The 226,414-nt window shown below is 57.0% G+C and overlaps 6 protein-coding genes across 10 annotated transcripts; 2 read left to right on the forward strand and 4 right to left on the reverse strand.

Moving 5' to 3' along the window:
• The first annotated feature begins 15,814 nt into the window (after window positions 1-15,814).
• TESK1 (testis associated actin remodelling kinase 1) lies at window positions 15,815-50,787 on the forward strand. Its single transcript, XM_030566880.1, has 10 exons — window positions 15,815-16,098; window positions 41,480-41,601; window positions 41,962-42,010; window positions 43,096-43,242; window positions 44,325-44,407; window positions 44,840-44,930; window positions 45,973-46,056; window positions 46,456-46,545; window positions 46,919-47,069; window positions 47,592-50,787. The coding sequence occupies exons 1-10, from the start codon at window positions 15,853-15,855 to the stop codon at window positions 48,650-48,652; spliced, it is 2,124 nt and encodes a 707-aa protein (XP_030422740.1). The 5' UTR covers window positions 15,815-15,852; the 3' UTR covers window positions 48,653-50,787.
• Window positions 50,788-50,990: 203 nt separating this feature from the next.
• LOC115654061 (B-cell differentiation antigen CD72-like) lies at window positions 50,991-92,036 on the reverse strand. Its single transcript, XM_030567996.1, has 9 exons — window positions 92,025-92,036; window positions 90,547-91,048; window positions 90,354-90,452; window positions 86,742-86,831; window positions 85,366-85,827; window positions 83,551-83,699; window positions 78,809-78,909; window positions 54,639-54,836; window positions 50,991-51,756 (listed from the first exon to the last, which is right to left on the reverse strand). The coding sequence occupies exons 1-8, from the start codon at window positions 92,034-92,036 to the stop codon at window positions 54,674-54,676; spliced, it is 1,578 nt and encodes a 525-aa protein (XP_030423856.1). The 3' UTR covers window positions 50,991-51,756; window positions 54,639-54,673.
• Window positions 92,037-98,443: 6,407 nt separating this feature from the next.
• Window positions 98,444-157,500, reverse strand: LOC115654062 (B-cell differentiation antigen CD72-like). The gene is made up of 8 exons (XM_030567997.1): window positions 157,291-157,500; window positions 146,865-147,393; window positions 146,672-146,770; window positions 129,686-129,775; window positions 128,638-128,973; window positions 126,845-126,993; window positions 122,366-122,466; window positions 98,444-98,516 (listed from the first exon to the last, which is right to left on the reverse strand). The coding sequence occupies exons 1-8, from the start codon at window positions 157,498-157,500 to the stop codon at window positions 98,510-98,512; spliced, it is 1,521 nt and encodes a 506-aa protein (XP_030423857.1). The 3' UTR covers window positions 98,444-98,509.
• LOC115653513 (killer cell lectin-like receptor subfamily G member 1) lies at window positions 156,991-169,126 on the reverse strand. Its single transcript, XM_030566881.1, has 6 exons — window positions 168,999-169,126; window positions 167,605-167,718; window positions 166,514-166,600; window positions 165,950-166,098; window positions 164,169-164,272; window positions 156,991-157,969 (listed from the first exon to the last, which is right to left on the reverse strand). Exons 1-6 carry the CDS (start codon window positions 169,072-169,074, stop codon window positions 157,768-157,770), a joined length of 732 nt encoding a protein of 243 aa, XP_030422741.1. The 5' UTR covers window positions 169,075-169,126; the 3' UTR covers window positions 156,991-157,767.
• A 12,144-nt stretch (window positions 169,127-181,270) lies between these two features.
• On the forward strand, window positions 181,271-188,404 carry LOC115653568. 5 transcript variants are annotated; one of them, XM_030566996.1, is made up of 8 exons: window positions 181,271-181,301; window positions 182,485-182,884; window positions 184,100-184,177; window positions 185,046-185,096; window positions 185,179-185,226; window positions 185,320-185,382; window positions 185,839-185,988; window positions 187,951-188,404. In XM_030566996.1, the coding sequence occupies exons 2-8, from the start codon at window positions 182,548-182,550 to the stop codon at window positions 188,316-188,318; spliced, it is 1,095 nt and encodes a 364-aa protein (XP_030422856.1). In that variant the 5' UTR covers window positions 181,271-181,301; window positions 182,485-182,547; the 3' UTR covers window positions 188,319-188,404. The 5 variants fall into 5 exon arrangements, with proteins under 5 accessions (XP_030422856.1, XP_030422854.1, XP_030422858.1 ...); XM_030566994.1 differs by having other exon boundaries at window positions 181,275-181,301; window positions 182,482-182,884; XM_030566998.1 differs by having other exon boundaries at window positions 181,275-181,301; window positions 182,482-182,884; window positions 185,191-185,226.
• A 3,548-nt stretch (window positions 188,405-191,952) lies between these two features.
• LOC115653987 (beta-1,3-galactosyltransferase 5-like) lies at window positions 191,953-197,008 on the reverse strand. The gene is made up of 2 exons (XM_030567870.1): window positions 196,971-197,008; window positions 191,953-194,090 (listed from the first exon to the last, which is right to left on the reverse strand). The coding sequence occupies exon 2, from the start codon at window positions 193,505-193,507 to the stop codon at window positions 192,473-192,475; it is 1,035 nt and encodes a 344-aa protein (XP_030423730.1). The 5' UTR covers window positions 193,508-194,090; window positions 196,971-197,008; the 3' UTR covers window positions 191,953-192,472.
• Window positions 197,009-226,414: the final 29,406 nt, after the last annotated feature.

Genomic DNA, 226,414 nt, shown 5'->3' on the forward strand with positions numbered 1-226,414 from the left:
TGACAATAAATGTGACAAATGTCTTGTCCCCTTTAATAAGATCCTGCTGGTTTTTACTGGTCTAAAATAATTGGTATAACACTCCGTGCGGCAAGCGCTCTCTAGCCTCAGTGTCAGAGAGACCCTGGCAAGGCCAGCTATCCTCCCCAGCCCCCAGAGAGTCTCCCTGCCTGTCCAGGCTGTGGGACCAGGCACACCTGGCCAGGTGGAGGGACAAGGGATGCTCCTAGCTGCCAGCTAAACTTCAGTGAAGGCTGTGCCTGGGCGGGTTGGGTCTGATCCTCCAGCAGCGGGGAGCTGCCTCGGTGCTGGGGGGTGCAGAAGAGGAGGAAAATGTCAGCGAGCGACGCTGTCACTCATTAAGCGCTAAGTGGGATTTGCCAGGCCGGGAGAAGCAGTAAAGGGCAGTACCAGCCTTGGCTGTGAGCAGCGACAGAGTCAGTGGCCTCCCGCGCCGAGCCCCCATCCAGCCCGCCCCCCACTCAGCTCGGCAGCATCTGAGCGGGATGGGCCCAGCCTTCGGGGCCCTGGGATGGTCAGTGGGGCGCTCTTGGGGAGCTGGGGGGCCGAGCCCAGCAGCTCTCCCTGCTGCGCCCCTGGCACAGGAAGCAGCGGCTGTGGGCAGTATGGGGGCTGGGTGCCTTATGCTAACACTCTCACCGTTTGTGGTTGTTCCTTAGCAACATCCCCCAAAGTGCCCTGCCCACATGACGCCTCCTCCGCCCCACAGGAGGGGGTGAGGCACCACGCTGTGTGCCCCCCCAGGTCCCACGGTGCTGGGCTTACACTCTTAGCCAGGGGAGGAGATGGAGCTAGGAGTAATGAGGTGAAATGCACCATATCCTGGGGCGTTCTCCTGGGCCAAGAAGCTGGCAGCTCGTGGGGGCTCAGCACAGACCCACGGAAAGGATCCCCCCACAGCCAGGCTGCCCCAGCTCCTGCCCTCATCTGAGCCTGGGACTGCCTGGCTAGTGAAGGGCAAACAGGGGTGAGATCGGCTTCCTCTACTGCTGTGACTTCCCCTCCCTGAGCCTATCCACTCGTCCTCAGCCCTGCCCTGCTCTCGGTTCCTGCTGTCAGTGCCACTCACCTTCACTCTGCCCCCTGAGCCCAGCTGGCACCAACTCCCTTGGGCCCTATGCCCAGAGCATGCCCAGTGCCTTGTCTCGCCCCAGAGTCACTCCTTGGGCCCCCTCCCATCTGGGCTGCTCCTGGGCTCAGCACCTGGGTACCTGCCACGCGGGAGGTCGGGGCTGGGAGGGTCTGCCCAGAGCTCAGAACTAGCTGTTTCCTGGTCACTGCGGGATCCTAGCCTGGCGAACATCTGCAGAGCTCTGGGCCCTGGTGAATGCAGGCAGAGGTGAGACCTGTCAGCTGCCTCCCTGGGAATAACTGATATCCCTGACCCAGCCCCGCGCAGTGTTTATGGCCGGGGAGGTGCAGGCCGAGCGCTGACCCAGCCAAAGGGCTGCGACCAGAAGCGAAGGAAGAGGATATAAATGTTACCCGTTATGGAGGCAACAGAGAGCCGCTCTCTGCACAGAGTAGGCAAGTTAAGGACATATGGGCTGGACGAAGGGACTATAAGGTGGATCAGCTGGTATCAAGCAGGGTGCCCCAAGGGTCGGTCCTGGGGCCGGTTTTATTCAGTATCTTCATTAATGATCTGGATGGGGGAAGGGAAAAGGTTTATTTCCCTTTGTTGTGAGACTCAAGGGATTTGGGTCTTGGGGTCCCCAGGGAAGGTTTTTGGGCGGACCAGAGTGCCCCAAAACACTCTAATTTTTTGGGTGGTGGCAGCTTTACCAGGTCCAAGCTGGTAACTAAGCTTGGAGGTTTTCATGCTAACCCCCATATTTTGGACGCTAAGGTCCAAATCTGGGACTAGTTTATGCTCCCTGTGGGCGGGGTGACCCTCTCCCCGAGCGCGGGAGAAGCCATCGCGCTGCCTGTCTGGGAGCTGAGGGCGGCGTGTCTGCACATGGTTTCCCCGTTACACCCACGTAATTCTGCAGTGTGGATGGGGGCTCCAGCCTCCTGCCAGCCTCGGAGCCCTGCCCAGAGGCCCACTGAGCCAGACCCTGGGACTGACGCACCCAGCCCAGCCCTGCAGGGACGCCCGGCAGCCTGGCCCAGTCGGAGCAGGTTTGTCAGTCTGTAGCCAGGCAGCTGCAGGATCCATTCCCTGGCTCTGCCTGTCCGCCAGTCCCAGCGAGAGCTGCCGAGTCTCCTGAGCTCAGCTCTTCATACGGACACCCCCTGACACTTCTCTGGCCACGGCCCTCTGCAGCCCCACGTGGGGTCACGGGCTTCTGTCCTTGGGGCTCCTGCTGTGCTCCGGGATCTCCCCAATCCCCCCATCTCCTGCTTCCCTCTGCACCCACGGGGGAGCAATGCCCTATCTGGCCAGGCACTGCCAGGCTCAGGGGTCACATGGACATCACAGCAGGCCCCACAAGGGGGGCTTCTCACTTACCGCTAGGCGGGTCCCCCAGAGGAGTGGAGGGAGCGAGGGGGTTGCTCTTGAATGTTTTCTCTCACCTGTCTCAGAAGAAAACAGCCTGAAATTCACCAGAATGTGAGCAGCTCCCAGATCCCACCCCTAAGAGAGCTCACCTCCCACCCCAGATAGCTCCCAGATCCCACCCCATTCCACGGACCCCTGTCTCCCCAGCAGCCCCAAGATCCCACCCCACCGGCCCCTGTCTCCCTGGCAGCCCCCAGATCCCACCCCAGGGCCCCCTATCTCCCCTGCAGCCCCCAGATCCCACCCCACCCCACGGACCCCTGTCTCCCCAGCAGCCCCCAGATCCCACCCCAGGGACCCCTATCTCCCCAGCAGCCCCCAGGGCCCTCTCCCAACTTCCCCTTGGCATGCCCCCCATTGTGGTGCCCGGTCTCATGCTGTATTTGGAAGTTTGTCCCAGGCACATTTCTTCCCATCTGAGCACCTCTGCTGCCAGACACGGGCCCAGGAGCAGGAGCAGCGTGAGGGGCTCTGGTCTAGGGAGAAGGTCCCAGCTTCACTAAACTCCAGCTAAAGCAGGGGCCCAAGGCTGCTTGGGGATGGGGGACCCATGGAGACTACAGGGCCCGGCATGCAAAGCATCAGCCAGCTCTGAGCAGCCTGGCCCTGCTGCATGCTGGGATCTGCAGTCTCACCCTCACATCTAGCTGGGAGCTTCTGCAGTGAGGTGCAGTTCCTGGCTCAGCCTCACCTGTGCCAGCGAGCGGCTCCCTGCAGCCCTCCAGGTGCCAGGCCAGGCGGACGGGAAGTGGCTAGGAGCTCCAGGGCCTTCGTTATCAGCCCGGGGCTCGTTATCAGTCACTCAGGCATCACGGTGCTCAGCTGATCTGTGCCATCTGGCCAGCAGGCTGCTGACACACGCCTGGTTAATGAGCCTCCTGCACACTGAGCCGCTCTTATCTCCTGCTATCGCATGCGATGCCAGTCCCTGCACCCCACGGGCAGGGCTGCCTCTGGGCTCCGAGCTGCGCTGGGAGCAGCCAGGGACCCGCGCCGGTCCAGGCTCCCTGCACATCCTCTGCGCTAGCAAGCGAAGGGACCGCAGTGCCCTGCATGCAACGGGCACCAGGAGAACCCGGCTGGCCCTAACCCTCAGCCTTGATCAGCAGACTGGCCCTGCAGCCCCTCGGGACCAGCCTTGGTCTGAGCAGCGTCCATGCAGCCAGGCCAGCCTGCCAAGGCGGCGCTGAGAGAGCCAGGACCAGCCGGCCGCTGCTACGGCCACCCCACCTCCATGGTTGACTGGTCAGAGTCGCTGAAGTCGAGGGACACCCCATCAGGTGATCTGGCCCATCCCCCATGGCCTGGGGGCTGCTTTCATCCTGGCAAAGGGCTCCAGCTCCCCCCTCGCTGCCCACTGCAACAGAGGGTCCCTGAGGACCTGCCCTGCCCTCTCCATGGAAAGGGGGCTCACAAGTTTTCACAGCCGCGGTCTCTTCCAAACAGCCCCTCTGCAAGCCACTCGCCTGGCCTGACGCCATGGGGCTGGTGGAGCCCAGTGGCAGAGCAGAAAGGTTCAGGGCCTCCTGGCCAGTCATCTCAGTCATTTTTCTGCTCCAGGAAGCGGGCAAGGTGCTGGTGTGCCAGGCTGTGAGCCCGGAGCACAGGCAGCCCAGGAGCTGGAAGGAGGGGCTCCCCCTGGTGCCCCCCATGCATGGCAGGTGGATTGGGGTGTAGGGCCAGTGCTGAGCCTGCTGGGGGTCACGTGAGACGGACACTCCCCAAAGGGCTGGATGGAGGCTGGGGGCCCAAGAACAAATCCAATAACCAACTGGGCACAGGCCAGAGGTGAGTTTTCTTTGTGCCTGTGCAGGGCAGAGGCCCCTGTCCCAGGGTGCCCCCCTACCCATGGTTGGCTGCAGAGGGGGTGGGGCCCAGCCTGCTTGGTCCTGGCTTTCCCTGAGCTATTCTGCGTGGGCAGCCCTGGGACGGATGCTGGGGCACTGGGCAGTGCAAGCAGGCGGACAGCGAGGTGTTACTGGAGGTTGACCCCCACCAGGGCTGCAAGAAGCTGGGGCAGGGGGACGGCGCGGGATACAGGTGTGTGCTGGGCTGCCATTCCCATGAGCGCTGAGCCAGCCTGGGCTCCCGGGTGAGATCCCCACAGTCCCCAGCTGCTCTGCTCGCAGCCCTGCCAGCCAGTACGGAGCTCTGTGCCCACTGGCGACGAGCCCCCCACTCACACCCCACACCCCCAGGGCTGTTACAGAGCCCTCGCCCCAGCATACAGGGTGTAACTAGTGGAAGCAGCAGGGCACGGTGGGGAAACACCCATCGGTAATTAGCACCTAGCCCTTCTCATGCCCCGGTCTCAGGGCGCAGGGCTGTCAGCCCATTTGCAGAGGGGAAAGTGAGGCGAGGGAGGGACTTGCCCAGTGCCACGTGGTGAGTCAGTGGCAGAGCCAGGGTAGCACTTTGGTATGCAGGAGCTGGAGCAGGCAGCGCCGAGGTGAGCCACATGCTCCCGGCTCTCCCATCCTGGCAGCACAGCAGGGCAGCAGGCGCTGGCTGCTGGGAGAGCAGCACGGCTGGGACCTGCATGGGCTGCTAGGCTCTCTGATGCTACAGTGCGTGGGGCGGCGTTTCAGAGCATGCATGAATCCGCAGGAGGCCAGCGGTTGGCGTGTCCATGGGGCACCATGAGAAGGGGTTGAAGGGCAGGAATGCCCCCCCTTGGCCTGGGACAGTGTTTGCTCCTATCCTCCTCCCCAAGGGCATCCACTCCCCACCCACGGCAGAGGAGCTCACTCCCTCTGCATGGGGCAGGCTGCACAGGCGTCGCCCAGGGCTGGGGCTGAGCCCAGGCAGGAGGAGAAGGACCCTCTGCCCCCTGCGTGGAAGGGCAGAGCTGCCCTGACCCAGTGTCTGCTTGGGCAGGATCTCAGGAACCCTGCTCCCCATGGCGTGGGGGATGATCAGGCTGTTGAAGGCACCGAGCCCTGCGGAGCTGCCTCTGTGTGCCCCCATGCCCTGCCCCGTGGCTGCAGGATGGAGAACACGGGGTCAGGTGGCAGGGAAAGGTGGCTGGGTGCCCAGGCTGCTTGGGTAAGCAGGACCCCTGTCAGCCCCGTCCCCAGGCACCTGCCATCAGTCTCCCAGCCAGGCTAAGACACCGGAGGCTCCGAGCCACGAGCCACAGGACCGAGCTGCTATTTGCCATGCAGCCTGCAGCCCTTGTGGGACAGGCATGGGCAGAGCTGCCCAGTTCACAGCTTCCCTGGAAATAACAAAGAGTTTGCCCTTCCGTACACTCACTCACTCTCCAGGAGGGGGCGCGGTCACTAGACGGGAAAACCGAGCCTCGGAGAAGGGACGTGACCTGCCTAAGATCACATGCTGAGTCAGTGGCAGAGCTGGGGTGAGAACCCAGGAGTCCTGGATCCCAGCTCCCTGCTTTAACCACTTGGCCCCACTCCTCTCCCAGGGCTGGGGATAGAGCCCAGGAGTCCTGCCCCCTCCCCGCTCTATCTAGGTGTCATGGATGCACAGGATGTGTGCTGAGCCCCAGCTTGTAAACAGTCCCTTGGAGGATCCCTTCAATGGGCCAGGCCCCCACAGGGCCCCGCTCTGGGAATGGGTGACGGGATGGATCACTTGCTGATTCCCTGTTCTGTTCACTCCCTCTCAGGCACCTGGCATTGGCCACTGTTGGCAGACAGGACACTGGGCTGGATGAACCGTTGGTCTGGCCCAGGCTGGCCGTTCTTGTGTTCTTCCTTCCCCCAGCCCTGCAGCCCCATTGCCTCCGAGTCTGAGCCCTTGGGCTCCAGCCTCCTGCCCCACCCCGGGCCCTGCCCAGTGAGTCCCACCCAGCCAGCCCCTGGGCGAGACGAGTCCCCTCCACAGGGACCGATGCCCCCAGCCGGGGTCTGCAGCGGCGCCCGGCAGCCTGTTCCAGCCAGAGCAGGGTTTGTCCGGCACCTGGAGCCCCCTGGGCAGCCCTGAGCTCAGCCCAGAGACCTTCAGGCTGAAGCATCGTCCACCTGGCCAAGAGAGCAGCTCCCCAGCCAGGCTGGCCTGGCCCAGCTCAGGTGCTGGCCCCATCTTGCTCCCTCGGCAGGTCAGGCTCAGGAGCGAGCAGCCAGCTCCCTCCAGGAGCCCGATCTGTACCCCCTGCCTGGCCTGTCTCAGCCCTTTGTCCTTGAGGAGGGATCTCTGCCCAGCTTCCCTGCTGAGAGCTGGGGGGACCTCCGGTCCCTTGGCCAGGGGTCTCTGGGTGTCCATGTGCTGGGCACTGGGGGTGCCATGGCCTGGCTGGGATCCTGCATCATCACGGGGTGCAGCCAGCTCCTTAACAACCCTCTGCACTGGGGCCCAGACAGCCCGGGACACCCCCTCCTGTTCTGCGCTGCGCCTGGAGCAGACTTACCCCACCCCCCTCACTGGGTAACAACGCAAAGTGCAGCAGGAAACTGAGGCACACCTAGGAGTCATACAGACTGTGACGAAGTGGGAATGTTCGTGCTGTGTTCTGTGAATGCTGAGTGGGGAGTATTGACCTGGGAAGGTTGCAGGGGAGTTGTGTTGGGACGGGCTGCACTGGGGAAGGGAGGATACCTGATGTGACGATGCGGTTCTGGCGGGACCCAACTGAGAGTGCCAATTCAGGACCAATTGCTCAAACAGGGCAGTCACAGCCCAAGGCTGGGGTTTTTCCACCTCTAAGGCAAACCAAACAAGCCGGAAACAAATGACTTCGGTTTCACCCCTCTGGCTAACCACAAGTCACACACGCAATTTCCTTAGACACTCCAGTCTCCCAGTATCACCACCAGTCCCAGTCGTCCTGGGGATGAATGGTTATGAAAACCAACACCGCAGTAAAAGAAAACGGTTCTCTCGATCCCAAAGGACCAAGCCCCAGACCCAGACCCAGGTCAATATACACATCAGATCTTACCCACAAATCACACTGTGGCCAGTCCTTTAGCATCTAAAATCTAAAGGTTTATGCATAAAAGGGAAAAAGGTAGAGAGGAGAGCTAGAATTGGTTAAATGGAATCAATTCCATACAGTAATGGCAAAGTTCTTAGTTCAGGCTTGTAGCAGTGATGGAGTAAACTGCAGGTTCAAATCAAGTCTCTGGAGTCCATCCCCCACTGGGATGGGTCATTCAGTCCTTTGTGCAGAGCTTCAGTTTGTAGCAAAGTCCCTCCAGAGGTAGGAAGCAGGATTGAAGACCAGATGGAGATGAGGCATCAGCCTTATATAGGCACTTCCAGGTGTAAGAACACTTCTTTGTTCTTACTGTGGAAAATTACAGCAAAATGGAGTTTGGAGTCACATGGGCCAGTTTCTGCACACCCTGCTGAGTCACAAGGCATATCTGCTTCCTCCTAATGGGTCAATTGTGTAGCTGATGGTCCTTAATGGGCCATCAAGCAGGCTAAGCAGAGCTAACACCAAATTGTCTGGGATCTTTCCCAGTAACACAGCACAAGTTTGAAATATAGACAGTATACAGCCAATTCAACTACAAAATGATACAGACATACAGACAGCATAATCATAACCAGTAACTCATAACTTGGTCTTAGACACCTTATATGACCCCCTTTACCTAGGATTTGGTGCCACTACAGGACCTTGGTTGCAACCCATGTTCTATATGGTCCCAGTTTATATCAATAACGTCACACCTGAGCATGTAACCTGAGAACCCAGGAGTGGGGTTGGAGGCCAGGTAACACCTCTGCCCGGGACACTGGACAAAGGACACAATTTTGGGGGAGGAGCCGGGGGAGGCTGATTGAGAGGCTGGAGGGAGTTTCAGTTTGGGAGCTGGCTGGGAAATGGAGAGGGGCCCCGACGCGGCTTGGGCTTCCCAACAGGGCTGTGGCCTCCCTGGGGCCCCAGATGGACCTAACTAAAGGGGGTCCTGTTTTCTGTACCGGCAAGACCTGCCTGGAACTGTGTTCCTGTCGTCTAAATAAACCTTCGGCTTTACTGGCTGGCTGAGAGTCACGGTGAATCGCAGGAAGCCGGGGGTGCAGGGCCTAGTCTCCCCCTACACTCTATGGCACAGAAATTACAAACCATCCCCCTTTATTACAGTGGGTTCATTGTGGGGGGATCTGGGCCCCATCCCTCAGCCCATGCTGCCTCCCCAGAGCAAGCTGCCATAGTGGTGCTGGGAGAATCTCTGTCTTGGCAGCACCATGGCCTGGCAGCCTCTTGTGTGTGCCAGCCTCAACTCCCGGCTGCACATGGCCCTGGCCGGAGCACGCGGCATTGCGGGAGGACATCACAGCGGTGCCGGCTGGGCCGGGGGTCTCTGCGCTGGCGTTCCCAGAGCACAGAGTCCAGTTGCCCTCCTGGCTCCGGATCCGCTCAGCCCATGGGCTCAGAGGCCGTTTGTAAATGGCTGGAGCTATGCACGGGAGGCCGGTTAGGCCAACGGGGAAGAAGAGCACAAAGTCCCCAAATGACTGGAAAAAGGCTAATGTAGTGCCCATCTTTAACTAACCTAATTGCCTTCTATGAGGTGATAACTGGGTCTGTGGATGACGGGAAAGCAGTGGATGTGTGTAAACCTTCTGCCTCTCTGAGTTGGCAGCAACAAGGGCCAGATTCAGTATCCAGAGGTTCCGTTTCAATAACACAATGCAAAACCAGCTCAACCCCCCACCCAGTGACCTGGGACAATTACATACTACCCCCCTGGTCGCCTCCAGGAGGCAATACTTCCCCTCTTGCAAGCACGGAGTCTGAGTTTAGCAAAATCCTTTTAATAAAGGAGGGAAACAATGCGGCATCACATTGGAGAAACACCACAAACAGGATTATAACACAAACCTTAAGCAAAAACCCACCTCCAAGTACATTTGGCAATGTCCTTTCCCCCTTAGGGTCTTAAGTCCAATCACCCCAAAGTCCAACAATCCAAAAGTCTCTGGTCAGTGCCACCCCAGAGTTCAAAAGTTTATCTGCAAAGTTTTACCCCCCCCCCCGAGGCTGGGTGGAAATGGTGTGGGGGGGCCCACACAGGGTGTTAAGGGGCACCTTACATGGGCCAGGGCCAACTGCTCTGCCTCTCCGTGGAGTTCTGCTGCAGCCTTCACCATGACCAGCTCCACTACACCAGCTGTGCCGCTCCTCCAGCCCACCCGTGAGCCACTCCAGCCATCCCCACAAACTGCTCCACTCTGCTCAATGTTCCAGGGGCTGCTCCAACATACTGCAAACTGCTCCACTCTGCCAGCCACTTAGCAATAGATCTTCAGGCTCCCCCCACTAGTTAACACAGCACTCAGTGATTTCAGCTTGCAGTAGGGGAGCCCCAGTGCTGGTGCACCATTGGCCCAACGTGAATTCAGCTCAGCAGCCTTTAGATGGACTCCTAATGGAATCAAAATTAGCTCTACTCTTTAACAGTGGAGCAGCTCAAGCACCCCAGTCCCCAAGCTCTCTCAATTCACTGGGTTTTGGAACCCATGTCCCTTGTCTAGCAAGTACTACTTAATTTAGGTTGAGTCATCTCTGTCATAAAGCAGTCTCATAGTTCCTCATTCACATAAGCAGGGTGACAACACTTTATTCCTCCTGCCCCAATAACAAAGAAATTGGGGATCCCAGAGCTGTCAAAATAACCATCCCAGGCTGCCGTGGGCTATGCTAGGTGGGGTGGGTGTGCCAATGAAAATACCTGGAATTCCTTTCCACACTCCCTGAGATTCTTTCCACACTTCCCATAATTCACCACCAGATGTCAGGGTAGAGCTCATCCTGACTCTGCTCACATGTGATAGATCTTGACTTTAGCAAACCTTTTGACACGGTCTCCCATGGTATTCTTGCCAGCAAGTTAAAGAAGTATGGGCTGGATGAATGGACTATAAGGAGGCTAGAAAGCTGGCTAGATCGTCGGGCTCAGTGGGCAGTGATCAATGGCTCCATGTCTAGTTGGCAGCTGCGATCAAGCGGAGTGCCCCAAGGGTCGGTCCTGGAGCCGGTTTTGTTCAATATCTTCATTAATGATCTGGAGGATGGAGTGGACTGCACTCTCAGCACGTTTGCCAATGACACTAAACTGGGAGGAGTGGTAGATACGCTGGAGGGTAGGGATAGAATACAGAGGGATCTAGACAAATTAGAGGATTGAGCTGTGACAAAACGGGGGAGTTTCTTGGGGTTTTCTGTGTTTTCCAGTGGGTTGCAGGCACAGGGGGTGGTAGTGACCCCGGCTGTTACTGGTTTAACAAGGTGAGGCGAGAGGGAGTTTGTTGTTACACAGAACTGGAGAGGGAACTCGGGACCCTGGCCGGCCGATGGCCTGGAGGATGGAGACCCCAGCGACCGGTGACCCAGAGACCCAGATCAGGAGTCACAGCTGGTTCTGGCCAGTATGAGGACAAGGGGCTGTGAAGAGAGGACCCCAGTGACCTGACCAGCCGGTTCCAGCCAGAGGGGCCAGAGGAGGGCTGAGAGGAGAGGAGACCCAGGCCTTCCTGTTTACGACCCTGGTGACCTGGAGAGAAGACAATGGACAGAAGCGGGGTGTGACATTATTGGTATAAACTGGAACCATTTGGAATATGGTTTGCAACCAAGGTCCTGCAGTGGCACCAAATCTTATGTAAAGGGGGTCATATAAGGTGTCTAAGACCAGGTTATGGGTTACTGGTTAGGATGATGCTGTCTGTATGTCTGTATCATTTTGTAGTTGAAGTTATAAGTATTGGCTCTATACTGTCTGTATTTCAAATTGGTGCTGTAGTTCTGGGTGACACCCAAGACAAGTTGGTGTTAGCTCTGCTTAGCCTGCTTGATGGCCCATTAAGGACCATCAGCTACACAATTGACCCATTGAGAGGAGGCGGATACGCCTTGTAACTCAGCAGGGTGTGCAGGGACTTGCCCATGTGACTGCACACTCCATTTTGCTGTAATTTTCCACTGTAAGAACAAAGAAGTGTTCTTACACCTGGAAGAGCCTATATAAGGCTGATGCCTCATCTCCATCTTGTCTTCAATCCTGCTTCTTACCTCTGGAGGGACTTTGCTACAAACTGAAGCTCTGCACAAAGGACTGAATGACCCATCCCAGCGGGGGATGTTCTCCAGAGACTTGATTTGAACCTGCAGTTTACTCCATCACTGCTACAAGCCTGAACTAAGAACTTTGCCATTACTGTACGGAATTGATTCCATTTAACCAATTCTAGCTCTCATCTCTACCTTTTTCCCTTTATGAATAAACCTTTAGATTTAAGATTCTAAAGGATTGGCAACAGCGTGATTTGTGGGTAAGATCTGATGTGTATATTGACCTGGGTCTGGGGCTTGGTCCTTTGGGATCGAGAGAACCTTTTTCTTTTACTGGGGTGTTGGTTTTCATAACCATTCATCCCCAGGACGGGTGGCACTGGTGGTGACACTGGGAGACTGGAGTGTCTAAGGAAATTGCTTGTGGGACTTGTGGTTAGCCAGTGGGGTGAAACGAAAGTCATTTTTGTCTGGCTTGTTTGGTTTGCCTTAGAGGTGGAAAAACCCCAGCCTAGGGCTGTGACTGCCCTGTTTGAGCAATTGGTCCTGAACTGGCACTCTCAGTTGGGTCCCGCCAGAACCGCATCGTCACACTGGGCTTGATGCCAGGGATATCAGAGGCCCAGCTGCGAAGCAGGGGGGCTCAGGGCTGGCGAGCGGAAGCAGGCAGAGCCCACCTGGCTGCAGGGAGACTGGGATTGCTGGGCTGAGAGAGGCCAGGCCTGAGGCCCTGAGAGTTTCCTGTGCTGTGTTCAACTCTCAATAAACCCTCCTGTTTTATGCTGGCTGAGAGTCACTCCAGTCTAGAGAACAGGGCACGGGGGGGGGAGGGGCATCAACCCCTGTGGGGTGAGGAGGCCCAGGGGGTCCAGAGCGCATGGACTCCCTGAGGGGCCCACGGCACAGACAGACATGCTGAGGCTCAGAGAGGTGCGGCTCCTGGAGGTGGAAGGGCCTGACCCTGAGAGAGAGTGGACCCACAAGAAAGGCTGTCACACTGAAAGGGGCACCCCCCACGGACTGCATGGGGCCAAGAGTGGGCACGATCTGTGAGTCCATGACATGGGCCAAAAGAAACCTGATGAGGTTCAACAAGGACAAGTGCAAAGTCCTGCACTTAGGACGGAAGAATCCCATTCACTGCTACAGACTAGGGACCGAGTGGCTAAGAAGCAGTTCTGCAGAAAAGGACCTAGGGGTTACAGCAGACGAGAAGCTGGATATTAGTTGACAGTGTGCCCTTGTTGCCAAGAAGGCTAATGGCATTTTGGGCTGTATAAGTAGGGGCATTGCCAGCAGTTCAAGGGACGTGATCATTCCCCTCTATTTGACATTGGTGAGGCCTCATCTGGAGTACTGTGACCAGTTTTGGGCCCCACACTACAAGAAGAAAGTGGAAAAATTGGAAAGAGCCCAGCGGAGGACAATGAAAATAATTAGGGGGCTGGAGCACATGACATATGAGGAGAGGCTGAGGGAACTGGGCTTGTTTAGTCTGCAGAAGAGAAGGATGAGGGGGGATTTGATAGCAGCCCTCAACTACCTGAAGGGGGGTTCCAAAGAGGATGGAGCTCGGCTGTTCTCAGTGGTGGCAGATGACAGAACAAGGAGCAATGGTCTCAAGTTGCAGTTCGGAAGGTCTAGGTTAGATATTAGGAAACACTATTTCACTCGGAGGCTGGTGAAGCACTGGAATGGGTTCCCTAGGGAGGTGGTGGAATCTCCATCCTTAGAGGTTTTTAAGGTCAGGCTTGACAGAGCCCTGGCTGGGATGATTTAGTTGGGGTTGGTCCTGCTTTGAGCAGGGGGTTGGACTAGATACCTCCTGAGGTCCCTCTCAACCCTGAGATTCTATGGAGCAAGGCTGACAGGATGTGGCGGGGGCTGGGGATGGGTTTGAGGGGGCTGGGACCTGAGGGCAGGTCTAAGACCCGTCCAGGCTTGTAGTGGAGACACCCCCACGCCAAAGACCCATTTCTGTCGCCTTTTCAATTCGAATGTAACGTTTGGGGGATGGGGCAGCAGCAGGAGCGGCCCCAGGGTTTCTGACGCCCTAGGCGGACGGCCATTTCGCCGCCCCCCGTGGGTCCGGTGGAACTGCCGCAGTCATGCCAGCAGACGGTCCACTGGTCTAAAGGCTCCGGTGCACCTGCTGCAGGCATGACTGCGGTAGGTCCACCGGACAAGCGTGCCGCCCCCTCGGCAAAATAGCGCCCCTCCAAAATTCTGGCACCCTAGGCCATTGCCTAGGTCACCTAAATGGTAGCGCCGGCCCTGGGCAACAGGGAACCGGGGATTTGTAGGGGGCTTTATGGCATTTTCTGTCTTAATAGCTAAACCTTAAACACATGGGACCCGTCCCCGGCAGGCGCTGGGATGTTGCCTGTGCCCTGCCCCGTCTGTGTGGTCCTTTGCAGGGCGTCCGGTTGGTCAGGTCAGAGGCTGGACCGGAGCAGAGGGGACAGGAGCAGGGAGGGAGCCGGGGGAGCGCAGCGGGGGGCCGGGGCAGGGACTGGGGAGCATGGCAGGAGCCGTGGATGGGGAAGGGGGATGGGGCAGGAGCCGGGGGAGCGCGGCGGGGGACGAGGAAGGAGCCAGGGCAGGGGGACGGGGGAGCGCAGCGGGGGGCCGGGGCAGGAGCCAGGAGGGAGACTGGGCGGGAGCGAGGGAGTGGGGCAGGAGCCATGGATGGGGCAGGGGACAGGGCAGGAGCCAGGGAGCGCAGCGGGGGGACGGGGAAGGAGCCGGGGCAGGGGAACGGGGTAGGGGACGGAGGAGCGGGGCAGGAGCCGTGGACGGGGCAGGAGCCGGGGCAGGGGCCGGGGACCGCGGCGGGGGGGACGGGGCAGGGACCAGGGAGCGGGGCAGGAGCCGTGGACGGGGCAGGGGACTAGGCAGGAGCCAGGGCAGGGGGACGGGGTAGGGGACGGGGGAGCGCGGCGGTGGTCGGGGCAGGAGCCGGCGCAGCAGAGGTCGGGGCAGGAGCCGGGAGGGAGACAGGGCAGGAGCCAGGGAGTGGGGCAGGAGCCGTGGACGGGGCAGAGGGAGGGTCAGGAGCCGGGGAAGCGCGGCGGGGGAACGGGGTAGAGGACGGAGGAGCGGGGCAGGGGCCGGGGGTGCGCGGCGGGGGGCCGGGGCAGGGACCGGGGAGCGGGGCAGGAGCCGTGGACGGGGCAGGGGGAGTAGGCAGGAGCCGGGGCAGGGGGTCGGGGCAGGAGCCGGGGGAACGCGGCGGGGGAACGGGGTAGAGGACGGAGGAGCGGGGCAGGAGCCGGGGAAGCGCGGCGGGGGAACAGGGTAGAGGACGGAGGAGCGGGGCAGGAGCCGGGGGTGCGCGGCGGGGGGCCGGGGCAGGGACCGGGGAGCGGGGCAGGAGCCGTGGACGGGGCAGGGGGTCGGGGCAGGAGCCGGGGAGCGCGGCGGGGGGCCGGGACAGGGACCGGGGAGCGGGGCAGGAGCCGTGGACGGGGCAGGGGGTCGGGGCAGGAGCCGGGGGAGCGCGGCGGGGGTCGGGGCAGGAGCCGGGGGAGCGCGGCGGGGGGCCGGGGCAGGGACCGGGGAGCGGGGCAGGAGCCGTGGACGGGGCAGGGGGAGTAGGCAGGAGCCGGGGCAGGGGGACGGGGGAGCGCGGCGGGGGTCGGGGCAGGAGCCGGGGAGCGGGGCAGGAGCCGTGGACGGGGCAGGGAGAGTAGGCAGGAGCCGGGGCAGGGGGTCGGGGCAGGGACCGGGGAGCGGCGCAGGAGCCGTGGACGGGGCAGGGGGAGTAGGCAGGAGTCGGGGCAGGAGCCGGGGGAGCGCGGCGGGGGTCGGGGCAGGAGCCGGGGGAGCGCGGCGGGGGTCGCAGCAGGAGCCAGGAGGGAGCCGCGGCAGGAGCTACCGCGGAGGCTGGTACCCAAGGAGTTAAGGGCTCGCCCCGCCCCGGCTCCGCCTCTCGGGTCCGCTCCGCTCTCAGGGCCGCGCTCGGAGCCGCGGAGACCCCGAGCGGCGGAGCCGAGCCCGGCCGGGCCCCTGGCGAGCCCGAGCCCCGCTGCGCCCCGGGGCTGCCCCCCGCCCGCGCGTCCTGCTCCCGATCCCCCGCCCCGGCCGCCCCACTCCGGCCATTGCCGGGCCTGCTGCACCCCCCGGCCCCACCCCAGGGCATGGCCCCCGCATCCCCACCCCGCCCCTGAGCCTGGTGCCAAGCCCCCCTGGACCCCCCCCTGGCCCTGGAGCCCCCCGGCCCTGGGGCCCCTGAAGGCCCCTGCGCCCTGGCAGTGCCCGCGCCCGGGCAGGACGCTGCGCTCCCCGCTGGGGCGAGGGGAGCTGTGCCCGGGCAGGGGCCGAGCCGGGCACGATGTGAATGGCGCTGGGGGTGCTCAGCGCGCCCGACATGGCCTGGGAGAAGCTGAGCCGGCGGCCCGGGCTCTCGCTGCGGGTGGACCGGCTGGAAGAGGGTGACTGGGAGCCCCCGGCCGCCTGGCAGGGCTGTGGGCGCCTCCGGCCCTCCTCGTACCGGGCCCTGCGCAGCGCTGTCTCCACCCTGGCCCGCATCGACGACTTCTACTGCGAGAAGATCGGAGCCGGCTTCTTCTCCGAGGTCTTCAAGGTGCGGGCACGGGCACCTGGGACGGGCAGCGCGGGGTCGGGATGGGCACCCGAGGCCGGGCAGCGCGGGATGGGCAGTGTGGGATGGGCACCCGAGGCCGGGCAGCGCGGGATGGGCAGTGTGGGATGGGCACCTGGGACGGGCAGCGCGGGATGGGCATCCAGGGCCGGGCAGTGCGGGGTGGGTACCTGGGGCTGGGCAGTGTGGGATGGGGACAGGCACCTGGGGCCGAGCAGTGCGGGATGGGCATAGGCACCTGGGGACAGACAGTGCGGGATGGGCATCCGGGGATGGGCACCCAGGGACGGACAGTGCGGGATGGGCATCCGGGGATGGGCACCCAGGGACGGACAGTGCGGGATAGGCATCTGGGGATGGGCATGGGCAGCGCAGGACGGGCACCCAGGGATGGACAGTGCAGGGTGGGCACCTGGGGCCGGACAGCGCAGGATGGGGATGGGCACCAGGGGACGGGCACTCGGACACGGGCAGCAGGGAACGGGGATGGGCACCTGGGGATGGGCAGTGTGGAATATGCACCTGGGGACAGGCAGTTTGGGATGGGCAGTGTGGGATGGGCATGTGGGGATGGGCAGCATGGGACAGGGACGGGCACTTTAGGGACCGGGCAGGTGTGTGGGTTGGGCTGCAGGGTTGGCCCATCACACGAGGAGCCACGGGGTTCGTGGACAGTGGGGTTGGCCCATTACATGAGGGGCCGTGGGTTCACGGGATGCAGGGTTCGTGGGCTGTGGGGTTGGTCCATTGTGCCAGAGACTGCAGGGTTTGTGGGCTGCAGGGTCGGCCCATTGCACCGGGGGCCGCAGGTTCATGGGCTGCGGGGTTCATGGGCTGTGGGGTTGGCCCATCGCACCAAGGACCGTGGGTTCGTGGGCTTGGCCCATGGGGCTGGGGGCTGCGGGGTTCGTGGGCTGCAGGGTCAGCCCATCGCACTAGGGACCGCGGGTTCGTGGGCTGTGAGGTTGGCCCATCGCACCAGGGGCTGTGGGGTTCGTGGGCTGCAGGGTCAGCCCATCGCACCAGGGGCTGTGGGGTTCGTGGGCTGCAGGGTCAACCCCTCGTCCAGGGGCTGCGGGGTTCGTGGGCTGCGGGGTTGGCCCATTATGCCAGGGGCTGCGGAGTTTGTGGGCTGCAGAGTTGGCCCATCGCACCAGGGGCTGCAGGGTTCGTGGGCTGCAGGGTCGGCCCATCGCACCGGGGGCTGCGGGGTTCGTGGGCTGTGGGGTTGGCCCATCACACCAGGGGCTGCGGTTCGTGGGCTGCAGGATCGGCCCATCGCACGAGGGGCCACGGGTTTGTGGGCTGCGGGGTTGGCCCATCGTACCAGGGGCTGCGGGGTTCATGGGCTGCAGGGTCAACCCCTCGTCCAGGGGCTGCAGGGTTCGTGGGCTGCGGGGTTGGCCCATCGCACCAGGGGCTGCGGGGTTCGTGGGCTGCAGGGTCGACCCATCGCGCTGGGGGCTGCAGGTTCGTGGGCTGCGGGGTTCATGGGCTGTGGGTTTGGCCCATCACACCAGGGGCTGCGGATTTGTGATCTGTGGGGTTGGCCCATTGCACCGGGGGCTGCGGGTTCGTGGACTGTGGGGTTGGCCCATCGCAATAGGGGCTACGGGTTCATGGGCTTTGGGGTTCGCCCAACACGCCAGGGACTGCGGGGTTCTTGGGTTGCGGGGTTGGCCCATTGCACCAGGGGCTGTGGGGTTCGTGGGCTGCAGGGTCGGCCCATTGCACCAGGAGCCATGGGGTTCGTGGGCTGCGGGGTTGGCCCATTGCACCAGGGGCCGTGGGGTTCGTGGGCTGGGGGTTGGCCCATCGCACCGGGGACCACGGGTTCGTGGACTGCGGGGTTGGCCCATTGCACCAGGGGCCGCGGGGTTTGTGGGCTGCGGGGTTCATGGGCTGTGGGGTTGGCCCATTGCACGAGGGGTCGCGGGTTCATGGGCTGTGGGGTTGGCCCATTGCACGAAGGGCCGCGAGTTCATGGGCTGTGGGGTTGGCCCATGGGGCTGGGGGCCGCAGGGTTCGTGGGCTGCAGGCAGCCGGGTGGTGGCACCGGTTCATTGCCAGCGAAGGTGTTTCTGGAGGAGGGTGCGGCGGGGTCCGGCCTGAGCTCTCAGCACGGCCTGTGTCACCACCACAGGGCACTGCTTGTTTTCACAGCAGCTGTTGTGGCGTGGGGAGGGGCCGCTCGGCGGGGGAGGCTCCTTCTCTGCCCCTCCCTCAGCAGTGCCTGCGCGTGTGAGCGTGCCCGGGCGCCCGGGCTGTTTTGGCAGCGTAAGGCACGAGGTGTTTGAGGTGCCCACAGGCCGTGGGTGGGTTAAACCCTCCACCCCCCCATGCCTGGCCACGTGTGGCTTTATCCCCGGGGTCCTTCTGGGGGGAGCAGAGCTGAGAGGGGCTCCCTGGGTGCCTGTGGGTGCTGCCCAGCATGACAGCGCGAGCTCCACCCCCATTCGCAGCCTCCTGGGGGGCACAGGGTCAGCCTGGGTCCCGTGGTACTCACTACCTCTGTGCCTGGAAGAGCCCCTTTAAGGTCCCCCTGCCCTGGCCTCCCGCCGTGGCCTTGGCACCTGGGCCTGGATTGCAGGGATCTGGGTCTGGCATGCTCCCCCCCTCCCCCGGGAGATGCTGTCAGAGGTGGAAGCCCTGGGGCCCTGCCCCTCTCCTAGGGCCCAGCAGAAGGGCTGGCTGTCTGCCGTGGGCGCAGCTGTCTGGGTGACGCTGGCCGTCCCCAGGGGAGGCTGGCCCAAGCAGGCTAAAGGTGGCATTTAATACAGCCAGGCGGGTGGTTGGCTACTCAGGGAATATGGCTCCATCTAATAATGACTCCTGCCAGCTGGCGGGATCCTCGCACCCCCCCGCACCCCCAGCCGGCGGGATCCTCGCACCCCCCGCACCCCCAGCTGGCAGGATCCCCATGCCCCTGCGCTCCCAGCCGGCGCGATCCCTGCACCCCGTGGGCTCCCAGCCGGCGGGATCCCTGCGCCCCATGCCCCCAACTGGTGGGATTCCTGCCCCCCCAGCTGTTCGGCCAGACCAGGTGCCTCTCCCACCTTGCCAGTGCTGCCCCCAGCCTGCGGGGGAGCCATTTGCATGGCTGAGTTTGTCCCCACTAGTGATTTCCCCACACGGGAACATGGAGGGAGTGGGCATTGGAAAGGGGTTGGGGGGGTAGTGGCAGGGGAAGAGCGGAGTGGGGGTGGGGTGACGGTGGAAGAGGAAAGCAGCATGTTGGGATGGGCAGCGGTGGGGGAAGGATACAGTTTGGGTTGGGGCAGCGGGGGAAAGGCAGGGGGTTTGGGTGGGCAGCGGCAGGGGAAGGGCAGAGGGCTAGGGTGGGCAGCGGCGGGGGAAGGGCAGGGGGTTAGGGTGGGCAGCGGCGGGGGAAGGGCAGGGGGTTAGGGTGGGCAGCGGTGGGGGAAGGGCACAGTTTGGGTTGGGGAGGCCGGGGAAGGGCGGCCGGTCGCCATTCATTGTGCAGTGGGGAGGCTGCTCCAGTGCCTGGCTATGGTCAAGCAGGGACTCGGTGTGGGTCTGGGTGCATGAGCCGTGTGCTCCCCGTGGCCTGGCTGGGCCCTATGCTGTGTGCGGGGGGCCCCTCTCCCTGCCAGCGCCCCCCAGGTACAGTCGTGTGTGGGCTGCATACCTGGGGCAGTCGGGGGGCCCAGCCCAGGGCCAGGCAGGTGTCAGTGGGATCCGGAGGTGCTGGCCAGAGGGGACCTGAGGTCCTGCTTAGCCCAGCCCGTTACCCCCATGGTGAGCCCAGTCCCTGGTTTAACCAAAGCCCCTCCCAAGGGCCCTGGTGTGGCTCGGCGACACGAGCCGGAGAGTCCCTTGGCAGCCTGTGCCCGCGGGAACCACCTCCCTGGCACGCTTTGGGGCTTGTTTCTAAGGTGCATTTCTCTGGCCTCAGCTTCCAGCTCTTGGTCTCTCGCTTGTTTTCACCAGGCCTTGAATACGTTTTGTCTCGTCTTTGCACCTCTCCAAGTTGTCAATGTCTTTTTAATACTGTGTCCACCAGAGGTAACATCCCGCCCCGCTCCCGCTCCCCTGTTGATACACCCCAGGGTCACGTTAGCCCTTTGCAGCACAGCCTCGCGCTGGGAGCGCTTGGTTGGCTACCTGCCCAGTGGGAGCCCCGGGTCCCTTTCCGAGTTGCTGGTTGCATTCGGCTGTTTCAATCCCATGTTGTTTGAATGGGCCCAGTTTAGCAAGTGAGTCAGATCGCGCTGGGTGTCACCCTGTCCTCATTACTTGCTGCACCACCCCTCTGGCTGCTGACGACAAAAATAATCCCTGACTTTTTCCTCAGGAGCTCTCAAAGCGCTGCACAAAGGAGGGCGGGATCAGTCTCCGGTTTTACAGGTGGAGAAATTGAGGCACAGCAGGGCAGAGAAGCGACTTGTCCCAGGTCACCCAGCAGGCCAGTGGCCAAGCTCAGGATAGAACCCAAGTTTCCTGAGACCCAGCCCAGTGTGCTAGTCCAGTATTCTAGCCACTTGGCCAAGCTAGTTACTCTTATGGTGACTAGTGTCAGGCATAGAACCAGTCCCACTAGAAGCACCCCCATTCAGTGATTCCCCATCAGAGACCACTTCTTGAGATCCATCGTTAGCCAGTCCTTAAGCTATTCAGCATGTGCCTCACTGATAATGTACAGGGCTCGTTTTTAACCAGAATGTCACACACCTTCCAACAGTCTGTTCCATCTGCGCCGTCGTTACCTTCATTAACTCAACTTGGAATCTCATCAAAGGCTGAAAATCAGACGGGTTAGAAAAGACCTGTTTTCCATAAAACCTATTTTCCTGTCCTTCCGTCCTTTGTCACTTGAATCCCGTTATTTTGTCTGGGATTGATGTCAGGCTAACCAGCCTAGTGTTACTCGGGTCATCCTTCTTCATCTTTTTGAATATTGATGCAACATTAATACTTTTCCAGTGTTCTGGATTTTCCCCAGTATTCCGGGGTTTATTAAAAAATTAACATTAGCAGGCCAGCTCTTTTAGGACTCTTGGGTGCTAGTTACCAAGACCTGCTGATTTAAAAATGTTTATCCCTAGTAGATGTTGTCTAACATCATCCTCAGTGACTATTGGACTAGATAGACTTCGTTTTTGTGTGATAAGAGTATGTCATCCTGCTCCTTTCCAAATACAGAACAGAAAGGTTTTTTGAATGCTTTTGCATTTTCTGCATCATTATGAAAAACCTTGCCATCTCCATCGAGTAATGTGCCTATGCTGTTGCTAGGGTTTCTTTTATTCCTGACATACGTAAAAAACCTCTCTTCTTTTTATTGTCCTTGGCCCAGCTAGCCATGGATATTTCCCCTGATGTCTTTAGCTTCCTTTATCAATTTTCTATTCTGTATAACTTCTCATTTATATCAGTTGCAATCTGCTTGCCCCCATTCCCGTTCCCCATTCTGTTCCCCTTATTTCCATTTGTTAGATATTGCATTTTTATTTCAAATTGCATCGCCACTGAACCTGGAGGGGAATTTCGCCCATGTTGGTAACATGCCTAGAGCCAGAGGTGTAGACTGGCCTCCATGCTGAAGCACATAAGGAGTCCTGGCATTAGGGGCAGGAGCTATGCACGCTGGGACAGGTGGTTGTGCTGCCACAGGCCCATGCTGTAGCTAACAGGTACCTGCCACATTGCAGAACCCCATGGGCCATTCTCTGGGACCCAGCAAGGGCTGGAGGGCTGGAGGGCACAGCACAGCTGGGGAAGTTCCAGTCCCCCAGAGTCTGGCCGTGCCCAGAGGAGGAGATGAATACCAGAGCCCAGAGAGGCTAACCTGGAGCATGGCAAGTGGCTGGTACCCATGGGGATGGGAGGACACCGCTGGGCCCCAGGCAGTGCCAAGCCAGGCACGGAGACGTGAGGGCGAAGAAGGCTGACGGGGGAGGGGCAGGCTGTGGCTGCTGACGGGGATCCCGCTCTCAGACTCTGTCCTAGCGGGCGGGACCAGCCTGGTGCCCGGGCTGGGGATGTGAGTGGCGTGGCGGGGGACGGATCTCGGAGCCAGTGTGTGCCAGGGTCCCGGTGCTGAGGTCTCAGTGCTGGATTAATAAGAGCAGGCGGCTAGTGCTGTGGGCAGCAGCAGGGCCCCAGGGCATGGGGGGAGTCACGGGGTGCCAGGCTGGGAGCACTTGGTGCCAGGCGGGTGCTGCGTAAGGAGGAGCAGAAGGGCCTGTCGAGCCCTGTGGGTGCTAGGCAGGAGCAGGCTGCCTGCCCATCACCCAGAGCAGGGCCGCATGTGGCTGTCCGGCTGAGCTCAGCTCTGGGGAATGTGCCAGGATTCCAGGGCATGGTGCCAGCGCATGGGGAGGCAGGGGCGGGTGACGTAGCTTATCTCTGCTCCCCCCATGCTCTGGCCTGCAGAGAATCAGGCAGCCTGCCTGCAAGGGCTCTGCCGGCAGCTCCCATCTCATGGGGCTGCCCCTGCCAGAGGCTGTCCCAGGGCTGAGGTGCATTAGACCCTGGTCATGCCCAGCCAGGGCTAGCAGAACCTGCCTGTTCCCTGGTATTGCCAACTGGGGAGTGAGCACGCAGCTGGGGGAGCCTTGTCTCTGCACAGGCCATCGCAACCCCATGGGGAAGTTGGGGAAGGGAGCTGGAGTTGCAGCACCCAGAGATGGCCCTGGGGTTTCCTCTCTCCGAGTGCCATGCTGGGGTGGGCTCTGGCGGGTGAGGTGCCCCATGGTCCTGGGGAGCAGCGGCTTGGGGGCCCAGCAGGTGTGGGGCCCAGCTGGAGCTGTAACTGAGGTGGGTGCCAGGCAGAGGAGGTGCCCTGATGCCAGTGACAGGTGCAAGGAATGGGGGTCAGGCAGCCCCACTAGGGGCACCCGAACCCTGGCTGCTCCCTGGAGCTGAGCCCAGGCCGGGGGTGCCGTGGCCACACCCCACTCCTGGCACAGCCGAGCAGGACGCCAGCCACGACTGCAGCCGTGTGTGGGAGGCTGGCTGCACGTACGCAGCCTTAACCCTGTCACCACTGGCCTGGGGTGCCCGCAGGCTGGGGGTGGGGGTCATGCTGGGGGCGCTGGGCAGGGACCGGTAGTGATGTGCCCATCCAGGCTCAGGCACCAGGCAGCCTGGGCAGGCCGCTGGGCATGTGGGAGCTGCATGGGGAGGGGTTTCTGGGGAGCCCAGCTGATCTCTGGGTCCTGGGGGCAGGGAGCAGGGATGTGGGGGGGAGCTGGTCTCCCCAGGGTGGGGCTTGGGCAGCCCCTCAGGCAGCCGGCTGGGAAGAGGCGCTTGATGTGGGGTGCTGTGTGGAGGGGGGTTCCTGTGTTGTAGTGAGGGAGGGGGAGGGGCAGGAGCTGCCTCGTCTCAGTGGGTTCACGGGGTGCCTGGGGGTTGCCATGGTGGAGGTCCCAGCAGAGGGAGGGGCCAGGGAACATGCACTGGGGGGGTACGCGCGTGGTATGGGGGCCCAGCTGGTACCTCTCCAAGCTGGGGGAGCTGTCGGTGGGTCTGCAGGGAGTCCAGCCCGCCCTGCTCCCCTGGCCTGGGAGGGCTGGGCAGGGCACGGGGCCGTCTCTGTCCCTGGGGGAGTCACTGTCCCGGTTTGGTACCTTCCACACCCAAGGCAGTTTTGTTTCCTAATTTCATGTGTTGTTTATCCAGCAGCCAAGAGGTGGTGGTTGGCCACTGCCCCAGATTTTATGTTGCTTTTAGGTTTTTTAGACCTATTTGTGCCAAATCCACAGTGGTGTTTGCCTGCTTGTGAGGGAGACGCTCCCACAGCTGTGCCAAGGAGTGGAACTCGGTTGTATTTACCTCTAGGGCCCCAGTATTTCCAGTTTTTGCTTTACATTTAACAGTTTTTACTGTAGCGTTTGCTGCATTTTGTTTTGCTCGGCCATCGGAGTGTTGATGTGCTTTGATTTAGGCCGTTACAATAGGAAGGGAGAAGGGGGGACAATTTAGACACGTTTAACTGAGTTTAATTTATACCAGTTTTTATTTTTATTAAGAGTGGATTTAACAAGACTTTTCCTGGGTTACTTTGAGTTACAAAGAACTTTGGGTTTTTCTTTTAAGTGCGGTTCCTTTCTTGAATGAAGAGGTTTTGGTCCAGGTTCTGGTGCATGTGTCTGGGAACCAGCGATTCAGTTCACGGCGGGGTATTGGGCTGTACCCCACAGTCACTGCTAGTGTTGTCCCTGGTGTAACAGGCTTATTCTAGTGATATGGTAATTGTGGGCAGCTGGAGCTTCAGGTAGTGTTTTCATAGGGGCCCTTTATTTTAGTCCCTGTTTCCCTGTGGTTTGGTATTTCCGTGGGGTGTCCCTGCCCAGGCACACACACACACTGATATTTCTGTGGGGTGTCCCTGCCCAGGCACACACACACACACTGATATTTCTGTGGGGCGTCCCTGCCCAGGCACACACACACACACTGATATTTCTGTGGGGTGTCCCTACCCAGGCACACACACACACACACACACACACACACTGGTATTTCTGGAGGGTTTCCCTGCCCAGGCGCACACACGCACACTGGTATTTCTGGGGGATGTCTCTGCCCAGGCACACACACAGGCACACACACACACACTGGTATTTCTGGGGGGTTTCCCTGCCCAGGCACACACACACACACACACACACACACACACACACACACACACTGATATTTCTGTGGGGTGTCCCTGCCCAGGAACACACACGCACACACACACTGATATTTCTGTGGGGCGTCCCTGCCCAGGCACACACACACACACTGATATTTCTGTGGGGTGTCCCTGCCCAGGCACACACACACACACTGGTATTTCTGGAGGGTTTCCCTGCCCAGGCGCACACACGCACACTGGTATTTCTGGGGGATGTCTCTGCCCAGGCACACACACAGGCACACACACACACTGGTATTTCTGGGGGGTTTCCCTGCCCAGGCACACACACACTCACTGGTATTTCAGTGGAGTGTCCCTGCCCAGGCACACACACACACTGGTATTTCTGTGGGTTTCCCTGCCCACACACACACACACACACACACACACACACTGGTATTTCTGTGGGGTGTCCGTGCCCAGGCGCACACACACACACACACTGGTATTTCTGTGGGGTGTCCGTGCCCAGGCACACACACACAGTTGTATTTCTGTGGGGTTTCCCTGCCCAGGCACACACACACGCTGGTATTTCTGTGGGGTGTCCCTGCCCAGGCACACACACACACACAGACACTGGTACTTCTGTGGGGTGTCCCTGCCCAGGCACGCACACACACAGACACTGGTACTTCTGTGGGGTGTCCCTGCCCAGGCGCGCGCATGCACGCACACACACACACACACACACTGGTATTTCTGTGGGGCGTCCCTGCCCAGGCACACACACAGACACTGGTATTTCTGTGGGGTGTCCGTGCCCAGGCACACACACACACACTGATATTTCTGTGGGGTGTCCCTGCCCAGGAACACACACACACACTGATATTTCTGTGGGGTGTCCCTGCCCAGGAACACACACACACACTGATATTTCTGTGGGGTGTCCCTGCCCAGGCACACACACACACACTGATATTTCTGTGGGGTGTCCGTGCCCAGGCACACACACACACACTGGTATTTCTGGAGGGTTTCCCTGCCCAGGCGCACACACGCACACTGGTATTTCTGGGGGATGTCTCTGCCCAGGCACACACACAGGCACACACACACACTGGTATTTCTGGGGGGTTTCCCTGCCCAGGCACACACACACTCACTGGTATTTCAGTGGAGTGTCCCTGCCCAGGCACACGCACACACACACACTGGTATTTCAGTGGAGTGTCCCTGCCCAGGCACACGCACACACTGGTATTTCTGTGGGTTTCCCTGCCCACACACACACACACACACACACACACACACACACACTGGTATTTCTGTGGGGTGTCCGTGCCCAGGCGCACACACACACACACACACTGGTATTTCTGTGGGGTGTCCGTGCCCAGGCACACACACACAGTTGTATTTCTGTGGGGTTTCCCTGCCCAGGCACACACACACACTGGTATTTCTGTGGGGTGTCCCTGCCCAGGCACACACACACACACATATACTGGTACTTCTGTGGGGTGTCCCTGCCCAGGCACGCACACACACAGACACTGGTACTTCTGTGGGGTGTCCCTGCCCAGGCGCGCGCATGCACGCACACACACACACACACACACTGGTATTTCTGTGGGGTGTCCGTGCCCAGGCACACACACACACTGGTATTTCTGGGGAGTGTCTGTGCCCAGGCGCGCGCACACACACACACACACACACACACACACTGGTATTTCTGTGGGGCGTCCCTGCCCAGGCACACACACAGACACTGGTATTTCTGTGGGGTGTCCGTGCCCAGGCACACACACACACTGGTATTTCTGGGGAGTGTCTGTGCCCAGGCCCGCGCACACACACACACACACACTGGTATTTCTGTGGGGTGTCCCTGCCCAGGCACACACACGCACACACACACTGGTATTTATGAGGGGTGTCCCTGCCCAGGCACACACACGCTGGTATTTCTGAGGGGTGTCCCTGCCCAGGCACACACACACACACTGGTATTTCTGTGGGGTGTCTGTGCCCAGGCACACACACACACACTGGTATTTCTGGAGGGTTTCCCTGCCCAGGCGCACACACGCACACTGGTATTTCTGGGGGATGTCTCTGCCCAGGCGCACACACACACACACACACACACACACACACACACACACACACACACACACACACACACACACACACACACACTGGTATTTCTGAGGGGTGTCCCTGCCCAGGCACACACACACACTGGTATTTGTTAAGGGTTTTAAGACTGAGCTAGTGTTTTTGTTGTACCATTCCATGAGGATTACCAGATCCCAGCTGGGGATTTATGATTGGTTGGCGGGAGTGAATTATCCCTTAAATATTGGCTTATAAGGAGGGCTGCGTTGGGGTGCGCGCTGCAGGGAGGCGGTTGGGGAGAGGGCCCAGGAGGCAGGGGGAAGCTGCTCTCAGTGAGATGGGGGTGTCTTGCTTCTGGGGTGCTGGGCTCGCCCAGCCCTCTGGCAGCAGAGTGGGTGGGGGGCGCAGGTTCTGTCTGTCCCATGCAACCCCCTGCCCAATCCGTGGGAATCTGGGCGCTCTACTGCCTCTGCCACTGGGGCTGGCTCCTGGCCATCAGAGCATGGCAGCCGTGTGCTCTGCCCCCCGCTGTGCCCCCTCTCCTGTTGCCCCCTCCCCCACTGTGGGATCCTTTTATGGATCCAGTGACCTGCAAGGAGTTGAGGGGCAGGGATTGACACAGAGCTGGGATCTCCCCTGCCTGTTCCCTGCCCCATGGGCCCCCAGGGTGTGGAGGAGGCTATTTGGGAAGGCTTAGGGGGCAGACCTGGGGGGTGAGTGACCTTGGCAGGAGATGGGATAGGGCTGGGCTGGCCCATGGGAGGAAGTTGGGGCAGGGAGGAGTCTGTGCCCGGCTGGCTGACCCCTTGGAGATGGCCCTACACGCCTGCTCTGTCCTGCTGCCCTGGGCTGGCTGGCCCAGATATGCAGGGATCCCAGGGGTCCTGCCCCAGTGCAAAGGGAGTGTCTCATCTGGGCCCTGCCACGTGTAGGCCCCCAGCATGTGCAGGCCCCCACCCTTCCCCAGTTCTGCAGCACTTGGGGGCCGCCTTCCCCTCTCCCTGTCCCTGTACAAGGAGATTAGGCAGCATTAGTCTCCATCTCTCCTGGCCAATTACCAAGGGAGGAGGCGCATTAGAAGGAATGAGGCTGGGGGCTTCCCAGCCAGCAGAGCCGGAGGAGCTCCTCCATGGCAGAAGGCTGCCTGCTTGTCCCTGGGCCCTTCCCACCCCGTGTGGGATTCTGCTCCCTGCCCCGGCTGCCGGGGTCCCCTGGGCATTGGGTCGTCTGGGCCCGTCTGCACTGCCCGTTCTCGCCTGCTGGCACCTCGGCTGGCTGCGCACTACGGGGGCCTTGCTGCTCCTGGCGTGGTGCAGGGGGGCTGGAACGTCCCCTGCCGGTGAGCAGGGCTTGCGCAGGCCTGGCACCTGGGCATGCATCCCAGTCCCCAGCCCAATGGGCAGGGGCCCAGACTCCCCCAGAGTGCACTGCCGTGAACAGTGGGCCAGGGCGCGTGCGTGCATGCGTGTGTATACGGGTTTGTGCATGCGTGTGTGTATACGAGTGTGTGCGTGTGGATATACAGGTTTGTGCGCGCCTGTGCGTGCAGCTTCCGGCACAGCGGGGCCTGGTGCTGACTGGGCCTGCTCCTGCCTCTCGTGCTGATGGGCCTTAGCTGGCGCTTGTGTGCCGGGGCAGCTCTGCTTGTGCCTCTCTGCTGCACCTGCCCAGCTGGGGTCGTCCCCTCCCTGCAGGACAGTGTCTGTGGGCACCTCTGCCAGGACTGCTGTGGGCTCACTGCTTGATGGCACTTCCAGCTCCGGCCTGACTGCCCAGACCCCGCAGGGTGCCAGGCTGTGCCCACGGGCTCCCCCCGACTGCTGTGCCCTGGATGCTGGGAAGGGGGCTGCTGGGCCATAGCCCCGCCCCGCCCTCTGTCACGCTCCTCTGTAAAGCGCCTGTGCCCGCAGCCCCAGGTGTCTTTCTGCATCCAGGTTGTCTCTGCCCCGCCATGTCCAGGCCTCTCCCCATCAGGTCGGCAGGGCCAGAATCGTTAACGGACCCTGAGGGGATTAAATCACCTTCGCCAACGAATCGAGATCCCAGATAAAAACACGGGGCCGGACATCCTAGTCTGTGTTGTGCAACAGGCCCTGATCCCGGCCTTCAGACGAACATGGGAACGGCCCTACTTGGCCAGACCAACGAGCCAGGGGCAGAAAAGGCTGTTTGCTCTCAGGCAGGCTCCGAGACACACTCTGACAGGTGCTGAGCCCACTGAGCTGGAGAAAAGGCCTGGCCGAGGCTGCCCCACATCAGTGGAGGAGCCCACAGACAGTGGAGATCCCGGTCACCAGGGCAGTGACACTGGCCCCCCAGGACCCGAAGGGGGAGGATTTCCCCTCTCTCCATGGGGAAGCAGAGCTCAGACCCCAGCTCGAGAACAAAGCACTGAGGTTTGAGGTCGGGGATGAGGGTTGGCTGCTGGGAGGAATCTGGGCTCTCACCTGGGAACTGGCCAAGGCGATCAGGTGGTGAGAGACCCAGAGCCTGAACATGGAGTCACTACAGTGTGACTGGGCTCTGGGCTGGCCAGACTGGACGATGCTCCAACCATCAGTTCTCTGGGCTACCCTAAGGGCTCCCTGTGCTGTGTCCAGGTGATGGACAGACCCGACTGTTCTGGCAGCGCTGGGTGAGAGTTACTGCAGATGCTGGGCGAGGTGCATTAATCCCTGTGGAGTGGACAAGTCTCCATCAGGGTCTGTCTCTGTGGGACTTGCTGGGCAGAGCTCACAGGATGAAGCAGAGGAGCTGCAGGTCCAGAGGCCCAGTCTCAGGAGGTGATGAGGTACATGGCTGACCCTGAGGAGTGAGACCTCTAAGGGATCTGACACACTGAAGGGTTCCTCCTAGAGACCGTTCGAGAGCTAGGAGTGTAGGACCGATCCCGTGGGTCTGGGACAAGTGGTGGGAGCAGTGGGATGCTGAATGCACCCGTAGTATTTTGCAGTAAGTGACATGCAACAGTAGTAACAAGGTTAGTGTGATGGTGCTGTTCTGGCGGGACCCAGCTGAGAGTGCCAATTCAGGACCAATTGCTCAAACAGGGCAGTCACAGCCCCAGGCTGGGGTTTTTCCACCTCTAAGGCAAACCAAACCAGCCAGACGCAAATGACTTCTGTTTCACCCCACTGGCTGACCACAAGTCACACAAGCAATTTCCTTAGACACTCCAGTCTCCCAGTATCACCACCAGTCCCAGTCGTCCTGGGGATGAATGGTTATGAAAACCAACACCCCAGTAAAAGAAAAAGGTTCTCTCGATCCCAGACCCAGGTCAATATACACATCAGATCTTACCCACAAATCATGCTGTTGCCAATCCTTTAGAATCTAAAATCTAAAGGTTTATTCATAAAGGGACAAAGGTAGAGCTGAGAGCTAGAATTGGCTAAATGGAATCAGTTACATACAGCGATGGCAAAGTTCTTGGTTCAGGCTTGTAGCAGCGATGGAGTAAACTGCAGGTTTAAATCAAGTCTCTGGAGAACATCCCCCGCTGGGATGGGTCATCAGTCCTTTGTGTAGAGCTTCAATTTGTAGCACAGTCCCCCCAGAGGTAGGAAGCAGGATTGAAGACCAGATGGAGATGAGGCATCAGCCTTATATAGGCACTTCCAGGTGTAAGAACACTTTGTTCTTACTGTGGAAAATTACAGCAAAATGGAGTCTGCAGTCACATGGGCCAGTTTCTGCACACCCTGCTGAGTCACAAGGCATATCTGCCTCCTCTCAATGGGTCAGTTGTGTAGCTGATCGTCCTTAATGGGCCTTCAAGCAGGCTAAGCAGAGCTAACACCCACTTGTCTGGGATCTTTCCCAGTATCACAGCATAAGTTTGAAATACAGACAGTATGCAGCCAATACTTATAACTTCAATTACATAATGATACTGACATACAGACAGCATAAAAATAACCAGCAACCCGTAACCTGGTCTTATATGACCCCCTTTACATAAGATTTGGTGCCACTACAGGACCTTGGTTGCAACCCATGTTCTATATGGGCCCAGCTTATATCAATAACGTCACAGCCCCAACGCAAAATTGATGCAGGAAGGGATGACACAGACATTACTGACTGCATCCCAAGAGCCCCCCATCCTTGGGTCTGTCTCACTACAGCTAGTGTTGGGCTAGAGGCCGTACCAGTGTATAACAGAAATGGTTTATCAAAGTCATGTTCAATAACATGATTCAATCTCTTTACAAACTTAAGGTATAACTTGGTTAGTTTTTGCAGCATGGTTCCTGTATGTTTCATGTGATCTTGCCAAGAGCTAAAGAACATAGCTACTTTCTCCATACACGCTTTGGCAAATGTTTGGAACCCAATTAACATTAAACCAATGTAGATGTTAATGTTGTTCACAGTGTAGGAATCTTGGCATTTAGCCATGAAAGCAATATGGTAGTATGCCTTAATTTCCCTTTTTATACAGCACATCAGGTCTGGAATGTCTTTTCTTCTGTGAAAAGTTCTAAGACTGTTTACAGGCACTAGCAGTGAAACATCAGTATAACAAGGCCTTTTAACATAAAGTATGTTTTCATGTATTTCTCTTAACATGTTCAAAGGATTTTTCAAAAGATTAGGCACATTGTACATTTTTACAGTTTTTGGTAATAGCAATACACTAGTTACAAAAATCACCATTAGCAGTAACAACAAATTCATTGCAAGTGTCCATCTACAATCATGTTTGTCCTGCCACACCCTTGGATTAATACCATTGGAGTTTGGGCATTTTAGGGTTAATCTGTTGCTTCCCTTTGCAAAATTCAATTTTTTCTCTTCTCCTTGTCCTGCAGGATCAAACCCTGATTCCTTTTGCTTAACCAAATTCACTGGCTGATGGGGTGGGCTTTCTTTGCTAACAGCTATTAGCAAGTCTTTCTTCTCCCTGCCAGTCAGATAATTTGCATCAACACAGACACTAACTTTTAGATTTTTAGTTGCTACCAATTCCAAGGCTGGACTCTGTCTTACAGAGATACCACACAAATCCAAAGGGTTTGAGGGTGAGAGTTTGTTTGCTCTTCCCTGCATCCTCAATTGTTCAGACATAAAACCGTTTAGCGCTGAAACACCAGCAACTAAATCTGTCCTTAGATCCTGAAGCACAGACTGCTCACTCACAGAATTAGCATGGAGACAGTCCTGTCCCAACACCATTGTCTTCCCAAACAGCTGGTCAAACCCAGCCACTTGGTTATAAGGCTGCTCAACTTCCTTAACAGCTTCTACTCCATCTGAGACCTTCTCAAAGCTCCCCACACTGGATCTTTCAAAAGGAAAGTCAGTGGATCCATTCACAACAGAAAATTTCTGGCTGTTAGGAACTGAAACTTCCTTGATTAACTCACCTTCACACCCTTCAGTTGCAGTAAACTGCTTGCACAGGCTACCATGAGGATTCCTTTCCCTATGAGATTTTCTAAGCAGCAATTCACCCCTCTCAGAACTTCTGCCCTTACCCTCTTCACCTAGGGCTTGCTCTAAAGGAACACTTCTCTGAGCCCCCACAGACCCTTTCTGGGTCTCACTTACATCCAGAATCATCTCTGGTCCATCAGGCAGATTCCTACACATTCCTCTTTCAGGCAAACGTACAGACTTCCCAGCAAACAGGCTAGAAGCCTTCTCCTATCCTTGGCCATGAACAGGTTCAGGAATCCTTTCCTTCTTGCTACAACTTGTCAAACTGTCAGTAGGTAACATAATCAAATCACCTTTTTGCTCTCCTTGTGCCCTGGCTAGGGTATTACCCTGAGCAGACAGAGCTGGTACACCCTTTTCCAGCCACACATTACCAACTGGCAAATTACAAGCACCAGAATTGTCTGGTCTCTGGGATTTTGCTAAGACACTAACTGGATGCACCCTAGTTACAGTGCCATTTTCCTCAGCAGACACAAACTTAGGACCATTCCCTTCCTGGGCTTTAGCTGTATTTACAACCAACTCCAAGACAACTGAATCACCCTCAACCATCACAGGCTGAAAGGCACCTTCTGTCTGCTGCACAGACACAGAAGAGCCGGAGACACATTCTCCTTCACCAGACACACAGCTTGGGATTTCCTTTCCCTTGTCACAGCACACAGTGACGATGCGGTTCTGGCGGGACCCAACCGAGAGTGCCAATTCAGGACCAATTGCTCAAACAGGGCAGTCACAGCCCCAGGCTGGGGTTTTTCCACCTCTAAGGCAAACCAAACCACCCAGACAAAAATGACTTCGGTTTCACCCCACTGGCTAACCACAAGTCACACAAGCAATTTCCTTAGACACTCCAGTCTCCCAGTGTCACCACCAGTCCCACTCGTCCTGGGGATGAATGGTTATGAAAACCAACACCCCAGTAAAAGAAAACGGTTCTCTCGATTCCAAAGAATCGAGCCCCAGACCCCGGTCAATATACACATCAGATCTTATCCACAAATCACGCTGTTGCCAATCCTTTAGACTCTAAAATCTAAAGGTTTATTCATAAAGGGAAAAAGATAGAGATGAGAGCTAGAATTGGTTAAATGGAATCAATTCCATACAGTAATGGCAACGTTCTTAGTTCAGGCTTGTAGCAGCGATGGAGTAAACTGCAGGTTTAAATCAAGTCTCTGGAGAACATCCCCCACTGGGATGGGTCATTCAGTCCTTTGTGCAGAGCTTCAGTTTGTAGCAAAGTCCCTCCAGAGGTAAGAAGCAGGATTGAAGACAAGATGGAGATGAGGCATCAGCCTTATATAGGCTCTTCCAGGTGTAAGAACTCTTCTTTGTTCTTACTGTGGAAAATTACAGCAAAATGGAGTCTGCAGTCACATGGGCCAGTTTCTGGCGTATCTGCCTCCTCTTAATGGGTCAGTTGTGTAGCTGATGGTCCTTAATGGGCCATCAAGCAGGCTAAGCAGAGCTAACACCCACTTGTCTGGGATCTTTCCCAGTAACACAGCATAAGTTTAAAATATAGACAGTATAGAGCCAATACTTATAACTTCAACTACAAAATGATACAGACATACAGACAGCATCATCCTAACCAGTAACTCATAACCTGGTCTTAGGCACCTTATATGACCCCATTTACATAAGATCTGGTGCCACTACAGGACCTTGGTTGCAACCCATGTTCTATATGGTCCCAGTTTATATCCATAATGTCACAGTTAGTCAAAGGCAACAGCAAGAAAATGGCGTGTAACCACCTCCCCAAGAAGCACCTCGCGAACCTGTGCGATGGTTAAAGATTGGGATGTTCGACGGGCTGGAGAAGGGTGATTGGTTCAAGGAGCAGAATCCAGACCCACGTGGGTTCCAAGAGGGTCCAAGAGCAACGTCGGCAGCAGCCGGGCATCCTCAAGCCCTGGTTCCTGTCCAGCAGAGTCTCCTGGGATCCCATCAATAGATCTGAAGCGCTGGGAGCTGGAGCTGAAAGTGAAGGAGCTTCAGTTAGAGCAACGGAGACTAGCAGCCCATGGGAAGCAGTGGAAACGCACTGGAGATGGAGCAGTGCAGGAGCAGCAGGGTAAGTGGGGAAAGGCCCTGCGGATGCCAGTTCTGCAGCAGCCTAGGTCCCGAAGGTTGTCTCAGCTGAAAGGAAGAGGCTATCGAGTCCTACCACGCTGTCTATGGGGAGGCCTGTGATCTGACTCTGGCTGGCCCTGCGGACCGGCTCCATGGCTCACCCCTTGCTTGGCCCCAGAGCTACCGAGGCGCACAGCCAAGTGGATGGAGTTGATACTAGGCACCATGAACAGTTTGAAATGCTGCTGCTGCTGCTGAAGGTTGAACTCACATCTGAGGCTCGTAGGAAAAGGTTTTGGCGTGTGTAAAAGCCCCAGGGTGTGACATTGTGATGAAGTGGGACATTTTTGTAATATTTTTATGAAGCCTGCACATGCCTCAGTTTCCCCTATGTGCTGCATTGTTATCCAGGGGGAGAAAAGGTCTGTGCGCTCTCAGGGCAAGCTGAGACACAGGTACAAGTGTTACTGAGCTGTCTGCATCTTAATCCCCACAGCAGTGAGGAGCTGAGAAGACAACAGCAAATCACCTAGAGACGAATGCCTTGGAAGGATGTGGACTTCCCACCTCTCCACAGGGCTCTGGATGGCATCTTCCCAGCTGCGGGTGTGAGGTGGAAGTGAAGTGTGGGCTGTGGAAAGCAGTCGAGGGGCACCTGGGAGTCTGACAAGGAGAGCAGATGGTCATGGAGGGGCTAACTCATCCGCTGCCCAGCCAAGGCAGCCTGTAGGTCAGGCTCAGAGGGTGACAGATGCGACTGAACGTTCGGAGGGAAGCAGCCACCCAGCCAGCTCCTTGGGGGCACAGGGTTGGTGGCAGATGGGCTCCTACATGCCCTGTTGGACTCCCCTGGGCTCAGGCACATCTGAGCCCCAGTGGGAGTGGAAGGGGGTGGTTAATGGGGAGACATTGTTGGGGTGGAGAGTCTGGAACAGCGAGACAACCTAGTGACAGAGGATGTGGAAAAAGCTGAAGTACTCAATGCTTTTTTTGCCTCTGTCTTCACAGATAAGGTCAGCTCCCAGCCTGCTGCGCTGGGCAGCACAGTACGCGGAGGAGGTGAGCAGCCCTCTGTGGTGAAAGAATAGGTTAAGGACTACTTAGAAAAGCTGGACATGCACAAGTCCATGGGTCGCGATCGAATGTATCCCAGGGTTGTGAGGGAAATAACAGATGTGATTGCAGAGCCATTGGCCATTATCTTTGAAAACTCATGGCAATCAGGGGAGGTCCCAGACGACTGGAAAAAGGCAAATATAGTGCCCATATTTTAAAATGGGAAGAAAGTGAACCCTGGGAACATCAGACCAGTCAGCCTCACTTCAGGCCCCGGCAAAATCATGGAGCACTTGGAGGAGAGGAAGGTGATCAGAACAATGAACATGGATTCACCAAGGGCAAGTCACGCCTGACCAACCTGATTGCCTTCTATGAGGAGATAATTGGCTCTGTGGATGAGGGGAAAGCAGTGGATGTGATAGATCTTGACTTTAGCAAAGCTTTTGATACAGTCTCCCACAGTATTCTTGCCAGCAAGTTAAAGAAGTATGGGCTGGATGAATGGACTATAAGGTGGATAGAAAGCTGGCTCGATCGTCGGGCTCAACGGGTAGTGATCATTGGCTCCGTGTCTAGTTGGCAGCCGGTATCAGGTGGAGTGCCCCAGGGGTTGGTCCTGGGGCCGGTTTTGTTCAACATATTTATTAATTATCTGGATGATGGGATGGATGACAACAAGTTCGTGGATGACACTAAACTGGGAGGAGTGGTAGATATGCTGGAGGGTAGGGGTAAGATACAGAGAGACCTAGACAAATTGGAAGACTGAGCTAAAAGAAACCTGATGAGGTTCGACAAGTGCAGAGCCCTGCACTTAGGACGGAAGAATCCCCTACACTGCTACAGACTAGGGACCGAATGGCTAGGAAGCAGTTCTGCAGAAAAGGACCTAGGGGTTACAGTGGACAAGAAGCTGGATACAAGTCAGCAGTGTGCCCTTGTTGCCAAGAAGGCTAACGGCATATTGGGCTGCGTTAGTAGAGGCATCACCAGCAGATTTAAGGAAGTGATTATTCCCCTCTATTCGGCACTGGTGAGACCACATTGAGTCCAGTTTGGGCCCCCCACTACAGGAGAGATGTGGACAAATTGGAGAATCCAGCGGAGAACAATGAAAATGATTAGTGGGTTGGGGCACATGACGTATTAGGAAAGGCTGAGGGAACTGGGCTTGTTTAGTCTGCAGAAGAGAAGAGTGAGGGGGGATTTGATAGCTGCTTTCAACTACCTCAAAGGGGGGTCCAAAGAGGATGGATCTAGACTGTTTTCAGTGGTGGCAGATGACAAAACAAGTTGCAGTGGGGGAGGTTTAGGTTGGATATTAGGAAACACTATTTTCCTAGGAGGGTGGTGAAGCACTGGAATGGGTTCTCTAGGGAGATGGTGGAATCTCCTTCGCTAGAGGTTTTTAAGGTCAGGCTTGACAAAGCCTTGGCTGGGATGATTTAGTTGGGGTTGGTCCTGCTTTGAGCAGGGGGTTGGACTAGATACCGCCTGAGGTCCCTTCCAACCCTGAGAGTCTATGATTCTGTGACCCCTTGTCACATCCTGTGGGGCTGTGGGACCTGGGTGGAGGTCCCAGGGATGAAGCCCTTCACCCTGTCTATGGCTCTGATCCTTTGGCAGACACAGGAGGGGTTGGGGTGGCTGGTCGTTGGGGTTCTCCAGGGCACCAGCTGTGGTTTCCGTTTGGGGAATGACTGGATCACTCTAAGACAAAATTCAATTCCCTGTTTCAGTCCTCGCCAGGGGCTGAACCCAGCGAGCCAGCAGGCCGGGAGTGGAGATGCCCAGGAAATGCAAACAGCTTGGTTGGCAGGGAGAAGACGGGTTGCTTGCAACACTAGGGAATGGCTATGAAGCTCAGGGCACCTTCCTGTCTGCAGCAGACCTGGGCCTGCGGGGGCAGAGGAATGCCCCCGCCCAGCTCCACGCTGGAGCTGTGAGTCACACAGACTCAGGGGTAACTGCCTGATGCTGTGACCAAGGGAGCCACTCATGGGCTCTGTGGTAGCTGGGAGCCCAGCTCAGCGTGGGGAGAGACGGGCAGGGCAGGACGGCTGCCAGACCTGGCCGGGGTCAGAGCCAGACACTATCTAGCCCAGCGTCCTGTCTCTGCCAGGTGCCCCAGAGGGAGTGAACAGAACAGGGGGATTTATCGAGTGCTCCATCCCCTGCCGCCCAGTCCCAGCTTCTGGCAGTCAGAGGTTTAGGGACACCCAGAGCAGTGGGTTGTGTGCCTGACCATCTTGGCTAATAGCCACTGATGGACCTGTCCTCCAGGAACTGATCTAGTTCTTTTTTGAATTATACTTTTACTTTGAGTTATATTTTGGCCTTCACAACATCCCCTGGCGAGGAGTTCCACAGGATGACTCTGCGTTGAAATACTTCCTGTTCTTTGTTTCAAACCTGCTTCCTATTCATTTCATTTGGTGAGCCCTAGTTCTTGTGTTATGTGAAGGAGTAAATAACACCTCCTTATTCACTTCCTCCACACCAGTCATGATTTTATAGACCTCAATCGTATCCCCCCTTAGTCGTCTCTTTTCCAAGCTGGAAAGTTCCAGTCTTATTAATCTCTCCTCATATGGCTGCTGCTCCACACCACTAATCATTTTTATTGCCCTTTTCTGAACCTTTTCCAATTCCAATAGATTTTTTTTGAAATATGGCGACCACATCTGCACGCAGTATTCAAGGTGTGCACATACCATGGATTTATATAGAGACAATAAGATATTTTCTGTCTTATTATCTCTCCCTTTCCTAATGATTCCCAACATTCTGTTCGCTTTTTTGCTGCCGCTGCACATTGCCTGGATGTTTTCCAAGAACTCTCCACAAGGACTCCAAGATTTTTCTAAAGTGGCAACAGCTCATTTAGACCCCATCGTTTTGTATGTATCACTGGGATTACGTTTTCCAATGTGCATTTCTTTGCATTTATCAACATTGAATTTCATCTGCCATTTTGTTGTGCAGTCGCACAGTTGAGTGAGATCCCTTTGTGACTTCGGGACATGGTGTGACTGTGCGGAGGGGCAGTGGTGCACCCACGGTCTGTGGTCCAGGGTTGTGCTGTGGGGAAAGAGATGTGAGGAAGTGAAAATTTTCTTGAGTGTTTTTATGAAGCTGATGTGTGCCTCTGTTTCCCTCTCTACATTGTATTGTTACTCAGTGGGCACAAAAGGGTTAACGCTGCCCCTGACCCAGCACAGGGGACAGGGTGGGGGGGGGGTGTCGCCTGCCGTCGGGGTGCAATGAATCGGGTTCTTACGGAACCGGCTGGAAGTGACCCAGATTAGGGCTCCAGATGGACCTCGCCAGCTGCGAGGTCTCAGCAGCAGGGGCTCTGCGGGGGAGCTCTGGTGCACACAGCAGGACAAGCCCTGGGAGGGGCCAGGCCTGGTGCTCTGAGCTGGCGGGATCCCCTTGGGCCAGGCCTGGGTCTCTGTCTGGCCGCTCTCCTGGGGCCAGGGGGCTCCAGAGGAGCGTGGGTGAATGGGCGCTAAGCAGGGAGCTGTGGAGGGGGCATCATCCTAGGGGGTCGCTCCCCTTAGCACCCGGGCCCCTTGGTGGCCCAGGTGCCGGGAGCTGGCTGGGAAGGCGACACTGGTGAAACACGAGCACCCAGGCCGAGGGGCTGCTGAATAATGCAGGGCCTGGGGGAGATATGAATGGAGAGGCAGGCGAGGCCATGGGGGCCCAGAGGAGACACCCGGCCTTGGGACACAGGGCGCCAGCCTGGCGGTGTGTGTGCTTTGGGGGTGTAGCCTGAATCTGCCCCCCCAAAGCCGTGGGGATGAGCACAGGGTGCCGTGAGGAGGGTGCACCTACCCTAGGCCCCATGCACCATGAGCATAGCCACAGATGTCTGTCCCGCTCGGCGGCTGGGGGGAAGAGGCACCTAGTCTGCCTCCTGGTGCCCCACCTGGGCCAGGTACAGCAACTCCCAACCCCCCACAGCCTGGGAGGGAGGGGGGCAGGCAGCAGGAGGAGTCAGGTTCACGGTGTGGCCCCATTTACCCAAAGTGCTGCACAAACTGTATGTGAGGCACCCTTGCCCAGCACTGGCATGCAGCCACCTCTGGGGCAGACCTGGCACCTTGCTCACAGCTCACAGCCACATCACACAACTGCTCAGGACAGCAAGGGAGGCGGGAAGCCGTGTGCTGCGAGGGTCCTGCCCCCTTCCTGCCCCTCCCTTGGGAACTGCCCAGGGCCTGTCTGCATCTGCCCCCCAGCCAGCTCCCACGCCCTGCGGTACTGACTGGGGGAGGCAGACTCTGCCTAGAGCCCGGCAGGGGGGCAGCCTGGCTGGGGGCGGGCCGGGCCTGGCACAGCCCAGCAACTCAGAGCAGCATTGACTAAAAAGGGCAGGAGAGGGGAGCTGACAGCAACGCTGAGGAATGCCTGAGCCCTCCTGGGGCAGGGGCTCCTCTGTCAGCTGCTGGGCCCCCCCGGCAGGCAGCTGGGCTGGGGGGGGAGGGAGGCTCTGCACTGCTTTCCGGAAATGGGGCGAGGCCCCTTTTTCTTCCCAGCACCCCCCAGAGCCAGGGACCCTCCCAGGGAACTGGAACCCCCTGGGCAGAGTCTGAGCCTGTGTGCCGGAGAGGGCTCTGTGTGCAGTAGGAGTCAGTGTGTGCATGTGTCAGCCGTGTGTGTGTGGCAGGTGGGGACTCTGTGTGCATGTATGTGTCAGCTGTGTGTGTGTGGCAGTGCGGGTCTGTATACGAGAGATGGAGGCTCTGTGGGCTGTGCACTGGGGGCTCCGTGTGTGTGTGTGTGTGTCAGCTATGTGTGCATGTGGTGGGGGCTCTGTGTGCATGTGTGTGTCAGCTATGTGTGCATGGGGCAGGGTCTGTGTGTGAGAGATGGGGCTCCACGTATGGGTGTGTGTCATCCATGTGTGTGTGCGTGCAGCAAGGTCTGTGTGCGAGAGACACGGGTTCCGTGTGCATGGCAGTGGGGGCTCCATGTGCATGTGTGTGCCAGCTGTGTGTGCATGTGGCAGGTTCCATGTCTGTGTGAGGGGCGAGGTCTCTGTGCAAGAGATGGGGGTTCTGTGTGCATGCATGTGCCAGCCATGTATGTGTGCAGCAGGGTCTGTGTGCAAGAGATGGGGGCTCTGTGTGTGTGTGTGTGTGCATGCGTGTGCGCCAGCTGTGTGTGCACACAGCAGAGTCTGTGTGCGAGAGATGGGGGCTCCGTGTATGCATGTGTGCCAGCTGTGTGTGCATGTGGCGGGGTCTGAGTGCGAGAGACGGGGGCTCTGTGTGTGCTGGGAGGACAGACCCCGGCAGCCACCTCCCCTCTGGCATCCCTGGAGCAGCCCCAGTAACGAGGATCACGTGGTGGCCTCTGCTCAGAGCAGCCTAAATATACCGCGCTGTTGCGGCTGGCAGGGCTGGGCGCTGAGTCCCTGCTCCCTGCGGCTCACCCAGGCAGGACTCCCAGCTCCGCCAGGGCCTGGTACTGGCCAACACTGCGCTTTGGGACAGTGGTTCTGGTCAATCTCCGAGTGCTGAGCTCCCAGCTCCTTCCCCCGGGGGCCTTGCCGGGCTCCAGGGGCCATTCAGCCTCTGCTAAGGGGCCTTGTTAATACAATGGCACTGATGTGCCCAGAGCTGGCCATCCTCAGGGTGCTTGCAGACCTTCCTCTCCTCTTCACATGGGGAAACTGAGGCTCCTGGCAGTGTGGGACCCAGCAGGTCCATCTCAGCACTCAGGGTCCTGGTTCCCAGTCCCGTGCTCTGCCCACTAGGCCATGCTGTGTCCCGCCTTTACAATCATAGAATATCAGGGTTGGAAGGGACCTCAGGAGGTGTCTAGTCCAACCCCCTGCTCAAAGCAGGACCAATCCCCAACTAAATCATCCCAGCCAGGGCTTTGTCAAGCCTGGCCTTAAAAGCCTCTAAAAAGGAGATTCCACCACCTCCCTAGGGAACCCATTCCAGCGCTTCACCACCCTCCTAGGGAAATAGTGTTTCCTGATATCCAGCCTAGACCTCCCCCACTGCAGCGTGAGCCCCTTGCTCCTTGTTCTCTGCTCCCCAGGTGCGGCACCGCCAGTCCGGCCAGATCATGGTGCTGAAGATGAACAAGCTGATGAGCAACCGGGGGAACATGCTGCGGGAGGTGCAGCTCATGAACCGCCTCTCGCACCCCAACATCCTCAGGTGAGGGGCCCGCAGTGACCCCCCCAACATCCCTGCCACCAGATGGCCCCTGGGCAGCCGGCGTCTGCGACCCCCGCTCCCATCAGAGCAGGGCCCCTCCTGGCCTGGCCCGGCCCGGCTGCTGGGCCTGGCTCTGTGGCCCTCGTGGAGGCCCTGGCTCTGCCCGTGTGCCTCTGCCCAGGGCGTGGGGAAGCCGGCTCTGGCTAGGGGGTGAGGTCCCTCCCCCGGATTGGCATGTGCTGGGTGGAGGGCGCGAGTCCCTTCTCCGCCTGGATTCTCTCTCTCCGCGGGGGGATCTGGCCTGTCCAGGGGCCAGGTCCCCGGCGCTGCTGGTCTAACCCGCTCCCCTCTGTGTCTCAGGTTCATGGGGGTCTGTGTGCACCAGGGGCAGCTGCACGCGCTCACGGAGGTACGAGGGGGTCGCCCAGGGGGCCCGAGGGGTGCTGCGCTGGGGCCCATGCAGCTGTGCCTGCCCTGGCAGGGGCACCTGTGCTGGGGCTGGTGGGGAGGCAGGCAGGGCAGGGCAGGATGGGCAGACAGGCCCCATGGGGGAGGTGGGCAGGGCAAGACGGGGGGACTGGCCCCATGGAGGGTGGGGGTGGGGAGGTGGGCAGGGCAGGAGGATGGGGGATGGGCCCCATGGGGGAGGCGGTGGGGAGGCGGGCAGGGCAGGAGGACAGGAGACGGGCCAGTGGGAGAGGCAGGCAGGCAGGGCAGGGCAAGGAGGGGGACCGGCCCCTTGGGGAGTGGGGTGGGGAGGTGGGCAGGGCAGGAGGATGGGGGATGAGCCCCATGGGGGAGGCAGTGGGGAGGCGGACAGGGCAGGAGGATGGGGGATGGGCCCCATGGGGGAGGCAGGCAGGGCAGGGCAGGGCAAGGAGGGGGACCGGCCCCTTGCGGGGTGGGGTGGGGAGGTGGGCAGGGCAGGAGGATGGGGGATGAGCCCCATGGGGGAGGCGGTGGGGAGGCGGACAGGGCAGGAGGATGGGGGATGGGCCCCATGGGGGAGGCAGGCAGGGCAGGGCAGGGCAAGGAGGGGGACCGGCCCCTTGCGGGGTGGGGTGGGGAGGTAGACCAGGCAGGAGGATGTGCGAGGCAGTGGGGAGGCGGGCAGGGCAGAGGGATGGGGAATGGGTCCCATGGGGGAGGCAATGGGGAGGCAGGCAGGCAGGGCAGAGGGTCAGGAGACTCTCCCATGGGGAAGGCAGTGGGGAGGCAGGCAGGCAGGGCAGAGGGACGGGGCACGGGTCCCATCGGGGAGGCAGTGGGGAGGTGGGCAGGGCAGGAGGATGGGGGACCGGCCTGATGGGGGAGGTGGGCAGGGCAGCAGGACTGGGGACCGGCCTGATGGGGGAGGCGGGCAGGGCAGGAGGATGGGGGACCGGCCCGACGGGGGAGGTGGGCAGGGCAGGGCAGGGCAGGGCAAGGCCGGGAACCGGCCCCACAGGGATGCTGGGGGCTGACGGCCCGCTGCCCGTCCCCTCTCCCTGGCAGTACATCAATGGCGGGAACCTGGAGCAGCTGTTGGACAGCCCGGTGCCTCTCTCCTGGGCCGTGCGCGTCCGGCTGGCCCTGGACATCGCCCGCGGCCTGCGCTACCTGCACTCCAAGGGCATCTTCCACCGCGACCTCACCTCCAAGGTGGGCAGTGCCCCTCCCTCCAGCTGACAGACCCCTCCCCGCTTCCCGGCCCCCCGGCGCTCGCCTGCCCGCCCACTGCACGGGGTCTCGGGGGAGCCAGCCCAGCCATTGCCCAGCCCATGGGACGCGCCGGGGCTGGCAGGGTGCTGAGCCCGAGCCTCGCTCTGCCGCCGGGGGCTGCCCTGACGGGACGGTGTGAAGGGCTCGTTGTCACAGGCTCCCAGCCCCTACGGTCCCTCCTCCCCCTGGAATTGCACTTCTCTGAGCCTCCGTGGGCCCCCTCAGGGCATCCCCTCGCTCTGGACCCCCAGGACATCCTCTCCCAGACAGAGCAATGCAACCCCGATCTCTAGCGCGGAGCGACTCTCAGCCAGCGTAACACAGGAGGGTTTACTGAGCGTCTGCACCCAGCGCAGGAAACTCTCCAGGCCTCAGGCACAGCACATCTAGGTCTGTCCAGCCTCCAGCGGGGCTCTAGCTGCTTTTCCCTCTCAGCCCAGAGACCCCCCTTCCAGCCAAGGCATCCTGTGTCATCTCCCCCACAGCTCCTCCCCTGGCCTTTCTCTTCGGTCCCAGGGAAACAGGTCACTGGGGCTCCTCTCCTCTCTTCCGCCCTTTGCACCCCTCTGGCTGGAGCCGGCTGGTCAGGTCACGGGGTCCTCTCTCCGCAGCCCATTGTCCTCCCACTGGCCAGAACCGGCTGCGACTCCTGAGCTGGGCCCCCAGGTCACCAGTTGTTAGGGTTCCCCGTCTCCAGGCCATTGCCCAGGGGTCCCAGCAGCCAGGCAAGGTCACACCTGGTCCCCTGCAGCAGCAAACCCTCTCCCAGCCCCTTGTTAAACATGCAGCACACAGGGAAACTGAGGCGCACAAGCTATTAATGTAAAACACGACAAAATCCCCAACTTCATCACATGCTGGATCCCCTGTGCTCCCTTGGGTGCTCGCTGCCCTCCCCTGGGACAGCAGGGTGAGAATGCCCCTGCCCGCAGCCCTCTCGATTGCTTGTGGGGGGCAGTGCTCCATGGGGCAGGTGCCAGGCGGGGCGGGTGTCGTGACGTCTCCTCTCCTCTGGTTCTCAGAACTGCCTAGTGAAGAGTGAGGACAATGGCTACACGGCCGTGGTGGGGGACTTCGGCCTGGCGGAGAAGATTCCCACCTACAGGTGAGTGGGGAGCTGCCCCCACCCCAGAGTGGGGCACGTCACCCCAACAGATCTAGGCAGAAGGACCAGCGGTTCCCTCTGGACCCTTCCCACACCCAAGGCAGGGCAGCACCCACCCCCTCCTGGAGGTCAGAGCTGGCTGGGGGAGGGAGATTTGGGGTAGTCTGGGTGGGCTGTGGGTCGCCCCTGGCTGGAGGGGGGATGGGGAGGGCTTTGGAGGGCTGTGAGCTGCCCCGGCTTGGGGCAGGGACCCATGGGAATGGAGGTTGCCCTGGCTGCAGGCAGGGACTGGGGTGCTGGGGATTGTCCCAGCTGGGGCAGGAGATGGGGCGGGGGGCTGGGGCTTGCCCCAGCTTCGGGCAGGGCCCTGCAGGGGTTGCGGTTGTGCGGCTGGGAAGAGGGCCGGGCTAACCCTGTGGCTTTGCCTCCCAGCGAGGACGCTCTGAAGGAGCCGCTGGCCGTGGTGGGCTCGCCGTACTGGATGGCCCCAGAGGTGCTGCGTGGGGAGCTGTACAACGAGAAGGTAACTCGCTGAGCTGGCACTGGGGGCTGATTGCCTTTGCCACACCTGGGCTTGGCCATTTCCAGGGGCAGTGCCAGCCTGGGGCGGGGGGGATGTATGCGATGGTGGGTCCTGGGGGTCAGCAGGGGGGAGGTGCTGGGAAGCAGCTGGGTGGGGTGTGTGAAGGGGCCAGCAGGGTGTGTGGGGGGAATGGGGGGCAGTGGGACATGGGGGAATGGGAGGTGACAGGGCATGGGGGGCGAGGGGGCTGGCAAGGTGCAGGGGGGAGCGGTGAGACATAGAGGGCTCGGGGGGTGGCAGGGCATGGGGGGGCAAGAGGTCTGGCAGGACATGGGGTGTCAAGGGGGTCGGCAGGGGGAGCGGTGGAACATAGGGGGTGCAGGGGGTGTTAGGGCATGGGGGGCAAGAGGGCTGTGTGGTCACTGACACGCTTCTTCCAGCGTTTCCTGGAGAGTGTCCTGAACCTGTCACTCCCCCGGCCAGTGCCCGCCCCCACATCCTCCTGCTGGGAGAGGCTGGGACTGGGGTAGCCCCACCCGAGCCCCCCCATAGCGCCCCCTCCTGGGAGAGGCTGGAACTGGGGTAGCCCCACCCGAGCCCCCCCATAGCGCCCCCTCCTGGGAGAGGCTGGAACTGGGGTAGCCCCACCCGAGCCCCCCATAGCGCCCCCTCCTGGGAGAGGCTGGGACTGGGGTAGCTGGGAGCCCCCCAGCCAGCGCCCCATCCCGCTCCCCATAGCACCTCCTGTGGGGAGAGGCCAGAGCTGTGGTAGCCCCACCACGCCCCCCATAGCGCCTCTGCGGGAGAGGCCGGGACTGGGGTAGCCGGGAGCCCTCTGCAGCCAGCACCCCACCACGCCCCCCATAGCGCCCCTGCGGGAGAGGCCAGGGCTGCAGAAGCCGTGATGTGCCGCGCTGTCCGGCTGGGCCGCGGCCCCGGCGGGAGCCGTGGGGATGTCCTGGCTCGTGCATGCCCGGCGGAAGGGCTGTAGCGTTCCCCTCGGCGCCGCTGACACACCCTCCCCTCCCGCTCCTCTCCGCAGGCTGACGTCTTTGCCTACGGCATCATCCTGTGCGAGACCATCGCGCGGGTCCCCGCTGACCCGGACTACCTGCCCCGCACCGAGGTAACCCTCGGCCAGGCCGCCTGCTGCCGGGGGTGAGGCGGAGCGTGGCGGGGGTGCGCGTGGCAGAGGTGCTCGTGGTAGGGGTGAGGTGGAGTGTGACGGGGGTGCGCGTGGTGGGGGTGCGCGTGGCAGGGGTGCAGAGGCCTGCAAACCCCTCCCTCCCCGGAGCCACGGGCCCCTGCTCCCGGCTCCAGGGACGGCTCCTGTGTGGGCAGGGCTTTGGGGAACTTCCTGCCCCCAGTGGTCGGCGACACCTCTGGCTGGGATCCCCGTAGGGTGCCGCTGGGGCAGGAGCTCGATGCAGAGGGGCGCAGGGGCACAGGAGAGGGGGGCAGGACGCATGGCCTGGGCCCTGTGATTCAGGCTCGGTCGCTGACCTCCCGTCGTCTCCCCGGGCAGGATTTTGGGCTGGACGTCGCCGCTTTCTGCAACATGGTGGGGGACGACTGTCCTGCAGCCTTCCTCCAGCTGGCCTTCCACTGCTGCAGGGTACGTGTCCCCCTCTTCCCTTCCCTCCCCCGGGCAGGGTTCCTGGGCCTGCCCCCCGCACCAGACACCGAGACACGGGGCAGCCGGGTGATTGATTCCTGGTGCCAAGGCCTGCCCCCCTTCCAGCCTGCCCCCGAATGGGGGCTCCTGGCACCACAGGGCCACCGGGATCCATGCCTGTTCTCCCCTCCCTCGCCCCCAGCATGCGGGACGGGGGCAGCACAACTGAGCTGGCCCTTGCTCCAGGGGGGCGCTGCCCCCATCTCCTGCCCAGCAATCCCTCCCGCAAGCTGGGGGGCCCTGGTGAAGCTGGGCAGGTGGGTGAGAGTTGGTGCCCCGTGGCCGTCGGTGACATGGTGACTCCCCCACCCAGATGGAGCCGACAGCCCGACCCGCCTTCGTGGAGATCACGCAGCGCCTGGAGGGCATCCTGCAGCACCAGCTGGGAGTGGGGGGCACCGGCGTCGACCCGCAGAGTGATGGGGAGAGTGTGCCCCCGCCTGGGACCCTGGCCACGCTGAATGGTACCATGACTGCCCCGCCCCCGGGCCTGTCTGTCCTGCTGCCTCCCCCCCCTCCCCCGGGACCCACTTGGCACGGGGCTGGGCACTGCGGGTGCTGAAGGGACTGCTAGGGCATGTGCTGCCCCCATGTGGCCAGAGCTGGGCGCTGCGGACGCTGAGGCTGACCCCTGGATAGCACTGCAGCAAAGGGGTCCGTGGGTGGCCTGCTGGCTGTCCCCCCGCGGGAGGGGTACGTGACCTGTCTCACCCCACTGAACTAATGGGGGGCCCCACAGCCCTGGGGTGGGGTCAGGCGGAAATGCCAGCCCTACTCTGTGGGGCGCGAGGGGGGGTGATGGGACTGGCGGGACGCAGACGGCCTGGCAGCAGGGTGCCCAGGGGGTTCTCCCGCCCGGTGCCCAGAGCCCCTGGCCGCACATTGTGCCAGGCACTCTCCAAATGGGCGGGGGAGTCGAGGGGGGGCCGGAGGCCGTGGACCCAGCCCAGCCGGGGGCTGCCAACCCGCTGTCTGTGTTGTGCCAGGCGAGGCAGCGAGCGAGTCCGCGCTCCCTGAGCAAGCTCCGCCGCGTGACCTGAGCTGGCCGCACCTCCAGCCCGACCCCCACCTCGCCCGCAGCCGCTCGGACATGTTCCCGCCCAGGTCCCCGGCCCAGCTGCTGCCCCAGGAGCCCGACGCAGGCGCCCGCCCCAAGGAGCTGCCGCCGCGTCTCAACCCCTTCTCCCAGCGCCAGGACCTGAAGGGCGGGAAAATCAAGCTCTTCGACACGCCCAGCAAGTCGCTCATCTCGCTGACCTTCGCCCTGCCGCCGCCCGCCCCCTACCAGCTGGGCACACCCATCACGCCCGAGCCCGTGGTGGAGGCGCAGTGCGACTTCTCCGCCCCCCTGCTGCTGACACGCAAGTGCCGCTCGCTACCCGCGTCCCCCGAGCCGGCCCGCCGGGGGTGCCTGGCTCTGCGGGGGGAGCCGGCCCGCGCCTGCTGCCGGGAGGAGACCCCAGCGTGTGGGGAGAGCCCCCAGCCTCACAGCCCCTTCCCAACTCGGAGCTGGGGGGCAGCAGGGGAGGTGGCAGGGCGCTCACCCCTTCCCAGCCCCCCCGCAGTGGAGCAGATGGACTGCAGCCCTGACAGCCCCGAGCCAGAGCCGGCGCCCACCCAACCGCTCACCCACAGCACCTTCCTCAGCACGTCGGCGTCGGGTGCCCAGCCCTGGCCGCCGGGGCCCCCCAACGGCCTGCCCCTCACCAACAACAGCGTGGTGGTGAGCGCCCCATCCGGCTGGGGCCACGGCCTGGAGCGCGGCTTCTCGGAGCTCAGCATCCCCTGCACGGGGGCCTTGGAGTGGACGGAGCACTCGAGCGCGCTGCCCCGGCACGCCTCCAGCGCCGGGCTGGAGCAGGACGAGGTGCTGGCCTGCCCTGGCTGCTGCCTGGGCCCCTTCAGCTTCAGCTTCGCCTCCGTCTGCCATCGGCCCACGCCCAGCCCGCCCCGCTACCAGCACCTCACCTGCGAGGCCAAGAGCCTCCTCTGCCAGGACAAACACCCGCCCAAGCCCAGCCTCAAGCTGCCGGAGGCACAGTCCTAGTGCTGGGCAGACGGGACGATGGACACGACCCCCCGCGCGGCTCTGGCTCTCTGCCACGGCCTGCGCTGAGCAGGGCCCGGAGCCCTGAAATCCCAGCACCTTGCCCACGTGCCGGGACCCGGTTCTGCCCTGGTGACATGGCTGCCCCTAGGGCCACTCGCTGTGTTGGTGAGACCATCAGCCATTGCCAAGGCCACGCACAACCTGGGCTCACATCCTGGCTGGCCCAGTGTGACCGGCGGGTGGGGAGGGGGGCTCGTGTAGGGAGCTCCAGGCCGGGCACGGACCCAGCAGCGAGGTGGTGCCAGCTCTGAGCGGGGCTGGCTCCCTGCAGTGGCACCAGGGGCCGGTGAGTCGAGCTGGGCTGACATGCAATAACATGGCTGCCTCGTGCGCACGGCCACATCGGAGCCGGCGCGTCCCCTAGGAGGGGGAGTGGTGCCGGTTCATGCCGCACCGTGGGGACGGGGCTGGGTGGAGGGGCTCTGCACCCCCGAAAGCTCGGGGCTCCGGTGAGCAGCCACTGAGGTGCAGCGCTGATGGACCAGCAGGGCATGGTGCCACCCGGGAGTCTCTGGCAAGGCATGTGGGGGCAGGTAGACCCTCCATCCCGCCCTCCCTGCCCGCGGCTGTGGGGAGAGGAGTGGCACAATCGGGGTCATTCTGGGGCCTGGGGCTCCTCCCTGGTCGCCTGTCCCTGCGTGTCCGCTCCCCGGCCCCCGCAGTCAGAGGTGATGGGAGCACAAGCCGGGGGGGGGGGGGCGTGGTGGGTGCTGGGGGGCAGCAGTGTGCACTCGAGGCTCTCCTCTCTCCATCACACATGGGTAACGGGTGAGCCAGGCGCTAAGCCGGGGTGACAGCGTGACGCCCTCCCCCATGGAACCCACCTGTCCGGGTGGGGGGCAGGATCTGCGCCCTGCTGGGCACGGAGCAGACTGGATGCCAGTCACGGGTGAGTGGGGATAAATACCCCCCCTTCACTTCCTGGTTCAGGCCCTGCTCCCTCCGTGGCAGCTGTGAAGTGGCCAGTGGGGCAGATCTTTGCTATATGGTGGCTGGGGTGTGCCCCCCCCGAGCTGTGTCCCCAAGCTCCCCTGCCCGGGGGCAGCACCCGGGCTCCCCCCATCCAACGTATACAATGCACTGGTGAATGCAAACTCTTGGTTTTTATTCTGATAATAATTGCTAGTAATATATGCAGCTGATTTAAGGTGTTCATCAGCGTCCCCTGTGTGTGTGCCGTGCGGGGAGGCGAGGGGGGAGGCTGAGCTGGCTGGCTGGTCACAGGACAGGGACACAGCCGGGCCTGGGAGCGCAAGTCAGGAGAGCCCACCTCAAAGGAGACCCCTCGGTGGTGTCTGTGCCTCGGTTTCCCCATCTGTGCCCTTAGGACTGCACAGAGCCCTGGGGGTGGGGAGCGTGTCAGCAGCACTGAAGGCTGTTCCAGGCCCCTGGGGCCCCTGGTTGCAGCGTGGGGTGAAGGAGGTGGTGGGGGGCAGGCACTCGGGCAGTGGGGCAGGTAGGAGATGCAAAGGGAGGTGTCGCTGTGGAGGGGGCTGGTCCCTGCTGCCCTCCCGCTGGGCCCAAGGGGATCCACTGGTGGGAGGGATGGAGCCGGTCCTGTGCTGGGAGCACGCTGGAGCCACCCTGCCTCCAGCCTGGCACCAGCATCTCGGGATGGGGCATGAGCACTGCCCCGTCTGCCCCCTGGCCCTGCACTGCCCCCTCCGCTCAGCCCAGCCCCACTGCAGCGCGGCTCCCACACCAGCCTGGCCCCAGGCACATGGCCAGCTCCCACCCCCCTGGGCTCACGGCTCAGTGACCCTCCTTGGTCATAAACTTTCACACGCCAGCGCAAGCCAAACTCCCGGGCCTGCCCTGCCCTCAGCACCGGCCCCCTCCCACGCCCTCTGCTCGCCGCCAACCTCTGGCCGCGCTCGGCCCTGCACTGCCGGGGGGGGGGGGGGGGGGAAGCGTGTTCTGTCTCTGAAGTCTGGGGGCAGGACTGGGGGTGCCATGTTCTGTCTCTGAAAACCGGGGAGTGGGGGGGGCGTGTTGAGTCTCTGACCCCCAGGGGAGTGGGGGGGGGGATGGGCACGGGATGTGCTGTGTCTCTGAAGCCCAGGGGGTGGGGGGTGGGGGCGGGCACGGGATGTGCTGTGTCTCTGAAGCCCAGGGGGTGGGGTGGGGTGGGGAGGTGTTCTGTCTCTGTCTCTGAAGTCTGGGGGCAGGACTGGGGGTGCCATGTTCTGTCTCTGAAAACTGGGGGTTGGGGGGGGGCGTGTTGAGTCTCTGAAGCCGGGGGGGGGGACGGGCACGGGATGTGCTGTGTCTCTGAAGCCCAGGGGGTGGGGTGGGGTGGGGTGGGGAGGTGTTCTGTCTCTGTCTCTGAAGTCTGGGGGCAGGACTGGGGGTGCCATGTTCTGTCTCTGACACCCGGGGGCAGGACCAGGGGTGCCGTGTTGTGCTCACCGAGCCCTGACCCGCTGACCTATCAAACGCCGGGTGCGGAGGGGGGGGGTGGCTCTCATCCCCCCGTGCACAGGAGGCCCTGGGCCCAGGCCGTGGGTGCCCTGTCTCATTGCTCTGCTGCTCCCAGCTGCCAGGCAGCGCCCGATCCCCGCCAGGCCCGGCTGTGGGCAGCAGAAATCGCCCCGCACCAGCGACCGGCCCGCCTGGGAGCCCAACACCGTTAGAAAGGGGCAGGCTGCTTGCCCTGCATGGGGCAACGCCCACAGCCATGGGGCTGCAGGAGGGTCTGGGGGGCTGAGAGCAGTTCCCTGCGCCCTCCCCGGAGCCCGCCCCACTGGGGCATTTAGTGCAGCGGGGCGGGCGGAGCTGCCAGGGAGCCCACGCTCAGCGGGGCCGCTCGCCCCCATGGGACCCAGCCCCACGTGCGGGAAGGGGGCTGGCTGTCTGCTGAGGGCGGGCGGCTCTTTTCCTGGCCATGACGCCCCCAGCCCTGCCCAGCAGGCAAGCTGGCACATGCCGGGGGGGCTGGGCTCCAGGCCGGAGCAGGGGGCAAGGCTGAGTGGGGTGGGGCCGGCCCTCGGGTGCTGCGTCCTCGGCCCTGGGAGCAGGAGCTGAGCCTGGAGCAGCGGGAGCTGTAAGGGAACAAACAGGGTGAGCTGGGCCGGAGGGTCCGTCCCCCGCCCGCGCTGGGCCAGGCCTGAGACCCAGACGGCTGGAATGGCAGCGCCAGCTAGGTCGGGCCTGTGCCCCTCCTACGGCTTGGGGGGCGGGGGCCGACCCTGTGGCTCGCCGCTGCCAGGGGAAGGGGGCGAGGTGGGGCCCCAGCGCCGGCTGATTTGGGGCAGGCCGAGGGCGACGCGAATCTCCCCGACTGGTGCCGTGGAGCCCGCGGGGGAGCCCGGCTGGTGCTTTCGTTCGCACACGTTCGCAGTTGTAGGGAGCCGGGATCTGCGCCAGTGAGGAGGGGGACGGGCGCTCTCATGGGGCCCCCACGGCCCTGTCGCCCCAGCACAACCCACGACACCCACAGCTGATCCGTGTGCCCTGCTCGACCAGCCCCGCCCCGCAACCCCCCCGCCTCTGCCCCCCATGTGCCCTTCCCCCCAGCCCCACCCTGAAACCCCCGCCTCTGCCCCCCATGTGATCTTCCCCCAGCCCCACCCTGAAACCCCCGCCTCTGCCCCTCATGTGATCTTCCCCCAGCCCCACCCTGAAACCCCCGCCTCTGCCCCCCATGTGCCCTTCCCCCCAGCCCCACTCTGAAACCCCCGCCTCTGCCCCACATGTGATCTTCCCCCAGCCCCACCCTGAAACCCCCGCCTCTGCCCCCCATGTGCCCTTCCCCCCAGCCCCACCCTGAAACCCCCGCCTCTGTCCCCCATGTGCCCTTCCCCCCAGCCCCACCCTGAAACCCCCGCCTCTGCCCCCCATGTGATCTTCCCCCAGCCCCACCCTGAAACCCCCGCCTCTGCCCCCCATGTGATCTTCCCCCCAGCCCCACCCTGAAACCCCCGCCTCTGCCCCCCATGTTCCCTTCCCCCCAGCCCCACCCTGAAACCCCCGCCTCTGCCCTCCATGTGCCCTTCCCCCCAGCCCCACCCTGAAGCCCCCCCCCCGCCTGCCATGTGCCCTGCTCCCCCGGCATCGCCTTACAACCCCCCCATCCTTGCCCCCCAACTGCTCTGCTCCCCCAGCACCGCCCTGCAACCCCCCCTGCCCCTGCCCCCATGTGCCCTTCCACCCAGCCCCACCCTGAACCCCCCCACCGCTGTCCGCCAAGTGCCCTGCTCCCCCAGCATCACCCTACAAACCCCCACATACCCCTGCCTCCCATGTGCCCTTCCCCCCAGCCCCACCCTGAACCCCCTCCGCCCCTGCCTGCCATGTGCCCTGCTCCCCCGGCATCGCCCTACAAACCCCCTCACCCTTGTCCCCGACTGCTCTGCTCCCCCAGCACCGCCCTGCAACCCCCCAACACCCCTGCCCCCCATGTGCCCTGCTCCCCCAGCCCCACCCTGCAAACCCACTGCTCCCCCAACCCTGTGTGCCCTGATCCCCCAGCACCTCCCTACAAACCCCCCCACCCCTGCCCCCCACTGCTCTGCTCCCCCAGCACCACCCCGCAACCCTCCTCTGTGTGCCCTGCTCCCCCAGCATCGCCCTACAAACCCCCCAACACCCCTGCCCCCCATGTGCCCTGCTCCCCCAGCCCCACCCTGCAAACCCACTGCTCCCCCAACCCTGTGTGCCCTGATCCCCCAGCACCTCCCTACAAACCCCCCCACCCCTGCCCCCCACTGCTCTGCTCCCCCAGCACCACCCCGCAACCCTCCTCTGTGTGCCCTGCTCCCCCAGCATCGCCCTACAAACCCCCCATGCCCCTGCCCCCCATGTGCCCTGATCTCCCAGCCTCACCCTGCAACCCCCCATGCCCCTACCCCCGTGTGCCCTGCTCCCCCAGCACTGCCCCACAACCCCCCCACACACCTGGCCCCCATGTGCCCTGCTCCCCCAGCCCCATCCTGCATACCCACTGGTCCCCCAACCCTGTGTACTCTGCCCCCCCAGCACCACCCTGCAAACCCCCCCGCCCCTGCCCCGACTGCTCTGCTCCCCAGCCCCACCCTGCAACCCCCCCATGCCCCTGCCCCTCATGTGCCCTGCTCCCCCAGCCCTACCCTGCAAACCCACTGCTCCAACCCGGTGTGCCCTGCCCCACCAGCACTGCCCCACAACCCCTCCCACAACCCTCCTCCCATGTGCCCTTCCCCCCAACACCACCCTGCAAACCCACTGGTCCCCCAACCCCGTGTACCCTGCCCCCCCGCATCACCCTACAAACCTCCCCACCTCTGCCCCTGACTGCTCTGCTCCTCCAGCACCGCCCCACAACCCCCTCCACACCCCTGCCCCCTGTGTACCCTGCTTCCCCAGCCCCACCCTGCAAACCCACTGCTCCCCTGACTCCATGTGCCCTGCCCCCTGGCACTGCCCCACAACCACTCCCACAGCCCTGCCAGGCATGTGCCCTTCCCCCCAGCACTGCCCTGCAACCCCCCCATGCCCCTGTGTGCCCTGCCTCCCAGCACTGCCCTGCAAACCCACCACTCCCCTGACCCCCCAGCACACCCTGCAAACCCCCTGCTCCCGTGCCTGCCATGTGCCCTGCCCCCCAGCACCAATGTGCAACCTGCCCATTCCTGTGTGCCCTGCTCCCCCAGCACCACCCTGCAAACCCACCACTCCCCTGACCCCCCAGCACACCCTGCAAACCCCCTGCTCCCGTGCCTGCCATGTGCCCTGCCCCCCCAGCACCAATGTGCAACCTGCCCATTCCTGTGTGCCCTGCTCCCCCAGCACCACCCTGCAAACCCACCACTCCCCTGACCCCCCCAGCACCACCCTGCAAACCCCCCGTTTCCATGCCCTTGTGTGCCCTGCTGCCCCAGCACCGCCCTGCAAACCTGCACCTCTCCCGGGATGTCCCCACTACGGGGATTGTGTCCTGACTTACAGGAGGGTCCTGTAGGGCTCTCACTGATTATCTCTTCAGGGACTCCAAGGAACCCACGTCCTGTCTGAGCTGGGTTGGCTGGATGCCTTCTCACAGATCCCTGGCTTCTTCTGATAAGAATAGCATCTGTCACTGCTTATGACACCACCTCTTATTGTTCCACACAACTTATAGTTGTCACTCTGATCGCTCCAATCTCTGGAAAAAAAAGGGGCATTACTGAGACGGCACATCCCACACCGCACTGGCTGTCAGCTGTGCCACCCTGGCGTTCCAGCGGGCGCACTAATGCCAGCGCTCCATCGATTTCCAGGCCAGAGCCTCTTCACCCAGTGACACCTGCAGCCAACCCAGGAGCTTCTGCTTCAGCTGGACTGGAGCTTTGCAAAGCAACACCCACTCGGCACTGAAACGCATGGGCTGGAGACTCCCCCGCATGCCTGGGAGAGCTGGTCCATTGCTTAATTCCCCTCCCAGTTTTCTTCCTTTGTTTTTTAAGTGCCTCATTGTGACATTATTGATATAAACTGGGACCATATAGAACATGGTTGCAACCAAGGTCCTGTAGTGGCACCAGATCTTATGTAAAGGGGGTCATATAAGGTGCCTAAGACCAGGTTATGGGTTGCTGGTTATGACTATGCTGTCTGTGTGCATGTGTCACTTTGTAGTTAGTTATGAATATTGGATCTATACTGTCTGTACCTGAAACATATGCTGTGCGTCTGGGTGACACCCCAGACAAGTTGGTGTTAGCTCTACTTAGCGGCCCATTAAGGACCATCAGCTACACAATTGACCCGTTGAGAGGAGGCAGATACGCCTTGTGACTCAGCAGGGTGTGCAGAAACTGGCCCATGTGACTGCAGACTCCATTTTGCTGTAATTTTCCACAGTAAGAACAAAGAAGTGTTCTTACACCTGGAAGAGCCTATATAAGGCTGATGCCTCATCTCCATCTGGTCTTCAATCCTGCTTCCTACCTCTGGGGGGACTTTGCTACAAACTGAAGCTCTGCATAAAGGACTGAATGACCCATCCCAGCTGTTTTCTTTTATTGGGGTCAGGGGAGGCTCTAGGCATTTCGCCGCCCCAACCACGGCAGGCAGGCACGCCTGCGGGAGGGCTGCCTAAGCCGCGGGACCAGCGGACCCTCCACAGGCAAGCCCCCGAAGGCAGCCTGCCTGCCACCCTCGCGACGACTGGCAGAGCGCCCGCCGCAGCTTGCCGCCCCAAGCACGCGCTTGGCGTGCTGGGGCCTGGAGCCACCCCTGATTGGGGTGTTGGTTTTCATACCCATTCATCCCCAGGACAGGTGGCACTGGTGGTGATACTGGGAGACTGGGGTGTCTAAGGAAATTGCTTGTGTGACTTGTGGTTGGCCAGTGGGGTGAAACCGAAGTCCTTTTTGTCTGGCTGGTTTGGTTTGCCTTAGGGTATGGCTACACTTGCACATGGCAGCGCTTTGAAGTGTGAGTGTGGTGGCAGCGCCAGCGCTGGGAGAGAGCTCTCCCAGCTCTGCACGTACTCCACCTCCTCATGGGGATTAACTTGCAGCGCTGGGAGCCGCGCTCCCAGCGCTGGGGCACTGTTTACACTGGCGCTTTACAGCGCTGTATCTTGCAGCGCTCAGGGGGGTGTTTTTTCACACCCCTGAGTGCGAAAGTTGCAGCGCTGTAAAGCACCAGTGTAGCCATGGCCTTAGAGGTGGAAAAACCCCAGCCTAGGGCTGTGACTGCCCTGTTTGAGCAATTGGTCCTGAATTGGCACCTCAGTTAAGCTTTGGGTCAGAACCCCACACTATCCAAATTGGAATTTTGGTTTTGAGGGTTTGATTGGTTAAAGAGCTGCTGCAATGGCTGAGCAAAGAACATATGGGGGACTTGGCAGAAAAGCCCTGGAAAATTTGTGTTCAGAAAATGGGATAAGCTTTAGAAAGAAAGCTGCAAATGACTAACTCAGAAATTTGTTAATGGCTAATGATCAGGGGGCAAGAGCGCAGCCCTTACCTGAGGATGCAGAAAAAAATAGAGGGCAAAAGGCAACAGATAAACTGCAGCTTGAGCATGAATGGAATCTAACAGATCTTCATTTGCTGGAGAAGCCAAAAATAGCTGAATTAGAGAAAGAGGCTGATGAGAGAGAAGATAGAGCTCATAAGGGGCGTCTGGAGCTGCTGGCTGCTGAACAGGAGACTCACAAGATGCAACAGGAGATGGCCAAACTGCAGCTCCAAGTAATGGAAGAGTAGAGAAAGTCATTACCACCTGGTACTCCACATACGCAGCACCACGAGAAAAACTGGGAAAGGATGTGTCCCGTCTACAATGATACTAAGGATATAGAGGAGCTTTTGTCTACCTTTAAATGCCTCTGCCATCTGTACCGGATCTCCGATGATCAGTGAATGCCCGTCCTGCTGACCAGACTGACTGGAAAAGCCAGGGAGGTATTTAATGAATTGAGGGAACAAGAAGCCTTAAATTATGGGCGGTTTAAAGATTCTGTGTTAAGGAGCAGCAAAGAATCCTGTGGCACCTTATAGAGGTGTTAAGGAGGTTCAAGGTTATTTCTGAATCTTACAGAGTTAAATTTAGAGAATTTAAGATGTCTAATGACTGTACTTTTGTAGAATGTGCTCATAAGCTGATGGGTTTTGTTAAGAAGCGGGTGATGGGAGCAAAGGCACATGGGAGTTTTGAAAAACTGCTGGATTTAATAACTTTGGAACAGTTCTTAAACATTGTGCCTGACCACGTGAGAGCAGCTGTGTGTGATAGGGACCCTGAGTCAGTCCTACGGGCTGCAGAGATTGCGGATGCCCATACCCAAAACAGGGCTCGGGAAGGGTGTAAACCCCCAGGGAAAAATAATCACCATTCACCCCAGTTCAAGAGGAGGGAAAGATTTAAAGGTAAACCTGGCCCTGACTCTTCTAAAGGGGGCCTGGAGGGTAGGAGCTTGCATCCCAGGACGGAACAGGTAACGTGCTATCACTGTGGTGTGACTGGCCACATAAGACCCGATTGCCTAACACTGAAGGGCAGCCCAAAGCCAGCAGTAAATGCCAACTCCATTACCCTGAGCACCCAGGCTGAGCCAAGCCACAACAGCACCACCTTGAGTCCAGGGGCAAGCAGAGCAGTGGCTAGTGCCAACCCCCTTGTCTCCAGTGCTCTGGGGGGAGGGGATCAGCTCACCAGCTATGTCAGGACTGAGGCTTGGCAAGGGAGTGAGAGGTTTATTATGGAGGCAAAGGTCAATGGTGTTGAATGCATGGGATGGCGAGACACTGGCTCGGGTGTAACTATAGTCAAGGGACATCTGGTGAAGCCAGAGGACATGTTGCCTGGGGAATATGTGATGATAGTGGCATTATCTGAATACTCTGTGGACCTGCCAATGGCTAGAATCCACCTTGAGTGGGACGGCTTTACAGGGAATGTAAAGGCTGCTGTCTGAGATTTAATTCCGGCTGATGTTTTGGTAGGAAATAACATACTGGGGGTGCCTGGCCAAGTGAATGTGGTGGCCAAGTCACAGAGAGAGTTAGGGTCTGTGGCAGATACCCGGACTGATGGCAGTGAGGGGGACGGCGAACAGACAGAGAGTGTCTCTCAAGATGGATCAGGCGAGGGTTTGTGTGAAATGTCAGAGATGGTTCTGAATTCAGACAAAAGCCAGAGTCAATTCATGGTGGCTCAGCAGAGTGACGTATCTCTAGAGAGAACCAGGAATGATGCTCAGAGTCAGGTCCCAGCCAGTGAAGAGAGAGGCAGGTTCTTCATGCAGGATGGGCTGTTGTATAGGGAGCCGCCCAGGGGAAGGAAGAATTCCCAAGCGGCAGCTCGCAAACAGCTTGTGGTACCTGAGAGTTACCGCAATGAATTGTTGAAGTTGGCTCATGATGGTCCATTTGCAAGACATCTGGGTATAGGCAAAACGTGTGACAGGCTGCAGCAAAATTTCTAGTGGCCCCACCTCTTTGAGATGGTGAGAGATTACTGCAGGAGCTGCGAACTGTGCCAGAAGCGTAAGGGATTAAAGGGGGCCTAGCAAGGTGCCCCTCCAGCCTCTGCCCATTATAGGGGAGGTTTTTGCCAGAGTGGCTGTGGATATTGTGGGGCCATTCCCAAAACCTTCCAGAAATGGGAAGAAATACATCCTGGTGGTGGTAGATTTTTCTACCCGATATCCTGAGGCTGTAGCCTTGGCTAATATTGAGGCAGAGACAGTGGCAGTGGCCTTGTTCTCTATTTTTAGCAGAGTGGGTTTTCCTAAAGAAATATTGTCTGACCGTGGGTCTAACTTCATGTCTGTGGTTTTCATGCAGTTGTGGGAGTTATGTGGGGTGAGGCACCTGAAAGCTGCTCCCTACCACCCCCAGACTAATGGCCTACAGGAAAAGTTCAATGGAACCCTGAAGTTGAGCTTGAAAATGTCTGTAGATAGAGGCCAGAATGACTGTGGTGTTATGCTGCTGTATCTATTGTGCCCCAAGGAGTGTGCCCCAAGAGTCTACTGGGTTTGCTCCCTTTGAATTGCTCTGTGGCAGGCAGGTCCGGGGGTCCCTGGATTTGGGTCGTGACTCATGGGAAGGTAATACTGAGGGGGCAGAGCAGCCGGTGACTGAGTATGTGGCTCAGTTCAAGGAGAGTTTGCAGGAGATGATGAAGTTGGTTGAGCGGAATCTGGAAGAGAGCCAGGATACTCAGAAAGCCTGGTATGACAGAGATGCTCAGGAGAGAGCATTTGAAATAGGGGACAGAGGGTTGGTGCTGGATCCTGTCCGGAAGAACAAGATGAAGGATGTTTGGACTGGACCCGTGGAGGTGGTGGAAAGGTTTAATGAAGTTACCTATGATGTGAGAAGACCCCATGGCTGGGGAAGTGTGCAGACAGTGCATGTGAACAGAATGCAGGCCTACCATGCAAGGGAGGTAAATGTGAACATGATCTGCAGCGCTGAGGAAGAGGCAGAGTCCGTCCCTTTGATTGACATGGTTGCTGAAAGCCAGGAGGAGACGCCTCTCGAGAGCATTGAGATGGGGGAGGGTTTAACCCCCCCTCAAAGGAAGGAGTTGCTGATGTTGTTAAGACACCACAAGCGAACATTCTCCAACAGGCCAGGGCTCACTGATAGGATGACACACTCCATTCAGACAGTGGATTCCCTCCCCCCCCGCCCCCAGCCCCTAGCAGAGCTTACAGGACAAAGGCAGATCCAGGAAGAGGTGGAAAGCATGTTGACAATGGGAGTAATCACCAGATCCATGAGCCCCTGGGCCTTTCCCATTGTAATGGTGCCAAAAACGGATAAGACCATGAGGTTGTGTGTGCATTATAGGAAGCTAAATGCTATAACTCAGCCTCACCTTTACCCCACACTCAGAACAGAGGATCTATTAGACACACTGGGAGGGGCACAGTTTATAAGCACCCTGGATCTGACTAGGGGGTACTGGCACATACCCCTAGATGCTGAGGCACAAGGAAAATCCGCTTTCACAGTGGAATCTGGCCTTTATTAATTCAAAGTGTTGCCCTTGGGATGCAAAATTCTGGAGCTACTTTCATGAGACTTATAAATGAGGTCCTACGGGGATTAGAATCTTTTGCCAGGGCCCATATAGACGACCTGGCCATCTTCAGCAGTTCATGGCGAGATCACCATAACCACATAGGGATTGTGCTGCACCGGCTCAGGGAGGCCAATCTAACTGTTAAGGTTTCTAAATGCAGAATGGGAGCTGCTGAGATGACCTACCTGGGTGACAGGGTGGGCAATGGGCGACTGCGCCCTGAGCCTTTAAAGGTGGAGGCCATTAAGAACTGGCTTACCCCTAGAACTAAGAGGCAGGTCCAATCGTTCATTGCTCTGGTCAACTATTACAGGAGGTTTGTATAGGGATTCAGTGACATTGCTGCTCCCATCACAGACCTGACGAAAAAGGAAAAACCAGACTGGGTGCAATGGACAGAGGCCTGTGAGCAGGGATTTCAGAGCATAAAGAGGCTTTGGCCAAAGAGCCTGTTTTGGCCAACCCACATTTTGAAAAGCCTTTTTCGCTGTGTACCGATGCTTCCAATACTGGGCTGGGGGCAGTGCTAATGCAAGAGGGGCGGGGGGTAAGAGACATCCCGTGGCGTACCTAAGCAAGAAATTGTCCCCCACTGAGCAAAATTACGCTCCCATTGAGAGGGGACGTTATGCCATTGTCTGGGCTGTCAGGCAGCTTAAGCCCTATTTGTGCAACCAAAAATTCACTGTGTTGAGTGATCAGGCCCCTCTGGTCTGGCTGCACAGGGCCAAAGGTACCAACTCCAGGTTGCTGCGCTGGAGTTTAGCCCTTCAAGAGTATGAAATGGATCTAATCCACATAAGGGGGAAGGAGAATATTGTAGCTGATGCATTGTCCCGAATAGGGGATCCTTAGGATGCAGTCAGTGATGTCTGTGTCATCCCTTCCTGCATCAATTTTGCGTTGGGGGTGTGACGTTATTGATATAAACTGGGACCATATAGAACATGGGTTGCAACCAAGGTCCTGTAGCGGCACCAAATCCTAGGTAAAGGGGGTCATATAAGCTGTCTAAGACCATGTTAGGGGTGGCTGGTTAAAATTATGGTGTCTATATGTATGTATCACTTTATATATCAGAGAGTAGTTGTTAATGGCTCCCAATCCTGCTGGAAAGGTATAACAAGTGGGGTTCCGCAGGGGTCTGTTTTGGGATCAGCTCTGTTCAATATCTTCATCAACGACTTAGATGTTGGCGTAGAAAGTACGCTTATTAAGTTTGCAGACGATACCAAACTGGGAGGGATTGCAACTGCTCTGGAGGACAGGGTCAAAATTCAAAATGATCTGGACAAATTGGAGAAATGGTCTGAGGTAAACAGGATGAAGTTCAATAAAGACACATGCAAAGTGCTCCACTTAGGAAGGAACAATCAGTTTCACACATACAGAATGGGAAGAGACTGTCTAGGAAGGAGTATGGCAGAAAGAGATCTAGGGGTCATAGTGGACCAGAAGCTAAATATGAGTCAACAGTGTGATACTGTTGCAAAAAAAGCAAATGTGATTCTGGGATGCATTAACAGGTGTGTTGTAAACAAGACACGAGAAGTCATTCTTCCGCTCTACTGTGCGTTGGTTAGGCCTCAACTGGAGTATTGTGTCCAGTTCTGGATGCCGCATTTCAAGAAAGATGTGGAGAAATTGGAGAGGGTCCAGCGAAGAGCAACAAGAATGATTAAAGGTCTTGAGAACATGACCTATGAAGGAAGGCTGAAAGAATTGGGTTTATTTAGTTTGGAAAAGAGATGACTGAGAGGGGACATGATAGCAGTTTTCAGGTATCTAAAAGGGTGTCATCAGGAGGAGGGAGAAAACTTGTTCACCTTCCCCTCCAATGACAGAACAAGAAGCAATGGGCTTAAACTGCAGCAAGGGAGATTAAGGTTGGACATTAGGAAAAAGTTCCTAACTGTCAGGGTAGTTAAACACTGGAATAGATTGCCTAGGGAGGTTGTGGAATCTCCATCTCCGGAGATATTTAAGAGTAGGTTAGATAAATGTCTATCAGGGATGGTCTAGACAGTATTTGGTCCTGCCATGAGGGCAGGGGACTGGACTCGATCTCTCTAGAGGTCCCTGCCAGTCCTAGAGTCTATGAATCTATATGTATGTATCTCTTTGTAACTGAAGTTATGAATATTGGCTCTATACTGTATTTTAAATTTTAAACTCGCTTCTGGGAAACATCCCAGACAAGTTGGTGTTAGCTCTGCCTAGCCTGCTTGATGGCCCATTAAGGACCATCAGCTACACAATTAAGCCATGGGGAGAAGGCAGATACGCCTTGTAACTCTGCAAAGTATGCAGGGACTTGCCCATGTGACTCCAGACTCCATTTTGCTGTAACTTTCCACAGTAAGAACAAAGAGGTTGTTACACCTGGAAAAGCCTATGAAAGGCTGATGCCTCATCTCCATCTGGTCTTCAATCCTGCTTCTTACCTCTCGAGGGACTTTGCTACCAACTGAAGCTCTGAACAAAGGACTGAATGACCCATCCCAGTGGGGGATGTTCCAGAGACTTGATTTGAACCTGCAGTTTATCCCATCACTGCTACAAGCCTGAACTAAGAACTTTGCCATTACTGTACGGAATTGATTCCATTTAACCAATTCTAGCTCTCATCTCTATCTTTTTCCTTTTATGAATAAACCTTTAGATTTTAGAGTCTAAAGGATTGGCAACAGCGTGATTTGTGGGTAAGATCTGATGTGTATATTGACCTGGGTCTGGGGCTTGATTCTTTGGGATCGAGAGAACCGATTTCTCTTATTGGGATGCTGGTTTTCATAACCATTCATCCCCAGGACAAGTGGGACTGGTGGTGATATTAGGAGACTGGAGTGTCTAAGGAAACCGCTTGTGTGACTTGTGGTTAGCCAGAGGGGTGAGACCGAAGTCCTCTTTGTCTGGCTGGTTTGGTGCCTTAGAGGTGGAAGAACCCCAGCCTGGGGCTGTGACTGCCCTGTTTAAGTGATTTGTCCTGAATTGGCACTCTCAGTTGGGTCCCACCAGAACCGCATTGTCACACCGCCTGCTATCAGAAATCTGCTCTAGATGCAGGTGCATAGCCCACATCCACAAAGACACACAAGTCCCAGGCTTAGGAATCCGGCAATCCAGAAAATCCTCCTCGGCTGCCGCTGAGACCTGCAGGAGACCAAACTCACTCAGCACCAAAACTGTCACTGTAAAGGTTTCCTTGCCCTGGCTGCTGTGGTCACAGCTGAGCTTCTGCCTTGGAATTCTGCCTCCCCACCCCTGGGCATTCACACCTCCCCCTGCCCTGCTGCTGCTCCTGCCAGGCCCCTTCAGCTGCTCCTGCCCCTCTGCCCCCTCACGGGGCTTGGCTCCAGGCTCATCTCCCAGTACACCCTGTTCTTCTCCCAGCTCTGCAGTGACTCAGCTCTGCCACTCCATACTCACCTTCATGGAGTCCAGGGCCAGAAGGGACCAGTGTGATCACCTAGTCTAACCGCTGCACGGCACAGGGCCTAGGTCCAGTCTGACCCCTGCAAGGCACAGGTCCTGGGACCGGTCCGACCCCCCTGCACGGCACAGGGCCTGGGACCGGTCCGACCCCCCTGCACGGCACAGGGCCTGGGACCGGTCCGACCCCCCTGCACGGCACAGGGCCTGGGACCGGTCCGACCCCCCTGCACGGCACAGGCCAGAGAACTTTCCCCAAATAATTCCCAGGGCAGATCTCTTAGAAAAAGATCCCACCTTGGTTTAAACATGGGGACTGTGACAAAGTGGGGCTGTTGTAATGTTTCCTCTGAATACTGGGGGGGAGGGGGGCCCTCAGTTCCTGGCCGACCCTCTGTCCCCTGGCAACTAATGGCCAGGCCCTTCCCCCCTGCAAGGGGATGCTAAAGGTGTGGGAGAACAAAGAGGTCAGGTGGCCTCCTGGCCCGGGAAAGGGGTTGAGCACAGAGGAGGGGATTTCAGTCTGGAGCTGGCTGGGACAAGGATCGAAGTGCAGACGTGGGGGTCTGGCTCACTGCCCCCCAGAATGGGGCTGTGGGGGATGGGGTAGGGGTGGGGACTATGTGAGGGGCGGGGGGGGGCAGGGAGGTGTGTGGGGAGGGGGCTGTGGGGGATGGGGTAGTGGTGGGGGCTATGTAAGGAGGGTGGGAGTGTGGGGGTTGTGGGGGCTATGTGAGGGGCGGGGGGGCAGGGACATGTGTGGGGAGGGGGCTTTGGGGGGTGGGCGCTATGTGAGAGGCAGGGGGCAGGGAGGTGTGTGGGGAGGGGGCTGTGGGGGATGGGGTAGGGGTGGGGACTATGTGAGGGGCGGGGGGGGCAGGGAGGTGTGTGGGGAGGGGGCTGTGGGGGATGGGGGCTATGTGAGGGGCGGGGGGCAGGGAGGTGTGTGGGGAGGGGGCTGTGGGGGATGGGGTATGTGAGGAGCGGGGGGCAGGGAGGTGTGTGGGGAGGGGGCTGTGGGGGATGGGGGTATGTGAGGGGCAGGGAGGTGTGTGGGGAGGGGGCTGTGGGGGATGGGGTATGTGAGGAGCGGGGGGCAGGGAGGTGTGTGGGGAGGGGGCTGTGGGGGGTGGGGGCTATGTGAGAGGCAGGGGGCAGGGAGGTGTGTGGGGAGGGGGCTGTGGGGGATGGGGTAGGGGTGGGGGCTATGTGAGGGGCGGGGGGGCAGGGACGTGTGTGGGGAGGGGGCTGTGGGGGGCCGAGGGGTCCGGTTCTCTGTACCTACAAGCTCTGTTTTAGACCCTGTTCCTGTCATCGAATAAACCTCTGTGTTACTGGCTTGTGTGACAAACCAGGACAAATGGCAACAAAGGAAGGGGTAGTAATTAGTCCCAGGGGGTTAAAAGGCCTCTCCCAAACCACTGAGGAGAGATAACCAGGGGGAAATAAGGTTCAGCTGGAACAGGAGTTACCAGGGAACTAATTAGGTTCAGCTGGCCCCAACTGCTGGAGACCTTTTTAAACCCTCCTGGCATGGAAGCAGGGAGGAGAGAGTGGGAGAAGCAGGGAAGCTGCCAGCAAGTTAGGTGCAGCGAGGCTCTGAACCCTTCCAGCAAGGAAGGCTGTGCTCTGTCCCCAGAAGGGGAGAAAACCAGCACAAGGGACTGACTGAGGGAAGGATCAGCCAGACCCTGTGCGACCTGGAAGGATTTGCTTTGCCCAAGCCTGTGTCTCCAAGGCTAAAAAGGACTGAGCCTGCTAAGCAGAAGCAGGTACTTTGCCACATTGGCTAAGAGTCATGTCTGACTGCAAAGTGGGGGTGCAGGACCCTGTGGCTCCCCCAGGACCCAGCTGGGGTGGACTCGCTGTGGGAAGCACATGGAGGGGCGGAGGATGCTGAATGCTCCAAGGAGAGACCCAGGAGGTGAAGCCGTGTGAGCTTCTTGCCCGGCAGACAGTCTGCTCCGAGGGAGAGGAGGCTCCCCAGAGTCCTGTCTAGTTTGTGGGGAGCAGTTCCAGAGCATCGCCCGGGGACCCCGTGACAGTCAGTGATGGCGAATGCATTGCAGCCCTTGGTAACTTGCTCCAATGGTTAATGACTCCCTGTAACCCGGCACGACTCACCCCCGCGGCGCCTCCTGCTGGTTGCTTTGGGAATTAGCTCAGGTTCCAGCCTGGAGCGCCCTCTGCAGGCCAGTGATCCGCCTTGTTTCCTGCTACAGGCCCCATGTCCCTCCCTGGTCCTCAGTGCCCCTTTTACATGGGGTTCTGCCCCCTGGCAGTAACCCCTTCCTCTTTCTTAGGAGTTTCCCCTCCCTGGGATCCCTCCACCCTCTAGCCCCACTTTGCCCCAGTCTGGGCTACTGCCAGTCATTGTCTAGCCCCACACCCTGGGGCAGACTGCAGTATCAGCCACTCATCATCAGCAAAGGGGTTTGAACCTGCTGCCTTGGCCTACCCCTGGGTCGCACCCTACAACCCCAGTGCCTCCTGGCCTAATTCTAGGCCGCAGCCTGGGGCTTTCCAGGCAGGAGCTCCCCAGCCCCTCTGCCTTTCTCCAGCACTGCCTTACCCTAGGTACCTGCTCTGGTTCTCAGCAGCCAGGCCCTTCTCCCTCTACAGGCAGAGGAAGACTGTCTGCCCTTGGCTTCCCTGGCCTTCTTATTAGGCCCTGTCGCTAAGTTTGGGGCATGGCCCCAGCTGCAGCCACTTCCCTAATCAGCCCAGCCTAAAAGGCTGCTTTCTCCAGCCCCAGCCCTTATCCAGGGCTGTTTTAACCCCTTCCAGGCCGGAGCAGAGATCCACTCTGCTACACTCCCGCTATCAAAAACGGACACCTTATTTCCAGTCTGAATGTGTCTAGTTTCAACTTCCATCCAATGAATCATGTTAGATCTTCTTCTGAAGAGCCCAGTATTAAACACGGGTTCCCTCTGCAGGTGCCCATAGACTGATCAAGTCACCCCGTAACCCTTGTTAAGTTAACTAGACGGAGCTCTTTGCGTCTCTCACTGCGAGGCAGGTTTTTTCAATCGCTTACTCATTCTTGTGGCTTCTCTCTGAACCTTCTCAGTTATCAACGTCCTTCTTGAACTGTGGACAGCAGAACTAGACGCACTGCTCTAGCGACATTGGCTTCCTTCTGGGAGTTCCCCAGTGTTCCAAGAGTTACTGAAAATCAACGGTCGCTGTCCAGTTAAAGGCCCAATTTCCCAACACTTAAAGCAATTCTCGGCACGGCTGACTGGGCACATGTGTTTCCGGTTGGATGGCTGTGGCAGGATGGACTTGCCCCACCACAGTAGCGTTACAAGAACTGGAATTGTTCAAGGCCATCCCACCGGATGTCCCAAATGCCACGATTTCACAAACAGGAAGTTACTGTGGTCAAAAAACATCCTCCTTAAATGGAGCTGTGACAGCAGCAACAAAACATGTTTAAAAACCCAATGGAAGACGGGGGACGTGTGATGAGGTGCCTACCCCACCGGTGCTGAAAAGGCTGACGTGGGCCTGAGAGGCCAGTTAACCCACCTGGGTACACTAGGAGGATGGGCCATGGTCAGGTAGTGAGGAACCCAGCTGGGGGGCTGAGGGTAGGGGTAGACACAGAGGGCGTTTGCAGTGCAAGCTCCTCAGTCCCTCACCGGGGAGCAAGGAGTGAGGAGACCTGGGGGAACAGCCAGGCCCTTGCAGGGCGAGGAGGAAGTGCAGGGAGGTGGCAGCAGGGAGTCTGGTGGGGTGACCCATGACTGCCTGGCCTAGGTTCCTGGACTGGAGCCCAGTGTAGGGGGCAGGCCTGGGTTCCTCCGCTAGCCACAGGGAAGGGGGCGTGAAGGTTCCTGAGAACGGGGGTAGATGACTCGAAGCCCCGGGAAAAGGGTCTATGGACCGTATGGTCCATCAGGCCCAGAATGGAGGGCCACAGACTGGGCGGAGGGAGCGTGTATTTGTTTCTGTGGGACTTTGTTACCCCAGAAGAGGTGAGGCTAAATGTGACCGAGCCGGAGGGCTGAGTCATGGGAAGAAAGAGACCACCGCAGGGCCACAGTAGTTGTCAACAGGGGGTGTGAGAAGCAGCGAGCCAGCCACTCTCTGCCCAGTTGTGAAGGGGGCACCAGTGGTGAGTAAACCCCTCTACATTCAAACTAACATGTAAACTTTCAGATCAATAGGTTACACACCAGGCTCTCAAAGAAACTGGCCAAGGAGCTCTCGGAACCACCAAGGCTAATGTATAACAAGTCTTGGAAAACGCCAGTTCCAAAGGACTGGAGGCCTCCTGGTGTAGTTCCAATATTTAAAAGGGGTAAAAGGAACTCCCCAGGGAACTACAGACCTGTTCACCTCATGTCGATCCTGGGCAGAATAATGGAATGGTTCATTTGGAACTCTACTTCTTTTTCGATAGAGGCTAAAAATATAATGGATGCCAGTCAGTCGGCAAGGTTTCATGGAAGGTAGGGCTTGTCAAGCCTAGTTTACAGGATTACAGGTCAAGTTGCTAAAGGCACAGTGTGATAAAGATGTCACGGAGTCCCTGGGCGATGCTCTGGAACTGCTCCCCACAAAGCCAGGCAGGACTTTGGGGAGCCTCCTCTCCCTTGGAGCAGACTGTCTCCAGGGCAAGAAGCTCACACTGCTTCACCTCCTGGGTCTCTCCTTGGAGCATTCAGCATCCTCTGTCCCTCTATGCACTTCCCACAGCGAGCCCGCCCCAGTGGGGTCCTGAGGAAGCCACAGGGTCCTGCCTCCCCACTTCACAGTCAGACGTGACTCTCAGGCAGCCAGTAAAACAGAGATTTAGTAGACGACAGGAACAAGGTCTAAAACAGAGCTGGTAAATACAGCAAACGGGACCCTTCAGCCGGGTCGATTCTGAGGTGGCAGTGAACCAGACCCCCACGTCTGCACTTCGATCCTCGTCCCCAGCCAGCTCTAGACTGAAAACTCCTCCAGCCCCTCCTCTCTGCTCAGTTCCTTTCCCAGGCCAGGAGGTCACCCGATCTCTTTGTTCTCCAACACCTTCAGTTGGCACCTTTGCAGAGGAGGGGCCCTAGCCATTAGTTGCCAGGAGTCAGAGACTCAGCCAGAAACTGAGGCCCTCCCACATTATTTAGAGAAAACATTAAGAATAGCCCCACTTCACCACAAAAAGTACAGAGTACTTGGATTTCTCCATGGCATTTGCCTTAGTACCACATGATATTTTGATTTAAAAACTTGCAGTATAGGAGTAAGCAGGGTCCAAAGGAGCTCTCCCCCGGACAGCTAGCTGGGGAGGAGAAAGGCTTCAGGACCAGACTGTATTTACTTGAACACTCCCACTCTGCGTCGGTATCCAGCAGACAGAGCCATGTTGCCCAAAGTGATCAACATTGACTGGTGTTGGGATACAAATCACTTCACTCCTGAATACTGGGGGAATGAAACATTGTTATCCACGTTACCTTTGTTGTATGAATAAAGGGCAGCCAAACTGTCCTGAGCCTGTCCTGATTGAGGGGGTTGCCCTGAACTGAAAGGAGCTTGGCTGCTGGTGGGTATAGAGCACCCACTAATTTTTCCCCATGGGTGCTCTGCGGCTGGCGCACCCGTGGAGTCAGCGCCTATGGACATGAGACTTTGTCTTGGGAAGCAGGACTTTGTGTGGCCTCAACATGAGCCGTGAGTGCAAGCCTGTGGCAAAAAGGGCTAATGTGCTCCATGGATGTATAAAAAAGGACTTTCCAGTAGAAATAGGGAAGTGATCTTGCCTCTGTACACAGCCTGGTCCGGCTGATGCTAGAATACTGTGTCCAGTCCTGGTGTCCGCACCTCAAGAAGGATGTGGCAATACCAGAGAAGGTTCAGAGGAGAGCCACAAAAATGATTCAGAGGATGGAAAACAAGATGTATGATGTGAGGTTTGAGGAGCCCAATCTAATCCGCTTATCAAAGACAAGGTTGAGAGGTGACATCATCTAGGTTCTGACACATGGAAAAGAGCTGACACCTAGGCACTTTCCAGGCTAGCAGACAAAGCCATAACAACATCCAGTGGCTGGAAGTTAGAGCTGGACAAATTCAACCCTGAAATAAAATGCTGTTTCCTAGCTGTGAGGGTAATTAAGCACTAGGACAGATCACTGTGGGAGGTGGTGGTGTGTCCATGGCTTGGCGTCATTGAACTATCATTTTCCATCAAAATAAATTTGAATGTGTGATGGAGTAGGGACTGTCGGTGTGGGGGATGGGAGAGCCAGGGATGTCTTTAGGTGAGGGACAGGATCTTTAAGCCTGTAACCTGAGCCAGGTAGAGGGGAGGGGGTTAGCACCTTGGACGGGGAAGCTGGACAAAAGGAATCGGCCGGCGGGAGGAGGGGCAGTTCAGTTTGGGTTTGGGGCTGTGGGGTGGAATTTAGAGTATTCTAAACTGGGATCCAAGCACCCTGAAAGCCCAGAAGGACTCGATTGAGGGGTACTGACTGTGCCTACAGGCTCTGCTGTAACCTGCATTCCGGTTGTTCAATAAACCTGCTGTTTTACTGGCTGGCCAAGAGTCACTGTGGTTCCCAGGAAAAGGGGTGCAGGGCCGGACTCCCCAACACTCCGTGACAACTGGTGGTAGCGGTGGGATATACTGCACCCTGTGGACGGTGCTTCCTGCAGTAAGTGACTGAGGAGCAGTAAAACGAAGGGACGATTTTAGGGGTGATTAATCCCTGGGAGTCTGTGTCCAGTGAGAAGGACTTTGCAGTAACAGGGTCCCCCAGGGGATTGCAGCGAGCGGTCCCAGGGGCGGAGGAGTCTGCAGCTTGACCCTGGCAGAGAGGTGGTGACCTCAAGAAGGGCTGGTGCACTAGGGGTCCCCCTGGAAACCGTGGGGAGCGGCAAGCACCCTGACCTGTGAGTGGCCAGCAGGAAGATGTATGCCAAGCGGCGCAAGTGTGACCTGGTGGAGCTGTGCAAGCAGAGGGGGCTGCGCCCGGGGAGGCTCACCAAGGACCAGCTGATTGCCCAGCTGGAGCAGGGAGATCGCTTGAATGAACGGAGCCCTGTCTCTGAGGGAAGCAGCCGGGCAGATGCAGCGCAGGCACCAGTGTCTGTCCCCGCTGGGAGTGGTCAGCCAGTGGCTGAGGGCTTCCCAAGACCCCCCCTTCCTAGGCGTAGGGGAAGGGCGGGGAGGAGCCCAGTGTATACCGAGGGCACCGTGACCCCCCCGGCCAGCAGGGGATCCTCCCGGCGGCGCTCGGCATCCGTGGAGAGGATGCGGCTGGAATATGAGAGGAAGCTGAGACGGGAGGAGCTTCAGTTAAGGAGGCAAGAGCTGGAGGAAAAGGAGAAACACCGTAAACATGAGCGGGAGGAGAAGGAGAAACAGCGTAAACATGAGCTGGACCTGGCCCGGCTGGCGAGCAGTGGGGCCCCGGCTGCAGTGAGTGAGGGGGGACCCAAGCCTACAAAGAACTTTGATAAGCACTTGCTGCCCCGGCGTAAGGAGGGGGAGGACATAGATACCTTCCTGACGGCCTTTGAGAATGCCTGCGAGCTGCACAGGGTTGACCCTGCAGACAGGATGGCAGTTCTCACCCCCTTACTGGACTCCACAGCCGTGGAGGTGTACAGCCGACTGAAAGGGGCGGAGGCAGGGGACTACGAACTGTTCAAACAGGCCCTGCTCCGCGAGTTTGGGCTGACTCCTGAGATGTACCGGAAAAAGTTCCGGAGCCAGCGTAAAACCCATGAGGTCACATACCTACAACTGGTCAACCGGGCGCAGGGGTATGCCCGCAAGTGGACAGCTGGGGCCCAAACTAAAGAGGACCTGCTTGACCTATTCATACTGGAGCACCTGTACGAGCAGTGCTCGTCCGACTTGAGGCTGTGGTTGATGGACCAGAAGCCGGAGAACCCGCAGCATGCAGGCCAGCTGGCCGACCAATTTGTGGACAGTCGGGCAGGGGATGGCAGGGAGGAGTCTCGAAGGAGCAAGCCTGCCTCAACGCAGAGAGAGAGTCATCATGGGACCTCCCAGCGGGGGCCTATGGAGAATCCCCCCAAAAGGGGAACATCCAACGTCAGGTCCCTCCGACCCATTCAAGGGGACCCACGAGATATGGGTTGCTATCACTGTGGCCAACGAGGCAACCTACGGGTCCAGTGCCCCAAGCTCAGGGACAGACCAAGCAGACCCAACCTGCAGAGGGTTGACTGGGTAAAAACTCAGTCGGAGGAGGGACTACATTCCCAGGAAAGGGGGGCTGACAGCGTATAACCTGTGAAGGAGGGAGGAGGTCCCCAGGTCAGCTCCTTTGGGGGGCTGGATGCTCCAGGCTCCGGGTTTTTGGTTTACTGGGTGGGTGCGGGGCGGCCCCTCCGGAAAGAGTGCATTGTTTCCCTGGAGGTAGATGGGAGAGAGGTCACTGGGTACTGGGACACGGGCGCAGAGGTGACGCTGGCCCAGCCCGAGGTGGTGGTCTCAGAGCGGATGGTGCCCGACACCTACCTGACCCTGATGGGCGTGGGCAGGACCCCATTCAAGGTGCCCATGGCGAGGGTACACCTGAAGTGGGGGGCCAAGGAGGGCCCCAAGGATGTGGGGGTACACCCACATTTGCCCACAGATGTGTTAATGGGAGGGGACCTCGAGGACTGGCCTAGTAACACCCAGAGTGCCCTGGTCGTGACTTGTAGTCAGAGTCGGCAAAGGGCACTGCACCCCGACAACGGGGAAGGTACTCGACCCGAGGTGCAGGACCCTAACCCAGGCAGCGGGGAACGCCCAGGGACATGGCTCAGAGAGGCTGCGGCCTCAGACCCAGCCAGCAAGAGAGAGCAGATCCCCATCCCTGTCCCAGTTCTAGGCCGAGTTCCAGGCTGAGTTGCAGAAAGATCCCTCCTTGCAGAAGCCCAGGGACCGGGCTGACCTCCGTGTGGTACAGACCATGAGGAGAGGTTGCAAGGAGAGGTTCCTGTGGGAGAAGGGGTTCCTGTACTGAGAATGGGCTCCCCCAGGGGAAGTAGAGTCATGGGGGATCAGGAGGCAGCTGGTGGTTCCCCAGAAGTTTCGCCACAAGCTGCTGTACCTGACCCATGACATCCCTCTCGCAGGGCACCAGGGAATCCGGCGCACCAGGCAGAGGCTGCTACAGAACTTTTACTGGCCTGGGGTCTTTACCCAGGTCCGACAGTACTGCCAATCCTGTGACCCCTGCCAGAGGGTGGGGAAGGCCCGGGACAAGGGGAAAGCGGCTTTGAGGCCTTTACCCATCATAGAAGAACCTTTCCAGAAGGTGCCATGGACATAGTGGGACCCCTCAGCAAGATGACCCGGTCAGGGAAGAAATACATCCTGGTAGTGGTGGATTTTGCCACTCGCTACCCCAAGGCGGTGGCCTTGTCCTCTATCGAAGCAGACACCGTGGCAGATGCGCTGCTGACAATTTTCAGCCGGGTGGGGTTCCCCAAGGAAGTCTTAATGGACCAGGGGTCCAACTTCATGTCGGCCCTGCTCCGGTGCTTGTGGAAAAATGTGGGGTCCGGCATAACTGGGCCTCAGCGTATCACCCCCAGTCCAACGGGCTGGTGGAAAGGTTCAACGGGACACTGAAGATGATGCTAAAAACATTTATGAACCAGCACCCGCAGGACTGGGACAAGTACTTACCTCACTTGCTGTTTGCGTACAAGGAGGTACCCCAGGAATCTACTGGGTTTTCGCCTTTCAAACTGTTGTATGGAAGGCGGGTAAGGGGGCCCCTAGACCTGATGAGGGACGAATGGGAGAGGAAGGTCACTCCCGAGGGAGAATCAGTGGTGGAGTATGTCCTGACCTTCCGGAAAAGACTGGCCGAGCTCATGGGCCTGGCCAGGGAGAATCTGGCCCGAGCCCAGAGGAAGCAGAAGGTCTGGTATGACCACACGGCACTGGCCCGTGCCTTCGCCACCGGGGATCAGGTGATGGTTCTCATCCCCGTGAGGAGAAACAAACTCCAGGCCGCCTGGGAAGGGCCCTTCAAGGTTATCAAGCAACTGAATGAGGTAAACTATGTGGTGGAGCTGTCAAACCGGGCACATCACCGTCGGGTGTACCATGTGAATATGATGAAACCATACTATGACAGGGGGAATGTGGTGTTGGCCGTGTGTGGACATTGGGAGGGGCAGGGAGATGACCCCTTAGTGGATCTATTCCCTGGGACAAAAGCTGGTTCCCCCTTGGAGGCAATTCCCCTCTCTGATCAGCTGACCCCGGGCCAGCACGCTGAGATCACAGGGGTGCTGCATCTGTACCGACAGCTGTTTTCCAACCAGCCTGGACGCACTAATTTGACTGTCCACCGGGTGGAGACCGGGTCACATCCCCTATAAGATGCTCCCCTTTTCGGGTCACTGGGAAAACTGCCCAGGACCTAGAAAGAGAGGTCAGGGACATGCTGGCTTTGGGGGTGATCCAGCCGTCTTCCAGCCCTTGGGCCTCGCCAGTGGTGCTGGTCCCCAAGAAGGATGGGTCAATCCGGTTCTGTGTGGACTATCGAAAGCTCAATGCCATCACCGTATCTGATGCCTACCCCATGCCCAGGCCTGATGAACTCCTAGACAAGCTGGGAGGTGCTCGGTACCTCACCACCATGGATCTTACCAAAGGCTACTGGCAAGTGCCGCTGGACGCAGATGCCAGGCTGAAATCGGCCTTTATCACCCCTCTGGGGCTCTATGAGTTTCTGACCCTGCCCTTCGGCCTCAAGGGAGCGCCGGCCACCTTCCAGCGCCTGGTGGATCAGCTACTGAGGGGGATGGAGAGTTTTGCCGTGGCGTATATTGACGACATCTGCGTCTTCAGCCAGACCTGGGAGGACCACGTGTCCCAGGTTAAACAAGTCCTGGACCGACTCCGAAAGGCTGGGTTAACAGTAAAGGCTGAGAAGTGCAAGGTGGGGATGGCTGAAGTATCTTACCTGAGCCATCGGGTGGGGAGCGGCTGCCTAAAGCCGGAACTAGCCAAGGTGGAGGTGATCAGAGACTGGCCCACTCCCCAAACCAAAAAGCAGGTCCAGGCCTTTATTGGGATGGCGGGCTACTATCGAAGGTTCATGCCCCATTTTAGCGCCATAGCCGGTCCCATCACTGAGCTGTGCAAAAAGGGGAAGCCAGACAAGGTGATCTGGACTGAGCAGTGCCAGCAGGCTCTCCGGGCGCTGAAGGAGGCTCTGGTTAGTGGCCTAGTTCTGGCAAACCCAGATTTTTGACAAGCCCTTTATGGTGTTCACCGACGCCTCAGACATGGGACTGGGGGCGGTGTTAATGCAGGAGGATGAAAAGGGGGAGAGACACCCCATCGTGTACCTGAGTAAGAAGCTGCTACCCCGGGAACAAAGCTATGCGGCCATCGAGAAGGAATGCCTGGCCATGGTGTGGGCCCTTAAGAAGCTAGAGCCATATCTCTTTGGGCGACACTTCACCGTGTACACCGACCACTCTCCCCTGACCTGGCTGCACCAGATGAAAGGAGCCAACGCCAAGCTCCTGAGGTGGAGCCTGCTCCTGCCGGACTATGACATGGACGTGGTCCATGTGAAGGGAAGTGCCAACCTGATAGCGGACACAGTTGTCACGGAGTGGGGGAGTCCGGCCCTGCACCCCTCTTCCTGGGAACCACAGTGACTCTCAGCCAGCCAGTAAAACAGAATGTTTATTGGACAACCGGAATGCAGGTTACAGCAGAGCTTGCAGGCACAGTCAGAACCCCTCCATCGAGTCCTTCTGGGCTTTCAGGGTACTTGGATCCCAGCTTAGGATACCCTGAATTCCGCCCCACAGCCCCAAACCCAAACTGAACTGCCCCTCCAATATATGGGGGTTAGCATGAAAACCTCCAAGCTTAGCTACCAGCTTGGACCTGGTACTTGCTGCCGATTCCTTTTGTCCAGCTTCCCCGGCCAAGGTGCTAACCTCCTCCCCCCTACCTGGCTCAAGTTACAGGCTTAAAGATCCTGTCCCTCACCTAAAGACATCCCCAGCTCTCCCATCCCCCACACCGACAGTCCCTACTCCATCACAGAATGGAAAAATTTTGATCACACCCCCACAGATATTCAGGACTATTTAGAAAAGCTGGATGAGCAGAAATCCATGGGGCCGGATGCGCTGCATTCGAGGGTGCTAAAGGAGTTGTGGGATGTGATTGCAGAGCCATTGGCCATTATCTTGGAAAACTCCGGGCCATCAGGGGAGGTCCCACATGACTGGAAAAAGGCTAATGTAGTGCCCATTTTTAAAAAAGGGAAGAAAGAGGATCCAGGGGACTACAGGTCAGTCAGCCTCACCTCAGTCCCTGGAAAAAATCATAGAGCAGGCCCTCACGGAATCAATTCTGAAGCAGTTAGAGGAGAGGAAAGTGATCAGGAACAGTCAGCATGGATTCACCAAGGGCAAGTCATGCCTGACTAACCTAATTGTTTTCTATGAGGACATAACTGGGTCTGTGGATGAGGGGAAAGCAGTGGACATGTTATTCAATGGGTAGTGATCAATGGCTTCTTATTTAGTTGGCAGCCAGTTTCAAGCAGGGTGCCCCAAGGGTCGGCCCTGGGGCCGGTTTTGTTAAATATCTTCATTAATGATCTGGAGGATGGCGTGGACTGCACCCTCAGAAATTCTGCAGATGACACTAAACTGGGAGGAGTGGTAGATACACTGGAGGGTAGGGATAGGATACAGAGGAACCTAGAAAAATTAGAGGATTGGGCCAAAAGAAACCTGATGATGTTCAACGAGGACAAGTGCAGAGTCCTGCACTTAGGACGGAAGAATCCCATGTACTGCTACAGACTAGGGACCGAGTGGCTAGGCAGCAGCTCTGCAGAAAAGGACCTAGGGGTTACAGTGGACAAGAAACAGGATATGAGTCGCCAGGGTGCCCTTGTTGCCAAGAAGGCTGACGGCATTTTGGGCTGTATAAGTAGGGGCATTGCCAGCAGATTGAGGGACGTGATCGTTCCCCTCTATTCGGCATTGGTGAGGTCTCATCTGGAGTACTGTGTCCAGTTTTGGGAACCACATTACAAGAAGGATGTGGAAAATTGGAAAGAGTCCAGTGGAGGGCAACAAGAATAATTAGGGGGCTGGAGCACATGACTTATGAGGAGAGGCTGAGGGAACTGAAAAAAGCAAGAGTCCTGTGTCATCTTATAGACTAACAGACGTATTGGAGCATGAGCTTTTGTGGGTGAATACCCACTTTGTCAGACATGTGCCAGGGAACTGGGCTTGTTTAGTCTGCCGAAAAGAAGAGTGAGGCGGGATTTGATAGCAGCCCTCAACTACCTGAAGGGGGGTTCCAAAGAGGATGGAGCTTGGCTGTTCTCAGCGGTGACAGATGACAGAACAAGGAGCAATGGTCTCAAGTTGCAATGGGGGAGGTCTAGGTTGGATATTAGGAAACACTATTTCCCTAGGAGGGTGGTGAAGCACTGGAATGGGCTCCCTAGGGAGGTGGTGGAATCTCCTTAAAGGTTTTTAAGGCCCAGTTTGACAAAGCCCTGGCTGGGATGATTTAGTTAGGGTTGGTCCTGCTTTGAGCAGGGGCTTGGACTAGATACCTCCTGAGGTCCCCCCCCTTACAATCCTGATATTCTATGATTCTAAATTGAGGTCAGATTGCTTTCTAGAAGATATGTTTTAGTGCATCTTCGTGTAGCAGCGCTCTGGGCTGTGTGTAATGGATGTCAGGCTAGATGAGCATCATGGTCCCTTCTGCTCTATGAATAAATTACTGGTTGGGCATGTCCTCTGTGTGCCCACACTGAATGTGATCAGGTCATGATCACTGGTCTCTAGACAACCATCAGCTTCTAGTCTAGTGATGAATTCAGCTGTATCCATCAGAATGAGACCAAAATAGCTACCTCGTGCTGGGGGTAAGAACATCAGAATGGCCACACTGGGTCAGACCAAAGGTCCATCCAGCCCAGTATCCTATCTGCCAACAGCAGCCAGTGCCAGTGCCCCAGAGGGAATGAACAGAACAGAGAATCATCAAGTGACCCATCCCCTGTCACCTATTCCCAGCTTCTGGTGACAGAGGCTAGGGACACCATTCCTGTCCATCCTGGCTAACAGCCATTGATGGATCTATGCTCCATGAATTTATCTAGTTCCTTTTTGAACCCTGTTATAGTCTTGGCCTTCACAACATCCTCTGGCAAAGAGTTCCACGGGATGGCTGAGTGTTGTTTGAAAAAAAATACTTCCTTTTGTTTGTATTAAACCTGCTGCCTATTAAACACCCCAAGTTGTGTTACAATATTATCACTAATGTTTAGAAACTTAAATGAGGTTTAACTAGTGTCTGCAGGAGACCTCCCGCACTTCTCCCAGACTGAAATCCCCCATAACAGTTTTTCTTCCCATGTCACAGACAAGTGGTTAGTGAGTATCCCATTCTGTTCTCTGGTTTGGTTTGGGGTCTGTAACAGACCCACCAGTACACCCGCTGGGCTTTGTTAGCACGTTCAGCCATAGGCATGATCCTGCCCTTGTGAGTTAGCAGTACCTCTAGAATAGGTGATGCTGCCTGCGATGCAGAGTGCCCCCCAAACCTTCCTAAAGAGGCTGCAACCAGTGAGTATAACATCCCCGTCCTGTGACTCATCCCACTGCGCCTCGGTGACGACAATTATACCGAATTCTTCTCATCGGTGAGAATTTCCAGTTCCTCTGGCTTGTTACCCAGATTCTCAGTATTGGGTCAGAGACAATTGAGAAATGTCTCCTCCTCAAGTCCCTGGCAGCGCTGCTCAGTACGATCCTGACATCTGGATCTGTGTTTTACATTCATTTGTTCTGTGGTTTTCCCCTTGGCCTCCCAGTAAATCACCTCACTTACTCTTGGGCACTACGGGTAAAGAATTTCCTCAGAGGACTTGAAACTGCTTTAAACTCGTTATTTGGCAGCTTTCGAGCACATGGAGTTGCTCTAAATATTCCCCTCTGGCAAAGCGTCCACATAAGGAACTGCAGGCTGGTTGGTTCCATTACGGGGAAGCCACTAACCCTTCCAGCGCACTTTAGTCAGAGGCTTTAGCTACAGTTACTAACGTGTCTGTTTCTTTTGGATGGTGCCAGTGGTTAGCAAATGGAGCATCAATCTGAAGAAATAAATATTGTACTTACTTTTCAGAGGGAGAGCCATCAACCCACTTCCACTGTGATCTAGCATACCAGTCTCTCCTGAGTCCAATCCAATACTGCATACCAGTATGTTTCAGAAAATTCTAGGAAGAAAAGAGTTACGTAATGGCACCCCTGCATTCAAGTGACAGCTGTGAAGAAGTACAGCACTGCAGGGAAAGGATTAGCTGGTGGAGAAAAGGATGTTCCCATGAGCACCATCACATTGCTCCAGAAGTGGGGTTACCCAGCTAGCCAGGTGTGTGGCAGCTAACAGCATCCTCCCAGCGCACCCTGCTATTGGTTATCCATTATACTGGATCCCACTCACCCCAGCCCACCAGAAATGAGAGGCCCTGGGTACTTTCTCTGCCGGGACCTGCTAGGATAACTGGGCCCACGAGTTTCCCCGAAGTGGGAGCTCAGCCGTGACAAGTGAGTGACGGTTCCTAGGATGTCATGATACCCCTAGATCAACAAATGTGATGGTAAAAGGTGCAGAAAGGAGACAGCGATGGAATTAGTCCAAACAAAAAGGCCCCCTTATATACTTATTTTTCAGAGGTTTAGTCATCAACCCACTGCAGGCCCTACCAAATTCACGGGGCCATGAAAAATGTGCCACGGATCGTGAGATCTGGTGTTTTGTGAGTTTTTACCCTACGCTGCACAGATTTCACAGGGAAGACCAGAGTTTCTCAAACTAGGGGTCCTGACCCAAAAGGGAGTTGCGGGGAGGGTCACAAGGTTATTTTAGGGGAGTCACGGTATTGCCGCCCTTACTTCTGCGCTGCTCTCTTCAGAGCTGGGCAGCCGGAGAGTGGCAGCTGCTGACTGAGGGCCCAGCTCTGCACGCAGCAGCGCAGAAGTAAGGGTGGCAATACCATCCCAGGCCATCCTTCCTGCTGCACTGCTGCTGGCGGCAGCTCTGCCTTCGGAGCTGGGCTTCCAGCCAGCAGCCACTGCTCTCCAGCTGCCCAGTTCTGAAGGCAGCGCCACCGCCAGGAGCAGCGCAGAAATAAAGGTAGCCTGCCTGAGCCTTGCCGCACCGCCGGCTGGGAGCCGCCTGGGGTAAGTGCCTCCCGGCCGGAGCCTGAATCTCACATCCCCTCCTGCACCCCAACCGCCTGCCCCACATCAGAATCCCCCTCCTGCACCCAAACTCCTTCCAAGACCCTGCACCCCCTCCTGTACCCCAACCCCCTGCCGCAGGTCAGAATCCCCATCCTGCACCCAAACTCTCTCCAAGACCCTGCACCCCCTCCTGTACCCCAACCCCCTGCCGCAGGTCAGAATCCCCATCCTGCACCCAAACTCTCTCCAAGACCCTGCACTCCCTCCTGCACCCTAACCCCCTGCCCCAGGTCAGAATCCCCCTCCTGCACCCAAACTCCCTCCAAGACCCTGACCCCCCTTCTGCACCCCAACCCCCTGTCCCAGGTCAGAATCCCCCTCCTGCACCCAAACTTCCTCCAAGACCCCACACCCCAATCCCCTGCCCTGGCCCCCTCCTGCACCAAACTCTGTCCCAGGAAAAAGACTTGCATACAGGGTGTCACGGAGTGTGGGGGAGTCTGGTCCTGCACCCCTCTTCCTGGGACCCACAGTGACTCTCAGCCAGCCGGTAAAACAGAAGGTTTATTGGACAACAGGAATACAGGTTACAGCAGAGCTTGCAGGCACAGTCAGGACCCCTCAATCGAGTTCTTCTGGAGTTTCAGGGTGCTTGGGTCCAGCATAGGATCCCCTGAATTCCCCTCACCCAGCCCACAACCGAAACTGAACTGCCCCTCCTCCAGCCGGCCAAGGTGCTAACCTCCCTCCCCCTACCTGGCTCCGGTTACAGGCTTAAAGATCCTGTCCCTCACCTAAAGACATCCCTGGCTCTCCCATCCCCCACACAGACAGCCCCTACTCCATCACACAGGGGCTCCATCAAATCTAGTAGCCCTGGGCCCACAGGAGAGTTCATCCGGTCCATGGTATATGAAGAAAACGATGACTTAATTGGCATTGCAGCGACTTAGTGGGACAGCTCCCATGACTGGAGTACCAGCACCGAGGGCTACAGCTTGTTCCCGAAGGACAGGTATGGGGACAAAGGAGGAGGTGTTTGCTGTACGTCAGGAACGGGCACACTTGCGGCGAGGCGACGTGCGCGGCAGAACTGAGAGTCCCCGGGTGCGGATCACAAGGGAAAAGAACAGCAGGGAGGTTATGGATGGGGGTCGTCTGTTAGAGACACCACAGCAGGAAGAGGAAATGGACGAGTCATTCTACAAGCAGGTAACAGGATTAGCTAACACACATGAGCTAGTATGAGTGGGGGATTTTACCTTCCCTGATATCTGTTCAAAGACTCTTACAGCAACACAGAACACATCCTGCAAGTTCTTAGCATGTGCAGGGGACAGCTTTCTGACTCAGGAAGAGTTGAGCAAACAGCTCGGGGGTGTGACGAAGTGGGACTGTTCTTAATACTTCCTCTGAATACTGTGTGGGTGCCTCAGTTTCCCCTATGCATTTCTTAAGTCTCTAGGGGGTGAAATTGTTGCCAAGCAAAGGGCCAGTGTGCATAAATGGCTGGCACTCTGTCTCCTGGCAACTAGTGCCTGGGGCCCTTCCCCCCTGCAAGGGGATGCTAAAGGTGTGGGGGAACAAAGGAACTAGGTGACCTCCTGGCCCGGGAAAGGAACGGAGCAGAGGAGGAGGCAGTGATGAGCTCCCAAAATATTAACAACCGGTTCCCTCCTCCCACCCCACGAGGGGGTTGTCTCCCCCCGCCCCCTGGGACTCCTGCCGCATCCAACCTCCCACGTTCCTCGATACCCCACTCCCAGGACCCCTGCCCCATCCACCCCCCTTCCCTGTCCCCTAACTGCCCCCTGCCACCACATCCAACCCCTCTTCTTATTCCTGATGGCCTCCTGGGACCCCTGCCCCACCCAACCACCCCTTCTCTGTCCCGACTGCCCCTGGAACCCCTGCCCCTGACTGCCTCCCACCGCCCCATCCAACCCCTGGTCCTTCCTGACTGCCCCCCCAAGACCCTTGCCCCCATTCAATTTCCCTGTTCCCTGCCTTCTGACTGCCCAGACTCCCGACCCTAATCCACCCCCCGCTCTCTATCCAACACCCCCCTGCCTGGAGCTGTGCCACCAGGCCGGCCGGAGTCAGGGCCAGGGTCCGGCCTGGAGCTGTGCCGCCCGGCCGGAGTCGGGATCGGAGCTGGGGGCCGGCCCGGAGCCGCGCCACTCGACCGGGGTCAGGGTCGTGGCCACGGTCGGAGACGCGCGGTGCTTCAAGCCCTCCTCATGCCCCCTCGCCCCAGCTCACCTGCAGGAAGCTGCGGCTTCTCAGCCCTCCCAGGCTTCCCACGCTAACAGCTGATTGGCAGGAAGCCCGGGGGGGGGGAGCCTTCAGAGGAGGAGGCAGAGGCAGAGCTGGAGCCAGGTGAGCTGGGGCCGGGGGCAGGGCAGGCCAGGGAGCTGCTGGAGCTTTTGTTAAATTTAAAAGCCCTTTACAACCGGTTCTAAAAGTGTTTCTAAATTTAACCACCGGTTCCCACGAACCAGTGGGAACTGGCTCCAGCTCACCACTGGGAGGAGAGGTTGGGGGGGTTCAGTCTGGAGCTGGCTGGGGATGAGGAGTGAAGTGCAGACGTGGGGGTCTGGCTCACTGCCCCCCAGAATGGACCCGGCTGAGGGGTCCGGTTCTCTGTACCTACAAGCTCTGTTTTAGACCCTGTTCCTGTCATCGAATAAACCTCAGTTTTACTGGCTGGCTGAGAGTCACGTCTGACTGCAAAGTGGGGGTGGAGGACCCGGTGGCTTCCCCAGGACCCCGCTGGGGTGCACTCGCTGTGGGAAGCGCACGGAGGGGCAGAGGATGCTGAATGCTCCAAGGAGAGACCCAGGAGGTGAAGCCGTGTGAGCTTCTTGCCCTGCAGACAGTCTGCTCCAAGGGAGAGGAGGCCCCCCAAAGTCCTGACTGGCTTGGTGGGGAGCAGTTCCAGAGCATCGCCCGGGGACTCCGTGACAGGGGGTCGTCCATTTTGGATCTGGTGTTGACCAACAGGGATGAATCAGCTGTGAAGGTGAAGGTGGGCGGGAGCTTGGGAGGAAGTGACCATGATCTGATGGAATTCAAGAGCCTAAGGAAAGGAGAACACGAAACCAGCAAACTGGGCTTCAGAAAGGGGGATTTCTGCGGACTCAGAGAAACGGCAGGGACCCGTGGAAGGAAGAGAAGGAGTCGAAGGAGGCTGGCAGTTCCCAAAAGCTGTAATACTAGGGGCCATTCCCATGCAGAGGAGAGAGAAGAGAAGCCGCAGGAGGCCAACGTGGCTGCACAAGGAGATTTTTAGCTCTCTACAAACCCCATAGGGATGAATACAGGGACTGGAGGGTGGGGCACGGCACCAGGGGAGTACACAGGGGAATAGTGCGAGCACCAAGGGACAAAACCAGGAGAGCCAAGGCAAGGAACGCGGTACAGCTGGCAAGGACTGTTAGAGGGAGCAGGAAGGGGAGTTCTTCAAATCTGTCAGACAGGGGCAGTGTGGGGGCGCTGCTCAGCGGAGGAGGTAAGCTGGCCACGCTCCTCCAGCCCCGGGATCGTTGCCGTTACTCTGCTCTGAGCCCCCGCCTGTTTGCCAACACCTCCAACCCCCCTCACCCAGCATGGGGACCCCCCCTTTACGCAGTGTTCCGGCTGCGGTCACACCGGCCGTGCATGTACCGTACCGGCGTTGTCTCCGTGTCCCAGGATTTGGCAATGAGAAGTTGAGCAGATTTCTGTTCACACTCTTTTCTGCTTTCTTCCCAATTCGTCTTCTCCTTCGAGACGAACAAGCACTTTCCTCTGTACAACACCCAGTCTGCCGGGCAGCAGTCTGGAGGGAAGACGGGGTGAGAAGCTCAGACACTGTCCTGGGCCTGAGTGCAGCTAATGAGTTCATGCCCTGGGCTGTACAAAGAAGGCCTGGTCCCTCCCCAGGGGCTCCCACTCCCCCAGACTCATGGCTGCCCCAGGAGGCTCCGAGCTGTGGGTGTGTGTGTGTGAAGGGGGAGTTCTCGAGGGTTTGGGGCAGGCTGGGAGCTGAGTCCAGGGCTCAGATACAAGTGTAACTTTTCATGGGATTCCGGGGAGCCCCCAGCCTTCCCAGTGTGTCCTGCAGCCCCTGATTCGCCCTTCCAAAGGTGTGAAGCCTCCAGTACCGCAACCGTCAGCCCCAGCCGACTCTGCTGCAGCTCTGTGGGGAGCATTTCACCGGTGGGGTAAACGAGCCCCATCTCCCTGGCCTTTCGCTCTCCCCCGCCCCAGGGGTTCAACCACCGGGAGGACGTGGGCACTGCTCCGTTATAGCTCTGGCCGGAGGGCGGGGCAGGCAGCAGGCAGGACAGTGATGCACAGACAGACTGAGCCGTTTCCCTCATTCTGACAGAGCTCCTTGTGCAGTGTGAGCAGACAGCGACTCGCTGCCCTTGTCACCTGGCAGCCGCCTCCTCCCCGTGCCCTGCTCTGCCGTCTGGGAGGCCCCAGGCTGTCTGCGATGGCGCGTCATCCTCGGGGCTGGGATTCAGCCCTTGGTGAGGGTAAAGGGTCATGGCTGGAGAGTCGCCCAGCTCGCCTGCCAGGGAGCCGGGGCAGGACTGGCAGGGGCAGTGCCACCCCCAGGGAAGCTGATCTCATTTTTTAAGGCCTGGGTTAGTTTGTTTGCCTAGAGTGGGCGAAGCACCGAGAGCATCGCGGGCACGAAATGTGACTCAACCTGCCCTGTGTGTGAGCGTCTGCTGCAAAAAATCCCAAAGGCAAAGAGGTCCGATGTGCGCTGGTCCCCATGTTCTGAACACGTGGGAGAGAGGCCTGAAGTGAGGCCTGGCCTGGATCGTGGGGCTGCAGGTCGGGTCTGAGGAGCACCAGCAGATCGGGGCGGGGGGTAGGGAGAGCAGGGGGTGCAAGCGGAGCTCAGAGGTGGAGAAGCAGCACTCCCACTCCGAATTCAGCTAGTCCAGGTGTTAGCTCTTTTCCAGGCTGAATCGTGGGATCTCGGCTGACTAATGATCATGTTCATAGTTTGTATTTAGCCAGCACCTTTTCTCCAAGGCCCTAGCTTGGTTCTACACATAAACCGTTAGACCAGCCACATGTAGGCCTTGCTTCATGCACCCCTGAAATGCAGCCACCTCTGGGGTGGGATGCAGCATCTTTAACAGCTGAAACTGCTGGGGGATTTAGGGGAGCCAGTTGAAACTGGCCCAGGACAGCGAGTTCATGTCCCAACTCTTATTCCATGGAACCGGCCAGTGGCCCCCCCACCCGGGGTTTCCTGTCTTGTCTCCAGAACTGCCCCCCACAACACACACATACTCCCCTGCACCATGCAGACCTGGGGGCCAGCGCAGCTAGGGGAAGAGTTGCCCCTCCTGAATGACCAGAGCCGCTTGTTTTAGCTCAGCCCTGGCTCTGGGTGTCCCCCTCTCCCTCCCAGGGCTCAGCTGTCCCTGCCAGGCGGTGGGGTACAGCAAAGACTGCCACCCCAGGTGGAAAGGCAGTACCTGTCTGCTTGCAGGGGCAGATGCTGGACAAGGTGCTCTCCATTTTCTTCAACTTCTCTTTGATTTCTCTCTTCTCCTCCTGTACCCTCACCAACTCCTCCTTCGTTTCCTTTAACTCAGCCTCCCGCTGTCTCAGCTTCTGCTGGGTGCTGCTTTTCTCCAGCCGCATCTGCTCCAGCTCCTGCCTGGCCTGCCCCTGCTCCTGCCTCACCAGCTCCAGCTCCTTCCCGGCCTGCTCCAGGTCCCGCCTGGCCTGCCCCAGCTCTTCCCTAGCCTGCTCCAGCTCCTGCCTCACCAGCTCCAGCTCCTCCCTGGCCTGCCCCAGCTCCCGCCTGGCCTGCTCCAGCTCCCTCGCCATCTGCGCCAGGGTCGCGCCCTTGGTGCTGACTTGCTGGGAGAGGCGGCTGCTCTCTGCCTCGTGCGCTCGGGACGCCTGCTGCAGATGCTGGGAAACCTGCCAGTCTGCAGGGGACAGACAGCGTGAGCCTGGGCCGGGCGCAGGGACGCACGAGCTCCAGCACAGGCCAACGGGCACGTGTTAGCAGGTGCCAGCAGGGCAGGGCCGGGCCGGGAGGGCGACTCGAGAACTGGGCTCACGCATCCACCCCTGCAGGGCCCCAGGGGGACGGGGACCCTCCCGACCGTGGAGAACAGCCCTGTAATGCTGGGCCGGGGCTGTTCAAACTGCTGGGAGGCGAGTAGGTGCTGCAGCCAGCGGGCAGCCTCCGAAGTACAGGGCCCCACCCTTCCCCCCATGGCCCCTCCCCAGAGAGAATTCCCTAACAGGGCCCCCCATGGCTCCCTAGTGACAGCCCCCCGCGCCTGCCCCACGACAGGGTCCCCCACATCTCCCTGGTAACAAGCCCCTCCCACCTACCCCAGGACAGCCCCCCCACATTTCCCCGGTAACACAGCCCCCCCGCGCCTGCCCCAGGACAGGGTCCCCCACCTCTCCCCGGTAACAAGCCCCTCCCACCTACCCCAGGACAGCCCCCCCACATTTCCCCAGTAACAGGGCCCCCCTGCCTGCCCTGGGACAAGGCCCCCCACGTCTCCCCGGTAACAAGCCCCCGCACCTGCCCCAGAACAGCCCCCCCACACATTTCCTCGGTAATAGGGCCCCCGCTTGCCCCAGGACAGCCCCCCCCATGGCTCCCCAGCTGGATCCGTGTTGCTGCTGGGGAGGTTTCCTGAGCTGCAGCCTGAACTCTCCTTTGCTCGGGTTCAACTCCTCCGCCACCACGCCCTGAGCCCCCCTCACTCTCCCTGGGGTCCCCGGCCCCCCACATCACCACTCCCCACATGCAGCCCCTGCCCTCTCTCCCCTGGCCGGGCGTTTTGTTGGCGGGTGCCCACAGCCCGGGTCCCCTACTCACAGCGAACCCCCAGGCCGATGGTGGTGGCCAGGAGGAAGAGGCAGGTCCCCAGCAGGCCGAGGGGCAGGTACCGCGTGCTCCACCCGGGCTCTGCGGGAGAGAACCGGCTGCGTTAACGAGGGAGCCCTGGGCACCAGCTCCTGCCCCTCTGCCCCGAGAGGGCCACGGGCCTGGGAACTCAACCCCACGGCCAGCTCCCCCCTCAGGGTACCCAGGCAATGGGGCTCGGCCCCCCAGGAGGGCAGTGGGAGCCAGGGGAGAGCTCCCAGTGCCCTGGGGCCTGCAGGGACACAACCCAGGCTTAGGCTACCAGCTCCAGTTCCCCCCCAGTGCGTGGCTGGCAGCCGGGGAGGCGGGCGCCGGAACCCTGCCCCTGCCATGGGCCATGCGCTCAGGCTTTGCCCCGTGCTCCTGCCAGCCCAGCTGGGGCCTCCTCCCTCCCCCAGCCACGCTCCCCCACTCAGTGCCCTTCCCCACCAGGAAAGGGGACACCCCGCCCTGGGGCTGGGCCAGGCTCCTGGGGGCATGGCCAGCCCAGCTGCTGGAGTGCAGGGGAGCGCCCCTGGGCAGGTCTGGGCTAACCGCAGGCGCTGGGTCGTTCTGACCTGATCCCTGAGCCAGCCGGGCGTGGACCCCACAGACAGCAGAACCCCAGCAGCACCCCCAAGCCCATCCTCTGGCCCAGGCCAGGTATCACCCCCCGCCTGGGGCCTGGCCCAGCCTCCTGGGACCCGGGCCAGTTCGCTATAGCGCTTGCCCCTGCCCATGAGGTCTGTTCTCCCTCGCTCAGAGCCTGATGGGGGCCGTGTCGGAGGGGGCTGTGTGGGAGTCTGAGCCCCCGTGAGTGGCTCCCTGCCCCTCGTGTGGGCTCTCCCCACGCACGCCCCACCAGCCGCTGGATTTCCGCTCTGTGGCCAGGCCAGCCTGCTGCAGGCACTGGGCCTGGGGCCTGGCTGGCTACACTGGGCACTCACAGCTCCACTCAGAGCCGGGTGAGCGGCAGGGGAGACAGCTCCAGCCGAGCTCCCCAAAGGAGGCTCCAGCGAGCGTCGGCCGCAGCAGCTCCGTAGGGCTCCCCGCCCAGGGCTGTTACGCAGGGGCTCTGCAGCCAGTGGGGACACAGGACACAGCCCTTATGATCATATACGGCAATTCGCTACCAGGCCGCTCGTGTGCAGGTGTCTGCGGGTGTAGCTCTTGTACCTGTTATATGTGTTACCCTTCTGCCTGTCTAAGTGGGCAGCAACATGGGCTGGGTTCAGTATCCAGGGGTTACATTTGAATAACACAATGCAAAACCGGCTCGAGCCCCCACCCAGTGACCTGGGACAATTACATACTACCTCTCCCAGGTGCCTCTAGGAGGGAAAACTTCCTGTCTCGCAAGCACAGAGTCTGAGTGTAGCAAAAATCTTTTAATAAATAAATAAACAAACAATGCAGCATTATGTTGGGGAAACACTGCAAACAGGATTCATAACACAAACCATGAGCAAAAGACCCACCCCCCAAGTAAGTTGGGGAGTGTCCTCTTCCCCTCAGGGTCTTAAGTCCAGCAACCCAACCATCACCCCTCCCACAGCTTCTGTCCTTGGTCAATGCAGCCCCAGATTTCAGAAGTTCACCTGCAGGGTTCGCCTCCCAGCCCGGGGGGAAGGTATGGAACACCGTACATGCTCCCCTGCTCAGGCCCTCAACAGCCGATTGCCAAGCTGCTCTGGGTCCTCTCTGCCAGCCACACTGCTCCACTAACCATCCCTCTCCACCAGCCACCCAGGCCTCTTTGCCAGTCACACACCAGTATGACTCCAGGCCCCCCATAGTTAATAGCTCTCAGTGGTTTCAGCTGTCAGCAGGGAAGCTCCACTGCTCATGCACCTAGACAAGCTTCTAACATCAGAAGCACAAGCCCAGGATAAGTCTAACACTTAAACCCAGGGACCAGTGATGTCAGCTCTGCAGGTGGTAACAACCCTCTTATTGGAGTCTAAATTAGCTCCACTACATCTTGGGGGAGCAGCACTATCACACTAGCATCAGAAACCTATGTGCCTGTGGAACCCATGTCTCTTGCCTAGGGAGTGCTACTGAGTTGAGGGCGAGTCCCTCTGTCATACAATACCAAGAACGGTTCTACTGTCCTTGAGTCACATAACCAGGATAACAACACTTTATTACTCCTCCCCAATAACACAGAGACTGGGGATCCCACAGCAGCCAAAGTGACCATTTGGGCCAGCAGTCCCTTCATGCGAGGTGGGGTGGGTGGCCCCATGCAAATGAGATCAGTCCCTGCAGTCCTTTCCCACAGCTCAGCTCCAGGTGTCAGGGGAGAGCTCGTTCTGACTCTGCTAACAGATACGCCAGTTCACTGCCATGATGCTGTGGTGGTGGGTTGTCCCTGTGGTCAGAATTTCCCCTTAAATCCTCTATTTTCAGCTCCCCTGTACCCGGGGTTTCCGCTGGGCTGTTCATACGCCTCCAGCTGTACACTTACTGCTGAAGCTAACGTCTTACAGGAGACGGGCCCGCAGGCTCCTCGCGTTACTGCCAAGCCAAACCCTTTGTGGAGATTCCTGCAAATTGTCCCCTCAGCCCCACAGGTTGGCTCCCCCTGGTCCTGAACCTCTCCTCCAGCCCTCTGGCAGTGGGGCTGCTGCAATGGGGCGGGGAGTGGGACAGGCTGTGCTAACCTGTGCCTGGGGGCAGACCCCAAGTCGGCCATGGTGGCTCCAGCACTTTCCTGGCAGGGATCAGTCCCCATAGGCACTGCTGCAGGGTGTGATGGTGAGTGGCTCTCCTCCCCAGAACCCCCGGGGCCCAAGCCCCGCAGAGCTCAGCTGAAGGCTTGGGGGCCATGCTAAGGGCAGGGGGCCCCTCAGGGCACAGCCAACTGGGTAAGGTCCCCTCACGGGGTAGGGGGAAGCCAGCACAGCAGGGGCCCTAGAGTTGGAGCCCAGGTCATGGGCTCACACCTGGCCACCTGGACCGAGCCCAGGGATGGGGCTGACTAACGCATGCCCCAGACAGTCGCCAGGCTGGGGCTGAAGCCACCAGGAGACGGTGAACCCGCCACAGCCCCTGGCTGGTTGTGCCAAGGGTGAGTGACCCTCAGCGTTAAACGTGGGATGGTTCCGAACTGGCATTTGTCTGGCTCCCACTTCCAGCCCTGGGCTCTTGTCCTGCCTGGCCCGGCTAGACCAAGGAGCCCTTCAGCGCCGGGTCTCTGGCTGGGCCGGTGTCAGACGCTGAGCGCGTCACCTGGCCAGCTGCTGCCGGAGGCCGTCTCGCTCACTCCCCGGCGTTTCCTCCAGCCCTCCGGTCATTGCTGTGACACTTCCCGGCCCCCAGTAACCCCAGCTCCCCTTCCGAGTCACTCTCCCTGGATACAGCCCTGCCCTGCCCGCCGGCTGTGGTCCTGCTCCCCAAGGGGAGGGCTCTGCCGCTGTTTGCCTGGGCCCAGCTTACTAAGGGATCCCGCTCGCTATGTGTGCGAGGCCTGGGGACGGGGCAGGGTCCCTGCAAAGGGAGTGGGAGGCCCTGGGTACCTGCCCGGCTTGCTGCCCCCCAGGACCCCTGGGCTGGGGGTGGGGGGAACAGCCACAAACTCACCTTTGTTCTGCTCTGCCCCTTGCCCCTGCTCCACCTCCCCAGTCTGGGCCAGCTGGATGTTCTCGTAGGTGAGCTCCGCATCGTCCTCGTCCGCGGGTGCTGCAGGGGGGGCAGACAGGAGGGGGCGCTGGTTAGTCTCCAGGCCTGGATCAGGGCAGGGGCGGCACCACGCAGGGGGCACGTCAGCTCTTACCTGTCTCCTGGGACCTGGAGCATGTGCTGTTCCCCCGAGGGGCCTTCACGAACCTCAGGTCTGCATAAATGACGCCCTGGGCCATTGGAGGGGTGGCTGTGCCTGTGGGACTCCCTGGGGAGGGGCCGGCTGTGCCAGCGGGGCTCAATACGGAGAGGCTGGCAGAGCCTGTGCGGCGCTGGCTGGAGAGGGACCGGCTGCGCCCGTGGTGCCGGCAGAGGAGGGACCGGCTGTGCCCACGGCGCTGGCAGAGGAGGGACCGGCTGCGCCTGCGGTGCCAGCAGAGGAGGGATCGGATGTGCCCGCGGCACTGGCTGTGCAGGGACTGGCTGTGCCCGCAGTGCTGGCTGTGCAGGGACCGGCTGTGCCCGCAGTGCTGGCTGTGCAGGGACTGGCTGTGCCCACGGCGCTGGCAGAGGAGGGATCGGCTGTGCCTGTGGCGCTGGCTGGAGAGGGACCGGCTGTGCCCAGTCAGTACTGGCTGCGGAGGGACCGGCTGTGCCTGCAGTGCCGGCAGAGGAGGGACCGGCTGTGCCCACGGTGCCGGCAGAGAAGGGACTGGCTGTGCCTGCGGCGCTGGCTGTGGAGGGACTGGCTGCGCCCGCGACGCTGGCAGAGGAGGGACCGGCTGCACCCGCGGTGCCGGCAGAGGAGGGACCGGCTGTGCCCAGTCAGCGCTGGCTGTGGAGGGACCGGCTGTGCCTGCGGCGCTGGCTGTGGAGGGACCGGCTGTACCCACGGCACTGGCAGAGGAGGGACTGGCTGTGCCGGCGGTGCTGGCAGTGGAGGGACCGGCTGCGCCCGCGGCGCTGGCAGAGGAGGGACCGGCTGCACCCGCGGTGCCGGCAGAGGAGCTAGCTCACTCGCTCTGAGGCAGAAGAAAAGTGATCTCACAGACAGCAGGAAGCAGAAGTTTGCATGGGGCTGTGAGCAGCTGGGGCCGGCCAAGCGCAGACGGGCTCTCGCCAGCAGCCAACTTCCCTTTTACTGGCTCCAAGCAGAGAAAGTCCCGACTCCTCCCCTGCATCTAATGAACTTACAGGGAAGGCCCCTGGCCCAGGCCAGGAGCAGGCTGGGGGGCTGGAGCGATTTACCCCACGCTCTGTATGGAGATGCCCAGCCTGGCGGAGGCAGAGTCGCTCCAGACCCCACCGGGGTTACCGGGCAGGGACCTCTGTGGCTGGGTGACTCGGGGGGAGAGCAGAGTAGCTTGTCTGCTGGCAAGAGCTGCAGCATTGATTTCCACCCCTGGCCCTGTGCAAGGTGCTGCTCAGCCAGGGACGGAGACGCTGTCCCTGCCCTGGGAGCTACGCCCCGGCCCCGGCTCCATGCAGAGGGCAGGGCACTGGGAAGAGAAGCCTCTGGCTTGGTCTGTGGTTGAAGCTGGAGAATTTGTGAGTCGCTGCCATGGAGGGCTGGGGCCGACACTGACCATTCTGCCAGCCTGGCTCTGTAGGCTCAGAGCACGAGGACGTTACCCCGACCAACATCGCTGTGCCAGCAAAGCACCAGCATGGATGTGGTTATCCCGGCTCCAGGGGCCGTAGCCAGGACTGTGTATTCACTCCGGGGCACTGGTCTAAGCTATGTTGGGAGATGCACCCTTTGGTCAGCCCAGCGGCATCTCATGAGAGTCAGTGTCTGGTCTGGCAGAGCCTACCAGGGCAGACAAGGGCTCTGGGGCCTGTGGAGGAGGAGCAGCAGGCAGGTCCCGGTGGGGTTGGGGCTGGGCACAGGGAACATGCAGGCTTGGAGCAGGCAGTGAGACGTTTGACTTCAGGGCAATAGCACGGGGCAGCTGGCCCCTGTCTACCTGCGACGGGCTTCTTTCAGGAGAACCAGCCCATCCCAGCCCAGCTGTGAACAATTAACCGGCTGCTATCTGGCAGCTACCTGGCTAATGAGCCCCTGGGCCCGGTACTAGGCTACCAGAGGTCAGCTGGATGAGGGGGTCCTAGAGAGACACTCCGGGAAGGGAGGTAGGGTGAGAGCTTCCCGAGAGCTGCGGGAGAAGCTGCAGGAAGGCCCCAGCTCCAACGACGGGATCGCAGGGGGTTCTGCCTTTATCACGGAGTCCCTGGGCGATGCTCTGGAACTGCTCCCCACAAAGCCAGGCAGGACTTTGGGAAGCCTCTTCTCCCTCGAAGCAAACTGTTTTCAGGGCAAGTATCAGAGGGGTAGCCGTGTTAGTCTGGATCTGTAAAAGCAGCAAAGAGTCCTGTGGCACCTTATAGACTAACAGACGTTTTGGAGCATGAGCATGAGCTTTCGTGGGTGAATACCCACTTCCTCAGATGCATGTAGTGGAAATTTCCAGGGGCAGGTATATATATGTGTGCTAGCAAGCAAGCTAGAGATAACGAGGTCAGTTCAATCAGGGAGGATGAGGCCCTGTTCTAGCAGTTGAGGTGTGAAAACCAAGAGAGGAGAAACTGGTTCTGTAGCTGGCAAGCCATTCATAGTCTTTGTTCAATCCTGAGCTGATGGTGTCAAATTTGCAGATGAACTGAAGCTCAGCAGTTTCTCTTTGAAGTCTGGTCCTGAAGTTTTTTTGCTGCAGGGTGGCCACCTTAAGGTCTGCTATAGTGTGGCCAGGGAGGTGGAAGTGCTCTCCTACAGGTTTTTGTATATTGCCATTCCTAATGTCTGATTTGTGTCCATTTATCCTTTTCCGTAGAGACTGTCCAGTTTGGCCGATGTACATAGCAGAGGGGCATTGCTGGCATATGATGGCGTATATTACATTGGTGGACGTGCAGGTGAATGAACCGGTGATGGTGCGGCTGATCTGGTTTGGTCCTGTGATGGTGTCGCTGGTGTAGATATGTGGGCAGAGTTGGCATCTAGGTTTGTTGCATGGATTGGTTCCTGAGCTAGAGTTATTATGGTGCGGTGTGCAGTTATTGGTGAGAATATGTTTCAGGTTGGCAGGTTGCCTGTGGGCAAGGACTGGCCTGCCACCCAAGGCCTGTGAAAGTGTGGGATCATTGTCCAGGATGGGTTGTAGATCCCTGATGATGCGCTGGAGAGGTTTTAGCTGGGGACTGTATGTGATGGCCAGTGGAGTCCTGTTGGTTTCTCTCTTGGGTTTGTCTCGCAGTAGGAGGCTTCTGGGTACACTTCTGGCTCTGTTGATCTGTTTCCTTATTTCCTCGTGCGGGTATTGTAGTTTTGAGAATGCTTGGTGGAGATTTTGTAGGTGTTGGTCTCTGTCTGAGGGGTTAGAGCAGATGCGGTTGTACCTCAGTGCTTGGCTGTAGACAATGGATCGTGTAATGTGTCCGGGATGGAAGCTGGAGGCATGAAGGTAGGCATAGCGGTCGGTAGGTTTTCGATATGGGGTGGTGTTAATGTGACCATCACTTATTTGCACCGGGGTGTCTAGGAAGTGGTTGATGGTGGGGTGGAAGCTGTTGAAATCGTGGTGGAATTTTTCCAGAGTCTCCTTCCCATGGGTCCAGATGATGAAGATGTCATCAATGTAGCGTAGGTAGAGAAGGGGCATGAGTGGACGAGAGCTGAGGAAGCGTTGTTCCAGGTCGGCCATGAAGATATTGGCATATTGTGGGGCCATGCGGGTGCTCATAGCAGTGCCATGATCTGGAGATATATATTGTCATCAAATTTGAAATAGTTGTAAGTATAAAGGCACAGAGCTCAGCAGCCAGTTGTGCTGTGGCATCATCAGGGATAGTGTTCCTGACAGCTTGTATTCCATCTGTGTGTGGGATGTTTGTGTAGAGAGCCTCTACATCCATGGTGGCTAGGATGGTGTTTTCTGGGAGGTGACCAATGCATTGTAGTTTCCTCAGGAAATCAGTGGTGTCACGGAGATAGCTGGGAGTGCTGGTGGCATAGGGTCTGAGTAGAGAGTCCACATATCCAGACAGTCCTTCAGTGAGAGTGCCAATGCCCGAGATGATGGGGCGTCCAGGATTTCCGGGTTTGTGGATCTTGGGTAGTAGATAGAATAACCCTGGTCGGGGCTCTAGGGGTATGTTGATTTCTTCTGGTGTTAGTGTAGGGAGTGTCCTGAGTAGATGCTGTAGTTTCTTAGTGTATTCCTCAGTGGGATCTGAGGGAAGTGGCCTGTAGAATTTGGTATTGGAGAGTTGTCTGGCTGCCTCCTTTTGGTAGTCAGACCTGTTCATGATGACAATGGCACCTTCTTTATCAGCCTCTTTGATGATAATGTCAGGGTGGTTTCTGAGGCTGTGGATGGCATTGCGTTCTGCACGACTTAGGTTGTGAGGCAAGCGATGTTGTTGTTCCACAATTTCTGCCTGTGCACGCTGGCGGAAGCATTCAATGTATAGGTCCAGACTGTCATTTCGACCCTCAGGAGGAGTCCATGTGGAGTTCTTCTTCTTGTGCTGTTGGTGGGAGGGCACCTGTGTATCAGTGCACTGTTCAGTGTTGTCCTGGAAGTATTCTTTGAGTTGGAGACAGCGAAAGTAGGCTTCCAGATCGCCACAGAACTGTATCCTCTCTTGGTTTTCACACCTCAACTGCTAGAACAGGGCCTCATCCTCCCTGATTGAACTGACCTCGTTATCTCTAGCTTGCTTGCTAGCATATATATACCTGCCCCTGGAAATTTCCACTACATGCATCTGAGGAAGTGGGTATTCACCCACGAAAGCTCATGCTCATGCTCCAAAACGTCTGTTCATCTATAAGGTGCCACAGGATTCTTTGCTGCCTTTTCAGGGCAAGAAGCTCACACGGCTTCACCTCCTGGGTCTCTCCTTGGAGCATTCAGCATCCTCTGCCCCTCCATGTGCTTCCCCCAGCGAGTCGCCCAGGCGGGGGTCCTGGGGAAGCCACAGGGTCCTGTACCTTCACTTTGCAGTCAGACGTGACTTTCAGCCAGCCAGTAACGCAGAGGTTTATTAGATGACAGGAACAGGGTCTAAAACAGAGCTTGTAGGTACAGAGAACAGGACCCCTCGGCTGGGTCCATTCTGGGGGGCAGTGAGCTAGACCCCCATATCTGCACTTCACTCCTCGTCCCCAGCCAGCCCCAAACTGAAACCCCCACCAGCCCCTCCTCCTCTGGGCTTTGTCTCTTTCCCGGGCCAGGAGGTCACCTGATCTCTCTGTTCACCTTTAATATCCCCTTGCGGGGTGGGAGGGGAAGGGCCCCAGACATTTGTTGCCAGGGAGACAGATTGTCTGCCATTTATGCACACTGGAGACTTAAGAAATATCTAGGGGAAACTGAGGCACCCACACAGTATTCAGAGGAAACATTAAGAACAGTCCCACTTTGACACACCTTGAGGGGACGGCCAGGATGTGGCACTGCCGGACTCAGCCAGAGTTGTCTGGGGAAAGGTCTTTCTCGTGTTTCTGGGAACTGTCTGTTAATGAAACCGGTGCCTCCGAGGGGGGCTGCTGTTCGTCTGATCACAGCCTGGCTGAACCTACGGGCGGAGAGACCCGCCTGGGCCCCCTTGCTCTCCGCACCCAGCCTCAAGGGGTGCGCGGGGCAGCATGTGCCTTTAGCAGGGAGTGAGAGGACAGAGAAGGGGCTCAGGGCAGAGCAGTTTGGGGGCCCTTACAGTGAGGATGGGGGGTGGAGTTCCAGGTGGAGGGTAGCGGGAAGGCAGGGCTGGGTCTGGGCACACAGACGATGATCCCTGGTGCCTCAGCTGCAGGGTTGGCCTGCACAGATGCCCCATTCGGGGCCGAGTGCACCTTCCGTTCAACAGCCCATGGGCCTCACCTGTGGGGCTGGTCCCCCAAGAAACCAAAATAATCTGGTTCTGTAAAAACCATCAAAAGTGTAAAGCCAACAACCATGCCTAGGTCTAAAAAATTCTAAACAAGCTAAAAAAAATAAAAAACTTGGCTCTGGTGTTCACTAACAACATGTGTGTCTTTAGCCAAACCTAAAAAAACATATGTCCGAGGTAAAAAAGGGGCTGGGCTGCCTCAAAAAGGTAAAACTAACTGTAAAAACTAAAAAGTGCAAGGTAAAAAGCAGCTGGCCAAGGCCAAAATGGGGGCTCTTAACCAAAAGAGCCCAAATCGCAAACCAAAGTGCTAAAAAAAACCCAATCCCAGTTTAAACCCCAGGGGTATTGGGGTGGCAAAAGGGCACAGGCTGCATAAACCTTCCCACATGCGGCATGCAAGCGCCATCAAGCACAACAGACCTACAGGAGGACCTGAAACTAAAATGTCCTGGTGTAACCCCCACCAAGGAATGGGAGAGATGCTTGGGCATCCATGGGAATGTTGGTAGGTTTGAACTTCCCCAGGTCACTGGCTGAAGAGACCTTGCTCAGTTCGGTCTCAAAGGGGGGCGAGATGTGATGAAGTGGGGCTGTTCTTAATGTTCCCTCTGAATGCTGTGGGGGGGCCTCAGTTCCTGGCTGACCCTCTGTTGCCTGGCAACTAATGGCCCGGCCCTTCCCCACTGCAAATGGATGCTAAAGGTGTAAAAAAACAGAAAGGTCAGGTGACCTTCTGGCCAAGGAAAGGAACTAAGCAAAGAGGAGGGGCTGGAGGGGGTTTCAGTCTGGAGCTGGCTGGGGACGAGAAGTGAAGTGCAGACGTGGGGGTTTGCCTACTGACCCCTAGAATGGACCCGGCCGAGGGGTCCGGTTCGCTGTATCTACAAGCTCTGTTTTAGACCCTGTTCCTGTCATCGAATAAACCTCTGTGTTACTGGCTGGCTGAGGGCTTGGCTACACTGGAGAGTTGCAGGGCTGGTGGTGGGTTTACAGCGCTGCAAGTTACTCACCGTCCACACTTGCAGGGCACATCCAGCTCTGCATCTCCCTGGCTGCAGCCCTGGCTGTACTCCTGCTCTGCCTGGGGTATAGCGATTGCAGAGCTGGTGATGCAACGCTTCTCCGCCAGTGTGGCCACCAAAAGCTCTGTAATTGGCCTCCAGCGGTATTCGGAGGTATCCCAGAATGCCTGTTCAGCCACTCTGCTCATCAGGTCGCACTCTACTGCCCTGGCCTCAGGTGACCTGCCCTTTAAATGCCCCGGGAATTTTAAAAATCCCCTTCCTGTTTGCTCAGCCAGGTGTGGAGTGCAATCAATCAGTGACCATGCCTCCACCCGCCAAACGAGCCCCAGCATGGAGCAATGGAGAGTTGCTGGACCTCACCAGTGTTTGGGGTGAGGAAGCTGTGCAGTCCCAGCTGCTCTCCAGCCGTAGGAATTACGATACCTATGGGCAGATCTCAAGGGCCATGCTGGAAAGGGGCCATGACCAGGACGCGGTGCAGTGCAGGGTTAAAGTAAAGGAGCTGCGGAGTGCCTATTGCAAAGCCCACGAGGGAAACCACCGCTCCGGCGCTGCCCCCACAACCTGCCGTTTTTACAAGGAGCTGGACACGATACTTGGGGATGACCCCACTACCAATCCGACGACCAAGATGGACACTTCAGAGTGCAGGGGGGAGGTGGGGCAGAGGAGGTGGGGGGAGAGAAAACCGAGAGTGAGGGTACTGGGCTGGGGGGAGACACCCCGGAGTCCCAGGAGGCATGTAGCCAGGAGCTCTTCTCAAGCCAGGAGGAAGGTAGCCAGTCGCAGCAGCCGGTACTTAGTGAAGGACAAGCAGAGGAGCGGGTTACCGGTAAGCGGCTTTTATTTTCAGGATGGAAATGTTTCGGGAGAGGAGGGGGGGTTAGGGCTGCATGCGTGCCTAGATGTGGAACAGCCCATCGATGTGGTCTATCACGTCACGGTAATCGGCCTCGGTAATCTCTTCAAAGGTTTCAGCCAGAGCGTGGGCAATGCGCTTGCGCAAATTTATAGGGAGAGCCACCGTGGTCCTTGTCCCGGTCAGGCTAACGCGTCTGCGCCACTGTGCCGCGAGGGGTGGGGGGACCATTGCTGCACAGAGGCAAGCTGCACAGGGACCAGGGCGGAATCCGCATTGCTGTAGAAGACCCTCCCGCTCTTCCCAGGTGACACACGGCAGCGAGATAAGTTCCAGGATTAACCCCTGTGGAAAATGTTGGGACACTGTTCAGTGTAGATGCCCCCTGCAGCAGTTTGCTTTCCCCAACACACAGAAACCCCTGCACATCCCTGAAGCAATCAGTCCCCCTTACTCACCATTTCCTGGCTCCTGTGGGTTAGGTGCGCTCTGTTTGGTATGGGAAAAGTATGCTAACTAGAAAACTGTAAACTCCTTCCCTGTGTGGGAATAACTGTCTGGGTGAGATTATAAACAATACTTCCTCTGTTAACTGTTGCCATATTTACCTTTCAAAAAGTGTCCTTGACTACTCGACTGCCCGTATCATCGACTGCTCAGAGGCTACAAAACCTCAGGAAGAAGCCGCGAGAAAGCAAAGACGGCATGCTGAAAGCAGTTATGGATCACTCTGCCAGAGAGAGTAAAAAACTGCAGGACTGGAGGGAAAGGGAAAGCAGAATCTGCCAGAGAAATGCAGCGGCTAAGAAGAAAAGCACAAAGCAGCTGATAAGCATCCTGGCGCGCCAAGCGGACTCTATCCAGTCACTCGTAGCCATGCAGGCAGAGCACTACCTTGCTGGCCCACCCCCATCCCAAAGCTCTTTCCCTTGTGCCCCAATGTCAGCTCCAAACCCCCTTCCTCAGCATCCAGGTTCTTACCATCACCAGCTGCCCCCAACACCTGTACGTTCACCAACCAGCCCTGAGAACTACGACCCTTACCCTCTGCACTCAACCCCCATCACCATGCAGTATAGGCATCCTGAAGTGCAGCAGTCATTGCACAGCACTCCAGACAGGACATATTCAAACCTGTGACTGTACAGTTCACCACCCCACCCCCCCTGCCCTTTTAGGTTCCCAAAATGTTGTGTCTGTCAAGAAAGTTATTTTCATTTCAATAAATGAATTCTTGGCTTTGAAAACAGTGTTTAGTATTGCAGAAAATGAAAGATACCATAGCCCAGGAAAGAAACAGGCACTGCAAATCATTTTAGGAAAAACAGATTCCTACTAACATTGTAACCACTGCACTTCACTCCCGTGCAAGGCACCAAACATTACTGTTGGTTTTCAGCCTCAAATTCCTCCCTCAAGGCATCCCTAATCCTTGTAGCCCTGTGCTGGGCCTCTCTAGTAGCCCTGCTCTCTGGCTGTGCAAATTCAGCCTCCAGGCGTTGAACCTCAGAGGTCCATTCCTCACTGAATGTTTCACCCTTCCCTTCACAAATATTATGGAGGGTACAGCACGCGGATATAACCGCAGGGATGCTGCTTTCCCCCAAGTCTAACTTCCCATACAGAGATCGCCAGCGTCCCTTTAAACGGCCAAAAGCACACTCCACAGTCATTCAGCACCTGCTCAGCCTGTAGTTGAACTGGTCCTTGCTCCTGTCAAGCTTCCCTGTATACGGTTTCATGAGCCAAGGCATTAACGGGTAAGCGGGGTCTCCAAGGATCACAATGGGCATTTCGACGTCCCCTGTTGTGATCTTGCGGTCTGGGAAAAAAGTCCCGGCCTGCATCTTCCTGAACAGGGCACTGTTCTGAAAGATGCGTGCATCATGCACCTTTCCAGGCCAGCCTGTGTTAATGTCAATGAAACACCCACAGTGATCCACAAGTGCCTGGAGAACCATAGAGAGATATCCCTTCTGATTAACGTACTCGGATGCTAGGTGGAGTGGTGCCAGAATAGGAATATGCATCCCATCTATCACACCTCTACAGTTATGGAACCCTATTTGTGCAAAGCCATCCAGAATGTCCTGCACATTCCCCAGAGTCACGGTTCTTTTTAGCAGGATGAGATTAATGGCCCTGCAAACTTGCATCAACACGATTCCAAAGGTCGACTTTCCCACTCCAAACTGGTTCTTGAGCGAACTGTAGCTGTCTGGAGTTGCCAGCTTCCAGATTGCAATAGCCACCCGCTTCTCCACTGGCAGGGCAGCTCTCAATCTCGTGTCCTTGCGCCGCAGGGTAAGGGCGAGCTCAGCACACAGTCCCATGAAAGTGGCTTTTCTCATCCAAAAGTTCTGCAGCCACTGCTCATCATCCCAGACTTCCATGATGATGTGATCCCACCACTCAGCACTTGTTTCCCAAGCCCAAAAGTAGTGTTCCACGGTGCTGAGCATTTCCGTGAATGCCACAAGCAATTTACGCGTCAGGCGACTCGCTATCATCGTCGGACTCCTCATTGTCACTTTGGAGCTGAAGGAATAGCTCACCTGCCAAACATGATGTGCTAGCGAGACTCGTCAGCACACTCCTCAGCAGTTTGGGCCCCATTTCCCACAGAAATTGCGCTGCACAGAAACCGTTGGGAGAGTCACAATGGCGCTAAACGTGGATGGAAAAACAGGGACTGCTGGGATGTGAATCGATGCATCATGGGGCAATGGGACAGGAAGCGGAATGACCTGCACCCTTCCGTCCCCTTCCCACACCCCACAGCGCCAAAATGGGATGAGGTGCTCTGTGGGATAGCTGCCCATAATGCACCACTCCCAACAGCGCTGCAAATGTGGCCACACTGCAGCGCTGGTAGCTACCAGTGTGGCCACACTGCAGCGCTTTCCCTACACATCTGGACAAAGACAGCTATAACTCCCAGCGCTGCACAGCTGCAAGTGTAGCCAAACCCTGACAGTCACGTCTGACTGTAAAGTGGGGGTGTGATATTATTGATATAATCTGGGACCATATAGAACATGGTTGCAACCAAGGTCCTGTAGTGGCACCAAATCTTATGTAAAGGGGGTAATATAAGGTATCTAAGACCAGGTTATGGGTTGCTGGTTATGATTATGCTGTCTGTGTGCATGTGTCATTTTGTAGTTGAAGTTATGAGTATTGGCTCTATCCTGTCTGTATTTCAACTTTGTGCTGTGATTCTGGGAGACACCCCAGACAAGTGGGTGTTAGCTCTGCCCAGCTTGCTTGATGGCCCATTAAGGACCATCAGTTACACAACTGACCCATTGAGACGAGGCAGATACGCCTTGTGACTTAGCAAAGTATGCAGGGACTTGCCCATGTGACTGCAAACTCCATTTTGCTGTAATTTTCTACAATAAGAACATAGAGGTTCTTTCAGCTGGAAAAGCCTATAAAAGGCTGATACCTCATCTCTATCTGGTCTTCAATCCTGCTTCTGACCTCTGGGGAGACTTTGCTACAAACTGAAGCTCTGAACAAAGGACTGATGACCCATCCCAGCGGGGGATGGACTCCAGAGACTTGATTTGAACCTGCAGTTTACTCTATCATTGCTACAAGCCTGAACTAAGAACTTTGCCATCACTGTATGGAATTGATTCCATTTAACCAATTCTAGCTCTCATCTCTATCTTTTTCCTTTTATGAATAAACCTTTAGATTTTAGATTCTAAAGGATTGGCAACAGCGTGATTTGTGGATAAGATCTGATTTGTATATTGACCTGGGTCTGGGGCTTGATTCTTTGGGATCGAGAGAAGCATTTTCTTTTATTAGGGTGTTGGTTTTCATAACCATTCATCCCCGGGACGAGTGGGACTGGTGCTGATACTGGAAGACTGGAGTGTCTAAGGAAATTGCTTGTGTGACTTGTGGTTAGCCAGTGAGGAGAAACCAAAGTCCTATTTGTCTGGCTGGTTTGGTTTGCCTTAGAGGTGGAAAAACCCCAGCCTAGGGCTGTGACTGCCCTGTTTAAGCCATTTGTCCTGAATTGGCACTCTCAGTTGGGTCCTGCCAGAACCACATTGTCACAAGGGGTGCAGAGCCCTGTGGCTTCCCCAGGACCCCGCTGGGGCGGGCTCACTGTGGGAAGCGCACGGAGGAGCAAAAAGTGCTGAATACTCCAAAAAAAACCAGAAGGTAAAGACGTGTGAGCTTCTTGCCCTAAAACAGTCTGCTCCGAGGGAGAGGAGGCTCCCTAAAGTCCTGCCTGGCTTTGCGGGAAGCAGTTCCAAAGCATCGTCCAAAAACTCCGTAACGGGGTCGGCCTGCACAGATGCCCCATTCGGGGCCGAGTCCACCCTCAGCTTGCAGGCGGGTGGTGGCACAGCACATCCATGGGAATACAGCACACACTCCCAGGGACGCCGGGGACCCCCGGCCTGGTCGTCCTCCTCTGGGTTTTGCACAGATGGGTCCTGCCCATGCCCTGTCCTATCGGTGCTGGTCTGGGGCTCCCCTGGCAGCCTGCTTCCATTGCACATCGTTCTGCTGCCTGGCAGAGGCCTTTCCTAGGGCCAGGCCCTGCCTCTGCGGGGCCGTCCCAGACCTGCCCAGCAGTTGGCCCAGGAATGAGCCACAAATGGACTTGTTAGCTGCCCCCAGTGGCAGGGCAGTGAGTGGGACTAAGGAGTGCTTGATGCCAACTGCCAGAGGCTCAGGGGTACATGGAGTACAGGGATCCCCTGGCTCACCGAAAGGGGTCATGTAAGGTCCCTAATGAAAGGCTGTGTCACACTGGTCATCATAGTCCTTGCGAGATGTATGTACGGAAAATGTAAGGAGGTGTGTGTGTGTGTGTGTGTGTGTGTGTGTGTGTGTGTGTGTGTGTGTACAGGTCACTCAGAGGTAAGATGTGTGACTGGGATGAAGTGGGAATGTTCATAATTTTTTTTCTGAATACTGCATTAGTGCCTCGGTTTCCTTTATGCATTTCTTAAGTCTCTAGGTGGTGGGAGAAGGGGGCGTGACTTCTGCAGAGGCCTAGGAAGGTGTGATGGTGTCTGCACAGAGAATGGCCGACACTCTGTCTCCTGGCAACTGATGGCCTGGGCCCCTCCCCTGCAAAGGTGCCAGCTGAAGGTGTTGGAGAACAAAGAGATCAGGTGACCTCCTGGCCTGGGAAAGAGACAAAGGCCAGAAAGGAGGAGCTGGAGAGGTTCAGTTTGGAGCTAGCTGAGGGGTCCCATTCTCAGTACCTACAAGCTCTGTGTTAGACCCTGTTCCTGTCATCGAATAAACCTCTGTGTTACTGGCTGGCTGAGAGTCACGTCTGACTGCAAAGTGGGGGTGCAGAACCCGGTGGCTTCCCCAGGACCCCGCTGGGGCGGACTCGCTGTGGGAAGCTCACGGAGGGGCAGAGGATGCTGAATGCTCCAAGGTCAGAGCCAGGAAGGTTGAAGCCGTGTGAGCTTCTTGCCCTGGAGACAGTCTGCTCACCAAGAGGAGACTCACCAGAGTCCTGCCTGGCTTTGTAGGGAGCAGTTCCAGAGCATCGCACGGGGACACCGCGACAGTGACTAAGTGGGAATGTCCTGTAATAGTTTTATGAAGCCTATGTGTGCCTCAGTTTCCCTTATATTTTGCATGGCTGCCAGGGGTGGAGGAAAGAACTGTTTGCTCTCAGGACAGGCTAAGAGACATGGGGGAGTGCACCTCCCGGGCTGAGCCTAAATGAGTCATTTGAAAGGACTGGGCCAGGCTGCCCCATATCAATGGAGGAACCCAGCAGACAGTGGAGAACCCAATCAGCAGGGCAGTGACACCTGGCCCCCCAGGACCCGGGGGGCGGGATTTCCCCATTCTCCACAGGGAAGCGGAGCTCAGACCCCAGCTCAGAGCAGAGGAGAGGGAAGGTGGGAGGAGCTGCAGGGAGACAACTGTTGGCCTTTGGAGGAAACTGAGGGCTCTGGGAACTGACTGAGGAGGACAAATGGAGAGAGAGCAAACAGTGCCCTTCCACCCACCAGGTAACAATGCAGCAGACCGGGGAAACTGAGGCACACACAGGCTTCATACAAATATTACAAACTATTCCCAATTTGTCACTGCAGACACTGGCTGGGTGCGTCAGTCACTAAAGAGTGGACGCGTCTCTCCCAGTGTCTGTCTGAGGTGGATTCACTGGGCAGAGCTCACAGCGCGAAGCAGGGAGGCTGGACCCCCAGAGATTCAGTCTAGGAGGCAGTGACACCACGTGGCTTACTCTGGAGGAAGACTGAGACCCTCCAGGGGGTCTGGCCCACTGACAGGCTCCTCCAAGAGCCCGGTCCAAAGCTGGGGGCATAGCACCGACTCTGTGGGCCTGGGACAAAGCTCTCCAGTCGAGGCAGGGTGGGGGACACCTCCAGCGTGGACCATTGTGCATTGCACGTCCTGCAATAGGTGTCTGTTCGCATTCAAAGTCAGACGCTACTGATGAGCTGGCGGAGATGCAGAAGGACACTAACGAGAAGAGGTAGATAGCGGGGTGGGGGTGGGGACCCTAGGTGAACATCACAGGTCTGGTCTTGTGCATTTGGGGTGCAGGCAGCCTGGCACCCTTCACCTGGGCAGTGATCTGACAGCAGATTTTCTTCATGGTAGTTCGGTTCATGAGAACATGTCTTCTGATGTTGTGTACGGAACCGTTTGCTCCCATCTCTCTCGCTGGTTTCTATTTGAATCGCTGTTCTCTTCAATCCATTCCCTGTCATGTAGCTGAACGCAAGCGCGGTGTGTGGTACAGGGATGGGAGCGAAGGTAAAGCTCCTTTGGGAACAGGGGATCTTGGATTTCTTGGGGTCCCAGTGATTGGGGCTGGATCACAGAGCAGAGGGGACACTGCAGGGCCCTGGGGGCTGGGTGTGTCTGTGAGCAACCTGCAGGGCAAAGGCAGGGCTGGTGCAGCCCAGTGAGAGGGCTGGAGGGCTGCCAGGCTGCGGGTGGCAGCGGGCTGGCACCGGCAGGGATAAGGCAACTCTCAGCCCTGGGTGCCCTGAGAGACGTCACAGTGTTTGCACCCTGTCCAGGCCGAACCCATCTGCCTGGGGATCTGGCCTGCGTCTGCCTCGCAGGGGGACATTTCTCCCAGGGACATGAGGGCCCTCCATTTTCCCCATTGCTCCCACTTCACGTTGGCCAGGGCAGCATCAGTCCCCAGCCACGTGGCTTCTGCTGCTCGTCCCGAATTCACCAGGGCTGGCTCCCTGGCTCCCCCAGGCTCTGCAGGTACAGCTCTCCGCCCTGGCTCTGCCGGCAGCTCAGGCCATGGCACCGGTGGTGGGGAGACTGGGCGCTGGCACAGGGATGCTGCAGTGCAGCCTAGCTCTGCTCTGCCTCAGTTGCTGCAGCTTGCAGCTGCCTCTGGGTGGGACTGCAAGTCAGCCAGACGTGCACACACCCACACCCACACACACCCGCCAGCACCGCGCCCTCCCCAGCACGAGCCCAGCACCCCGCCTCCCGCCGCCGCTATCCAGCCTCTGCTGGCGCACGGGCAATGGAACGTCCCTCGCATGAGTGAGGCGGGGGCCCCTCGCCTGCTACCCAGGAGCCTCTCTGGTGCAGGCTACTGCCCATCCTGGCAGCGTGGGTGAGTCCAGCGAGCCCAGCAGCCCCAGCCAGCAGAGGCCTGGCCCCAGAAAAGGCCTGGGACAGGGGGCTCAGCTACTGCCTGGCTCTGTGCTGCCCTGGGAGGAGCCGCCAGCCGGGTGCCTGTCGCTCACCCTCTGCTGAGAGGTGGGTGTGGACTGATGCTCCACGCTGCGGCTGGGCTCTGAGCCCCAGTGGCTGCGTGGGGGAGAGGATCCCTGGATACGCTCAATGGGATCGATGCAGGGTCCCCCCTCCCTGACACACCGGCTCCCCAGAGGAGGTGACAGGGCAACATTTTCAGGGTTTATTGGTGAGCGGTATAGAGGTGGAGGAAATAGCCCCCCGCGCCCCCAGGCTGCTGCTGCTGCCCATCACTGTTGCATCTAGGAGCCTTCTCCATCAAATCTAGAGTGACAGCGCAGTCCCTGGGGGGCTTCATGGAGCCTCTGGCACTCTTCCCTTTGGGGATAGAATCTGTGCTTGGGGCAGGGCCAGGGGTTGGGGGAGTGGGACTCAGCATTGTGAGACTTTCTCGTGTGGGGAAAGCCTTGTCACAGAGGAAGGTGTTGCAGAATTCCCTAGAGAGGCTCCGACTCTGGATTCACTTGATCTCCGGAAGCTCATACCGCAGCCGGTCCCCTCACCCAGGCATGCTGGGTCCCAGCTCACGCGCTGTGCCCTGGTGTCACAGAGTGTGGGGGAGTCAGGGCCTGGCACCCCCAGCTTCCTGCGATTCACTGTGACTCTCAGCCAGTCAGTAACACAGAAGGTTTATTAGACGACAGGAACACAGTCCCAAGCAGGGTTTGTAGGTACAGAACACAGGACCCCTCAGCCAGGTCCATCTTGGGGGTAGGGAGCTTAGACCCCAACCTCGGATTTCCGTCCGATTCCCCAGCCAGCCCAAGACTGAAAAAAAACAACCCTTCCACCCACCTCACTCCCCCTGCCCCTGGCTCCCCCTCCAGCCTTTGTCCATTTTCCCAGGCAAAGGTGTCACCTGGCTCCAACCCCCCTCCTGGCTCAGGTTAGAGACTCAGGTACCATCCTTCACCTAAAGTCACCCCCTGCTCTCCCATTCCCCATGCAGACAGTCCCAGCTAAACTAGACACGTTCCCTGGTCAATCCGCCCCACTCCCCACTGCGTCACACCTGGACCCTGCGGTCTGCATTGTCCCAGAGGAGTGCAGCTGTCAGGGGGCCAGAGAGTGACATTCTGGCTCTGACGGAGCGGGGGATTGACCTGGTAATTGCTCTGACGGTTAGGGCCTGGGCAGTACCTGGGGCTGCTGGACGGAGTGGAGCATGGGCCTGACGGGCTCATGGGAGCCCCAACCCCGGGGCAGGCGACAGCCGCAGTCTGGGCCAGCAGGAACCTGGGCTGAGGCTGGGATGTGCCAGGAGCTGCTGCTGTTCGTGTGTCGATGCCGCGCCGTGCTCAGCCTTGCCCTGCGCTCCAGCCCGGGATCAGACACAGCCAGTGCTGTCATGGTCTAGTGCGGCAGAGCACACGCTGCAGGGCATGTCCTGGGCAGCTGGGGACCGGGGGAGGCAGGAGTGTGGGGCCTCCGTTTGGGGGGGTCTAGGCCTGGGCAGCAGGCTTCCTGGTGGGGGCCAGTCTGGGCAGGGGAGACAGTGCAGCAGGCTCCTGGGGGTGGGGGTGTATGGGTCACCAGGGTCCTGAGGGGAGGAGGACTGGGAGTAGAGGGGAGCAGGTCACCAGGGGCAGGGTCCCGGGGTTGGGCCCTTGGCCGCTCTCACTGGGGATCGATGCAGGTGTAGGTCGTGTTCCCCCGCAGGAAAGTGGGAGGGGCAGAGCCGAGGCCCCACTGCAAGGTGAGGGCACTCTGCTCACAGATCCAGCGGCAGGCGTCTGTGCACAACCCGTCCGACAGCCCTCGGCCCGACACCCTCCCACAGGCCAGGTAGGAGGTGGTGGAGCGCGTCACAAGGAAGAGCCTGGGCAGAGAGAACACAACAGGCAGCGTCAGCGACTGCTCCATCAGGACCTATCCTGGGGCCTCCTTCATGGAGATCCCTGGGGGCAACACCTAACCCTCCACCCCACAGGGGCTCTGACAGAACTGCCTCGCAAACCCACCAGTCCCCTGCCCCGTGTGCCTGCTCCCCCAGTGCCCCCTGCGATGCCCCCATTCCCCTGCCCCCCCGTGTGCCCAGCACCTCCTGCACACCCACCACTCCCCGGCCCTGTGTGCCCTGCTCCCCCAGTACCGCCTGCAAACCTGGACCTCACCCAGGATGTCCCCACTACGGGGATGGTGTCCAGACTCACAGGAGGGTCCTGTAGGGCTCTTGTTGATTGTCTCTTCAGGGACTCCAAGGAACCCACAGCCTGTGTGAGCTGGGTTGGCTGGGTGCCTTCTCACAGATCCCTGGCTTTTCACTGTAGCATGTGTCACCGCTTATGACACCACCTCTTATTGCTCCACACCGCTCATATTTGTAACTCCAATCTCTGGAAAGAAAAGGGGCATTACTGAGACGGCACATCCCACACCGCACTGGCTGTCAGCTGTGCCACCCTGGCGTTCCAGCGGGCGCACTAATGCCAGCGCTCCATCGATTTCCAGGCCAGAGCCTCTTCACCCAGTGACACCTGCAGCCAACCCAGGAGCTTCTGCTTCAGCTGGACTGGAGCTTTGCAAAGCAACACCCACTCGGCACTGAAACGCATGGGCTGGAGACTCCCCCGCATGCCTGGGAGAGCTGGTCCATTGCTTAATTCCTATGACGAAGTGGGGCTGTTCTTAATGTTCCCTCTGAATACTGTGGGGGGGCCTCAGTTCCTGGCCGACCCTCTGTCGCCTGGCAACTAATGGCCAGGCCCTTCCCCCTGCTAGGGATGCTAAAGGGGTGGGAGACAGAGATCAGGTGACCTCCGGGCCCGGGAAAGAGACAAAGCCCAGAGAGGAGGAGGGGCTGGAGGGGTTGTTAGTCTGGAGCTGGCTGCGGTCAAGGGTGGAGAGCAGACCTGGGGGTCTGGCTCACTGCCCCCCAGAATGGACCCAGCCGAGGGGTCCGGTTCGCTGTATCTACAAGCTCTGTTTTAGACCCTGTTCCTGTCATCGAATAAACCTCTGTGTTACTGGCTGGCTGGCTGAGAGTCACGTCTGACTGCAAAGTGGGGGGTGGGGGGGGAAGGACCCTGTGGCTTCCCCAGGACCCCGCTGGGGCAACTCGCTGTGGGAAGTGCACAGAGGGGCAGAGGATGCTGAATGCTCCAGGGTCAGACCCAGGAGGTGAAGCCGTGTGAGCTTCTTGCTCTGCAGACAGTCTGCTCCAAGGGAGAGGAGGCTCCCCAAAGTCCTGCCTGGCTTTGTGGGGAGCAGTTCCAGAGCATCGTCCGGGGACTCCGTGACAACTGGTGGCAGCGGTGGGATGTACTGCACCCCGTGAATGGCGCTGCTTGCAGTAAGTGACTGGGGAGCAGTAAAACAAAGGAGGGATAATGAGGACCAGGCGTGCTGAAGGCTCAAAGAGGGATGGTTTCAGGGGGCGGTTAACCTCTGGGAGTGTGTAACCAGCAAGAAGGCCTGTTGGAGTAATGGGGTCCCCCTGAGGACTGCAGCAAGCAGTCTCGGGGCGGAGGAGCTTGCCGCTTGACCCTAGGAGAGAGAAGGATTTTTGCAGTAGCAGGGTTCCCCTGGGGATTGCAGGAGCAGTCCCAGGGGCGGAGGAGTCTGCAGCTCGACCCTGGCAAAGAGGTGGTGATCACGAGAAGGGCTGGCACACCAGGGCTTCTTCCTGGAAACCATGGGGGAGCCAAGAGCACACAGGCCTGTGAGTCCAGAGCCACTTGTGAACAGTGAAGTGATGGCCTATCACCATCTCCTTAAGAAGGACATTGTGATCCTGTGCACAAAGAGAGGGTTACACATGGGGAAGTTCACCAAGGCCCAGATAATCGTGCAGCTGGAGGAGGAGGTCCGGTCTGAGGAGCAGATTCCTGACCCAGATGGGGCTACAAGAGGATCTGGGAGCAGCTGGAGCAGCAGCCAGGCATCCCCGAGAGTCTGGTCCCCATCCAGATGAGGGTCTTCACAGTTGGGTTCCCCATCAGGCGATCGGAGACGGCTGGGATGGGAGCAGAGTCTGAGAGAGCGAGAGGACCATGAGAGAGAGCAAGAGCCCGAGGAAAAGCTGCAGGAGAAGCAGCAGCAGCATGGACTGGTGGTGGTGGAGCTGAGAGGCATAGGGGGCTGCCCAGTGGTCAGTGGGGATAGACCTCGGGCTGCCAGTTCCGCAGGGACTGCCCCTGGTTAAGGAGGGAGGGGATGTAGATGCCCACCGTACTGCCTTCAGACAGGCGGGTGATTTGAACCAGGGGGACCCTGCGGAAATGCCCCGGTATCTAGCTCCCTTGCTGGGTACCAAGGCCATAGACGCAGTCAGCCAGATGGGTGGGGTGGTGGACAGGCTCCCACCCCTGGCCCCGGCCTATATGTCTGCGAGGAGTCTCTTGGGATCAGGCCCTTTGGACCCCAGGGGGCATGGAAGCTGGGGGTCAGTGGGGAGACCTGCCTGGGGTGGCGAGACCCTAGGACAGAGAGAACTGTGGTGGTTCAGCCCCAGATGCTGAGGGGCTGTGGGACCAGGGTGAAGGTCCCCGGGGTGAAGCCCCTCGCCCTGCCTATGGCCCGGATCCGTGTGCAGACCCAGGAGGGGTCGGGCTGGCTGGTAGTTGGGGTTCTCCAGGATATCGGTCCTGAGGTCCTGTTGGGGGGTGACTGTGTCTCTTTGGGACAGGATCCAGGCCCCGCTCCTGTAACGGCCGAGGGTTTGAATTTGGATCCAGGGAACCAATTGGCTAGGATGGAAATGATCAGTGAAAATGCAAATGACCTGGCTGGCAGGGGGCAGGGGTTGCTGGGCTCAGGATACCTGCCTACCTGTAACCAGCCCCCTGGGGCTGAGTGGGAGGGAGAGATGCTCCCCGCCCCCCTGCACACCGGAGAGGGGGCTCACGCTGGCTCTGATGCTGTGACTAGAGCAGAGAGCTCGCTGCCTGTCCCCACTGGGACAGCAAGGGCAGCGCTGAGCATGGGGGGAGCTGAGACCCCAGCTGAGTGGGAGGACACCCGGGCAGGACAGGTCGGCTGCCAACCAGGTTTGCCTGGTCCAGACATGCTGCTAGGAAGTGATTACACAGCAGGGAGGGAGCTACCAGGGACAGGGCTCAGGGGGGCTGTGACCCCAGGCCCAGCCAGCGAGAGGGAGCAGGTCCCACTCCCTGCCCCAGCCGCTGAATCCCAGACCGAGCTGCAGAAGGATCCCTCCTTGGAGAAGCTGAGGGAACTTGCTGGCCACAGTGCTGCAAACCCCCTTGGGGAAGGCTGCAGGGACAGAGTCCTGCGGGACGAGGGATTTCTGTACCGGGAATGGGCTCCCCAAGGGGAAGTAGAACTGGGGGGAATCGAGAGGCAGCTGGTGGTGCCCCAGGAATCCACAGGGTTCTTCCTATTCGAGCCGCTGTATGGGAAGAGAGTGGGGGGACCCCTGGAAGGGGAGGATTGGGAGGTGAAGGGGGAAGACCCCCTGGGGGATCTCTTCCCTGAGGTGGGAGCCAATCTCCCCATCATGTGTTCCCTGTTCAGAGTCACTGGGAAAGCAGCCCAGAACCTGGAGAGAGAGGTCAAGGACCTGCTGGCTTTAAATGTGATCCAGCCATTTTACGGCCCATGGGCCTCACCCGTGGGGCTGGTCCCCCAGGAAGATGGGATGATCTGGTTTAGTGGGAGCCTTTAGAAGCTTAAAGCCATCACGGTGTCAGATGCCGACCCCATGCCTAGGCCTGGGGAGATTCTAGACAAGCCGAGGGGGACGGAGAGCTTGGCCCTGGCAAACACTGATAACATGTGCATCTTTAGCCAGTCCTGAGAGGAACAGGTGTCGCCGGTGAAGAGGGTGCTGGGCTGCCTCAAAAAGGTGGGACTGATGGTAAAAGCTGGAAAGTGTAAGGTGGAGAGTGGCTGCCCAAGCCCAAAGCTGGCCAAGGCCAAGATGGGGGCTCTTAACCAAAAGAACTCAAATTGCAGCTCTCCAAACTGGAGCGCTGGGAAAAGACCCAATCCCAGTTTAAACCCCAGGGGTATTGGGGTGGCAAAAGGGCACAGGCCGCATAAATCTTCTCACATGCGGCCTGCAAGTGCCATCAAGCACAACAGACCTACAGGAGGACCTGAAACTAAAATGTCCTGGTGTAACCCCCACCAAGGAATGGGAGAGATGCTGGGGCATCCATGGGAACATTGGTGGGTTCGAACTTCCCCAGGTCACTGGCTGAAGAGACCTCGCTCAATTCGGTCTCGAAGGGGAGAGAGATGTGATGAAGTGGGGCTGTTCTTAATGTTCCCTCTGAATACTGTGGGGGGGCCTCAGTTCCTGGCCGACCCTCTGTCCCCTGGCAACTAATGGCCAGGCCCTTTCCCCCTGCAAAGGGATGCTAAAGGTGTGGGAGAACAAAGATGTCAGGTGGCTTCCTGGCCTGGAAAAGAGACAAAGCTCAGAGAGGAGGTGTGACATTATTGATATAAACTGGGACCATATAGAACATGGGTTGCAACCAAGGTCCTGTAGTGGCACCAAATCCTAGGTAAAGGGGGTCATATAAGGTGTCTAAGACCAGGTTATGGGTTGCTGGTTATGATTATGCTGTCTGTATGTCTGTATCATTTTGGTAGTTGAAGTTATGAATATTGGCTGTATGCTGTCTGTATTTCATACTTGTGTTGCGTTACTGGGAAAGATCCCACACAAGTTGGTGTCAGCTCTGTTTAGCCTGCTTGATAGCCCATTAAGGACCATCACCTACACAATTGTCCCATCGAGAGAAGGCAGTTACGCCCTGTGACTCGGCTGGGTGTGCAGAAACTGGCCCATGTGACTGCAAACTCCATTTTGCTGTAACTTTCCACAGCAGGAACAAAGGAGTGTTCTTACACCTGGAAAAGCCCATATAAGGCGGAGGCCTCATCTCCATTTTGTCTACAGTCCTGCTTCTTACCTCTGGAGGGACTTTGCTACAAACTGAAGCTCTGCACAAAGGACTGAATGACCCATCCCAGTGGGGGATGGACTCCAGAGACTTGATTTGAACCTGCAGTTTACTCCATCACTGCTACAAGCCTGAACCAAGAACTTTGCCATTACTGTATGTAATTGATTCCATTTAACCAATTCTAGCTCTCATCTCTATCTTTTTCCTTTTATGAATAAACCTTTAGATTTTAGAGTCTAAAGGATTGGCAACAGCGTGATTTGTGGGTAAGATCTGATGTGTATATTGACCTGGGTCTGGGGCTTGGTCCTTTAGGATCGAGAGAACCTTTTTCTTTTACTGGGGTGTTGGTTTTCATAACCATTCATCCCCAGGATGGGTGACACTGGTGGTGATACTGGGACACTGGAGTGTCTAAGGAAATTGCTTGTGTAATTTGTGGTTAGCCAGTGGGGTAAAACCGAAGTCATTTTTGTCTGGCTGGTTTGGTTTGCCTTAGAGGTGGAAAAACCCCAGCCTAGGGCTGTGACTGCCCTGTTTGAGCAACTGGTCCTGAATTGGCACTCTCAGTTGGGTCCCGCCAGAACCGCATCGTCACAGGAGGGGCTGGAGGGGGTTGGCAGTCTGGAGCTGGCTAGGGACAAGTGGTGAAGTGCAGACGTGGGGGTCTGGCTCACTGCCCCCCAGAATAGACCCGGCTGAGGGATCCGGCTCGCGGTACCTACAAGCTCTGTTTTAGACCCTGTTCCTGTCATCGAATAAACCTCTGTGTTACAGGCTGGTGGAGAGTCACATCTGACTGCAAAGTGGGGGGGCAGGACCCTGTGGCTTCCCCAGGACCCTGCTGGGGCGGAGTTGCTGGGGGAAGCGCACGGAGGGGCAGAGGATGCTGAATGCTCCAAGGAGAGACCCAGGAGGTGAAGCCGTGTGAGCTTCTTGTCCTGGAGACAGTCTGCTCCAAGGGAGAGGAGGCTCCCCAGAGTCCTGCCTGGCTCAGTGGGGAGCAGTTCCAGAGCATCACCCGGTGACTCCGTGACAGAGGGTGATTAGCCAGTAGGACAGCTCCCCATGGGAAGTGGTGGTGTCTCCATGGCTTGGAGTCTAAATCGAGGTCAGATCACTTTCTAGAAGATATCTTTTAGTGTATCTTTGGGCAGCAGTGCTCTGGCCTGTGTGTGACGGATGTCAGGCTAGATGAACATCATGGTCCCTTCTGCTCTATGAATAAATTACTGGTTGGGCCTGTCTTCTGTGTGTCCACACTGAATGTGATCAGGTCATGATCACTGGTCTCTAGACAACCACCAGCTTCCAGTTTAGTGATGAATTCAGCTGTAGACCGAGGGCCAAAATAGCTACCTTATGCTGAGGGTAAGAACATCAGAACAGCTAGAATGGATCAGAACAAAGGCCCATCTAGCCCAGTATCATGTCTTCTGAGAGTGACCAATGCCAGGTGCCCCAGAGAGAATGAACAGAACAGGGGAATCATCAAGTGATCCATCCCCTGTCGCCCATTCCCAACTTCTGGCAAATAGAGGCTAGGGACACCATTCCTGCCCAACCAGGCTAATAGCCATTGATGGACCTGACCTCCATGAACTTCTCCTGCGACATTATTGACATGAACTGTGATAGTATAGATCATCGTTGCAACCACTGTTATATATTTGCAGCAAATATTGTTCAAACGTTGTCAAGTGAGGTGTCTATGAAAAGGTTGTAGTTTGCTGATTATAATTATGCTATAATTATGCTGTCTGTATGAGTGTATCATTTTTGTATTTGGAGTTATGAATATGGGCTATGTACTTGTATCATAAGATGTTTGATTCTAAGTAGCCTCAGTGAAGCATTTGGTCAGCTTCTTGAGAAGGGACTATTCTCAGTAAGTGCCCAGTCAAGAAACACTTCACTGACAATGGACTTCGGGAGATGCCAACCCACATCTGAACTTTCCTGGGAATGTTCAAACTAACATGGAAACAATGGCGTCAGCCTGTAAACTGAGTCATGCATGGACACGTGACTTGCCCATGTGACTCCAGACGCCATCTTGCTGCTGTGATTTTCCACAGTAAGAACAAAGGGGTCCTTCCACATAGCACAGGATATAAATGGCCCTGGAGCAGGATAGTTGTGCAGTTAATCTCTTGAGAATGCAGGGGAGCGCAAGTAAACTCTCATCTCTAGAAACTTTGGATATGACCTGTAGTCTCTCATTTCTTTCTTTTTATGAATAAATGTTTAGATTTTAGATTCTAAAGGATTAGCACAGCGTGATTTGTGGCTAAGATCTGACTGGTATATTGACCTGAGTCTGGGGCTTGGTCCTTTGAGATTGGGAGAACCTTTTTTCTATTATTGGGGTATTGGTTTTCATAACCATTCATCCCCAGGACAAGTGGCACTGGTGGTAATACTGGGAAACTGGAGTGTCTAAGGGAATTGCTTGTGACTTGTGGTTAGCAGGTGGGGTAAAATCAAAGTCTTTTCTGTTTGACTGGTTTGGTGTGCCTTAATAGTAAAGGACACCCAGCTTTTACATAAGGACATAAGAACGGCCGTACCAGGTCAGACCAAAGGTCCATCTAGCCCAGTATCTGTCTACTGACAGTGGCCAATGCCAGGTGACCCCGAGGGAGTGAACCTAACCGGCAATGATCAAGTGATCTCTCTCCTGCCATCCATCTCCATCCTCTGACAAACAGAAGCTAGGGGCACCATTCCTTACCCATCCTGGCTTATAGCCATTTATGGACTTAACCACCATGAATTTATCCAGTTCTCTTTTAAACATTATTATAGTCCCAGCCTTCACAGCCTCCTCAGGTAAGGAGTTCCACAAGTTGACTGTGTGCTGTGTGAAGAAGAACTTCCTTTTATTTGTTTTAAACCTGCTGCCTATTAATTTCAGTTGGTGACCCCCTAGTTCTTGTATTATGGGAATAAGTAAATAACTTTTCCTTATTCACTTTCTCCACATCACTCATGATTTTATAGACCTCTATCATATCCCCCCTTAGTCTCCTCTTTTCCAAGCTGAAGAGTCCTAGCCTCTTTAATCTTTATTCATATGGGACCCTCTCCAAACTCCTAATCATTTTAGTTGCCCTTTTCTGAACCTTTTCTAGTGCCAGTATATCTTTTTTGAGGTGAGGAGACCACATCTGAACACAGTATTCGAGATGTGGGCGTACCATGGATTTATAAACAGACAATAATATATTCTCAGTCTTATTCTCTATCCCCTTTTTAATAATTCCTAACATCCTGTTTGCTTTTTTGACTGCCTCTGCACACTGCGTGGACATCTTCAGAGAACTATCCATGATGACTCCAAGATCTTTTTCCTGACTTGTTGTAGCTAAATTAGCTCCCATCATATTGCATGTATAGTGGGGTTATTTTTTCCAACGTGCATTACTTTACATTTATCCACATTAAATTTCATTTGTCATTTTGTTGCCCGATCACTTAGTTTTGTGAGATCTTTTGGAAGTTCTTCACAATCTGCTTTGGTCTTAACTATCTTGAGCAGTTTAGTATCATCTGCAAACTTTGCCACCTCACTCTTTACCCCTTTCTCCAGATCATTTATGAATAAATTGAATAGGCTATGTGCTGTTTAGGAAAGATAGAAATAAAGGCAAAGGTGGTGGAGTAGCATAGTACATCAATGAGGAGGTTAACTGTAAAGAAATAAGAAGTGATGGAATGGACAAGACAGAGTCTGTCTGGGCAAAAATCACACTGGGAAAGAAAGCTACTAGAGCCTCCCCTGAGATAGTGCTTGTGGTGTGCTACAGACCGCTGGGATCTGATTTGGATATGGATAGAGACCTCTTTAATGTTTTTAAGGAAGTAAACACTAATGGGAATTGTGTGATCATGGGAGACTTTAACTTCCCAGATATAGACTGGAGGACAAGTGCTAGCAAGAATAGTAGGGCTCAGATTTTTCTGGATGTGATAGCTGATGGATTCCTTCACCAAGTAGTTGAAGAACCGACAAGAGGGGATGCCATTTTAGATTTGATTTTGGTGAGCAGTGAGGACCTCATAGAAGAAATGGTTGTAGGGGACAACCTTGGTTCGAGTGATCATGAGCTAATTCAGTTCAAACTAGATGGAAGGATAAACAAAAATAGATCTGGAACTAGGGTTTTTGATTTCAAAAGGGCTAACTTTAAAGAATTAAGGAAATTAGTTAGGGAAGTGGATTGGACTGAAGAACTTGTGGATCTAAATGCAGAAGAGGCCTGGAATTACTTTAAGTCGCAGCGGCAGAAACTATCGGAAGCCTGCATCCCAAGAAAGGGGAAAAAAACCATCGGCAGGACTGGTAGACCAAGCTGGATGAGCAAGCATCTTAGAGAGGTGATTAAGAAAAAGCAGAAAGCCTACAAGGAGTGGAAGAAGGGTGGGATTAGCAAGGAAAGCTACCTTAGTGAGGTCAGAACATGTAGGGATAAAGTGAGAAAGGCTAAAAGCCAAGTAGAGTTGAACCTTGCAAAGGGAATTAAAACCAATAGTAAAAGGTTCTATAGCCATATAAATAAGAAGAAAACAAAGAAAGAAGAAGTGGGACCGCTACACACTGAGGCTGGAAAGGAGGTTAAGGATACCCTAGGCATGGCCCAATATCTAAATAAGTACTTTGCCTCAGTCTTTAATAAGGCTAATGGGGAGCTTAGGGGTAATGGAAGGATGACAAATGGGAATGAAGATATGAAGGTGGATATTACCACATCTGAGGTAGAAGCCATACTTGAACAGCTTAATGGGACAAAATCGGAGGGCCCGGACAATCTTCATCCGAGAATATTAAAGGAACTGGTGCATGAAATTGCAAGCCCGTTAGCGAGAATTTTTAATGAATCAGTAAACTCAGGGGTTGTACTGTACGACTGGAGAATTGCTAACGTAGTTCCTATCTTCAAGAAAGGGAGAAAGACTGATCCGAGTAACTATAGGCCAGTTAGTTTGACATCTGTAGTATGTAAGGTCTTGGAAAAAATTTTGAAGGAGAAAGTAGTTAAGGACATTGAGGTCAATGGTAATTGGAACAAAGTACAACATGGTTTTACTAAAGGTAGATCGTGCCAAACCAACCTGATTTCCTTCTTTGAGACGGTGACAGACTATTTAGACAAAGGAAATGCGGTAGACCTAATTTACCTCGATTTCAGTAAGGCATTTGACATGGTTCCACATGGGGAATTATTAGTCAAATTGGAAAAGATGGGGCTCAATATGAGAATTGAAAGGTGGATAAGGGACTGGTTAAAAGGGAGACTACAACGGGTCGTACTGAAGGGTGAACTGTCAGGCTGGAAGGAGGTTACTAGTGGAGTTCCTCAAGGATCGGTTCTGGGACCAATCTTATTTAACCTTTTTATTACTGACCTTGGCACAAAAAGCGGGAATGTGCTAATAAAGTTCGCAGATGACACAAAGCTGGGGGGTATTGCTAACCCGGAGAAGGACCGGGATATCATACAGGAAGATCTGGACGACCTTGTAAACTGGAGTAATAGTAATAGGATGAAATTTAATAGTGAAAAGTGGAAGGTCATGCACTTAGGGATTAACAATAAGAACTTTAGATATAGATTGGGGACACATCAGTTGGAAGCAACAGAGGAGGAGAAGGACCTTGGGGTATTGGTAGATCACAGGATGACTATGAGCCGCCAATGTGATATGGCCGTGAAAAAAGCTAATGCGGTTTTAGGATGCATCAGGCGAGGTATTTCCAGCAAAGATAAGGAGATGTTAGTACCGTTATATAAGGCGCTGGTGAGACCTCACCTGGAATACTGTGTGCAGTTCTGGTCTCCCATGTTTAAGAAGGATGAATTCAAACTGGAACAGGTTCAGAGATGGGCTACTAGGATGATCCGAGGAATGGAAAACCTGTCATATGAAAGGAGACTCAAAGAGCTTGGCTTGTTTAGTCTAGCCAAAAGAAGGCTGAGGGGGGATATGCTTGCTCTTTATAAATATATCAGAGGGATTAATATTAGGGAGGGAGAGGAATTATTTAAGCTTAGTACCAATGTAGATACAAGAACGAATGGGTATAAACTGGACACTAGGAAGTTTAGACTTGAAATTAGATGAAGGTTTCTAACCATTAGAGGAGTGAAGTTCTGGAACAGCCTTCCAAGGGGAGTAGTGGGGGCAAAAGACATGTCTGGCTTTAAGATTAAGCTTGATAAGTTTATGGAAGGGATGGTATGATGGGAGAGCCTAATTTTGGCAACTGATCTTTGATTATCGCCAGATAAGTATGCCCAGTGGTTGGTGATGGGATGTTGGATGGGATGAGTTACTGCAGAGAATTCTTTTCTGAGTGCTGGCTGGTGAGTCTTGCCCACATGCTCAGGGTTTAGCTGATCGCCATATTTGGGGTCGGGAGGGAATTTTCCTCCAGGGCAGATTGGTAGAGGCCCTGGAGGTTTTTCACCTTCCCCTGCAGCGTGGGGCATGGGTCACTTGCTGGTGGATTCTCTGCAGCTTGAGGTCTTCAAACCACAATTTGAAGACTTCAATAACTCAGGCATAGGTTAGGGGTTTGTTATAGATGTGGATGGGTAGGGTTCTGTGGCCTGCTTTGTGCAGGGGGTCAGACTAGATGATCACATTGGTCCCTTCTGACCCTAGAATCTATGAATCTATGAATCTATGATTGGTCCTAGGACTGACCCTTGGGGAACACCACTAGTCACCCCTCTCCATTCTGAGAATTTACCATTAATTCCTGCCCTTTGTTCCCTGCTTTTAACCAGTTCTCAATCCATGAAAAGACCTTCCTTTTTATCCCATGACAGCTTAATTTACGTAAGAGCCTTTGGTGAGGGACCTTGTCAAAGGCTTTCTGGAAATCTCAGTACACTATATCCACTGGATCCCCCTTGTCCACATGTTTGTTGACTCCTTCAAAGAACTCTAATAGATTAGTAAGACATGAGTTCCCTTTACAGAAACCATGTTGACTATAAAAGCGTCAAAGAGTCCTGTGGCACCTTATAGATTAACAGACGTTTTGGAGCACGAGCTTTCGTGGGTGAATACCCACTTCGTCAGATGCATGTTGACTATTGCTCAACAATTTATGTTTTTCTGTGTCTGACAATTTTATTCTTAACTATTGTTTTGACTAATTTTCCTCTTACTGACGTTAGACTTACCGGTCTGTAATTGCTTGGATCACCTCTAGAGCCCTTTTTAAATATTGGTGTTACATTAGCTAACTTCCAGTCATTGGGTACCGAAGCTGATTTAAAGGACAGGTTACAAATCTTAGTTAATAGTTCCACAACTTCACATTTGAGTTCTTTCAGAACTCTTGGGTGAATGCCATCAGGTCCCGGTGACTTGTTAATGTTGAGTTTATCAATTAATTCCAAAACCTCCTCCAGTGACACTTCAATCCATGACAGTTCCTCAGATTTGTCACCTACAAAAGCCGGCTCAGGTTTGGGAATCTCCCTAACATCCTCAGCCGTGAAGACTGAAGCAAAGAATCCATTTAGTTTCTCCGCAATGACTTTATCGTCTTTAAGCGCTCCTTTTGTATTCCGATCGTCAAGGGGCCCCACTGGTTGTTTAGCAGGCTTCCTGCTTCTGATGCACTTAAAAAACATTTTGTTATTATCTCTGGAGTTTTTGGCTAGCTGATCTTCAAACTCCTCTTTGGCTTTTCTTATTACATTCTTGCACGTAATTTGGCAGTGTTTATGCTCCTTTCTATTTGCCTCACTAGAATTTGACTTCCACTTTTTAAAGGAAGTCTTTTTATCTCTCACTGCTTCTTTTACATGGTGGTTAAGCCACGGTGGCTCTTTTTTAGTTCTTTTACTGTGTTTCTTAATTTGGGGTATGCACTGAAGTTGGGCCTCTATTATGGTGTCTTTAAAAAGGGCCCATGCAGCTTGCAGGGATTTCACTTTAGTCACTGTACCTTTTAACTTCTGTTTAACTAACCCCCTCATTTTTGTATAGTTCCCCCTTATGAAATTAAATGCCACAGTGTTGGGCTGTTGCGGTGTTCTTTCCCACCACAGGGATGTTGAATGCTATTGTATTATGGTCACTATTTCCAAGCGGTCCTGCTATAGTTACCTCTTGGACCAGCTCCTGCGCTCCACTCAGGATTAAATCTAGAGTTGCCTCTGCCCTTGTGGGTTCCCGTACCAGCTGCTCCATGAAGCAGTCATTTAAAGTATTGAGAAATTTTATCTCTGCATTTCATCCTGAAGTGAAATGTTCCCAGTCAATATGGGGGTAATTGAAATCCCTCACTATCATTGGGTTCTTAATTTTGATAGCCTCTCTAATTTCCCTTAGCATTTCATTATCACTATAACTGTCCTGGTCAGGGGGTCGATAATAGATCCCTAATGTTATATTCTTATTAGACCATGAGATTTCTATCCATAGAGATTCTATGGAGCAATTTATCCTGAATTGATACTCTCCGTTGTGTCTCGCCAGAGTCTGCCTCATTACACCTCCATGAATTTATCTAGTTCTTTTTTGAACCCTGTTATAGTCTTGGCCTTCACAACATCCTCTGGCAAGGAGTTCCACGGGATGGCTGAGTGTTGTTTGAAAAAAAATACTTCCTTTTGTTTGTATTAAACCTGCTGCCTATTAAACACCCCAAGTTGTGTTATAATATTATCACTAATGTTTAGAAACTTAAATGAGGTTTTACTAGTGTCTGCAGGAGACCTCCCGCACTTCTCCCAGACTGAAGTCCCCCATAACAGTTTTTCTTCCCATGTCACAGACAAGTGGTTAGTGAGTATCCCATTCTGTTCTCTGGTTTGGTTTGGGGTCTGTAACAGACCCACCAGTACACCCGCTGGGCTTTGTTAGCACGTTCAGCCATAGGCATGATCCTGCCCTTGTGAGTTAGCAGTACCTCTAGAATAGGTGATGCTGCCTGCGATGCAGAGTGCCCCCCAAACCTTCCTAAAGAGGCTGCAACCAGTGAGTATAACATCCCCGTCCTGTGACTCATCCCCCTGCGCCTCGGTGATGACAATTATACCGAATTCTTCTCATCGGTGAGAATTTCCAGTTCCTCTGGCTTGTTACCCAGATTCTCAGTATTGGGTCAGAGACAATTAAGAAATGTCTCCTCCTCAAGTCCCTGGCAGCGCTGCTCAGTACGATCCTGACATCTGGATCTGTGTTTTACATTCATTTGTTCTGTGGTTTTCCCCTTGGCCTCCCAGTAAATCACCTCACTTACTCTTGGGCACTACGGGTAAAGAATTTCCTCAGAGGACTTGAAACTGCTTTAAACTCGTTATTTGGCAGCTTTCGAGCACACGGAGTTGCTCTAAATATACCTCTCTGGCAAAGCGTCCACATAAGGAACTGCAGGCTGGTTGGTTCCATTACGGGGAAGCCACTAACCCTTCCAGCGCACTTTAGTCAGAGGCTTTAGCTACAGTTACTAACGTGCCTGTTTCTTTTCGATGGTGCCAGTGGTTAGCAAATGGAGCATCTATCTGAAGAAATAAATATTGTACTTACTTTTCAAAGGGCGAGTCATCAAGCCACTTCCACTGTGATCTTGCATACCAGTCTCTCCTGGCTCCAATCCAATACTGCATACCAGTATGTTTCAGAAAATTCTAGGAAGAAAAGAGTTACGTAATGGCACCCCTGCATTCAAGTGACAGCTGTGAAGAAGCAGAGCACTGCAGGGAAAGGATTAGCTGGTGGAGAAAAGGGTGTTCCCATGAGCACCATCACATTGCTCCAGAAGTGGGGCTACACAGCTAGCCAGGTGTGTGGCAGCTAACAGCATCCTCCCAGCGCACCCTGCTATTGGTTATCTATTGTACTGGATCCCACTCAGCCTACCAGAAATGAGAGGCCCTGGGTACTTTCCCTGCCGGGCCCACGAGTTTCCCCGAAGTGGGAGTTCAGCCGTGACAAGTGAGTGACGATTCCTAGGATGTCATGATACCCCTAGGACAACAAATGTGGTGAGCTTTTACCCTACACTATACAGATTTCACAGGGAAGACCAGAGTTTCTCAAACTAGGGGTCCTGACCCAAAAGGGAGTTGCGGGGAGGGTCACAAGGTTATATTAGGGGAGTCACGGTGTTGCCACCCTTACTTCTGCGCTGCTCTCTTCAGAGGTGGGCAGCCGGAGAGTGGCAGCTGCTGACTGAGGGCCCAGCTCTGCACGCAGCAGCGCAGAAGTAAGGGTGGCAATACCATCCCAGGCCATCCTTCCTGCTGCACTGCTGCTGGCGGCAGCTCTGCCTTCGGAGCTGGGCTTCCAGCCAGGAGCCACCGCTCTCCAGCTGCCCAGTTCTGAAGGCAGCGCCACCGCCAGGAGCAGCGCAGAAATAAGGGTAGCCTGCCTGAGCCCTGCCGCACCGCCGGCTGGGAGCCGCCTGGGGAAAGTGCCTCCCGGCCGGAGCCTGAACCTCACATCCCCTCCTGCACCCCAACCGCCTGCCCCACATCAGAATCCCCCTCCTGCACCCAATTCCCTCCAAGACCCTGCACCCCCTCCTGTACCCCAACCTCCTGCCCCACATCAGAATCCCCCTCCTGCACCCAAACTCCCTCCAAGACCCTGCACTCCCTCCTGCACCCTAACCCCCTGCCCCAGGTCAGAATCCCCCTCCTGCACCCAAACTCCCTCCAAGACCCTGACCCCCCTTCTGCACCCCAACCCCCTGTCCCAGGTCAGAATCCCCCTCCTGCACCCAAACTCCCTCCAAGACCCTGCACCCCAATCCCCTGCCCCGGCCCCCTCCTGCACCAAACTCTGTCCCAGGAAAAAGACTTGCATACAGGGTGTTACGGAGTGTGGGGGAGTCCAGCCCTGCACCCCTCTTCCTGGGACCCACAGTGACTCTCGGCCAGCCAGTAAAACAGAAGGTTTATTGGACAACAGGAACACCGGTTACAGCAGAGCTTGCAGGCACAGTCAGGACCCCTCCACCGAGTCCTTCTGGGCTTTCACGGTGCTTGGGTCCAGCATAGGATCCCCTGAATTCCCCTCACCCAGCCCACAACCGAAACTGAACTGCCCCTCCTCCAGCCGGCCAAGGTGCTAACCTCCCTCCCCCTACCTGGCTCTGGTTACAGGCTTAAAGATCCTGTCCCTCACCTAAAGACATCCCTGGCTCTCCCATCCCCCACACCGACAGCCCCTACTCCATCACACAGGGGCTCCATCAAATCTAGTAGCCCTGGGCCCACAGGAGAGTTCATCCGGTCCTGACTAGAGGTCATGGTATATGAAGAAAACGATGACTTAATTGGCATTGCAGCGACTTAGTGGGACAGCTCCCATGACTGGAGTACCAGCACCGAGGGCTACAGCTTGTTCCCGAAGGACGGGTATGGGGACAAAGGAGGAGCTGTTTGCTGTACGTCAGGAATGAGCACACTTGCGGCGAGGCGACGTGCGCGGCAGAACTGAGAGTCCCCGGGTGCGGATCACAAGGGAAAAGAACAGCAGGGAGGTTATGGACGGGGGTCGTCTGTTAGAGACACCACAGCAGGAAGAGGAAATGGACGAGTCATTCTACAAGCAGGTAACAGGATTAGCTAACACACATGAGCTAGTATGAGTGGGGGATTTTACCTTCCCTGATATCTGTTCAAAGACTCTTACAGCAACACAGAACACATCCTGCAAGTTCTTAGCATGTGCAGGGGACAGCTTTCTGACTCAGGAAGAGTTGAGCAAACAGCTCGGGGGTGTGACGAAGTGGGACTGTTCTTAATACTTCCTCTGAATACTGTGTGGGTGCCTCAGTTTCCCCTATGCATTTCTTAAGTCTCTAGGGGGTGAGATTGTTGCCGAGCAAAGGGCCAGTGTGCATAAATGGCCGGCACTCTGTCTCCTGGCAACTAGTGGCTGGGGCCCTTCCCCCCTGCAAGGGGATGCTAAAGGTGTGGGGGAACAAAGGAACTAGGTGACCTCCTGGCCCGGGAAAGGAACGGAGCAGAGGAGGAGGCAGTGATGAGCTCCCAAAATATTAACAACCGGTTCCCTCCTCCCACCCCACGAGGGGGTCGTCTCCCTCCGCCCCCTGGGACTCCTGCCGCATCCAACCTCCCACGTTCCTCGATACCCCACTCCCAGGACCCCTGCCCCATCCACCCCCCTTCCCTGTCCCCTAACTGCCCCCTGCCACCACATCCAACCCCTCTTCTTATTCCTGATGGCCTCCTGGGACCCCTGCCCCACCCAACCACCCCTTCTCTGTCCCGACTGCCCCTGGAACCCCTGCCCGACTGCCTCCCACCGCCCCATCCAACCCCTGGTCCTTCCTGACTGCCCCGCCAGGACCCTTGCCCCCATTCAATTTCCCTGTTCCCTGCCTTCTGACTGCCCAGACTCCCGACCCTAATCCACCCCCTGCTCTCTATCCAACACCCCCCTGCCTGGAGCTGTGCCACCAGGCCGGCCAGAGTCGGGGCCAGGGTCCGGCCTGGAGCTGTGCCACCCGGCCGGAGTCGGGATCGGAGCTGGGGGCCGGCCCGGAGCCGCGCCACCTGACCGGGGTCAGGGTTGGGGCCGGAGACGCGCGGCGCCTAAAGCCTTCCTTGTGCCCCCCCGCCCCAGCTCACCTGCAGGAAGCTGCTGCTTCTCAGCCCTCCCAGGCTTCCCGCGCTACAGCTGATTGGAAGGAACCCCGGGGGGGAGCCTTCAGAGGAGGAGGCAGAGGCAGAGCTGGAGCCAGGTGAGCTGGGGCCGGGGGCAGGGCAGGGCAGGGAGCTGCTGGAGCTTTTATTAAATTTAAAAGCCCTTTACAACCGGTTCTAAAAGCGTTTCTAAATTTAACCACCGGTTCCCACGAACCAGTGGGAACTGGCTCCAGCTCACCACTGGGAGGAGAGGTTGGGGGGGTTCAGTCTGGAGCTGGCTGGGGATGAGGAGTGAAGTGCAGACGTGGGGGTCTGGCTCACTGCCCCCCATAATGGACCCGGCTGAGGGGTCCGGTTCGCTGTATCTACAAGCTCTGTTTTAGACCCTGTTCCTGTCATCGAATAAACCTCTGTGTTACTGGCTGGCTGAGAGTCACGTCTGACTGCAAAGTGGGGGTGCAGAACCCGGTGGCTTCCCCAGGACCCCGCTGGGATGGACTCACTGTGGGAAGTGCACGGAGGGGCAGAGGATGCTGAATGCTCCAAGGAGAGACCCAGGAGGTGAAGCCGTGTGAGCTTCTTGCCCTGCAGACAGTCTGCTCCAAGGGAGAGGAGGCTCCCCAAAGTCCTGCCTGGCTTTGTGGGGAGCAGTTCCAGAGCATTGCCCGGGGACTCCGTGACAGGGGGTCGTCCATTTTGGATCTGGTGTTGACCAACAGGGATGAATCAGCTGTGAAGGTGAAGGTGGGCGGGAGCTTGGGAGGAAGTGACCATGATCTGATGGAATTCAAGAGCCTAAGGAAAGGAGAACACGAAACCAGCAAACTGGGCTTCAGAAAGGGGGATTTCTGCGGACTCAGAGAAACGGCAGGGACCCGTGGAAGGAAGAGAAGGAGTCGAAGGAGGCTGGCAGTTCCCAAAAGCTGTAATACTAGGGGCCATTCCCATGCAGAGGAGAGAGAAGAGAAGCCGCAGGAGGCCAACGTGGCTGCACAAGGAGATTTTTAGCTCTCTACAAACCCCATAGGGATGAATACAGGGACTGGAGGGTGGGGCACGGCACCAGGGGAGTACACAGGGGAATAGTGCGAGCACCAAGGGACAAAACCAGGAGAGCCAAGGCAAGGAACGCGGTACAGCTGGCAAGGACTGTTAGAGGGAGCAGGAAGGGGAGTTCTTCAAATCTGTCAGACAGGGGCAGTGTGGGGGCGCTGCTCAGTGGAGGAGGTAAGCTGGCCACGCTCCTCCAGCCCTGGGATCATTGCCGTTACTCTGCTCTGAGCCCCCCGCCTGTTTGCCAACACCTCCAACCCCCCTCACCCAGCATGGGGACCCCCCTTTACACAGTGTTCCGGCTGCGGTCACACCGGCCGTGCATGTACCGTACCGGCGTTGTCTCCGTGTCCCAGGATTTGGCAATGAGAAGTTGAGCAGATTTCTGTTCACACTCTTTTCTGCTTTCTTCCCAATTCGTCTTCTCCTTCGAGATGAACAAGCACTTTCCTCTGTACAACACCCAGTCTGCCGGGCAGCAGTCTGGAGGGAAGACGGGGTGAGAAGCTCAGACACTGTCCTGGGCCTGAGTGCAGCTAATGAGTTCATGCCCTGGGCTGTACAAAGAAGGCCTGGTCCCTCCCCAGGGGCTCCCACTCCCCCAGACTCATGGCTGCCCCAGGAGGCTCCGAGCTGTGTGTGTGTGTGTGTGAAGGGGGAGTTCTCGAGGGTTTGGGGCAGGCTGGGAGCTGAGTCCAGGGCTCAGATACAAGTGTAACTTTTCATGGGATTCAGGGGAGCCCCCAGCCTTCCCAGTGTGTCCTGCAGCCCCTGATTCGCCCTTCCAAAGGTGTGAAGCCTCCAGTACCATGACCGTCAGCCCCAGCCGACTCTGCTGCAGCTCTGTGGGGAGCATTTCACCGGTGGGGTAAACGAGCCCCATCTCCCTGGCCTTTCGCTCTCCCCTTCCCCAGGGGTTCAACCACCGGGAGGACGTGGGCACTGCTCCGTTATAGCTCTGGCCGGAGGGCGGGGCAGGCAGCAGGCAGCAGGCAGGACAGTGATGCACAGACAGACTGAGCCGTTTCCCTCATTCTGACAGAGCTCCTTGTGCAGTGTGAGCAGACAGCGACTCGCTGCCCTTGTCACCTGGCAGCCGCCTCCTCCCCGTGCCCTGCTCTGCCGTCTGGGAGGCCCCAGGCTGTCTGCGATGGCGCGTCATCCTCGGGGCTGGGATTCTGCCCTTGGTGAGGGTAAAGGTTCACGGCTGGAGAGTCGCCCAGCTCGCCTGCCAGGGAGCCGGGGCAGGACTGGCAGGGGCAGTGCCACCCCCAGGGAAGCTGATCTCATTTTTTAAGGCCTGGGTTAGTTTGTTTGCCTGGGGTGGGCGAAGCACCGAGAGCATCGCGGGCACAAAATGTGACTCAACCTGCCCTGTGTGTGAGCGTCTGCTGCAAAAAATCCCAAAGGCAAAGAGGTCCGTTGTGCGCTGGTCCCCATGTTCTGAACACGTGGGAGAGAGGCCTGAAGCGAGGCCTGGCCTGGATCGTGGGGCTGCAGGTCGGGTCTGAGGAGCACCAGCAGATCGGGGCGGGGGGCAGGGAGAGCAGGGGGTGCAAGCGGAGCTCAGCGGTGGAGAAGCAGCACTCCCACTCCGAATTCAGTTAGTCCAGATGTTAGCTCTTCACCAGGCTGAATCGTGGGATCTCGGCTGACTAATGATCATGTTCATAGTTTGTATTTAGCCAGCACCTTTTCTCCAAGGCCCTAGCTTGGTTCTACACATAAACCGTTAGACCAGCCACAGGTAGGCCTTGCTTCATGCACCCCTGAAATGCAGCCACCTCTGGGGTGGGATGCAGCGTCTTTAACAGCTGAAACTGCCGGGGGATTTAGGGGAGCCAGTTAGAACTGGCCCAGGACAGCGAGTTCATGTCCCAACTCTTATTCCATGGAACCGGCCAGTGCCCCCCACCCGGGGTTTTTTGTGTCGTCTCCAGGAGTGCCCCCTACCAATGCACACACACTCCCCAGACCTGGGGGAAGAGCTGCCCCTCCTGAATGACCAGAGCCACTTGCTGCAGCAGAGCCCTGGAGCTGGGTGCTCCCTCCCTTCCCCCACAGGGCTCAGCTGTCCCTGCCGGGGCCTGGGGCACCCCAGTGACCCCCGCCCCGGGAAGGAAGTACCTGTCTGCTCGCAGGGGCGGATGCTGGCCAGGGCACTCTTCGTTTGGTTCAGCTTCTCTTTAATTTCTCTCTTCTCCTCCTGTACCCTCGCCAGCTCCTCCTTCGTTCCCTCTAAAGCAGCCTCCCACTGTCGCAACTTTTCCTGGGTGCCGTTCATCTCCAGCTGCATCTGCTCCAGCTCCTCCCTGGCCTGCCCCAGCTCCCGCCTGGCCTGCTCCAGCTCCCTCGCCATCTGTGCCAGGGTCGCGCCCTTGGTGCTGACTTGCTGGGAGAGGCGGCTGCTCTCTGCCTCGTGCACTCGGGACGCCTGCTGCAGATGCTGGGAAACCTGCCAGTCTGCAGGGGACAGACAGCGTGAGCCTGGGCCGGGCGCAGGGACGCACGAGCTCCAGCACAGGCCAACGGGCACGTGCTAGCAGGTGCCAGCAGGGCAGGGCCAGGCCAGGAGGGCGACTCAAGAACTGGGCTCACGCATCCACCCCTGCAGGGCCCCAGGGGGACGGGGACCCTCCCGACCGTGGAGAACAGCCCTGTAATGCTGGGCCGGGGCTGTTCAAACTGCTGGGAGGCGAGTGGGTGCTGCAGCCAGCGGGCAGCCTCCGAAGTACAGGGCCCCACCCTTCCCCCCATGGCCCCTCCCCAGAGAGAATTCCCTAACAGGGCCCCCCATGGCTCCCTAGTGACAGCCCCCCGCGCCTGCCCCAGGACAGGGTCCCCCATGTCTCCCCGGTAACAAGCCCCCCGCACCTGCCCCAGAACAGCCCCCCCACACATCTCCCCGGTAATAGGGCCCCCGCTTGCCCCGGGACAGCCCCCCCCCATGGCTCCCCAGCTGGATCCATGTTGCTGCTGGGGAGGTTTCCTGAGCTGCAGCCTGAACTCTCCTTTGCTCGGGTTCAACTCCTCCGCCACCGCGCCCTGAGCCCCCCTCACTCTCCCTGGGGTCCCCGGCCCCCCACATCACCACTCCCCACATGCAGCCCCTGCCCTCTCTCCCCTGGCCGGGCGTTTCGTTGGCGGGTGCCCACAGCCCGGGTCCCCTACTCACAGCGAACCCCCAGGCCGATGGTGGTGGCCAGGAGGAAGAGGCAGGTCCCCAGCAGGCCGAGGGGCAGGTACCGCGTGCTCCACCTGGGCTCTGCGGGAGAGAACCGGCTGCGTTAACGAGGGAGCCCTGGGCACCAGCTCCTGCCCCTCTGCCCCGAGAGGGCCACGGGCCTGGGAACTCAACCCCACGGCCAGCTCCCCCCTCAGGGTACCCAGGCAATGGGGCTCGGCCCCCCAGGAGGGCAGTGGGAGCCAGGGGAGAGCTCCCAGTGCCCTGGGGCCTGCAGGGACACAACCCAGGCTTAGGCTACCAGCTCCAGTTCCCCCCCAGTGCGTGGCTGGCAGCCGGAGAGGCGGGCGCCGGAACCCTGCCCCTGCCATGGGCCATGCGCTCAGGCTTTGCCCCGTGCTCCTGCCAGCCCAGCTGGGGCTTCCTCCCTCCCCCAGCCACGCTCCCCCACTCAGTGCCCTTCCCCACCAGGAAAGGGGACACCCCGCCCTGGGGCTGGGCCAGGCTCCGGGGGGCATGGCCAGCCCAGCTGCTGGAGTGCAGGGGAGCGCCCCTGGGCAGGTCTGGGCTAACCGCAGGCGCTGGGTCGTTCTGACCTGATCCCTGAGCCAGCCGGGCGTGGACCCCACAGACAGCAGAACCCCAGCAGCACCCCCAAGCCCATCCTCTGGCCCAGGCCAGGTATCACCCCCCGCCTGGGGCCTGGCCCAGCCTCCTGGGACCCGGGCCAGTTCGCTATAGTGCTTGCCCCTGCCCATGAGGTCTGTTCTCCCTCGCTCAGAGCCTGATGGGGGCCGTGTCGGAGGGGGCTGTGTGGGAGTCTGAGCCCCCGTGAGTGGCTCCCTGCCCCTCGTGTGGGTTCTCCCCACGCACGCCCCACCAGCCGCTGGATTTCCGCTCTGTGGCCAGGCCAGCCTGCTGCAGGCACTGGGCCTGGGGCCTGGCTGGCTACACTGGGCACTCACAGCTCCACTCAGAGCCGGGTGAGCGGCAGGGGAGACAGCTCCAGCCGAGCTCCCCAAAGGAGGCTCCAGCGAGCGTCGGCCGCAGCAGCTCCGTAGGGCTCCCCGCCCAGGGCTGTTACGCAGGGGCTCTGCAGCCAGTGGGGACACAGGACACAGCCCTTATGATCATATACGGCAATTCGCTACCAGGCCGCTCGTGTGCAGGTGTCTGTGGGTGTAGCTCTTGTACCTGTTATAGACGTCAGCTCATTGCCATGACACTGTGGTGGTGGGTTGTCCCTGTGGTCAGAATTTCCCCTTAAATCCTCTATTTTCAGCTCCCCAGTACCCAGGGTTTCCGCTGGGCTGTTCATAGGCCTCCAGCTGTACACTCACTGCTGAAGCTAACGTCTTACAGGATACGGGCCCGCAGGCTCCTCACGTTAGCGCTGACTATAACAGCAGTGTGACGTTATTAACATAAACTGTAACCGTATAGAGCATGGTTGCTACCACTGCTATATATTTGCAGCAAATAACTGGTCTCCCATGTTTAAGAAGGTCAAAGATGAATTCAAACTGGAACAGGTTCAGAGACGGGCTACTAGGATGGTCCGAGGAATGGAAAACCTGCCTTATGAAAGGAGACTCAAAGAGCTTGGCTTGTTTAGCCTAGCCAAAAGAAGGCTGAGGGGAGATATGATTGGTCTCTATAAATATATCAGAGGGATAAATACCAGGGAGAGAGAGGAATTATTTAAGCTCAGTACCAATGTGGACACAAGAACAAATGGATATAAACTGGACACTAGGAAGTTTAGACTTGAAATTAGACGAAGGTTTCTAACCATTAGAGGAGTGAAGTTCTGGAACAGCCTTCCAAGGGCAGTAGTGGGGGCAAAAGACATATCTGACTTCAAGGCTAATCTTGATAAGTTTGTGGAGGGGATGGTATAGCCTAATTTTGGCAATTAATTGATCTTTGACTATTAGCAATAAACATGCCTAATGACGGGATGAGAGTTACTACAGAGAATCCTTTCCTGGGTGTCTTGCCCACATGCTCAGGGTTTAGCTGATCGCCATATTTGGGATTGGAAAGGAATTTTCCTCCAGGCAGTTTTTCCACCTTCCTCTGTAGCATGGAGCACAGGTCACCTGCTGGAAGGTTCTCTGCATCTTGAAGTCTTTAAACCATTTGAGGACTTCAGTGGCTCAGACACAGGTTTGATACAGGAGTGGGTGGGGTGAGATTCTGTGGCCTGCATTGTGCAGGAGGTCAGACTAGATGAACAAATGGTCTCTTCTGACTTTAAAGTCTACGATTCTATTGTACAAAGGTTGTCATGTGAGGTGTCTAAGACAAGGTTATAATTTGCTGGTTATGATTATTCATATATGGAGATATACCGATCTCATAGAGCTGGAAAGGGTCCAGCCCCCTGCTTTCACTAGCAGGACCAAGTACTGATTTTTGCCCCAGATCCCTAAGTGGCCCCCTCAAGGATTGAGCTCACAACCCTGGGTTTAGCAGACCAGTGCTCAAACCACTGAGCTATCCCGCCCTTGCTCTCTAAATGCCTGTATCATTTTTGTATTTAAAGTTATAAGTATTGGCTCCATACTGTCTGTATTTGACACTTGTGCTGTGCTTCTGAGTGACACCCCAGACAATCTGGCATCAGCTCTGCCTGGCCTGCTTGATGGCCCATTAAGGATCATCAGCTAATGCAACTGACCCATTGAGAGAAGGCATAGACACCTGGTGACTTAGCAGGGCAGGGACAGGCCTATGGACAGAACTCTGAGGTTTTTCCAGGCCACTTGCTGGATAGTTTGTGGTTGGAACAAAGGAAGCACAACCCACATGGCAAGAGACTATAAAAGGCAGCTGCAGCTCCTCCATCTTGTCTTCAATCCTGCTTCTTACCTCTGGAGGGACTTTGCTACAAACTGAAGCCCTGAACAAAAGACTGACTGACCCATCCCAGCTGTGGATGTTCCAGAGACTTGATATGAACCTGCAGTTTACTCCATCCCTGCTACAAGCCTGAACCAAGAACTTTGCCATTACTGTATGGAATTGATTCCATTTAACCAATTTTAACTCTCATCTATATTTTTTTCTTTTTAGAACTAAGCTTTTAGATTCTAAAGGATTGGGAACAGCGTGATTTGTGGGTAAGATCTGATGTGTACATTGACCTGGGTCTGGGACTTAGTCCTTTGGGATTGAAAGAACCTTTTTTCTTTTACTGGGGCATTGGTTTTCATAACCATTCATCCCCATAACGAGTGGCACCGGTGGTGATACTGGGAGACTGGAGTGTCTAAGGCAGCGTTTCCAAAACCGTGTTTCGCAGAACACTGGTGTTCCGCATGATGTGAATAGGTGTTCCGTGAAAGAATTGTAATTAAAAAAAGGGTCTTTAAACTTTCTTAAATTTTAAATTTGGCATATTTGAAGCGTAGTTTACTACTCTTTTTGAATGACTATAATTAACATAAAATTCTTTTTCCAGTTATTGATAGATCTCGTATTGAATATCATGGTGTAAATTGAAGCAGCATGCAAGAATGTTGGTATCTACTCCTTTCAGGCATGTTTCAGTTAGCGACGTCACACCCCTTCCGCTCGAGGCTGCGCGAACTGCTGCGGTATGCACACACCATTCTCTTTACGCCATGTTGAATATAACATATTCACTCAACACGTTCAAACCTGTGGGTCTTTAGCGTGTGTGCGATAAGCACAACTAAACTAGCTTCGTTCGAAACAATATAAATATTTGTGACAAACAAAATTTGACAAAAATCAGTATTTCTAAATATTGTTACTAAACCTAATCACCATGGATTTGTGGCTAAAAGAAGGAACTTTAAAACGAAAAGCAAGTTCTTCTGGTACTCCAACTGTGGCTGAAATAAACGAGCAAAATATTGTGACACTTCAAAGTGAGGATGAACAATCGCAGTCTTTTGTTGCCAAAAAATCTGTTAGTACTAGTGAGTTATCCAAAATGAAAGAATTTCCACCGAAGTATATAAAAAAACAAGAAGAAGCAGGTGTTAAAAGACAGAAGCGAAAGTATGATGAAAGTTATTTGTCTTTTGGTTTTACGTGTGTTGGAGATAAAGATGTTTCTGATGTGCAGTGCGTTGTGTGCAACAAAATACTAGCAAATAGTTCATTGGCTCCTGCTAAACTTTGTAGCCATTTGGAAACCTGCATGCTGAATACAAAGACAAAGATATAAGTTTTTTCAAGAGGGAGCATGACTCACTTGGAAATTGTAAACTTTTGATGATTAAAATTGCTAAAACAGACAACAAAAGTGCAACAGAGGCATCTTATCGAGTAAGTTACTGTATAGCACTTGCCGGAGAAGCTCACACTATTGGAAGAACGCTTATCAAGCCTTGTATGAAAGATACTGTAAGGTGCACGTTGAGCGAGCAGTCTGGTAAAAAAATTGATGTTGTATAGTTTTCAGATAATACTGTTGCATTCCGTATTAAAGATCTTGCTGATGACATAGAAAAAGAGGTAGTTTGCCAACTGAAAATTTGCCATGAGTATTCATTGCAGCTAGATGAGTCCACTGACGTTTCAGGACTTGCTATGCTACTAGTATTTGTCCAATATAGATTTAATAATATTATTGAAGAGGACCTGCTCTTATGTGAATCTCTGCAAAGCAACATGACTGGAGAAGAAATATTCAACTGCATCAACAATTTTATCAGAAAGCATGAAATTAGTTGGGGAAAATGTATTGATGTATGTACTGACAGTGCTTGGGCAATGATTGGAAAGATGAAGGGAGCTGTAACGTAAATCATGTGTGGCACCAGAAAGCATTAAGAGTCTTTGTGTTCTACACAGATGAGCACTTGCAGTTAAAAAATTACCAGCATCTCTGAAAATTGTGCTTGATGAAGCAGGACAAATTATCAATTTTGTCAAATCTCAACCACTTCAGTCCAGGTTATTTAAAATTTTGTGCAAGGAAATGGATAGTCAGCACAAAACGCTTCTTATACATACAGAAGTGAGGTGGCTCTCCAGAGGAAAAGTGCTTGTGAGGCTTTTTGAGCTTTGTAGTGAACTACTGGTATTCATCACTACAGATAATTCAGGATGAAAATTTAATGACTGACAAATTCCTCCTGGCTAATGAGACTTGAGTATCTTGTAGATATTTTTGCAAAATTAAATGAAATTAATCTGTCGCTGCAAGGAAAGAACGTGACCGTTTTTACTACAATGGATAAAATGTTGTCGTTAAAAAAGAAACTGGAATTCTGGGCATCTTCTGTAGAACAGAATAACTTCGACTGCTTCCCTGCAGTACATGAATTTCTGACTGGAATAAATTCTACAGTCCATGAAGACGTTTCCAGCACCATTTTACAGCACTATGTGACCTGCAGGCCTCTTTATTAGAATATTTTCCTACAACTACTGATGATAATGCTTGGGTTCGAAATCCATTTGTAATTACAGCCAAACCAGTCGGCTTTACTGCACTCGATTATGAACACCTAATTGACGTAATTTCTGACTCTGATTTGAAATAAAAGTTTAAGGAACTTCCGCTGAATAATTTTTGGAGCAGCCTAATAGAAGAGCACCCTAACGTGGCTAAACGTGCAGTTCGAGTGCTCCTTCCTTTTGCTACAACTTATTTGTGTGAGATGGAATTTTCGTATTATACTGCAACAAAAACCAAATATAGGAATAGACTTAGTGCTGTGCCTGACATGAGGATTCAACTTTTTGGCATTATTCCTAATATTAAGGGAATTTGTGATAGAAAAAGGCAGAAACACCAATCCCAATAAATCCAAATTTGTATTTCTGTTTATAAAAATAGATTTCCTAGTAAAAATCTAATTTGTTTGGTGTTTGTGTATATATAAAAACAGGTTTTTTTAAAGTTTTTAATTTTGACTCTTGCACTTGATTTTTGTCCTACTTTGTACGTGCTTTCCAGTTAGAAATTGTTAGTTCAAGTGATTTAAAATTTGTATTTTTGCTTTGTTTTATAAAATAAAATATATTTGAGCATAAATAACCCAATTTTTTATTTGAAAACCAAACAACTACAAAATAATATGATAAATGTTCCGTAATAGGCTAAAAAGTGTTCGTGGCCGAAAAAGTTTGGGAAACGCTGCTCTGAGCAGTTTTCTGTATTTAACTCTTTATACTATTGTGACAAACTGGGACAGTTTCTTAACATGGTCTTTGAATGATGAGTGGGAAGTATTGGCTGGGGAAGGGGGCAGGGGAGTTTTGCTGGGACGGGCTGCATTGGGGAAGGGAGGATACCTGAGCATGTAACATGAGAACCCAGGAGTGGGGTTGGAGGCCAGGTGACACCTCTGTCTGGGAAACTGGACAAAGGACACAAAGGCTGGGGGAGGAGCCGCGAGAGGCAGAGTGAGAAGCTGGAGGGAGTTTCAGTTTGAAGCTGGCTGGGAAATGGAGAGGGGAGCCCTGATGCGGCTTGGGCTTCCCGATGGGGCTGTGGCCTCCCTGGGGCCCCAGACGGACCTAACTAAAGGGGGTCCTGTTATCTGTACTGGCAAGACCTGTTTTGGACTGTATTCCTGTTGTCTAAATAAACCTCCTGGCTGACTGAGAGTCACGGTGACTCACAGGAAGCTGGGGGTGCAGGGCCTTGTGTCCCCGAACACTGCGTGACAGCTATGACCAGGTGGAGGGGGGCTCTAATGTGGTGGGGAAATAGCTGTTTGTCTGTGCATGAAGTGTCTGAATGTCTGTCTAGTGTTTCAGAAGTGAGTCTGGAATTAGTTCAAGTGCAGAAAGAATTCATTGGTCCGGAAAATGTTTCCCAGGAGTAGTGCAGCAGGGTAGTTACCCTGCTCCTGAAAAAGGCTAGGCTGATTGCGGAAGCAGCCACAGCTGGGGCCACGCCCCAATCAGGCCACAGCTGGCCCTGTAAAAGGACTGTGAGCCAGGAGTGGAGTCAGTCTCTCTCTCGGTGTGGAGAGAGAGAAGGACCTGGCTGCCTGGGAGAAAAGGGGACCTGAACTGGAGCAGAGCTGGGGAGCTCCAGCCTAGCAACTCCCCAGGCTGACGCCTTGGTGAAGGCCCAAAGCAGGTACTGGGGTTGCAGAGGTGCCGCCCAGGGTTAGGCAAAGGCAGCAGGTCCAACCCCCGCCCCATGCCACTGATGAGTGGTTCTCAGACTGTGTCTGCCCCAGTGAGCAGGTGGCCGGCAGTAGCCACTGAGGCAAGGAGGGGATAGAGGGTTGGGAGTTCCCCTGGGAGGGGAGACCCAGAGTGTGGGGGCACTGCCAGGGGGCAACACCCCAAGGTAAAGGATGGATATAAACTGTTCAGGAAGGACAGGCAAGGCAGAAAAGGTGGGAGAGTTGCACTGTATATAAGAGAGCAGTATGACTGCTCAGAGCTCCGGTATGAAACTGCAGAAAAACCTGAGAGTCTCTGGATTAAGTTTAGAAGTGTGAGCAAAAAGGGTGATGTCGTTGTGGGAGTCTGAACAGACTACCAGACCAGGGGGATGAGGTGGACAAGGCTTTCTTCCAACAACTAACATCAGTTACTAGATGGCAGGCCCTGGTTCTCATGGGAGACTTTAATCACCCCGATATCTGCTGGGAGAGCAATACAGCAATGCACAGACAATCCAGGAAGTTTTTGGAAAGTGTAGGGGACAATTTCCTGGTGCAAGTGCTGGAGGAACCAACTAGGGGCAGAGCTCTTCTTGACCTGCTGCTCACAAATAGGGAAGAGTTAGTAGGGGAAGCAAAAGTGGATGGGAACCTGTGATGGAGTAGGGACTGTCTGTGTGGGGAGTGGGAGAGCAGGGGAGGACTTCAGGGGATGGACGATGCCAGGGCCTGTAACCTGAGCTAGGTAAGGGAGGGGAAAGGTCAACACCTTTGCCCGGGAAGGGGACAAAGGAAGGGAGTGGCAGGAGGGAAGCAGTTTGAGTTTGGGCTTGGGGCTGTGTGGGCGGAATTCAGGGTATCCTAGCTAGGATCCAAGCACCCTGAAAGCCCAGAAGGACTCGATGGAGGGGTCCTGACTGTGCCTGCAAGCTCTGCTGTAACCTGTGTTCCTGTTGTCCAATAAACCTTCTGTTTTACTGGCTGGCTGAGAGTCACTGTGGGTCCCAGGAAGAGGGGTGCAGGGCCGGACTCCCCCACACTCCGTGACAACTGGTGGTAGCGGTGGGATATACTGCACCCCGTGGACGGTGCTTCCTGCAGTAAGTGACTGGGGAGCAGTAAAACGAAGGGATGATTTTAGGGGTGATTAACCCCTGGGGGTGTGTGCCCAGTGAGAAGGACTTTGCAGTAACAGGGTCCCCCGGGGGATTGCAGCGAGCGGTCTCAGAGGCGAAGGAGTCGGCAGCTCGACCCTGGCAGAGAGATGGTGACCTCAGGAAGGGCTGGTGCACTACGGGTCCCCCTGGAAACCGTGGGGAGCGGCGAGCACCCCGGCCTGTGAGTGCCCAGCAGGAAGATGTATGCCAAGCGGCGCAAGTGCGACCTGCTGGAGCTGTGCAAGCAGAGGGGGCTGCGCCCGGGGAGACGCACCAAGGACCAGCTGATTGCCCAGCTGGAGCAGGGAGACCGCATGAATGAACGGAGCCCTGTCTCTGAGGGAAGCAGCCGGGCAGATGCAGCGCAGGCACCAGTGTCTGTCCCCGCTGGGAGTGGTCAGCCGGCAGACGAGGGCTTCCCGAGACCCCCCCTTCCTAGGCGTAGGGGAAGGGCGGGGCAGGAGGTCAGACTAGATGATCAGATTGGTCCCTTCTGACCTATGAGTCTATGAGTCTATGAGGAGCCCAGTGTATACCGAGGGCACCGTGACACCCCTGGCCAGCAGGGGAGCCTCACGGCGAAGCTCGGCATCCGTGGAGCGGAGGCGGCTGGAATATGAAAGGGAGCTGAGACGGGAAGAGCTCGAGTTAAAGAGGCGAGAGCTGGAGGAGAAGGCGAAACAGCGTGAACATGATGAAACCATACTATGACAGGGGGAATGTGGTGTTGGCCGTGTGTGGACATTGGGAGGGGCAGGGAGATGACCCCTTAGTGGATCTATTCCCTGGGACAAAAGCTGGTTCCCCCCTGGAGGCGATTCCCCTCTCTGATCAGCTGACCCCGGGCCAGCACGCTGAGATCAGAGGGGTGCTGCATCTGTACCGATAGCTGTTTTCCAACCAGCCTGGACGCACTAATTTGACTGTCCACTGGGTGGAGACCAGGTCACATCCCCCTATAAGATGCTCCCCTTTTCGGGTCACTGGGAAAACTGCCCAGGATCTTGAAAGAGAGGTCAGGGACATGCTGGCTTTGGGGGTGATCCAGCCGTCTTCCAGCCCTTGGGCCTCGCCAGTGGTGCTAGTCCCCAAGAAGGATGGGTCAATCCGGTTCTGTGTGGACTATCGAAAGCTCAATGCCATCACCGTATCTGATGCCTACCCTATGCCCAGGCCTGACGAGCTCCTGGACAAGCTGGGAGGTGCTCGGTACCTCACCACTATGGATCTTACCAAAGGCTACTGGCAAGTGCCGCTGGACGCAGATGCCAGGCTGAAATCGGCCTTTATCATCCCTCTGGGGCTCTATGAGTTTCTGACCCTGCCCTTCGGCCTCAAGGGAGCACCGGCCACCTTCCAGCGCCTGGTGGATCAGCTACTGAGGGGGATGGAGAGTTTTGCCATGGCGTATATTGACGACATCTGCGTCTTCAGCCAGACCTGGGAGGACCACATGTCCCAGGTTAAACAAGTCCTGGACCGACTCCGAAAGGCTGGGTTAACAGTAAAGGCTGAGAAGTGCAAGGTGGGGATGGCTGAAGTATCTTACCTGGGCCATCGGGGGGGAGCGGCTGCCTGAAGCCGGAACCAGCCAAGGTGGAGGTGATCAGAGACTGGCCTGCTCCCCAAACCAAAAAGCAGGTCCAGGCCTTTATTGGGATGGCGGGGTACTATCGAAGGTTCGTGCCCCACTTTAGTGCCATAGCCGGCCCCATCACTGAACTGTGCAAAAAGGGGAAGCCAGACAAGGTGATCTGGACTGAGCAGTGCCAGGAGGCTTTCCGGGCGCTGAAGGAGGCTCTGGTTAGTGGCCCAGTTCTGGCAAACCCAGATTTTGACAAACCCTTTATGGTGTTCACTGATGCCTCAGACACGGGACTGGGGGCGGTGTTAATGCAGGAGGATGAAAAGGGGGAGAGACACCCCATCGTGTACCTGAGTAAGAAGCTGCTACCCCGGGAACAAAGCTACGTGGCCATCGAGAAGGAATGCCTGGCCATGGTGTGGGCCCTTAAGAAGCTAGAGCCATATCTCTTTGGGCAACACTTCACCGCGTACACCGACCACTCTCCCCTGACCTGGCTGCACCAGATGAAAGGAGCCAACGCCAAGCTCCTGAGGTGGAGCCTGCTCCTGCAGGACTATGACATGGACGTGGTCCATGTGAAGGGAAGTGCCAACCTGACAGCGGACGCGTTGTCCCGGAGAGGGGGCCCTGAACTTCCCCAGGTCACTGGGCAGAGTGACCCCGCTCAGTTCAGTCTCGAAGGGGGGAGAGATGTGATGGAGCAGGGGCTGTCTGTGTGGGGAGTGGGAGAGCAGGGGAGGACTTTAGGGGATGGACGATGCCAGGGCCTGTAACCTGAGCTAGGTAAGGGAGGGGAAAGGTCAACACCTTTGCCCGGGAAGGGGACAAAGGAAGGGAGTGGCAGGAGGGAAGCAGTTTGAGTTTGGGCTTGGGGCTGTGTGGGCGGAATTCAGGGTATCCTAGCTAGGATCCAAGCACCCTGAAAGCCCAGAAGGACTCGATGGAGGGGTCCTGACTGTGCCTGCAAGCTCTGCTGTAACCGGTGTTCCTGTTGTCCAATAAACCTTCTGTTTTACTGGCTGGCTAAGAGTCACTGTGGGTCCCAGGAAGAGGGGTGCAGGGCCGGACCCCCCCACACTCCGTGACAGAACCTGGGAGGCAGTGACCATGAGATGGTCGAGTTCAGGATCCCGACACTAGGAAGAAAGAAGAGCGGCAGAATATGGACCCTGGACTTCAGAAAAGCAGACTTTGACTCCCTCAGGGAACTGATGGGCGGGATCCCCTGGGAGAATAACATGAGGGGGCAAGGAGTCCAGGAGAGCTGGCTGTATTTTAAAGAATCCTTACTGAGGTTGCAGGAAAAAAAATCCTGATTTGTGGAAAGAATAGTAAATATGGCAGGCGACCAGCTTGGCTTAACAGTGAAATCCTTGCTGGTCTTAAACACAAAAAAGAAGCTTACAAGAAGGGGAACATTGGACAAACGACCAGGGAGGAGGATAAAAATATTGCTCAGGCTTCAGGAGTGAAATCAGGAAGGCCAAATCGCACTTGGAGTTGCAGCTAGCAAGAGATGTTAAGAGGAACAAGAAGGGTTTCTACAGGTATGTTAGCAACAAGAAGAAAGTCAAGGAAAGTGTGGGCCCCTTACTGAATGGGGGAGGCAACCTAGTGACAGAGGATGTGGAAGAAGCTAATGGACTCAATGATTTTTTTTTGCCTCTGTCTTCACAAACCAGGTCAGCTCCCAGACTGCTGCACTGGGCAGCACAGCATGGGGAGGAGGTGACCAGCCCTCTGTGGAGAAAGAAGTGGTTTGGGACTATTTAGAAAAGCTGGACGAGCACAAGTCCATGGGGCTGGATGCGCTGCATCCGAGGGTGCTAAAGGAGTTGGTGAGTGTGATTGCAGAGCCATTGGCCGTTATCTTTGAAAACTCATGGCGATCGGGGGAAGTCCCGGATGACTGGAAAAAGGCTACTGTAGTGCCCATCTTTAAAAAAGGGAAGAAAGAGGATCCAGGAAACTACAGGCCAGTCAGCCTCACCTCAGTCCCTGGGAAAATCATGGAGCAGGTCCTCAAGGAATCCATTTTGAAGCAGTTAGAGGAGAGGAAAGTGATCAGGAACAGTCAGCATGGATTCACCAAGGGCAAGTCATGTCTGACTAACCTAATTGCCTTCTATGAGGAGATAACTGGCTCTGTGGATGAGGGGAAAGCAGTGGACGTCTTATTCCTTGACTTTAGCAAAGCTTTTGATACAGTCTCCCACAGTATTCTTGACAGCAAGTAAAAGAAGTATGGGCTGGATGAATGGACTATAAGGTAGATAGAAAACTGGCTAGATGGTTGGGCTCAGTGGGTAGTGATCAATGGCTCCATGTCTAGTTGGCAGCCGGTTTCAAGCGGAGTGCCCCAAGGGTTGGTCTTGGGGCTGGTTTTGTTCAATATCTTCATTAATGATCTGGAGGATGGCGTGGACTGCACCCTCAGCAAGTTTGCGGATGACACTAAACTGGGAGGAGTGGTAGATACGCTGGAGGGACCTTCTGATGATGCAGTTCTGGCAGGACCCAACTGAGAGTGCCAATTCAGGACCAATTGCATAAACAGGGCAGTTACAGCCCAAGGCTGGGGTTTTTCCACCTCTAAGGCAAACCAAACCAGCCAGACAAAGAGGACTTTGGTTTCACCCCACTGGCTAACCACAAGTCACATAAGCAATTCCCTTAGACACTCCAATTTCCCAGTATCACCACCAGTCCTGCTCGTACTAGGGATGAATGGTTATGAAAATCAACACCCCAGTAAAAAAAAAAAAAGTTCTTCTGATCCCAAAGAATCAAGCCCCAGACCCAGGTCAATATACAAATCGATCTTACTCACAAATCACGCTGTTGCCATCCTTTAGAATCTAAAAGCTAAAGGTTTATTCATACAGGGAAAAAGATAGAGAGGAGAGCTAGAATTGGTTAAATGGAATCAATTCCTTACAGTAATGGCAAATTTCTTGGTTCAGGCTTGTAGCAGTGGTGGAGTAAACTGCAGGTTTAAATCAAGTCTCTGGAGAACATCCCCTGCTGGGATGGGTCATTCAGTCCTTTGTGCAGAGCTTCAGTTTGTAGCAAAGTCCCTCCAGAGGTCAGAAGCAGGACTGAAGACAAGATGGAGATGAGGCATCAGCCTTATATAGGCACTTCCAGGTGTAAGAACACTTCTTTGTTCTTACTGTGGAAAATTACAGCAAAATGGAGTCTGCAGTCACATGGGCAAGTCCCTGCATACTTTGCTGAGTTACAAGGCTTATCTGCCTCCTCTCAATGGGTCAATTGTGTAGCTGATGGTCCTTAATGGGCCATCAAGCAGGCTAGGCAGAGCTGACACCAACTTATCTGGGGTGTCTCCCAGAAGCATAGCATAAGTTTGAAGTACAGACAGTATAGAGCCAATATTCATAACTTCAACTACATAATGATACAGACATACAGACAGTATAATCATGACCAGTAACCCATAACCTGGTCTTAGACACCTTATATGACCCCCTTTACATAAGAATTGGTGCCACTACAGGGCCTTGGTTGCAACCATGTTCTATAGGGTCCCAGATTATATCAATAACGTCACAGACCTAGACAAATTAGAGGATTGGGCCAAAAGAAACCTGATGAGGTTCAACAAGGACAAGTGCAGAGTCCTGCACTTAGGACGGAAGAATCCCATTCACTGCTACAGACTAGGGACCGAGTGGCTAGGCAGCAGTTCTGCAGAAAAGGATCTAGGGATTACAATGGACAAGAAGCTGGATATGAGTCAGCAGTGTGCCCTTGTTGCCAAGAAGGCTAACGGCATATTGGGTTGTATAAGCAGGGGCATTGCCAGCAGATCTAGGGGCATGATCTTTTCCCTCTATTCAACATTGGTGAGGCCTCATCTGGAGTCCTGTGTCCAGTTCTGGGCCTCACACTTCAAGAAGGATGTGGAAAGAGTCCAGCGGAGGGCAACAGAAATGATTAGGGGGCAGGAGCACATGATTTATGAGGAGAGGCTGAGGGAACTGGGATTGTTTAATCTGCAGAAGAGAAGAATGAGGGGGGATTTGATAGCTGCTTTCAACTACCTGAAAGGGGGTTCCGAAGAGGATGGAGCTCGGCTGTTCTCGGTACCTGATGACAGAACAAGGAGCAATGTTCTCAAGTTGCAATGGGGGAGGTTTAGGGTGGATATTAGGAAACACTATTTCACTCAGAGAGTGGTGAAGCACTGGAATGGGTTCCCTAGGGAGGTGATGGAATCTCCTTCCTTAGAGGTTTTTAAGGTCAGGCTTGACAAAGCCCTGGCTGGGATGATTTAGTTGGGAATTGGTCCTGCTTTGAGCAGGGGGTTGTAGATGATCTCTTGAAGTCTCTTCCAACCCTGATACTCTATGATTATGCTGTCTGGGTGCATGTATCATTTTTGTATTTAAAGTTATAAGTATTGGCTCTATCCTGTCTGTGTTTCACACTTGTGCTGTGCTTCTGAGTGACACCCCAGACAATTTGGCATCTGCTCTGCCTGGCCTGCTTGATGGCCCATTAAGGCCCATCAGCTACACAACTGAACCATTGAAAGAAGGCAGATACACCTGGTGGTTTAGCAGGGCAGGGACAGGCTGTCATAAACAGATAAGAAAAGTTAATAGCACAGAAGTACTTTATATCTCTCTGACTGTAAAGAGTTAACAAGTTCAGTGAGCCTGGCTGTCACCTGACCAGAGGACCAATCAGGGGACAGGAGACTTTCAAATCTTGAGGGAGGGAAGTTTTTGTGCTGTGCTGTTAGTTTGTGTGTGTGCTGTTAGATTTGGTTGTTGTTCACTCTGGGGGCTCAGAGGGACCAGACGTGCAACCAGGTTTCTCTCTAATCTCTCCGATACAGGCTCTTATAAGTTCAGACTAGTGAGTACTAGGTAGATAAGGCGAGTTAGGCTTATGGTTGTTTTCTTTATTTGCAAATGCGTATTTGGTTGGAAGGAGATCAAATTGGTATTTTGCTGAAAAGATTTTAATTTATACTTGTATACTTTAGGCTGGGAGGGTATTCCCAGTGTCTATAGCTAAAAAAAACCCTGTAACATATTCCATCTTAAAGTTACAAGATAATTTTGACTGTTTTTCTTTCTTTAATTAAAAGCTTTTCTTGTTTAAGAACCTGATTGTTTTTTTATTCTGGTGAGACCCCAGGGGACGGGGTCTGGATTCACCAGGGAGTTGGTGGGGAGAAAGGAGGGAAGAGGGAGAGAGAGGCTGATTTCTCTCTGTGCCAGGATTACTTTCTCTCAGGAAGAATCTGGGAGGGGAAGAGAGAAGGAGGGAGGAAGGTGAATTGTCCTGTCTGTTTCAGGATTCAAGGGGTTTAAATCACAGTGATCTTCCAGGGTAACCCAGGGAGGGGGAGTCTGGGAGAGACAACGGTGAGGGAAAGGGTTTCCTTTCCTTGTGTGAAGATCCAGAGGGTCTGGGTCTTGGGTGTCCCCGGGCAAGGTTTTGTGGGGACCAGAGTGTACCAGGCATTGGAATTCCTGGTTGGTGGCAGCACTATAGGTTCTAAGCTGGTAATTAAGCTTAGAGGAATTCATGCTGGTACCCCATCTTTTGGACACTAAGGTTCAGAGTGGGGAATTGTACCATGACACAGGCCTATGGACAGAACTCTGAGGTTTTCCAGGCCATGTGATGGGCAGCTTGTCTTTGGAACAAAGGAAGCACAACCCACATGGCAAGAGACTATAAAAGGCAGCTGCAGCTCCTCCACCTGGTCTTCAATCCTGCTTCTTACCTCTGGAGGGACTTTGCTACAAACTGAAGCTCTGAACAAAGGACTGAATGACCCATCCCAGCGGGGGATGTTCCAGAGTCTTGATTTGAACCTGCAGTTTACTCCATCACTGCTACAAGCCTGAACCAAGAATTTTGCCATTACTGTATGGAATTGATTCCATTTAACCAACTCTAGCTCTCATCTATATTTCTTTTTATGAACAAACTGCTCCGGCAGTGGGGCTGCTGCAATGGGGCGGGGAGTGGGACAGGCTGTGCTAACCTGTGCCTGGGGGCAGACCCCAAGTCAGCCATGGTGGCTCCAGCACTTTCCTGGCAGGGATCAGTCCCCATAGGCACTGCTGCAGGGTGTGATGGTGAGTGGCTCTCCTCCCCAGAACCCCCGGGGCCCAAGCCCTGCAGAGCTCAGCTGAAGGCTTGGGGGCCATGCTAAGGGCAGGGGGCCCCTCAGGGCACAGCCAACTGGGTAAGGTCCCCTCACGGGGCGGGGGGAAGCCAGCACAGCAGGGGCCCTAGAGTTGGAGCCCAGGTCATGGGCTCACACCTGGCCACCTGGACCGAGCCCAGGGATGGGGCTGACTAACGCATGCTCCAGACAGTCGCCAGGCTGGGGCTGAAGCCACCAGGAGACGGTGAACCTGCCACAGCCCCTGGCTGGTTGTGCCAAGGGTCAGTGACCCTCAGCGTTAAACGTGGGATGGTTCCGAACTGGCATTTGTCTGGCTCCCACTTCCAGCCCTGGGCTCTTGTCCTGCCTGGCCTGGCTAGACCAAGGAGACCTTCAGCGCCGGGTCTCTGGCTGGGCCAGTGTCAGACGCTGAGCGCGTCACCTGGCCAGCTGCTGCCGGAGGGCGTCTCGCTCACTCCCCGGCGTTTCCTCCAGCCCTCTGGTCATTGCTGTGACACTTCCCGGCCCCCGACATCCTCTATAGAACCAGCCCCCAGAGCTGGGCGCAGGATCCCGGGTCAGCCTCACCAACGCCGTGTACAGAGGTTACCCCTCCCCCGGCTACTCCCCTGTTTGTGCACCCCAGGGTCGCGTTAGCCCATTGTGCCACAGCATCGTGCTGGGCGCTCGTCTTCCATCCGTCCACTGTGACCCCAGCTCCCCTTCCGAGTCGCTCTTCCTGGATACAGCCCTGCCCTGCCCGCCGGCTGTGGTCCTGCTCCCCAAGGGGAGGGCTCTGCCGCTCTTTGCCTGGGCCCAGCTTACTAAGGGATCCTGTTCGCTCTGTGTGCCAGGCCTGGGGATGGGGCAGGGTCCCTGCAAAGGGAGCGGGAGGTCCTGGGTACCTGCCCGGCTTGCTGCCCCCCAGGACTCCTGGGCTGGGGGTAGGGGGAACAGCCACAAACTCACCTTTGTTCTTCTCTGCCCCTTGCCCCTGCTCCACCTCCCCAGTCTGGGCCAGCTGGATGTTCTCGTAGGTGAGCTCCACATCGTCCTCGTCTGCGGGTGCTGCAGGGGGGGCAGACAGGAGGGGGCACTGGTTAGTCTCCAGGCCTGGATCAGGGCAGGGGCGGCACCACGCAGGGGGCACGTCAGCTCTTACCTTCCTCCTGGGACCTGAAGGACGTGCTGTTCCCCCGAGGGGCCTTCACGAACCTCAGGTCTGCATAAATGACGCCCTGGGCCATCGGAGGGCTGGCTGTGCCCGTGGGACTCCCTGGGGAGGGGCCGGCTGTGCCCGCGCGGCTCACTAGGGAGGGGCTGGCAGTGCCTGTGCGGTGCTGGCTGGAAAGGGACTGGCTGGGCCCGCGGTGCCGGCAGAGGAGGGACCGGCTGCGCCCGCGGTGCCGGCAGAGGAGGGACCGGCTGTGCCCACGGCGCTGGCTGTGCAGGGACCGGCTGTGCCCGCGGCGCTGGCTGTGCAGGGACTGGCTGTGCCCGCAGCGCTGGCTGGAGAGGTACTGGCTGTGCCCACGGCGCTGGCAGAGGAGGGATCGGCTGTGCCTGTGGCGCTGGCTGTGGAGGGACTGGCTGTGCCCAGTCAGTGCTGGCTGTGGAGGGACCGGCTGCGCCCGCGGTGCCGGCAGAGGAGGGACCGGCTGCGCCCGCGGTGCCGGCAGAGGAGGGACCGGCTGCGCCCACGGTGCCGGCAGAGGAGGGACCGGCTGCGCCCACGGTGTCGGCAGAGGAGGGACCGGCTGTGCTCCCGGTGCCGGCAGAGGAGCTAGCTCACTCACTCTGAGGCAGAAGAAAAGTGATCTCACAGACAGCAGGAAGCAGAAGTTTGCATGGAGCTGTGAGCAGCTGGGGCCGGCCAAGCGCAGACGGGCTCTCGCCAGCAGCCAACTTCCCTTTTACTGGCTCCAAGCAGAGAAAGTCCCGACTCCTCCCCTGCATCTAATGAACTTACAGGGAAGGCCCCTGGCCCAGGCCAGGAGCAGGCTGGGGGGCTGGAGCGATTTACCCCACGCTCTGTACGGAGATGCCCAGCCTGGCGGAGGCAGAGTCGCTCCAGACCCCACCGGGGTTACCGGGCAGGGACCTCTGTGGCTGGGTGACTCGGGGGGAGAGCAGAGCAGCTTGTCTGCTGGCAAGAGCTGCAGCATTGATTTCCACCCCTGGCCATGTGCAAGGTGCTGCTCAGCCAGGGACGGAGACGCTGTCCCTGCCCTGGGAGCTACGCCCCGGCCCCGGCTCCATGCAGAGGGCAGGGCGCTGGGAAGAGAAGCCTCTGGCTTGGTCTGTGGTTGAAGCTGGAGAATTTGTGAGTCGCTGCCATGGAGGGCTGGGGCCGACACTGACCGTTCTGCCAGCCTGGCTCTGTCGGCTCAGAGTGAGAGGATGTCACCCTGACTGACATCACTGTGCTGGTGTGACGAAGTGGGATTGTTCTTAATGTTAGCTCTGAATACTGTGTGGGTGCCTCAGTGTCCCCTAGGCAGTTCTTAAGTCACTAGCTGGTGGGATAAAGGCCAGTGTGCATAAATGGCCGACACGCTGTTTCCTGGCAACTAATGGCAGGGGCCCTTCCCCCCTGCAAGGTGACAGCCAAAGGTGTTGGAGAACAAAGGAATTAGATGACCTCCTGGACCGGGAAAGGAACAAAGCAAAGGAGGAGGGGCTGGAGGGATTTTCAGTTTGGAGGTGGCTGGGAAATGGAGGGGAGCCCAGATGGGGCTTGGGGTTCCCAATGGGGCTGTGGTGTCCCTGGGGCCCCAAGATGGACCTAACTGGGGGAGATCCTTGTGACGTTATTGATATAAACTGGGACCATATAGAACATGGTTTGCAACCAAGGTCCTGTAGTGGCACCAAATCCTAGGTAAAGGGGGTCATATAAGGTGTCTAAGACCAGGTTATGGGTTGCTGGTTACGACTATGCTGTCTGTGTGCATGTAAAAGCAGCAAAGAATCCTGTGGCACCTTATAGACTAACAGACGTTTTGGAGCATGAGCTTTCGTGGGTGAATACCCACTTCCTCAGATGCATGTAATGGAAATATCCAGGGGCAGGTATATATATGTGTGCTAGCAAGCAAGCTAGAGATAACGAGGTCAGTTCAATCAGGGAGGATGAGGCCCTGTTCTAGCAGTTAAGGTGTGAAAACCAAGAGAGGAGAAACTGGTTCTGTAATTGGCAAGCCATTCACAGTCTTTGTTCAATCCTGAGCTGATGGTGTCAAATTTGCAGATGAACTGAAGCTCAGCAGTTTTTCTTTGAAGTCTGGTCCTGAAGTTTTTTTGCTGCAGGATGGCACCTTAAGGTCTGCTATAGTGTGGCCAGGGAGGTTGAAGTGCTCTCCTACAGGTTTTTGTATATTGCCATTCCTAATGTCTGATTTGTGTCCATTTATCCTTTTCCGTAGAGACTGTCCAGTTTGGCCGATGTACATAGCAGAGGGGCATTGCTGGCATATGATGGCGTATATTACATTGGTGGATGTGCAGGTGAATGAACCGGTGATGGTGTGGCTGATCTGGTTAGGTCCTGTGATGGTGTCGCTGGTGTAGATATGTGGGCAGAGTTGGCATCGAGGTTTGTTGCATGGATTGGTTCCTGAGCTAGAGTTACTATGGTGCGGTGTGCAGTTACTGGTGAGAATATGTTTCAGGTTGGCAGGTTGTCTGTGGGCAAGGATTGGCCTGCCACCCAAGGCCTGTGAAAGTGTGGGATCATTGTCCAGGATGGGTTGTAGATCCTTGATGATGCGTTGGAGGGGTTTTAGCTGGGGGCTGTATGTGATGGCCAGTGGAGTCCTGTTGGTTTCTTTCTTGGGTTTGTCTTGCAGTAGGAGGCTTCTGGGTACACGTCTGGCTCTGTTGATCTGTTTCCTTATTTCCTCATGCGGGTATTGTAGTTTTGAGAATGCTTGGTGGAGATTTTGTAGGTGTTGGTCTCTGTCTGAGGGGTTAGAGCAGATGCGGTTGTACCTCAGTGCTTGGCTGTAGACAATGGATCGTGTGATGCGCCCAGGATGGAAGCTGGAGGCATGAAGGTAGGCATAGCGGTCGGTGGGTTTTCGATATAGGGTTGTGTTAATGTGACCATCACTTATTTGCACCGTGGTGTCAAGAAAGTGGACCTCCCGTGTAGATTGGTCCAGGCTGAGGTTGATGGTGGGGTGGAAGCTGTTGAAATCATGGTGGAATTTTTCCAGAGTCTCCTTCCCATGGGTCCAGATGATGAAGATGTCATCAATGTAGCGTAGATAGAGAAGGGGTGTGAGTGGACGAGAGCTGAGGAAGCGTTGTTCCAGGTCGGCCATGAAGATATTGGCATATTGTGGGGCCATGCGGGTGCCCATAGCAGTGCCACTGATCTGGAGATATATATTGTCATCAAATTTGAAATAGTTGTGTGTAAGTATAAAGGCACAGAGCTCAGCAGCCAGTTGTGCTGTGGCATCATCAGGGATGGTGTTCCTGACAGCTTGTATTCCATCTGTGTGTGCGATGTTTGTGTAGAGAGCCTCTACATCCATGGTGGCTAGGATGGTGTTTTCTGGGAGGTGACCAATGCATTGTAGTTTCCTCAGGAAATCAGTGGTGTCGCGGAGATATCTGGGAGTGCTGGTGGCATAGGGTCTGAGTAGAGAGTCCACATATCCAGACAGTCCTTCAGTGAGAGTGCCAATGCCCGAGATGACGGGGCGTCCAGGATTTCTGGGTTTGTGGATCTTGGGTAGTAGATAGAATAACCCTGGTCGGGGCTCTAGGGGTATGTTGATTTCTTCTGGTGTTAGTGTAGGGAGTGTCCTGAGTAGATGCTGTAGTTTCTTAGTGTATTCCTCAGTGGGATCTGAGGGAAGTGGTCTGTAGAATTTGGTATTGGAGAGTTGTCTGGCTGCCTCCTTTTGGTAGTCAGACCTGTTCATGATGACAACGGCACCTCCTTTATCAGCCTCTTTGATGATAATGTCAGGGTGGTTTCTGAGGCTGTGGATGGCATTGCGTTCTGCACGGCTTAGGTTGTGAGGCAAGCGATGTTGTTCCACGATTTCTGCCTGTGCACGCCGGCGGAAGCATTCAATGTATAGGTCAAGGCTGTCATTTCGACCCTCTGGAGGAGTCCATGTGGAGTTCTTCTTCTTGTGCTGTTGGTGGGAGGGCACCCGTGTATCAGTGAGCTGTTCAGTGTTGTCCTGGAAGTATTCTTTGAGTCGGAGACGGCGAAAGTAGGCTTCCAGATCGCCACAGAACTGTATCATGTTGGTGGGGGTGGCAGGGCAGAAAGAGAGTCCCCGAGATAGGACAGACTTTTCTTCTGGGCTGAGTGTGTAGTTGGATAGATTGACGATATTGCTGGGTGGGCTAGGGGTACCACTGTTGTGGCCCCATGTGGCAGGTAGGAGTTTAGACAGCTTACAGTCCTTTTTCCTTTGAAGAGAGGTGAAGTGAGTAATGTAGATCTCCTGTCTTATTCTAGTGAAGTCCGTTTGTATAGAAGTTTGGTTATTAATGAGAGTCTCCAGGTTGGAGAGCTCTTTTTTGATGTTTTCCTGTTTGCTGTATAGGATGCTGATCAGGTGGTTCCTCAGTTTTTTTGATAGAGTATGACATAATCTCTCACTGTGGTCTGTGTAGTATGTAGATAGCAGCGGATTTTTTACCTTTAGTCCATTTGGTATGATGTCCATCCGTTTGCATTTGGAAAGGAAGATGATATCTGTCTGTATTTGTGCAACTTTCTTCATGAGGTTGATGGATTTCCATTCCATACGGCTAAATGCAGTGCCTTGCATGGTGTCAAGTATCAGAGGGTAGCCGTGTTAGTCTGGATCTGTAAAAGCAGCAAAGAATCCTGTGGCACCTTATAGACTAACAGACGTTTTGGAGCATGAGCTTTCGTGGGTGAATACCCACTTCGTCGGATGCATGTAATGGAAAGTTCCAGAGACAGGTATAAATATGCAGGCAAGCATCAGTATAGCGATAACGAGGTCAGTTCAATCAGGGAAGATGAGGCCCTGTTCTAGCAGTTGAGGTGTGAAAACCAAGGGAGGAGAAACTGGTTCTGTAGTTGGCAAGCCATTCACAGTCTTTGTTTAATCCTGAGCTGATGGTGTCAAATTTGCGATGAACTGAAGCTCAGCAGTTTCTCTTTGAAGTCTGGTCCTGAAGTTTTTTTGCTGCAGGATGGCCACCTTAAGGTCTGCTATAGTGTGGCCAGGGAGGTTGAAGTGCTCTCCTACAGGTTTTTGTATATTGCCATTCCTAATGTCTGATTTGTGTCCATTTATCCTTTTCCGTAGAGACTGTCCAGTGTGCATGTGTCATTTTCAGTTGAATTTACAAGCATTGGCTCTATACTGTCTGTATTTCAAATTGGTGCTGTAGTTCTGGGAAACTTCCCAGACAAGTTGGTGTTAGCTCTGCTCAGCCTGCTTGACGGCCCATTAAGGACCATCAGCTACACAATTGACCCATAGAGAGAAGGCAGATACGCCTTGTAACTCAGCAGGGTGTGCAGGGACTTGCCCATGTGACTGCAAACTCCATTTTGCTGTAATTTTCCACAGTAAGAACAAAGAAGTGTTCTTACACCTGGAAAAGCCTATTTAAGGCTGATGCCTCATCTCCATCTTGTCTTCAATCCTGCTTCTTACCTCTGGAGGGACTTTGCTACAAATTGAAGCTCTACACAAGGGACTGATGACCCATCCCAGCGGGGCATGGACTCCAGAGACTTGATTTGAACCTGCAGTTTACTCCATCACTGCTACAAGCCTGAACCAAGAAATTTGCCATTACTGGATATAATTGATTCCATTTAACCAATTCTAGCTCTCAGCTCTACCTTTTTCCCTTTATGAATAAACCTTTAGATTTTAGATTCTAAAGGATTGGCAACAGCATGCTTTGTGGGTAAGATCTGATGTGTATATTGACCTGGGTCTGGGGCTTGATTCTTTGGGATCGAGAGAACCTTTTTCTTTTATTGGGGTGTTGGTTTTCATAACCATTCATCCCCAGGATGGGTGGCACTGGTGGCGACACTGGGAGACTGGAGTGTCTAAGGAAATTGCTTGTGTGACTTGTGGTTAGCCAGTGGGGTGAGACCAAAGTCCTCTTTGGCTGGCTGGTTTGGTTTGCCTTAGAGGTGGAAAAACCCCAGCCTGGGGCTGTAACTGCCCTGTTTATGCAATTGGTCCTGAATTGGCCCTCTCAGTTGGGTCCCGCCAGAACCGCATCGTGACAATCCTGTTGTCTGTACCTGCAAGACCTGTCTGGGACTGTGTTCCTGTCATCTAAATAAACCTTCTGGTTTACTGGCTGGCTGAGAGTCACAGTGAATCGCAGGAAACCGGGGATGCAGGGCCCTTTCTCCCCCACACTCTGTGACCCCTGGACACAGCACAGGGAGGCCTTAGGGTAGCCCAGAGAATTGACGGTTGGAGCATCGTCCTATCTGGCCAGGCCAGAGCCCAGCCACACCGTAGGGAACCGTTGGGGCAAGCTCTGTCTGTCTCTGTCTGATCTTGTAGGTCAGACTCGAGGTGACAGCCCGACTCCTGCCAGCTCTGATTGCCCACCTCACATCCCAGTCCTTGTCTCCAGCTGGGGATTGTTCAGTTTCCCTAAGGAGAGTGGGACAGTCCATACCCCACTCGGTTGTTAGGCTCCAATGTCTTGGCGATTGGATCTGCCCGTGTCTTCTCAGATGCTCCACTGATGTGGGGATTAAGGCCCAGAGAGCTAGTCCCACCCCTATGTCTGTTCACCTGCCCTGAGAGCAAACAGTCCCCTTCCATTCACCAGGTAATAATGCAGCAGATAGGGGAAACTGAGGCACACACAGGCTTCATACAATTACAAAGTATTCCCAATTTGTCACTGCAGGCACTGGCTGGGTGTGTCACTCACTGAAGAGTGGACGCGTCTCTCCCAGGGTCTGTCTCAGTTGGATTCGCTGGGCAGAGCTCACAGTGCGAAGAGGGGGGCTGGACCCCCAGAGACTCAGTCTAAGAGGCAGTGACACCACGTGGCTTATTGTGGAGGAAGAGTGAGACCCCTGGGGGTCTGGCCCATTGACGGGCTCCTTGTCTGCCTGGGGCTCTGGCCTGCGTCTGCCTCGCAGGGGGACATTTCTCCCAGGGACATGAGGGCCCCCAGTTTTCTCCATTGCTCCCACTTCACGTTGGCCTTTCTCCTGGCCAGGGCAGCATCAGTCCCCAGCCACGTGGCTTCTGCTGCTCGTCCCGAATTCACCAGGGCTGGCTCCCTGGCTCCCCCCGGCTCTGCAGGTACAGCTCTCCGCCCTGGCTCTGCCGGCAGCTCAGGCCATGGCACCGGTGGTGGGGAGACTGGGCGCTGGCACAGGGATGCTGCAGTGCAGCCTGGCTCTGCTCTGCCTCAGTTGCTGCAGCTTTCAGCTGCCTCTGGGTGGGACTGCAAGTCAGCCAGACGTGCACACCCACACCCACACACACCCGCCAGCACCGCGCCCTCCCCAGCACGAGCCCAGCACCCCGCCTCCCGCTCCGCTATCCAGCCTCTGCTGGCGCACGGGCAATGGAACGTCCCTCGCATGAGTGAGCCGGGGGCCCCTCGCCTGCTACCCAGGAGCCTCTCTGGTGCAGGCTACTGCCCATCCTGGCAGCGTGGGTGAGTCCAGCGAGCCCAGCAGCCCCAGCCAGCAGAGGCCTGGCCCCAGAAAAGGCCTGGGACAGGGGGCTCAGCTACTGCCTGGCTCTGTGCTGCCCTGGGAGGAGCCGCCAGCCGGGTGCCTGTCGCTCACCCTCTGCTGAGAGGTGGGTGTGGACTGATGCTCCACGCTGCGGCTGGGCTCTGAGCCCCAGTGGCTGCGTGGGGGAGAGGATCCCTGGATACGCTCAATGGGATCGATGCAGGGTCCCCCCTCCCTGACACACCGGCTCCCCAGAGGAGGTGACAGGGCAACATTTTCAGGGTTTATTGGTGAGCGGTATAGAGGTGGAGGAAATAGCCCCCCGCGCCCCCAGGCTGCTGCAGCTGCCCAGGGCCGTCCTTAGGCATAGGAAACATAGGCAGCTGCGTAGGGCACCTGAAAATTTGGGGCACCACTGGGTCTTAGTGTCCACCCTCTTGTTTTCCTATCCCTGTTCTGACCCTTCCTGCAGGCTCCCACAGATGGCTGCTCTAGCCTGGTGAGTCTTCCTTGGGAGGGAATCTAGTAGTTAAAAGTGAAAAAACCTCCAGCCTGCCAGACCTATTAGCACAACATTGAAACTGTTAAAGAGACATTCAAGAGGTAATAAAGCCATTTAACAGGCATTTGCCAACCCCAAGGTATATACTGACAGGTTTCAGAGTGATAGTCCTGTTAGTCTGCATCAGCAAAAACAAGGACCAGTCCTTGTGTCACCTCAAAGACTAACAAATTATTTGGGCATAAGCTTTTGTGGACTAGAACCCATTTCATCAGATGTCCACGAAAGCTTATGCCCAAATAAATTTTTATACTGTCAGTTTCTGACTTTATTGACAAAAACAGTTGTGCATTAATGTAATATTTACACAGAACATGTCAGTCTACAGGACCTTAGTTTAAAATTTGCTTTAAAAATATTTCATTAGTGAGCTGGTGAAGATTATAAAATCACATTTCTAAAAAATGCTTGCATAGAGTTTTAGATGCACAATCATCTTTAGCCTTAAATGTGTGGATCTTCACACATAGTTTTTTAAATAAATCCTTCAAAAGACCTCCCTTATCTAAAATACACATTTTAATTACTATAGTTAAAAAAAAAAGTGCTTCCAAGTCTTCCTGTCCTTTCTGTCCATCCCTTCACCACCTCTCCCCCCACTCCCCACTGAAGAGAGCCCTTAAAGGGACAACAGTCCTTCTCTTCCAGATAGCTGGACAAAGAGTTCCCTTTCTTTACTTCTGACTATCCAATGAACTAGTTTTAAAAGAACCCTCCAGCAAAATCAGTACCTTAGTAAGACAAAATCCTTGTTATACCTAAAATCTTTGGAAACATATTTTTTTTAAAGTTGGTGAAATTTCATAACCATGTCTCTTGTTATGGAGATCACACAAAGTAAATTACTGTTCCCTTTTTCTAAAAGCAATGAACATTGTTATGAACACACTAAACCTCTCTGATTAATTTAAAAGAATGTCTTTGTTTCAGTGAGTTAAATATGTAGTAATCTGGAACGCTGGCTTAAGATTTGAGTACATTTAAAATATAAATTCAACTTAGAAATACTGATGAAGAAAATGTAAAACAGAGAAGAGCTGCATCATGTATTCCATTATATGTAATGTTGTATTCAGCAAGACAGCTGACTCCCCCTTGCTATGAAGTTTTTGCAAATAAATCTGACAAACTTCAGGGCATATCAAAAAACCTGTGACTGACATTTTTTATTCCCAAATTTTAGTGCTTTTAATTAGGTACTTTCTTCATGCCCATTCTGCATGAAGGAGAGTGCATGGAAGTCTCTGCGGGGAACTGTGACTCTCCGCCACCATGAGGCAGGCTGGGCATCTCATTATCCTTTGCTGTCAAGTCCCTCCTCCCCCTCCCCCACCAGCTGTGAGCTTGGGCTGCCATCCGGCATAGGGGCACCAGTTTAATAATACTGCCTAGGGCCCCATAAATCCTAAGGACAGCCCTGCTGCTGCCCATCACTGTTGCATCTAGGAGCCTTCTCCATCAAATCTAGAGCGACAGCGCAGTCCCTGGGGGGCTTCATGGAGCCTCTGGCACTCTTCCCTTTGGGGATAGAATCTGTGCTTGGGGCAGGGCCAGGGGTTGGGGGAGTGGGACTCAGCATTGCGAGAGTTTCTGATGTGGGGAAAGCCTTGTCACAGAGGAAGGTGTTGCAGAGTTCCCTAGAGAGGCTCCGACTCCAGATTCACTTGATCTCCGGAAGCTCATACCGCAGCCGGTCCCCTCACCCAGGCATGCTGGGTCCCAGCTCACGCGCTGTGCCCTGGTGTCACAGAGCGTGGGGGAGTCAGGGCCTGGCACCCCCGGCTTCCTGCGATTCACCGTGACTCTCAGCCAGTCAGTAACACAGAAGGTTTATTAGATGCCAGGAACACAGTCCCAAGCAGGGTTTGTAGGTACAGAACACAGGACCCCTCAGCCAGGTCCATCTTGGGGATAGGGAGCTTAGACCCCAACCTCAGATTTCCGTCCGATTCCCCAGCCAGCCCAAGACTGAAAAAAAACAACCCTTCCACCCATCTCACTCCCCCTGCCCCTGGCTCCCCCTCCAGCCTTTGTCCATTTTCCCAGGCAAAGGTGTCACCTGGCTCCTACCCCCCTCCTGGCTCAGGTTAGAGGCTCAGGTACCATCCTTCACCTAAAGTCACCCCTTGCTCTCCCATTCCCCATGCAGACAGTCCCAGCTAAACTAGACACGTTCCCTGGTCAATCCGCCCCACTCCCCACTGCGTCACACCTGGACCCTGCGGTCTGCATTGTCCCAGAGGAGTGCAGCTGTCAGGGGGCCAGAGAGTGACGTTCTGGCTCTGACGGAGCGGGGGATTGACCTGGTAATTGCTCTGACGGTTAGGGCCTGGGCAGTACCTGGGGCTGCTGGACGGAGTGGAGCATGGGCCTGACGGGCTCATGGGAGCCCCAACCCCGGGGCAGGCGACAGCCGCAGTCTGGGCCAGCAGGAACCTGGGCTGAGGCTGGGATGTGCCAGGAGCTGCTGCTGTTCGTGTGTCGATGCCGCGCCGTGCTCAGCCTTGCCCTGCGCTCCAGCCCGGGATCAGACACAGCCAGTGCTGTCATGGTCTAGTGCGGCAGAGCACACGCTGCAGGGCATGTCCTGGGCAGCTGGGACCGGGGGAGGCAGGAGTGTGGGGCCTCCGTTTGGGGGGGGTCTGGGCCTGGGCAGCAGGCTTCCTGGTGGGGGCCAGTCTGGGCAGGGGAGACAGTGCAGCAGGCTCCTGGGGGTGGGGGTGTATGGGTCACCAGGGTCCTGAGGGGAGGAGGACTGGGAGTAGAGGGGAGCAGGTCACCAGGGGCAGGGTCCCGGGGTTGGGCCCTTGGCCGCTCTCACTGGGGATCGATGCAGGTGTAGGTCGTGTTCCCCCACAGGAAAGTGGGAGGGGCAGAGCCGAGGCCCCACTGCAAGGTGAGGGCACTCTGCTCACAGATCCAGCGGCAGGCGTCTGTGCACAACCCGTCCGACAGCCCTCGGCCCGACACCCTCCCACAGGCCAGGTAGGAGGTGGTGGAGCGCGTCACAAGGAAGAGCCTGGGCAGAGAGAACACAACAGGCAGCGTCAGCGACTGCTCCATCAGGACCTATCCTGGGGCCTCCTTCACGGAGATCCCTGGGGGCAACACCTAACCCTCCACCCCACAGGGGCTCTGACAGACCTGGACTGGGGCCCCAGAAACCAGATGAGAACCATGTGATGTTATTGATATAATCTCCAGACTCCATTTTGCTGTAATTTTCCACAGTAAGGACAAAGAGGTTCTTACACCTGGAAAATACTATAAAAGGCTGAGGCCTCATCTCCACCTGATCTTTGGTCCTGCTTCTTACCTCTGGAGGGACTTTGCTACAAACTAAAGCTCTGGACAAAGGACTGAATGACCCATCCCAGTGGGGGATGTTCTCCAGAGACTTGATTTGAACCTGCAGTTTACTCCATCACCGCTACAAGCCTGAACTAAGAACTTTCCCATCACTGTATGGAATTGATTCCATTTAACCAATTCTAGCTCTCATCTCTATCTTTTTCCCTTTATGAATAAACCTTTAGATTTTAGAGTCTAAAGGATTGGCAACAGCGTGATTTGTGGGTAAGATCTGATGTGTATATTGACCTGGGTCTGGGGCTTGGTCCTTTGGGATCAGGAGAACCTTTTTTCTCTTATTGGGGTATTTGTTTTCATAACCATTCATCCCCAAGACGAGTGGCACTGGTGGTGATACTGGAAAGCTGGAGTGTCTAAGGGAATTGCTTGTGTGACTTGTGGTTAGCCAGTGGGGTGAGACCAAAGTCCTCTCTGTCTGGCTGGTTTGGTTTGCCTTAGAGATGGAAAAACCCCAGCCTGGGGCTGTGACTGCCCTGTTTGAGCAATTGGTCCTGAATTGGCACTCTCAGTTGGGTCCTGCCAGAACTGCACTGTCACAGTGGCGTAGTCGTGCTAGGATCCACAGAACCAGGTCAATTAAGCTTTGGCTCAGAACCCCGCGCTATCCAAATCTGAAATTTGGGATTGAAGTTTGGTTGGTTAAAGATCAGTGACCATGAGCCAGAAACCTACAGCAAAAGCAATGAAACTGCAAGCCCTGATGGACAGCCTGTGGTTTGAACATGAGCAAAAACTGGCAGAAATTTGAATGGAAGAGGAGCAGCCTTGGCCCAGCTGGAGAAAGAGGCTGCTGAGAGAAAGAAAGAAACTGCTAAGAGAGAAGAAAGAGCTTGTAAGGGGCGTCTGGAGCTGCTGCCTACTGAACAGGAGACTCACAAGATGCAGCAAGAAACTGCCAGACTCCAGCTCCAAGTCAAAGAAGCAAGGGAAGAAGAGCAGAAACTGTATCCTCCTGGAAGTCCAGTTTATAACTATGTTGACATGTGGTATTACTCTGGGCAGTTTTCTGTGTGTAACCAGTTTTGCTATGGCCAGGGAGAGGGGGAGTCTAACCTGGTGGGTAATAGCTGTTTGTCTGTGCAAGAAAGCAGTGTGTCTGTGAATGGAGTTTCTGAATGTCTGTCTGATGTCTCAGAAGTGAATCTGGAGTTAGATCAAGAGCAGAAAGATCTCATTGGGGAGGAAAATGTTTCTCAGGGTATGGCTACACTTGAAATTTGAAGTCTGAGTGTGGTTGGAGCGCCAGCGCAGGGAGAGAGCTCTCCCAGCGCTGCACATAAACCACATCCTCTACGGGTGGAGCTTGCAGCGCTGAGAGCCGCGCTCCCAGCGCTGCGGCACTGATTACACGGAGGCTTTACAGCGCTGTATCTTGCAGCGCTCAGGGGGATGTTTTTTCACACCCCTGAGCGCGAAAGTTGCAGCGCTGTAAAGTGCCAGTGTAGCCAAGGCCTCAGGAGCAGATTCAAGTAGATGATCAGGTTGAAGCCCTAACTGAGGAAGGAAAGGGTAGATTTGTGATGGGTGATGGATTGGTGGCTAGTACAGCTTGTAAAAGTGAACCTGGAATGGGTAACGGTGATTTGCTGGAAGTAGCTCAGGCCTTGGCTACACTGGCGCTTTACAGCGCTGCAACTTTCACGCTCAGGGGTGTGAAAAAACACCCCCCGAGTGGTGCAAGATACAGCGCTGTAAAGCGCCAGTGTAATCAGTGCCGCAGCGCTGGGAGCGCGGCTCCCAGCGCTGCAAGGTAAACCCCATCAGGATGTGGAGTACATGCAGAGCTGGGAGAGCGCTCTCCCAGCGCTGGCGCTGCCACCACACTCGCACTTCAAAGAGCTGCCACGGCAGCGCTTTGAAGTTTCAAGTGTAGCCATAGCCTTAGGGTTTGGCTACGCTTGCAGCTGTACAGCGCTGGGAGTTACAGCTGTCTTCATACAGCTGTGTAGGGACAGCACTGCAGTGTGGCCACATTTGCAGCATTTGCAGCGCTGTTGGGAGTTGCTGAACAGGCATTCTGGGATACTTCCGAATACCTCTGGAGGCCAATTACAGCACTTTTGGTGGCCACACTGGCGGAGCAGCACTGCATCACCAGTGCTGCAATCGCTACACCCCAGGCAGAGCAGGAGTACAGCCAGCGCTGCAGCCAGGGAGATGCAGCGCTGGATGTGCCTTGCAAGTATGGACGGTCAGTAACTTGCAGCGCTGTAAACCCACCACCAGCGCTGCAAACCTCCAGTGTAGCCAAGCCCTCAGTGTAGTGAAAAAAGCAGCAGTTTATCTGTTCGGAGTGGCAATGTGCCTGGTAGGGAAAGTTTGGAGGAGCCTAGGCAGCCTTGTGAGCCGATGGCTTTGTCTAGTCAGCAGTGTGGGAAGACAGGGATAGTGGAAAATGAGTGTCCCTATCCTTTACCTGTTTCCTGCGTGGAGAAGTGTGACAGCGAAGGGAATGTGCCTGTGTCTGTCAGGGGTATTGACTTGCCGATGGAGGGAGCTACCCCGGTCTCCAAGCAGTTGTCTGTGAACAGCCCTGTGTGCTGGGACAAGGGAAGTGAGATCCCAAGCTGTGTGCCTGGTGAAGGAGAATGTGTCTCCAGCTCTTCTGTGTCTGTGGAGTAGACAGAAGGTGCCTTTCAGCCTGTGATGGTTGAGAATAGTGCAGTTGCCTCAGAGTTGGTTGTGAACACAGCTAAAGCCCAGGAAGGGAATGGTCCTAAGTTCATGTCTGCTGGGGAGAATGGCACTGTGACTAGGTTGCATCCAGTTAGTGTCGTAGCAAAATCCCAGAGACAGACAATTCTGGTGCTTGTAGTTTGCCAGTTGTTAATGTGTGGCTGGAAAAGGGTGTAGCAACTCAGGGTATGGCTACACTTGAAACTTCAAAGCGCTGCCACGGGAGAGCTGCCGCGGCAGCGCTTTGAAGTGCGAGTGTGGTCGCGGCACCAGTGCTGGGGGAGAGCTCTCCCAGCGCTGCACGTACTCCACCTCCCCGTGGGGATTAGCTTCCAGCGCTGGGGCACTGTTTACACTGGTGCTTTGCAGCGCTGTAACTTGCTGCGCTCAGGGGGGTGTTTTTTCACACCCCTGAGCGAGAAACTTGCAGCGCTGTAAAGTGCCAGTGTAGCCAAGGCCTCTGTCTGCTCAGGGTGATACCCTAGCCAGGGCACAAGGAGAGCAAAAAGGTGATTTAATTGTGTTACCTACTGACAGTTTGACAAGTTGTAGCAAGAAGGAAAGGATTCCTGAACCTGTTCATGGCCAAGGACAGGAGAAGGCTTCTAGCCTGTTAGCTGGAAAGTCTGTACGTTTGCCTGAAAGGGGATTGTGTAGAAATCTGCCTGATGGGCCAGAGGTGATTCTGGATGTAAGGGAGACCCAGAAAGAGTCTGTGGGGGCTCAGAGAAGTGTTCCTTTAGAGCAAGCCCTAGGTGAAGAGGGTAAGGGCAGAAGTTCTGAGAGGGGTGAATTGCTGCTTAGAAAAGCTCATAGGGAAAGGAATCCTCCTGATAATCTGTGCAAGCAGTTTACTGCAACTGCAGGGTGTGAAAGTGAGTTAATCAAGGAAGGTTCAGTTCCTAGCAGCCAGAAATTTTCTGTTGTGAATGGATCCACTGACTTTCCTTTTGAAAGATCCAGTGTGGGGAGCTTTGAGAAGGTCTCAGATGGAGTAGAAGCTGTTAAGAAAGTTGAGCAGCCCTATAACCACGTGGCTGTGTGTGGCCAGCTTGTTGGGAGGACTATGGTGTTGGGACAGGACTGTCTCCATGCTGATTCTGGAGTGAGCAGTCTGTGCTTCAGGTTCTGAGGAGAAATATGGTTACTGGTGTTTCAGAGCAAAACAGTTTTATGGCCGAACACTTGAGGATGCAGGGGAAAGCAAACAGACTCTCACCCTCAGACTATTTGGATTTGTGTGGTATCTCTGTAAGACAAAGTCCAGCCTTGGAACTGGTAGCAGCTAAGAAATTAAAAGCTAGTGTTTGTTGATGCAAATTACCTGGCTGGCAGGGAGAAGAAAGACTTGCTAATAGCTGTTAGCACAGAGAGCCCACCCCATCAGCCAGTGACTTCTGTTAGGCAAAAGCAGATCCAATCCACTGTTGTTCAAACTGAGTTTTATCTTGAGTTTGTAAAGAGATTCAATCATGTTATTGAACATGACTTTGATAAACCATTTCTGTTATACACTGTTATGGTTTCTAATCCAACACTAGCTGTAGTGAGACAGACCCAAGGATGGGGGGCTCTTGGGATGCAGTCAGTGATGTTTGTGTCATTCCTTCCTGCATCAATTTTGCGTTGGGGGTGTGATGTTATTGATATAAACTGGGACCATATAGAACATGGTTGCAACCAAGGTCCTGTAGTGGCACCAAATCTTATGTAAAGGGGGTCATATCAGGTGTCTAAGACCAGGTTATGGGTTGCTGGTTATGACTATGCTGTCTGTGTGCATGTGTCATTTTCAGTTGAATTTACGAGCATTGGCTCTATACTGTCTGTATTTCAAATTTGTGCTGTGCTTCTGGGTGACACCCCAGACAAGTTGGTGTTAGCTCTGCCCAGCCTGCTTGATGGCCCATTAAGGACCATCAGCTACACAATTGACCCATTGAGAGGAGGCAGATACGCCTTGTGACTCAGCAGGGTGTGCAGGGACTGGCCCATGTGACTGCAAACTCCATTTTGCTGTAATTTTCCACAGTAAGAACAAAGAAGTGTTCTTACACCTGGAAAAGCCTATTTAAGGCTGATGCCTCATCTCCATCTTGTCTTCAATCCTGCTTCTTACCTCTGGAGGGACTTTGCTACAAACTGAAGCTCTACACAAAGGACTGAGGACCCATCCCAGTGGGGGATGTTCTCCAGAGACTTGATTTAAACTTGCAGTTTACTCCATCACTGCTACAAGCCTGAACTAAGAACTTTGCCATTACTGTATGGAATTGATTCCATTTAACCAATGCTAGCTCTCATCTCTATCTTTTTCCTTTTATGAATAAACCTTTAGATTTTAGATTCTAAAGGACTGGCAACAGCGTGATTTGTGGGTAAGATCTGATGTGTATATTGACCTGGGTCTGGGGCTTGGTCCTTTGGGATCGAGAGAACCATTTTCTCTTTTATTGGGGTGTTGGTTTTCATAACCATTCATCCCCAGGATGGGTGGCACTGGTGGTGACACTGGGAGACTGGAGTGTCTAAGGAAATTGCTTGTGTGACTTGTGGTTAGCCAGTGGGGTGAGACCAAAGTCCTCTTTGTCTGGCTGGTTTGGTTTGCCTTAAGAGGTGGAAAAACCCCAGCCTGGGGCTGTGACTGCCGTTTAAGCAATTGGTTCTGAATTGGCACTCTCAGTTGGGTCCCACCAGAAGCGCATCGTCACAAACCATGAGCCCATGGGCCCATGTAGCCTGGTCTCCTGGCTCTGCAACAGCCTGGCTGAGGCCATGGGCAAGGTGGGCACTGCCCCTCCTGGTGCCAGCTGTAGCATGGGGGCACCTGGGAGTGCAAACAAATCCGCCATGTTAGCGCAGTTCAGGCAGGACAGGATGTGAGGGGAGCCCCCAGGGATCAGCTACAGCCTGTTGGAGACCCTGCTCCTGGCCCCTCTCTGAGTGTGGAGGGGATGTGTGTGTGGGGCGGTGGCGGGAGCTCTCTGCAGCCTGCGTAGCAGGCAGGGAGGGTGGGGGAGCTGAGGAGAGCTGGCTGCGGGCAGCTCCTCTGCCTCGCAGGAGCATGTGGGAGCATCCCAGCACCCCAGGGTCTTGGAGGAGGCCTCAGGGGGCAGTTCTCTCGGCAGCCCTGGTAGGGGAGGGCGCTGGGGCCGAGGTCTGGGGCGCACCTGTTCAGTACGGAGCCGTCCACCCACTTCCAGTCAAGTCTGGCACGTTCCTTCTTCAGCCCAATGTGGAACATGTTGCTCTTGGACACGCGCTGCAGGAAGGCCTGCCACACAAGGAGCTGGTGAGTGTGAGCCGCAGCTCCATGTCACATGCATGCAGATACTCACACACGTGTGCACACGCACGCACACGCTGCGCTACGCAGCCCAAGCAGCTGCAGGCAGAGCAGTGTGGACGAGTGGACAGGCGCCATCCCAGGGGCAGCTGGCTCTCACTGGCAAGAGGTGTGGGCACTGCCTGCCTGCACAGAACAACCATCTGCCTGGTGAGCAGCTGTGGTCTTGGGCCCAAACCCAGCAGGCTGGGAGAACGCAGGGCTCTGTCTGCAGGGAAGGACGCCGGCCCTGCTGCCAGGAGCCACCATTGTTAGTAAGCTAGTGGCAACAATGGGGTTTGGGCAAATGCCCAGCGCCTCTGTGCTTCTCACGCCGCCTGCACTGGGCACGGCCGTCGGTGCCTTGACTGTGTGTCTGAACGGCACTTCTAGTGGCACCGTACCCCTGGTGCTCCGCTGGGCCAGCAGTGACTCCCACGGGCCAGCACCCTCCTCGGAGCGCCCCACACAGGGACCCCACTCGCCCGGTTTATACCGACACCCTCTTTTGGGCTGTGTTGTCTCCTGGCCAGAACTGGGACAGAACCAGACATAGGTTTTCCCGGTATCAGAATGCAGCCCTGACTGTGCAGGGAGAGCGCCTCCTGCTGAGCCCCCTGCAGTGCAGCACCCCCAACGCAGCCCTGACTGCGCAGGGAGAGCGCCTCCTGCTGGGCTCCCTGCAGCGCAGCACCCCCCCAACGCAGCCCTGACTGCGCAGGGAGAGCGCCTCCTGCTGGGCTCCCTGCAGCGCAGCACCCCCCCAACGCAGCCCTGACTGCGCAGGGAGAGCGCCTCCTGCTGGGCTCCCTGCAGCGCAGCACCCCCAACGCAGCCTTGACTGTACAGGGAGAGCGCCTACTGCTGAGCCCCCTGCAGTGCAGCACCCCCAACGCAGCCTTGACTATGCAGGGAGAGCGCCTCCTGCTGGGCTCCCTGCAGCGCAGCACCCCCCAACGCAGCCCTGACTACGCAGGGAGAGCGCATCCTGCAGGGCCCCCTGAAGCGCAGCACCCCCCAACGCAGCCCTGACTGTGCAAGGAGAGCGCCTCCTGCTGGGGCCCCTGCAGCGCAGCACCCCCCAACACAGCCTTGACTGCACAGGGAGAGCGCCTCCTGCTGAGCACCCTGCAGCGCAGCACCCTCAACGCAGCCCTGACTGTGCAGGGAGAGCGCCTCCTGCTGGCCCCCCTGCAGCGCAGCACCCCCCACGCAGCCCTGACTGTGCAGGGAGAGCGCCTCCTGCTGGGCCTGCTCTGCTCGCTGTGGCATGTGAGTGTTCCCTGGAGATCTCCCATCACCCCGCGTGGAAAGGACGCCCCCTCTGTCTACATGCTGGAATTACACTGGCAAAGGCAAAATCCTCTGTGCCGGAGTGACCAATGAAATCTGCCAACAACCGGCCAGCCCAGTGCCAGACCCCTCCTCCCTGCACTAGGCCTTGCCCCGGAGAGTGTGGGGCAGGGGCCTGTACTCCCTTTGCCGGCTCCTCCAGCATTCAGCACCATGGCCGGGGAGGGGAGGGTGGCTGGGTGCAAGGCCAGGAGCAGGTCTGGGCTGCGTGGGCAGCGCCCCAGTCCATGGCCCCACGGTGCAGCTGGCCTGGCCCTCACGCCGAGCACTCACCAGCGTGGCATTGGCTCTGATGGTGACGAGCTGGGCGCCGCGGGAGCAACAATCCTCTTTGCTCTTGGCCCAGTCCCTCTTGGCCGAAGAAAAGTAATAGCGCTTCCCAGCATCCTCGAGCCAGCCGGCTGGGCAGAACCGGCACCGCCCTGTATGGAGAGAACCAGGGAGCCCAGCCCACACTACGGCAGGGCCAGTCAGAGCAGGAGGGAGCTCCAGACCTGCCTGCCCCAGCCCTGGGGCGCGTACTGCTCTGCCTCGGCCACGGAGGGGCCCACCCCAAGGGGGTCCTAGGGTGAGCCAGGGGGTCTCCCAGCACTCTGGCTCCCAGGCCGTTCAGGGCTTGGTGCTGCTTCCTGCCCAGGAGGTGGTGGGCAGCGAGGCAGAGCTGGGGGCGAGGGGGCGTGCAGGAGTGTTAGACACGAGGCCTAGATTGTGGGTGCCCACAGCCAGTGGGGAAGGACTCTGGGCTCCCCACTCCTACAGGGCTGGGAGTCGGGCTGACTCTGGGGGACGGCGAGACCCTCCCCAAGTCTTTCCCAGGACCCTGCCCCCCTCGCGTACCTGCCAGGAATCTCTCCTGCTGCTGCAGCCTGTGTTCGAGGCTCTCCTCCATGCTCCTCAGCTTCGGGGCACAGCTCCCCACTCGCCCTAAAGTTGCAGACTATGAACACAGGAATTGCCAGCCTGGCTCGGCCCAGGGACCCCTCTAGCCTGGCTGCCTGGCTCTGGCACTGCCCAGCACCCGCTGTGTCAGGGGACAGGACAGGGAGTTACCCCATCCTGCCAGTTAGGCCTGGGCTCAGGCCCTGCGGTCACAGGGATTACATCCCATCTCAAAGCTCGTCTCCTCTCTGCTGGAGCGCTGGGCGCCCGCGTTAGCCACGCAATGTTTAACCCTCATTTGGTTCCTGCTGAGCTTTTGGGCTCAGTGTGTCATGGGGCAGAGAGTTCCCCAGGTACACGTCAAAGGTGTTTCCTTGTCTGTTTCAGGTTTGTTGCCTCAGACTCCCTGGCAGAGCCCTTGCCCCTGTGTTATGAGCCAGGGAGAAGAGAAGTTCCTAGTGTCCCATCCCTACCCGGCAGGTTAGTCTGGGCCCCTTTGTCCTTCTCAGGCCTCTCCTCCGTATCCCGCACAGGCTCAGCCTTTCAGCTCTTCTGAGGGCAAGCTGGCCAGGCGGTGACTGGTCTCTATTGCTAGTCTCTGAACACCCTCTGACCGCGCAGTGCCAGCATCCCAGGGGCTGGCGGGCGGCCCGCTGAGCTGTACGATGGCACTGGAGAATTCTCCAGCCAGGGCCTTTTGCAGTGGATGTTTTGCAGACGCAGGTTTGGTGGAGGAGTTCGAGTGACTCCTTTCTCTGGGCACAACTTTGCATTGGTTGTATTGAATTTCATCTGCCACCCTGCAGCCCAGGCAGCAGCTGGTGAGAGCGCCCCTAGATGTGCTGGGAGGGGTAAGGGGGGGCTGCAGCTCCCCCTCTTGAGGGGCTGAGGGAGGAGGCCAGAAGCTGGCTATGCCATGCAGCTGCTTTGTGGCTACTTGCCCTGGGCTAGTCCTCTGGGACCCTCTGGTCCTGGCTCCGAGCAGGATCCTGACCCCCCTGGGCCATGTGGGGCAGGTACTGCAGTGCCTGGCCGCTGCCCATACTCACGGTGCTGGTGCAGGTGCAGGCCCAGGCCGAGCAGCGCTGCCAGGAGCAGGATGCACAGGAGAGCCAGGCCGAGAGCCACCTGCCGCCAGGATGACGAGGGAAGCTGCTGCGGGGCTAAAGGAGAAAGAGTCCGGCTGGGTCACCGCTGGGGGGAGCTCTGGACAGCAGGGTCCCCCAGGTAGCAACTAGAGGAGCTTTCGGGAGGCCTCAGCATGGTGGGTTCCCCCTGGGTCCCAGCACACGGATTGCCAGTGGGGGGGGGGGCGGATCCCTGGGCAGGGACTCAGCATGATGGGTTCCCCCTGGGTCCCAGCACATGGATTGCCAGTGGGGGTGGGGGGGAGATCCCTTGGGGGGAACTCAGCATGATGGGTTCCCCCGGGTTCCAGCACACGGATTACTGCGGTGGGGGAGATGCCTGGGGGGGGACTCAGCATGGTGAATTCCCCCTGGGTCCCAGCACACGGATTGCTGGTGGTGGGGGCGGATCCCTGGGCAGGGACTCAGCATGATGGGTTCCCCGTGGGTCCCAGCACACGGATTGCCAGTGGGGGTGGGGGGGGAGATCCCTTGGGGGGAACTCAGCATGGTGGGTTCCCCCGGGTTCCAGCACATGGATTGCTGGGGTGGGGGAGATGCCTGGGGGGGGACTCAGCATGGTGGTTTCCCCGTGGGTCCCAGCACACTGATTGCTGGTGGGGGAGATCCCTGGGGGGGACTCAGCATGGTGGGTTCCCCCTGGGTCCCAGCACACTGATTGCTGGTGGGGGAGATCCCTGGGGGGGACTCAGCACGGTGGTTTCCCCGTGGGTCCCAGCACACTGATTGCTGGTGGGGGAGATCCCTGGGGGGGACTCAGCACGGTGGGTTCCCCCTGGGTCCCAGCACACGGATTGTTGGGGGCGGGGAGATGCCTGGGGGGCTGAGTGTGGCAGGGTCAGGCTGGGGGAGGACTGCCCGCCCAGGCTGCCCTGTCAGGGAATCCCCTTTGGTTGAGTCTCTGCTATAGGGTGTTTTGCCCCTTCCCTCGCTCTGGCTGCCCGCCCAGCAGGGAGCTCACAGCTTCCCAGGCGTCAGGGCCCCGGCCCTGGGAGAAGCACTTCAGCACCCTCACCGCTGCAGCCTGGGGAAGGCCAGGCAGGGAGAGGGGCTGGAGCTCACCCAGGGCCACAGAGCTGGGAACAGAAGTCAGATCCGCAGCGCCTTGGCCCCTGCTCCGAGACCTCCCAAGAGCAGCAGGTCTCACGGGCAGGGTGGCTGTGTCTCCAGAGTGAGGGTCCCTTGGCTGTGACCCCAGCTTTAATGACCCCCCCAGTGCCTCCCTGTCCCCTTCCCAAGCCGCCAGCACCTTTGTCGCAGGCCTAGCCCTCTGAGAGGCGGGAGGGGTCCATTACCTGCTGTCGGGGCAGGTGGGGGGAAGGAGATGTCGGCGTACACGACCCCCTCTGCCATCTCCTGGGCTGCAGCCATGCTCCCTGCCACTGGGACGGCAGCACCCCCGCCCCCGCGCAGCCTGGCGTGGTGTGAAATGGAAAGTATCACTGCACGTTTCCGTCCCCTCCGTCCCCAGAGACGCCAGCTGGGCCGGCAAGTGCAGGCGGGGGCGGCAGCCAGCTCAGCACAGCCCTAGCAGCTCTCCCGGGGGGCAGTCCCAGCGGAGACCTGCCCAGCCGGGGAGACAGGGACTCCCACAGAGCACGGGCACAGGGCACAGGGCACCGGCTAGGCTGGCCACGCTGGGCTCCAGCTGCTCTGTCATGTGCCCCACACAGAGCTGCCCCAAAGGCGCCAGAGCCCCCCTGCCGGTGCCTGGCTGCTCTGTGATGCGGCACACACCCGCCGGGCCCTGGTTTCCCCGTCATGGCTGGCGGCTCATGCATGGAGCACATGACAGTGGCCTTGCGAGGACAGACAGATGTGTCGTGGGCGGCTTTCCTGCCCCCGGCCACCACTGCCACAGGCTTCATGCTCAGGGGCCCCTCAACGTGCCCGGGACCGAGGGGAACAGGGCCAGGGCAGGAGAAAGTGAGCAGGGAGCTGGCTGCTGGCCTGCCCATCAGGGCTATGTGCCCAGCCCTGGCAAGGGGAGCCCGGCTCAGCCCTGCCCATCAGGGCCCTGTGCCCGGCCCTGGCGAGGGGAGCCCGGCTCAGCCCTGCCCATCAGGGCCCTGTGCCCAGCCCTGGCGAGGGGAGCCCGGCTCAGCTCTGCCCTGCCCATTGGGGCACTGTGCCCGGCCCTGACGAGGGGAGCCCGGCTCAGCTCTGCCCATCGGGGCTCTGTGCCCGGCCCTGGTGAGGGGAGCCCGGCTCAGCTCTGCCCATCGGGGCTCTGTGCCCGGCCCTGGCGAGGGGAGCCTGGCTCAGCCCTGCCCATCAGGGCTCTGTGCCCGGCCCTGGCGAGGGGAGCCCGGCTCAGCTCTGCCCATCAGGGCCCTGTGCCCGGCCCTGGCAAGGGGAGCCCAGCTCAGCTTTGCCCTGCCCATTGGGGCCCTGTGCCCGTCCCTGGCGAGGGGAGCCCGGCTCAGCCCTGCCCATCAGGGCCCTGTGCCCAGCCCTGGCGAGGGGAGCCCGGCTCAGCCCTGCCCATCAGGGCCCTGTGCCCGGCCCTGGCGAGGGGAGCCCGGCTCAGCCCTGCCCATCAGGACCCTGTGCCCAGCCCTGGCGAGGGGAGCCCGGCTCAGCTCTGCCCTGCCCATTGGGGCACTGTGCCCGGACCTGGCGAGGGGAGCCCGGATCAGCTCTGCCCATCGGGGCTCTGTGCCCGGCCCTGGTGAGGGGAGCCCGGCTCAGCTCTGCCCATCAGGGCCCTGTGCCCGGCCCTGGCGAGGGGAGCCCGGCTCAGCTCTGCCCTGCCCATTGGGGCCCTGTGCCTGTCCCTGGCGAGGGGAGCCCGGCTCAGCTCTGCCCATCAGGGCCCTGTGCCCGGCCCTGGCAAGGGGAGCCCAGCTCAGCCCTGCCCATCAGGGCCCTGTGCCCGGCCCTGGTGAGGGGAGCCCGGCTCAGCTCTGCCCTGCCCGTTGGGGCACTCTGCCCGGCCCTGGCGAGGGGAGCCCGGCTCAGCCGTGCCCATCAGGGCTATGTGCCCGGCCCTGGCGAGGGGAGCCCGGCTCAGCCCTACCCATCAGAGCCCTGTGCCCAGCCCTGGTGAGGGGAGCCCGGCTCAGCTCTGCCCTGCCCATCAGGGTCCTGTGCCCGGCCCTGGCGAGGGGAGCCCGGCTCAGCTCTGCCCATCAGGGCCCTGTGCCCGGCCCTGGCGAGGGGAGCCCGGCTCACCCCTGCCCATCAGGGCCCTGTGCCCGGCCCTGGCGAGGAGAGCCCGGCTCAGCTCTGCCCATCGGGGCTCTGTGCCCGGCCCTGGCGAGGGGAGCCCGGCTCAGCTCTGCCCATCAGGGCCCTGTGCCCAGCCCTGGCGAGGGGAGCCCGGCTCAGCTCTGCCCATCAGGGCCCTGTGCCCGGCCCTGGCAAGGGGAGCCCAGCTCAGCTTTGCCCTGCCCATTGGAGCCCTGTGCCCGTCCCTGGCGAGGGGAGCCCGGCTCAGCCCTGCCCATCAGGGCCCTGTGCCCGGCCCTGGTGAGGGGAGCCCGGCTCAGCTCTGCCCATTGGGGCCCTGTGCCTGTCCCTGGCGAGGGGAGCCCGGCTCAGCTCTGCCCATCAGGGCCCTGTGCCCGGCCCTGGCAAGGGGAGCCCAGCTCAGCTTTGCCCTGCCCATTGGGGCCCTGTGCCCGTCCCTGGCGAGGGGAGCCCGGCTCAGCCCTGCCCATCAGGGCCCTGTCCCCGGCCCTGGTGAGGGGAGCCCGGCTCAGCTCTGCCCTGCCCGTTGGGGCACTCTGCCCGGCCCTGGCGAGGGGAGCCCGGCTCAGCCCTGCCCATCAGGGCCCTGTGCCCGGCACTGGCGAGGGGAGCCCGGCTCAGCTCTGCCCATCAGGGCCCTGTGCCCAGCCCTGGCGAGGGGAGCCCGGCTCAGCCCTGCCCATCAGGGCTCTGTGCCCGGCACTGGCGAGGGGAGCCCGGCTCAGCCCTGCCCATTGGGGCACTGTGCCCAGCCCTGGCGAGGGGAGCCCGGCTCAGCCCTGCCCATCAGGGCCCTGTGCCCAGCCCTGGCGAGGGGAGCCCGGCTCAGTTCTGCCCTGCCCATCAGGGCCCTGTGCCCGGCCCTGGCGAGGGGAGCCCGGCTCAGCTCTGCCCATTGGGGCCCTGTGCCCGGCCCTGGCAAGGGGAGCCCAGCTCAGCTTTGCCCTGCCCATTGGGGCCCTGTGCCCGGCCCTGGTGAGGGGAGCCCGGCTCAGCCCTGCCCATCAGGGCCCTGTGCCCGGCCCTGGCGAGGGGAGCCTGGCTCAGCCCTGCCCATCAGGGTCCTGTGCCCGGCCCTGGCGAGGGGAGCCCGGCTCAGCTCTAACCATCAGGGCCCTGTGCCCGGCCCTGGCGAGGGGAGCCCGGCTCAGCCCTGCCCATCAGGGCCCTGTGCCCGGCCCTGGCGAGGGGAGCCCGGCTCAGCTCTGCCCATCGAGGCTCTGTGCCCAGCCCTGGCGAGGGGAGCCCGGCTCAGCTCTGCCCATCAGGGCCCTGTGCCCGGCCCTGGCGAGGGGAGCCCGGCTCAGCTCTGCCCATCAGGGCCCTGTGCCCGGCCCTGGCGAGGGGAGCCCGACTCAGCTCTGCCCTGCCCGTTGGGGCACTCTGCCCGGCCCTGGCGAGGGGAGCCCGGCTCAGCCGTGCCCATCAGGGCTATGTGCCCGGCCCTGGCGAGGGGAGCCCGGCTCAGCCCTACCCATCAGAGCCCTGTGCCCAGCCCTGGTGAGGGGAGCCCGGCTCAGCTCTGCCCTGCCCATCAGGGTCCTGTGCCCGGCCCTGGCGAGGGGAGCCCGGCTCAGCTCTGCCCATCGGGGCCCTGTGCCCGGCCCTGGCGAGGGGAGCCCGGCTCAGCCCTGCCCATCAGGGCCCTGTGCCCGGCCCTGGCGAGGGGAGCCCGGCTCAGCTCTGCCCATCGGGGCTCTGTGCCCGGCCCTGGCGAGGGGAGCCCGGCTCAGCTCTGCCCATTGGGGCACTGTGCCCAGCCCTGGCGAGGGGAGCCCGGCTCAGCTCTGCCCTGCCCATTGGGGCCCTGTGCCTGTCCCTGGCGAGGGGAGCCCGGCTCAGCTCTGCCCATCAGGGCCCTGTGCCCGGCCCTGGCAAGGGGAGCCCAGCTCAGCTTTGCCCTGCCCATTGGGGCCCTGTGCCCGTCCCTGGCGAGGGGAGCCCGGCTCAGCTCTGCCCTGCCCATTGGGGCCCTGTGCCTGTCCCTGGCGAGGGGAGCCCGGCTCAGCTCTGCCCATCAGGGCCCAGTGCCCGGCCCTGGCAAGGGGAGCCCAGCTCAGCTTTGCCCTGCCCATCAGGGCCCTGTGCCCGGCCCTGGTGAGGGGAGCCCGGCTCAGCTCTGCCCTGCCCGTTGGGGCACTCTGCCCGGCCCTGGCGAGGGGAGCCCGGCTCAGCCCTGCCCATCAGGGCCCTGTGCCCGGCACTGGCGAGGAGAGCCTGGCTCAGCCCTGCCCATCAGGGCCCTGTGCCCAGCCCTGGCGAGGGGAGCCCGGCTCAGCTCTGCCCATCAGGGCCCTGTGCCCAGCCCTGGCGAGGGGAGCCCGGCTCAGCCCTGCCCATTGGGGCACTGTGCCCAGCCCTGGCGAGGGGAGCCCGGCTCAGCCCTGCCCATCGGGGCCCTGTGCCCAGCCCTGGCGAGGGGAGCCCGGCTCAGCCCTGCCCATTAGGGCCCTGGGCCCAGCCCTGGCGAGGGGAGCCCGGCTCATTTCTGCCCTGCCCATCAGGGCCCTGTGCCCGGCCCTGGCGAGGGGTGCCCAGCTCAGCTCTGCCCATTGGGGCCCTGTGCCTGTCCCTGGAGAGGGGAGCCCGGCTCAGCTCTGCCCATCAGAGCCCTGTGCCCGGCCCTGGTGAGGGGAGCCCGGCTCAGCCCTGCCCATCAGGGCCCTGTGCCCGGCCCTGGCGAGGGGAGCCCAGCTCAGCTCTGCCCATCGGGGCCCTGTGCCCGGCCCTGGCGAGGGGAGCCCGGCTCAGCTCTGCCCTGCCCATTGGGGCCCTGTGCCTGTCCCTGGCGAGGGTAGCTCGGCTCAGCTCTGCCCATCAGGGCCCTGTGCCCGGCCCTGGCAAGGGGAGCCCAGCTCAGCTTTGCCCTGCCCATTGGGGCCCTGTGCCCGTCCCTGGCGAGGGGAGCCCGGCTCAGCCCTGCCCATCAGGGCCCTGTGCCCGGCCCTGGTGAGGGGAGCCCGGCTCAGCTCTGCCCTGCCCGTTGGGGCACTCTGCCCGGCCCTGGCGAGGGGAGCCCGGCTCAGCCGTGCCCATCAGGTCTATGTGCCCGGCCCTGGCGAGGGGAGCCCTGCTCAGCCCTGCCCATCAGGGCCCTGTGCCCAGCCCTGGCGAGGGGAGCCCGGCTCAGCTCTGCCCTGCCCATTGGGGCCCTGTGCCCAGCCCTGGCGAGGGGAGCCCGGCTCAGCCCTGCCCTGCCCATTGGGGCTCTGTGCCCAGCCCTGGCGAGGGGAGCCCGGCTCAGCCCTGCCCTGCCCATTGGGGCTCTGTGCCCGGCCCTGGCGAGGGGAGCCCGGCTCAGCTCTGCCCATCGGGGCCCTGTGCCCGGCCCTGGCGAGGGGAGCCCGGCTCAGCTCTGCCCATCAGGGCCCTGTGCCCGGCCCTGGCGAGGGGAGCCCGGCTCAGCCTTGCCCTGCCCATTGGGGCCCTGTGCCCGGCCCTGACGAGGGGAACCTGGCTCAGCTCTGCCCTGCCCATTGGGGCTCTGTGCCCGGCCCGGCCCTGGCAAGGGAGCCCCGGCGTGGCCCTGCCCCCACGGGCAGGTCCCGAAGTGCCCGTCCCAGGTGTCTCGCTGTGGTCCAGCGTCTCTGCTGCTCCGTGGCCCGTGACCTGTGGTTGGAACAAAGGCTGAGGCTGTGTCTGAACCAGACACCGGGGCCCGGGGCAGAGGGAGCCTGACTGCAACTGCCACCCCCAGGGAAACCCTGTGTAAACAACCCCCCCTGCCCCCCCGGAGCCTGTGCGGGGCCCAGCTACAGCCTTGACCCCCCCCAGGGCCTGTGCGGGGCCCAGCTACAGCCTTTACCGCCCCCCCGGGGCCTGCGCGGGGCCCAGCTACAGCCTTTACCGCCCCCCCGGGGCCTGCGTGGGGCCCAGCTACAGCCTTGACCCCCCCCGGGGCCTGTGCGGGGCCCAGCTACAGCCTTTACCCCCCCCCGGGGCCTGCGCGGGGCCCAGCTACAGCCTTTACCGCCCCCCCCCCCGGGGCCTGTGCGGGGCCCAGCTACAGCCTTGACCCCCCCCAGGGCCTGTGCGGGGCCCAGCTACAGCCTTGACCCCCCCCAGGGCCTGTGCGGGGCCCAGCTACAGCCATTACCCCCCCCCCGGGGCCTGTGCGGGGCCCAGCTACAGCCTTTACCCCCCCCGGGGCCTGTGCGGGGCCCAGCTACAGCCTTGACCCCCCCCAGGTCCTGTGCGGGGCCCAGCTACAGCCTTTACCCCCCCCCCGGGGCCTGTGCGGGGCCCAGCTACAGCCTTTACCACCCCCCCGGGCCTGCGCGGGGCCCAGCTACAGCCTTTACCCCCCCCCCGGGGCCTGTGCGGGGCCCAGCTACAGCCTTTACCCCCCCCCGGGGCCTGTGCGGGGCCCAGCTACAGCCTTGACCCCCCCCGGGGCCTGCGCGGGGCCCAGCTACAGCCTTTACCCCCCCCCCGGGGCCTGCGCGGGGCCCAGCTACAGCCTTTACCCCCCCCGCGGCCTGTGTGGGGCCCAGCTACAGCCTTTACCCCCCCGGGGCCTGTGCGGGACCCAGCTACAGCCTTGACCCCCCCCCGGGGCCTGTGCGGGGCCCAGCTACAGCCTTGACCCCCCCCCGGGGCCTGTGCGGGGCCCAGCTACAGCCTTGACCCCCCCCGGGGCCTGTGCGGGGCCCAGCTACAGCCTTGACCCCCCCCCCGGGGCCTGTGCGGGGCCCAGCTACAGCCTTGACCCCCCCCGGGGCCTGTGCGGGGCCCAGCTACAGCCTTTACCCCACCCTCCCCGGGGCCTGTGTGGGGCCTAGCTACAGCCTTTACCCCCCCCCGGGGCCTGTGCGGGACCCAGCTACAGCCTTTACCCCCCCCCCGGGGCCTGTTGCGGGGCCCAGCTACAGCCTTTACCCCCCCCCCCCCCCCGCGGCCTGTGCGGGGCCTAGCTACAGCCTTTACCCCCCCCCGGGGCCTGTGCGGGGCCCAGCTACAGCCTTTACCCCCCCCCCCCCCCCCCCGCGGCCTGTGCAGGGCCCAGCTACAGCCTTTACCCCCCGCCCCCGGGGCCTGTGCGGGGCCCAGCTACAGCCTTTACCCCCCCCCCGGGGCCTGTGCGGGGCCCAGCTACAGCCTTGACCCCCCCCCGGGGCCTGTGCGGGGCCCAGCTACAGCCTTGGACCCCCCCCCCCCGGGGCCTGTGAGGGGCCCAGCTACAGCCCTGACCCCCCTTACCACCCCAGGCCTGTACGGGGCCCAGCTACAGCCCTTACTTCCCCCCAGCCTACCCTCACCCTCACCCCGGGCCTGGGGGGCCCCAGCTACAGAGGGTGATCATACATCCCTTTTGGCCAGGATAGTCTCTTTTTTAAGCCCCGTCCCGGCCGTCCCAAATGTTTTGGCAGAAGTGTGTATTTGATCAGTTGGGAAGAGTAAAGGGGCAAATGCTCCCTTGTGTTAAAAAAGTGGGGTGCAGAGGAACATGCAGGGGGTGAGTGGCAATGCCAGCCCCCTTCTCTGAGCTCCCACTGCAGAGGGCCAGAAGTGCATTGCAGAGACCCACTGCCTCCAAGTACCCACCCAAGAACTGGCTTCAGAGAAGGGAAAAGATTGTTGCCCTAGAGACCAGATCCCTCCGCTCTCCCTGCTTCACTTTATCATCCATCCCCATATACACCCACCTCCCTGTCCATCCAGCCATCCCCACATCCATCCATCTATCGATCCAGCCAGCCGCCTCGCCATCCCCACAGCTCTACGTCCCCCCAGACACAGCTCTCAGTTCATCCAGCCACCCCCAGATCCATCCACCCCCCCGACACAGCTACCAGTTCATCCAGCCATCCCCACATCCATCCATCCCCCGACACAGCTACCAGTTCATCCAGCCATCCCCACATCCATCCACCCCCCGACACAGCTACCAGTTCATCCAGCCATCCCCACATCCATCCACCCCCCGACACAGCTACCAGTTCATCCAGCCATCCCCACATCCATCCACCCCCCGACACAGCTACCAGTTCATCCAGCCATCCCCACATCCATCCATCCCCCCGACACAGCTACCAGTTCATCCAGCCATCCCCACATCCATCCATCTATCGATCCAGCCAGCCGCCTCGCCATCCCCACAGCTCTACGTCCCCCCAGACACAGCTCTCAGTTCATCCAGCCATCCCCACATCCATCCGTCCCCCCGACACAGCTACCAGTTCATCCAGCCATCCCCACATCCATCCGTCCCCCCGACACAGCTCTCAGTTCATCCAGCCATCCCCACATCCATCCGTCCCCCCGACACAGCTACCAGTTCATCCAGCCATCCCCACATCCATCCGTCCCCCCGACACAGCTACCAGTTCATCCAGCCATCCCCACATCCATCCGTCCCCCCGACACAGCTGCCAGTTCATCCAGCCATCCCCACATCCATCCACCCCCCCGACACAGCTACCAGTTCATCCAGCCATCCCCACATCCATCCACCCCCCCGACACAGCTACCAGTTCATCCAGCCATCCCCACATCCATCCGTCCCCCCGACACAGCTACCAGTTCATCCAGCCATCCCCACATCCATCCACCCCCCCCGACACAGCTGCCAGTTCATCCAGCCATCCCCACATCCATCCACCCCCCCGACACAGCTCTCAGTTCATCCAGCCATCCCCACATCCATCCGTCCCCCCGACACAGCTACCAGTTCATCCAGCCATCCCCACATCCATCCACCCCCCCGACACAGCTACCAGTTCATCCAGCCACCCCCACATCCATCCACCCCGACACAGCTCTCAGTTCATCCAGCCATCCCCACATCCATCCACCCCCCCGACACAGCTACCAGTTCATCCAGCCATCCCCACATCCATCCGTCCCCCCGACACAGCTACCAGTTCATCCAGCCATCCCCACATCCATCCGTCCCCCGACACAGCTGCCAGTTCATCCAGCCATCCCCACATCCATCCACCCCCCCGACACAGCTACCAGTTCATCCAGCCATCCCCACATCCATCCGTCCCCCCGACACAGCTACCAGTTCATCCAGCCATCCCCACATCCATCCACCCCCCCGACACAGCTGCCAGTTCATCCAGCCATCCCCACATCCATCCACCCCCCCGACACAGCTCTCAGTTCATCCAGCCATCCCCACATCCATCCGTCCCCCGACACAGCTACCAGTTCATCCAGCCATCCCCACATCCATCCACCCCCCCGACACAGCTACCAGTTCATCCAGCCATCCCCACATCCATCCATCCCCCCGACACAGCTACCAGTTCATCCAGCCATCCCCACATCCATCCGTCCCCCCGACACAGCTACCAGTTCATCCAGCCATCCCCACATCCATCCGTCCCCCCGACACAGCTGCCAGTTCATCCAGCCATCCCCACATCCATCCACCCCCCCGACACAGCTACCAGTTCATCCAGCCATCCCCACATCCATCCGTCCCCCCGACACAGCTACCAGTTCATCCAGCCATCCCCACATCCATCCACCCCCCCGACACAGCTACCAGTTCATCCAGCCATCCCCACATCCATCCACCCCCCCCGACACAGCTACCAGTTCATCCAGCCATCCCCACATCCATCCACCCCCCCGACACAGCTCTCAGTTCATCCAGCCATCCCCACATCCATCCACCCCCCCGACACAGCTACCAGTTCATCCAGCCATCCCCACATCCATCCATCTATCGATCCAGCCAGCCGCCTCGCCATCCCCACAGCTCTACGTCCCCCCAAACACAGCTCTCAGTTCATCCAGCCATCCCCACATCCATCCGTCCCCCCGACACAGCTACCAGTTCATCCAGCCACCCCCAGATCCAGCCACCCCCCGACACAGCTACCAGTTCATCCAGCCATCCCCACATCCATCCACCCCCCCGACACAGCTACCAGTTCATCCAGCCATCCCCACATCCATCCATCCCCCCGACACAGCTACCAGTTCATCCAGCCATCCCCACATCCATCCACCCCCCCCGACACAGCTACCAGTTCATCCATCCATCCCCACATCCATCCCCCCCCCCCGACACAGCTACCAGTTCATCCATCCATCCCCACATCCATCCATCTATCGATCCAGCCAGCCGCCTCGCCATCCCCACAGCTCTCAGTTCATCCAGCCATCCCCACATCCATCCGTCCCCCCGACACAGCTACCAGTTCATCCAGCCATCCCCACATCCATCCGTCCCCCCAACACAGCTACCAGTTCATCCAGCCATCCCCACATCCAGCCATCCCCCCGAAACAGCTCTCAGTTCATCCAGCCACCCCCACATCCATCCACCCCCCCGACACAGCTACCAGTTCATCCAGCCATCCCCACATGCATCCATTCCCCCGACACAGCTACCAGTTCATCCAGCCATCCCCACATCCAGCAATCCCCCCGGACACAGCTACCAGTTCATCCAGCCATCCCCACATCCATCCATCCCCCCGACACAGCTACCAGTTCATCCAGCCATCCCCACATCCATCCACCCCCCTGACACAGCCACCAGTTCATCCAGCCATCCCCACATCCATCCACCCCCCCCGACACAGCTACCAGTTCATCCAGCCATCCCCACATCCATCCACCCCCCCCGACACAGCCACCAGTTCATCCAGCCATCCCCACATCCATCCACCCCCCCGACACAGCTACCAGTTCATCCAGCCATCCCCACATCCATCCACTCCCCCGACACAGCTACCAGTTCATCCAGCCATCCCCACATTCATCCACCCCCCGACACAGCTACCAGTTCATCCAGCCACCCCCACATCCATCCATCCCCCCGACACAGCTACCAGTTCATCCAGCCATCCCCACATCCATCCATCCCCCGACACAGCTACCAGTTCATCCAGCCATCCCCACATCCATCCGTCCCCCCGACACAGCTACCAGTTCATCCAGCTATCCCCACATCCATCCGTCCCCCGACACAGCTACCAGTTCATCCAACCATCCCCACATCCATCCACCCCCCCGACACAGCTACCAGTTCATCCAGCCATCCCCACATCCATCCATCCCCCCGACACAGCTACCAGTTCATCCAGCCATCCCCACATCCAGCCATCCCCCAGACACAGCTCTCAGTTCATCCAGCCATCCCCACATCCATCCATCCCCCAGACACAGCTACCAGTTCATCCATCCATCCCCACATCCATCCATCCCCCCGACACAGCTACCAGTTCATCCACCCATCCCCACATCCATCCATCCCCCCGACACAGCTACCAGTTCATCCAGCCATCCCCACATCCATCCACCCCCCCGACGCAGCTACCAGTTCATCCAACCATCCCCACATCCAGCCATCCCCCAGACACAGCTACCAGTTCATCCAGCCATCCCCACATCCATCCACCCCCCGACACAGCTACCAGTTCATCCAGCCATCCCCACATCCATCCATCCCCCCGACACAGCTACCAGTTCATCCAGCCATCCCCACATCCATCCACCCCCCCGACACAGCTACCAGTTCATCGAACCATCCCCACATCCATCCATCCCCCTGACACAGCTACCAGTTCATCCAGCCATCCCCACATCCATCCACCCCCCCGACACAGCTACCAGTTCATCCAGCCACCCCCACATCCATCCACCCCCCCGACACAGCCACCAGTTCATCCAGCCATCCCCACATCCATCCACCCCGACACAGCTACCAGTTCATCCAGCCACCCCCACATCCATCCACCCCCCCCGACACAGCTACCAGTTCATCCAGCCATCCCCACATCCATCCACCCCGACACAGCTCTCAGTTCATCCAGCCACCCCCAGATCCAGCCATCCCCCCCCGCATACACCTGTCAATCGATCCAGCCAGCCACCTCTCCATCCCCCTATTTCCATTCATCTCTTGCTCCACCAGCTGCCAATCCCCCTTTCTATCCATCCACCCCCCCCCATCTGTTTGTCTCCTATCCATCCACCCATTGATCCCCATGTCTAGCCACCTCCCAGTGTATGTAGCTATCAATCCATTGTGCCGTCCCCGTGTATATCCATCCATCCATCCATCCATCTCTCCCTCACTCTCCGCCATCTGGCCATTCCCAAATCTGTCTGCCCCCGTCCATCAGTCCGCCCAGTCCCAAATCTGTCTGTCCCCGTCCATCAGTCCGCCCATTCCCAAATCTGTCTGTCCCTGTATCTATCTATCCATCCGTCTGCCCCTTATCTACCTGTCCCCCTGTCCGCCTGTCCGCCCCCACCGTCCCGCCTCCCGAGCCCAGCTCTCTCCGCCCCCGGCTGTGGGGGGATGGCGGGGCGGGGCAGGACCCACCGGCCGGGGCCGCCCCGGGACTACGTTTCCCAGCGCCCCGCGCTCGGGCCGCGCCGGGCGCACATGCTCGGTGCCCGGGGCGAGCGGCGGAGCCGGAGCGGGGGCCGGCCGGGAGGTCGGTGGCGCCCCGGGCTGCGGGCCCGGCCGGCGGCTGCGGTGGGCTCCGCGGGCGGCGCTCGGGTGCGGGGCGGGTCCCTGCAATGGGGCAGCCCGGGAGCGGGGGTGGATCCCTGCGATGGGGCAGCCTGGGGATCGGGGCCGGGTCCCTGCGATAGGACAGCCCGGGGGTCGGGGCTGGGGCCAGGTCTCGGCAATGGGGCAGCCTGGGAGCTGGAATGGATCCGTGCGATGGGGCAGCCTGGGGGTCGGGGCCGGGTCCGTGCGATGGGGCAGCCCGGGGGTCGGGGCTGGGGCCAGGTCTCGGCAATGGGGCAGCCTGGGAGCTGGGGTGGATCCGTGCGATGGGGCAGCCTGGGGGTCGGGGCCGGGTCCGTGCGATGGGGCAGCCCGGGGGTCGAGGATCGGGGCCGGGTCCCTGCGATAGGACAGCCCGGGGGTCGGGGCTGGGGCCAGGTCTCGGCAATGGGGCAGCCTGGGAGCTGGGGTGGATCCGTGCGATGGGGCAGCCTGGGGGTTCGGTCCTGGTCCTTGCGATGGGTCAGTTCAGGGGGGTCAGGGCCCTATCATAGAGCATCCCAGCCACCCGTGTACTGTGGCCTAGGGGGCAATGGGGTGTCCCGGAGGGGGCTGGGACCCTACGGTGGGGCAGCCCAGCCAGCCTGGGGATCCAGTGGGGGGGGAAAGGGGTCCCTGCGGTGGGGCGGCTCAGCCAGCCTGGGACTCCAGTGGGGGGCAGTCACTGCAGTGGGGCGGCCAAGCCAGCCTGGGGATCCAGTGGGGGGCAGTCACTGCAGTGGGGAGGCCCAGCCAGCCTAGGGATCCAGTGGGGAGAAGGGGTCCCTGCGGTGGGGCGGCCCAGCCAGCCTGGGGATCCAGTGGGGGGAAGGGGTCCCTGCGGTGGGGCGGCCTAGCCAGCCTGGGGATCCAGTGGGGGGAAGGGGTCCCTGCGGTGGAGTGGCCCAGCCAGCCTGGGGATCCAGTGGGGGGAAGGGGTCCCTGCGGTGGGGCGGGGCGGCCCAGCCAGCCTGGGGATCCAGTGGGGGGAAGGGGTCCCTGTGGTGGAGTGGCCCAGCCAGCCTGGGGATCCAATGGGAGTAGGGGGGGTCCCTGCGATGAGGTTGGGGCAGGGCTTGTGCTCTCCCCACCAGCTGCCTGAAGGGCATCTCTTGTCTCAGCAGGTGCCCTTCCCGAGGACCCCCGCGCAGCGCAAGGGTTGGCACCCAGCCCCCAGCCTGTGAACGATGCCCAGGGGACGAGCCTGGACCCAGCAAGAGATCAGCTGCCTCCTGGCTCTCATCAAGAGCTCCGGGGAGGTGACGCTCCTGATGGCCTCCACGTCTCGGCCCAACGAGGCCCTGTGGCGGGAGATCTCCCAGGGGCTGGCAGCTGCTGGCTACAGCCGCAACGTGGCGCAGTGCCGCTCCAAGTGGAAGGCGCTCAAGCAGGCCTTCTACTCGGAGTGGGAGACCTGCCGGCAGGCCGGCGGCCACTCGCCACGCTTGCCGCCGCACTACAAGACCATGAAAAAGATCTGGAAGGCGGCAGGACGACCCGTCTTTGGGGAGCGGCGCCTCCCAGGTAGGGGGCCCCGGGCCCTGTGTTACCAGCGGACCCTTGTTGCTGGGCGTTAGGGGTGCTGGAACGGGGAGGCCAAGACTCTCGCACTTTTTAACAGCCATAAAGGCAAGTGGCAGGAGAATGGGGCGGAGAGGAGCGAGCCGGGGGTAAGGGGCAGCATGGGGGCAGGGCCGTGGTTCTGGTGTCCGTGGCCTCCCCCACTTTTAGGGACCTTAGAATCATAGAATATTAGGGTTGGGAAGGGACCTCAGGAGGTATCTAGTCCAACCCCCTGCTCAAAGCAGGACCAATTCCCAACTAAATCATCCCAGCCAGGGCTTTAGCAAGCCGGGCCTTAAAAACCTTCTGCCACTTAGCAGCCACGGTCGCTGCAGGAATGGCCTCTCTGCATCTCCAAGGTGCCGGGCTGCGGTCTCTCCTGTCCCGGGGCAGGGGGTGTCCTGGGGCCATCGTGCACAGGCTGAGAATGGAGGTTGACGCTGGGCCAGGTGTGCGGCAGGACCGTTACTCCCTGGCTGCGGTTTCCATTGCCAGGCGACTTTGCTGGCTCAGTCGTTCCCTGCCCTGGGCTGAGCCACCCTTTCTTTCCAGAGCTGGTGAAGTTACCTCCCGGGAAGCAGAGGCCACGGCTCGAGGCCCAGCGTCCATCCTCACCATGTACCCGTGGGGCAGGGGGATGGGGCATTGCCCGTTGTGACATGGTGGGACATGGGGATGCCATAGGGCAGCAGGGCTGTGTCCTGCCCCAGTCCTGGAGCAGTGCCAGCACCTGAGGGGCAGGGGACAGTAATACTAAGCCAGGGAAGGGGCTCTTGTTCCTCCCCTCCCCACAGGGTGTTCCCTCTCTGCCATCCCCCCCCAGCCCCAAGCATGTTCTTGGCTCCTGCACCCCCAACCCGTTCTGCCAGTCCCCCTGCTGTGCTCTACCCCACACTCCTGCGGTGCTGGCCCTTTGCTCTAGCTCATTTGGGTAGTGTGGGCCCTGAGCCAAGCATGCTGCTCTGTGTGGCTGGGGCCCGCCCCGCGAAGGGTGCCCGTAGCTCTGTTTGGCTGGTTCACTGGCTCTTGTGTTCAGAGGTGGTGCTGATCCAGCAGGCAGGGCGCTGCCTGGGAGCCCGCAGCTGCTCCTGGAAGATGTGTGTGTCATGCCGCATGGGTCTTTCCTCCCAGCCTGCTCCCACTGCACTGTGATGCCCTTTCTTTTCCCATGTGCAGGGCATGTCCTCCACCCGGAAATCCCGAGCAGGCCACCGTCTGCACTGGGGCAGTGCACCAAGAGCGAGCTGGGGAGCCGTAAGTACCGCGCGGCCCGCCAGGCTCCTGGGAAACGGAGCCCGGCCTTATGGAGCAGGACAGCGGGGAATGGAAACCTTGGGGCCTGCCTGGCTCAGGACTCTGGCTCCAGGCTGCCCCGGGGGGGAGGGGGACTGACTCTGGGGTGTGTGGAACGGGACATGGGGCCATTTCACTTTAAGGGGTGCTGGCTTGATCTGGCCCCAGGGGGGTAGTAAGTAACCGAGTAGTAACATCAGATGGGGGAGGGTGAGTCCATGTCACAAGAAGACCATGCAGCTGCTCCCTAGAATGGAGCAGCAGGTCGCCCGCGTCAGAGGCACCAGGACCAGCTGTCTGGGGCTGGGAAATGATGGTGGTGCCATGTCTGTTGTTTGGCCTGACTCAGAGCTCCAACAGGGGGCACTGTGCTCTTGGAGCAACAAGACAGTCCTTGCAAGAGACATACCATAGAGGTCTTGGCCCTTAAAGATCCCACCACACTTCTCACAAGTCAGGGCATGAACCCTGCTGTCCCGGCTAGATTCCATATTGGATAATTACATTCTGTCTCCCTAAATTCCCCCTGCAGTTTCAAGTGGATTTGGGATTCTCCTTCACTTCCTGTCCTAAACTGTTGTGTAGCGTTGCTGTGTGCTGTTAAACAGCTGCTACGTTCCACCCCAGAGGTGGCTGCATTACAGTGGTGGGTGAGTGACTCCTGCTTTTGTATATAGCTTGTAAAATGCTTGAGACCCTGCAGGGGTCTGTGGAGCTGTGAGTAGGGCGTCAGCCTGCAAGGCTGGCTGCAGCAAGGGTTCCAGACCCTGTACTGGTTGTGTTCTCTCTGCAGCCCCCTTCAGGCCAGGTGTCTCATCTCTCCCAGCAGCTCACATGGCCAAGGCATCCCAGGTGCAGACAGCTCCCTCTCCTGTACCAAGTAAGACTTTCTTTACACTCCTTTGCCCAGTAAACTCCCAGCTCTGTGAGTAGAGGGTGCTATGACCTTAATTCTGTTCTAGTTCTCGTTGCAGACGCCGGGCCCCCGTTCGCTCCCCTCCCCACCTTTGGTAAGTATACCACTGCCTGCTCCGCAATCTTTTGCTCACACCTGGGACCGGGACGGCACCACCTCTTACACACAGCCTCTGCTCTCCTTGCAGACTATCACCCGGCCTTCGCTGCCTCCCCACCCATGAAGCAGGAGAGTGCGGAACGGGAGGCTGGTAAGAGACCCCACTGCTTCTCCCCATGTGCTCCAGCTGGGCGGGGTGCTGGGGCTGGCGCCTGGCATCTGGCTCCTACCCGGGGTGGGGTTAGGTGTCGAGCCCGCGGCCACTTGCTGGTGGTGGCTCAGCTGGGATTTGGGGCTGCCAGACTCAGCTAGTGAGGGCTGCGCGCCTTGGAGCTGTGTGAGCCGCTGGGCTCTGCCCTTCGCCTTGCAGCTGCACTTGGTGGCCCTTTGGTGCCACGTGGCTGGCTGATCACACGGCGGGTGACTGTGTGAGACCCAGTGGCTGAGGCTGCTTTGGAGCCAGTGGCTGTTGGCTAGTGAGTAGGTGGCCTTGGGGTCAGTGGGGCTGGAGGAGGGCTTGTTGAGCAGGGGTCGGGGGCCTGACTAAGGGAGACTTGCTCTCTCCCCATGTGGAATGGTGCTTGCGCTCTCTCTGCGAACTGCACAGACTCTCCTGAGGCGTGCCAGGCGCCCGCAGGGCAGGGGGCAGGGGAGCAGGTGCTGCCAGTCACCGTTGGAGACCAGGGCTCACCTGAGACAACACCTGGCGGTGAGCACCCCGTGCTGGGTGACCAGTCCTCGGCTACAGACCTACAAGGTACAGTTCCCCTGCCACGCCCATCCCACTGGCCCCCACCCCAGCCCTGAGCCGGCCACGCCCTGTGGGCACCTGGTGCTGGTTCATCTGAGCCCTGAGCGGCCGTGCAATTAGGAGCCACTGTCTGTGCAGTGCCCACCCCAGCGGGCATCTCTGGCCCTTTGCTCCTGTTTGGCCAGCTTGGTACTGTCCAGGGCCATTCCCATGTGCAGCGAGTTGGCTGGGACTCAGTCTAGTAGAGACCTGGCATCACTGTGAGCGCTGACTGCCCTGGCACAAACCAGAGGCCCCCAAGACTGGGCTGTAGCCCCGTCCCTGCCCCCAGGGCACTTCTCCTGCTAGCCCCCCGCCGCACCTGTTGCAGGAGCAGGGCTGGGCCGCGCTGCTCCTTCTCCTGGGATCTGGATGAAGGGACCCTCGATGCTGGTGGGGAGGGGTGCAGTGGGGGGTTGTCTACGCTGCCCCTCAGTGTTGTCAGGGAGAGGCATGGCAATCTGCGTGCTAACCCCTGGGGTTAACAGGATGGGAGTCTGCTTCTTACCCCCTGCCCCATGGTGCTGGTGGGGGGGCTTGCCCCATGGCGCTGCTGGGCGAGCGATGCGGGGGGGTTGCCCCCTGGCGCTACTGAGGGAGGGATGCGGGGGGGGAGTTGCCCCGTGGCACTGCTGGGGGAGGGATGCGGGGGGTCTGCCCCCTGGCGCTGCTGAGTGAGGGATGCGGGGGGGTCTGCCCCCTGGCGCTGCTGAGGGAAGGATGCGGGGCGGGGTTGCCCCCTGGCACTGCTGGGGGAGGGATGCGGGGGGTCTGCCCCCTGGCGCTGCTGGGGGAGGGATGCGGGCAGGCGTCTGCCCCCTGGCGCTGCTGGGGGAGGGATGCGGGGGGGGTTGCCCCCTGGCGCTGCTGGGGGAGGGATGCGGGGGGTCTGCCCCCTGGCGCTGCTGGGGGAGGGATGTGGGGGGTCTGCCCCCTGGCGCTGCTGGGGGAGGGATGCGGGCAGGCCTCTGCCCCCTGGCGCTGCTGGGGGAGGGATGCGGGGGGGGGGTTGCCCCCTGGCGCTGCTGGGGGAGGGATGCGGGGGGTCTGCCCCCTGGCGCTGCTGGGGGAGGGATGCGGGCAGGCGTCTGCCCCCTGGCGCTGCTGGGGGAGGGATGCGGGGGGGGTTGCCCCCTGGCGCTGCTGGGGGAGGGATGCGGGGGGTCTGCCCCCTGGCGCTGCTGGGGGGAGGGATGCGGGCAGGCGTCTGCCCCCTGGCGCTGCTGGGGGAGGGATGCGGGGGGGGTTGCCCCCTGGCGCTGCTGGGGGAGGGATGCGGGCGGTCTGCCCCCTGGCGCTGCTGAGGGAGGGATGCGGGGGGTCTGCCCCCTGGCGCTGCTAGGGGAGGGATAAGGGGGGGAGTTGCCCCGTGGCACTGCTGGGGGAGGGATGCGGGCGGTCTGCCCCCTGGCGCTGCTGAGAGAGGGATGTGGGGGGGTTGCCCCCTGGCACTGCTGGGGGAGGGATACGGGGGGTCTGCCCCCTGGCGCTGCTGGGGGAGGGATGCGGGGGGGGTTGCCCCCTGGCGCTGCTGGGGGAGGGATGCGGGGGGTCTGCCCCCTGGCGCTGCTGGGGGAGGGATGCGGGGGATCTGCCCCCTGGCGCTGCTGAGGGAAGGATGCGGGGGGGTTGCCCCCTGGCGCTGCTGGGGGAGGGATGCGGGGGGGGTTGCCCCCTGGCGCTGCTGGGGGAGGGATGCGGGGGGTCTGCCCCCTGGCGCTGCTGGGGGAGGGATGCGGGGGATCTGCCCCCTGGCGCTGCTGAGGGAAGGATGCGGGGGGGTTGCCCCCTGGCGCTGCTGGGGGAGGGATGCGGGGGGGGTTGCCCCCTGGCGCTGCTGGGGGAGGGATGCGGGGGGTCTGCCCCCTGGCGCTGCTGGGGGAGGGATGCGGGGCTCGGCACGCTCACCCTGGTGCCGTCTCGTTGCAGGCCCCAGCGTGGTGAGCCTGCTGCAGAGCATGCAGCAGCTCCTGGTGCAGATCCTCCACACCTCGCAGCAGCAGCAGGTGCTGCTGGAGAGCCTGGCCAGCGACACTGTCTCCCACCTCCACCTCATCTCCGACAACCTGGTGCAGGTGGGCGAGACCCTGCACGAGCTGCTGCTCCAGGCTCACGCCCGCTCCACTGACCTGCCCACCCCACTCAGCCACTACGCCAGCCACACGCCCCCCCTTCTGCCCACGGTGCCCCACTGGCCCTGCACCCCCAACCCCCCTCCCAATTCCCCCTACCACAAAGAGGAGCCTGTGGTGTCATCTGCCTCCGGATTCCAGCCCCACCAGCTGGCCCCCCCGTGAGACCCCTGCAGAGACTCGGTGCACACAGCAGGGGGCTGTGGGGTGCCTACCTCTTTGTAAACGTGGACAGTGGTGCAGAATTTTACAGAGCTTTCCAGCAAAGACCCTGAGATATTTTGGACATTTTTATTTTTTTTAATAAAATAAAGGGTTTTTTTTAAACTTGTGAAAATAATCCCCCCCCCCCGGCCCTGTGGGATCCTCTGCCCTTTCTCCCTCAAGAGGAAAGCGCCTAAGCCAGAGCAGTGAGAGGCGCCTTCTCCATCTGACATCAGCAGGCTTGGTCCCAGCCACTCCCATGGTGCCCCATCTCCAGGGGCGCGAAGAGAGAAGCCAGGCCAGGCTGGAAAGGGAGAGGTCCCAGTCCGAGCAGCGCATCGAGGGGAGGGCAGCCCAGCAAGGGGCCATGTGGCCCTGGGGACAGGAGCCTGCAGCTCCGGAGAGAAGCCAGGCCAGGCTGGAAAGGGAGAGGTCCCAGTCCGAGCAGCGCATCGAGGGGAGGGCAGCCCAGCACGGGGCCGTGTGGCCCTGGGGACAGGAGCCTGCAGCTCCAGAGAGAAGCCAGGCCAGGCTGGAAAGGGAGAGGTCCCAGTCCGAGCAGCACATCGAGGGGAGGGCAGCCCAGCACGGGGCCGAGTGGCCCATGGGAAAGGAGCCTGCAGCTCCAGAGAGAAGCCAGGCCAGGCTGGAAAGGGAGAGGTCCCAGTCCGAGCAGCACATCGAGGGGAGGGCAGCCCAGCACAGGGCCGTTGGCCCTGGGGACAGGAGCCTGCAGCTCCGGAGAGAAGCCAGGCCAGGCTGGAAAGGGAGAGGTCCCAGTCCGAGCAGCGCATCGAGGGGAGGGCAGCCCAGCACAGGGCCGTTGGCCCTGGGGACAGGAGCCTGCAGCTCCGGAGAGAAGCCAGGCCAGGCTGGAAAGGGAGAGGTCCCAGTCCAAGCAGCGCATCGAGGGGAGGGCAGCCCAGCACGGGGCCGTGTGGCCCTGGGGACAGGAGCCTGCAGCTCCACAGAGAAGCCAGGCCAGGCTGGAAAGGGAGAGGTCCCAGTCCGAGCAGCACATCGAGGGGAGGGCAGCCCAGCAAGGGGCCATGTGGCCCTGGGGACAGGAGCCTGCAGCTCCGGAGAGGCTGGCTGAAGCACTGGCCTGGGTCTTGACTCTCCTTAGGGCCAGAGGAGCAAGAATTTATCGAACACTAAACTAGCCTGCCAAGGGCAGGGCTGCTGAGGTGAGCGGCCCCGGGGCAGGCAAGGGGAAAGCACCCTTGTAGCTGGGCCATCCCTGGCATGGCAGCTCCTTGGCAGAGGCCTGCAGCAAAGCAGCTGCCCAGGAGCCCTCGCTGTGGGCTCTGTCCTCACGCTGCCCCCAGCCTTGCCTCAGCCCGTCACAGCCCCTGCTTGTCCTTGTGCCAGGACCTAGGGAGCTCAGGGATGGAGCGGGGCTCACAGAGAGCCCCTTACGCTCCGGGAGAGGAGCATGGGGCCAGGCAGGAGCAGCCAGGCCAGAGTTCCCAGGGGTGGCATTTCAGTCAGGCAAGAATGACCCCAGCCCCCCAGAAAGCACTTCTCCCATTGGCAGCTCTTGGTAACCTTTACTGCAGGAGAAAGCCCCAGTGAAAGGCAGCTGTTAGCTACCATCTCCCTCCAACAGCTCTGTCCCTTCCACCCTTCGGAGAAAACAGCACCTAGCACTGCCTGCGGCCCTCCTGCTGCCTGGACTGTGGCTGACACAGACCGACCCCTCGCTCGCTCGGCGGCTCTGTGCCGAGTGACCAGGCCCACCCCGAGGGAAGCCGTGTGGCTAGGAATGTTTGATCCCGCCAGGAGCAGCTGCACCCGACTTCCTGGCAGAGGAGGAATGGGTTGTTTGTACAGCACCTCACGCTCAGGATCCTGGGCCGCGACCAAGGGGCTACAGTAATGCAAGAGCTCTAGGCCTTAGGGTCCGGCTCTGAGCAGACTGCAGCCCAGGTGGGAGCAGCACACCCAGCTGGCAAAGCACCAGGGTTGAATCGTGTTTCTGTCCCCCACTTTTCCCTACAACTTACTGGGCCCCACGTTCATCAGTAAGGCTGGGAGGCAGAATCAGGCAAGTCCCGTCCCCCTAGCAAGGGGACCCCAGCTGCACAATAGTGGCAAAAGCAGGAGGTAATGCTCTTGGGCAGTGGTAGGGCTGGGGACCACGGGGCAGGCTGAGCTGGTGTGAGTTTGGCACCTGCTGCTGGGATGTCAGTAACACTGATTGAGCGCTGAGCCCTCGAGCAGGGAGCTCTCTTCCCTGGGCCAGAGGAGAGCCTTTCTAGGCACTGTGGGGCAGGGATCAGGCCCCATGGGGGCTAGCTCACTCTTCAGGCTAACTAGCCGTAGTCTCCCTATGCCCACGGGGCAGGAGCCCAGTGCCACAACCAGCTTCCTCTCCCCAGCTGGCTGCTACCGGGCAGTGCTGAAGGAGGTGGGCCTGGTGAGTGTTGGTTTGTCAAAGCAGCTATTTCCACTGGCTCGTTGGAGGAGAGCACCTTGATATGTGAGATCAGGGGGAGTTTGGCTTCACCCCCTGCCTGGGGAGGGGAAACTGAGGCAGAGAGCAGGGAAGTGACTTGCCAAGGGTCACTCTGAGCCTCAGCCTTTACTTAATACTGTTTTGTAGTAGTAGAACCTGCATAGATTAACCCTTTCCTAGTGTCCTTTCAGTCTGGAAAGTGCTCCAGGCTTGTGAGCACAACAGACCCCAGTATGCACTGCTCAGGAAAGCGAGTACCATTTACAGCTGCCATACATCATTAGCACCCATGGGGCCTGGCAGCCTGGCCCAGGTGCTGGTGAAGTGCAGGCCACCCTGGGCCTTCCCTCAGCAGGATGCAGCATGAGAAGGGGCAGTTAGTTTTGCTAGTGCCACTGCACCAAGCACAGTAAGTCCTGTCCCATCCCCCTCCCCGGGAAGGTGATGGGGGTGGGGGAGAACAGCATCACTCCCTGCAGGGGTGCTGAGCTACCGTGGTGTTTTCCAGCCTCACCAGCAGCACTACTGCTGCTGCTGCTGCGGTAAGTCACACATCCAGCAACCCCCCTTCATAAGGCAGCTCGGGAGAGCTGGAGCCTGGGCATAAGGAGAGTCCTCTTCCGGAGGTAGAGGCCAGCCCCACTCCCACCTGTCAGCTGCAAGGCTCCCCGTGCCCTGCGCCCCAGGGCACTGTAGTGTTAGAGGCAGCCAAGTCCTGGTGACCTGGCACCTTCCACCTTAGCTCAGCTCAGGGCTGTCAGCAACTGGCCACCAACTGAAGCAGCCAGCAGCCAGCCTGTGGGCTACAGGTCCTAACATGCCACGATGCATCTGGATGGCAGGAGCCTCAGGCGGGCATGATATGCTGAGACCGTGAGTCCCTCTGTATTGATGTTTGGCCCCTCCCACGCCACTTTTCAAAGCCCTACAGACAGGGCCGGCGCTTCCATTTAGGCGACTAGGTGGTCGCCTAGTGCGCCAGGATGGGGGGGGGGTGGCATTTTGCCGTTCTCGGCAGCAATTCGGTGGTGGGGGGTCCTTCTGTGCTCTGGGTTTTTGGCGGCAATTCTGCGGCGGGTCCTCACTCACTCCGGGACCCACCACTGAAGTGCCCCAAAGACCGGGAGCATGGAAGGACCCCCCCGCCACAGAATTGCCGCCACCATCCAGGAGCGCAGAAGGACCCCTGCCTAGGGCGCCAAAAACCCAGGCACCACTCCTGCCTGCAGACATGAACCAATTAATCTCCACAGGCTCTAGGAGCTGAGTCAGATAGTCATTCCCACTTTACAAGTGGGGAAACTGAGGCACAGGATCGGTCAGTTACTGGCCTGAGGTTAGTAGCAGAGCTGAGACTCCTACTCCAGAGCTCCTGACTCCCAGCCCCAACCTCATGTTTCTGTGGCGAGTAAGATGCTGCCTGCCAGGCAATCCGGACAGGGCCATTTCACTCTCTGGAAGCCCGTAACAATGGAAGAGTAAGACAGCTGGGGTGCCTGGCAAGAGTGCATCGCAGGGGCTGACCATGACTCCCACCCCAGTGCCTGGGATGGGGCTTGGGGGGATTAAACTGAGCACCAGTTGTATAACCTCCTCAGACTGTGCTACAGGCATGAGGTTGCCAGGTCCCTTGCCAGCCCTCCTGGCAGACAGTGGCTCACTTCCACCTGGTGACCTCCAGGCTGTCGTGGCAGGCACTCCGAGCCTGCAGCATGCTCCCCTTGGCCACCTCCTGCTCCTGTGGGCTCAGGTGATGAATCACCATCAGGTAGCGGTAGTTACACACCCGCCACCTCACATTGTGCTTGGCGAAGCGTGCGCTGGATTTCACCTGGATCCCAGCCCTCTCAGCCAAGATGCCCACGTAGGCATCTTCCACCGGGATGGGATGGACATGTTCTGCTGCCCACAGGATCCGCTCAACGGCATCCAGAGACAGGATGTAGCCGATGCCACTGGCGTATGGCGGGTATTCGTCTAGGTGGTAGTCTTGCCTGGAGACATACCATTTGCTGGAAGGCTCTCTGATGACCTGCCGCTTCTCCCGGGAGAAGAGGGATCCTGCATACAGGCCCGTCTTAATAGTGTTGTGCTCCAGCAGGAACTCCGGCAGCCGGTCTGTGTTGACGAAGCAGTCGTCATCCGTCTTTAGAATGTAGCTGGGCTGGCACCGCTCAGCCACCCACTTAAACCCATGCATGACCTTCAGGGTGAGGTTCCGATAGGTGTCCTGATAATTCCCAATCAGGATGTCCCCAAACTCCTGCTGCTCTCTCTGGATGCCCTGGGCTACCCCAATGTCTGCAGACTGGCCGACTAAGAACACGGACTGCCATTGGGGTGCTCTCGGTCCCTCGTGGGCAGCCCAGGTTCTCCTGATCACTTGCCTGGGTTCTGAATTCCCTGGGGCTGAAGTCACGAGGATCAGGAGCAGCTGTCCAGGCTCACAGTGAGGATCTGTGTGAGAGCTGGTGAACAGAGATGGAAAGTCCACCCCTCTCTGGACAGCTTTGATGGCCCCAAAGCGAGACATTCTGGGTAGCTTCCCTCGGAAGATGGGGAAGCGACTGGAAAGCTGCCATCTCTTCTGGACGTCAGCTGTCATGACCAGCAGGCACCAGAGCAGGATGAGTGAGAGAAGGCCACTGACACACATCAGCCCTTTTAAGCCCCACGGATGCATCAGTGCCATGGGAGATGGAAACAACAGGCATCGTAAGCACCACAGCTCCAACAATTACACCAGCCCTGCCTGGCTGGGAGAGAAGACAAGGCAGGGAGGGAATTCCTCAGCACCGTGCATCCCTCCTGCGGCAAGCCTGCGCAAGAGCCAGTGAAGCACATGGAAGAGGCTTTACTTAGCAGGGTCTCATGCATGCGCTGCACCAGAGGGTAGGTGTGATGAAAAGGTCATCTGGAACACGCACGGGCAAAGCAGTCAGAAAGGACACAGCAATCCAGCTACTGCAGGGGGGGCAGGACACACGGCTCACACCAAGTCTGGATCACTGCTGTTCAGTGACTACGGGCTCCTTTCATGCTGGGCTGCGGAGCCGGATCTGACCGGAGAAGCCAAACCAACTCCCACTGTGATTCTTGGGCCATGAATAGTTCTGAGCGGATTCCGTGCAAGTCACATGAATGCTATAGGGACTGCAGCTGATGGCCTCCCCCTCGGCTGGGACTAGAGAGCTTTGAAAGAATTTTAGGAGGTCCAGTTACTCCTTGTAGTGTCTTGTTCTGGGCTTTGTCCCACTGCACTCTGGCTTTGCTTCCTGGGAGTGAGAGAGAGAGAAAATCAAACTCCTGAGACTGGAGACCTTGCGTTCCCAGGCAGAAGAGACTGCATCTTCAGGTCAATAGTTACTACAGGCCCCAGATACTATAATGGACGAGAGATTCTCCTGCCCTAGCCGGAGTGAGATCAGAAGTGGGAGAATTCAGCCAGAGACGCTCCAAGGGATCCCCTCACCACAACTCTTCTCAGAGTTCTCTGGTAACTGTAGTAATAAATAAGTAATCACCCCTTCCCTCCTTCTGTCTGAGGAGCTCAAAGCACTTTACTAACACTAACTGTCATGTTCCTTTGGTAAGAGGGACAGGATTGTCACTCTGACTTTACAGATGGGGAAACTGAGGCACTGAGCGAGGCCAGGACTGACCTGAGTTTACATGGCGAATCTGTTCCATTAGCCATTTCTAAACTTTCAAGAGCAGGGAATACAAAGTGACTGTCTCCCAGTCCTGGGCTTTAGTCACAAGCCCAAACAAGGGGCTTGTCACTTGCAAAAGGTGCACGAGGTCCATTGTGACAGGATGTCAGAGAAGGTCAAGACCAGGAATGTGGAGTCCAGTTGTTTTATGAGAAAGGGATCCTGAGCTCAGTCACCTGGGAAGGGAAGGAACCAGTCCCGCTCCAGGCACTGTCTTGCCAAAGCCACAATGGGTTCTGCCTCCTCCCACTCCAGCATGGCTGTTTGGGTGGGACAGTGCAACCACATGGAGCCTGCACTGTTGTTGGGAGGTCTGGCCTGATTGTTGTCTGGGCCCCTGTGTCACGGAGTCCCTGGGCGATGCTCTGGAACTGCTCCCCACAAAGCAGGCAGGACTTTGGGGAGCCTCCTCTCCCTTGGAGCAGACTGTCTGCAGGGCAAGAAGCTCACACGGCTTCACCTCCTGGGTCTCTCCTTGGAGCATTCAGCATCCTCTGCCCCTCCATGTGCTTCCCACAGCGAGTCCGCCCCAGCGGGGTCCTGGGGAAGCCACCGGTTCTGCCCCCCCACTTTGCAGTCAGATGTGACTCTCAGCCTGCCAGTAACACAGAGGTTTATTCGATGACAGGAACAGGGTCTAAAACAGAGCTTGTAGATACAGCGAACCGGACCCCTCAGCCAGGTCCATTCTGGGGGGCAGTGAGCCAGACCCCTACGTCTGCATTTCACTCCTCGTCCCCAGCCAACTCCAGACTAACCACCCCTCCAGCCCCTCCTCCTCTGCTCAGTTCCTTTCCCCGGGCCAGGAGGTCACCAGACCTCTTTGTCTCCAACACCTTCAGCTGGCACCTTTGCAGAGGGGGGGCCCAGGCCATCAGTTGCTAGGAGACAAGAGTGTCAGGCATTTAGGTGCACTGGCCCTTTGCTCTGCAGCAATCACACACCCTTATCCCACCACCTAGATACTTAAGAACTGCACAGGGGACACTGAGGCACCAACACAGTATTCAGAGCAAACATTAAGAACATTCCCAGTTCGTCACACCCTGCACTGCTGCCCTTCAAGTAGCACTGCATACAGGTCTCCCATATTGCCCCTTACACTGGGGAGGCGTTTGCAGTAGACATGCACAAAACTACCTCATTGCCTCCTGCAAATGCTCCTTTGCCAGGGAAACGCTTGGCAATGTAGGCTACTGGCGTAGAGAGCCCACAGCTGTCATGCCCACCAGGACCATCTGTTTCGTTATGCTCCCACAGAACTCTGCCTGTGGCTTGTTGTATTCCTTAGACTGCAAGCTCTTCCGGGCATAAGCCACCTTCTTGCTCTGTCTCTGCTGTGCCTAGCACCAGGGCTCCCCACTGAGCAGTTCTGTTGCTCTTCTCTGAGCTCCCCAGAGGAAAGAATTTCTCTGGTGTTAAGGTGGGCAAAGTGGACAGCAACAGTCCATGGGTGGTCATGCGAGAGCCAGCATCAGTTCTGGGGTGATGCCTTAGCGGCCAAAGATTTGGAGCAGTCACATCAAATTGGGAACACCTGTCTATTTCCTACCCACTCTCACTGCGGGTTTCTCTCAGCCATGCTGAGTTGCTGGGATTATCTTCCCCTGGATGGCTCTCCAGGGCCCCGACTCCCCTGCCCTCCCTCCCACCTACCCTCTCGCAGGCGTCACTCACCTGTTCGCTCTCCGCATCTCGGGTGTTACAGGAAATGGCTTTACAGGTGAGGACTCCCCCAGATTCACCCCGTGCCCCCCTCTGGGCTCAGCCCCTGTCTGTCGGTGGGCTGCAGCAGAGTCACTGCAGGGAGCCCTCCCGGTCCCGCCCTGCTCTGTGGCTAACTACTGGGGCTGGTGCCTCAGGCTCTGGGCTTGGCGAGACTGTCACAGGGTTGGTGCAAGGGAGGAGTATCCCCAGCACCACTGCCCCCTGCCCCAGCCCCCCAACCTCCTCTTAGTCCTCCCCAACACACTCCCCGGCCCAGCCCCTGCCTTTGCAGCACCCCTGACCCCCCAGCCTCCGCCCCAACCCCCCCTTGTCGCTCCCCCCCAGCCCAGCCCCTGCCTTTGCAGCACCCTTAACCCCCCAACCTCAGCCCCAACCCCCCCTTGTCCCTCCCCCCCAGCCCAGCCCCTGCCTTTGCAGGACCCCTGGCCCCCCAACCTCAGCCCCAACCCCCCCGCACCCCTCCCCCCCAGCCCAGCCCCTGCCTTTGCAGCACCCCTGGCCCCCCAACCTCAGCCCCAACCCCCCCTTGTCCCTCCCCCCCAGCCCAGCCCCTGCCTTTGCAGGACCCCTGGCCCCCCAACCTCAGCCCCAACCCCCCCGCACCCCTCCCCCCGCTCTCCATCGCGCCCGGCTGCAGGTTCGCGGGGGGGGGGGGGCCGGAAGGAGACGGGTCTTTCGGCGGGGGGGGGGTCACTCGGTCTCCGCGTTACTTACGGGACACGCTCCCCGACCAACCTTTGCTCCAGCTCGAGTGACTGACAGCGCTGGACGACAGCCAATGGGGGCTCGGCGGGCACGGGATGGGCGGGGCCGGAGGGAGACCAGACCAATCCTGAGGGATACTGAGGGGGCCGGGCTGGATAGGGCGTGGTCTCTGAGTCTGGACCAATCCAAGGAGAGTCCGAGGAGGAGGGGTTGGAGCACTCCGAGGTGGAGCCAACGCTATGGGGCGGGGTCAGAGTCTCCCGGGCCAATCCAGGGAGGTGTCCTTGGAGTGGGCGGGGCCTAAAGAAGGGTGGCTCAGATTACCCAATCCGGATGCAAAGGGCGGGACCCTGCGCTTCAGACTAATTAAGGCCAAAGTGGGGAGGCGCTTTAAGATTGCCGCGGCCGTGGCCAATCAGAGAGCGGGCCGGAGGGCGGGAAGCAGAGGGGGCGGGGCGCTAACAAGGCGCTCGCTGGCCGTTGGGGGCGGGGCGCTCTGGGCCGGGCGGGGCCCCCCGGGCTGTGTGGTTGGGCCCCGCCCCCTGCCCGCCGGCTCCTGAGGGGACCGCGGCCCCGCCCACTGCACAGGGCTTGGCGGGCTCCGGGCCCTCACCGCGCCGGCTGAGGAGCGGGCAGAGTCACGGGCTGGGGGGCTGGTCCAACCACGGCTAACTCTGCCCCCCAGCCCCGCCTCCACCTGCCGAGGCTCGGGGGGGAGGAGATCCGGGGGGCGGGTCCTGGGCTGGGTGGGTGTGCAGGAGGGGGTGAGGGGTGCAGGAGGGGGTGAGGGGTGCAGACTCCAGGCTGGGGCGGGGGGGTGGGTGTGCAGGAGGGGGTGAGGGGTGCAGGCTCCAGGCTGGGGCAGGGGGGTGGGTGTGCAGGAGGGGGTGAGGGGTGGAGGCTCCAGGCTGGGGCAGGGGGGTGGGTGTGCAGGAGGGAGTGGGGTGTGCAGGAGGGGGTGAGGGGTGCAGGCTGGGGCGGGGGGGTGGGTGTGCAGGAGGGGGTGAGGGGTGCAGGCTCCAGGCTGGGGCAGGGGGGTGGGTGTGCAGGAGGGAGTGGGGTGTGCAGGAGGGGGTGAGGGGTGCAGGCTCCAGGCTGGGGCGGGGGGGTGGGTCTGCAGGCGGGGTGAGGGGTGCAGGCTCCAGGCTGGGGCAGGGGGGTGGGTGTGCAGGAGGGGGTGAGGGGTGCAGGCTCCAGGCTGGGGCAGGGGGGTGGGTGTGCAGGAGGGGGTGAGGGGTGCAGGCTCCAGGCTGGGGCAGGGGGGTGGGTGTGCAGGAGGGAGTGGGGTGTGCAGGCTCCAGGCTGGGGCGGGGGGGGTGGGTGTGCAGGAGGGGTGAGGGGTGCAGGCTCCAGGCTGGGGCGGGGGGGGTGGGTGTGCAGGAGGGGGTGAGGGGTGCAGGCTCTAGGCTGGGGTAGGGGGGTGGGTCTGCAGGCGGGGTGAGGGGTGCAGGCTCCAGGCTGGGGCAGGGGGGTGGGTGTGCAGGAGGGAGTGGGGTGTGCAGGCTCCAGGCTGGGGCGGGGGGGGGGGTGTGCAGGAGGGGGTGAGGGGTGCAGGCTCCAGGCTGGGGCAGGGGGGTGGGTGTGCAGGAGGGGGTAAGGGGTGGAGGCTCCAGGCTGGGGCGGGGGGGTGGGTGTGCAGGAGGGGGTGAGGGGTGCAGGCTCCAGGCTGGGGCAGGGGGGTGGGTGTGCAGGAGGGGGTGAGGGTGCAGGCTCCAGGCTGGGGCAGGGGGGTGGGTGTGCAGGAGGGAGTGGGGTGTGCAGGAGGGGGTGAGGGGTGCAGGCTGGGGCGGGGGGGTGGGTGTGCAGGAGGGGGTGAGGGGTGCAGGCTCCAGGCTGGGGCAGGGGGGTGGGTGTGCAGGAGGGAGTGGGGTGTGCAGGAGGGGGTGAGGGGTGCAGGCTCCAGGCTGGGGCGGGGGGGTGGGTCTGCAGGCGGGGTGAGGGGTGCAGGCTCCAGGCTGGGGCAGGGGGGTGGGTGTGCAGGAGGGGGTGAGGGGTGCAGGCTCCAGGCTGGGGCAGGGGGGTGGGTGTGCAGGAGGGGGTGAGGGGTGCAGGCTCCAGGCTGGGGCAGGGGGGTGGGTGTGCAGGAGGGAGTGGGGTGTGCAGGCTCCAGGCTGGGGCGGGGGGGGTGGGTGTGCAGGAGGGGTGAGGGGTGCAGGCTCCAGGCTGGGGCGGGGGGGGTGGGTGTGCAGGAGGGGGTGAGGGGTGCAGGCTCTAGGCTGGGGTAGGGGGGTGGGTCTGCAGGCGGGGTGAGGGGTGCAGGCTCCAGGCTGGGGCAGGGGGGTGGGTGTGCAGGAGGGAGTGGGGTGTGCAGGCTCCAGGCTGGGGCGGGGGGGGGGGTGTGCAGGAGGGGGTGAGGGGTGCAGGCTCCAGGCTGGGGCAGGGGGGGTGGGTGTGCAGGAGGGGGTGAGGGGTGCAGGCTCCAGGCTGGGGCGGGGGGGTGGGTCTGCAGGCGGGGTGATGGGTGCAGGCTTTGGGACGCAGTTTGGGTGCTGGGTGCAGACTCTGGGCTGGGGCAGGGGGGTGGGTCTGCAGGAGGGGGTGAGGGGTGCAGGCTCCAGGCTGGGGCGGGGGGGTGGGTCTGCAGGCGGGGTGAGGGGTGCAGGCTCCAGGCTGGGGCAGGGGGGTGGGTCTCCAGGCGGGGTGAGGGGTGCAGGCTCCAGGCTGGGGCGGGGGGGTGGGTGTGCAGGAGGGGGTGAGGGGTGCAGGCTCCAGGCTGGGGCAGGGGGGTGGGTGTGCAGGAGGGGGTGAGGGGTGCAGGCTCCAGGCTGGGGCAGGGGGGTGGGTGTGCAGGAGGGGTGAGGGGTGCAGGCTCCAGGCTGGGGCAGGGGGGTGGGTGTGCAGGAGGGGGTGAGGGGTGCAGGCTCCAGGCTGGGGCGGGGGGGTGGGTCTGCAGGCGGGGTGAGGGGTGCAGGCTCCAGGCTGGGGCGGGGGGGTGGGTGTGCAGGAGGGGGTGAGGGGTGCAGGCTCCAGGCTGGGGTAGGGGGGTGGGTCTGCAGGCGGGGTGAGGGGTGCAGGCTCCAGGCTGGGGCAGGGGGGTGGGTGTGCAGGAGGGGGTGAGGGGTGCAGGCTCCAGGCTGGGGCAGGGGGGTGGGTGTGCAGGAGGGAGTGGGGTGTGCAGGCTCCAGGCTGGGGCGGGGGGGGGTGGGTGTGCAGGAGGGGGCGAGGGGTGCAGGCTCCAGGCTGGGGCAGGGGGGTGGGTGTGCAGGAGGGGGTGAGGGGTGCAGGCTTTGGGACGCAGTTTGGGTGCTGGGTGCAGACTCTGGGCTGGGGCAGGGGGGTGGGTGTGCAGGAGGGGGTGAGGGGTGCAGGCTCCAGGCTGGGGCGGGGGGGTGGGTCTGCAGGCGGGGTGAGGGGTGCAGGCTCCAGGCTGGGGCAGGGGGGTGGGTGTGCAGGAGGGAGTGGGGTGTGCAGGCTCCAGGCTGGGGCAGGGGGGTGGGTGTGCAGGAGGGGGTGAGGGGTGCAGGCTCCAGGCTGGGGCAGGGGGGTGGGTGTGCAGGAGGGGGTGAGGGCTTCAGGCTCCAGGCTGGGGCAGGGGGGTGGGTGTACAGGAGGGGGTGAGGGGTGCAGGCTCCAGGCTGGGGCCAGGGGGTGGGTGTGCAGGAGGGAGTGAGGGGTGCAGGCTCCAGGCTGGGGCAGGGGGGTGGGTGTGCAGGAGGGGGTGAGGGGTGCAGGCTTTGGGACGCAGTTTGGGTGCTGGGTGCAGACTCTGGGCTGGGGCAGGGGGATGGGTGTGCAGGAGGGGGTGAGGGGTGCAGGTTCCAGGCTGGGGCGGGGGGGTGGGTCTGCAGGCGGGGTGAGGGGTGCAGGCTCCAGGCTGGGGCAGGGGGGTGGGTGTGCAGGAGGGGGTGAGGGGTGCGGGCTCCACGCTGGGGCAGGGGGGTGGGTGTGCAGGAGGGAGTGGGGTGTGCAGGAGGGGGTGAGGGGTGCAGGCTCCAGGCTGGGGCGGGGGGGTGGGTGTGCAGGAGGGGGCGAGGGGTGCAGGCTTTGGGACGCAGTTTGGGTGCTGGGTGCAGACTCTGGGCTGGGGCAGGGGGGTGGGTGTGCAGGAGGGGGTGAGGGGTGCAGGCTCCAGGCTGGGACAGGGGGGTGGGTGTGCAGGAGGGGGTGAGGGGTGCAGGCTTTGGGATGCAGTTTGGGTGCTGGGTGCAGACTCTGGGCTGGGGCGGGGGGGTGGGTGTGCAGGAGGGGGTGAGGGGTGCAGGGTTTGGGATGGAGGTTGGGGGCAGGAGGGAGTGTGTGGAAAAGGGTGCACGCTCTGGGAGGGAGTTTGGGGATAGGAGGGAGTGCGTGGGTGAGGGCTGTAGGGCTGAGAATGAAGGGTTCTTGATGCAGGAGGGGCTCTGGGCTGGGGCAGAGGATTAGGGTGCGGGGGGATGAGGGCTGAGGGGTTTGGGGCATTGGAGAGGCTCAGGCTAGGGCAGAAGGGCAGCGTAAGGGCAGCCTGCCCTGCCATTAGGGAATGGGGGGGGCGCTAGGACCCTGGGGCAGCAGACAGCAGTTCTGTTGGGAGCCCCTCTGCCATAGGAATGTGCTATACCAGCAGCACAAGCAGGAACCGGAGAGGGACGTGCACCTTTCTTTCAGGCAGGGACACGGGGTGGGGGGGATGCGTAGGGGAGTGGGGGCCAGGGTCCAATCCAGGCAGGGCCAGGGGAGAGACCCAGCTCCAAACATTGGTGGAGCAGGGCCCCCAGCCCTGAATATTCCTGATGCCTAAGCACCACAAAAGTATATAACCTGCTGCCTATGGCCAGGGCTTTGTCAAGCCAGGCCTTAAAAACCTCGAAGGAAGGGGTTTCCACCACCTCCCTAGGGAACCCATTCCAGTGCTTCACCACCCTCTTAGTAAAAAAGTTTTTCCTAATATCCAACCTAGACCTCCCGCACTGCAACGTGAGACCATTGCTCCTTGTTCTGTCATCTGCCACCACTGAGAACAGTCTAGATCCATCCTCTTTGGAACCCCCCTTTCAGGTAGTTGAAAGCAGCTATCAAATCCCCCCTCACTCTTCTCTTCTGCAGACTAAACAATCCCAGTTCCCTCAGCCTGTCCTCATAAGTCATGTGCTCCAGCCCCCCTATCTACTCCTCCCAGTTTAGGGACAGCAGGAGAGGAGCCACGAGTAGCCTCCCTGGCCAGGAGCTCAGGGGCCAGGCAGGATGGTCCCATGGGCTGGATGTGGCCTGCAGGCTGTAGTTTGCCCACATCTGCCATACAGCATGGCTCTTTTCTGGCTTCTGTTTGAGGGCTTTGGCTGCTCACCAATGAAACCAGACCATTTAGATTGGAAAATTGTCCAAGCCTCCCTCCCATGTTCCCTCCTTCCACAGATTGTCACCACTGGCCATTTTCTGGATCACAGTCTCCATAGGCGACCCTTGCATCTCCCTCTGTGATCTACAATTCGCCCACATGCACAGATTGTAATAGAACTACGGTGGGGTTATCACCGCTGAAGATAATCAGGACTCGAGTTGTCCCACCAGCAGGCTTGAGGCCGCTCCCATTGGAGCTAGGGGAGTGTGAGTGGTTCCCCAGCGCACTAACCTGGTTTTGCTTTACAGGGTGGGAGGTGCCCACTTCCTCAAGCTGCCCTGGAGCACCACTTACTGGCCCCGTCACGGTACAAGAAATGGCACCAAGCCCTGTCAGGCTCAAGCTTCCCTCAGACTCTGAGCTTGCGCCCCAGACAAACCCTTCCCGGGTTCCGTAGACTCGGGCTCTTATCCCCGAGGTCTCACTACGAGACAGGCGGCCTTAGAGTGTTCAGCCGCGGGTAGCTAGTCCGCCAGTTGCCTCCCTAATCCCCTCCTGGGCCTGAGCCCAGCTGAGTACGAGGCACTGACAGTTCCCTAAGTGGTGCCTTGCACCAGCGCTGTCCTGGAGTCGTGCCAGCGACAAACCTTGAGGGACTTCCCCTATGAGGTCTCAACAACCCAGGCTGCTTCCCTAGGCTGATCAGCTCAAAAACTCCTGGTAACTGATCCCTACAAGCCGATTTCTCTGAATGCCGGCTGCCTTTTCCTGCTCTGGTGGAACCACCGATGTCTGATCGCCAGCTGCCTACTCCCTCCACCCACGGTCCGAACCCACACACGGGGTCTGGGGCGATCACACTGCAGACACACTCCACTTACTCTAATCCATTGGGATTTACTGTTCAGTATAACACAACCATAAAAGGGTTATTTAAATAGTAGAAGGGGAGGGAAACCTTATCACGGCTTAATTATTAACCTGAGGGTCCTGCTGCGGTCACCAGTACTGTTAGGTTAATAGTCTTTATTATTTGAGGATTTCAGGACCCTACTTCCGGAAGACTGCAAGGAGCTAGCAGAAGTCTCCCACGATTCCCTCAGTATAGCCCGTCTATCAGAGCTTATCCGAATTAATCACAGAAACCACAACTTAAACTAACTAGGGAATTAGGACTAGGATAGGCAAGAAGGGAATGTGGCGGGAGGATTAAATAATGCTGAACAGATTTTATAACCGTGCACTCTTTCACACAGGGATTACAAAATGGTAAATGATGGCTGCTCTATACCATGTCCAGATGCTGCTGCTGCCGAGACCAGGATCCGATGGATGACTCCCCGGACCACGATCACCGCTGGAACAGGACAGGACTACCATTCCGGAGAATGAGGGTGAGGAATCAGATAAGAGGCCTAATTAATTTCCCACCCTAACCCCTTTTGCGATGTCCTGTCTGTTAGTAAGTTCCCTAGCCACTGGAGGTGGAAAGCCCGTGGATGGAGATATGCTTCCCTTAAAACAATAAACTAGATCCTTTCCCACACAATTAGAGTTGAGCTGTTCTCTAGGCAGATAACTGGTGTCAGATCTCTTTCCAAGCCACAGCTCTGGAAAGAACCTCCTCTCTTCTCTCCAAGGTAAGAGCAGAGGAAGAACCCCTTCCCGCTCTTTCCCAGCATATATGATCCCTCCCATTGTCTAGCAAGATGCCACTAGATTTCCCGCTCTCTCCTAAGGGAACAAGAAGGCTGTCTAATATGGCAGACTACTTGTCCTTTACAAACCAAAATGGCGGACAATAAACAAAATCATATTAAACACCATTACCAAGTAACATGTCAGAATGTGATTGGGGTGGAATTCACAGCGTCTTCCTAGACATTTCCTGGCCTAGTTATATAGCTAGGGTTTTAAATGAGTAGTTTCTTGGTATGATACTTATGATTTTTTCATACCTGACCCAGGCTTCTTACAATATAGCTATTGCCCTGTCTGCCTCTCCCCAGGAGAACAACAGACAGTCAGACAAAGGGGAGGTTTTTTTCCCCAATTTTAAAATGTTCTAGCCTTCCCACTGGCTCTTTTGGCCAGGTGCCCACTCGCTTCCTTTTACCTATGCATAGCAGTGAGACTTTTTAACCCTTTACAGTAGCGCAAGTAGAGAACAGCTCCTAAGAGGGATTTTATAGCTACTGACTGGCTGGGTGTCCATAAAAGGGAGATACCCCTCCCCCCCTTCATTTATCACACATGCAGACAGCTGGAGCAGCCTCACTTGCCCCAGAGGTCTCAGCCAAAGTCACACCGCTATTCCCACCATCGAGGTATTAGTGCAGCACACAGGAAAACTGAGGCAAACATTATTCATGCAGAATGGTAAAATTCACATAAGCTCAACAGTAAGACTCACATACAACATAACAAGGGAAAATCCCCACTTCGTCACATCTCTCCTCCCTTCGACACCGAACTGAGCATGGTCACTTTAACCAGTGGCCTGAGGCACTTCCCTCTCCACAGCAAAGCGTCAGCTATAACATTTGCACTCCCCTTAACATGGACCACCTCCATCTCATACTCCAGGAGGGACAGCATCCACCTCAGGAGCTTAACATTGGCCCCTTGCATCTAGTGCAGCCGTGGCAGGATGTGTGGTCAGTGCACACAATGAAGTGGTGCCCAAATAGCTCCGGCTGCAGCCTTTCAAGAGCTCACCCCAGGGCCAGGCATTTCTTCTCTATGGCTGCATAGCTCTGCTCTTGGGGCAGCAGCCTCCTGCTCAGGCACATGATGAGGTGTTTCTCCCCCTTTGCATCAGCACCACACCCAGCCCTGTGTCAGGGGCATTGGTGAGCACCATAAAGGGCCTGTCAAAGTCTGGGTTTCCCAGCACCGGGCCTTTGATCAGATCCTCTTTCAGTGTGCAGAGAGCCCTCTGGCACTGCCCGGTCGAGACCAGCTTGTCTGTCTTCCCCTTTCTGCATAGCTCAGGGATGGGAGCAGACACAGAGCTAAAGCGGGGCACAAACCTCTGGTAGTGTCCCGCTGTCACGGAGTGTGGGGGAGTCCGGCCCTGCACCCCTCTTCCTGGGACTCACAGTGACTCTCAGCCAGCCAGTAAAACAGAAGGTTTACTGGACAACAGGAATGCAGGTTGCAGCAGAGCTTGGAGGCCCAACCAGGACCCCTCAATCAAGTCCTTCTGGGGGTACAGGGTGCTTGGATCCCAGCATAGGATTCCCTGAATTCCAATCACCCAGCCTGAAACTGAACTGCCCCTCCTCCAGCCGGCTGATTCCTTTGTCCAGCTTCCCGGGCCAAGGTGCTAACCCCTTCTCCCCTACCTGGCTCAGGTTACAGGCTTAAAAATACTGTCCCTCACCTAAAGTCCTCCCCGGCTCTCCCATCCCCCACACAGACAGACCCTACTGCATCACACCCGCCATCCCAATAAAGGCCTGGGCCTGGTTCTTAGCCTGGGGAGCAGACCAGTCTCTGATCGCCCCCACTTTGGCCAGCTTTGGCTTTTGGCAGCCACTCCCCACCCTGTGGCCCAGGTCTGATGCCTCTGCCATCCCCACCTTGCACTTGCCAGTTTTTACAGTCAGCCCTGCATCCTTGGGGGCAAGTCAGCCCCCTCTTCACCTGGGACACATGGTCCTCCAAGGTCTGGCTAACAAAACAAATATCATCAATGTCTGTTAGGGTAAAATTCTCCATCCCCCTCGGTTAGCTGATCCCCCTGGCGCTGGCAGGTTACTGGCGCCTCCTTGAGGCCGAAAGGTAGGACCAGGGACTTGTACAGCCCCAAAGGAGTGACAAAACCAGGTTTTGACCTGGCATCTGGATCCACAGTCACCTGCCAGTAGCCTTTGGTGAGATCTCTGGTACCGGTCCTGCCCAGCTTGTCTAGGATCTCATCAGGCCTAGGCATGGGCAGGCACCAGACATGGTGATGGCATTGAGCTTCTGATAGGCCACAGAAAATCAAATTAACCCGTCTTTCCTGGGGGCCAGCATCATGGGAGAGGCCCCTCAGGCTGGTGGATGGCTGGATCACCCCTGAAGCCAGCATGTCTCTGACCTCCCCCTCCAGGGCCTGGACTGTGTTCCCAGTTACTGTACTCTGAATGGGGAAGACCTGATGGTAGTGTCAGCTCCTGTCTCCACCCAATGGAGAGCTCACTTAGTGAGCCCTCGTCAAACAGCTGTTGGTACGAATGCAGCCTCTCTCCAATTTCTGGCTGCCGGGCAGGGGTTAGCTCAGGGGTGGGCAAACATTTTGGGCCGAGGGCCACATCTGGGTGTGGAAATTGTATGTAGAGGCAGGGGGTTGCGGTGCGGGAGGGGGTGTAGTGTACAGGAAGGGGCTCAGGGCAAGGGATTGGGGCAGAAGAGGAGTGTGGGGTGCATGAGGGGGCTGAGGACAGGGGATTGGGGTGCAGGAGGGGTGCAGAGTGCAGGAGGGGCCCCGGGGTGGCAGCAGCCTGCACCGGGGCTAGGGCAGGCATGCAGGGAGCCTGCCCTGTCCCTGGCTCCGCCCTGCTCTAGGAAGAACTGTGGCCTCTGGGAGAGGGAGGGTGGAGAGCTCTGCGTGCGCTGCCCTTGCCGCGCCTCCAGGTACCTCCCCTGAAGCTCCCGTTGGCCGTGGGTCCCCGTTCCTGGCCAATGGGAGCTGTGGGGGGTGGTGCCTGGAGGCAAGGACCCGGGGCCACAGGGATGTTGGGCCAGCCACTGCTGAGGGCGGTGCAGGGCCCATGGCGCCACTGGGGGGCAATCCCATGGGCTGGATCCAAAGCCCTGAGGGGCCAGGTCCGGCCTGCAGGCCATAGTTTGCCCACCCCTGGGTTAGCTTGTCAGAGCAAGGAATTGATTCCAGCAAGAACTGACTCCTGTCTCAGGGAAGAGACCCACCAGGAGATCTTCCCCCTTCTCCCACTGGCCACACGCAGCCAGTACCAGCCTCTCCCTGTCACAGTTTGGCTCCATCACGTTGACCTGGTTCCTTCAGTGGCTGTGAGCCTGGCTGGGCAGTTCCACCACATCGTTCTCTTCATTCAACTGCTTGATGACCTTGAAGGGCCTGTCCCATGCAGATTGCAGCTTATTCTTATCCTTCCTCACCAGGATGAGAACCCTCACCTGCTCCCTGGTGCCATAGGCTAAGTGGTCATACCAGATTTTCTGCCTCCGTTGGGCCCTGGCTAGGTTCTCCCTGGCCAGACCCATGAGCTCAGCAAGCTTTTCCCGGAAAGTCAGTACATGCTCCACCAGTAATTCCCCATCGGGGGAGGCCTTCCCCTTCCATTCATCCCTCACCAAGTCCAGGGCCACCTTCTGAAAAGGCTCTTCTGTGACAGGCAGGTGTCCCAAGGCTGCTTTACCCTTGTCCCAGGCCATTTGCACCTCTGGATAAGGCAGCTCTGGTGGCACCTGTCCCGTTCTGGCTGTTGGTCCCCACACTCAGCTGGGGTCTCCGATTCCCCTGAGCTCAGCTTTGCTTGGGCTGTCCCAGTGAGGGCAGGCAGCAAGCCCGCTGCTTTGCTCACAGCATCAGAGCCAGCATGAGCCACCTCCCCTGTGTGCTGAGGTATCTCTCTGTTCCAGGGCTCTGGTTCCAGACAGGTGTCCTGACCCTAGCAGCTCCTCCCCACTGCCAGCCAGTTCATTTGCATTTTCACTGACTGCTTCTATCTCGGCCAATTGGATCCCCGGATTCAAATTCAAACCCTCGGCCGTTACAGGAGCAAGGCCTGGATCCTGTCCCAAAGAGAGACAGTCATCCCCCAGCAGGGCCTCCCAGCCGATATCCTGGAGAACCCCAACGACCAGCCAGCCTTGTTGCCGGCACTCAGTGCCCAAGGTGGCAACGGTTGGGTTTGTTGCCCAGTGTGCGCCACGCCAATAGGACACACCAGGGTGGAGAAGTAAACAAACTTTATTTGAGATCTCAAATAGGCGTCAGGAGCCACGCAGGGCTCAAATCAAAAGCGCGCAAAACAAGCAACTCACATACTTTTTATACTTCAACCAAAACAGTAACTTGTTACAATGCTTTCTGTGACGTAAACTGTACCCGCCCAGAACCAAGTCTGCCCAGCAACTATTTCCCGCCCAGGGCCAAGTCTGCCTAACGACTAACCGGTTCTTACTGGTTCTTTCCGAGAAGGAGTAGCCCCTTCCACAAGGGCAACTCAAGGTCAAACATGGAGTCTAGAGGAGAGCTGGTACACTATGGCTCAGAGCAAGAGGACTTCATCGGCTCTCGTGGCTTTCCATTCTCTCGAGTTACCTGGTTTATGCCAAGTGCATCCCCGACAATCCCTCCTTTGAGAATACTCAAAAAGCTCCTGCTTGAGTCTTCTCATAATATGATGACAGCGCTTGGTTTAAATCTGGGCCTGGGGGATGCTGAGGTGGACCAGCCATCAGCATTTGTGTGGAAGAAGTGGCAGAGCAAACTCTACCAATAACAACTTTACAACAGGTAAGTAACAATAGAACAAATAAACACAACACTACCCCCATTAACAAGAAGCATACCAGTTCTGTACCCACCCCACCAAGGTCAGGCAACCAACTAAAGAGAGAATCAAAAAGGGAAGGAACCTGTTCCTTAGCCTTCCACTGGTTAAAGGCTTGTTCAGCAGATAGAATGTCTTTATTAATATCCGCCGAGTTATCTGGGATATATGTACAGCATTCATCCCCGGTAAGGGCACAGACTCCACCTTGAGAGGCCAGGACATAGACCAGGGCCTGTCGAGTCTGTAAAGCCAAGAGTCGAAGTTGGTAAAGTTCAGAGCTGAGGCTCTTTTCTATCGCCAGGGTTTCATTGGCAAACCGGGTTAAGAATACCGAAAGTCTGTGGTAGAGCTGGGCCATCCGTCCTACCCCATAGGATGGGAAGAGGATCATACCCAGCCTATCTCCCTCTTTAATGGGCTCTGGGGTAGCTCGCAGAGACCTGCGCTGCCTGAGGCAACCAGGTGGAAGTTGGGCTAAGCAATTGTCGTGGAAAATGACCACCACCGTGTTGAGTTGATCAGACAGCCTGAGGCTCCTTTATTGATTAATCAGAGAATACATGCGTACGCACAGAGAGACAACAAGTCCCCTAGCAAGGGGTAAGTCTCTCTGCCTCACAGCAGTGATACCTGTGCTTATAAAGCTTAAAACCGCAAATCATTATATGAGCTTATACATCCGTCATTACCTTATTTGGCTAATACATGACATCTGCTAAAACATTTGTTAAAAACAATTGCTATTAATATTTCATACGTAAGCTAAAATTGCAAGCCTGTTCCTTTTTACTTCCTCATAAAAAGGTTTTCTTAATTGTCAGGACTTTAACACCTGGTTTTCCCCCTACTTGCGGTTAAGCTGTTGCATGTTGCTTAAGCTTTTTTGAGGAACCTGGATCCAAAAATACATATTGTTTGTACCTTTTGTTAAGTCATGATGAGTTATTGATGCTTGCACGAGCAACTTAATGAACTATAATGAACTAAAAGCTGTTAGTACATTCTGGCAATGATGGACTGGTTACTTCCCTTTTTTTAAGCAAGTTAGCCTCAGGTGTGTTAGTAATGATTATTTTCTTATTTTCTATATGTTAGTACGATTGAGGCCTATGGCCTTGATGTAATCATTAGCAGCTTAATCAAGACCTGGCTTCGGGGCCTGGGGTTTATTTTCTTTATCACAATGAAGGGGAGGAGCAAGGAATCCTTCGTAGCAACTTCCATGCCAATGATGGGGCAACCACTTATAGGCAAATTTACCACAGATATAAAAGAATTGGCCGTTTGCCACCATACCGTTAAACCCCTGCTGAATCATGAGAGAGCTATTAGCAAAGAAATATAGGAACCCTTCTCGAGTGTCCTGACCTGAGGCATTAAAAAGAGGAATAGAAACATTGGCCATAGAGGACAAATAATACTGACAAGTACTGTTACCAGCAAACCAGGTGTGATTTGCTGTTGCAGATTGCTGATAGCAGAGGAGCCCTGATGGAACCAAATGCAACCTGACAGGCTGTGGGAAGTGTGAGGCATTGCTAAAAGGACACCAAGAATCATTACTTAAGACATACTGTTGTTCATGGGTGCAATTTTTAAACAAATTGGGTAAACCGGGTTCTAATCAAGGAACATTATGTGTGTAACGAGACTCATTTCCCCCAGTAGCAAACCACCATTGGCAATGATCAGACCAATTCTTGGGAATTGCTCTCCAGGGCAGCCCTGCTGCATGATAAGGGATCTGAGAGCATATCCAGCAGTTGGAAAGATTAAATTCACTGGCAAAAGCGACCTCATATGTGTTAATTGTTAAATCAGGAGTGTTAGGACCCCAACCAGCATGCATTTGGGTTTTAATTAAGGAGACCAAACCCAGGAGCATAAAAAGTGCTCTACCAAGGAAAAACAATAACAAAACATACTGAGGGCTTGAACTCATAACGTTTCCCTGGGGTGAGGGGTAGGGAACAAAACACTGTGAACTCAGGGTCCAAAGTCACAATCAACAAAGATTTACACAATTCACCACACTTTAGAGGGTGAAGTGTCCTCTTTTGGACCTTTGTGTCGTTTAAACAGCAATCTAAGTCCAAGGTCAGTGTTGTCTGAGTTACCAGCAGGCTGGACAGTCCACTGATCCAATGACGGGGAATTCTTTACTGCCTTGAGCTGGGAATGATGTATCCAGTTCTTAAGTTCCTCTACTTTGGCTGCCGTGTGGGATACCAGCAGGACTGTATGTGGTCCCTTCCACCGTTCCTGCAGGGGTTCATCCTTCCAGTTGCGGATGACGACCGAGTCACCAGGCTGCAGGGAGTGGACAGGCACGTCTAGCAGGAGGGGTTGCGAATCCTTGGTGAACCTGTGAAGAGAAAGAAGGACAGCAGACAACGAGCACATATACTGAGATAACATTTTATCCCCTATCACCCACTTTCCTGCCAGTACCAGAATGGTATTCCATTCAGAGGCCATGGTCGCCCAAACAAAATTTCAAAGGGACTTAACCCTAGCCTACCCCAGGGGAGAGCACAAAGATGGAGCAGAGAGAGAGGCAATGCCTCTGGCCACTTTAAGCTGGCTTCTTGGCAGATTTTTGAAAGATGTCTTTTGAGAGTTTGGTTGGTGCGTTCCACAACTCCACTGGCTTGGAGTCGCCATGGGGTGTGGAGCTTCCAGGGGATGCAGAGGGTGGTAGCCACATACTGGACAACTTGTGAAACAAAATGGGGCCCATTGTCTGATTCCATCCACTGGGGTAATCCGAAGCGGGGAATAACTTCCTTAACAAACTTGAGGGCTACCGTCTTGGCAGTGCAGTTGCGACATGGAAATGCCTCTGGCCATCTTGAAAAATGGTCCACTAAGACAAGCAGGTACCGGAATCCCTGGGTGCGGGGCAATTCAGTAAAGTCTATTTGCCACACCAAGCCCTGACCTGGCGTGGGCGGCAAGGTGGCTGGTGGTTCCGGATGTCCCGACCTAGGGTTGTCCTTCTGACACACCAGACAGTCTGCTTGTACTTGGGATGCCGAAGGTCGAAGTCCACTGGCCAGGAAATACTTTTCCACTAACTGGACTAGGGCCTCTCTTCCCGCATGAGTGGATTGGTGCAGGGTTTGTAACACCTGCCGGGTGAGGGCCTTTGGAAGGAGCACCTTGTTGTCAGTGGTGTAAAACCATCCATCCTTTTGCTTTAAGTCCAGATTATTAGCTAACTTGTTTTCCTCCTGCATATACTGAGGGGTTGGGAGGTCTTCTATTGTTGGGATGAGGGCTTGCATGGAGGCTTCCATAGTTTGCAGTGGCTCTAAGGTGGCAGCTCGTTTGGCTTCTCTGTCTGCCCGAGCATTCCCTTTTGCCACGTCTTGGTCTTCCTTTTGATGAGCCTTGCAGTGTATTACCGCCACGTCTGAGGGAAGTTGTACTGCAGCCAAGAGTCGGAGAATTTGAGGGCCGTACTTAACCTGGGAGCCTTGAGCTGTTAACGTCCCCCTCTGTTTCCACAAACCTGCATGAGCATGCAACACCCCAAAAAGCATACTTGGAATCAGTGAAAATATTGGTTCGTTTTCTTTGTGACAGCTCAAGTGCACGAGTTAGAGCTACCGGTTCTGCAAGTTGGGCTGATGTTCCAGGGGGTAATGAGTCTGCCTCCACAGTATCATGAAGGCTTACAACAGCATATCCTGCCCTCCTTTGTCCATCAACAACTGTGCTACTTCCGTCTGTATACCACTCACAGTCCGTATTCAGGAGGGGCTGGTCTTTGAGATCAGGGTGGCTGGAATACTGGGCATCTATGGTTTCAAGACAATCATGCTCCTGTTCCTCTGTTCCAGGAAGGAGGGTGGCTGGGTTAAGGGAAGAGCAGGTCTGTATGGTGACTTCAGGGTTTTCCAGGAGCTTGGCTTGGTACCAGGCTACCCTAGCTTGAGTAAGCTAGAGGCCTCCTTTTGTGTCCAAGAGGGCCTGCACCATGTGAGGAGTATATCTCTGCACAATTCCTCCTAAAGTTAACTTTTCAGCCTCTTCGAGTACTATGGCCGTTGCTGCTACTGCTCTTAGACATGCTGGCCACCCTTTTGCTACCTGGTCAAGTTGCTCAGAGAAATAAGCCACAGGACGCTTCCAGGTGCCAAATAATTGGGTCAATACTCCTAAAGCCACTCCCTTTCTTTCATGTACATAAAGCTGAAAAGGCTTACGGAGATCCAGCAGACCCAGGGCCGGAGCATCCATTAGCTTCCTTTTTAAGGTTTTGGATGCTTTATCCTTTTCTGCAGACCAGTGGAAGGGATCTTGCTCTGTACTCTTGAGGCCTTCATAAGTGGCTTAGCCCACAGCCCGAATTCTGGGATCCATATTCTACAAAAACCCGCCATACCAAGAAATGCTCTAAGTTGCTTGCTGTTGGTCGGTGGGGGAATCTGACAAATGGCTTCTTTCCTCTCATTTGAGAGTTGCCACTCCCCTTGCCTTATATGAAAACCTAGGTATCGAACTTCTGGGAGTGCTATTTGAGCTTTACTTTGAGCTACCCGATACCCTCGGAGTCCAATAAAATTTAGAAGGTTCACGGTGGCTTTAAGGCAGTGAGTTACTCCTATGGCAGCAATTAACAAGTAATCTACATATTGTAGAAGGAGGATCTTTTCCTTATTACTCCACTCCTCCAGGTCATTGGCCAGGGCTTGGCCGAAAAGGGTGGGCGAATTTTTAAACCTTTGTGGCAAGACTGTCCAACAAAGCTGCTTTTTTATTCTGTTACTACCCTCCCATTCAAATGAAAAGATTTCTTGGGAGGAGGTGTCAACCAGAATTGTGAAAAAGGCATCTTTTAAATCGAGGACCGAGAAATGGGTATACTGCGTTCCTAGAGAGGCCAACAGGGTATAGGGGTTCGGAACAAGGGGGTGTAATGTCTTGACACGCTCGTTGACTGCACTTAGTCTTGTACCAACCGATATGTACCATTGGGCTTCTTTACCGGCAAAATGGGGGTGTTCCAGGCCGACTGACATTCTCTAAGTACACCGTACTTCAAGAATTTATCTATGATGTCCTGCAGCCCCCCTTTTGCTTCCCTGTTGATCGGGTACTGCTGAATTCGCACCGGGCTTTTTCCAGGTAGGAGTTGGATAGTAACAGGAGTTACATGGGTAGCCTTCCTGGGTATCCCTAATGCCCATATCAGTGGGTATACTTGATCTATCCATTGCCTCCACTCGGGGGCTTGCATAGCTGGAGGTTCAAGTTCAAGGGCCATCATCCAGGCGTTCTCAGGGGGCAGGGTGAGGGTTATTTCATCTGGGGTGAAGTGCATGGTGGCTCCTGTCATAAACAGATAGCTAAGGGTTAACGTCTCTTTCACCTGGAGCACCTGACCAGAGGACCAATCAGGAAACCGGATTTTTTCAACTCTGGGTGGAGGGAAGTTTGTGTCTGAGTCTTTGTTTTTCTGGCTGCCTGCTTTCTCTGAGCTTTGGAGAAGTAGTTCTGTTTTCTAATCTTCTGTTTCTAAGTGTAAGGACAAAGAGATCAGATAGTAAGTTATATGGTTTCTTTTCTTTGGTATTTGCATGAATATAAGTGCTGGAGTGCTTTGATTTGTATTCTTTTTGAATAAGGCTGTTTATTCAATATTCTTTTAAGAAATTGCTCTGTATTGTGTCATCTTAATACAGAGAGACTATTTGTATGTATTTTTCTTTCTTTTTTTTATATAAAGCTTCCTTTTAAGACCTGTTGGAGTTTTTCTTTACTTCACGGAAATTGAGTCTGTACTCACCAGGGAATTGGTGGGAGGAAGAAATCAGGGGAGATCGGTGTGTGTTGAATTGGCTAGCCTGATTTTGCATTCCCTCTGGGGGAATAGGAAAGTACTTTTTGTTCCAGGACTGGGAACAGAGAGGGGGAGTCACTCTGTTTGGATTCACAGAGCTTGTGTCTGTGTATCTCTCCAGGAGCACCTGGAGGGGGGGGGAGGGAAAAAGGATTATTTCCCTTTGTTGTGAGACTCAAGGGATTTGGGTCTTGGGGTCCCCAGGGAAGGTTTTTCAGTGGGACCAGAGTGCCCCAAAACACTCTAATTTTTTGGGTGGTGGCAGCAAGTACCAGGTCCAAGCTGGTGACTAAGCTTGGAGGTTTTCATGCTAACCCCCATATTTTGGACGCTAAGGTCCAAATCTGGGACTAAGGTTATGATAGCTCCCAACCGACAAAGCAGATCTCGTCCCAGTAAGGGAGCTGGACAATCAGGGAGGTAGACCAATCGGTGAGAGATATTTCTATCTCCCAAGGCGCATTCGGCAGGAGCATACACTGAGCACTTGGTTCCCTTCCCCGTGGCACCTATTACAGTTAAGGAATTTTCAACAGGCAGCTTGAGGGGTTGGTTGACAGCTGTCCTCGCTGCCCCTGAGTCTACCAAGAAGTCAATTTCCAGCTTTCCAACCCGCATTTTTGCTCGGGGTTCCGGGGGTGGGATAGTCCATCTCCCCTGACACCCCTAGTCCTTACCCTCCATTCCCATCAAGGGGATGGGTCCCCTGGTAGGGCACTTGTTCTTCCAGTGTCCCTCCTTGTGACACAAGGCGCACTGGTTTCGGCCTAGGCGCCTCTCCTGTGGGCCTGGACGCCCTCGCCCACGGCCTCTCATGCCTCGATCCCTTCCCCCTCCTTGTGGCCTTTCCTCAGTGCCAGCCCACACTGCTGCGAACATCAATTTAACCTGCCTTTTTTCCTTTTCTCCATCCCTTAGGACATACGCTTTATTTGCAGTCTCTAAAATTTGGGCCATGGACATGCCCCTTAGGTCCTCCTTTTTCTGCAGCTTTCTTTTAATGTCGGGCTGCACGGCTGGTGAAAATGCCCTTTATAATTGCCTCGGTGGCCTGATCATCAGGATTCGCATTAGTATTTTGCCTGATGGTATCCCGAATATGCTGTAAAAAGGCAACTGGGCTTTCCTTTGGCTCCTGTGTTACCTCATAAGGCTTGGCCCAATTGTTATGCCTAACTGCAGAATGTTGGAGACCATATAGGAGTAATTCTTTATAAACAGTTAAACGGGTATAATCCAAGGGGTTGTTAGGGTTCCACCAGGGGTGTCTCACAGGGACCATATCCGCAGGGTCGGGAACATTCTATGGGTCCTTCTCATGCCTGCGCTGTGCCTCCTCCCTAGCCTTTGACACAACCTGATTGCGTTCAACCTCCGATAACAAAGTTTTCCGAAGGATATTACAGTCATCCCAATCTGGTTTATGGCTAGCTAAACACCCTTCAAAAACTGAGATGAAACAACTAGGGTTCGTGGAAAACTCCCCAGCTTGTGCTTTAAATGCAGCCAAGTCCACAAGGTTAAAGGGTACATGAGTATAGACTTGCATGGTGGTGGCTCGTCTCCACGGTTACTGAACAATCACGGTCTCAGTAATAAGGGGATATAGGCCCGTAGCCGTAGTAACCAACACATTCCTATTACACATCGACTCATAAGATGGCGGGGGTGCAATAGCCGAAGGGGACACCGGTTCTGGCATTACAGTTTTGAGGGGGTTCTCAGTAACCACGGGAACCTCGACCAATGATCCAGTCAGATCCAAATCACACATGTGCAACAAATTACAAACATGCAATATATCCGACCTGTTTCTCAATAACATAAACAACTGCGCATACATATGTTCCATCCATTTGCCAATTCTTTGACAAAATAAAAGCAACTGAAGGATCGTGTTATACTTAAGTGATCCTTCCGGTGGCCACCTCTCCTGGTCCTATAGTTGATATTGAGGCCAGTCAACTGTACAGTACCTCTTTAATAGACTCTTCCTGAGCGGGTCTGACCCAAAAACCTTCCAATGCCTTAGAATGCATCCTAGCGGCGTACACTGTACCTGCCGCCCCATACCATGCCCTTGACCCATTACATGCTAATAAACCAATAGCTAATGGGAATTACAATGACTGGGCATCCCCAGCCTCGGGCAAACACTCCAGACAAGCCAGAGACAGACCAGAAATAAACCAGAAAGTAAATAAACCAGATTAGTCTTACATTATCTAGGGGGACCGGTTCTGCACCGTTGTCCACCTTCTAGAGGAACCAATCTAGCCCTTCTCCCCCTTACTTCTCCACTATACGATCGCATCGCACCGTTGTGTCCTCCAAGGTCAGCCTGACGCGTCTCTGTCGAGGTCCCCAGTAAACTCACTGGTGTGCACTGGGCATTGGTTGCGACCGCCGTCTGCCGGAGGAGTCCGGGCAAGGCACAATTTGGCCTCGAGCCCTACGTTGGGCTCCAAAAACTGTTGCCGGCACTCAGTGCCCGAGGTGGCAACGGTTGGGTTTGTTGCCCAGTGTGCGCTACGCCAGTAGGACACACCAGGGTGGAGAAGTAAACAAACTTTATTTGAGATCTCAAATAGGCGTCAGGAGCCACGCAGGGCTCAAATCAAAAGCGCGCAAAACAAGCAACTCACATACTTTTTATGCTTCAACCAAAACAGTAACTTGTTACAATGCTTTCTGTGACGTAAACTGTACCCGCCCAGAACCAAGTCTGCCCAGCAACTATTTCCCGCCCAGGGCCAAGTCTGCCTAACGACTAACCGGTTCTTACTGGTTCTTTCCGAGAAGGAGTAGCCCCTTCCACAAGGGCAACTCAAGGTCAAACATGGAGTCTAGAGGAGAGCTGGTACACTATGGCTCAGAGCAAGAGGACTTCATCGGCTCTCGTGGCTTTCCATTCTCTCGAGTTACCTGGTTTATGCCAAGTGCGTCTCCAATAGCCTGACCCCTCCTATGTCTGCAAAGGGATTTGCACCATAGGCAGGGCAAGGGGCTTTGCTCCGGGGACCTTCACCCAGGGCACACAGCCCTGCAGCAGTGTGTCTATATCATGAGGCCAACTTTTCCTAACCTAGCACTCAAAATTTCCCAAATCTGGTGAAAAATTCCCAGATAAAGTTTTTTATTTCAAAATCTCAAAGGAACATAATATGTGTGTTTTTAATAACTATATAATATATATTATATCCAGATTATTCATATTCATTCAAGATATTTCACATTTTTTATAATTTTTATACGTATAGACATTTTTTCAATTTTGAACTTATGTTACTTGTACAATAAATAAAATATTTAACACATGAGGAGTAGTATTGAAATGATAGAGAACAACGTATTTTGCACAAATTTCACTATTTTAAAAACAAAAGCATTAATGAGTACAGAATATGCCCTGCAATGTACTGTACATCAACGTTACTTTGAAAAAATAAAAAGTAAACATATGATTATAAAATAAGATAAAAAAGCGAGCACAAAGAACAAATAACACTTTTATATAATTTTCCTTAGTATTATAATTTCTGAGTTTTATCCATTTTCTGACTTATGGTCTGAGTTGACACTAGGACCATCATTAATATTTTTACTAGTTTTATCACTGTCATTTTTACTGTACATATTTTTACAACGTAAATACAAGTGCTTAATAGTAATTACAAAATTAGAACATTTCTCTTGCTTTGCTTTCAAAGCTGACCTCATAACTACACTAGAATTGAGTTTTTAATGTGTTTTGGTAGTCAAACAGTTTCTTTTTTTGGTTTTTATGTCAGTTACCATGGAAAACATTATTTCACATGCTGCATTTGAATGTGATAATGTGAAAACCCTTACAGCCAGTTCAGATGTATTTGCAAACATGAATTGACCTGAATAATCTTTGATTTGTGAAATCTCTTGTCACATTTCATCAATTGGTTTGCTTTTTAAAATTGCAATTTGATTTAATTTAAGAGATAATGGCAGGGCTCTGAGTTCACTCTGAGCAGCGTTGAAATCAACCTTAAATATGGCACAAAGTTTAGTGATATATTTTTTCTCTTTGGCAACATTAACATTAAGGCATATTGCAGGATCTACAGACTGAACTTCAGTGAAAACAACAGAATCAAGTGGCAGTCTGCTCTGCATTTCTTGACAGCAAGTGATGTAATAGTGTAGGATATTCTTTCTGACAACCAAAGCTGAGTTTGGATCAATAGATTTTCAGTAGTTTTCGCATTCTGGGCCAATGTAAATGTCTTCAGTTTTTAAAAGATTTGAGGGATGTGCTACATTAATTTTTAATAGTTCTTCATTCAGTAAATTTGGCTTTAAGTAATTTGCTGCTATAAGCTTAAAAAGTTTCACAGATTCCGGTCTGATGCCATGAATCAGCAATCTTGCGCTTTGGAAAAGAGCATTGAATTTGTTCATATAATAGATTAATAGATTGTAGGGCTGGAACGGACCTTGAGAGATCATCGGGTCCAGTCTCCTGCCCTCATGGCAGGACCAAATACTGTCTAGACCATCCCTGAAAGACATTTATTTAAGGGCTTGGCTACACTGGAGGCTTGCAGGGCTGGTGGTGGGTTTACAGCGCTGCAACTTACTCACTGTCCACACTTGCAAGGCACATGCAGCTCTGCATCTCCCTGGCTGTAGCGCTGGCTGTACTTCTGCTCTGCCTGGGGTATAACGATTGCAGCGCTGGTGATGCAACGCTGCTCTGCCAGTGTGGCCACCAAAAGCGCTGTAATTGGCCTCCAGCGGTATTCGGAAGTATCCCAGAATGCCTGTTCAGCCACTCCCAACAGCACTGCAAATGCTGCAAATGTGACCACACTGCAGCGCTGGTAGCTTCAGTGTGGCTACACTGCAGCGCTTTCCCTACACAGCTGTACGAAGACAGCTGTAACTCAGCGCTGTACAGCTGCAAGTGTAGCCAAACCCTAACCTACTCTTAAATATTCCACAACCTCCCTAGGGAGTTTATTCCAGTGTTTAACCACTCTGACAGTTAGGAACTTTTTCCTAATGTCCAACCTAAACCTCCCTTGCTGCAGTTTAAGCCCGTTGCTTCTTGTTCTATCCTTAGGGGCTAAGGCGAACAAGTTTTCTCCCTCCTTCTTATGGCACCCTTTTAGATACCTGAAAACTGCTATCATGTCCCCTCTCAGTCTTCTCTTTTCCAGACTAAACAAACCCAATTCTTTCAGCCTTCCTTCGTAGGTCATGTTCTCAAGACCTTTAATCATTCTTGTTGCTCTTCTCTGGACCCTCTCCAATTTCTCCACATCTTTCTTGAAATGTGGTGCCCAGAACTGGACACAATACTCCAGTCGAGACCTAACCACCGCAGAGTAGAGCGGAAGAATAACTTCTCATGTCTTGCTCACAACACATCTGTTAATGCATCCCAGAATCACGTTTGCTTTTTTTGCAACAGCATCACACTGTTGACTCATATTTAGCGTGTGGTCCACTATAACTCCTAGATCCCTTTCTGCCGTACTCCTTCCTAGACAGTCTCTTCCCATTCTATTTGTTTGAAACTGATTGTTCCTTCCTAAGTGGAGCACTTTGCATTTGTCTTTATTGAACTTCATCCTGTTTACCTCAGACCATTTCTTCAATTTGGCCAGATCATTTTGAATTTTGACCCTGTCCTCCAAAGCAGTTGCAATCCCTCCCAGTTTGGTATCATCTGCAAACTTAATAAGTGTACTTTCTATGCCAATATCTAAGTCGTTGATGAAGATATTGAACAGAGCCGGTCCCAAAACAGACCCCTGCAGAACCCCACTTGTTATACCTTTCCAGCAGGATTGGGAACCATTAATAACTACTCTCTGAGTACTGTTATCCAGCCAGTTATGCACCCAACTTATAGTAGTCCCATCTAAGTTGTATTTGCCTAGTTTATTGATAAGAGTATCATGCGAGACAGTATCAAATGCCTTACTAAAGTCTAGGTATACCACATCCACCGCTTCTCCCTTATCCACAAGACTCGTTATCCTATCAAAGAAAGCAATCAGATTGGTTTGACATGATTTGTTCTTTACAAATCTATGCTGACTATTCCCTATCACCTTACCACCTTCCAAGTGTTTGCAGATGATTTCCTTAATTACTAGGTCCATTATCGTCCCTGGCACGAAAGTTAAACTAACTGGTCTGTAGTTTCCTGGGTTGTTTTTATTTCCCTTTTTATAGATGGGCACTATGTTTGCCCTTTTCCAGTCTTCTGAAATCTCTCCTGTCTCCCATGATTTTCCAAAGATAATAGCTAGAGGCTCAGATACCTCCTCTATTAGCTCTTTGAGTATTCTAGGATGCATTTCATCAGGCCCTGGTGACTTGCAAGCATCTAACTTTTCTAAGTGATTTTTAACTTGTTCTTTTTTTATTGTATCTTCTAAACCTGCCCCCTTCCCATTAGTATTCACTATGTTAGGCATTCCTTCAGATTTCTCAGTGAAGACTGGAACAAAGAAGTCATTAAGCATCTCTGCCATTTCCAAGTTTCCTGTTACTGTTTCTACCTCCTCACTGAGCAGTGGGCCTACCCTGTCCTTGGTCTTCCTCTTGCTTCTAATATATTGATAAAAAGTCTTCTTGTTTCCCTTTATTCCCATAGCTAGTTTGAGCTCATTTTGTGTCTTTGCCTTTCTAATCTTGCCCCTGCATTCCTGTGCTGTTTGCCTATATTCATCCTTTGTAATCTGTCCTAGTTTCCATTTTTTATATGACTCCTTTTTATTTTTTAGATCATGCAAGATCTCGTGGTTAAGCCAAGGTGGTCTTTTGCCACATTTTCTATCTTTCCTACTTTCATGGTATAAATCCCCACTCTGAACCTTAGAGTCCAAAAGATGGGGTACCAGCATGAATTCCTCTAAGCTTAATTACCAGCTTAGATCCTGTAGTGCTGCCACCAACCAGGACTTGGAGTGCCTGGTACACTCTGGTCCCCCCAAAACCTTCCCTGGGGACCCTAAGACCCAGACCCCCTGGATCTTACACCAGGAAAGTAAACGCTTTCCCCCACCGTTGCCTTTCCCAAGCTTTCCCTCTTTGGGTTATCCTGGAAGATCACTGTGATTCAAACTCCTTGAATCTAAAAACAGAGGGGAGTGCACCTTGCCCCCTCTTCTTTCCCCCTCCCCAAGAGGTAATACAGATTCAAGCTCCGTGAATCTAAAACAAAGGGATTCCACCTTCCCCCCTCCCTTCTCTCTCCCTGTCTCCCACCAATTCCCTAGTGAGTACAGACTCAATTCCCTTGAGCCTCAACAAGGGGAAAAAAATCAATCAGGTCTTTTAAAAAAAAAAGAAAAGCTTTTAAAAAAGAAAGAAAAAAAGTAAAAGTTGTGTCTGTAATTTAGATGGTAAATGTTACAGGGTCTTTTTGCTTATAGACACTAGAGAGAAGCCTTCCCCCCAGCACAAATACAAATTAAAATCCTTTCAGCAAAATACACATTTGCAAATAAAGAAAACAATCAAAAAGACTAAACCGCCCTTCTATTTGTACTTACTATGTGAACAGAAAATTAGAGAGCCTGTAGGTACGTCTGGTCACTCTCAGAACCCACAGAGAACAACAGACAAACAAACAACACAAAACAAAGACTTCCCTCCACCGAGATTTGAAAGTATCTTGTCTTCTGATTGGTCCTCTGGTCAGGTGGTCCAGGTTCACTGCTTGTAACCCTTTACAGTTAAAAGAGACACCTACCCAGCAGAATAGCTTGCTTTTGGGCCCTTAATAGTGTCCCTTTGAAAAACTGCCAACTCTCCTCAGTTGTTTTATCCCTCAGTCTTGATTCCCATGGGATCTTACCTATCAGCTCTCTGAGCTTACCAAAATCCACCTTCCTGAAATCCATTGTCTCTATTTTGCTGTACTCCCTTCTACCCTTCCTTAGAATTGCAAACTCTATGATTTCATGATCACTTTCACACAAGCTGCCTTCTACTTTCAAATTCTCAACGAGTTCCTCCCTATTTGTTAAAATCAAATCTAAAACAGCTTCCACCCTACTAGCTTTTTCAACCTTCTGAAATAAAAAGTTGTCTGCAATGCAGTCCAGGAATTTATTGGATAGTCTGTGCCCCGCTGTGTTATTTTCCCAACATATATCTGGATACTTGAAGTCCGCCATCACCACCAGATTTTGGGCTTTGGATGATTTTGTTAGTTGTTTAAAAAAAGCCTCATCCACCTCTTCCACCTGGTTAGGTGGCCTGTAGTAGACTCCTAGCACGACATCACCCTTGTTTTTTACTCCTTTTAGCCTAACCCAAAGACTCTCAACACTTCCGTCTCCTATGTTCATCTCCACCTCAGTCCAAGTGTGTACATTATTAATACATAAGGCAACACCACCCTTTTTCCCCTGTCTATCCTTCCTGAGCAAGCTATACCCATCCACACCAACACTCCAATCATGTGTATTATCCCACTAAGTTTCAGTGATGCCAACAATGTCATAGTTGTATTTATTTATTAGCACTTCCAGTTCTTCCTGCTTATTACCCATACTTCTCGCATTTGTATATAGGCATCTAAGATCCTGGTTTGATCTTGCCTCCCAGCTTTGCCCTGACCCTCCTTTCTCTCTGCCATTATAGCCCGTGCTCCCTCCTGTTTCCAACCCATCTCCCAGGTCTCCATGTTCTCCACTTACCTGTGGGCTTTGCTCACCTGTCCCTGTCAAACTTAGTTTCCTTGCAAGCCACAATGAAATCACAACTGCTGGCTACTGCAAGAGTCGGGTTGCTGCTCCAGCCACGGTGAGTAAGGCCATGAGACATGGGCAAGAGGTCTTGTGCTTCTGCTTTTGTGACAACATCCTTGGGAGCACAGTTTGGCACTTGAGAAATGCCCGTTTTCCCCTAGGAACCTGGTTGGTGCTTGAGAACAGTGTAAACCTCCCAAAAAAGCTTGTATTTTACAAAAGCAGCACCGGGCTGCACTACAGGGTGATCCCTTCCAACCACAGCCACAGCATGTTAGGCAAAGTGTGGGTGCTTGACCGAGATTTCACCAAAGGGGGGCAGATGACTTGTTCAATTGTTTGCAATTCAACAGCTAGCACTGAAAACTTCCCCCGTTTCCCTAGGTCAGGGGTTCTCACAATTTTTTTTGTGGCCTCAGAGTGTGTCCACCAACTCTTGCTGGTGGTTGCTTAACTGTTCCTAAAATATTTAGTTAACTTTAGAAAAAAAGAAATAAATATGCACATGTATATGTTCAAATCATAGTAATTTATTTATGATGGTTTTTTTTGCAGACTTAATAATAAAAATAATGTCCAGTTGTCTCTATTCTTTACTGGATCTAAACAGAATAGAAACACAAATAAGGTGCTTTGTATGTTCTTGTCTTTTTTGCTGTTTTGGCTGCATTTTTTAGACTTGCTAGCTAGTAAGTCTGCTTCTGTGAAAAGTGGTATTTCTATGTTTGTTAATATTGCTTTTCACAGCAGCAGACTGTTAGCTAACTGAGAAGCAGTGAAAGGTGATATTAACAAATATACAAATATCACTTTTCACAGCAGACTCACTCAGCCCTGGCAAGCCAGGGAACAAATTAAGACTTGGATGGGGAGGTGGATAGGGAGGCAGCAGGGGTGATGAGTGGGGTAGTGAGCCTGGGGATGGAATCTTGCAGCCGAGGGATGGAGGCCATTGCTGAGTAGCCAAAGCCTGGAGTCCAAAGCCCCGTGGTCAGAGCCCATGGCAGGAGCCCACTGCCGCACGGCCGGAGCCTGCCACTCACCACACCAGGGCTGAAGCTAGACTCCTGAGCCCCATTGCCCTGAGAAGGTGGGGAACTCACACCAGCTGTCTGCTCCTCCGGTGTTTGTGGTTCCAAAGGGAGCAAGGCCCAACCCCTCCTGGCAGCCCCAGAGGAGGGGCCACTGCTTGGCTTGTCTTCCCCCTAATTCACCACCCAGGATGCTGTGACCGCAAGAAAAGCCCCTGGTGGCCGCATTTGAGAAACATGGCCCTAGGTGACCCTAGGTGTTATCACTCTCCTGAGGGTAACAGGTGGCAAGGGAGGAGATGCTGCAAGTGTCTGGGTACAGACCTGGTCCTTATGCTGCAATTCTGTGTGCTGCAATGATGCCAGCAGAGTTAATACTAGAGTGATGTGGGAAAGTGTCCTACCGTGGTAAAAGAAATAAGGCAGCTCTTCCCAGAAACCTTCTGCAACCTCCAGAAACCTCCAGGGCTAGCAGAGCTGGGCCAGGTGACATCAGCTCTGGGAAGGTTGAAGATAATTATAAGTCCCTTCTAAGAGGACTGGGACATCAACTCCTGAGTCACTGTTAATGTTAATAATCTTGCCAGGATGTCACACAGTCACAGACCAGATGCTCTGGAACTGCTCTGTGTGAAGCCAGCCAGGACTCTGGGGCAGTGTGACTCCCCTCAGGGCACGCAGTCCAGGGCAAAAATCCTCCTCAGCTATGGCCTTTCTGGGTCTGACCTCAGAGCATTCACCACCCCTGTTCTTGCTGTTCACTTCCCACAGTGAGTCCACCTTGGCAGGACTCCTGGGCAGCCAGATGCCCTGCACCCCAACTCCGCAGTCAGCCGTGACTCAGCCAGCATGTAAAATGGAAGGTTTATTAGTCGAAACCCTAAGGGAGCTCATCAGCACAGTCACAAGGTTCCTCTTGACCACAGTCAGAGCGTACCTCCAGCTCCTAGGTCACATGTCGGTGTGCACATGCATGCTTCATCACGCCAGACTCAGGATGTGGCTCTTCCAGCTCTGGTTGGCCTTGGTATTCTCCCAGTCCAGAGACAGGATGGACAAAGTCCTCACTGTGCCCAAACCAGTGATCACTTCTCTGTGATAGTGGTCCTCCCCGGGGAACATGCTCCAAGGGGTCCCGTTCAGGGGCCGACCCCTGTCTGTGGAGCTGGTATCCGAAGCGTCGGACCTGGGATGGGGATCCCATGTGGGAAATGTCCAGACACACAGGACTTTGCCCTTCATAGAAACGTAAAGGAGCTCAGGGCAGTCTGTCTGGCATGTGTGGCCTTCCGCTCGCATCTGAAGGGCAGAGTGGTCAGGGTTCTTATGGACAACAGGGCCTTGATGTTCTACATCAACAGGCAAGATGGGGCCTGTTCCTCAGCCCTCTGCCAGGAAGCCCTCAGGCTGTGGGACTTCTGCATAGCCCACGATATTTACCTAGACGCCCACCACTTACCGGGTGCCCAGAATTCTCGGGCGGGTCGCCTGAGCCAAGACTTCTCTTAGCATGAGTGGTCACTGCACCCAGAGGTGGTGCACAGTATTTTCCAAATGTGAGGCACTCCCCAAGTGGACCTGTTTGCAACACGGCCGAACCACCGGTGTCACCACTTCTGCTCCAGGGGAGGTTGGTCATCGGCACCATCTCTAACTCTTTCTTTCTGTCCTGGTCGGGCCAACTTTTCTATGCCTTTCCCCCGATTCCACTGATCGGCAAGGTCTTGGAAAAGATAAAAACAAACAGGGCCCAGGTCTTCCTGATCACCCTGGCACGGCCCAGACAACATTGGTACAGGACTCTTATGAGCCTTGCAGTCGCCCCACCATGGCTATTGCCATCCTGCCCGAACCTGCTCTCCCAGGACCAGGGCCGCCTCCTCCACCCCAACCTAGCAGCACTTGACTTCATGGCATCGCTGCTTAATGGTTAGGCCGGGAGGACAGGACTTGCTTGAAAGGGGTTCAGCACATCGCCCTGGAAAGCAGACGACCCTTCACAGCTTTGTCAGGCCTACCTGGCAAAATGGTCTCTGTTTT

This window comes from Gopherus evgoodei, chromosome 6, assembly GCF_007399415.2.
Source record: "Gopherus evgoodei ecotype Sinaloan lineage chromosome 6, rGopEvg1_v1.p, whole genome shotgun sequence".
Taxonomy (NCBI): domain Eukaryota; kingdom Metazoa; phylum Chordata; order Testudines; family Testudinidae; genus Gopherus; species Gopherus evgoodei.

Coding starts and splice junctions, on each gene's coding strand:
- TESK1 (XM_030566880.1), top strand. CDS start 15,853: ATGGCGCTGGGGGTGCTCAGCGCGCCCGACATGGCCTGGGAGAAGCTG. Junction 41,602..41,961: donor TCGCACCCCAACATCCTCAG/GTGAGGGGCCCG, acceptor TCTGTGTCTCAG/GTTCATGGGGGTCTGTGTGC. Junction 47,070..47,591: donor GACCCTGGCCACGCTGAATG/GTACCATGACTG, acceptor GTGTTGTGCCAG/GCGAGGCAGCGAGCGAGTCC.
- LOC115654061 (XM_030567996.1), bottom strand. Junction 83,700..85,365: donor CTGCCCCTGCAAGCAGACAG/GTACTGCCTTTC, acceptor TCTTCCCTCCAG/ACTGCTGCCCGGCAGACTGG. Junction 54,837..78,808: donor GATGGCTCTCCCTCTGAAAA/GTAAGTACAATA, acceptor TTTTTTTTCCAG/AGATTGGAGCGATCAGAGTG.
- LOC115654062 (XM_030567997.1), bottom strand. CDS start 157,500: ATGACAGCACTGGCTGTGTCTGATCCCGGGCTGGAGCGCAGGGCAAGG. Junction 146,771..146,864: donor CTTCAGGTCCCAGGAGGAAG/GTAAGAGCTGAC, acceptor CCCCCCCTGCAG/CACCCGCAGACGAGGACGAT. Junction 126,994..128,637: donor CCGCCCCTGCGAGCAGACAG/GTACTTCCTTCC, acceptor TCTTCCCTCCAG/ACTGCTGCCCGGCAGACTGG.
- LOC115653513 (XM_030566881.1), bottom strand. CDS start 169,074: ATGGCTGCAGCCCAGGAGATGGCAGAGGGGGTCGTGTACGCCGACATC. Junction 167,719..168,998: donor CCCACCTGCCCCGACAGCAG/GTAATGGACCCC, acceptor TTTCTCCTTTAG/CCCCGCAGCAGCTTCCCTCG. Junction 157,970..164,168: donor GACGGCTCCGTACTGAACAG/GTGCGCCCCAGA, acceptor CTCTCTGCCCAG/GCTCTTCCTTGTGACGCGCT.
- LOC115653568 (XM_030566996.1), top strand. CDS start 182,548: ATGCCCAGGGGACGAGCCTGGACCCAGCAAGAGATCAGCTGCCTCCTG. Junction 185,097..185,178: donor AGCTCCCTCTCCTGTACCAA/GTAAGACTTTCT, acceptor ATTCTGTTCTAG/TTCTCGTTGCAGACGCCGGG. Junction 185,383..185,838: donor GAGTGCGGAACGGGAGGCTG/GTAAGAGACCCC, acceptor CGAACTGCACAG/ACTCTCCTGAGGCGTGCCAG.
- LOC115653987 (XM_030567870.1), bottom strand. CDS start 193,507: ATGGCACTGATGCATCCGTGGGGCTTAAAAGGGCTGATGTGTGTCAGT.